This window comes from Anabrus simplex, chromosome 1 (genome assembly GCF_040414725.1).
Source record: "Anabrus simplex isolate iqAnaSimp1 chromosome 1, ASM4041472v1, whole genome shotgun sequence".
Taxonomy (NCBI): Eukaryota; Metazoa; Arthropoda; class Insecta; order Orthoptera; family Tettigoniidae; genus Anabrus; species Anabrus simplex.
Window position 1 is genome coordinate 1347771202 of NC_090265.1, and position 288358 is coordinate 1348059559.

Below are 288358 nucleotides of genomic sequence, written 5' to 3' on the forward strand. Positions count from 1 at the left end.
AACTCGGGACCCCTGTTACCAAAGGTCAGCATGCTAACCATTTAGCCATGAAGGCCGACAGGACCAGATATTTAGTGCATAAAAGGGTAATTATAGTTCATGTCTGCAATTCTACAACTGAATTTTAACATCACTTTCGTATTCAGTGGTACCAAATTAACAAAGCTGGGCTCATTCTATTTCCATATCATTGTGTATGTTGAACTGTGCAATATTATTACTAAACATTCCCGGAACCAGCTGTTAGGAATCCTTCACTGTTTGAGCCCTCACAGCCCCCAATAGAAAGAAGGGAGAATAACTACGTTTTCTCCATGAGGTCAGCAAACAGAGAACGCAAAATATTTTGCTCTTCATCTGCTTCCTGAAAACGGACCTGTTGTTTATTCACCACTAACGTCACAATCAGTCCCTATTTACCAATTACAAAGAGGTTCACCTTGGAAAATATTAGGATTTAAAAAAATATTTTAATTCATTTTCGCAATCTGCTACAATTTTGTATTTTTCTAATTGAACATCCACAGCCTTATTAATTATGAATTTAATTGGAGAATTGAACTTATACCTTCAAGAATAGCGCAAATACCAAGTTCTTGAGCCGAAGAAATTAACCGGACGAAGTTAAAATCCCCGACCTGGCCCCGAATTGAACCCGGGCCTCTCTTAAATAAGGATTTTTAACACACTTGTGAAAGAGATTTTATAAATTGTAGAAGTCAAGTAAGGTGAATGAAACTTATTTCGGAAAACCGAATGGAATGAGGATCATTTCCCTCATCATGCACCGATTTCAAAATTCATTCACAATCCTACATACTGTATCACCCGGTTTAAGTTCATCCACCATAGCAACTTTATAGGGCTTTAAGCCCAAGAAACTACGCAGCTGTTGTACAGAAACTTTGGAGATTACCTTGTATCTAAAAAGACACCTAAGATATCTGCAACGGGGCTTTCCCATGTGGTGTAATAAATTCCATCAAGATTTTCTTTCTTGAGCACTTGACGCCATATTCGCTTCTTATCATCAGCTTTTTCCGTTGCAAGGAATTTATCTAACTAATTTCTGAATTACACTACGATTTGGACGGGAAAATCCTGGGAGCTATTCTTCAGAAAATCTTCTGAAACCACGAGCGGAATTCATAAGAACATAGGATTCGTAAATGGACACTTGATGTGGAGAACAATAGTAAAGTTTACTGGCAGTTATTCGCAGGCTCCACCTGCAACATATCACATTTTTCATGTTTCAAGGTTGTAAGGTTTCGAAGTAATGGAATAATACACAAGATCTCTTGTGGTGAAATAATGTAAAACTCCCCTAATGAAATAGTGGAGGTGAAAGCATGAGAACAGAATTTCCAATTGTTGCAAAGTACGGATGTGGTAAACATATTATCAAGAAGTAATTGCAGGATTGCTTTGAATGTTACTTGCTTGTATTAGAATTAAAATTTGGAGGTAATCTGATTGCAAGAGGTTGATTAATTCATTTAAAATGAAGTAAATTAGGAAATTATGATGCACATAACCATGCTCTTCTTTCATTCCGAGTAGCTGTAAATAGTTGAATACATTTTTCGTAACCCAAACATCAGAAGAGTTAATTGAATATTTTCACTTTTTGTACTCCTAAACATTCACTGTCTCGTGCCCTCTCACAACATAGAGCTGAAATTACATCTTGACAATATGACTACCTCTACGACCATTCCGAATACCCCATGAAGCTTGGTGCAAATTTATTTAGTGGTCGGTGGAAGCGTGTAGATTTAATAGATAGAAAATCAGGCAAATGTAGCAACAGAAATTGGTGTGATGACGTTCATTCTTCAACTAACTTCATTAATCAGACACCTGACACTTTCAAAAAACACTTACTGTGTTCGATTAATTTCCCAAAACCAAGTAGTGGTAAGCCGACTTTCCGTTTAGCTGTTGTACAATGTCATAAAACTGCAACATTACGATTTTTTTAATGATGGAGTTGAGGTTAAAGATTCAGAGCAGATGTTCCAGTTGCTACAATTTACGGCTGTGGTAAAGATAATAACAAGATGAAGTTACTACAGGATTGCTTTGATAGTTACATGTGTTCAGAATTCAAATTATGAACGTAATCTGGTTGCAATCGGTTGATTTACGATGCGCACAATCGTGCTTTTCTCCTATTCCGAGTAGTTATGAATAATGCCATACACTCTGCACCAATAAACAGTTCATCCCGGTACCTCTGTTATCCCTATGAAGTTCGGATATGGCACCTGAGTCTCAAAGATGACATACGAAGTTTTGGATAAATACGCCCTCTAAAACAGACATTTTAGCAGTTAGACAAGAAAAAATAAAGAAAGGCATGCTTTTAGAATTAAGGAAGGAAGACAATACAAAACTATGCCACATGCAATTAATTCCTTTTTGAGATATAGATTTAGAGTTATTTTGATGTGTTTGATTTCACGTCTTAGATTATTTAATTTTCGAGTAGAACGTTGTTCTTGTAGAAGCTCGAATTGGAATGGGAAGTATTTTTATTCCTTGATAAACAAATGACAGCTACTGTATATGTATTTACCCGTCGTGCTATAGATACCATGCACACGATTTCAACTGGCATTAAGACTGTCACCAGTCAGCCTTGTGACCCGAAACACAATGGATAGAACACTAATCCCAGCAAATTTAGATTGTTTATATTTAAGCCCAACTCAGCCCCAGACAAGTCATATGTACATCACGTTTGGTTCAGTGGTACGCAAGAATATACACACATCCATCCATAAACACGGTCAACCCGTTATAACTCCCTTGCCGACTGGGAATAAATTTTGATTCAAACAGCATCCGGAGCATCAAATATGATCTCAGCTACCCCGAAAACTATGACTTCGACACAAATACGGATCGCTTTCGATTATTTCGTACATTTCACCTTTACCCTGGGGGGATAGGGATCTCATGCCCCCACAATTGTTTTCCAGATTGTAGGTCATACTTGTACCAACTTTTGTTGAGAGCTGTGCTGGAACGCATACGTCCAATGTCTTGGTCATTTCGGACATTTTGTTTTTCACCCTTTCTCACCCCGACATTATTTTCGATTAATTTTAAATCTCATTGCCTCCATCGCTCCCCACCCAAAATGGATCTGAACATGGACTTAATAAATATCCGTACTGTCGCTATTCATCTCAGCGCCTCAAAAAATCATGTATTCGACACTATTTTCGATTATTTTTTATATCTCAAACCCCTTACCCTCCACCAAAAGGCGGCTGATCTTAGACTTTTATAAAATCCGGAGCATAACTATTCATTTCAGTGACCCTGAAAACTATGGATTCGAGAATATTTCAAATTATTTCTATATCTCAATAACTCCTAGCCCTCACCCCAAGAGGGCTGAACTTGAATTTTTAAAAAAATCCGATGTGTCACAGTTCATCCCGGCGACCACGAAAACTATGGATTCGAGACTATTTTTCGATTATCGATATCGACTTTCAACCTATTAGGTCGTGTTACGTACATTTAGTACGTGTCGAAGTGATGTTAAGTACAGAACGAAAATGGCCAACTGGACGCTAGTGGGAACCGAACCCACAACCCCAATTTCGTGCCGCCATGCTTTATAAAGTAGGCCTACCTCTCTTGTTAGGAGAATCATTACTGTGCTTGTTATTTGGAAAGGGCAATCCAACGTGCCGTGATCGAATTGTACTGTACTTCCATGTCATTGGACCAACTTTGATAGGTCTACACAGTTTGGGGAATATATCTGTGTATTAGAGGTGAAAGAAAATGAAACAGTGAAAAATGTAGAATATCAACAGTGGAATGACACGACATATAACCCACTCCTCCCGAAGAGCAACTGGCGGTTCCCAAGGAACAAAGGCGAGTCTATGTAATCTGTATGTATATAAAATACAATGCCCTCATGTTCATCATCGCCGTGCCAAAACTACTGAATATAAAGAAATAAAATTGAGGGGATACGTTCATATTCGAGTGTAGGTGCTCACTAAGGGAGGATTTTTGGATATTCCGTTGCTAAGAGGGTTAAAATGTGGATGAATTGAAGAGTACATCTGTATCTCAAAACAGTTTACAGAAATAAAATTGATATTTGGAATCACCTTTAAAAATAAAAAAGCACGTATTTTTTTTGGGAAAGTCCCCTTGGGGGGCTGCTGAACAAAAGGTGAAAAAGGGGTTGAATACCTGTTATGAGGATACTTATATCTCAAAAGCTGAAGACGTTACAGACATGAAAATTGGTATCTGGAATATGATTTTTCAAAAGAAACACGTATTTTGCCTTGGAAAAAAACACTTTAGGGAAGGTGAACAGGAGTGATAAACGGGTGAATTTTAAAATGAGTATATCTACAGTATATCTCAAAAAAAGTAACATGTCACAGACGTGAAAACTGGTATTTGGAATCTCCTGTAAAAGTAAAGGAAAACGGATAATTTGTTTCCAGAAAATCCACTTAAGTGGAAATGACAAGTTGCTGAATTTTTAAAATAAGCGTATCTATAGTATATTTCAAACCTTACAGACATGAAAATTGGTAATTTTGGTCTATTTAAAAAAGAACTGAAAAATGGGTTGAATTATTTTTATTATGATACCTCAAAAACTGAAGATGTTATAGACGTGAAAATAGGTACTGGAATCGCCTTTTAAAGTAAAGAAAACACGCATATTTTTGTCTTCTGAAGATCAACTTAAAGGGGAGGTGAAAAGAAGTGGAGAAAGGGTTGAATTATATTATGGGGATACTTATATCTCAAAAGCTGATATTATAGACGTGGTAATTAGTAATTGGTATCTCCATTAACTATAAAGAAACACGAATTTCATGTTTTTGTAAAAACTACTCAATTGGGGGGGGGGGGTTAAAAGGACTGGAAAGGCGATTGAATTCTTTTTGTGGGGATACTCATATATTATCAGAAACGGATGTTAAACACGTGATAATTGGTATTTGTAATCTGTAAAAGCAAAGAAACCCGTATGTTTCTGCTTTTGGAATATCCAATTAAGTGGGGCGAAAAGAGGTGGAAAAGGAGTCGTAATCTTTTTATGAGGATAAATCTCAAAATCTGAAGATATTACTGGCGTGAAAATTGGTATTTGGAATCTCTTTTAAGAAATAAACATGTATTATTTTGTTTTCGGAATATCCCCTGAGGGGGGTTGAAAATGATAAAAAACTGAGGTTGAATACCTTTTATGAGGATAGGTATATCCAAAGAACTGGAGACGTAACAGCCATGAAAATTGGTATTTGGGATCACCTTTAAAATAAACACGTATCTTTCTGTTTTGAAAACCTACTTATGGGCAGGGGCTGAAAATAAGTGAAAACGGAGACGAAATCATTTCATGTGGATATTTCTCAAAAACCGAAGACGTTACAGACGTGAAAATTAGTATTTCGAATCTCTTTTTAAAATAAGGAAGTACGTATTTTTTCTTCGAAAAATTGACTTATAGGGGGGGGGGGGGTCGCTGAATAAGGGGTTGAATTATTATTATGGGGATATTTATATCTCATGTGCTGCAGATGTCACAGGCGTGGAAATTGATATTTGGAATTTTCTAAAGAAAAGTATTATTTGTCCACTTGAGAGTGGGCTGTTTTTCATATAGACAGTTCTATGTCACAGGATCGAGAGTTAGGTCCGCCAGTAGTCTGGTCATCTTAGTTACTAGGGTAAATGAATTCGGTGAGTTTTATGCTTAGGAATTTTCAGAAAATCGCTTTGTGCCACGGGTAACAGCTAGTGTATATATAGATTTAACGATATAACTACCCCTACGACAGGTCCGTCTCATTTGTGGGACTGAGGTTAATTTTCCAGAAAATAAATCGCTAAATTGTATCAAAAAGAAAAATAGGGGGAAGTGCCATAATATGTCAGGATATGTGGCTAAGTCGGTTGAGGTGCCGTCGTTCTGATCCTGACTTGGCATGTTCTTTCCTCGCTCAGTCTGGTGGATTTCGAAGGTGCTCAAATATGTCATCCTCGTGTCGATAGATTTACTGGCACGTAAACGAAATCCTGTGGGACTAAAGTTCGGCACCTCGGTGTCTCTGAAAGCCATAAACGTAGTTAGTGGGATGTAATGCAAATAATATTATTTAGAATTTGCAGGATAAGCCGGTTCTCTACGAATTTTAAACTCAAAGTTATTATTCAAAATGTATATTTTGGAGAGTCATATGTCAGCTCAGCCTTTAAAATTTGCCCTCATTCCCTACGTCAAACGGTTTTTAAGGGGTGAATATTTTTTAAATATTTATGACATCTAGTATATAGAAGATCACCCGCCATAAAAGTTCGTGTCTAAAGCGGGTTCGGGAGAATGGATATTGTGCTTCTGAGAGCCAACCAGCATCTGAACCCCTTAGGGTAGCAATATTTTGAAGTATAAAATATTTGTCACCTATGACATAAATGAAGACCTTTCTCGAAAAATTACAATTATTTACGTCAAACGGTTTTGGAGGGATGAAAAATTTCGTTTAGAGAGCTAACCTCATTCATGACGTTAGGGGTGGGACGTAAAAAAGTTCCTATTTCACACCTAGAATTTAAAATATATACTGCTATTTGGAATTTTGTCTTCGAACGTTAAACCGTTTTGGAGGAAGGAATGAATATATTTGCTTTCGGATCATAACACCATTTAACTCTCTGAGTGGATAAATTTGTTTCAAATCTTCTGTTATCAAACACCTAGGATATCATTCGAAATTTTAACTTCATAATTCAAATGGTTTCATATAAATGCATATTTCTGTCATCATTCCTCACCCCCCCCAGTCAAAACACCATCAGGGGTGTATTGCTTTTAATTACACTTCTTATTTGTATCCTCATAAAATCATTTAATCACTTTTACACCCCATTAAGTTGATTCAAAGCCACCCCCTCCCTCCCATCCACCGCTATAAAATACGTGTGCTTTTATTTTAAAGGAGATTCCAAATACAAAGAGATTCTCTTCTGTAACATCCCTACTTTTTGAGATATATGTATCCTCAAACAAAGAATTCAACTCATTTTTCAATTCATTTATCCCCCTTAATTGGATTTTCCGAAAACAAAAGAATATTATTTCCCCCAAACAGAAAAAGAATATATATATATTCAACATATTATGTTGCTTCAGCTTTAAAGAAGAATCCAAATACAAATTTTTATGTCGGTAACATCTTCAGTTTTTGAGATATAAGTATCCTCACAAACAAACCTCAACCACATTTTCAGTCCTTTTTACCACACCCTTAAATGAATTCTCCGAAAAAAAGTATTTGTTTATTTTAAAAGTAAATTCCTAAAAACAAAAAAACGCGTTACGTGTCTTTTAAAAGGGATTAAATTACTAATTTTCACGTCCGTAATATGTTATGATCTCAGATATATTCTAGATATACTCATTATCAAAATTCGCCCACTTTAACACTTCCCAATAGTGGATTTTCAGAAATAAAATTGTGTGTGTTTCTTTACTTTTACAGGAGATCCCAAATACCAGTTTTCACATCTGTAACATGTTACCTTTTTGAGATATAAGTATCCTCAAAGATTGTATGCAACACATTTTCACCTATTTTAACACCCTTAAGAGGAATTTATGAAAACAATAAGTAACATATGTTACCTTTTTTTTTTAAGGAGATTCCAAATAACAATTTTCATTCTGTTAAACTGTTAGGATTTCGAGATATAGATACACTCATATCAAAAATGCACCGCCACTTTTACCCCCTTTGTGACGGAATATCCAAAAATGCTCCCTCAGTGAGCACCAACATTGCAATATAAATATTTCCTAAAATTTCATTTCTTTATGTCCAGTAGGTTTGGCTCGGCGACGATGAATCAGTGAATCAGAGCATGTTATTTTATACAGCGTGATTCAGTCGCCCCTTCCTATGCTCAGACAACACAACCGGATATCTTGATATTTACTGTCTCACCATGATAGGACGCCGTGATGTTATACTCGTATTAAACAATGGAAGACATGAGTGTGCCTTCTAGATCATATGAATCTGACACGCCGACGAAACACTAAATTGATATTGCTATAAGCTACCGAGTGTGCCGAGCGGAACCGGAGTGTGGTTGGTAACGCGTGATGGTGCGGGATTGCATGTCAGGTGGGAGGTCCTAGTCCTGGAAGATTACAAATTTTTGAAATATTTGGTTAATAACGCACGCAATGTAAGTTCAATACCCGCTTTCATACAAATTGTGTGTGAATGAACATGATTGTAGCCCTAAGAAGGGCCGATTAGTTAGCAGGCCGGACACATACAGGCCGGAAATAATAGGAACACAACCGCCCTGACAATGTTTCATCGCAGCAAATCCTCGATGTGATGACCGTTTTGGTTTATGCGTATTCGGGCCTCTTGTACAATAGACCGTCTTGCGCGCTGAAGCAGGTGAAATTGCTTGGCACGCGTCCATGAGAATTTGCCGAAGCTTGTCGGGGTTTCCTTGCGATTGACTTTAAAGGACGTTCTTCAAATATCCCCACAAGAAAAAGTCCAACGTCGTAAAATCTGGTGATCTGGCGAGCCAATAAACAGGGAATTCTCTTCCTATCCACTTCCCTGGCAGTTCCTCGTTTAGATGGTTATAAGCGGGGGAAGTCGGATGTGGTTAGCTCCATCCTGTTGAAACCACATCATCAACCGATTGTGCAAGGACACACTCTCCAGCAGCAGTGAGAGTTCCTGACGCAGAAAGTGCAGATAACGCGGGCCCGTCCAATGACCCTCAAAGAAATAAGGTCAAATCAGGTGGAAGCCTCGGATTCCACAGCAAACGTTTACTTCCCATCGTACCTGATGGGCCGCCTGTCCCACCCAGTTAGGATTATCCGGACTCCAATAGTGCATGTTGTGGCGATTGACGTTCCCATTATTGTGCAAGCAAGATTCGTCTGAGAACCAAGATATTTATTTATTTATTTATTTATTTATTTATTTATTTATTTATTTATTTATTTATTTATTTATTTATTTATTTATTTATTTATTTATTTATTTATTTATTTATTTATTTATTTATTTATTGTACGCAAATATACAGGCGTTAGCCCAATTACAATATTTGCTCATATGTTCTAATCGTATAAAATATAATTAAAAAATACGAGAAATAAGATAATCACAAAATAGAGTATGAAATAAAGATTTACCTAACTGCAGTATAACAGCAGTGATAAAGATAAAAAATACAATAAAAAGAATAATAAGAACAAAACAAGAAGAGGAAATACGGCTTCATTCATGTAGCTAATTATCTGTAATAAATGCTTACAAGATTTCAAAAATTCTGATTTCTTATTTTGAAATAAATCTATATTCAGAGGATGTAATTTATTATTCAGTGACATCATTCTGTAAAGGGATGAATTTACATGTTTTTGTGTTAATTCTTGGCAAGAAAAATAAATTCCTAAATGTGCCTGCTGGTTTTCTAGGTGCATACAATCGGAGTTAACAAGTTAAATCAATACTGTCTATTTCATTGGTAACCAACTTATAGAGGAACATCATCGACTGACATTTTCTTCTGATATCAAGACTTTCAAAATCAAACATTTCAATCATCTTATGATATGATAAATATTTAGGATATTCTCCGCTTTGCCTGAAGTATATATATATATATATATATATATATATTTCAAGAACTTTTTTGGATCCTTTCTATCAAATCTGTGTGAACTTTTGTTGATTTTTCCAAATAATAGAAGGATATTCCAGATTTGATCGAACTAATGAAAAATACAAACAAAATAAAGATTTATTACTTAGGCTATACGAATGTCTCATTATAAACCCAAGGCTCCTGTATGCCTTATTCACAACATTTTCAATATGAGCAGTGAAACTTAAATCACTAATTAATATTACTCCTAAATCATTAATTTTATTTACTTGTTGCAATTGGGCATCATTAATCGGGCATGTAAAATTTATCTTATCTTTTTTCATTGGAAATGTGATCTTCCTGCACTTATTAATATTGAAGGATAATTTGTTAAATTTGCTCAATTCAGACAAGATATTTAAATCAACTTTCAGTTCTAAACAATCATGCACACTTCATGTTGATTTATATAATCTAATATCGTCAGCAAATAATAATACCTTTGAGAACCGAATTTTGCTAGGAATATCGTTTACCAACAACAGAAAAAGCAATGGACCCAAATTGAAGCCTTGTGGTCCTCCAGATTTTGCAATGTAATTGTAAGAAAATTGTAAGAAACTTAAAAACTGACTTCTATGCTTCAAATATGAAACTAGAAGAGACATAAGAGACTGATCTAAATTATAATCCATTAATTTATTGATTAAGCAATCGTGATCTAATTTGTCAAAGGCCTTTTGGAAATCGGTATAAATAGCATCTACTTGGGAGCGATTATCAATCTCATTAGATACATACTGTACAAAGTTACATAAATTGGTTACTGTGGATTTCTTCGGCATTAAACCATGCTGATTGCATGGGATAATTAATTTGACATGATTAAAAATGTGAACATATAGAATACTTTCAAATATTTTAGCTGGGGACGATAGAACTGTAACTGGTCTGTAGTTATCTATTACCTGTTTCTTCCCAGATTTGTAAATTGGCGTAACTTTGACATATTTCCATTGTTTGGGAAAAGTATAACTAGTTAAGTTAAGATTGAATAATATCTGGAGAGGTTCAATTTATATTTCCCTGCAAGCTTTAAATATAAAAGGAGGTATTCCGTCGGGTCCCGCAGACCTTTTAGGTTTCAGATTTCTTATAGCTCTATCTATTTCTTCGGCCTTTATACGTTTGACCTGTAAATTATTTTGTATATTTGATTATCTGCCCCTATTTTTATCCACTGAGTAACAAGCTTCATCTTTTGTATATACTGACTGAAAATAATCTGCAAAGGCATTTGCTATATCTTGATTTTAATATACTTTTTTAACATTATGTTCCATTTGTACATTGTATACATTCTGCTTTCTTTTATTTTTAACGAAATTCCGAAAGTTGCTCGCATTACTAATTATTTCAACGTCAATGTGATTAATATATTCATTAAGCGCGATCATTATATCATGTTTGATTTTCGACCTTTAAACTGAGTCAAGTTGTATTCCGACAGATGTTTCATCTTCCTGAGCGTATCCATTAATTTAAGGTTCATAATGATATGTTTCGTAAACCAAACAGGATACCTGCGTTTATAAATATTTACTTTGGGAATACATTCATCAAATACTGAGTAAATTTTTCATAGAACACACGAACGGCTTCATCAACATTTGACCCTTCATTTCTTCCCATTCGAAATTTCTCAAAAGAATATACAATTTCAAAAAATCAGCTTTTTCGAAATTATAATTATAATTACTTGCCTCATTTACTTTAAACAACTTCAACACGTTATAACTAACACGTAGTGGAGGATGATTATCATCCTTAGGTACTAAAGGGTCAACATCATCAACTATCACTAAATGAATAGTATTACTTAACACTAAATCAAGTGTAGTGTCATTAACATTCCTGATATCATTCATTGACTCCATATTTAACAGATTTAAAAATATAAATAACAACTAGGCTTTTGTACTTCCCTTTGACAATTCATACGCAGTTCCTGTTATTTCTGGTATGTTGAAGTCTCCTATAATTAATATATTACTATCTCGAAATAATGAGACGTAGCGTTCGACTTGGTCAATAACTGTATATAAGTTTCTACGTTACTATTAGGTGGAAAATATACAACACATATGTATTATTTATTATTATAGATTTTCTGTAGTCACGTCCTAGTTCGTGAACCATGGGCAACGGCTGAGTGGCCTAGTAAGTGGTCCTGAGAGTCGGGATACCAGTTGCTATGGAATGGGAGTGGGCATCTCGGACATATACTGAGTCGTGGCCCTCCTTGTGCTCAGGCGGCTAGGACTACACAATTCACCGGTGGTCCATAACCCGTTAGAGGAGAGATCCTCACTTGGACTATGTGCAAGTAGGGCAGCATCCTGCTTCATGAATTTACCGAGCTCAGAACACTTTAAGCAAGCCTCGGACCTATGGGAGTAATGGAGTCCCACTCCCATTTGACAGGCGAGGGACTCCTTGGAAACAACTTGGCGAACGAAATGGAATTCGATGGGGAGCTATCAATATTAATGGGGCTTATGGAAGAAAGAAGGTAGAACTTGCTGAGTCAGCAAAGAGGATGCATCTGGATGTGCTAGGAGTAAGTGATATTCGGGTAAGGGGAGATAAGGAGGAAGAGATAGGAGATTATAAAGTGTACTTGACGGGTGTTAGAAAGGGAAGGGCAGAGTCTGGGGTAGGGCTCTTTATCAGGAATACCATTGCACGCAACATAGTTTCTGTTAGGCACGTAAGTGAGCGAATGATATGGGTAGATTTGTCAGTGGGAGGAATTAGGACAAGAATTGTGTCTGTGTATTCACCATGTGAGGGTACAGATGAGGATGAAGTTGACAAGTTTTATGAAGCATTGAGCGACATCGTGGTCAGGGTCAACAGCAAGGATAGAATAGTGCTAATGGGCGATTTCAATGCGAGAGTTGGGAATAGAACCGAAGGATACGAAAGGGTGATTGGTAAATGTGGGGAAGATATGGAAGCTAATGGGAATGGGAAGCGTTTGCTTGACTTCTGTGCTAGTATGGGTTTAGCTGTTACGAATACATTCTTCAAGCATAAGGCTATTCACCGCTACACATGGGAGGCTAGGGGTACCAGATCCATAATAGACTATATCTTAACAGACTTTGAATTCAGGAAATCTGTTAGGAATGTACGAGTTTTTCGGGGATTTTTCGATGATACAGACCATTATCTGATCTGTAGTGAACTAAGTATCTCTACGCCTAGGGTAGAGAAAGTGAAATCTGTCTGCAAACGAATAAGGGTAGAAAATCTCCAGGACGAGGAAATTAGACAGAAGTACATGGATATGATTAGTGAGAAGTTTCGAACAGTAGACAGTAAGCAGGTTCAGGATATAGAAAGTGAATGGGTGGCATACAGGGATGCCGTAGTAGAAACAGCAAGGGAATGCCTAGGAACAACTGTGTGTAAAGATGGGAAAAGGCGAACATCTTGGTGGAATGATGAAGTGAGAGCAGCCTGTAAACGTAAAAAGAAGGCTTATCAGAAATGGCTCCAAACAAGGGCCGAGGCAGACAGGGATTTGTACGTAGATGAAAGAAACAGAGCGAAACAAATAGTTGTTGAATCCAAAAAGAAGTCATGGGAAGATTTTGGTAATAACCTGGAAAGGCTAGGTCAAGCAGCAGGGAAACCTTTCTGGACAGTAATAAAGAATCTTAGGAAGGGAGGGAAAAAGGAAATGAACAGTGTTTTGAGTAATTCAGGTGAACTCATAACAGATCCCAGGGAATCACTGGAGAGGTGGAGGGAATATTTTGAACATCTTCTCAATGTAAAAGGAAATCATCATGGTGGTGTTGCAAACAGTCAAGCTCATGGGGAGGAGGAAAATGATGTTGGTGAAATTATGCTTGAGGAAGTGGAAAGGATAGTAAATAAACTGCATTGTCATAAGGCAGCAGGAATAGATGAAATTAGACCTGAAATGGTGAAGTATAGTGGGAAGGCAGGGATGAAATGGCTTCATAGATTAGTCAAATTAGCGTGGAGTGTTGGTAAGGTACCTTCAGATTGGACAAAAGCAGTAATTGCACCTATCTATAAGCAAGGGAACAGGAAGGATTGCAACAACTATCGAGGTATCTCATTGGTTAGTATACCAGGCAAAGTATTCACAGGCATCTTGGAAGGGAGGGTGCGATCAGTCGTTGAGAGGAAGTTGGATGAAAACCAGTGTGGTTTCAGACCACAGAGAGGCTGTCAGGATCAGATTTTCAGTTTGCGCCAGGTAATTGAAAAATGCTACGAGAGGAATAGGCGGTTGTGTTTATGTTTCGTAGATCTAGAGAAAGCATATGACAGGGTACCGAGGGAAAAGATGTTCGCTATACTGGGGGACTATGGAATTAAAGGTAGATTATTAAAATCAATCAAAGGCATTTATGTTGACAATTGGGCTTCAGTGAGAATTGATGGTAGAATGAGTTCTTGGTTCAGGGTACTTACAGGAGTTAGACAAGGCTGTAATCTTTCACCTTTGCTGTTTGTAGTTTACATGGATCATATGCTGAAAGGTATAAAATGGCAGGGAGGGATTCAGTTAGGTGGAAATGTAGTAAGCAGCCTGGCCTATGCTGACGACTTGGTCTTAATGGCAGACTGTGCCGAAAGCCTGCAGTCTAACATCTTGGAACTTGAAAATAGGTGCAATGAGTATGGTATGAAAATTAGCCTCTCGAAGACTAAATTGATGTCAGTAGGTAAGAAATCCAACAGAATTGAATGTCAGATTGGTGATACAAAGCTAGAACAGGTCGATAATTTCAAGTATTTAGGTTGTGTGTTTTCCCAGGATGGTAATATAGTAAGTGAGATTGAATCAAGGTGTAGTAAAGCTAATGCAGTGAGCTCGCAGTTGCGATCAACAGTATTCTGTAAGAAGGAAGTCAGCTCCCAGACGAAACTATCTTTACATCGGTCTGTTTTCAGACCAACTTTGCTTTATGGGAGCGAAAGCTGGGTGGACTCAGGATATCTTATTCATAAGTTAGAAGTAACAGACATGAAAGTAGCAAGAATGATTGCTGGTACAAACAGGTGGGAACAATGGCAGGAGGGAACTCGGAATGAGGAGATAAAGGCTAATTTAGGAATGAACTCGATGGATGAAGCTGTACGCATAAACCGGCTTCGGTGGTGGGGTCATGTGAGGCGAATGGAGGAGGATAGGTTACCTAGGAGAATAATGGACTCTGTTATGGAGGGTAAGAGAAGTAGAGGGAGACCAAGACGACGATGGTTAGACTCTGTTTCTAACGATTTAAAGATAAGAGGTATAGAACTAAATGAAGCCACAACATTAGTTGCAAATCGAGGATTGTGGCGACGTTTAGTAAATTCTCAGAGGCTTGCAGACTGAACGCTGAAAGGCATAACAGTCTATAATGATAATGAATGAATGAATGAATGGATTCTTAAGCCACAGTGATTCCTTTCCTGATTCCAAACTGTTTACCCTTTCAGAACATAATGTAGATTTAATGCTCAGTAGAACTCTTCCACCAGTTTTCGTATGAGTGGCAAGTAATTCTCTATCATTTCGATAAACTACGTATCGATCGTCGAATATTTCAGAGTCATATACCCCATCTGTCAACCATGTTTCAGTCAATGCAATGATATCAAAATTGCTAAGTAATACATTATCAAACATTATTCCAATTTTTTGTTCTAAGCCCTCTAACATTTGTATAGTAAATCTCTAATGTTCCATTAACATTAACATTGGCCATTGGTACACTGATTCTTTAACTTTACAATATCGTTTCCCTCATTAATGCTGAAAATTGGAGTATTTTCACCCTTTCTTAAAAATATATTGCCATTACGAGTCCACAAAAAATTCATATTTCCATTTCGTCTGACTTCCCTCGCTTTAGACAGCAATTTTCTCCTTTCAGCACACAAACTTTCATTTACGTATATGGGATTACCGTAAGTAGATCCGAGATCAACGGTAGACAGATTACGTTTAACTCGCCTTTTCCTTATCATACTTTCTTTCAAGTATCTACGAAGAAATTTTACAATTATAGGAGGAACATGGATACAAATACTGCATCCTTGTCCAGCCTGCCTAATAGTGACCGACAGAACTCCATTCGAGCTTCAGAATTCCGTCCATGGAGCTCCCAGTGTAGCTAATGGTGGTATGGGTGAAATTTGTGTTCATGCAGTATTCGCAGGATGGATGGCGGGCTGTGTTCACCTGTCGTGCATTCGCTCTTGTACTGATGTGTGGATTATTACGAGCTGGCTCCAGAACTACCTCATTTGTTTCACCCGATGTAACGGGTCTATCGCGGACTGGTTGGATACCACGCCCACTGTCCTCAGGCGTCTTTCAACGTGACGGATTATCGTAGCAGTTGGGTGTCGCCTGCCGGGATACCGTTCCTGGTACAGACGTGTTACCTCATACGCGTTTTGGATTGCTTCCCCTTAAATGAGGAGCATGTCAAAGTATCCCTTTTTAAAATATGCCTAATGACAGCTGAGATTACAGTACATTCAAGACCTAAACATAGGAGCATGCGCAGGGCACAAGATGAATGACTTCGTCATTCTAATGTTTGAATATGGCAAACTAGGGCATGTGTTTACGTATTAAACCATCATACCGATGCAAAAATAATTCAACAATGCAGGATTCGAATCACCACTGGCACACATTCCTTGGATTGCTACGCGAACACCTAACCACATCAGCTCCGCTACACAGCTGGAAACATGCATGTAGTACGACGAGAGAAGAGTACATACGCCATACGGTTCGGCGTTTAAGATATTAAATACTGCACTCTTACCTAGTTTTGTGCATTGATTTCCCTCTTCGTTACACCCGGTCACGAGAGACATCACATTATCATAATTACATGGTAAAAGGACGTTGTTACATGATTTCAAGGCGTCATGTTTTGCAAGCGGGTGATATAACATATCGCTAGATTTCAGAATCGTGTGCAAATTGTGCTCACAGACCTTTAGTACCATACAGTACGCCTGCAGGGAAATAACACCCCTATAACCATGTGCACGTTTGATGGGCTGCAGCAAACGGTATTGGAAAGGGCTGCTGAATCACACTGTATATATACAGGTGTTAGGTATATACGTGCAGACATTTAGCTAGTCGGTAAAGAAAAATACATCTCAGAACATATGCTATTTACTTTTACCTTGTCCTATTAGTTTCCCCATAAACGAAGCGAATATTTCAGGGCCTAATGTGTTTTTAACGGCCGTAGTAGGAAACGCCAATTATGTCATACTGTCCTCGTGAGTAGAGTAGAGTATCAGAGTTCAGAGATTGCTGAACCTGTTTGTTATCGAAGGCCAACATATGTTGCTGTGCCTACCCCTAGCCCCTGGGCATGTAGGGGTGGTAGAAACACATGCCAGGCCACTTCCTGTACTCAAAAAATGGTCTAGGGTACTCTGTGAGAAGTAGAGTACAAGTAATCCTTACCGACGAATCCACTGATTGTTTTGGATTTATAGTTATTTTGTATCATCATTCGTTCTAGATTTTATTTAGTGGATACATTTTGAAGTTTTAATTGTCGTTTCATTGCGTTGCACGTCGTACCATTAGGGGACGCCAGTCCATGATGCCGCGCGCCCGCTCCCCCGCCTCGGTGGAATGCACACGATGGTACTAGTCGTAGGCAATGTCCAAACCAATGGTGTTTCTTACACAATGGTTCTGATCGCAAGTAACGTCAGACCATTGTGTTCCTCACTTAATGGGACTGATCACAAGTAATCTCATGGTTCCAGTTCACCACTTGGTCGCCCCCTTTTTTTTTTGCTAAGGGCAGCTGTAAGCTTGCATCCGGGAGATAGTTGGTTCGAATCTCCCTGTCGGCAGCCCTGAAGATGGTTTTCCGTGGTTTCCCATTTAGACACCAGTGAAATGCTGGTGCTGTACCTTAATTAAGGCCACGGCCGCTTCCTTCCAACTCATAGGCCTTTACTATCCCATCGTCGCCATAAGACCTATCTGTGGCACTAATAATAATAATAATAATAATAATAATAATAATAATAATAATAATAATAATCCTTACGTTCCACTAACTACCTCTTACGGTTTTTGGAGACACCGCGGTGCCGGAATTTAGTCCTACTAGAGTTCATTTACGTGCCAGTAAATCTACCGAATCGAGGCTGACGTATATGAGCACCTTCAAATACCACCGGACTGAGCCAAGACCAAACCTCCCAAGTTGGGTTCAGGAGACCAGCACTTTACGCAGCGCGGCACCAACCATCTTGCCGGGTTGAGTGGCTCAGATGGATGTGGCACTGGCCTTCTGACCCCATCTTGGTAGGTTCGATCCTGGCTCAGTCCGGCAGAATTTGAAGGTGCTCAAATACGTCAGCCTTGTGTCAGTAATTTTACTGGCACATGAAGAACTCCTGCGGTACTAAATTCCGGCAGCTCGGCGTCTCCGTAAACCGTGAAAAGTAGTTAGTGGGACGTAAAGCCAATAATGTTATTATTATTATCTTACCTGCACGGTTCATGGGGGTACCTTACCTGGAGTTCCTCATAGGTACGTTAAGAGCTTTCGGAGGACACGCCGTTTCGACTAAGCAGAAACATGTGGTTTTTACACGATGGTGCACCACCTGACATAAGCAGCTTACTGCGTGATTATTTGGATCGGACATTTGGTCAATGGTGGATAGGACGGTCTTGAACCCATTAATAGGCCCTCCAGATCTCCAGATCTTAATCCAATGGATATTTATGTCTGGGGATATCAGAAAGAAGGTATGAACTAAAGTACCGACTTCAGATGACCTCCGAGAACGCATGTTTTAAGCAGCAGTGGATATTCGGAAAAACTCGGGTATCTTGGCTCGAATGCGTCGCAACTGGATTCGGAGAAGTGGTTTTCTTTGTTAGTTGCTTTACGTCACACCGATACAGACAGGTCTTATGGCGACAGTGGGACAGGAAAGGCCTAGGAATGGGAAGAAAGTCGCCGTGGCCTTAATTATGGTACAGGCCCAGCAATGCCTGGTGTGAAATAGGGAAACCACGGAAAACCATCTTCAGGGCTGCCGACATTAGGGTTCGAACCCCTATCTCCCAAATGCGAGCTCACAGCTGTGCGCTCCAAACCGCACGGCCCACTCGCCCGGTACAGAGAAGTGAAGCCTTCATAGAAGCCCAGGGTTGTCACTTGAACAATAGCTACGAGTTTCACTTTGGTATTCAGATGTTACGCCATTTCTGCAGCGCATTGAGTTGGCAGTTCAGTTCTCAATCGATGTAGTATTTTGAGTCTCGATAGTTCGATATTCTCATAAATCCGAGCAGAAAAATGGAAGTAGCGGTAACAAAAATTATATATCGAGAGTTTCAGTGCACGATTGCCTAGTACGTGGAGTAAGCTGAACACAACGCACGAAAGACGTGCTTGTTAAAACGCTAGATATTGACCTTCAACGCGGTTCGGCAGTTCCCCATTCCTATACTGCAAGTGGTTTGGGTTCATTGCGTGTGTGTGCCTGTTGATGTGCATGTTTGATGTTTATGCACAAAACTTGTTAGTCGCACTTTGCCCTCTCGTGCTGACCACAATACGAAGTTACAGCTGATTCATCGCTAAGAGAGCTGGTTCTGGTCTTAGGCATAGTATTCTGTAGTTAATTAGTGCGAGCGATGTTGGCACGTGTGCAGTATATTTCACCTTGTTCCTCCTAAACCTATCATATTTTACTATTTCCTACCCTGCGTTTCAGCTCTTAATGACCTGACACTAATAATAATAATAATACCGGTAATGTTATTTGCTTTACGTCCCACTAACTACGCTTTCTATTTCTTGAGGCGCTGCAATTTAGTACCGCAGGAGTTCTTTTTACGTGCTAGTAAATATACTGACACGAGCCCGACGTATTTGAGCACCTTCGAATACCACCGGACTGAGCCAAGATCGAGTCTGCTAATTTGGAACCAAGAAACCAGTGCTTTAACCGTCTGAGCAACTCTGACTGGCCCCTTTTACTTTGATAAATTTATTAAGCACTGCAAGGGCAGCAGTAAATTATAATATTTTATTTGACCATTACAATATATTTTTCGTTTGGAAGCACGAAATAATAATGTATTTTTTACGTCCCAGTAACTACGTTGACGGTTTTCAGAGACACCTAGGTGCCAGAATGTTGTACCGCAGGACTTTTTTAATGCAAGTAAATCTACAGACACGAAACTGGCGTATTTTAGCACCTTCAAATACCCTCGAACTGAGCCTTCATCGAATCTGCCAAGTTGGGAGAAGACCAACGCTCTATCGTCCGAGCTACTCAGCCCGGCATTAGAGCTTGGAGTAAGTTGGTCGTGTGGTTAGAGGCGCGAAATTGTGAACTTTCATTCGGGAGATAGTGGGTTCGAACTCCACTGTCGGGAGCCCTGAAGATGGTTCTCCGTGTTTTCCCATTTTCACACCAGGAATATGCTGGAGATGAACATTTATTAAGGCAACGAAAGCTTCCTTCTCACTTCTACCCCTTTTCTGTACCATCGTCGCAATAAGACCTATCCCGTGTCGGTGCGACGAAAAGCCAATTTTAAAATGTCATCATATTTAGGACATTATACAACTGTCGAGATCCATAGTTATAAACAATGAGAAGTACTTTCTGGGCAGACATTATTGGCGAGTAGTCAATAATAATAATAATAATAATAATAATAATAATAATAATAATAATAATAATAATAATAATAATATTTGCGTTACGTCTCACTAACTACTTTTACGGTTTTCGGAGACGATGAGGTGCCAGAATTTAGTCCCGCAGGAGTTCTTTTTACGTGCCACTAAATCTACCGGCACGAGTGTGACGTGTTTGAGCACATTCAAATACAACCGGACTGGGCCAGGTTCGAACCTGCGAGGTTGGAGTAAAAAGGCCAGCACCTCAAACGTCTGAGCCACACAGCCCAGCAGGATGCACGAAAGGTAGGTACGTTTAATTTATTTATTTGTATAAAATGTCCATTGCTCGTTTGAAGCAAAACTTTCGCTGTGCTTCGATAATTCAATTCCGATGCTACTCATTTGGACATCCTACCTCATGCTTGCTTTCGTTGGCGTAAGGAACTGCCTTCTTCCTTCTACCTTTACGCAATGCACAACGGGGATCGTACTGTATTTTACGTCCCGACGCGTCTATCCCAGCCAATATTTATATCGCACGCTCGTACAGGTCCCGCACCGACACAGGTTTTCAGGTCATTTCCATACTCACTAGACCACGGGGCTGACGACCACAGATATCCCAATCCCCTAAAGGACGTAACAGCAAATGAACCAGTATTAACGCTGACAATTCGATACATCTCCAGGGTCCGAAACCGATGACTAGGGTTGTCTGAAGCCCCTAAGACGGAAACTGAATACAAACAACAACAAAACCAGTATGGCGAGAATGTAACGTGACATGTTATGCACTGGTAGCAGCCTTCAGCTGTTACCGTAGTTCAGTTGCTCGTAAACATAAAACCAGTTTGGCAAGTATATTACGTAACATCTCGTGGCATTGCATAGGTGGCGTTCATCTGTTCCAGGAGTACATTTGCTCTTAAACATAAACAGAAAACAGTTTGGCACGGATGGCGCGTAACTTGCCTGTTATCAACGGAAAGCTATTCATTCCAAAGAACAGGGCATATGACCTATTCTAAAAAATGTATCCTTTGCTCTCGAAAATAACTTCCGCGGATTACTAAAAGTTTTATATATAGTGGTTCGTCGCATCGTTCTCTTTTGCTACAAGAAATATCTGCACGTATACCCCTAACATTCTGCATAAGGAATCTGCTGCATGTACAACACCTTTTGGTCGATGCCCGCCTGCAAAACCGACCGTTCATATTATCTCTGTTATACCCCCTGTCGAATAAATGCCCATTAAATTAAAGTTTTAGAAACTTATTTCCATCAAGTTTGCTCGATTTTCAGTCGGCTTGTCTTGTATATATTGCGGGAGAGTAAAAATCTCTATCTCGGTTCCCTATAAAATACCAGTACATCCTCCTATCGAAATTATGCACATGAAAAAAAGTTATAAAAATTTATTTCCATTCCGGATCATGGATTTCCATTAATTTTGGAGTGCAAAATCATGGTCTCGGTTTCGGATAAACCCCCAGTAAATTTAGGTATTCAGAAATAATATTGGCCCTAAAACCTACCCAAGAACAGGTGGATCCTAAATATAAAGTTTGGTAGAAATATATCCAGTAGTTTTCAAGTTATAAGAACTCAGACAAACCAACAGGCACAGTTGTATGGTATGGAATAAAGCGTGGGATAGTGGATATAAATTTCACCTTACATTAGAAACAGATCGTAAGGAATTGTTACACAATACATTAAAGGAAAGCCTTCTTTATCTGATTATAAATGAGGAATTGAAAAAAACTGTTACAGATACTGAGCTGTACGTTTCTCACGGTCATGTTTAGTTTGGAACACGTAATTGCTACTTCGCCGGAAGTTGGATTGAGTGTTGCATACGTTTTTCATTTTACACAAGTGATATGAAAATGAGCCAGCCCCGTGGTGTAGGGGTAGCGTGCCTGCCCTTTACCCGGAGGCCCCGGGTTCGATTCCAGGCCAGGTCAGGGATTTTTACCTGGACCTGAGGGCTGGCTCGAAGTCCACTCAGCCTACGTGATTAAAACTGAGGAGCCATCTGACGGTGAGATAGCGGCCCGGTCTAGAAAGCCAAGAGTAACGGCCGAGAGGATTCGTCGTGCTGACCACAAGACACCTCGTAATCTGCAGGCCTTCGGGCTGAGCAGCGGTCGCTTAGTAGGCCAAGGACCTCCAAGTGTTGTAGTTCCATGGGGTTTGATTTGGGGGATATGAAAATGAACTAAAAGAAAATTGTGCTGAATGACTGCGTATCAAGATGGTGCTGTGAGGCGTGACCAGTCGTAACGGAAACAATGGATAGGAATTGACACATTCGCGGTTTTGGCACAGCAATGACGATATAATGTCATAAGGACTTTCTATGTGCAAAATGAGGTCTGGATTTCTCAGTATTCATATGTCCGTTAATTAAGAGATAGGGGATAATTAACATTTCGTGCGTATCACTCTGAGTGAATCGTGGCAAAATTTCTAACAATATGAAGCTTCAATTTTTTTAAGTTCATTTATTTCTTTACGTATTTTTCTCTTCCTACTGTAAACTCTCTACAATTTGACTACGTGCGCGACAGAAGGAGCTACGTAGGAATATGTTATTTGGCCTTCACTTAATGTATACAATACTTGGGAAGTGCTTGTCGCCGCATATATTTAAATTCCTTTGAAGTTAGAACCATGTTGAAAATGACAACAAGTAAGAGATTTCAGTTCAGGATTTGAATATGCAGTGACGTTCCTCTCATAACCCACTTGAGATAAGAACAAAGGGAGGATTTAATTTAATATTTTAATACACTGTAGGAGCTTATTTAGTATTGTGACATAGAAACGCCTACTGAAATTACAATGTATATAAGGGGGAAATTATAATGTAATATTATTAAAATCCAAACAAGTAATAATAGTTAATGTTATTTGCTTTACGTCCCACTAACTAGTTTTTCGGTTTACGGAGACGCTGAGGTGCCGGAATTTAGTCCCGCAGGAGTTCTTTTACGTGCCAGTAAATCTACTGACACGAGGCTGACGTATTTGAGCACCTTCAAATTCCACCGGACTGAGCCAGGATCGAACCTGACACATTGGGGTCAGAAGGCCAGCGCCTCAACCATCTGAGCCACTCAGCCCGGCAAAATCAAAACAAGAAAGTAAATTCTACATGATACTACTTTTTCCTCATTTGTTTAGTGGGAGTATGTATGTTTGTATGTATGTCAAACCCTTGTCCCGTTTCTCTACGGGGTCGTTTATAGAGTAATATATTACACTTTTCAGCGAGTTCTTGCGGCCTAATGCCCTTCCCGACGTCAGTATAATTCTATGGTAAGACGGCAGTTAGAGTATGGCTCCAATGTATAGATCCCTCACGAGGACTACTTGGTACGAGAACTGGAAAAATTTCAAAGGGAACCAGCACGATTTGTTCTGGGTGATTTCCTCCAAAAGAGTAGTGTTACTAAAATGTTGCAGACTTTGGACTGAGAAGACGTGAGAGTAAGGAGACGAGATGTGGTATGTTTCGAAATGCCAGTGTTGATTTGGCGTGGAATGATATAAGTATGAGTATAAGCTTGAGTAAAGCTTTTAAATGTAGGAGAGTTCATAATATGAATTTATAATTCATGAGGTCATTTCGGGACAAATATTCATTTACAGGACGAGGAATAAGAGAATGGAATAAATTATCAAGGGAAATGTTCAATAAATTTCCAAGTTCGGTGGAATTATTTAAGGAAAAGCTAGATAAATAATTATAAATAAATGATAATATGAGATAAACACCTGTTAGGGAATATGCTACCTGGAAAACCGCTCTAAATGCAGATCACTGATGACTGATATAAAAATTATTGATTGCGACATCAGAGGAATTAATTAGATGAAATGATGGCGTGATATGAAAGTTGGAAGGGAGAAGTTGAAGCCCTTTGACGGCGTATAGTCTACTCTTGTCGAATGACACCAAGGGCCTGCCCGAGGTTTAACGTCTCCATCAGACGAATCACCATCAACGACGTCATATGCCCTCACTCCATATGAATTGTGCGGATTTTTGTAATGTAACCTAGGCTTTTAGCACTCAATTTAATGATTAAAATTTGTATAGTACCACCTATCCTACGCTGACGGCCAGCATTCTGATGGTGATTCTTCCCACCAACGGGGTTAGAACCGGTGGTAGTAGTAGAGATCATTGTTTTAATGGGAAGTACGTTTAGGTATCTATCCTCTCGTGAAACAATCAGAAAAGAAACTGGAAGAGTTCCCATCAATCGAATAATGAAGGAACCGGCAAAACCAGTATCATTGCCATCAGAATTGTTCATCTTTACAGGTGTCTGACAGACTTATATTTCGTATTTTGACAGATCGAAAAATAGTAATTTCGGTGTATTGACTGATTAGACAGTGAAAAATAATGACTTCCTTCTTTTAACAGCAACAAAGAAAATGAAAACTATACCAGACACAAAGTTCATTTACGGCGGTTTCTGTACTGATTAGTGTGGATTTGAAATATCTGATGAAGTTGAAATTAATGCCGTGAGCGCATAAACACTTTAGGTAACTGAGCACATATCCTTAACAACAATTGTCCCACAACTGATCAAGGATTAATGATTATTTATTAATAATTTCGTTTTTGTCATCACAACTCAACACAGTTCGTAATACGGTAGCAACTTAGGCTGCTACCATACAATCAAGCATTAAATAGGACAACATATGTGGCTATAATGTATTTGTCAACGGTTTATACTGTGGCACTTAAATCGATAGCTCATGAATTGCAAATTTAGTAAATGTGACACATGCTCTTTTTGTTTTTTGTACCAAAGTTCTTTCATATGATCGTTTCAGGTTTTTAAATTTGAATTTGATCCATGACTATCATTGATCAGTTATATTTTCGAGTGTGGGTACTCTTTCTTTCACCACATTATAATATCGTTCGATTATGTTGATGAGCAAGTGATTAATTCGAAATCTCTAGTACCGCCACAAGTAAAGGAGTTCTTACTTTCTGCATCCCACATGAGCATGAATATACGCAATAGGAACTTAACCTAATCTAGAAGAAGTTAATGACGTACAACCTATCACTCATTAGTCAGTTCATAAACCTCTTTGTGACAGAAATGTCAGTACATTTCATTTATAGTCATGCCATTATTTGGTTGTAGTTACCGTATAATATTTCTCTTAGCCTCTGCAGCACAATTCCGAACTATAGAAGCTGGACATTGTACGGAGTAAAATATATTCGTTCCTAACTTCATTGTGTACAATATACCAGAATTATGATCTTCACGCAAAGAAGTCTACGTTTTAATTCTGAGCAATGCACAACTAGTTTATGGTATTATGTAATGTTCCTATCAAGTAATAACTAATGATATTATATTTCTTTTGATTTTATTCTATTTCACCCAAGGCTGTAAAAAAGTGTTCAATTCAATCGGAAGGAAAATGAGTTTGAGAGCGAGACTTCTAATTCCGGATAGGCGCTCGGCCCTGCATTTCACTCAGCTTGCATCATTAATGAATACTATAGGTTGACACATGGGGGCAGAGGGGACGGTCATAGAGGTTACCACTCATTATCAATTAGTGATGTGATAAAGGAACGTGGACGCATTTACTTTCCACTCCACCATGCATTTTCATGCCTTGTAGAGAGATGAGTGCTTCTTTTGCTTCACTTTCCTATATTTAAACGTATAACAATGTGGTGGAAATTTACCATTCAGGAAATATCTTTTAAAAGATCAATTCATCTGTTTCTTTTTAAATGCTCAAGTTATTTCAGGGGCTGCCTAACCGAGGCGGTAAAGGCGTTCTCGGTTTCCCCGGAAGGACATGGGTTCGAATCCCCGTCATGAAGTCGTAAAATTTAAGAAACGAGATTTCCACCTCCGGAGGTGCATATGGACCTGAGGTTCACTCAGCCTACACCAAAAATGAGTACCAGGTTAATTCCTGGGGGCAAAGGCGGCCGGGCGTAGAGCTAACCACTCTACCTCATCACGTGCCGAGGTTAACAGTGGTGGAAGCCTTTACCTTCCACTCCTCCAAGGGCCTCCATGGCCTGTACGGTGGTGACTTTGCTTTTTGATTTTTTGCTTTGCAAGTTATTTCCCTTCCGGTACATTCTAATGTTCATACTGGTGATGCTTTACCCTTAAAGGTTTGGTTTCATTCAAATTCATGAGCTCTTAATCAAGTAACTAGAAGAAGTCAAACTGCGTACATGACTTCCAGTTAGCAAATTTCTACTATGTTTACCTCTAACCATGTACATTGTATAATGTGTACTATGTCGAAGCTACCGCTTTGCAGGAAATAATTCAAACTAAAGTGAGTATTATCTGTGAACTTTACTTTCTCACTTTACTGCTGTTCACTACCGTAAATGCATTACATCTAAACATCATTTTACGATTCATAGTCTCACTTCAATCTGATTACCAAACATAAGCCGGAGAGGACCTGTTAATTTACCCTTGTTGCTATTGTTGTTGCTATTTGCTTTATGTCGCACCGACACAGATATGTCTTATGGCGACGATGGGGCAGGAACTGCCTAGGAAGTGGAAGGAAGCGGCCGTGGCCTTAATTAAGGTACAGCCCCGGCATTTGCCTGGTGTGAAAATGGGAAACCACGGAAAACCATCTTCAGGGCTTCCGACAGTGGGGCTCGAACCCATTATCTCCCAATTACTGGATACTGGCCGCACTTAAGTGACTGCAGTTATTGAGCTCGGTACATCTTACTCTTTGAAGATCAATTTCAAAAGGTCTTTCTCAGTGGTAATCAAGTTCACTACATTTTATAAAGTTCAATTATTATGTTCATGCCTCTTTATGAGTTAAAGGTAAATCTGTGTTGAAAAGGTGCATGTCTATACTGCGCAAAGAGAAGTAGCGTGCACGATGAATGGCGCGCGGCTGCAGGGTTAGAGCAACACGAGTGAAGCATGGGCCCCCCGGGGGTCCATAAGTCTGTCATTCTGTCTGGGGCGCCCCTTGGCTTCGCTATAACAAGCCTTGTGAGCTCTAACCTGGGCTTTGTGCATCATGTGTTATACCGTCTTGAGATGGAGGTAATCGCCTTGCCTAGAGCGGATAATGTTTTAACAATACTGGCCTCACTACTGGCGCTCCTTTCCGTCTTGTGTGTAAGCTATCCTTTAATTGCCTCCTTAACTGGAATGATACTCACCATTTTGTACAGAATACATCTTCATAAATAACTCCTTGTGCCATTAAGACATCTATGCATGTTTTATGATCATTCCAGAAGGCGTAATTTAGTATTAGTCTACATATATCGTGTAGAGGAAGACATCATGTACACTTTACCTAAAACGCCTGTATTGCAGCACAAATACGATATTCGGCTACTTCCAGATTTCTAACGCTTATAAATGAAATATTTCAGTAAGTATAAATTTGATTTTTGTTTAATAATACTGATAGCACATGTCAGAACTACGATCCAGTTCATACAAAGTGCATGGATTTCTCCAGAAAGTAATTGATTGGCTTTTAGCACTGCCACACGTGCGCTCATGGACGGTCTTCATCCTTCATCTGTCTGAAATGAATGTCTTTCCATCCAGCAGCTCCTTCGTGGTCATTAGCGGTGAGGTCTGTGGAATATGGTATATCTGAAAGATACTCAAAATGTACGTCTTAGATTTTCTAAACTGTTGCACGCTCAGTATGCGGCCGAGAACTGTTATGTTGCTGCTGTGACAAATAGACATGACCATACTGAATCATCTCTCCTCCATGAATTTCAATTTGAAGTTCTCACACAATAACTACTTAAAAACCGAATAACCGACCACATTTCTTCTTTCGTGAATGTCTGAAATGGAGCGACATAGTCCCCTTTAATGAAGGTCATGCCCAGCGAAGAGCGGTAACTCCGCGCTCTAGTTTTACCACAAGAGGCGTGACGAATGCAGATACATGTAATAAAACGTATAACGCCATACATAATTACTATTATTAATCAAACAAGTGTGTTGTAAACGAGAGTCTTCATTCTATTTTATAACAGTAAGTACACCGAGCTCTACAGCTGCAGTCGCTTAAGTGCGGCCAGTATCCAGTATTCGGGAGATAGTAGGTTCGAACCCCACTGTCGGCAGTCCTGAAGATGGTTTTCCGTGGTTTCCCATTTTCACACCAGGCAAATGCTGGGGCTGTACCTTAATTAAGGCCACGGCCGCTTCCTTCCCACTCCTAGCCCCTCCCTCTCCCCATCGTCGCCGTAAGACCTATCTGTGTTGGTGCGATGTAAAACAACTAGCCAAAAAGAACCAGTAAGTACAGCTTCTGATTTATCATCAAAATTTATGATATTAAGTTATAATGAGCTCTACAATCTTAGAATTGGACATTACCTTAATCAGCTGCCATACCACACTGTTTAAACTATTCCTTATCTCCTTTTAGTGAAATTTATAAACGTATGACCCATGTTAAAATATGAATGTGCACTTCATCGTAAGATTTATAGGACCTAGAAAATCAATTCGATTTAAAAACATTTATTAGGTGTTAAATTTTAAATAGGGGCTGCCTGTCCGAGGCGGTAAAGGCGTGCTCGGTTCGCCTGGAAGGACGTGGGTTCGTATCCCCGTCAGGAAGTCGTAAAATGTAAGAAACGAGATTTCCACTTCCGGAGGTGCATATGGCCCTGAGGTTCACTCAGCCTACACCAAAAATGAGTACCAGGTTAATTCCTGGGGGCAAAGGCGGTCGGGCGTAGAGCTGACCACTCTACCCATCACGTGCCGAGGTTAACAATGGTGGAAGCCTTTACTTTCCACTCCTCCAAGGGCCTTCATGGCCTGTACGGAGGTGACCTTGCTTTGCTTTGCTAAATTTTAAATTCCGCATACATGTGTTGGTCTGTGGTGTAAATCCAATTAAGGTAGTGAAGGATATGTGCAATGTCCACGTTCCTGAACTTACTTCCAATAGAACGATTAAATAAAAGTACAATATGAAATAAAATAAAATAAAATAAAATAAAAATAAAATAAAATCAAATAAAATAAAATAAAATAAAAGCTACTTCCTCTCCTGACGTAGGCAAAGCGACGTTGCAATTTATATTAGGCGAGGCCTCCATTCAAGGAGGCTAGGGAAGCGGTCATTGTTACCCTGGTGCATTGATGGGCTTTGAACGGTGGTGCCACCTATAGGATCAATGTTGAAGCCTTCGCAGCAACACTGTCAACGAACAGAACCATGGCGTGACATTTCGAGTTTTTATTACATTTTCAATATTTTCCTTTGACATGATCATTTGTTAATGTTTGTCGTATCTACGCAACATGTTAGACCTTAGGTTTATGTGTGGTAATGAAAATTTCGAACATGTACCGGAAATTCATGTGTAGATTAATGAGGGTGTTGTAGTAAGGATGTAAAGGAGAGTGCATATAAGTCTCTGGTAAGACCCCAACTAGAGTACGGTTCCAGTGTATCGGACCCTCACCAGGATTACCTGATTCAAGAATTGGAAAAACTCAAAAGAAAAGCAGCTCGATTTGTTCTGGGTGATTTCCGACAAAGGAGCAGAGTTCCAAAAATGTTGCAAACTTTGGGTTGGGAAGAACTGAGAGAAAGAAGAAGAGCTCTCGACTAAGAGGGATGCTCCGAGCTGTCAGCGGAGAGATGGCGTGGAATGACATTAGTAGACGAATAAGTTCCAATTGCGTTTATAAAAGTAGAAAAGATCACAATATGAAGATAAAGTTGGAATTCAAGAGGACAAACTGGGGCAAATATTCATTTATAGGAAGGGGAGTTAGGGATTGGAATAACTTACCAAGGGAGACGTTCAATAAATTTCCAATTTCTTTGAAATCATTTAGGAAAAGGCTAGGAAAACAACATATAGGGAATCTGCCACCTGGGCGACTGCCCTAAATGCAGATCAGGATTGATTGATTGATTGATTGATTGATTGATTGGTTGATTGATTGATTGATTGATTGATTGATTGATTGATTGATTGATTGATTGATTGATTGATTGATTGATTGATTGATTGATTGATTGATTGATTGATTGATTGATTGATTGATTGATTGATTGATTGATTGATTGATTGATTGATTGATTGATTGATTGATTGATTGATTGATTGATTGATTGATTGATTGATTGATTGATTGATTGATTGATTGATTGATTGATTGATTGATTGTGCCGTATAACATTGCAAATAGCATTTGAAACATCTAGAAGATGAGTTAACTAACAGAATATTCGTGGTCTCCACCCTTCACCAACATGTTGATTGTCTTTGATACAATATCAACGCTCAGCGTTACTCAGAACAGAAGTGTGGTGTTCCTAACTTCGACAGCCGTGACGTAATATACTTTATTGGGATCGTTAAGATACATTACGTGATTTGTAGTAAATAAAAGTTAAGTTAGGAAATAAGGAGATTTAATTTGTGAGCATAGCATTGTATGAAGAGTACACTGGCGCACCTGTTTATCATAAGGGACTGTAGACCGCTTATTTGTCAAGGAGAGTGGCAGCTCAATTATAACTTTGTGCTATAGCATCTTCTCATAACTGAAATGAGAGAGGATTTGAAAAACATGATCGCTTACAGCAATCGCAATGCGATCACTAATGAAATCTGTAAATCCAACGGATCTCTCATGAATAATGTCACCTTTCACTTTTGAAAGTTGAGAGAATTTTGCAATGTCCGTAGTTTCACCCAACATTATTGCTTTAAAAATGCATGCTTTATTTATAACTTAATCTTATCCAGAATTACGTCACTAATACTTTCAATAGTATCGTTCTATATCCTGTTGGATGTCCCTTGTGCCTCTTCAGTGACGCCTAGGCTGTTTATGACAGCTGTTGGCGGAGCTATGGAGGATTAAACCGGCCTTCGGGCTGAATACACGACGTACAACATTAAACACTCCCGTGCTGTGAAGATCAACATTCAGTTTAATATCGTGTTTAGAAAGTAACTTAATTAGGTCAATGTACTTTCCCTGGCTGACAAAATCTTCCCACTCATTATGACCTCGGAATGGCAGATCTGTTTTAACCAACAAAGAGCAGATATCAAACAATCGGTTCATTAGTTCTCGATTTGAATTAAACTCTTCATTATGTTCAAACACATTCTTTGTTCACTCAACTGAAAATTAATTCTGGTTCTCCCGAAATTTTTCTATTTAGTTGCTGCGAACAGATGTAATGTCACTTGGGGTGGCGCGCTTTGGTTTTATGAATGTTACTAATGTCACAAAATCCATCATTATTCCACACTCCTTTTCCTGTTTCGAACAGAACGCAAGGCCAACAATACAGCTTATTATCATTTAGACTTTCACGGCCCATGTAGCTATTCATGAGTTCTATTTTTGGGCTTATGCCGTGTAAATAATTATAAACACACTCCACGTTTCAAAAGGAACCTTGCCTTTCTTCATCAGGAGACAAAAGAGAAGGGAAACGACGTATTGATGGTTGCTAGGAGAAAGCAACAAGGAAGCTTCAAATGGTGCCCAAGATGTAAAGGGGACGCCATTTTAGCCCAATGCTAGAGACAATGAATAGTAGCAGCAAAGCATTACTCTCTAATGGTTCTGATTATAGGTAGCCATGATTCACTGAGGTTGTAACCTGTATCGCGGTTGAAATTATCTGGATGTTTACGTATTTCAACCGCCTCCCTGATAATTCTTGGGCGATATTGCTTTATACGGGCAAGAACATCCACTTCTTGGAACAAGACATCATGACCAGGTGTTAGGGCATGGTCAGCAACAGCTGATTTATCAGGTTGGTTGAGTCTGATACATCTGGTACGTTCTTTGATGGGAGTACACACCGTTCTCTAAGTCTGCCCAATATAAACCTTGTCACAAGTACAGGGAACTCTGTAGATACGCGGTTGTTGTAATTTAGGCAACTATCCTTAGTTGGTCGCAGGAGTTGCCTAATCTTAACTGATGTTCCAAAAACAGTTCGTACATGGTACCTACGTAAGATTTTAGCAATACGATCCGTCGTGTTATGTATGTAAGGTAGGTAAGCAGTTCCTTGTACATCTTTTTTTCTTAACAGACGTCCGATTATGTGCCGATTTCAGAACCCTTGAGATCAAAACTCTGCTGTAACCGTTGCTCTCAAAGGTGGTTCTCAAGGTGTTAATTTCCTCTTGTAGATCTGACGCTTCACAAATCCTCCTGGCTCTGGTAGTCAGAGTTGTAAGGATACCATGTTTCTGGGCAGGGTGATGGTGAGAATCTGTGTGGAGATATCTATTGGTGTGTGTGGGCTTACGATACACGCTGTGTCCTAAAGATCCATCCTCTTTCTTGGTGACAAGAACATCCAAAAATGGTATCTTGCCGTCAGATTCCATTTCCAAGGTGAAACAAATGGAAGGGTGCTGGAGATTAAGGTGATCCAGAAAGTGACCAAGATTGTCTTCACCTTCTGTCCATACGACGAACGTATCATCCACAAATCGCCACCAGATCTTCGGTTTGCAAGGTGCCGACGACAAAGCTTTCTCTTCGAAGTTTTCCATGAAGAAATTGGCCACAACAGGAGAGAGAGGACTTCCCATGGCCACACCATCTGTCTGTTGATAATACTTCCCATTCCATAGAAAGTAGGAGGAGGTCATGCAGTGATAGAAAAGCCTTGCGATCTCTACAGTAAAAATATCATTAATGAGAGACATAACACCATCAACAGGTACCCTCGTAAACAGAGACACCACGTCGAGACTCACCAAGATATCGCCTGGCTGAAGTGATATAGTTTTTAACTTCTCAATGAAGTATGTGGAATCCTTAATATATGAAGGGGTGTTACCCAGGTGTGGTTGAAGAAGACTACCTAAATATTTCGAAAGGGGAACCAATCGTACTGACAATAGGCCTAAGAGGAACACCCTCCTTATGTATTTTGGGAAGGCCATACAGTCTCGGAGGAATAGCATCCCCTGGAAGGAGACTCTTTGCTGTATCTTCTGGAATAGAAGATAGCTTGACCAATTTGACGGTCATATTTGAGTAGCGAGTTGTGGGATCACGACTGTTAATCCTGTATATAGGATCAGCTAACAAGGACGAGATCTTGTTGTCATATTCATCTTTATCCATCACCACCGTCGCGTTACCCTTGTCAGCGGGGAGAACGATTACATCAGAATTGTCCCTTAGATCTTTTAGCGCCCGGATTTCACCTTGTTTTAAGTTGGACTTAGGTGGATTAGCGGTCTTGAGAACTCTGGAACTTTCTTGTCTAACTTCCTCAGCCTCTTCAGGTGTGAGGTTATGTACCGAGGATTCTATAGATGTAATAAGTTCCTCAATTGGAATTCTTCTAGGCGCTACAGCAAAGTTGAGACCTTTAGCGGGAACTGCCTCTTGGGTTTCATTCAAAGGCATACTGGACAAATTTACGACAACTTTGTAGGAATCATGTCTAATGGCATGTGGTTTCTGCTTCTGACATAACCTTTCATATTTGGAAATATGCCTGCCCCTAACCTGATCAAGTATGTTGTTGGCTTGCGCTGCAGTAATACGATCAAACACCTTCCATAATTCATCATCTACGAAGTTTGAGAGGCGTAGATGCAGCTGTAGCAACTCCCTCGAGATTGAATCCAACTCCTTAGGAGTCTGCTGTATCCTCTCTATCAATAACGCCTTGCTAGTACGACGATAGATTCTCATAGCTTTTGGTGTTCTGAAGGTATGCTTCAACATAACAAAATTTGGTAGTATATCATGGTCCCGGCATCTTAAGAGAAAAGTGAGAGAGGAAATGAGACACACCTTCTTGCGTCGTAATCTACTAAATTTAGACATCGATCGAAAAATATCCTCCCCATAGAGGTTTCTAATATTATCATTTAGACTTTCACGGCCCGTGTAACTATTCATGAGTTCTATTTTTGGGCTTATGCCGTGTAAATAATTATAAACACACTCCACGTTTCAAAAGGAACCTTGCCTTTCTTCATCAGGAGACAAAAGAGAAGGGAAACGACGTATTGATGGTTGCTAGGAGAAAGCAACAAGGAAGCTTCAAATGGTGCCCAAGATGTAAAGGGGACGCCATTTTAGCCCAATGCTAGAGACAATGAATAGTAGCAGCAAAGCATTACTCTCTAATGGTTCTGATTATAGGTAGCCATGATTCACTGAGGTTGTAACCTGTATCGCGGTTGAAATTATCTGGATGTTTACGTATTTCAACCGCCTCCCTGATAATTCTTGGGCGATATTGCTTTATACGGGCAAGAACATCCACTTCTTGGAACAAGACATCATGACCAGGTGTTAGGGCATGGTCAGCAACAGCTGATTTATCAGGTTGGTTGAGTCTGATACATCTGGTATGTTCTTTGATGGGAGTACACACCGTTCTCGAAGTCTGCCCATGCTGCTCATGCTGACCATGCCCTAACACCTGGTCATGATGTCTTGTTCCAAGAAGTGGATGTTCTTGCCCGTATAAAGCAATATCGCCCAAGAATTATCAGGGAGGCGGTTGAAATACGTAAAAATCCAGATAATTTCAACCGCGATACAGGTTACAACCTCAGTGAATCATGGCTACCTATAATCAGAACCATTAGAGAGTAATGCTTTGCTGCTACTATTCATTGTCTCTAGCATTGGGCTAAAATGGCGTCCCCTTTACATCTTGGGCACCATTTGAAGCTTCCTTGTTGCTTTCTCCTAGCAACCATCAATACGTCGTTTCCCTTCTCTTTTGTCTCCTGATGAAGAAAGGCAAGGTTCCTTTTGAAACGTGGAGTGTGTTTATAATTATTTACACGGCATAAGCCCAAAAATAGAACTCATGAATAACAATACAGCTTGTTTCTTGATTTCATGAAACATAATAGTCCCTTTCGAAATTACGTTTATAATCGTTCATTTTCATCTTTATGGAAATGCTTTTTGTTGATTATCTTCAAAACTGATGCCTGCAGATAACATCATGAAAAATAATTGATCGAGAATACAGCACCCAGACTGCCTAACCGAGCTCGATAGCTGCAATCGCTTAAGTGCGGCCAGTATCCAGTATTCCGGAGGTAGTGGGTTCGAACCCCACTGTCGGCAGCCCTGAAGATGGTTTTCCGTGGTTTCCCATTTTCACACCAGGCAAATGCTGGGCTGCACTTTAATTAAGGCCACGGTCTCTTCCTTCCCACTCCTCCTTACTATCCCATCGTCGTCGTAAGACCTGTCTGTGTCGGTGCGACGTAAAGCAAGTTGTTAATTGTAGTCGGACTGCGTACTCATATTCTTCGCATTATCGCTTGACGTAATATCACAGTGAGTAATACCGCCACCCGAGCCATCGCCCTGAAGCAGTAGACTAGATCTCTTAACTTACACTTCGAGTCACTTTCAAAATATATATATAATCCAACACTTTCACATTTCATTACATCTCCTTCAGTGTAAAAATCAAACGAAAATTAAATTTACCTGCTACGGAACGCCCGAACGTAGCGCCTGAATAACACGAAAGGGGAACTAGGGTGCTTCACCTGTTCCTTTCCCCGAGAAGAGCCGAACACTTCCGATCCTCACTCAGCGATCACGGTCAGCGTCCTGGTGGCACTGTATGTGAGAATAATAGTTATTTTACAGCAAAAACTGAGAAATATAAACTACGGGATTTTTACTGGTGTACGAGTATTGCAAATACTCAAAATGTTGGGGACTAGCCTAGTCCCATAGTCCTCATGACGGCACGCCACTGCTATACATCTTAGCTCCAAACGGAAGGACAATTAATATAGTTGGTTCGGAAGCTTTGTTATATTGTTTTAATATCGGATTTACCATTTAGGTATTGGAGGAAACAATGTATTGAAGAAAAATATGCCTAATGTAATTAATACAATTTACGCAAAAACGATACCTGTTAATAAACTTGCTAAAAAAAATAATGGTTTTAAAATCATCTAGCTTTTGAATTAATAAACGCGTGTGAAGCCGTGGGTACATGCTAGTTACAAAATAAAATAACTTTTAGCATGAATATATAGTGTGCCTGTACCTTGCCGCCTGGGCCTTCCCGAAGAATTTCAACTCTCGTGATTGTCATTTTACGGTGGTCGATCGGTAGAGACGATGGAATGCAGACGGTTCAGACAGCGGACGGGACAATCTAAAGCCACGTCGAAACAGTGTTAGGCCTAAGTATCTGGAAAGGAGGATCGCCACAACGTTATCAAATGCAATTTTCTATATTTATAAATGTCATGAAATTGGACTTATTAGTCTTAAATTGATGCTCTAAGACAGAATATAGATTCAGTATTCCCACATTTCTCCGTAAACCAAACTGATTCTCTCCTAATACAGCTTCCAAATTATCTCCCCATTCTTCTGAAACTGATTCGTATTCGTATGCATTTGTTATCTCGATTTATGATTAAGACAGTGCCAATTTATTATTAATATTATTAATTATCTTCATCTTTACCGTTATCACAAACCGGTGGTTCGGCTCCTCGTCTAAATGATCAGTGTCGAACGGTATGTTTGGCGATTTTATTGGAGTCTGATACTTTCATTCGGGGACTGCTTGAGTTTGTTCCAATACAATCTTCTTCATATATTCACACTACACATGCCAACCAAGGACTTACATCCGGAATGAGTGTCTCATACGTTTAAAGCGTTGGCAGTTTCGATCTTAAAATAATCTCATTGTGTTTGAAGGTGACCAAATACGTCAGGCTCGTGTCGGTGGATTTATCGGCATGAAAAGGAACTCTTGTGAGACAAAACGACGCCAAAGTGGCCTCTGAGAAGACTGTGCAATTAGTAGTGGGACGCAAAACAAATAACAGAATTAGTACTTATAATAAAGGACCGTGGTCTCCCGTCATTTCTAATTCAGTTTCTCCACTGCTGTATCTCAGTCTTTATCTACATCGTTATATCCATGAGCTTCCCTAAAATCGCCTTCCTTATGCCCTCCCTTTGTAAACATACCAACTATTCCCTCTTCAGCCATTCTTTCGAATTGTCATACACACCTCTGTCCATAGACTTTTATATCGATTCCCAAGCCTGTTTCACCATAATGGGTTCTGATTCCTCCTTATTGTCTATTACCTTTCCTTACTTCCGACGCGTTGGCTGAATGGTCAGCGTTCTGGCCTTCGGTTCAGAGGGTCCCGGGTTCGATTCCCAGCCGGATCGGGGATTTTTAACCTTCATTGGTTAATTCCAATGGCCCGGGGAATGGGCGTTTGTGCTGTCCGCAACATCCCTGTAACTCACACACCACACATAACACTATCTTCCACCACAACAACACGCAGTTACCTACACATGGCAGATGCCTCCCACCCTCACCGAAGAGTCTGCCTTACAAGGGCTACACTCGGCTAGAAATAGCCACACGAAATTGTTATTACCTTTCCTAATCAGCTGCAACGTACACTCTGTATCGTTGAAGAAACAAAATCACATATCTCCCAATGCTCTCCCCATCCAATACTTTCTTTAAGACTTGTCACGCCTCTCAGCTCTATATGTATGTGCTGTCTATTAGAACAATTCTTGTTCTTGCATTTTCCTATGCATGCGTGTAAAGGAAAATGAACCTTGCCGTGCAGTATTGTAGGAATATGTGTTTCAGTGACCTATTTACGCATTCCTACACTATACTGTATTTATGGTTCATTTTTCTTTACATCTCTGCATAGAAAAATGAACACAAGGAACATTATTATCATGGATTGCATATTCATACCTGGGTGGGAGGCCTGACAAGGTTTAAGGATAATAATGGACATGGAGAGCTTTTTTTTTTTTCTTTTTTTTCTTTTTTTTTTTTTTTTTTTTTTTTTTTTTTCTTCGCCACCCTGAAGGGGTGGGGAGGGCCATCTAGAGGGTTGCACTGTCACTCTGGCCAAGAGTTGCGCGCGTGTCGGGAGATGTGCTGGAAGAGGAACGTTGATAAGAGGATGTGAGCTATGAAGTTGATGGAAGGGGGATTTGGATTCTTGCCTAACTTTTACTGAATTGTGTTGTGTTTACAAAAAGTTATTAAACATGTTATCTTTGCTATCTTCCTTAAGACTGGTCTCGTCTCCCAGTCGCTTATGGACGTGCAGTCCATCAGAACAATATTTGTTGTGCTCATTTCTCTATACCAATATGTAAAGAAAATGAACCATACTGTTCCGTACTGTGGGAATGTACGTCTGCATGACGTATGTACTCACTGCTACAGTATCGTACATGTAAGGTGTCAGACTCGTTGGCTGAATGGTCAGCGTACTGGCCTTCGGTTCAGAGGGTCCCGGGTTCGATTCCCGGCCGGGTCGGGGATTTTAACCTCCATTGGTTAATTCCAGTGGCCCGGGGGCTGGGTGTTTGTGCTGTCCCCAACATCCCTGCAACTCACACACCACACATAACACTATCCTCCACCACAATAACACGCAGTTACCTTCACATGGCAGATGCCGCCCACCCTCATCGGAGGGTCGGCCTTACAAGGGCTGCACTCGGCTAGAAATAGCCACACGAAATTATTATACATGTAAGGTTCATTTTCCTTTACACATACTGCATATAATGATTTTCGTTTTGGGTTACTATACATTCAAATAGTAGGATATATAGGGGTTATTTTGGACATTGTGCATACAAATATGACCTTATGCATACTTTTAATTCGTACATTGATTTTCGTTGTGGGATAACATACATTCACAGAATAGGGCATGCAGACTTTTAGACATGATATACGCAAGTATGAACTTATAGTTTTAATATTGTTGTTGTTGTTGTTAGTCGTTTAGTCGCTTTCGACTCTCCGTGACTCCATAGACCAAAGTGCGCCATTTCTTCCTGTCATATACTATTTTCCGAAGTCTTTCGAAATTGAGAGCCGTGGCTTTCTTGATGTCATCAATCCACCTCGTCCGTTGTCGCCCTCTTCTCCTGTTACCATCAGTATTCCCGAGCATTAATGCATTTTCCAGTGAATCTCATAATATGACCGAAGTACTTCAGTTTTTGTCTGAGTATTTGACCTTCCAGTGAACAGCCTGGGTTGATTTCCTGTAATGTGGACTGATTATATATCTTCGCAGTCCACGGAACTCTAAGGAGTTTTCTCCAAAACCATAGTTCAAATGCGTTTATTCTTCGAAGCTCAGCCTTTCTTACTGTCCAGGTTTCGCATCCATACATCGCTACTGGGAAGACCATAGCCTTCACTATACGAATCTTCGTTCTTAAAGTTACGTCTCTGCTCTTGAAAATGTTATCAAGGTTGGCCATTGCCTTCCTCCCAAGGAGCAAGCGTCTCTTAATTTCATGGCTGCAATCGCCGTCAGCAGTTATTTTGGAGCCCAAGTAGATGAAACTAGGAACAACCTCCATTGTTTCGTCATTTATATGCCAGGAGGTGATAGGTTCAGTTGCCATGATCCTTGTTTTCTTGACATTCAACCTTAGTCCAGCTTTTGCACTTTCTTCTTTCACCTTCATTAGTAGATACTTAAGTTGTTCTTCACTTTCTGCCAACAGGGTGGTGTCATCAGCATATCTAAGGTAATTTATATGTCTCCCACCAATTTTAGCTCCAGTTTCTGTTTCATCTAATTTGGCATTCCTCGTCACATACTCTGCATATAAGTTGAATAAATCAGGTGACAATATGCAGCCTTGACGTACAACTTTCTCAATCTTGACCCATTCAGTTGTTCCATATAGGGTTCTCACCGTAGCTCCCTGATCAGTGTAGATATTTCTCATAAGGCAAATAAGATGATCTGGTACTCCCATAGTCTTGAGTACTTGCCACAATTTATTGTGGTCAACACGGTCAAAGACTTGAGCATAGCCAATAAAGTATAAGTATAGGTATTTCTGGAATTCTCTTGTTTTCTCCATAATCCAGCGAAATATTAGCAATTTGATCTCTGATTCCTCTGCCTTTGCGGAAACCGGCTTGTTCTTCAGGTAGTTCTCGATCTACGTACTGCCGAAGCCTATTTTACAGGATCTTTAGCATAACCTTACTAGCATGCGATATAAGTGCGACTGTTCGGTAGTTTGAGCATTCTTTAGCACTGTCCTTCTTTGGAATTGGGATGAACACTGAGTTTTTCCAATCTTTTGGCCACTGCTGGGGTTTCCATATTTGCTGACATATTGAATGCAGCACTTTCACAGCATCGTCTCCTAGGATTTTGAACAGTTCTGCTGGGATTCCATTATAACCACTTGCCTTATTGTTTGCACTATTTTCTAGGGCCCATTTAATATCACTTTCTAGGATATCTGGTTCTGCCTCTGACAACAGAGTAACTTCATCATCAGGAGTATTCCGATCTTTCCTATACAAATTGCCTACATATTCCCTCCACCGTTTTTTAGTCTCCTCTGCTTCAGTAAGATCTTTTCCATTTTTATCTTTTATCATTCCAGTCTTCGTGGGGAATTTCCCTCTGTTGTCTCCAATTCTTATGTAAAGATCTCTTGTCTTAACCAGTCTGTTATTTAACTCAACTTCCTTGCACTGTTCATTCGAAAAGGCATTCTTATCTCTTCTAGCTAGTTTCTGAAACTCTGCATTTAATTTAGACATCTTTAATGTTTCCCTTTTGATTTTTGCATTCCTTCTTTTGATTCTTATTGCAGAATAACATGCATTCAAAATTTATAACACATACGCCTGATAATGCATTACAATATTGCGTTAAGAAAACATATAGAAGAGCATTGTGACGTACGAAGTTTGGTTTCAACACCGCCTATCTTTTCCTTAGTATATTTCTTTCACAAATTCGTACCAGTTCCGTAACCGCTATACAAAATTTTGTCTGCGTTCATATCAGTCAAGAAGAAAGCTGTTTACCCACTCTCTATGAGTGTCCCTAGAATAGGGTAAGTGAACACTTATGATTATAACCTTAGGAACGGAAAAATATGTGTTAACTCCGTGTCAAGCTCTATTAGCGCCAGTGAATTATTTTGGTACTAATTTATATTGTAGGCTGAATAATTTGACGTTCCTCTCAATGACAGGAATTTTTGTTTCTGAACTTCCTGATATGATCTTCTTTCGAACCGCCCCGATTATACACATTAAAAATTAAAATAAAATATAGTACAGAGCTTTTCGTGTCTTTAACTGATTGGTCAGCGTGCTGGTCTTCGACTCATAGGACCCCGGATTCGATTCCCGGCAGGGTCACTGATTTTAACTGCTTGTCAGTAATTACTCTGGTTTGGGAACTGAGTGTTCTTCTCAGTACATATCTTCATCTACACACAACACATCACACTACAAACCACCACGGAATCATACTATAGTGAATGCATCCTCCCATATATGGTTGGTGTTTAGAAGGGCACTTGGCAGTAAAACAGGGCTGAAGAATGAGAAAAGGTGGTATAGAGGCATATAAGATCAGAAAAATAACGAATTTCTTACATTTGTAAACCTCAAACCTTCAATGTTCCTAAGAATTTGGTGTGGAATAAATTGAAATAGTATAGGTACGTTGAAGTAATGTGAACATCAGTATCGTATGCTTTTACGCAAGACGAAGCCACAATTCTAATTCGACTTCCTAACACGGAATCTCTCTCTACATGTATACATATATATATAGGCCTAGATATATACATGCATGTGTGTGTGTGTGTGTGTGGCGCGTGAAATGTTGAAGGTTTTGTGTACAATTTTGTAAAGCAAGAGCTGACGGCCTCCTTTTAATTCTTAGTCAGAATATGCAACGTTATGAGGTGTAACTACAGAACAATAACGTGAAATATGAATACTAAATATGCTCTGTTCAATTGTAATTATATTTTAATTAGTTTCAATGGCACACCTGTTGTAATTAATAGTAATTAATATTCAGAAGTATTTAACTGAGTTCTGGCATGCGACCAGAAACCACCAACTGGTTTGCACGAAAATATAAACAAATAATATGACTCTTAATGGTGTGAGGGGCACTAGAGTAGGTGAGAGAGAGAGATGAAGGCGTTTGTTGTTCTCTAAAAGATGGTGCGTGATCTCAATTTAATTGGTTGTGGTCGCTTTTCTGACAAGTATTAATTGTTTTTATAAAAATCATTTGAAGCAAGGAAAGAACATATTATATCCCATTGCTGGTAGTCTTTCAGATATGATTTCCCGTGGTTTCTCATTGTAATATTAGGCTTTACATTAAATAACACAAGGGAGGCTTCCTTCCATGTCTTAGCCTTGTTCTATTCAATCGTTGTCATAAGTCATCTCTGAGTTGGTGTGAAGTAAACGGAGAGCAAAAAGAATCTACAGAGTTGTCTGCGCTGCACACATGTGGATTCAATAAGCGCACTGCTAAACCAAACATAATCCTTTCTAGGGGGCATGATATCCGAGTGACATCGATTCTAACAGCTCATCCGGCGAATGCAAGCGGCAGTTTTGAAATGAAATACCACGACCAATTTGGTTTGAATTCCGCATAAAATTGGAAGTCTTATAACAATGATCACGATGATTAAGGTCACTTGGGACTACATTTTTTTCTGAAATATATTTGTTAAGTTACTTCCTTTCCTCTATCAAGACGCTAGTGTGTAGGGTGCTTATGAGACAACACTGTAATTTTCGTTTTGGAGCGCTCGTAAGGACAGCACGCTATGGGAGATACACATCGTCGGTGAGGAAACAATACCGCGTACCCCAAAATGCTCTTCCTGTCCTTTATATTTCTTTAGAAAATCAAAATCAAAGGGTAAACATTTGAGAAGATTGTGGTGCAAAGATGTAAAATTCCTTTATTTCATAAAATAGCGTGACATATGGACAATAAACGCCTTCAAAATTACATAAAACGTTCAATAACTCAATTCAATTCAATTCAATTCAATTCAATTCAATTCAATTCAATTCAATTCAATTCAATTCAATTCAATTCAATTCAATTCAATTCAATTCAATTCAATTCAATTCAATTCAATTCAATTCAATTCAATTCATTTTAATTCAGTCAGCCACACTTTCGAATGTGGCAGTGTAAAGGAAAAGGAACTATAAATACAGGAAACGCTGGAGTGCGTGAATACGTCATGCAAGTACACAACCCTACAGTAGAATACAGTACGGTAGGTACGTTTCCTTTGCACACACGCTTAGGAAAATTAAACACAACGAAAATTATTCTGATGGAATGCACATCTACATGTTTCTGAGAAGTGTAGCCAATCTTAAGGGATGGATTGGAAGAGCATTGTGAGGTACGAGGTGTTGCGTTTTTCAGCGATGATATGTTCTTTATCCATTGACAGTGTATTACCTTGTATAAATACCTGCCCTTGGCTTTTTATATACATAAACAAGCTTCCTAAAAGGACTCATAATTTATTATCACCAATTCGAATATTATAAATGTATTCATGCTCATTTTATTAATAGGAAAATGAACTTATTGATACTTGCGTTTTATACTTTATAATGGAATGGCTTAAATTAGTACAAATAATTGCTCTCCTTTCACACTGCTGTATAATTTCATGATAAGATGTAAAGTTGTATAAACAGACGAAATATGTTGACGTTGAAGAAACCTATGGCTATAGTTTCGGAAAATTACTTGGATCGGTGAAGGTTAGAAAAGCATGAAAACAAGCCAATTTACAGATAACACATGCGATGACAGTGCTCTTTAGCTTGCTACAAATAATGTATCTAGAAATAAGTTTTGACCTCAATATGAAGTCACCAGGTGATGAATTAGCGCCGCCCTTTAAAGTAGTAATTTCAGTGAGGCACACGGTTATCAATTAGTGTAACACTGAACTCCAGCATGGTAGCAGGTCGTGTGAGTTGTGTAATTATACGGTAAATTAAAATCAAAGGGTGAACATTTGGTAAAATTGTGGTGCAAAGATGTGGGAAGAATTTCCTTTATTTCATAAAATGGGATGACATATGGACAATAAACGCCTTCAACATTATATAAAACATTCAATAATCCAGTTCAATTCAATTCAAATTCAGTTTAATTCAGTTCTATTCAATACCAAAAAGTCCAAAATAATTAATGTCGAGCGTCAGAGAGCTGACCGCATTTATCTCAAAGTTATGTGAGTTCCGCGCTACTGGAGCCCCAGCCAAGCACCTCCACTGCGCCAGTGGTGGAAAATGATCAGAACTCATGTTGTTGAAGGAGTGTAAATTTGCATAGAATTAAGAGGCGAAATGCCAGCAATAAGATTTCTAAATCAACCTGACTACCTAAGGCGCAGTACGAGGAATACCTCAGACTGTACATTAACTAACGTCGCACCCTCTTGATTTGAAGTCCTATTGAAACTTATTGATCTGACTCCAACACAACCCCGTTCGAAACATTTTCCAGGAAACTTGATCCGTTGTAAATATAACGCACTGTCATTTCACATGTTTCCATCCTTACTGAAATCTGAATTAGAAATGGGACCTGTACTGTGTTGGTATCAACAGTGAAGAGTCTATTGGTAACTTATCTATGATAAATATCTCTGTTGTGTTTCATCTTTTTCTTCGGCCACTACATAACTTATCCAGGGGATATTTCATCGTTGCGTATGCGAAAACCTCTATATGGGAAATTTTATTGTGGGGGGGAAATACCGAACCGCAGCACATATATTATGAAGAGCGAGAATTTCTTGGCAATATTCGCACAACATTGAACGTTTCTACCTGCTGTCATTTCTTGATGGATACAGTACTTTTGCATCCATCTCCTGGCACAGGCCAGAGTAAAGTGTAGCTTCCACCGAAGTCCCAGTCAAACATCCATGGCTGTGACAATTTGGAAATTGCTGGGGTATGGGTAGTGCTGAGTAATGACATTCAGAGCATGACTAGTGCATCTGAGTGTTATGAAAGGTGCTGCTCATAGGGTCAGTCGTGCTGCAATAGTACTTTCTGACCCAGTGAGGAAAGCAATGGCAAACTACCTCACGCCTCATATTGCCTAGTACGCCTCATTTTGATGCTGTCATTGGTTTTTGGGGTTTCCTTATAACCGCATAACCTTTGGTGGTGCTATTTGAGGATCCAACCAGCCTCAGGGCTGATGACCTAACAGAGAGACATTGAACGTTAACTGATAGAACCTCGCCGGCCAAATTTCTAAGCTGAAATATTTCACAAATAGGTTTTCTGGGGCGCAACGACGATTTGTTGTTGTAACACATTATGCAGTATTATCCTTTTTACGAATGCAAGGCGTACATTCGTTTATATGAAACTATGAGCGCATGGCGTAAATGCTCCCGCAGGTACAATTTAACTTATAAATGTAGTAATAGTTTAGAATAAGCTGACGTTATGGAATTCAGCAGGTTTAACAGGCACATCACTTTGCAATCTCATCTCCGACAACTGGTATTGCACAGCTGTCCTAAATTTGTTCCGTGCTACGAACTCACTGTACAGATATATATTACAATCATGTAGACAATGAAAAACGGAGTTCATTTGTTTATAAAAACTTGCCTTTATTTACTTCACATCAATTATAACTGAATACATTTGTCTTCGAGCCGAGAGTTCGAGTTCGTCACGCGAGAGTGGGTTACAGACCTAGAATGAATGGAATTGCATCATTCCATACACTCAATCGATTATGCAAGGTACTATGGCAAATATTTGTGAGATACTGAGTTATGCCTTGGGGATTAAGTGATTATTCACGGTATTGGCATTATCTGTAGGACTATTGTAATGTAACCAAAGTGGATATAATTGGACCTGGATAGTAAGAATTACGGACATTTTATTGGCCTACCTTGGTGAAAGAAGGAAAATATTGAAGAAAGCTCCCGTCAAGCAATTATAACACATGAATTCATACCACAGTGGTGTTATATTAAATGAATTGTACACTGACTGACAGTGACAATGCAACACCAAGGAGGAGTGGTTCGAAAGGGATGAAAGTTGGGGAAAAAACAGAGACGGCACGGATGAATAATTGATGTTTATTTCAAACCGATATGCAGGTTACACAATGCGCACGGCATCGACTCAGTAGGATGTAGGACCACCGCGAGCGGCGATGCACGCAGAAACACGTCGAGGTACAGAGTCAATAAGAGTGCGGATGGTGTCCTGAGGGATGGTTCTCCATTCTCTGTCAACCATTTGCCACAGTTGGTCGTCCGTACGAGGCTGGGGCAGAGTTTGCAAACGGCGTCCAATGAGATCCCACACGTGTTCGATTGGTGAGAGATCCGGAGAGTACGCTGGCCACGGAAGCATCTGTACACCTCGTAGAGCCTGTTGGGAGATGCGGGCAGTGTGTGGGCGGGCATTATCCTGCTGAAACAGAGCATTGGGCAGCCCCTGAAGGTACGGGAGTGCCACCGGCCGCAGCACATGCTGCACGTAGCGGTGGGCATTTAACGTGCCTTGAATACGCACTAGAGGTGACGTGGAATCATACGCAATAGCGCCCCAAACCATGATGCCGCGTTGTCTAGCGGTAGGGCGCTCCACAGTTACTGCCGGATTTGACCTTTCTCCACGCCGACGCCACACTCGTCTGCGGTGACTATCACTGACAGAACAGAAGCGTGACTCATCGGAGAACACGACGTTCCGCCATTCCCCCATCCAAGTCGCTCTAGCCCGGCACCATGCCAGGCGTGCACGTCTATGCTGTGGAGTCAATGGTAGTCTTCTGAGCGGACGCCGGGAGTGCAGGCCTCCTTCAACCAATCGACGGGAAATTGTTCTGGTCGATATTGGAACAGCCAGCGTGTCTTGCACATGCTGAAGAATGGCGGTTGACGTGGCGTGCGGGGCTGCCACCGCTTGGTGGCGGATGCGCCGATCCTCGCGTGCTGACGTCACTCGGGCTGCGCCTGGACCCCTCGCACGTGCCACATGTCCCTGCGCCAACTATCTTCGCCACAGGCGCTGCACCGTGGACACATCCCTATGGGTATCGGCTGCGATTTGACGAAGCGACCAACCTGCCCTTCTCAGCCCGATCACCATACCCCTCGTAAAGTCGTCTGTCTGCTGGAAATGCCTCCGTTGACGGCGGCCTGGCATTCTTAGCTATACACGTGTCCTGTGGCACACGACAACACGTTCTACAATGACTGTCGGCTGAGAAATCACGGTACGAAGTGGGCCATTCGCCAACGCCGTGTCCCATTTATCGTTCGCTACGTGCGCAGCACAGCGGCGCATTTCACATCATGAGCATACCTCAGTGACGTCAGTCTACCCTGCAATTGGCATAAAGTTCTGACCACTCCTTCTTGATGTTGCATTTGCTCTGTCAGTCAGTGTATATTGTTAAGAATTACTATGTGTACAAAATTACTGCAATTTTACTTTCTTTCAATTTACTGACGGAGGATTATTTCTCTTAACTTTGTGAAATTATTTATGGTCACTGGCTATACTCACTGTAAAAATTCAATAGTACTTCGAATCAGGAGGGTGTGACGTTAGTTAATGTGAAATCTGAGCTTTTTTTTCTCGTGCAAGGAGTACAATCTTAGGTGTTGAGTTAAGGATGTAAAGGAGAGGTCATTTAAGTCTCTGGTAAGACCCCAACTAGAGTATGGTTCCAGTGAATGGGACCCTCACCGGGATTACTTAATTGATTTGATTGACCTGATTGAAGCACCATCCATAAAAATGATTTATAAGTAGTACAAATTGTTCAGTCTGGAAGATTAATAATATAGAAAACAAAATTATTCCGGCCGCCTGGATGATTAGTCAGCATTGAGACCTTCGGTTCAGAGGGTCCCGGGTTCGATTTCCTAACGGATCGGGGATTTTAATCACGTCTTCCTAATTCCTGGGTGTTTCAACACATTCAACTACCAACTATGCCAGATGCACGCAAAAGTGAATACATCTCTCCAGATAGTATTGGAGTCAAGAAGGGTAACGAGCCGTAAAACAGGACAATGTCCACATGTTTGACACATTTCGCACACGTGACCCTATCAGAATACGGGGAAAATGGCGGAAGAAGAACATAGAGAACGAGCCTAATGCACTACAGCCTAGACGAGCCTTGAGCTAAGAACCACCCGCTGCCATCCCGAAGGTCTGAACTTTACATGATGATGTATGATCAGCGCAGTGAATCCTCTCAGCCATTATTCTAGAACGTGGCTGGTTCCTCACTGTCAAATAGCTCCTTAATTAATTAATTGTTTTCACCAAGGCTGGTTGACACAGAACCAGCCCTCATAACCCTGACCAGGCAATGGTTGTACACTCTCTGCCCATAATAAAGAGAAGCAAATTCATGGAGTCCATTGGAGCAGTGGAGGGTAACGGCTTTCACTACCCGTGATCTCGACAGTAAATGCGATAGAGTTGTTAGGTTTTTGCCCAGCCGTCATTGTCCCTAGAATTGAATCCGGTGCTCACTTTCAATGCAGACTGAGTGGACCTCAGAACTAATTGCACCTTCATAAAGGTAAACCTCGTGGATGTGGATGTATGAACACTCATGCCACTCAACTAAGATATATTATATGGAAGCTAAGTTGTTTATTTATTTATTTCATGTTTTTCTTATTTATTGACACGCTGTTTTATGGCTTTACTCAGGCTATGGAGTCAGGTATTATGCAAAACTATTATACCCACTTCGATGGCCTAGTTTAAGGCAATTATTTTCCTTAAACCTGGTTACGCCTCCCAGCCACATATGGATGTGCAGTCCATCAGAACAATTTTTGAGGCGTTTGTTTTCATATGTATATGTGTAAAGACAAACGAACCTAAAATAAGTTATTCTGCAGAAGTGCGTAAATACGTGATGCAAATCTGCATTCCTACAATGCGGTACGGTAAGGTTAATTATCCTTCACCTATTATCATATTTGCATATTTGCGACATATTTTAAACAGCAGTGTACCAGGAATGTCTGTAATAATTTCAGCCGGCAGGTAATTGCACAGGCGGATAGTAGCGTGAGTAAAGAAATAACTGTAAATATAACTGTAAACCATGCTAAATAGTTCCATATGTCTACTTTAAGAAAACAACTTAGCATTTTCCCTTAATTTTAAGTATTGCTTTGACCAGCAATATATCAAAATATCAAGATATATTGTATATCATTTTTACAATGAGCAGAATTTTGGCACATACAACTCATTTAGGACTTCCGTCTATTCAGATGATTTAGTCCAATCCAAGTGGCCTTCAAATATGCTACCTCGAGATAGAGTGATTGTTTGGCTTTCTTAATCGAGTCCACTTGTATTAAAAGACATCCTTAATTGATCTCACAAAGCTGAGTGAATACTTCTCCGAAACTTAGTCGACATATAAAATGGAAAGTTAGCCTGTCCGGTTGCCATATTCGTTAGGCATCGAGTGTAACACTCTGGTTAACTGGTTTTTTCTTTGGTGGAAAAGTATCTCACCATCACAATGTTGGCGGGCAGGGCGGGAGTGGTGGTAAACTATTCCTAATCACTATATCGCTTGCCTGAAACCTGGATCTAGTTCCAACTCCACGATGTTCATATGGAATGGCGGCATATGATGCTGTTGATGGTGATTCGTCGGTCGGATAAGGAAGTTAAGCTTTGTGTAGGCCTCTTGGTGTTACTCGACAGAAATATGTTATGTACCGACACTGAATTTCATTCCTTCACCATTGTTATTACCATCATCCCACATCCCGACGTACAGGACACCAATGGGCCTCATATAAGAAGCTCTTCACCAGGCGAGCCAAACATGTCCTCAAAACTTTAGGCACTAAAAGGCGTACGCTAAATAAATAAATCATATTTAAACCTAACCTGGGTTCTCAAGCCAAGACACGCTTCTACTACTCCAACTATGAAAACATTCACCATCAAAGATATGCATTTTCAAATATTATTCTTCCTATTAAGTTTGCTGTTGTTGTTGAAGTTTTTATTCTTACTTACTTACTTACTTCCTCTTCATGGATTAGGCCAATTAGCCTGTTCCTATCTCATATTTCATTCCATCTCTTCTTAGAACGACCAGTATCTCTTATTCCCGTAGGATGGTATTCCAGGGCAAGTTTTGGGATGTTGTCGTTATCCACCCTCAGAACGTGTTTTTTCCAATTTATCCTGTTTTGGAATATTCTTTCATTCACTGAATATATTTAATTGTTGTCTTATCACCTCATTTCGTATTTTATCTTTTAGGGTGTATCCTTTCACTCATATTAGGAATCTCATTTCAGATGATTGTATTTTATTCTTATAGCTTGTTTTATCCACCCATGTCTCACTTCCATATGACAAAGTTGGTACAGCTATAGTCTTATAGAATTTAAGCTGAGTATCTTCTCTTAATTTCCCTTCCGGGGTTCGGCGAATTTTCCCACACATATATTGAAATCGATGAAGCTTCTTCTTCATCTCGTCATCATCATTTAAGCATATTTCACAACCAAGGTACTTAAAATTTGAGACTATCTTCGCCCTGATAGAATATTTACTTTGCCATGCCATAACTTTGGTTTTCGTTCTGGATAGCCGAAAATTATAACTTTTACAAATGGTGTTTAACTAATGTATTGAATTCTGGAGTTTATCTTCATCATCCAACAGGATAAATTGATCATCTGCAAAGAGCATAGTATTTATGTATGTGTTTTATTCCAGAGTGCACAATTCGTTTCCAATTTCTGATTACTTCATCTATATACACTGACTGACAGAGCAAATGCAACACCAAGAAGGAGTGGTTCGAAAGGGATGAAAGTTGGGGAAAAAACAGAGACGGCACGGACGAATAATTGATGTTTATTTCAAACCGATATGCAGGTTACACAATGCGCACGGCATCGACTCAGTAGGATGTAGGACCACCGCGAGCGGCGATGCACGCAGAAACACGTCCAGGTACAGAGTCAATAAGAGTGCGGATGGTGTCCTGAGGGATGGTTCTCCATTCTCTGTCAACCATTTGCCACAGTTGATCGTCCGTACGAGGCTGGGGCAGAGTTTGCAAACGGCGTCCAATGAGATCCCACACGTGTTCGATTGGTGAGAGATCCGGAGAGTACGCTGGCCACGGAAGCATCTGTACACCTCGTAGAGCCTGTTGGGAGATGCGAGCAGTGTGTGGGTGGGCATTATCCTGCTGAAATAGAGCATTGGGCAGCCCCTGAAGGTACGGGAGTGCCACCGACCGCAGCACATGCTGCACGTAACGGTGGGCATTTAACGTGCCTTGAATACGCACTAAAGGTGACGTGGAATCATACGCAATAGCGCCCCAAACCATGATGCCGCGTTGTCTAGCTGTAGGGCGCTCCACAGTTACTGCCGGATTTGACCTTTCTCCACGCCGACGCCATACTCGTCTGCTGTGACTATCACTGACAGAACAGAAGCGTGACTCATCGGAGAACACGACGTTCCGCCATTTCCTCATCCAAGTCGCTCTAGCCCGGCACCATGCCAGGCGTGCACGTCTATGCTGTGGAGTCAATGGTAGTCTTCTGAGCGGACGCCGGGAGTGCAGGCCTCCTTCAACCAATCGACGGGAAATTGTTCTGGTCGATATTGGAACAGCCGGGGTGTCGTGCACATGCTGAAGAATGGCGGTTGACGTGGCGTGCGGGGCTGCCACCGCTTGGCGGCGGATGCGCCGATCCTCGCGTGCTGACGTCACTCGGGCTGCGCCTGGACCCCTCGCACGTGCCACATGTCCCTGCGCCAACCATCTTCGCCACAGGCGCTGCACCGTGGACACATCCCTATGGGTATCGGCTGCGATTTGACGAAGCGACCAACCTGCCCTTCTCAGCCCGATCACCATACCCCTCGTAAAGTCGTCTGTCTGCTGGAAATGCCTCCGTTGACGGCGGCCTGGCATTCTTAGCTATACACGTGTCCTGTGGCACACGACAACACGTTCTACAATGACTGTCGGTGAGAAATCACGGTACGAAGTGGGCCATTCGCCAACGCCGTGTCCCATTTATCGTTCGCTACGTGCGCAGCACAGCGGCGCATTTCACATCATGTGCATACCTCAGTGACGTCAGTCTACCCTGCAATTGACATAAAGTTCTGACCACTCCTTCTTGGTGTTGCATTTGCTCTGTCAGTCAGTGTATATATATTGAATAGTGTTGGAGAGAGGCTGCATCCCTGACGTGCCACCTTGATTAATTAATATTTCTTCCGTTAGTTCGTATCCTAGATCTAACACAATTCTCGTCCTTTTGTACATACTTTCGATAACTTGAATAAGATATTTAGGGTATCCATTTTTTAACATTATATTCCACAACTGTTCTCTATCTACTCTATCAAAAGCCTTTTCCTAGTCGACAAAAGCGACATAAGTATTCAAGTTAAATTCTCTTCTCTTCTCCCGTATCTGTTAGAGGCTAAATATATTATGTGTACAGGATCTACCTTTCCTAAATCCACATTGTTCTTCCAATAAGAGATTGTGTGCAAGTTTGTATTCATTGAAATGAAATGGCGTATGGCTTTTAGTGCCGGGAGTGTTCGAGGACAATTTCGGCTCGCCAGATGCAGGTCTTTTGATTTGACGGCCGTAGGCGACCTGCGCGTTGTGATTAGGCTGAAATGATGATGAAGATGACACATACACCCAGCCACCAAGTTAGCGAAATTAATCAATTATGGTTAAAATTGCCGACCCTTCCGGGAATCGAAGCTGGGAACCCTGAGACCAAAGGCCAGCACGCTAGCCATTTAGCCATGGAGCCGGACTTTGTATTCATTAAATGTAGTTGAGACTGTGTGGTCATTAGCCTTCAGTACTCACTGTGTAAGACCCCAGCTTGATATTCTAATCTGATTCGTATATTGTCCTATATATTTGTAATGTCATCTAAGATTCGGAAGAAGACTTCCGTGGGCTACGTATTGGAAATACTCTCGGAATTCATTTCTGAGTCCAAGTGGGAAATAATGCCAGAAAACTTTTAGAATGCCATGAATGAGGCTCCCATAATCTCTTCACAGGCACGTCTCTTACAACTATCATTGGATAAGGGAACGTTAATCACTTTGTACAATTACTTTGTTTGAGGCTGAATGCAATTTGAACCATATAAAAAGCCATTCATTAAAGTATAGCAGGGCTTGTAATCCCAATCATGCCAATAATCTGGGCAGAATAACCAGTAATTAGACTAATATATTCACACTTCAGGATTGTTGTATGCATCTTTGAATCAGGCTCTTACTGTAATAGCAGAGGGGTCCATTCAGCTGGCCTGCTAAGGAAATTGCATATTTTAGGAAGCTATTCCTTTAGTGATCCGAAAGTAGCCTGTAGAAAAGTATACCCGGATTATTCCACCAAGACGGGAAATGAAACAGATAGTAAGAAACACTGGTCAATATGTATTTAAGCCCTAAGTGTTTCATGAATAACGGTGAAAGTAATGCAAATATGGGAAAAAATGATGCCTAAATTGTAACGCCTTGAGACGAACTGTAGGACTTTTAATAGATGAAGGTGCTGGTCGATTGGACTGCAGACACGTTCACGGAAGCCGGTAGTAATAGGCCTTGTTACCGAAGACAATTATACCCTACCGAGCAACATGCCACGTAGATTGTGCCTATTACTCTAGTTAACGTTAACAGTGATCGCAGGTCTGTGGTAGCCTGCAGAGTGGTGGACACAAAAATGGTTAGTATTTGCTGTAAAGCTATCAATGGCACGTTTAAACTGGAAGGGGCTTGAAATCCACACATCCTGGGCTATTCTTTCAATAGTTCTATTTTCTAAGTACGACATCTCCTTGGGCCGTCCACTGCCCTCTGACAAGAAAATTATACTGATTTCTATCCATTCCTCTCAATGACGATCAACTGCAACAACACTCCTACTCAAATAGCAAGTGAAAAGAAGATTTTCCCATCCCACATCGGTCAGACTCATGGTACACCCATTTCCATTTGATCGGATTGGACATAAATTTCCTATCGAATGATTTCAATGAATTCGGTGGATGTTACGCATATTCTTCTCCATTTAACACATTTCCCATTTTTCAGTGGGGACGGGCCACGAAATGTATCACAAATATGAACTTGGCACTGTTTTACGGTCTGATACCCTTCCTGGCTCCAAATCTGTTTATGGAGAAATATATTCACCGTTGAGTGTTCCTGTGCGGGATGGTAGTGTAATATGTTGTGTCTATATGAAGAAGGGAGCATCGGAACCAACACTATCTACCAGTCCCCAGTCAGGGGAATTTCCTATATCACCACTTAAGAAAAAATACCGCGTATCTGACAATGCTCTTTCTATTCATTACTTTCCTTAAGATTGGTCACGCCTCCGAACCACATATGAATATGCAGTCCCTCAGATCCAATTTATTTGTGTTCAATTTCCAATGCATTTGTGTAAAGGAAAACGAACCTTACCGCAGCGTACTATAGGAATGTATGTTTGCATGACGTATTTACGCACTCCTAGAATGTAATATTTCTTATATACCTTGTGTATAAATAGGTCTTATGTGTATCTTATGGAGTACAGACTGAAGAAATACATCTTCTGCTCTGCTTTGCTTTGCTTTAAAACGTATATATACCTTGTAAACAAATGTAACTGGAGAATTAACTAAGCAAAGTAGATCAAATCATTTTCTTTAATTGCATACAGTATCATAGACAAGCTTACTACAATTATGAACGATATCCTTGAAGCTGCACTCTAAGGAAGAAAAGAGAGAATTACTCGAAATACATAGAATAATAGAATAAGCACTGTGGCCATTAATTCTTCAATATTAAACGAAAAGGCAGTAATTCAAAGTTAGCAGTATAAAACAAAGATGAACACGTTATTAAAAGACACTTACCTCACTCCTTGCGATATTTGTGAGGCGGTTATAAAATTGTAAAACCCTCCTGGTTGCCACGACAGTTAAGGCGTCAAGTCTTTACGATCTGACATCGTTGTTAGTCGTTTTTAAACGCGTTGGTGGAAAATATCACCTTAGAATGTTGACCGACAGGGTAGGGAAGATGCTGTTAAATCATTTCTAACCACAAGATCGCACGCCAGAAGCCAAGGTTCATTTCCGAACCTATCGGCAGTGTTTAAATTGAGTGAACGCATGTGAAGTTGTTGAAGGTGATACGTCCGTCAGATGGGTACGTTAAGCGTTGAACAAACCCCGACATGAGTGAGCTATGCGCCAATGACCTCCCTCCTTCTAACTTAACAGGTGTCTTTTATATATCCCAAGCACCTAACTTCCTTCCTTCTTTACAATATCCCAGGTAAACTGTTAATTTCCGTTAATGTATTGCTTGTACGTCTCTCTCAATGTGCAAGAAATTTTCTCCCGCAGGAGTTCTCTTACATTCTGGTAATTCTACACACACGAGGCAGGCGTATCTAATCACCTTCAGATACACTGCTGTGCAAAACTTAAGGACGTGGTAGATAAAGCTACATATCAACAACTCGACGTAAATAAATGAACGGTAACATATTTCCAGAGATCTCCAACATGTGCAAAGGAACCTGGCATGAGGTAAACGCGACTATAGTGCCAAATGGGTCTGGCCCCACAAAACGAGGCAGTTGAAGGAACAGGACAAGACAGTGTCAGTCAACCAGTGAGCTGTTACGGTGCACTGTGGTGGTGTTCTTCTGTACAGCATGGCCCGGAGACAAAATCTGGATGACTTCATGTGGGGAAGAATCATTGAGAAACTGGAAGAAGGGTGAAATGTGACGAGTGTAGCCCATGAGTATGATATTGCTCACAGCATTGTTTCATGTGCATGGAGAGCACTGGCACAGCTGCCCGAAGGACAGGAGGAGGTGGACCACGATCATCCACGGAAGCAGATGACCGCTACATCGTCCAACAGGCAAGAAGAGACTCACGTCAAGCAGCGGGTGCAATTACAACCATATTTATCAGGACTTCAAGGCACCCAATCTCATGCTCCACAGTGACACGGTGACTGCATGGCGGTGGTTTGTTTGCCCGATGGCCATTACGTTGTGTTCCGTTGACACCCGCACATCGGTGGCACCGTTTGCGATGGTGCCAAGAGCATCAGGTCTGGACTGACGAGGAGTGGGGTCGCGTGCCCTTCTCAGATGAGAACAGATTCAGTTTGAGTAATGATTCTAGACGTTCCCACATCTGGCGAGAGATGGGAACACGTATTGCACCCAGGAACATTGTCGAACATGATCATTTTGGTGGTCCAAGTATTAAGGTGTGGGAGACAAAATGTTGCATGGGCGTACCGACCTACAAATATTTGAACGGGGTACACTCACTGGGCAACGTTATTTTGACAGAGTACTCCTTCCCCATGTGCGTCTTTGCAGGGGTGCATTCGTCCCTGACTTCATTTTTATGGATGACAATGCACGACCGCATCGAACAGCGCAGGTGAAGGAGCTCTTGCAACGAGAGGATATTTGGTGAATGGACTGACCTGTCTGTTCCCGCAAGACTGAAATCCCATGGAGCACGTGTGGGACATGTTGGACATACGTATTGCAGCACGTTCACATGGACCAACGACCATCCAGTAGTTGTCAACCGTGCTGGTAGAAGAATAGAACGCTCTACCAGTACAACTTCTTATCAGTATTGTGGCCAGCATGGGAACACGTTGCAAAGGACGCATCGCTATCCGTGGTGATCACACACCCTTTTAAGAACCACGCCACTAATTTTGTGATGTCCAGAGACATTTTTGTTAGTCTCATGGTACACTCCTTACAGTTGCCTACCATACCATACGGTAGCAGCTCTTCCTATGTATGGTTCATGTTTCGTCGAGCTACGTTAATTGGCATTGGCATAACATGCAAGTTACTTTCGTCCTTAAGTTTTGCACAGCAGTGCCCCATAGGACTACGACTGAGTCGGGGTGGAACTCATCAACCTGGCCTCTTCTTTCGGAATTCCACAGATATGTAAAAATATATCAGTGTTTCACATTTGAATTACAGCCAAACTATAATTTGCCACGAAGAAACATGCATAATCTATATAAATAAATATGCTGTGCTCCGCAGTCTGCAATTTCGTTTGGTTTGCCAATTTTTTAGATATTTATCTGATTTAGGTCAACTGAAGACTAAATCCGTGATTTTTAGCTTTCGTGTCTCTCTGTTCGTCTGTTTCTCCGTCTGTTCCAACATCATTGTGAAACGGCTGGATAGATCTCGACTGAACTATATGTATAGAGTATACTCATCCAGGGGAAGGATTGGATAAGCATATAATTTACAAATCACTGAATAAACGGGCGGTTATAGAGAAACCATAGCAGTTTTCTTCCATTTTCTCGTATACTATATATTTTCTGTAAAACCTGTGGACTTTATATGAATCGTCCCCTCATTTTCAACAACTTTTGTTACGAGCATAATTTCGCTTACTCTTCGAATGACGGAGAAAATTACTACTTGCTGTGGGATTCATGCTTTGCATTGAGTGGTCGATAGGCCGACAACAAACCTACCGGTTACCACGGCAACGTCTCCGGCTGCTTGCCAGCAGGGAAATAACAATATCTCACTGTTGTTAACATTCCTGTGAACTCGTGCTTGTTCGTTGCGTAAAAGGCGAGAGAGGCGTCATGCTGCCAATCTGCGGGATATTGGCGGAATGCTGTTCGAGGTTACAACTCGTGCTTGTTCGTTGCGTAAAAGGCGAGAGAGGCGTCATGCTGCCAATCTGCGGGATATTGGCGGAATGCTGTTCGAGGTTACAACCGTCCTCGAATAGCACTAAAGGGAGTGTTATTATTCCAACGTTACCGTGGAGTGCAGCTCATGATTTCACAACGCAAGGTGTTTTCTGAAATTTACAATAATGTTTACTGCATTTCTCCTCTACTTCTGTTTTCCGCTTTAATTTGTTGCTTCCGTCTTTCCTCTTTAGGCTTAAGCAATAACACTGTAAGTCATCTCCTTACCTGTTTACGTAAGAATCCCTGCGTCTAAATGTCTCCTCTGTTACTGCCTTCTTATATCCGTAACTCATATCGTCACAATTTAGTGAGGGACATTTCATTTTACAATACATTCACTTGGTATTTACTTATATTTCCTACCCGGCTGTCCTCAGTTAAAATCCTATTCTCTATTAATTTCACTCTTCTTAACAGCAATTACTTATATTTATTTACTCCGTATGTATGCGAGCCCGTGGGTTACGGGGTAGCGTGCCTGCCTCTTACCCGGGTTCGATTCCCGGCCAGGTCAGGGATTTTTACCTGGACCTGAGGGCTGGTTCGAGGTTCACTCAGCCTGCGTGATTAGAATTGAGGAGCTATCTGACGGTGAGATAGCGGCCCCGGTCTAGAAAGCCAAGAATAATGGCCGAGAGGATTCGTCGTGCTGATCACGACACCTCGTAATCTGCAGGCCTTCGGGCTGAGCAGCGGTCGCTTGGTAGGCCAAGGCGCTTCAAGGGCTGTAGTGCCATGGGGTTTGGTTTTTTTGTTTTGGTATGTATGCGAGCGTGAATCCAGAAACCTTGACTCTCATTCCCTTGAGGAAAAATCCCAGAATATTCAAATGTATAAATGTTTGGCCACGGAAATTCCCCGGAAAATTTCGCTTGGTCACTGGACACTCTATCCTTTGGGGGAAAATTCCAGGATGTTCCAATTTATTATTTTTAGGCCCCAAAAATATCGAAATGTGGAGGCAATTTCACTGACGGGGGAAATTTGTGGAGCAGAGAATGAAAAGGGGGTCAAGATAATTAACTGGATGGACAAGAAGAGAGTTTTGATGATATCCACTGTACCAGATCATGGTGATATTCTGGAAGACACCGGAAAAAGGAATAGGAAAGGAGATCCAATTTTGAAACCGAAATCTGTGTTGCACTACAACAAGATCAAAAAGGGTGTTGATCTTGGTGATCAAATGTCATCATATTACGCCCCATTGAGAAAAGGTGTAAAATGGTGGAGTAAAGTTGCCATTGAACTTCTCTTGAGTACTGCAGTTGTAAATGTCTGGATCCTACAATGCAAGCGCAGTTCTGGGGATAAAATTTCGTCATTTTAAGGAATGTCTTGCCTGCTCTCTATGTCGGTACAGCACTGCTATATCTTGTACACCTCCAACAAGGAACAGGGCGCACACACTGGGTAAACTGGAAGGACCAGCCAGAAAAATGCGGCGACATTGCACAGTGTGATACAAGAAGATATTTGCACAGCATGGTAAGAAAACTGCCGACAACAAAACACATTCTGTGCACAGTGTCCAGGAGCACCAAAAATGTGTATCGTGTGCTTCAATGATACTCACGTGAAACAGTGCCAGTGAACGTGTAAAACGCAACGTGACAGTGTTTATGTTATATCTCGTCTTGAAATCAGTACTTAATTTTACTTGATGACTTTTCTGAAAAGTATTGGCAAATGATGTTATATCTTTGTTCCCTTTTTACTGTAAATAGCTGGGATTGTTTTCGTGTCTAGTAAATATTGTTCTGAATTTATATCCTTTCTCTTTTGTGATATTACTTTTTTTACTCAGCATAATATGAAAATAATTAACATAGGCCTCTCATATTCCCATAAAAACAGATCAATGAACGAGAATCTAACAATTATATCCGGGGTCATTTCTGTTTCACGCAATTGTTGAATCGGAACACTGTCGTGCAGGTAAATACGCTGGAATGTCTCCTCAACAATAACGCACAAAACAAGTGCACATGCATTGTTTAGGATTTCATACTAGGGAGTGAACAAAGTCAAATTCGTCAGGTCACCGGTGACCCGAACCGATAATAACTAAAGGCAGCATCGGGTCACCGGTAGGCCGACACGACGTAAAATTAAGTCATTGAAATTCACTGCCGCAGGGAACGTGTCAATGTACAGTCCATAGTTTTCTAGGCCGCTGAGGTGGATAATGTCATTCCGGATATCGTTGAACTCCATGTTCAGCCCCCATCGGCATGGAGACAAGAAGGGGTGGAAAAGAAAATGTCCGAAATGACGGAAATTACGGATGTATGCATGTCAATTCCAGCACAGCCCTAGTACAAAATTGGTACACGTATGACTTACTATTGAGAAAAAGATACTCTTGGGGTAAAACGCCCCTAACACTCCAAGGAAAGCTGGTGAAATGTAAAAAATAAACGAAAATGACTGATATTAATGTCAAATACATTGTTTACGATGTCATTGAGTTGAACTGTGACACTCATACTTGAACCGCAATGAGTACGGAGGTTGAGAAGGGCTGAAAATGAATATAAAAATAACCGAGAAAATGGATGTATGTAGGTATGTTCCGAATTGCTCTCGAAAAAATTTCGTACCACCTGGAACATAATACTATGGAGATGAAACATCCCAACCACCTCTCGGGGGTGGGGAATGGGAGGGGTGACATGTGGAAATAATGGACAATAACCAGTATTAATGTCGAATGCATTGTTTATGTTCCGCATACCACATACCAGCCCTCCTGCAATTCTTAAATTTCCAGCAGTACCGGGAATCGAACCCAGGCCCCCGAGGACAGCAGCTAATAGTGCTTACCGTTACGCTACGGAGGTGGATGCTAACCCTATCGAAGAACGTAATCACTAGTTCGTGTTTCTGTGGTGTTTGGTAGTGTGGCGTGTTGCCTGAATTTGAACATTGAAAAAAAAAAAAGTTTATTGAAGTGGTGAACCTATTCATTACAATACAATATAATACAATGTGTCTGCCTCTGTGGTGTAGTAGTTAGTGTGATTAGCTGCCACCGCCGGAGGCCAGGGTTCGATTCCCGGCTCTGCCACGAAATTTGAAAAGTGGTACGAGTGCTGGAACCGGGTTCACTCAGCCTAGGGAGGTCAACTGAGTAGAGGGGGTTCGATTCCCACCTCAGCCATCCTGGAAGTGATTTTCCGTAGATTCCCACTTCTCCTCCAGGCAAATGCCGGGATGGTACCTAACTTAAGGCCACGGCCACTTCCTTCCCTCTTCCTTGTCTATCCCTCCCAATATTCCCATCCCCCACCAAGGCCCCTGTTCAGCATAGCAGGTGAAGCCGCCCGGGCGACGTACTGGTCATCCTCCCCAGTTGTATCCCCCGACCCAATGTCTTACGCTCCAGGACCCTGCCCTTGAGGCGGTAGAGTTTGGATCCCTCGCTGAGTCCGAGGGAAATCCAAACCTGGAGGGTAAGCAGATTAAGAAAGAAAGAGACAATACAATGTATTGTATTGAATAGTTTATCTCTTCAATAAACTTAATTGTTTCAAATTTAGGCTATATATAATTTTCAATACGGACCAACCACGAATATTGCATACAATAAATTTGAAGAGGAAGGTTTTCGGATGTCCGGTCCTCAAGTCAAAATAATTAATCGCACGCAATTAAAATCCCTAACTCAGCCGGAAACGAACCCAAGATCTTCTGTTCCGAAGGCCTCAGTGCTGAAAATTCAGCCAATGAGTTTGAAATGGGAAAAATTCTGTGTTAAGAAAGATGCATAGACGAGGACGATCATAGAGGAACGTATTAGGTAGGGACTTTACTATAACCGTACCATGCACAGGCTGCCCTCGTTAACACCTCCAGTACACCCTATAATCGCACGAACCTTACGGAAGGACAACACAGTGTCTCAAACTGTTCCTCAAACTAGCGAAATTCTACACTGTTGTCTGCCAATTAAGCCTTTGTCCTCCTTGCGCTACTTGGTATAGCTAACATTGTCAGACGGAGACAAATTTATGACTGCCAAAATGTAGGTAATAATGTACGAAAACTGATGAATGTGAAACTCGGTTCTTATTCTGATATCGTTTAGACACTTCATCTAAATCTTCCGTAGCCACGTTTCACTTCAACAAAGTAACAGGCAAATTACCAGCCTAGGGATGAATTCAGAAATCACTATCTGGAGCACAATAGCATTCCAAAGTATTTCGGTGTGACAATGGACAGATATCTGACTTATAGACTAGCTGGTATCGAAACTGATTAAGCTGGCTAGTTGGGAAGTCTTAATATGATACCGACAACACCTTGAGGACAACACCCTTGGTCAATTTTATTATCCTTCTGAATACTGTACTGGTGTTGATATGAACTCGCACATTATAGTCTGTATCTTACGTCATACACAGATATCGTCCCCGAAGTTCAATGGACCACAATGTGAGTAGAACGCTCGTAGATACTAAAAATGGTCGTATAGCAGTGATATGAATGTTCAACAGCAACATTTTTCCAATTTTTAATCGAATTCATGACGAAGTGTTTTACAGAAGGATCAGAGATTTATTACAAATGGATGTTCAAACGTTAATTCAACTCATTGCATGAAACGTTACGCAGTGGACGGTATAGAACTAATGGCAGAAAGATCCAATTAAAATATGGTCTGCTATTGGTTGAAAATTGATTTTTCCCCATCAATGATTTAAATGAAACGAATTTAAATGTAAAGTAGGACACGGGATTTCGGGTCCCTGTATCCAGAGAGCTCAACCATGCATTTATCTACCGTATTTATATGTTTCCAATTGTTTCGCATAAAAATGGATGTGCTTATTGTACACAGAAATCTACACGCTTAGTGTCGTTTCCCAATAAACGTCAATTCCCTTATCTCTGATTTAAATAAAACTCAGAACAATACCGTATTGATGATACGAAAAATCCATTGGATATAAAATATATTTTCATTCATTAAATACATTTTATGGAAAGCAATGAAAATATGTGAGATTAAAAACTTCCCAGATTAGGACTGTTTACACTAAGAAAAGAGTTCAAAGCTAAGTCAATGGATAAAGTGTAAAACCTATTGTATCCCTAATTCCAAGGTGCAGGCAAAACTTACTGTAAGGTGCATTGTTAGTGAGGATGACGATAATTATCTCTTTTCTATGCACAATGCAATTAGCTCACAAATTATTAAGAGAACAGTGAACCGAATTCATCTTTAGTGGTCGTAAACAAATTAGGCCCTACTATGAGTGCAAAATACAAGTTTAAATCATTTTTCCTCGCAGACTTAATCATACACTGTACGTCATATGAGAAATCTACTTATCCAGTTTTTCTTGCAGGGTGAGTAGCGTCATGGAGAGGCTCTCGTTTGGATGTGCAATAGGAAATGCTTCTTTTTGATGTCACCTCGTGGTTTCATAACATAATTGGAGCACACCTACACTCAGTCTGAGACAGCCAGCGGTTTAAGGACAGATGATTTTCCTGCGGCCGTCTGCAAGTCCAACTGTTATACTGGTAAAAAGACTTTCGACTGCGTAAGTCACAAAACGATGTGGATGGTGCTTCGACGGAAAGGCGTAACAGAACATCTAATCGTTCTAATATGTAACCTTTATTTAGGTCATGAAGACACATTTGGAACTTAGCATCGTTAAACTGAGTAGTTTCCAGTCTGAGAAAATGTAAGGCAAGGCTGCAAACAATTCTCTTATTTTTTCAAGTTATATGCTGAGCACATTATGAGAGAAGCTGGACAGGATGAGTCGGCCTGTGGATTGAACATCGGGGGTCTGAATATAAATAAATTATGCAGGCGACACCACGTATAAATCTCAATATACCAAAAGAGTGGCTACGCTGTTTGGGTGACGTAACAGAAAGCTTGCATTCGGGAGGTATTAGGTTCGAGCCTCACTGTCGACAGCCCTGGAGATGTTTTCCGTGGTTTCCCATTTTCACACCAGATAAATAATGGTGCTGTGCCTTAAACAAGGCCGTGTTCATTTCTTACTAACTCCTAGCCATTTCTTATCCCACGGTTGCTATAAATCGTATCTGTGTCTGTGCGACGTAAAGCACAATGTAAAATAAAAATAAATACCTATTAGATGACTTTGAGAATATCAGAATATCAGTAGCAGTGTGAGAGTAGGATTGTATCTTAGTAAGACTAAGATACTGTAAACTGGTTACCACCGAACATGAAAATCGAATTGTTTTGTGACCAATCATCAATAGTTATGACTCTACTATTCCATGAATTCGCCCCAAATTACCTAAGGCAGCATCTAAAGTAATAAAAAGACCCTCATATATCCTAACCTGTCTCCGCATACTAAGTCGGATTGGTTAAGGCATCATCCCCGTAAGTAGTATAAGTCAGTGATTCTGCGGCCACCACCACCGCGGGCCTCACCTCAGAGGCCTCCACCGCCACCGCCATCACAGGCACCCGGGAGAGAGCGCCACCACCACCGCAGGCCCCTCCGCAGAGGCCACCGCCGCATTCACTGCGCTGGCTAATAGAGCGAGCCTAACCTCACATCCGCCATCTTGGAGGGGCTTAACCTAACTTTTAACGGGTAAGAGAGCTAGCCTAACCTCATGGGGGACCTAACCTAAATTTACGGCTGGATGCCCTTCCTGACACCTAAGAGAGCGAGCTTAACCTCACATCCGCTATCTTGGATGGGCTTAACTTAACGTTTTACGAACAAGACAGCAAGCCTAATATCATGGAGGAGCCTAACCTCAGTTTTACGGCAAGATGTCCTTCCTGACGCCTAAGAGAACGAGCTTAACTTTACATCCGCTATCTTGAAGGGGCTTAAACTAACATTTTACGTGCAAAACAGCAAGCCTAACCTCATGAAAGGGCCCAACCTCAGTTTTGCGGCTAGATGCCCTTCCCGACGCCAATTGCACAATTGCTGCTCTTATGAGACGGCTTAAGGGTGCTTGCGCAAGAGGGCGGCTACTATTAGGAGACGGTCAAGGGCGCTTGCACAAGATGGCTGCTATACATAGGCCATTATGATACATCCTAGGGTACTTGCGCAAGATGGCGGCTATCTAATTCTACAAGATGGCGGCTACACATAGCTTCTTATGAGACGGATTAAGGGCGCTTGCACAAGATGGCTGCTATATATAGGCTGTTATGAGACGCCCTAGGGACGCTTACGCAAGATAGCGGCTATCTAATTCTACAAGATGGTGGCTATAAATAGCTTCTTATAAGAAGGCTTAATGGCGCTTGCACAATAAGGCTGCTATACATAGGCTCTTATGAGACGCCCTAGGGACGCTTGCGCAAGTTGGTGGCTATATATGGGCACTTATGAAGAAAGCTAGCCGAGGCTACTACGCGAGATGACGGCTGCTGTTATGAAGATCCTTATGCATGCGGTGGAGGGCAATTTGAAATTCCACGTGCTCTTCAAAGCTACGTGCTTTTTGACAGCGGCTATCTTGAATCAACAAAGCATGTTGCTGCCATCCTTAGCTACTACCTTTGAAATGTGCTGGCGGGAAATTTATACGTGTTTTTTGATAGCTGCCATCGTTAATCAACAGAGCTCCGTGCTGCCATCTTTAGCCACTACCTTAGGTGCGTGATATCGGGACATTCGAAAAATTCCACGTGCTTTCTTAACAGCGACCATCTTTAATCAACAGAGCATCATGCTGCCATCTTTATCTAATACCTTAGAAATGTGGTGGCGGGCAATTTGAAAAAATCTACGTGCTTTCTTGACAGCGGCTATCTTAAAACAACAAAGCATCGTGCTGCCAACTTTACGGCACTACTTTTGAAATGTGGTGGCGGCAATTTGAAATTCTATGTGCTTTTTTGAAGCTGCCATCCTTAATCAACAGAGCACCGTGCTGCTATCTTTACGGCACAACCCCACATATCTTTGACATGTGGTGGCGGGTAATTTGAAAAATTCCACGTGCGTTTTGACAGCTGTCAGCGGCCATCTTTAAACAATAGCGGCTATACATAGGCTGTTAAGGCTTCTTCCTCCTCCTCCACCTCCTCCTCCTCCTCTGTCAAGGCATAGCTCAATCGAACATTTATCGCGAAGGCAAGAATGCGCACGTGTTGCAGCGATAACATCATTGTGCATGTTTAGACTTGCAGATAACGAAAGAAGTGACTAAACCATAACAAGACTAGAATCAAACACTGCACTCGATGTCGTTAACTTCAACATGCATTCAGAACATTGTTTGGTGAGTTTAGGTCGCTAAATAAGTGACTAAAACATATCAAGACTAGAATCCAGCACTGTACTCGATACAACATGTGTTTAGAACATGTCAGGGGTTCCTTTTGGTCTAAGAAGATGAGATTACAAAGGAAGTAATTGAAACATAGCAAGTCTAGAATCGAACATTGTACTTGATGTCGTTAACTTCGACATGCGTTCAGAACATTGTTTGGTGTGTTCAGATCTCTAAATAAGTGATTTAAACATAACAAGACTAGAATCCAGCACTGTACTCGATGCTACATGTGTTCAGAACATGTCAGGGAATCCTTTTCTTCTAAGAAGATCAGATTACAAAAGACGTAATTGAAACATAACAAGACTAGAATCGAACACTGTACTCGATGTCGTTAACTTCAACGTGTGATCAGAACATTGATTGATGTGTTCAGAACACTAAATAAGTGATTAAAACATAGGAAAGCTGCCATAGAACACGATACACTATACAACATAATGTTCAGGACATGTCAGGGGATACATTTGATCTAAGAGAAAAATAATACTAGAATTCTGAACAGGTTGCGCAAGATGGCGACTGTCATTACCTCCTTCTCCTTTACCTGCTCTGTCAAGGCATAGCTTTATGTCCCTATCGAACATTACTATACCCATCTAAAATATGACTCAACAACTCTGTGTGACTGGCAGTAAGCTGGCTGGCAGAATGAAAAAGGGCCTGTCATTACAATGATAAATGCACAACTCAATTTTGACTGGTAGTAGGGAATTTGCCTGCCATTGTAATGAAATCTCCTCAACTGTTATCTATCTCGATATAGCAAAAGGGGCCTAACATTGTAACGAAAACTCCCAAAATCGATTGTGACCGCGGAGTAGGCAATGGGGCCTGCAATTATAATGTAAAATTCCCAAGTCGATTGTGAATGGCAGTAGGCAAGTGAGCCTGCCGTTATCATCACAACTCAGCAACTACACTTTACATTGGAAATAATGTATGGGGACCTCTCTATGTTATTTCTCGGATAACGCTTAGAGACATGCAATTTTAAAACAATCTTATTTACTGCATGCACAGTATTTACTTCGATATGTATAAAATGTGGAATACCGACTTGACGGAACATAGAGAAACAAGTAGATGGACGTAGGCATTAGTAAATATTTTGCGAAATCGTTTTTATGGAACACTGTGTTTACTAATTGAAAGCTGTAAATTAAGGAAAAAGAGCAGAAATATGAATAAGTCGCAGAATGACAAGAATCATGTGGAGTAAAAGACAAACAAATCGAGAAGAATTAATAAAACCAAAGGTGGACAGAATATTGTTGAAAGGAATTAGAAAGTTGGAAAATTAAATTTACTGGACACATCATTCCCAACATGAATATCTTGGAAGGTAAAGTGTAAGGGAAAGAAAGGAGAGTTCGATCTAAAGAAGAATATCTCAAGGACATAGCAAAGAAGAAGGATGTGGTATTTACTATCGTCATTTGTTTATGAATTTCCATTTCTCTTTCTTAGAATTCTATACTTTTAAATATCGTGTGTGAAGTATTAAATATTTTAGTTAAATAGATAAGGGGGCCGAAATGGCCTTAATATTGCCAGACAAAAATCTAATCATCTATTCTAGTCCATTAACTCAAACGTAAAGTGTAATTTAGGGACCCCGTAACGGCTAAGTAATTTTCCATAAATGATTATTTTTTTGCTATTTGCCGTGGCCTTAATTGAGGTACAGCCCCAGCATTTGCCTGGTGTGAAAATGGGAAACAACGGAAAACCATCTTCAGGGCTGCCGACAGTTGGGTTCGAACCTACTATCTCCCGAATACTGGATACTGGCCGCGCTTAAGCGACTGCAGCTATCGAGCTCGGTATTTCCATAAATGAATATGTTACTTGATGACAACCGTTCTCAAGGGTACGGTACTTACTTGTCATCTTTAATACTTCTCCTTTTTTTTCTGTTCCTGAAACCTTAGAGTTTGGTTAAGTTACTGATCATTAAGGTGAACCAAGTGCTAATGCGCACCGAACCTCTTCAGGGGATATGAAAATAAGGGGATATTTTAGTTATTAAAGTAGATAACTCACGTGTAACGAGATCGAGCTTGAAGAATACATGAACAAAGTAGGTAAGAATGACTCTACATTTTATTTCTACATCCGTTGACGTAATATGTTTCTGTGAAATAATAATCCCATGGATGAACCGCTCTATTTTGTTCATTTACATTATTTAATACAACAGTACTCACATGATCCGTTTCTGTCTATCTGTTAGGTAATCAGCCCAGAGGTTGGTTGAGCATCAAATAGTACCACCAAAGGGTATGCGGTTATAGGCAAACCGTAAAAAAACCGATGGCGGTGCCAAATATGGTATATTAGGCAATATGAGGAGTGAAGAAGTTTGCCGTTGATTTCCTCACATATCCCCTTATACACTTATACAAGTATTTCAACATTACAAATATAATAGTAGTAGTAGTAGTAGTAATTTATTGAACATTACAGGCTGTTCGCCCAAAATACATGTTCACATTGCCAGATTACAAGAAACAGAAAAAAAAGAACCATTAGAATAAACTAAACTAAACAATTATAGACAGATCCATAAACTCACCAACTAAATCTACTGAGCGGTCTCTTACATGGGCGGATGTCCAGTCCACATGTAAGGGCCAACCCTGCAACCCTATAATAATTCTATTAAGTTGCCACTACATGCGACAGAATGAACCATTAAAACAAACGAAACTAAACAATTATAAACAGATCTATAAACACTCCAAATAAATCAACTAAGCGGTCTCTTACATGGGCGGATGACCAGTCCACATGTAAGGGCCAACCCTGTAACACTATAATCTAATCCTAAAGTAAAGACAAGAACTAAACTTAAGAACATCTACCGCTGCTGCTCGGCCGTGTCATCACCCCTGGTGAGAAGAAGCCGCCCTCCCGATGATGACACGACCGGCCCTATCCGTGGAGCCCTAAGAAGGACCCCCACAACTTACCAGATGATCGTGTGTTTCTCTCACCATTCCATTGCGGCCGGCCACATAAAGCTGGAGCCGCTCTCTTCCCTACCACTAATCTACTGAACGGTCCCCTACATGGGCGGATGACCAGTCCACATGTAAGGGCCAACCCTGCAAAACAGAATAATCATTGAAGCAAACGAAACTGAACAATTATACACAGATCTATAAACACATCCCACTTCTCACATTTCTCCCTTTTACATTTTTCGGGTGGGCCCGTCCCACCCATTCTTTTACGGTTATATCCTGTTCTCCCTTGCCCCTCATTCCTTACCATCCCCTTTACGGTTGTATCCTGGTCTCTCTTGCTCCTCATTCCTTACCATTCCCTGCTATGCGTGAATAGTGAGAGAAACGCACTTGCCTAAATGTACACCTACATCTGCATCCTACCCTGTCAGCATGTCTAATGAAATCATTACTACAAGCTGACGTTTCTAACATTTAAAATGCTAAGTGCCAATCTCCTACTGACCTATTTATGCTATCTACCTCACTATTTACATTCCAAGATCTTGCATCATATACAACCTCGTATTTCTTTCATACATTGCTTTTTCACTGCACATAAGAACTTATTCAGGCCGTTGCCGTTTCTCCACTGATTCGCTACCCATATAATAATTTTCTGTTCATCTTTTTGTCTACACATTTCCAGTTGCTTGGTATTTAGGAGTTTTTCTCTTAGTTCCTCTGTTCCTATACAGCCACAAAGTAAATGTAAATCATCATTCTTAGCTTTACATAGTATACACTGAGAGCTCTCTTTACTTCTGATCCATCCTTTGTTTCTATGCAGCCCCAACAACCACCATAATAACGCACTCTTAACTCTTCCATCTCCAAATCTTATGCTTAAGTTGGAGATCTGGTAGACCTTATAGAATAAGCTGAGCGACGGCCTTTCTCTACATTCTTCCAAGCATTTCTGCATCTGAATGTCTTTAATTCTCAATGTCAGGGCCCTCTGCATTCTGCTATTATTCCCCTTCCATCCCTCTCGCCAGATATATCCCATACCCAATCCCTCAACATAACTTTTGATTTTTGCTAACCAACTCTCATCATACATTCCTTCCAGTTCATATCTATATATTTCCTGCATCAGAAAACCGCCACCTCCCCGTCTTAGTCTGGACCAATAATTTAATACTCTTTTGACGCAGTTTAACTCGATAAACTCTCCGCATAAGATTAATGCCCCCACATTAGCTGTGCATTGCGGTAGCCTCATAACAGCCTTACTGAAATTATATGTTATTTGATTCAGGCTTACCCTTTTCTTTTCTAATCCCCACAGTTCGACCCCATATAAAGCTCTGCTCAGGACTAGAGATTTCAGTATTAGCCTGAGTATTTTATAGCTTACTCCTGGATACTTAGCTACTAGAATTTTTATTGCTGCTAGGGCTGCTATCCCTCTAAGTTTGCATCTCTTGATGTGGTCTTCCCACCCTCCTTTCTTATTCAGTATCATCCCTAGATATTCTAATCTGTCTACTTCCTCTATTCTTGCTCCCTGTACCAACCATTCCTTTCCTTTTCTTGCCCTCCTTCTCTTACTTACAATCATCACCTTCGTTTTAGTATAGTTAATTTTTAGTGACCATTTATTTGCATAATCTGCTAGTTTATCCAGGCTTTTCTTCAATCCTCCCCTAGTCAGCGTCCTTAGCAAGATATCGTCCGCGAAAATCAGGCCTGGGATCTCCATATTACCTACCGTTGGTACAGCCCACTTTGCCTCACCGTGTTCGTCTAGTATGTCATTAATAAACAAAATGAATAATATGGGTGATAGTTTGCATCCTTGTTTGAGCCCCAGCTTACACTCTATCGGATTACTTATTACATTGTCTTCTAGTTTAACGCTATTATATACTCTATGGTATAGCGCCTCTATCGCACGTATCATTTTCCTGGAAACACCCAGCTTCCCTAATTTTTCTATTAACGCCTTTCTGCTTACTGTATCAAACGCTTTCTCAAAATCGACCGCTGCCAAAAATATGCTGCTACTTCCCCGCACCGTGTATTTCTCGGTTAACATTTTCACAATCATGATATTATCTATTGTTTGTCTTCCCCTTCTAAATCCTCCCTGGTATTTTGAGATTATACCGTTATTTTCGGCCCAGTCCCTTAATCTATTAGCTAAGACTCCTGTGTAAATTTTGCTCAATGTATCTAAAAGAGTTATACCTCGGTAGTTATTAGGTAAATTTCTATTCCCTTTCTTTTTATATATTGGGCATATTATCCCATACTCCCATTCCTTCGGTACCTTCGCCCCGTTGAAAATCTTATTGAATAGCTTAACAATTCCTTCTACCATCGGACCGTATTTACTTATTTGTTTCCAGCATTCATTACTAATACCATTCCTCCCACCCGCTGATTTCAACTTCAGTTTCCCAATCACCCCCTGTACTTCTTCTATCGTAAAATCCCTATCTAGTTCGTGTATACTTACTTCCACATTAGACCACAAGGTCCGTTTTCTTTCCTTATACTCCCAGACGTCCCTTCCTCCTAATAGCTCACCGAAATATGTCACCCATTTTACATAGTCGATATTTCTTTTCTTCAATCCCTTCCCTCCTTTATTGATCATATTTATTCTCTCCCATATTTTTTCCGTTTGATTATTTCTGCATTCCTTGTTTATTTGCTCTGATTGCTCCTTCAACCATTGTTTCTTCTTATCTGCAATTTTGCTTTTATACTCTTTCCTCAACCTGCAGAATGCTTCACGTTCTTCTCTCCCTCCTTTTGCTCTATACTCTTTTAGCGCTCCCAACGTTGCTTTTCTGAGAGCCTCACATTCCCTGTCATACCAACCCTCCCCTTCCGTTTTTTTCCTTTTGCTGTGCCCGACTGTACGGGTCACTCTCTTCACAGGATACTGCAATAATTCGAGCGCTCTATCTGTGTTGTTTTCCATCAGCGCCCTTTCCCAGCCAATTCTAATTAGATGTATCTCTTTATCCATGAATGTAACTAGTCTTCTCTTTGAGTTCTCTGCCCATATACATTTAGTGTAGCCACTACCCCACTCTGTCATTCTTTTTCTCTCTTCCTCTTTATTTTCCTCTCGCCCCACCAAATTGACCCATACCGGAGCGTGGTGCGATTCAATCCAGTCCTCCACTATTATGTTTTTAATGTGACCTAGCAAGTCCTGTGAGCTCATTACTAAATCAATAACGCTCCCTCCTTGTTCAGTGACATAGGTCATTTTACCTTCTTTATCCCCCTCCCAAAAGCCATTCAAGATGCAGAAACTCCCGACTTCACATAATTCAAATATAATAGTACGATCATTGACTGAATGCAAAGAATACCACTTGAGGAAATCAACATGTTTCTGAAATGGCAATAGGACACTTTTGCACTGTACTATTCCCGCATCAATAGGCCGTAGCTCAAAACACAGTCAATGGAATTATGTGAGCATTTTCCAATGAAAAGTATGTCTGGTTCACGAAAATTTGTATATGAAGCGTGTTTGCGTATTAGGCTTAATAGTCACGGAAAACTGATTGTTAATGACCTTGCCTAGTACTGTAGACCTAATTTCTCCCACGTATGAAGGCAACTATCATCTACAGTATCGTGCGTAGATATGTAGATCTAGCATTGAAGGTATATTTAGGAAAATAATTATGGGAATTTTCAGAAGTTGCTTTGGGTTTAGTAAAATGTTTAAATTATATTTTAGTAACGTGATGAAAATAAAGCGCTGCAATGAAACAGTCGTAATTTGGGAATTGTTCTTGGATAAATCAAGCCTCTATTAAGATAGTGAGTAAATTTGATAAACTGCGGTGAGTTAGGAGTTAGTTAAAGTTACCGCAATCAGAAGTTTACTGGTGTGGGCGTTGTGTAATTGTACGCCAACAAAGCTTTTGCCCCAAGCTATTTCCTGGACAGATTAATGTCGCGTTCCATTTAACGTATAGCCATAGTTAAGGAGTCTTGCTTGAGGTGGCTCGGTCTCAGATGGAATGCAGGAGAGGACCACAGACGAAATGTGGAGAATGTGCCCAGGAATCTACGAGTCGCGGAAACAACGCAGAACAATAAAAAGGAATGGACATAAATAGCACTGGTAGTTGAGAATGTCCCAAGCCAAGTCCTTTCGCTGAGACTAGCAGAAAGCTGGGCTAGCTTTCACGAGACTAGCTGGTAACAAGCCTAAAGAACAGTGAATTTCAGCCTGCTTGTTAACGACACGTGGTACATATACTACGTACATCATTCTGTGATTTTATTAAACGAAGACATATCCCGGATAGTGCGGTGATTTTTAAGTATCAATCATAAATTATCTGTGTCTATTATGTAGAAAATGCAAATATATAATAAAAGATTAGTATTAAAAATGAAATATACGAAACTGGCACTAAGGCTATACGATAGCTAACAAATGTTGAATTGTTTATCACCAATGCATCCATGAAACACATTATATGAGAACTAGCAGATTTACCCGTGCATCCCTACGGAATTCTACAATCTATACAGAATTCTAGATTAAATAGTGGACACAACCCCATAGTGAATAAGATGTTATTAAATTGCATTTCTCTTAGCGTTGCCCCCTTGCTCACGATAGATTTGGCGAGTGTTCATTATGATGGCATTTCACTTGCCTACTGCCAATTACAATCGAGTTGGGGAGTTTTCATTATGATGGCAGATACCTTGCCTACTGGCAGTCACAATCGACTTGGGCAGTTTCCATTATAATGGCGCTCAGTCTCCACCTGCCATTTTTGCAACTTGCTTTACATCGCACCGATACAGATAGGTCATATGGCGACGATGGGAAAGGAAAGGGCTAGAAATGGGAAGGAAGTAACCATGGCCTCATTTAAGGTACATCTCCGGCATTTTCGTGGTGTGAAAATTGGAAACTACGGAAAAACATCTTCAGAGCTGCCGACACCGGGGCTCGAACCGAATATCTCCCGAATACCGGATACTGGCCGCACTTAAGCGACTACACCTATTGAGATCGGTACGTGCCTTGTTACATCCTCAGAAAGACTGTCTATGAGGTTTTTCCCGAGTCTTGAAGAATCCGCCAATGGACAGAATATCAACATGACTGCAAAGTTAATCACCATATAGTGGTTTTTAATACGTGTTTGTGTAAGTACAAATTCAAAGGAAAAATATTAATTATTAATATTGGAATAAATATGGGATAACTGGCCAGCGTATTTATATCGTGTAAAACGCACCAGTAAAAATATAATATTCCAATTATTATCGCCAATATTTGTCGTACCAACTTGAATGACGTTATGTATCAGTAAGGCTGCAATTATCGATGCAATATTATATTGTATTATATTATAATATGCAGTATCCTGCAGTTGTTTCCATGCCGTGATAGCTGAGTGTGTTTTGGTTTTGGTTTCGTTATTTGTTTAATCTATTCAAGATCATTGCTAAAGAAAGGCATTCAGAATAAGACAGGTTCACATGCAGTGCTAGTGTACTGTCCTCAAATTGAAGCGAAAAGGCGAGAGGGTGAGTGGGATCCGTGAATCACATATGAATCATGTGTAGCAATTCTTAAAGAAAATGGTATAATTTCCAACATATCGTGGCATTTTATTCCTTCGAGGCAAGGATATCAAACTACAAAACTTAAAAGTGTGCACCAAGGTAGAAAGATCATTTCCGAGGGGATACGAGGAAAATTTAGATAAACTTTTTTCTGACAAATGGAATTTTAAGTATACCTGATCTGCTCCAATATGTATTAGGATTAACTTTTCAGGCAGCTTATTCCTTTTAAAGGTTCCAGGCGTACGCGTTTCCTCTGATTTGCTTCACATTTTCTTTCGCTAAAGAGCCCGTTTGAGAGATAGTGTGATAGTAAAAGACACAAAAGTACCTTCATACGGAATACCGTTAGAATTACGAAGGAAATACTTTGAAACATTTTTCTTGGAAATATAATTTTAAGTACCGTATACTCGTCCACTCCATTGTGTAATAGAACTAACCGTTTCTTTAGGGAATTTACTTTTATGGGTCCTAGGCAATATTTTCCTACGACTTGCTTCATATTTTATTTCCCTGCAGAGTAACCTTAAGATACACTGTAAAAGTAAGTAGCCTATATGTTAAGGTTCCAATTGTATGACTGCCAAATTTGTGCACGGTCCATCAAGAATTTTTAACGTCATATAAACCGCGAAAATGATACCAAGGATAAAGCATGCTCCAGAACAGAGCAAAATTTCTTTTTCCTCGAAACCTATTAGAGATACGAAGACCATTCATATAAACCATTTTTCTGCGAAATCGAATTTCAGATACATTGATCAATAGAACTAACCGTTTAGGCAGCGTATTCAATTTTAAGAGTCACAAGCGTACGTTTTCCTCTGACATTTTCTTTCGCTACGTGGCCCACTGAACATATAGCGTGCTAGTATGTAGCCTATGTGTTAACAAAATGAATCAGGTATAAGCTTGCAAAATTCGAGCTCAATCATTCAGCTCGGTTTTACGTGATGGAACACGACAGTCATACGTACATAACTACATTACCGGTATAATATCTTCCAAATGGTGAAATAAATTTCAAGACCGGCTCGATAATTTCTGAGATTACTGGTTATATTCAATCAAACTAATAGCCTCTCTATCTTTTTATAAGTAGGCCTATACATATAGTCTCTGTTACAGCAAAACCTCGTATCTTCTAATGTTCTTCCTACCCCAATTCTCCTTAAGAATGGTCACGGCTCACTGCTAATAAACACTTGGAGTTGCAAGCAAGAGTAAGGCTCAATATTTACCCAATATGCATTTCATTCCTTTGATCAAAGATCATTTCTCCCTACGAGAAATGAAGCTATTAACGTCATCATCAGGCAGCGGTTTCAAGAATTACCCGGTGTTCTACAAATTTAAAAGCATATCGACACGACATTTAATACAGATGAGGCTGTCAAATACACGACAGAGCGTTTGAACATCTTGGAATCGCCTGGAGTAATCTCGAAAATCTTGGAACTGAAGATTGTGGCACCGATTATCCTTCTCAGGAATATAAATCCTCCTTCCCTCTCCTATGGAACACATCTCTCAGTCAAGAAACTGATGCCGAATAATGAAGCCACCAACACGACTGGACATGCCTAGTACTCATTCCTGGAATTCACATCATCCCTTCGGATACAGCGTTTCAATTTAGACGTATCCAGTACCCCGTTTGTTCATTTCCAGTCGCTAATTGCATCAACAAGGCATGAGGACAATCGCTTAAGATTGTTGGACTTGACCAAGGAAACCGTGTTTATCCCGTGGTCAACAGTACGTGGGTTGTTCGAGAGTTAAAAAGTCAGACACCCTATACTTCTTAGCTCCTAACGGAATGACAATTGATGTAGTTTATCCGGAAGCTCATTAAGGTAAAATTACTTACTTTTTAACACAATATGATCTTTTAATTTGTTTAATATTATTTGTACCATACACCAACCCGGCATCAGAATTGAAAATGAAATATAATTAGAAATAATGTAATTCTTGTAATGTATGTTCAAATTATGCGTGTTAATAAATATTATATTTTTAATTTGCTGTTAAATATAAAAAATCATAACGGTTGAATTAATAAGCGTACGTCTATTATAATTTATTTATTTAAACACTTATTCCCCTTCAAATCGCACGTCGATTATCGAAATACTGTACCTTAATTCAGTCCGAAGTTGCAGCCAATAATATTACAAAATGTGATGACGTCGTCAGTGGACGTGAATTTATTTTATGTTACCCCCTGTACGCTTATATCCTCTATGTCCCGGTATATGCAATTTAACGCTAAGTTGTCCGACTCGTACTGGCCTTCGGTTCAGAGGGTCCCGGGTTCGATTCCCGGCCGTGTCTGGGATTTTAACCTTAATTGGTTAATTCCAGTGGCACGAGTGTTGGGTGTATGAGTTGTCTTCATCATCATTTCATCCTCATTACGACGCGCAGGTCGCTTACGGGAGTCAAATAGAAAGACCTGCACTTGGCGAGCCGAACCCGTCCTGGGATATCCCGGCACTAAAAGCCATACGACATTTCATTTCAACTCTAAGTTATATCCTTTCTGAAATACAAGCGTTGATAACAACGTGTCGAAAGTGAAGCATGCCGCTTTTATATTGCCACTCATACTTTGGACCGAAAGTATACAAGTCTAAACAAACGAGGGTATATAATCAATCCAACCATCAGATTATAAACTGATGTGACATTCTCAGTAAAATGTCACAAAGGATAAAATATAGATACAATGTATCCTTTTTATCATTAATAAATACACTAGTGCTCAAAAGTTAACCATAAGTTACGAGTAAGCAGAACAACAGGAAATAGAGCGCAAATCGCATGACATATGCATCTACCAACCTTACGTGTTCGCTCTGAATAGGAAAGGAGTGTTCCGTGCATAACCGCAAGGCAAACCCAGCCAGTGCCTGCGCTACTTATTCCCACAGTCGTGCTTGCCCTGTTATATTGTGTGGAGTGTTGTCTTGTGGTAAACGCGACAACATAATGGCACAACGACGCCATTTGGACCCCGTTCTGCAGCGTAGAATACTTGGAAGCCTGGAAGCAGGCCAGACACATTCGCCGTATCCTTGAATATGCCACAAAGTGTCATTTCCAGGCTTTAGAGACGATTTCGAGACACAGGAGACGTCAGTCGTAGGCCAGTACCAGGTCGACCAAGGGTAACCACCCTACAGCAAGACCGATATCTGGCCTTAACCACCCGACGAAATCGGAGTCCACTTGCAAGACAATTGTCGGCGGAGCTTGGAGCCGTCTCGGCTGTTGCCGTTTCCGCGAAACTGTTTACCTGCAGCTCAGAACAACAGGGCTGTTTGCCCGACGTCCAGCGGTGTGCGTCCCGCTCACTCCAGTACAGAGACGGGCCCGTCTACTGTGGAGCTGTCAACATCGAAACTGGACCATGAATGAATGGAGGCATGTGCTCTTCACAGATGAATCCCGCTTCAGTTTGCGGAACGATTTCTGTCGCACATTAATCTGGAGAGAACCGGGTAGCCGATATAACCACAGGAACATCGTGGAACGGGACCCGTATGGTGGTGTTGGCGTCATGGTGTGGGGCGGCATCATGCTGAATGGCCGTACGGACATGCACACTTTGATCGGTGGTCCGAGGAACACTGTTAACGCTCGGAGATACAGGGATGAGGTACTGAGACAACATGTTCGATTCTTCAGAGGTGTGGTTGGTCCAGACTTCCTCTTAATGGACGATAATGCCCGACCGCACTGCGCTGCTCTGGGGAATGAATTTCTGGCTGGGGAAGACATTCTACGCATGGACTGGCCAGCGAGGTCATCGGATCTGAATCCTATAGGACATTCCAGGGATGCATTAGGGAGGCGAATTGCATCCCATCAGCTTCCACCAAGGATCCTCCAAGATTTTCGCCCTTTGGGAGGAATGAGATCGACTTCCCAAGATCTCTTGGACCAGCTGATAGAGAGCATGCCACGTCGCTACGAAGCATGTGCATTTTTTGTGGAAGACATTGCCAAGTTGTGTTAGTTGTCGACAAATGTATACATTAGCTATCAGATCATTTCTGACACTGTTCCTTTGGACAAGTTGTGTGACATATGGTGTGTGATTCAGCTTCCGCTTGTTCAGCAATCCGTGTAACATTCCTATCAGGCGGTTTGGCCTCGTTAAGTGATTATGATTAAATTTTGGACACTAGTGTAGATTATAAAGAAACTCGAATTCGCGAGACTCGCGGTTGTAGTCAAAGGCACGACTGCGTCTTTCTTTGTCGACTGGTACAGTAGACTCAGAATCACCAGATATATCATCCAAGCCGTTACCCTTACATCGCTGAGGATATCCACTAGAAATCTGGTGTCAGAACTTGCCCCCCGAAAGCGCTGTTCCCGTGCTGGAAATACATGTGCGTGCGGGCGCTAGTCTCTCCCACTCAGTCGGCTTTTACTTCTCCTGGTTGACGACTCAGGGTTGTGCTCGCCTATCGATGACAGACTCCAGTTACCTCTTCTAGTCTCCAAGTAATAGTTAGAACAAACAGCTACATAAGCTGTGCCATAGGGATATACACAGTTTAGGCCCTATTATTATTTGTGTATCGTCATGGTTGCTTTGAAGAGATGTTACTTTTGCCATAGCCTATATTTTCAAGTTTACAAAAACATGACGGTTTCCTTCAGAATCTATACAGTAGCGGAATTGTATGCGGCATTATTCAGCCTCATAATTCATAATTTTTCACAAGCGAGTTCAGGATGTTAAGCTCCGAAAAAGAAACACCTTTTATTCTGTGCTTCGTTGCTTTTAATGAATTATTTATTTCCCTGGTATACGGTGATAACAAAGCATGCCTTTCCACGAATTTTATGCAATCTTCGCCGTGTCGAACAGCTTAAATTACATGAAAGAACATATACACGTCTTGTTCGGAGTACCATACTTATGACAGTGTCATTTACATCTCTCTAGGGATGCGCTATCTGATAACACCCTGGGCGCGCGTTCAAAACAGCTGTTTTTATATGCATGCATAGCAATCAGTCAGGTCGCCACCTTGACATGCCTATAATAGGATTATGAGATACCATTTGCATTCATCTCTAATATAACCCACTCAATGCGCCTAAAATTTGATTCTTATTGTGGTATTTAAATATATTTTCCTTTGCTTATAACTGATGTAGGCTACTAATTTATACATGCCTTGTACTATTTTGGGTTCATGTAGTCACCTGTAATTTCAGGAGGATTTATAAGAATACATTAAGTTACCCCAGTCTACCAGAAAGTATCACAGGTTTTATTTAATCCGTATGCTTCAGATTTTTCTGTCTGCGGAATTGCGCACAGAACGTCATTTCAGATAGATGAATATACTTCATTTTGAAACTTTTATTATACCTCTCGTGTAGACAGATTCTTAATTTATACATACTACGACTTGAGCGGCCTTGCCCGAACGCTAGAAATACTCGAGTGAAATAAAGCTCTGAATATAAAATGATTACCATGAGATTGATGAAGTGCTGTCTAATATCAGAACATGGTAAATGTTCTCGTTATACATCTACGTTGGCATGAGTAAATGATAGGTCATAAAGTGGATGGTAGGCTACTCTAGAGGGACAGAGACGAATAAGGAAATGAAATGAGATAGCTGAGAATCGGCTTCCCTGAAAAAGAAGTCGAATATTTTATGTTTTATTTTCCTTTCTCTTTCGTAGTAGCCACCTATAGTTTGCAACTGCTGTTACTTCATTACATCATTTTTGTTTATGTTCAGTATTCACAAATAACGGTATACGTTTTGGATTTACACTTCTTTTTAAAGTTGTTCGAATTTAATAAATGAGTGAATTCAATTAACTGATATATTCTTTACCGTACTTTCGATGTTTGACTTGCATTAGGGCGGTTAAGTGAGAGGAATGAAAGAGAATGGATTATCTAAAATAATTACATTCCCAGACTTAAAGTGTAAGAGAGGTGGACAAGGTGACAACGTTTAGAACTGTTTAAAAATTATTTCAAGGTAAGAGGTTCGAACATCGACGACTTGGAAATTATACTTACGTCATCATGGTAAGAAACTAAATGGCAACCTTAATAGAAGTTGCGATAGTTTTTGGAAACTGCAAACCCGTGTGGTCATTAGCCCCTATTCATCAGGTTCATAATGAAGGTGGTTCTCGAATTGGGGAGAAGTAAGTGAAGAAATGGTTACTGGAGGAATTTGGGAAAAGAAAACCTTAGAAGAGGGGAAGGAAGGGACCCAAAACTCTAGTATCCTTAAGCTGTAAGAAAGCAAAGTGTGATTACCTACAATATCAGGAGCCACTAAGACATGTCAACAAGACTTACCTGACTGAACATTTTACCTATACATAGTAGAGTTGTGTTTTGACCTTTCTGTTGTCATAGTCGACATTTTTGTGTTCAATTCTTAATAAAAAAATGTGTGTTTTGATATTTATTACTTTGGTGAAATGAAACAGGATATGTTGAGGAAGCTCACGGGGAAGTGCAATGTGTTGGGTTAATAGTAGATGAGGACGGCTCCGGGCTAGTAGGCCTAAGTGATTAGCTTTCCTCAGAGTTAAACCGGAAGTTGTGTCAAAATCACGGGATATAACAGGGCATATGCAAATAAAAATAAAAATCAAATTTAAAATAAGCATATTAATTGAGAGGGAGAAATATAAAGGAAAGTAAATATGAACATACAAGTAGAAATTGGAAATGAAATATGGAAATGAAAATTAAAGAGTAAAAATATATTTAAAAAATGTAACTCTCAAAAGTGAAAATGAGAACGGTAATTACCTAAAAGCCATATAACTGCTTAGTATTATTTATAAGCGGTTCGACATCAACTTTCCTGGATAAACACGTTGCAATTTATAGTAGTAAGCCTTGAAAATGAGGGCCATTGGAATGTCATTCGGTCACTGAGAGAATAGTATTCCCTGAAGTCTATATTATTTAAACCCAAGACCATCCCAAATGGAATATAAATCTATCTTCATCATTTAATCACACAGTACCAGGGGTACATCTTTCCATGCTATTTAAGCTGCGCGCCTCATTTACGGCCGTCTATGCCAACGGATTTAAAATTGTAAACTACCAGACAATTTCTCCCTCTCCTGGACTAAAAACTAACTACTTGATAGAGCAATGTATATTTTAGGAGTTAGTAAAACTTTTCTTGGAGACTGTTTTCTTATGTGCGGAAGCTGTCAACACTTCATTTGGTTCCTTCTCGATTGTAATCTATCTATCAGAGATTTATAGATATGTTTTCTAGCCAGTTAAAACCGGGGGTGTGTACAGGAATCCAGTCTATCAACAAATTGTCCTGGAAGCTTCCCCTTACGAAACTTCCTCTTATGGCACTTTAGAGCCGTCTTGTCTGAGTTGATCCGGTGCTTGGGAGTGCGACTTGACGGAAGCCTAGGAGACAGGGGCGCGGCCTGCTTGAAGAACAACAAGCGACACAAGGTAATGGCAGAATTTACTTAAACATGTGATAGCACATGGGGGTATTTTGAGGGGAAGGCTTCAGCTGTTTTTCGTTGTAATGTTGTAATCTGGTTACTTAAATGTAGGATTTTCGGCGAAGTCTGAGGAATCTGTTTCTATTCCCTACTGGGAAATACGTAACGTAAGGGAACAAAAAGGGATGACCCTCTGTCTTTTCACATTCACCCTTGCGTTGGGTGACTAAATTTTTCAACCTCTTAATTCTGTAAATCTTGCCTCGGCTTTAAATGTTCCTCCTTTAGTCACGCCTTGTACTATAGGATTAGCATGTGTATCGTTGGGCCATAAACCCACTTAGTTTTATATGGATTTATACAAGTATTGCAGGTGTTTTGCCTCCTGCCTTTTGTTTGTGGCCGGTTATACGCAATCTTTTCTTCTTTTCTCCTTCTTTTTTCCTGCCTTTTGTTTGTGTCCGGTTATACGCAATCTTTTCTTCTTATTATTTAGGCCAAGTAGTATGGTCAATTATGCCCTTTTATATGATATTATCCTTAGGGTAACTGTTTCTTGGTTTTGGTACCTTTGCGAACAGTGATTCATCTTCTTGCGGAGTAATTGATTAGCCCACCATGGGGCAACTGTGTACGTTAATGCGTTAAGACACTGATTGTCCCTTCGAGGCTAGACACTTTTATTTTGGATCTCAGACTCGTGTGTAGTGCACCTGCTCGGAGAAAATCTTGCTCTTGTAAAATATTGTACCTGTCCCGAGCAATAATGCTCTTCTCCATATCTCAATATTTTGTACCTGATTTCAGGACTTGTAAGTCTCAGATATTGTTAGAGCTGGCGAGATCATTATTAACCTGTTCTATTGTATTGTTATTCATTGAGATTTTCTCTCAATTTTCAGAAAGGAAAGAAATAAAATTTCCAAATTTGTTATGTTAAATGCTACTCTAAGAAATTCCTACTCCAGTCATTCAACCCAGGCGCTTCGTTAGCCACTGTGCACCACGAAAACCCCGTTAATATATTACACTCAAAATATCTCACACCTGGCTTTAGAAAAATAATTATCTACCATGTCTGTAATTGCAGATTTAACACATATAAATTCCCCAATAAGTATATTTAATTACCATTTCTGAAATGTATTATTAAAGAAACTTCTGAGAACCGTGCAATACATAGTTGTGAGACATGGTACGTAAGATTACCGAAAACAACGAAGAAGCATTCAAAAATGAACTAATTTGAACCTACCGAGCTGGATAGCTGCAGTCACTTAAGTGCGGCCAGTATGCAGTATTCGGGAGATAGTAGGTTTGAACCCCACTGTCGGCAGCCCTGAAGATTGTTTTCCGTGGTTTTCCATTTTCACACCAGGCAAATGCTGGGACTGTACCTTAACTAAGCCCTTTCCTGTCCCATCGTCGCCATAAAACCTATCTGTGTTGGTGCGACGTAACGCTACTTGCAAAAAAATGATTGCTAATGTGAACCTATCCTGAATCATACCGCCATACTGATAATGCTGAATATTACCTCCAGAATGAGCAGCGCGAGTGCTATTTATGAAATCACACTTCATGGAATAAGTACCCAGGGTTCCATTTCACGTAACATTGGATCACGGACAAAAATTATAGAAATGAAGATGCCAGTAATGTGTACCGAGAATCTGCTAACCTTAATTGCTTTGTGATTAGTATAAACCTGCTTTGGTGTCGCTGTATCATCCGAAGCTCGCTTTACCATGGCTAAAGGCGGGACCTAGTGTATACAGTGCACTATGTCTTCTGGTATGGACTAGAGCAATTTTGTTACTTTCAATGATCTGTCTCAGCTCTGTCCTTGGCTTTGACAAAATTAAAGTGACTGAGGTATGAGTGATGCTAGTAATGTCATTCCTTCTGCAGCCAGTCCCTGCTATGAATGGTGTGAAAATATTGCTCATAGGGTCGGTTGGTGCATGCATTTCAGTGGGCTTGGCAGGCTAATATGTAATAGCAACTTCTGGCTCGGTGAGGAAAGCAACGGGAAACTGCCTCACTCCTCACTTCCCTAGTACGCCTCTTCAGTGATACCTAGGCCATCTAAGACAGCTGATGGTGGAGCTGTTGAGGATCCAACCAGCCTTCGGGCTGAGGACTAAACATACATACATACTTTTTATCACTTGAACATTTAATCGTAAATGTTACAGTAGTTCAACTTTGACAGACGGATGAAACGATTTCCTTATAGATTTATCCTAGAGCCTTAATATATTACATAGGTTGTGTTGCCGTCAGGAGCAAACAATTAATGACTAATTTGCCGGAGCGAGTCATTTAGCTACGGGGTGTCGGACACGTGGCTGTGAGCTTGTATTCAGGAGACTATAGATTCGAACCCCTGTGTCAGCATGCCTGAAGTTTCCTTTCCTTGGATGGCGAATTCCGGAGCTGTACTTTAATGAAGGCCGCAACCGCTTCCATCCCAGCTTTATCCCTACCTCCCCCACCATCATGTATGACATGTAAAGTAAAACATGTATTTAAAACAGCTACTGCCAAAATTTGCAGATTGGCCTTCTAGGTCTCCTGACCTTAATTCATTGGGCATTTATCGGCGAGAACGTATGGGTGGGGTGGTGTACGCTACTCTGGTTGACTACGCCAACGATATTGTACAACAGGATGCAGCTATCTTCGAATGACATCGCCAGTTCATGTTGAGGCTGCTCAATGTAGATAGAACGAGCAGGTCATGTGGTCAAAGTACGTCCTGTAACTCCATCGCATTTAACTCAGTTACAACGCATACCACTGTCCTCGAGCTAAATATACAGAATGTGACTAAACATTTGTATCAAACATCGGGGTGGGGTTCCTGGGATCATAACAAGAAAAACTGTCCTTGTCTAGCAATGCGTTGATACTGAGATACACGCGTTGGTCCAATCTGATATTTTTGTCGCCCGTCATCCGTTTTATTCACCGACGGTGCCGCATTTGGAAGAGATAACGTCGTAAAATTACATAACACGCACATACACGCAGACAGTTGAAAATCGCCATGGTACGTTCTGGGATACTCTGCCTTCACTACTGGAACATGTGCTCAAAACGTTTCACCACGCCATGTGTTTCATGCATGATGGGGATTCAGTGCACTTCAGTTTGCATGTGCGACAAATTTTGGACACATCACTCCATGACGTTAGATCTGTCATAAAGATATTGGCCTTCTAGGTCTCCTGACCTTAATTCATTGGTCTTTCATCGGCCAGAACATATGGGTGGGGTGGTGTACGCTACTCTGGTTGACTACGCCAGCTATATTGTACAACTACAACAGGATGCAGCTATCTTCGAATGACATCGCCAGTTCATGTTGAGGCTGCTCAATGTAGATACAACGAGCAGGTCATGTGGCCAAGGTACGTCCTGTAACTCCATCGCATTTAACTCAGTTACAATGCATCGCATGATATACTCGTATGTTCAAAGACATTGTTTCCAGGTTTTGATATTACGAAATCCCACCCTCCCCGCCGATATTTGGTACAAGTGTTTAGTGTTTAGTTTACAAGTGTTTAGTTTCGCCCTCCGACAGCAAAGAGCATGGTTGTCTGTTCATACTTCCACGCTTGATTTCTGGAGACGAAAGTATCACCTATTACCTTATGAGTATTTCAGATGAGATCAATGGAGTATGGAGCATGGCGTATTTCTGCCCTGCAGCATGACCTGTCTAAACTGTTGCTCCGATTACATAGTTTTGCAGATTATTTAAGTCGTGTGACATTCCATAACTTAGGAGGATCTAAATTACGAAGTAAATTTACGGATGCACACATTTTCAGTTTTAATACATGGATTAAGCATGCTAAATTATATCCATCTTAATAGATGTCGTTAAATTTCAGTTCAAGAATATCAAATTTATTTAAGAAATGCACAGTTGCACTGGCGGCTCACATACGTGCTGTAACCGTGATTATGGTCATGCGCTGCTCCTGCTTACGCTTCTAGTTGTAAAATCTTCTGATTAGTCTCAGTACTTTGCTAAGCACTATTACAAATATAAACAACCTAAAACTTCTCCAATATAATCTCTATGTATTTACCAGGAAACATGTTCGAATTCATTCCGAGGACATTGTGTTCAGACTAACAGATATACATTGCTTTTTGTCTACTTGAAGGAGAGAATAGGTAAATTTATATGTTAGTACTAACTCCTCTGAGACATATTCTCAAAAGGAACGTTCATTGACCACCATTACTCCTCATCTAATTTCAGAATTGTAACCACACTTGAAACTACAAGCATGAAACAGCCGCAGCTACTCCATGTGTGTAATCGTGAAATCAAACACGCCATTACTCTTATTTCACTATAACACACTTCTAGATGATGTAAATGGGTACCATAATGTTGCAGTGTCTGTTCAATTGCCCTTTAGACCTTCAATATAAACCCCGACAAGGCTATAAATTATGACCAGGAATGAAGTTAGCCGTGATTCTCTTTATTACAGTCGCAAATAAAAAAGACGAGCTCTAATTGATGTCATGTATGTTTGTGAATGAGCTATATTTACCACGTGGAACATATAGTTTTGTCAAACAAATGATCGAGTGCATACGTGATGATATGTGAATACTAGGTGCTGCGATGGCAATGGCTCTTCGAGCGATTCATACTCTGTATGTGTAATGTGCTTCGAGCCTCAACAATATGTCCACACAGCTATACGAGGTTTGGCTATGTGTCCGATATAAAGCAGAACCTGCAGATATTTACGGCACTGTCCATCACACAACCCAATAAATAATATAGAATGAGAGGTCATTGCTAAATATAGCTACCACACATAAATCCTATGAATTCTAAGTCTGAATTTGCATAGCTTTCATATTTATGAAATTAGATCAAGTTGAATGAACTAGACATGTTATTTTGAAGGTTCATAAATACAAAGAAACACGCACCGTTTGAAAAAAGCGGTTGGAAATGGGGGAGGGATATTTAGGGATTTCTTTGTACTGTACTATATATTTCTTTCAAACGTTATCTCACAGAGTCACTAAACTTTTCCACTAAGGGGTTCTTTTTGTATTTTAAACCAGTTCATGTGGAATTTACGAGTCATAGTGTCATGAATTGCGTTAGATTACTCGCAGATTTGTAGTTCTCACGATTTACGATCGCAAAATTTACGTTCAAATGTAAAATTATAGGTTTGCCGCTGCTGATTTTACCGTTAATTGTTTAGTGTTATTCCAAACAACATTGATTTTAGTACATATCACGGTACATGAAATATGCCTGAAAAGTATTCGTTTATATGCTAGAATATAAATAAACTTACATGGAATTTGTACAGTTAAACATCATCACATTATCATCGTCCCCTGCCAGGATCCAACCTACTGCTCTAACAACAGAATGGCAACGACAAACGTCTTGTAGCTATAACATCGGTCGTAAGTTTTCTTATTTTTATCCACTGCGTCGTCTGTTGTTCCACAATAAGGTGAGTTTTATGAGGATATGTTTTTGGAAATGTATTCTCAAAACTGTTCAACAGACTTCAGAATTATTCGTATACATACTCCTCATGAAGCCCGGTGGTCGTACAGAAGGCCACTTGAGTCACATTCAAATCCTCCACAACTCTTGATTCACAGAACCTATGTAAACAAAAGTTCTAACAAGGAGACCCCTTGACTCAAGCTCTCTAAACCGCACGGAAGCATGCATAGCCCTTCCATCACAATAACACATCACAATTTTCTTTTCCATGAAAATCGGGCCATTCTACCTCAAGAGACATCTGGATAATTACCTATTCAAATCCTGAGAGGGAAACTTCATTAACGAAGGTAAATAACATATCTATATAATATGAGGGAAAGCACACATACTTCAATGCCCGGGAGAATTTTGTTGTACTGTATATTCTATCAACAGTGCCACAAACACTCTGTTTAAAGTACTTACGACCGGGCGTGTATCCCGTGCGGTTAGGAGCACGCAGCTGTGAGCTTGCATTCGGGAGATAGTGGGTTCTAACCCCACTGTTGGCAGCCCTGAAGATGGTTTTCCGTTGTTTCCCACTTTCACACCAGGCAAATACTGGGGCCACGGCCGCTTCCTTCCCATTCCTAGGCCTTTTCTATCCGATCGTTGCCATAAGACCTGTGTCAGCGCGACGTAAAACAAATAGCAAAAAATGTACTTACGATACTTAAAACAAAATTGGTCTATTGTTCTGAAGGTGCTGCTATTAGTCTTCAAAGCAAAGAAACAGGTAAATTCGCGTCCTCATCCCCAAGTGGTGCAGCTATTTTCAGGTACACTCCCTATGGTGGTAAAATGAAATGGCGTACGGCTTTTAGTGCCGGGAGTGTCCGAGGACATGCTCGGCTCGCCAAGTGCAGGTCTTTTGATTTAACACCCGTAGGTGACCTGCGCGTCGGGATGAGGATGAAATGATGATGAGGACGACACATACACCCAGCTCTCGAGCCGGCGAAATTAACCAATGATGGTTAAAATTCCCGACCCTACCGGGAATCGAACCCGGGACCCCTCTGACCAAAGGCCAGCACGCTAACCATATAGCCATGGAGCCGGACTCCCTATGGTGGTGAGCTTCACGTACGTATATAACCACATACCATCCTCTTGCCAGTCTTAAATTTCTGGCAGTACCGAAAATCGAACCCGGGTCCCCGCGGACGGCAGTTAATACTGTTAATCGTCACGCTACGAAGGCGGACAGTCTTCAAAGTGCAGATGTGGGATTTCAGTGAAGTAGTTGCAGAAAAGCCACATTCATTGCATTCTCGAAATGTGATATTTGTACAGGGTAGTCGGAAACAAAGCGAACTGGGTATATGAGCATTAGAGGTTTGGTCATAATGACAAGTAATTTTAAATAAATCATTATTCTATATCTCGCACCGTTGTCATTTTATCAGCTGCTGAAGTTAGGCAATCAGGTCACTTTGCGGACGAATTCAAATGGGCATTGCGCGGCAGTGTTGTGGCTTAAGAACGGCGTGACAGCCACACCGAGAAATCTGCATCAAACAAAAACACACCGTTGGTTTCAGCCAGTGTCACCGTAGCGCATCGATCCTGTCTGCTCGGAGGTCTCTGTTCAAACCCCTCCCAAGAAGAAGGGTTATTCTCCGACTGGTGCTCTCATGCCGGTCTCCACGTACAGTTTTAGAGACGTCGCCTGAAGAAAAGCCGCTTTAAATTCGCCTGCGAAGCGATCTGATTGGCTAACTTCAGCAGCTGATAAAATGACAACAGAGTGAGATATCGAATTATTTCTTCAAAGTTATATAACAGTGTGACCAACCCTCTGACAATGATATACCCTGTTCACATGGTATTGACAACGCTGTATGTATAAAAGGCAATATCCTGGCTGATGTCAGTTAGCGGACGTAAAGAAATTCAATTTTGGGAAAAATTTTCTACTGGAGTTTTGGTACCCACTAAGAAAGGATTCTTGTATACTCCCTCTCTAAAAGTGTGAAAAGGAGTCTGAATTAATTGAATATATCTATATCTAAAGAACTTTTTTACTGGCGTGAATATTGGTATTTTGAATCTGTTTTAAAAATAAACACGTTTTCTTCGTTTTGAGAAAATGAACATGAGGGTGGGGATGAAAAGAAGTGAAAATGTGATAGGAAATGAAATCTATGATACTTATTCCAATAGGTCCGAAATAAGTAACCGCGTTGCTCGAATTTACTAGTCCGAATCCTTCTTCCTTGAGGGTTTCAAAAAGAGTTTTTCTCTTGATTTTAAGTTTATCAAGTCGACAATTAAAGTCAGCGGCTAATATGGTCGGCTTTTCAGGTGGCGCGTGTTGGAGGGCACTGAGGCCCCCTGTATTGACCCCTATAACCGAAAACAGTTCAAAATGTATTTAAATACTGTTTTGATCCACATTCTTGGATATGATCTTCCCCACGCTAGGCTGAAACTGTAGGATAGGTCACCGGAGGGTCTCCCTTCAGAACTGTGTGTGATCAGGGATTGATCAGATCGGAAATCGGTGATGTTATAGGCTTCCAGTAGAAATGTCCCGCAGAATGTAAATAGACCTACAGTGCGTTTTAATAGTTCCTTTTCTGGGATTATTTTCGTAGCAGATTTGAAAACTTCTATGTTCCACAAACCAACGTGGTCTAGAGTGTTGTTTGTTTCATTACATTTTTGATCAGGAGGTGGGATCCTGTGCTTCTGGAGTGACGAAAAAGTTATCTTCTGACCAAAAATCTCTCTGACGAGAAACCTGGATCATCCACCATCGGGGTATTGAAACTCTAAAAGCCTTGTTATTTCCTTTGCTGTACAGTTCACCTCATTCAACGCCGTCTGATGTTCCATTCTGTTGCACGAATGTGACCATTGCATCTTTTGTCGTCTCAAGATCCAGAATCCTTATGCAAAGTTTTTTCATGCGATCGGCTTGTTTTTTATTGCATTTTTCAGGTGCCTATGTTTATTTCGAATTCAAATCCTTTAATTATGGTATTTCTCTACGGTTCATATCACTAAACAATAACCTGTCTTTTGCCAAGCATATTGCAACAAAGGTCAGTATTTCCTTGAAGAAAACTGATTGTACTCGTATACCACAGAGTAAATTCAAATGATGAAATGCAGATTATGTAACTCACTTGTTGTTTATCACAGTTTAGTCTAACAAAATTAGCGTTTCCCTGAACATAAAGCTAATATAGCCGAGAGAATTTCACTTCATGAGATCGGAATATTTCGTTGTTAAGTCTTAAGTATAAGACCTTTGTTCGGAAAGTTTGCTTCTAAAATACGATCTGTATTACCTGGTTAGGAATGCAAAGCAATAGGTTCTCTTCACTTCTATTCTCATCAAAGTCTGAAATTAGAAAACCTTTCGCTATTTTCGAACTTCTGCTTGCCTCCATATGAATGATTCCTGGACATATTGTCTCAAATGTCTCTGAAACATTTATTGCGAAAGTGACTTACATTCCTTAAAAACAGATGTACAACTTGATAGATATCAGCCACTTTTTGATAAGGACACATCAGTTGTATAGCTCTGTGTACAGCTATGCAAAAACTACAACACAAAAGTTGTAGCTTTCTCTCCTCTATGAGATGGTTTCTACATTGATGACATTTTATGTCTTGTTTTAAGGGGCCTAATATCTAAGGTCATCGGCCCCCATTTTATAATGAAAGTGACTTTGTTCATTGTTCAAAAAATGTCCTTAGTCCACACTCCCCTCTGTTATACATCTACTTCCTCCGCAAACTCTTGTGCCTTCCAACGCGGCTACTATTGTCTCCTTCAATGTACTCATATGCGACGAATATAGTAATGCGCCTGGATGAAATGCCATATTAAGCGTTAAGTTTGAAATTGACTTCGCCAAACATTTCAAACGTTTCTAGTGCCCACATTTGCAGATACCAATAGTGAGAACTGTAGATCCCTGCGCCGTCGATCCATGAAATTTTGACATTTCATGTTCTATTAAATTTTGCGATTGTGTCAAATTGTTTCCATTGAAATTATCTCCCTCCCGACATTTGCTAGTCACGTAATTTAAATTTTAATGCATTTATAGCCCCTCATTAGTTTGCAAAGGGAGATGAATCCATAATTGTAATAGTCTTCAGCGAGCTCGATAGCTGCAGTCGCTTAAGTGCGGCCAGTATCCAGTATTCGGGAGATAGTAGGTTCGAACCCCACTGTCAGCAGCCCTGAAGATGGTTTTCCGTGTTTTCCAGTTTTCACACCAGGCAAGATGGCGGCGTGCATGCTGGTCGTTACAAGTGTTCTCCGTGCATTAATCATAGTTTTGTTGATAAAAAGTGCCGTGACGTACGCGAAAAGTGTAACAGTGCATTCGGATAAGTCTTGTGGTGATTTGAAGAAGGTTCATCTACTAGAAAAACTGTTGGTAAGTGAGAAATGTTCTCTTAAGTGTCTCACTTGGTGTGGCAGTGAAAGCCTTGGGCTGCTGGCGGTAGTCGTAATGGGGAAGGCAGAGTTGTCAGACTTCCGATTGCTGGGCGGCCACTGTGGTGCCTAACTCTCGCGCTAATTGGAGACATTGAATTGAACCCCGGACCTCAGCATTGTACAATATGTGAAAGCAGCGGGCGTCGTAATCAACTATTTGTAAACTGCAATAATTGTTCGTCAAGCAGTCACAGGACATGTGCACAAATTTCTACTTCAGAATACAGGAAATTAAAGAAGGGAGCAAGAACGTGGACTTGCTGGCAATGCGAAATGCCGCCACTAACGAACTCTTTCTTTACCAATACCAGTGACGTTACCAGTGACTCTGTAAATAGCTACAACTGTAAATATGTAAATAATAATCTAACTCTCTTTGCGTTTAACGCACGCAGCATTTTACGTCCAGGTAGGAAAGAATATATTCTCGCTTCGCTCTCAAGCCTAGATCCCTCTGTTGTGTGTATCAGTGAAACATGGCTTTCAGACACAATTAATGACTCAGAAGTGCTACCAGATTCTTTCATCCTGTTCCGTAAGGACCGCACTCTAACCACAGGAGGCGGAGTTCTTATTGCCACAAAACCAGAGTGTAATCCAACTAGACGTCCCGAGTTGGAGACGACAGCTGAAGCCGTGTGGGTAGAAATTACGTGCGGTAGTAATAAATTCCTCATCGGATCTGTATATCGTTCACCGAAGTCCTCACAAACAATGAACGATGCCTTGCTCTCCTCTCTGGATCGTGTGCAACAAGTACAGAATAATTATGACGCAATTTATATTGCTGGTGACTTCAATCTTGAAATTACTTGGTCTAGAAATGCCGCCCCAGTACCAAACAATCCTCTTGCTAATAGTTTTCTCTCCACCTTCTACGACATTTTCCTCCATCAGTTAGTGTTCGAGGCAACTCGTATTACTCAAAATTCCCGCTCCACACTAGACCTGTTCCTTACTAACTCTCCATCATCCGTCCAGTTTCTGGACGTAATACCTGGATTTTGTGATCACCAAGCCATAATTACAACTTTGAGCTACAGAAAACCCTCCCCAAAACTCCACTCCAGAACAATATATAATTTTTCCCGCACCAACTGGAACGATCTTTCCTCTCTTCTATCAAAAAGTCTTCCTATTCCCCTCGCGTCCTTCACCGGCGATATAAATATCAACGAGATCTGGGAAAACTGGAAAAAAGTACTTTTTGAATGTGTCGATCAAGTTGTACCGAAAGTTTCTATCTCTAATAAGCGAAAAACGCCATGGATCAATAAAGAGATAACATCAGGTATTCGAAAGAGAAATTGTTTATACAGGAAATGGAAGGAAAACCCAAGTGACAGTAGGTGGGAGAAGTACAGACTGGCTAGGAACAAACTCAAATCACTAATCCGTGATGCCTACAGTTCATATATCCACAGCCTTAGTTCTAATAGTAAAGAGCTATGGGCTTTCATTAGAAACAAAAGTGGCAAAAGTGCTCCATCCGTCTTCAAGTACAACGGACTATCAGTTTCCTCTCCCCAAGAAATAGCAGACACATTCAATAGTAAATTTAAAAATAACTTCTCCACTGCTGACAAGGATGAAGACATGTTCACTCCAAGGTCAACCCCTCCCTTTCTGCCCCTAACTAGCTTGTACTTCACTGCTAACGAGGTCGCAACAAGTCTTCGGAGAACTAGACCTCATGCTGCGAACGGCCCAGACAACGTGCCGGCCAGAATTCTCCATCGCTGTGCAGAAGCATTAGCACCTTCTCTCTGTGCAATATTTAACATTTCAATGAACAGTGGGACTGTTCCAGAAGAATGGAAGAAAGCAAATGTCGTTCCCGTATTCAAAGATGGTGACAGGGAAAATGTAGACAACTATCGCCCAGTCTCTATTACATCTGGCTTATGTAAATGCATGGAACGCCTAATTGTTAAACATGTGCTGGATTTTCTGAATGAGAGAAACCTGTTGAATAACAACCAACATGGATTCCTCCCTGGAAAATCCTGTACTACACTTTTAACAACAGTAATTGATGAGTGGCAACATTCCCTGGACCAGTGTAATATATCCCAAGTGGACTGCGTAACTCTCGACTGGAGTAAGGCCTTTGATCAGGTACCTCATCAACGACTGTTGTTAAAACTTAACAAGTATGGCATTCAAGGCAACCTGCAGGCATGGTTTCGATCATTCCTGGTAGGTCGGACGCAGAGCGTTGTGTTCAGTGGGGCCAGGTCAAAACAAACCTCAGTCACCTCGGGTGTGATTCAAGGTAGTGTGATAGGGCCGCTGCTGTACACAATATTTACGCTGGATCTGCCAGGGTGTGTATCGTCTTCTATGGCACAGTACGCTGATGACACCATCATTTACAGAGCCATTCGCAATGAGAACGACGTAAATAAGTTACAGTCAGATCTCGATAACGTGGTGCTGTGGTGCAAAATAAATAGAATGTGTATAAATGTACAGAAATGTAAATATATCCGCTTTACTAGAGCAAGATCACAGTTACAACACGAAATTTCACTGTGTGGTAAAAGCCTGATGCCTTGTACCTCAATAAAATTGCTTGGCATTCACATCTGTAGCAATTTAAAATGGAATAAACATGTTGAGGAAATAAGGTGTAAAGCATACAGAGTCCTGGGATTCATCCGCAGATCTCTACTGGGAGCCAGGAAGAAAGCCGTTCAGACAGCCTATCTGTCATTAGTACGGCCAATACTGTTGTACGGGCTTCCTTCCTGGCACCCTACTACAGTGGAGAACATGACGAAACTAGAGAGAGTTCAACGCCGAGCAGAACGACTAATTACTCAACACGGTCATTTAAATACAGCCAGGTCACTGCCCTCCATAACATCCCTCTGTAAACAAATAGATATTACTTTCCTGAGAAAATCCCTCGCAGGTAACATTCATATAAACCCTTTCAACCGCTTACAGCTGAACTATCGTTCCGCTCAAAGAGGTCGAGGTGTGTCCCTTTTCCCTCCATTTGCAAGAACAGCATCATATCAAAGTGGCTTCTTTAGTCGTTCTGCTCGGTTGTGGAATGAACTCCCACCGCAGATAAAAGAACTACCTGCAGAAAATTTCTGTAAAGACGTAAAACGGATGTATATATAACGAAACCCTCTGTACAAAACATAATTTATCTACTGTGAGAATGTTCAGCATGAGTGGGAGGATGGATGAAAGTTATGGGGTCCCGAGTGATTGAGACGGTAAATGTGTATGAGTGAGCCGGCCTAGCTAAAATATAGGTGGGGTTTCTAGAGAGAGAGAGAGAGAGAGAGAGAGAGTGTGTGTGTGTGTGTGTGTGTGTGTGTGTGTGTGTGTGTGTGTGAGTCGTCATGACTTGAATGTTGAACAGGTCTTGTGAGTATTACTGTATGTAAATATGCCTATGTAATTATTTTAACTGTATATAAGAACATCATGTAGAATGTAATTGTATATTTGTATATTATAATTTTTAAGTGGTGATGGAGGCACTTTTGTGTATATGGGGCTATGCCCTTTCTCCATTCACCATCCCTAAATTATAACTACAATTAGTGGAAAATAAATAATAATAATAATAATAATAAATGAAAGTAAGGCTGTACCTTACTTAAGGCCACGTCCGCTTCCTTCCCAGTCCTAGCCCTTCCCTTTCCCATCGTCGCCATAAGACATATCTGTGTCGGTGCGACGTAAAGCCAATAGAAAAAATGTAATAGTCTTCGTAAACATTCTCCAGTATGCTGTCATCAATATCTAGTAATACACTGGGCCTAGACTTTTGGGGTGCAGGTAGTTTGTGCTCAGTTTAACTTGACGATTCCTTTTGCTCTAGATATGAAAGTCTTGTACTGTTGAAGAGATGAAGGCTATATCTCTACTTCAAAATCTTTATATCGATCTAGCGTTATATTATGCTATTCTCTGTCATCTCCACTATATAATGATCACCTATTTAATACGGTGTAGATTGGGTGAGTTGGCCGTGCGGTTAGGAGCGCGCAGCTGTGAGCTCGCATCTGGGAGATAGTGGGTTCAAACCTCACTGTCGACAGCCCTGAAGATGGTTTTCCGCGGTTTCCCCATTTTCACACCAGGCAAATGCTGGGGCTGTACCTTAATTAAGGCCACGGCCGCTTCCTTCTCATTCCTATGCCTTTTGCTGTCCCATCGTCGTCATAAGACATATCTGCGTCGGTGCGACGTAAAACAACTAGCAAAAAAATACGGTGTAGGACAATTTTTAGCCCGTAGAACCGTGGCTATTCGATGGGACATAGATTCAGTCAGGTCGTAGAAGGTATCCTGGTGTACCTCATACCACAACAGTAGGTCTTTCAGTTGACATACACTGAGGGGCTGTTTTGATGTAGCACGAGTCCGCTTCTCCAATTCGAACCATGAACATTCAGTTGGGTTGATATCTTTGCTATTTGAGAGCCACGGCCTTAAAGTAAATTCATTCACGTACTCCTCGAACTCCTAGCTGCGTTATATGGTCTGTTGTCCTGCAGTAGTGGCCGTCACCGCCGGGGAACTTTGTTGACATGAACGAATAAACTCGTTTCCCAGTAATACCAGATACAGGATAGCAGTAAGTAATTGGCTTGTTGGAATAATGGGCCTCACTTTGTCCCAAGAAATCATTGCACGAAGCATCGCTCCTCCAACGGCCTGTTTCGTTCAGGAGTGCAACCAGTTGTCATAGTTTCCTATGAGTACACACGCTCAGCTGCCGATTTGATGAACCAGGAATCTAGATTCATCGGACCAGGCGGTATATTCTCAATCATCTACAGATCAGCGTCTATGAGTTTGTGCCCAACTCATGTGCTGCTGTCGATTGAATGCAGCCATGACTGGGATACCACTGGATCGCTAATCCGAAGTAACATGCGCAGTAGAATTCGCTAAACCATATGATGAGAAACATGGCTCTGGTCACCACTGTTGTATCTATGGACGATTTCTCGAACTGTGGCTCTACCTTCGCTCTGAACAAAGCGCAACAGTCTCCGCTGGCCTCTGGTAACAATGACCTGGAGTCGACCGAAGGCTGGACAACATGTTGTTGTTTGCCTATCATAACACCCCTTTCGATACGTGCTCAATAACGTGGCACATCAGTAGCCAACAAGCCGGTCCTTTTCATAGACGTTGGTACCTATGTGCCATTCCATAGCTATTTATCAGTATCAAACTTGGAGGGATAATGCGTTTTTCCCATCCTGATGCCGGAGACACAACTACTAACGATTCTGTTGACCTGCTCTATATAGAGTGGTCGGAAATAACGTCAACCATGTATATGAAAGCTAGAGGATTGGCCACACCATAAATAATTTGAAAATAATAATTCGATATGTTAGACCATTGTAATTTTATCATCTGCTCAAGTTAGTCAATTAGATCGCTTCGCGGGTGAATTCAAATGATAATTGCCGGCCGTGTTGCTATATCTGCAGATGACTTAAGACCGGCTTGAGAACACCAGCCGAAGAAGACTTGCATAGGATTGTTAATGTGAATCCACTGTACTCATTCCACGTGGCTACTCAACGAATCCTTCCATATAAATGACGGATTGCCTAGGAGCAATCAGTATGAAATACAAACACACTGTGAGTTTCAGAAGTAGGCCTACTCGCGGTAGCGTAATGGCTATGACTTGATCCTGTCAGCTGAGAGCTCCGTGTTGAAATTCCTACCCTCGAGAAGATTTTTGTTGTAGTGTTTTCGTGAGGTTCGGAGTGTTCGACGTAGAGGGCTCCATTGTAAGATGTATAGTTTATATGCGGTTATCTCTCCAGTCACAATTCGCCCGGATTGGGGTTAGATCTCTCTCTAGCTCTTTTTTTGGAAATCTCCAAGTTTTAACATTCGGCAACTCAGATATGAGAATAATTAATGCATACTTCTAAACCTATATGATAAAAACGTCAGTACATATAATATCATTGAAATATAAACAATTATAAATGAGCTCTTGGGGCATGAAAAGTTAATACTATACCGTTTTCAGTCGGTCGCGATAATGTACTGTATCTCAGTATTAACAGCATACAAGGCCTATTTCGGAAAATGGAGGAGCACTGTTCTGAAATTCCCTGTAGCTACTCTGTTCGTGGCTGAATATAGATTCGTTATGTAGTATCTGCATCACCGAGCTCGATATCTGCAGTCGCTTAAGTACGGCCAGTATCCAGTATTCGGGAGATAGTAGGTTCGAACCCCACTGTCGGCAGCCCTGAAAATGGTTTTCCGTGGTTTCCCCATTTTCACACCAGGCAAATACTGGGGCTGTACCTTAATTATGGCCACGGCCGCTTCCTTCCCACTTCTAGCCCTCTCCTGTCCCATCGTCGCCATAAGACCTATCTGTGTCGGTGCGACCCAAAGCAACTAGAAAAAAAAATGTATCTGCATCCATGAATGTTGCACAGATGGGCATTCAACATTATAAGTATCACATCACAAAGTCTTTTTCAAGAAAGAAAAGAAACGATCATTCATTTCGGCACATTTTTTAAAGCGAAACATTTTACTGTTGAACTTATTAATAGAATTCTTGCGCTCTTCTCATAGGTCAGTTCTGATTCATAGTCTTAGACTGTGAGCATTTATATGTGAAGAATGTGTCAGTTATTATTTTCAAGAGAACTAGCCCCTGAAGTAGCCTGAGATATAAGTGAAACTTCCATCTTCAACATTAAAAACACAAGGAGAACTTTTGTTACTCCCGACAATATTTGGTCATAACTGTATTATATATCAGGATCATCTTTGTCAGGGTATACTTCTCATATTAATACAATGAAGGCACATTTCCCCTGGTAGCTCATGTTATTACTGTATGTGAAGCTTGTGCGTTTCTTTGTATATGTAATAAAAATTAAGATTTTTTACAATTCATAGCATGAATTGCACGAGCAAAGTGGGAATTTTGAATAGTCACGCATGACTTGAAATGAGTGATTTTAATTCATTTCCTCAACAACTGTTTAATTTACTCGGATGTCTATATTCTTGGAAATCACGTTTGCTACATACCAGCTATAGTACCACTCGTTGGCAGGAAAATACTTACCATGTCTATGGTCACATGTTTGTTCACCCTTCATAATGTTCCAGCAGATTTTGAGGCACATTAGTAGGCATGCCTCCGTCTGTCAGCGCTTATTGTGACGTACTCACTTCCTTGCGCTTTGTGGCATTTTGCCCTTCCATATTCTGTTCCTTCCCGTATAAAAGAAAGCCAGGTACCGGCTCAATATTCTAAAACTACTGAAAAATGTACAAAGCTTTTAAAACATTGTCGGACGGTCTTCGCAGCAACTCTCTTTACGGTCTAGATAGAGCGTTATTTGCCTGCTGTGGGACTAAAATTTTCCGCTGATATTTCCCTTATTTTGGGCTGTTTCGGAGAATGGTATACAGGAAAATATTGGCATAAGCCATTTTCATGTAAAACCAATCGTTAGAGGGATGTATCGAGTTTTATACTTTAAGATCCTTCCGAAGCACTTTCTCCTGCCAGAAATTTGTTGAACAACTTACTGTTAAGGTAAAACTCAACATCATGTTAAACCAAATACCAAGTATGATATAAATTCACACATACATTTTCCCGTGATATTGTAACAGGCACAGACAAACATTGAATTGAATTCGACATAGGTCATTAATATGACGTCAGTATTCTTGTCAGAGTACAATATTAACCGAGTAGAATATCGTGTTGAAAAGCAATGATATCAATGAAATGCTCGATAAAATAAAAAAACGGCACATATTTTTCGATCTTTATGAACAGTACTACGCTTGCATTCGATCATTGCCAAGTTCCACCAAAGACAGTTCTGACATATTCCGTTCAAAGCTCACTCTGTCCATTCCTATAAGCGCCTCATAGAAGCGATCGACTAGCTGAGTACTACGATGAACCAGTATATCACCTGTCAGTAGTTATCAGAACATATATGAACGCAAATAAAGTTATCTAACTCCCCAGCTACTATTCGCCAATTTTCAAGCAGGCTGTTCTCTTGGACGCGTAGCAGTAATGCCATCTATCGGAGATGAGTGGGAGCAGTCCGGCTACGTGGCTAAATGGTTAGCGTGCTGGCCTTTGGTCACAGGGGTCCCTGGTTAGATTCCCGGCAGGGTCGGGAATCTTAACCATCATTGGTTGATTTCCCTGGCACGGGGGATGGGAGTATGTGTCTTCATCATCATTTCATCCTCATCACAACGCGCAGGTAACCTATGGGAGTCAAATCAAAATATTTGCACCTGGCGACCCGAACCCGTCCTGGGATCTCCCGGCACTAAAAGCCATACGCCTTTTCATTTTAGTGGGAGCAGAGGAGACAACACATATCATGACAAATAATAGTCAATGTAATATTATCGATGACTAATTGTATGGACCTTCGATATTATAGGCCTTGATACAGTATTTAGTTATATTCCGAATGTGTGATATTACGGTACCCAATGTAAAGCGAGTCCTCCCTTCTTCCATGATGATCATTTTAGATTTTTGTCATTTTGTGATAGATCTTTACCATTTTAATGGTATAACCTACGGACAATCACGACAAAACCACTACAATCGACATTTATAACGAATGGACAATATTTCCATGTTAGAAACGCTCAGCACTGACACGGACTAAAAGTCTAAATGATGAATACAGTATCTCTGGTATCATAGCCAGTGTGGTAAAACCGTATAAGACCAAAATAATCGGAAATTGTATAGTCTATAACTTTTGTTATGTAGTATTTATCAATATGACCACTAATACATTACCGTAGAAATTTCAGAATTACATTTTAGGCCTTCCCATAAAATAACATTTCAACCGACGGGAATAAAATTATTTGTAACTGGACTTTAGTGCCTTATATCCCAACTTTACATACCGATTTTCATTACATCCTGTTCAGTACTTACTCCTGATGCGCGTACAGACAGACAGACACACAGACAGACATGACGAAAAATTAATAATTGCATTTCTTTCTTACTGTAGACACGACTGATACAGAAATATATATATATATATATATATATTTTTACTTTCCCATGGCACTACAGCCCTTGAAGGGCCTTGGCCTACCAAGCGACCGCTGCTCAGCCCGAAGGCCTGCAGATTACGAGGTGTCGTGTAGTCAGCACGACGAATCCTCTCGGCCGTTATTCTTGGCTTTCTAGACCGGGGCCGCTATCTCACCGTCAGATAGCTCCTCAATTCTAATCACGTAGGCTGAGTGGACCTCGAACCAGCCCTCAGGTCCAGGTAAAAATCCCTGACCTGGCCGGGAATCGAACCCGGGGCCTCCGGGTGAGAGGCAGGCACGCTACCCCTACACCACGGGGCCGGCTACAGAAATATATATAAGCCTATATTAAATTCTGACCAATCTTCAGACAAAAATCTTAACTTATAGACTTTCTTATTCATGGTACGGTACTGGTCAGCACACTGCAACTTATCTTTCGGCTCATGCCGAAAAGATTGATAGGTGATATTTCCTGACACCTCATTAATATCTACACTGCCTTATCCGCTCTTTCGACGTTATAATATTTCTACTACTACTACTACTTCAGTATACACAATTCAGACTCGTTGGAAATCTAATTCGAAAGTTAAATGACCCGAAATAAAGAGTCTACGAATCTATACTTGATAGCTATATAATTACTTGTGACCCTTCCGTTACAAAAGGATGTCTGAATAGGGTTGATGTCACCAGAACAACACCAATATCTGCCTCTACATCTCAGGGTAGGCAGCTTTAGTATTATCCTTGTGAAGTAGGAATTGAATCAACATTGAATCACTTCAATTGAAGTCGGGAATACTGGGTAATATAAGCCTCAGTGGCTTAAAATAGACCAGGTCTGCTCCACCACGAGTATTGCTCGGTATTGTAGTCCTCTGAATGTGCTTCAGTCTATTACAGACGATTTTAATTCATTGTGTTCAGTACAAAGTCCATTAGTTGAACTATTGTGTCATCTAACGTGCGCTTTGATGGGAGAGTGTGCATTTGTATTAGCGGCTACCAGTGCTGCTTATGTATTATTTACTGAACTAATATTTTTACCTACTCTTGAAACCGAGTCGACAATGCCCTGCACTTAAGTAACCAGGTGTTGGCCCAATAAGCTCTCACATAACGTAGTGGCATTTGCACGGGACTTCTCATACTGTAAGTCGCTTGACTGAAGTAGCAGGTGCATTTACGAACGAACTAGGAAAATACCACGTACAGGGTGCTGGAAAATATAAGGCCTACAGACCGTTCGAAGATGGTCGACATGACTGGTACCCAGAGTCAATCCTCGGCAGTGTTTCTACATCGCACATTCCTGCCATGGTTTATGTCAATACGCTTTCGTTCTCGAAACAAAATTCAGCACAAATGTCATTACGCAGGATCCGCTACGGACCAAGCGGAGGTAATCTTCTGTGTAAACAAAATCGTAAGGACCGGGTGTCTGTACGTTGACTGTTTTGGCGAAATGTTCATTCTATTATCCGTTTCACGTGTAATAATGACCATCTGCATATAATTTAGCTTTAGTGTCTATCTGATTGTTTGTCTGAGTTCCTAAAACACCAAACTTCATATTTCGAATTCCCATATCCTTGGGTACGTCTAGGGCCAATATTGTTTCTTAATCCCTTAAATGACTGGGGATTTATACGAAACCGAAACCTCGTTTTTACTCCCACAATATATACACAACCAAACTTATAGAAAATCTACCTGCCTTAATGGATATCAATTCCTAAATCTTTCCTCATATGCATCACTTCTACAGGAGGATAAATAAGTAAGATATCATTAACGGGCGGATTTTCAGCACAAGTCTCAACGTACTTAACTCAAAAGTGGGTGCGTGTAAAGCTTATTTCTTATAACTTGAAAACTAGTGAAGATATTTCAATCAAAATTTTTATTTAGCATCCAACTGTCCAAAGGTAGATATTAAGGTCCATACAATTTTAAGTTCCGGGAATGGACTGTGGGTTTATAGAAAACCGAAACAATGATTTCATTCTCCAATATTATATACAAGATCAGCCTCACTGGAAATCGACCAGCCTCAATAGAAATTCATTTCTAAAACTTTCCTCTCATGTGCATATTTTCGACGGGATAATTAATAAAGGAGATATCATGAACGGTCGGTTTTGAAGGCTATGTCCAGCAGATATAGCCCAAAACGTGTTGTACGTGCAGCATATACCTTATCTACTGTACACACAATAAAATCGTAACGACCTTGTGTCTGTACATTGACTATTTTGACGAAGTTGTCTTACAGCTATCCGTTTAAGGGGTTATAATGAACTTTTGCATATTTTTAGCTTTGGTTTCCTGAAAGTTATAATTTTAAGTATAGATTGCGAAACAATCTGTCAGACGAACTAGAAAATTGTAACTTGGCAACATTATGAGTTTTATCCTGTAACCGACGGAAAACTACCAATATCTTTACATTTTTTACGTTTTATGCCCGAATAATTTCGAAATACGGAGGCTATTTTAATGTCGTTGCAGACCTTCGTTTCGAGGTATTTTGTGGCTAAACGGTAAGTCCTATCATAAAACGGGTGGCGCAATCTCAGTTCAATTTGGAAATATCTAGAACTTTGGTCCTGTGACATTTTGTCCTATCTCTGTACCTTATACGTTGGGATTGTCTCTACTTCTCGACTGTAAACAAACTGTGCACTTTTTGCAAGCGTAATTCATACTTTGAATTATATATGAAATATAGAATCACCAAATTCCACACGAACACTGACTCACCCAGAAGCCATATGTGAGCTATGTTCGTAGCTGTCACGTAATTATCAGAAAAGCATCGCATTGTGAGAATCTTCCAAAAATTTCACCCTATTCAAAGTTTCTAACTCATTCTGACCCATGAATAGATGAGACACGAGAAAATATCATAGGACAAGCCATTTAGACAGTTAAAGAAGGCGTCTTATGGTACAATCTGTTTATCGATGTGACGAACCGTTTATTAGCAGTTAAACTGTAAATGTAGGTCTGCGATATTGTCAACATGCATATACTTTCGTATATCGATCTATACATATTCAATGATGTTGATTTATAGTGACCTTGAAAGGGTCTGTCTGCTGTAGTAATCAGTAATCCCCACAATCGACTTTGACTGGCAGTAGGATTGGGATCCTTCTCCAACTCCTGTGTTAGTGAGGAGGGCCTACCATTTTAATGAATAATTCCCTTCTTGATTTCACTTGCACAATGAAAGGGACTGTGCAATTTTCTTCAAAACTCACCTATTCGATTTCGTTTTGCTGTAGGCAAGGGTGCCCGTCTTTACAAACAAATGCACAAATCTAAAATGTAGCATGATATTTTAATAGAAACTCGCGAACTCAGTGTGACATGCAGCGAGCTGGATGGCAGTAGAAAAAGGAGCCTTTCATTATAATTACAACAGCACAAATTTTAACTTTTAAATTTTAAATTTTAACTGGCAGTACAGAATTTACCTGCCATTATAAAAAAGCCTCCTCAACTGTGTTCTTTCTGGAAGTAGAAAAAGGGGCTGCCATTGTAATGAAAACTCTCCAAATCGATTGCGACTGCGCTGTATGCAATGGGGCCTGCCATTATATTGTAAGCTTCCCAACTTGATAATGAATCTGCCATTATCATCATAATTCCCCAACTCACACTTTACGTTGGAAATAACGTATATGGGCATACCCATGTTGCTCTCGGTTAACGCTAAGAGAAGTGCAATTTTAAAATCCTTATTTATTGCATGTACAGTAATTTACTTCGATATCCGTATACAATGTAGAATATCGTAGAGAAGCACGGGTCCATTTGCTGAGCTATATAAATAAAGTCGTAATGACCGTGTGTCTGTACAATGACAATTTTGGCGAAATTTTCATTCAGTTATCCGTTTCAGATGTAATTAGGACCATCTGCATACTTTTTAGCTTTGGTGTATGTTTGTCTGAGTTCTTATAACTTGAAAACTACTGGATACATTTCTACCGAACTTCATATTTAGAATCTACCTGTCCTTGGATAAGTTTTAGGGCCAATTGTGTTACTAAATCCGTGAACTGACTGGGAGTTTATACAAAACCGGAACCGTCCTTTTGCACTACCACAAAATATACACAATCAAAGTTAATGGTAATCTACCTGCCTTAATGGATATCGATTTCTAAAAATTTTTTCTCATGTGCATGATTTCGATACGAGGATTAATAAGGCAAATATCATTAACGGACCGTTTTTCAGTCTAACTTCGAGCGGACATTTTTTTAGCTTTTTTGTCGATTTGTCTGTTCGTACATTTGTTGAGTTGGTACAACTGGGAAACTGCTCTATACATTTCTGCGAAAGTTTTATATATGTCCTTGGGTTCATATTAGGGTCAATGCTATGCTTAAATCCCGGATTGCTTTGGGGGTTTATTGGAAGTCGAAACAGTGATTTTTCCCTCACACAAAATATGCATAACCAACCTTAATGGAAAACTAGCAGCCTTAATGGAAATCCATTTATAAAAAGTTGTTCTTTTGTGCACCTTCTCCATAGGAGGATAGCAAGGGAGTTATCATTAATGGACTGTTTTACAGGCTCTCCTGTCATTACATTTTGGGCTAAATGGTTTAACTAAAGAGCCATTTTGCTCTTTTTGGTAGAATAAGTAATTGTTCGCCTCTGTGGTGAAGTGGTTAGTGTGATTAGCTGCCACCCCCGGACGACCGGGTTCGATTCCTGTCTCTGCCACGAAATTTGAAAAGTGGTACGAGGGTGGAACGGGGTCCATTCAGTCTCGGGAAGTCAACCAAGTAGAGGTGGGTTCGATTACCTACTTAGCCATCCTGGAAGTGGTTTTCCGTGGTTTTCCACTTCTCCTCCAGGTAAATGCCGGGATGGTACCTAACTTAAGGCCACGGCTGCTTCCTTCCCTCTTCCTTGTCTATCCCTTCCAATCTTCCCATTCCCCGCAAGGCCCCTGTTCAGCATAGCAGGTGAGGCCGCCTGGGCGAGTTACTGATCATCCTCCCCAGTTTTAACCTCCGACCCAGAGTCTGAAGATCCAGGACACTGCCGTTGAGGCGGTAGAGGTGGAATTCCTCGCTGACTCCGAGGGAAAAACCAACCCTGGAGGGTAAACAAGTTAAAGTAAGTAAGTATAGATAATAAGGGAATTTATCGTCAACGATTGGCTTCATGTGTCTTAAGCCACAGTACCACTCCCGGTTTCAGATGAACCACAATATGTAACCGAGAAATAGGGTGAATTAGGCACAACTTAGGACAGGAACTGTATCGTTCATAAAACTCTGTGATCTACCCCATTCTGTCTCCACTTTGCTCAGCTTTATCGTACTTCACGTTATTGCCATGTGCTTTCGTACACGAATTTCAGTTTAACATGTCGTATTAAACGTGTGAATACAGGAGTGTAACTTCGCATAAATTCATTAAAGTATCATGAAATCGATTACCATTTCCCATGCGAAGAACAGGTACAGGTGCTAGTAGAACACTACAATGCGAACACGTTTCACATAAACATGTCAGGTCTGCAACCTAATATTTTCCAAATAATTGATTAACCCCCCCGATTCGAATACATCGCATATACTCTATACTTAGAGAGTTAATACACAGTCAAGCAGAACGGTGGACGAGTGTTCTCTTTACTTGTCTACGAACCGCGACGGCGTGAGTTCGAGTCCCGCCGTAGCGCTATCACTTTGTACAAAATAAATCATTATTTCAGGGAAAGCGAAGGTATAAATGCGAATAAAAATATTAGGTAAACTGCAAACTACCTGATATATATACTGTACCAGGAACCGCCAGCGGTTGAAACATTATTTAATTCAGCGCGTGGAACCATGACGTAAACAAAGTCACAGCCGGAACTTGTGTTCAGACAGTTTTTTTTTAATTTCGTTTGGATATTTCTAGCCGAGTGCAGCCCTTGTAAGGCAGACCCTCCGATGAGGGTGGGCGGCACCTGCCATGTCTACGTAACTGCGTGTTATTGTGGTGGAGGATAGTGTTATGTGTGGTGAGTGAGTTGCAGGGATGTTGGGCACAGCACAAACACCCAGCCCCTGGCCATTGGATTTAACCAATTAAGGTTAAAATCCCCGTCCCGGCCGGGATTCGAACCCGGGACCCTCTGTACCGAAGGCCAGTACGCTGACGATTCAGCCAATGAGTCGGACCGTTGAGACAGTGAGTAACTACGTTGCTGTGACGCGCGATCACGTGTACAGCGCGTGATTACATTGAATGGAATATATTTTTTCGATATTTTGATACGGATAAGCTATCAAATAATGAAGTACGTCATTTTGTAGCCCACCATTTAAGGGCAAACATATCCAAATTTCAAGTAAATCAGCCCAGGTATTTACACGTATTTCCACCGCACAGGAGATCAAATCTGCCACGGGGAGACTTATTCAGACTCGGCAGATTGGTATAGAATAGTGATTTGCCAAGAAAAAGTCAGTTCATAACTCGTAACTGAAGGAGCAACATGATGTTGTGCGCCTGTGACTACGCCGAGGTTCGAACATAGCCGCTGCGAGTGTGGTTCGATGGTAAGTACTTTGCCGTAATTATCGTCAAAAGACTTGTATTCAAAGTGCTACATTTGGACTTAGAAATTTGTCGAAAATACAAACTTAGTCTTCACGAACTACGGCCGGTTATTTCTAACACTATAGATAACTATGAATAGAAAGCGTTTCTTCCAAAATAATAATAATAATATTTGAATTAGCGTGACGTTAGGGGCACGAGGTACCCCTCTACCAGGACACATAATTTTTAAATTATACGATATAAATACTTTAATTCACAGTTGTGCATAGAACTGTATGGTAAGAGTAAATGTGCTGTGTATGCTGAGTCATACAACCGGTCATGCCAGCGCGACATGCAGGCAGAATCTCGCAGTACGTCTCATTTACTTATTTCTATGGCTTCATGCAGAGCACACAGCGAATACAAAAAAATATTTAAAATGAGATTTAATCTTTCGCCCTTTTCACATGTATATCTCAGGTAATCGTTATTAAATACTAAAAAAATTAAAATTGCTATATTTGTGAATGAAGTGTGCAGAGAATCAAAACTCGTGTGTGTTTGCACGTAGTGATGAAATATACGTGTGTAAGGGCTAGCTCACTGCATTAGCTTGTCCCACAAATATTTTTTCTATGTATCAATCAATTCCATATTTTGCGTGTGTGTGTTCGGTTCTAAGATGGAGAGTGATGTGTGCGTATAACATGAAAGGAGTGTACTATAGGAAATAACAAGTAGTGTGTTTGTTATCACGTATAGTCTGTTGTTATCTGACACACCAGAGAGTTTCAGTTTTCGATTCCATGCATGAAATATTTTATGAAAACTGTGTGTTTGTGTCATAAATAACGTGTAGACAGCATACGAAATAAGGAGTGACGTATTTTTGTTCTACCATTAATCAGAGAGATCAGGGTTCGATTTTTTTATTCTGACGCTGAACAGAGAGAACAGGGTTTGAATCCATGATTGTTTATTCTGTCACGGTGACTAAATCAGAGAGATCAAAATTCTGATCTATAACTGTAATACAGATTTTTCTGTTGCATGTGTTAGGGAATTTTTTTGTTTTATCAGACATTCAATAGAGAGATCAGTGCCCAAATCCAACACTGTAATAGGAAGAGTGATTTTTGTTATAGTGGTATATGTGTTTGGTATTTTTATTCTACCCTTAATCAGAGAGATCAGGGTCCGATTTCATGTGTTGCATGTATAAGTGATCTTTTATTCTGAAGATAAACAGAGAGAACAGTGTCCGAATCAATTATTTTCAGGGTTCGAAATCCATGTGATACATGTATTAGAGTTTGTTTATTATAATGCTGAACAGAGAGAGATCAGAGTTCGAATCCATTACTTTTTAATATATTACGGTGACTATTGTGTATGCGTCATAAAGTTGGAGTTATATTCGCGAAATAAGGAGAGAGAGAGAGAGGTAGTTGTATTCCATGCCATCATCATCCGCCTGCGTAGAAATTTTTATTGTTTTTTATCAACAAGAAACCACGCCCTCCACCTAACGTATATTTATAATCAAGGTAAGTTTTTCTTTTCAGAACATGATGGGAATGTATGCTGACTATTCAGATCCTTACTGTAAGGTAACAAAAAACTAAATATGTTCTAAACACGGAAGAAAATTGGTGCATTTGGTAGAAGGCAATAGTATAAATCAGGGATTCTGGCGCCTCCTCCTCCTCCTCAGGCCCTAAGCGAGTGACCGAGCGAATTTGCTACGCAGTGTGCGTTTTTGAATTTCGCATGACATATATCAGTGTTCTAGTCGATAACCCGAGAATTTGCAATCACTGGGCGACTTAGCAGTGCGGTGAGCGAGTTAGCTACGCAGAATGGTTTCTTGATATTCGCACAAGACAAGGAAAATCTTTTGAAGTTGTTTGATATATCGTTTACTGAGCGAGTTAGCTACGAAGTATGGTTTCTTTTCAGTTTTTTATTTTGGCACTAGGCAAATTATTGAAGTGTTGCTATATCGTTTACCGAGCGAGTTAGCTACGCGATATATGCACAGTGTGTTTCTATAGTTTTCTATTTTCGTACTAGGCAAATCATTGAAGTTGTACTTTCGCTATATCGTTTACTGGGCGAGTTAGCTACGCAGTATGTGCACAGTGTATTTCTATAGTTCTTTGATTTTCGCACTAGGCAAATCATTGAAGTTGTACCTTTTCTATATCGTTTACTGAGTGAGCTACCCTATATGTGCACAGTGTGTTTCCATAGATTTTTATTTTTACACTAGGCAAATCATTGAAGTCGTACTTTTGCTCTGAACACATCAAACAATGTTCTAATCACATGTTGAAGTTAACGAAATCGAGTACAGTGTTCGATTCTAGTCGTGTATTTTAATCTGATCTTGTTAGAACAGAGGTATCCCCTGACATTTTTTAAACACATGTTGTATCGAGTACAGTGTTCGATTCTCGTCATGATCACTTATTTAGTGATCTGAACACATCAAACAATGTTCTAATCACATGTTGAAGTTAACGGCATCGAGTACAGTGTTCGATTCTAGTTTCGTTATGTTTCAATCTAATCTTCTTAGAACAAAGGTACCCCCTGACATGTTCTGAACACATGTTGTATCGAGTACAGTGTCCTATTCTAGTCTTGATCACTTATGTAGTTTTCTAAACACATCAAACAATGTTCCAATCACATGTTGAAGTTAACAACAACCAGTACAGTGTTCGATTCTAGTCTTGTTATGTTTTAATATGATCTTCTTAGAACAAAGGTATTCCTTGCCATGTTCTAAACATATGTTGTATCGAGTACAGTGTTCGATTCTAGTCTTGATCACTTACGTAGTGTTCTAAACACATCAAACAATGTTCTAATCACATGTAGAAATTAACAACATCGAGTACAGTGTTCGATTTTAATCTTGTTATGTTTCTTTTGTAATCCGCAAGTCCAAACATGCACAATAATGTTATCGCTGCACATTCTTGCCTTCGCGATGCATTTTCGATAGAGCTATGCCTTGACAGAGGATGAGGAGGAGGTAGAGGAGGCGGAGGTAGGGGAGGAGAAGGACGTGAAGGAGGTAGCTATAACAGCCACCGCCATCTTGTGTAGTAGCCGCTAAGCGCTAATTAGCATCGGAAAGGGCATCTTGTCGTCAACTTAGAATAGTCTCCTTCAAGTTAGTAGATGAGAGGTTAGGTTCGCGTATGCACTAAATTTTACTGTTTAATGATGATAGCTAACGGAATTTTTCAAATTACCCGCCACCACATTTCAGTCATGATGGCAGCACTGAGGTTAGCGATGCGTTGTTGTCGGATGACAGCTGTGAAAAGCACGTGGCTTTGTTTACAAATTCAAATCTCGCGCCAAAATTCAAATTTTCCGCGGGAGAAGGTGGCCTCTGCGGAGGGCCTGAGGGGGAGGAGGCGCCAGAATCCCTGACTTATACTACTACAGCACAAAGTACTTGTTCTGGTCCTCTGTATCAGGATTGAACCTGTACAGAAAAACAATATGTTTTTTCTTGTTCAGGAGGGGAGGTCATGTGTCGGATGGAGGCGAAAATCCTCAGCTACGGTGTAGTAAGACTTCCTCCAAAAATAGAAGAGGGGGAGCGCCATCTAGCGCAGGAGGGCATCTGCCCGTAAAAATGTGTCAGATAAAGATAAAACCGTGAGGAGGAGGAGGTTGGGGTATTAAGCTAACACCCGTGACGTCACGCTCCCTGATGCAGAACGTTCCATAGTTTTCTATTTTCACATCAGATAAATAAGATGACGTTCGGAAGGGGCATCTCGCAAGATAGCGTCGAGAAGGGCATCCTGTTAAAAATTATGCATTGTAAAGTTAGACCCCTTCAAGATGGCATCGGGAAGGTGGAACTGACAAGATAGTAACGGAAAGGGACATGGCCACGTTCAATAGCATTAAAACTAGAGTAATTAGGCCCCCTCTAGGTTGGTGACTGGAAAGGGGCATGTGTAGAAGGGCAGCTAACCTTAAAACTAGGGTCCTTTGAGGCTAGGCCCTCTAAGATGCTGCCAGGAAGGGGCATCTCGAAAAGGGCAGTTAGCCATAAAACTAGGGTCCTCCGAGTTTAGGCCCCCGAAGATATTGTTGGGAAGGACATCCAGCCTTAAAACTAGGACCCCGTTAAGTTACGCCCCTCCAAGATGGTGTCGAGAAAGGGCTCTGGCAAGATGGTGTTAGGAAGGGCATCTAGCCGTAAAACTAGATTCTGTGTAGTTAGCATGAAGGGATCGTTCTCTGTTTCAAAATTCAGTGCCTGCACATGGCTAAGTCCCGTCAAGATGACAGCAGTTAGGTTAGGGTCGTTCAAAATTCTGCGCCCCACACTTGTCAAGAAGCACGTGGTTAAGTCCCATGAAGTTGATAGCTGTGAGACTAGGGTTGCCTATTTAAAAAGCCCGTGGTTAGGGGCTGGTCAAGATGGCAGCGGTGAGGTTAGCCACGTTCTCTTTTCAAAATTCCGCAAAAAAGAATTGCACGTGGTTAGGGCCTGTCAAGATGACACGTGAGGTTGGCCACGAGCACTTATTGAAAATCCACGCCAAAACAAGTGTACGAGATTAGGACCTGTCATGATGGTAGCAGTGAGGTTAGCTGCGTTTTTGTCCACGAAAAGTAAGGTTAGGTCCTGTTAAGATGGCAGCAGTGAGGTTAGCCGTGCCCACGTGCTCAAAAAGCATGGTTTTGTTTAGAAACAAGACCACTTGCTCGTGACGTCACGGTCACGTGGTCATGACGTCATGGGGTAACTTACCTTGCCAAGTGTCAGTTACCTTGTGGGAAAATGCTGATTTAGTTCCCATTGTTTTAGAACACGCTTTGCTCTACTACTCGAGTTGTTGCACTTGTTTGGTCTAGGCCCCTTACTTATATAATTGCAATGTGACCTCGTTTGCTCAACTCTCCTCCTCTTCTGGCCCCGTCATTATTAAGCGTACAGGACTTAAGGAGGTTAATTTCCATATCCTTAGTTACGCTGCTCTTCCTTTTTCCAATACCCTCATTTTTGAAGATTTGAACTGATACCGGTATCTCTTTCTCTGTTGATTTCTGTTAGGTGTGATGATTATGTAGATATAAACCAAATTTCATTGTGCTACAGCTATGTTCGGTCCTTGTCTGCAAACCGATGGCTGCCGACCGAAATCCTGCACGTTACACGGTGACGCGGGGTCAGCACGACAAAACCTCTCGGCCATTTTCTTTGGCGCTTTGATTGGAGCCATCATATATCTCCTATATTTTTCACACGTTGTATTATTGAAACTGGCCAGCCCTCAGATCAAGGTATCACTAACCTCGCTGAGAATCGAACTCTCGGTATCCAAGTAAGAGGTAGGTTCACTATCCCTAGAACACGGAGCTGGTATTTACAGATATTTGCTTACTTTTAAACAATAATTATCACTACCTCTTGCGAGTGGCTGAGGGTACAGTTGAACTTACCTATCCCAAATTTCAAGCGCCCCTAGAAGTTAAATCGAAAACTCAACGTTTGTGGTTTAATATATCGATAAAATATTTCCAAACTGAAACAATACCAGGAATCTTTCTAATCCTGTAATTAATAACGTGTTGTTTTGTAAACCACATCGTGCTGGTGAATTATACGAATTATTATGTCTTAAATGCTTAGATTAATGCGCATTACTAAGGACCACACTCCAGCATATAAACCAAACCAAACCCCATGGCACTACAGCCCTTGAAGGGCCTTGGCCTACCAAGCGACCGCTGCTCAGCCCGAAGGCCTGCAGATTACGAGGTGTCATGTGGTCAGCACGACGAATCCTCTCGGCCGTTATTCTTGGCTTTCTAGACCGGGGCCGCTATCTCACCGTCAGATAGCTTCTCAATTCTAATCACGTAGGCTGAGTGGACCTCGAACCAGCCCTCAGGTCCAGGTAAAAATCCGTGACCTGGCCGGGAATCGAACCCGGGGCCTCCGGGTAAGAGGCAGGGACGCTACCCCTACACCACGGGGGCCGGCACTCCAGCATATATTAGGAGATAATCTCTGTGAATGTACCGTAGTCCTGATAACCAAAACTGCCCGTGACATACATGTTCATCATCACCAGAAATCCAGTTGAAATGTATGAATACTCTTACAGGAAGAAGATAAGACGTACGTGTGCCTTCTTGGAGCTGTAAGCTGAAAAATGATGACCATTTGCATTTGCATGCTCTAATGTTCCTCTCGCAGAGAAGGAATTCGTAACTCAGCGAAACGGAGAAAGTGTGAGCTTTGGTTTGTGAAGGCGTATAACTGGAATATGTATAAAGTTACACCTTGACAGGAAAATATATTTCAGTATCCAGAATGAAAGTAACGTAATAGATTTATAACGCAGTACCCAAGAAAGCAATGTTTCAGAAATACGAGATCTGAGCTTCTGAAATATGCAGAGAGGGAAAGAATGGGTTCTGTGGTTGAATGACCTACATTCTTAAATCTTAAAACTCTGTTGCGAATACTTTCTAACCAGCCAACGCCTGGTATCTCCAGAGTCGCACCCTCCCCATTTCTTGACGTCATGGAAGGTCGATTGAGGCCTAGAGATCTGCGCCTGTAAACCTCACCTGCATCTGCGTAAGTGGGAGAAACCAACACTACTATAAAATACTGCAAACACTATCAAGGTAACAACGTTGGTAGCCTATTTACTCATCTAATACTGGCCTATCTTCCCGCTTGGCACTATAACACGACTAAGCCATGGCTACCAAGTGACCGCTGCTCAGTCCGATTGACTGCAGTTTACGAGGTGATGCGATGTTGTGCCATGTGGTCTCCAAAGAGGCGCGGTGCCCTTTGGCGACCTTAGCGTGTGTGTGTACGTGAACGTAATGATTTTTTTTTTTTTTTGCTAGTTGCTTTACGTCGCACCGACACAGATAGGTCTTATAGCGACGATGGGACAGGGAAGGGCTATGAGTGGGAAGGAAGCGGCCGTGGTCTTAATTAAGGTACAGCCCCAGCATTTGCCTGGTGTGAAAATGGGAAACCACGGAAAACCATCTTCAGGGCTGCCGACAATGGGGTTCGAACCTACTATCTCCCGAATACTGGATACTGGCCGCACTTAAGCGACTGCAGCTATCGAGCTCGGTGAACGTAATGATTGATAAGATTGGTGGAAGATAATGTTCAGTGCCTGTATATGCCCTACTTCTGTCGAATAACACCAGTGGGCCAGCTCAAGGCTTGACATCTCCAATCCGATGGATGAATCGTCATCAATAACGTCATATTACATCACTGCACATGATCAACGCGGGAAGGATTGGAATTGAATCCTGGCTTTTGGTACACTATGTATTGACTTGAAATTGTAAGGTAAAGGGAGGTAAGCTCGTGATAAATCTTGGAATAAGTATCGTGTGTCCGCTAGAGCTATGAAGAACAATATAAGTACATAAGAGGCATATGTTGTGAACTCAGAGAACTAGTATTAAATGTTGAAATGCTTGTAGTATGCAATAGGGAAGTTCATGATCTCGACACGGTATAAGCCCAAAAGCCCATGTCATATCTACAAGTACGGACCGTGAAAGCATCACTGTTGAAATTCATAATACTTATGCAAAGATACAGTATATCATGAACTTACCTGCATCACGAATATACCTTCCTGTACCCTATACCACGACGTCTTCTACCCTGCCTACCAGCATTCTGATGGAGAAATTATTTTACAAGAATGTGACTCGCACCAGTTGACCACGGTGTCAGACGATGAAGACTTAAACACCTTAATGATCATCCGCTAGATAACTCTTCAATCGATCTCTCGTACGTTGAGTGGATATAGAGCCAGCCCTCAATTCAGATAAACATTCATGACATTGCCAGGAATCGAACACGAGACCTGCCGGTAATATCCAGCCTCACGTGTTCGGCAAAGGCACAAAGTTCTCGGTCCAAACCTGAACGGTGGCTACCTCAACGAAGCCAGGGGTCAATGATCGGATATCGTGAGCCGAAGTTTATTTGCGATTGAGTGGCCAGTTCCTTTGTGACTCACCGTGCGAGTTGGCCGTGCGATTTGGGGCACGCAGCTGTGAACTTGTATTCTGGAGATAGTGGGTACGAAGCCCACTGTCGGCAGCCCTGAAGATGATTTTCCGTGGTTTCTCATTTTCACACCAGGCAAATCCTGGATCTGTACCTTAACTAAGGCCACGGCCACTTCCTCCCAAGTCCTAGGCCTTTCCTATCCCATTGTCGCCATAAGACCTATCTGTGTCGGTGCGACAAACCAAAAGTAGCTAGCCTTGCTGCTTCTCCAGACAGTCAAACAATTCGTAGCCTGCCCATCCAAGTAAAGACCTACGACAATATTGCTTAACTTAGGGCCTCACACAGGATCCGGTGTTTCAATCCGGCTAAACCACGTGCAAACTTATCTTTGTGAAACATTTGTAATAAATCACCGCCAACCCCATATTGAAGTTTGATGTTGCATATTTCAAAGGACGAACAGTTCGACTCATATCAATCAATCGAGTACAATAATAACGCAGCAAAGTGAACATATATCCACTACTTTTCGTGAACATCCGTTGAAGAATTCCACTGACCCCAACATGGCAAAAGTGTGATTCTCTGTGAACAGTGTCCCTTCTCTAACAGATGTCTGGGAACAAGAACAGGGGTCAGCAGTTCTTAATGGATAGATGTTAACAAACTACAAGACAGTGACACTTCCGTAAAGGTCTTCCACGTTCGAACCATGGACGAAGCTCGCTGCAGACATTATAGTGAGACAGAAAGAGCAGTGCATGTCCTAGACACTAGTCCGCACGGTGAACATTTGCGTAAAGCTCGTCACCGGAAATTAAAAGCCAGATAGCAGACTATATTTCAGAAAAGTATTAAATGATAGTATTATAATGGGAGAGTTCGGCCGCCTCCTCCCGCCGGAAATTTGAATTTTGGTGGGAAATTTGAATTTTGGTGGGAAATTTGAATTTTGGCGCGAGATTTGAATTTGTAAACAAAGCCACGTGCTTTTTGACAGCTGTCATCGACAACAACGCATCGCTAACCTCACTGCTGCCATCTTGACGGGCCTAAACCTCAGTGGTACCAACTTAACCTAACTAGAGCGAGGTAAACAAAGCCACGTGTTTTTTGACAGCCACGTGCTTTTTGAAGACAACAATGCATCGCTAACCTCACTGCTGCGATCTTGACGGGCCTAAACCTCAGTAGTGCCAACTTAACCTAACTAGCGTGAGGTAAACAAAGCCACGTGTTTTTTGACAGCCACGTGCTTTTTGACAGACAACAACGCATCGCTAACCTCAGTACTGCCATCTTGACGGGCCTAAACCTTAGTGGTACCAACTTAACCTAACTAGCGTGTGGTAAACAAAGCTACGTGCTTTTTGACAGCCACGTGCTTTTTTGACAGCTGTCATCCGCCATCTTTAAACCACAGACCACTGTGCTGCCCTCTTTATCGTAGTAGATGTAAAATTCGTCACCTGTCATCGGCAGTGCTGCCACCTTGGCGGGCCTAAACCTTAGTGCTACCAACTTAACCTCACTAGCGTGAGATAAACAAATCCACGTGCAGCTGTCATCCGCCATCTTTAATCCAGAGAGCACCGTGCTGCCCTCTTTAGCTACTTACCTTTGAAATGTGGTACGTCACAGCTGTCATCCGCCATCTTGCATCGCAAACCTCAGTGCTGCACTCTTTAGCTAGATACCTTTGAAATGTAGTGACGGCAAATTCCACGTGCTCTTGTTTGGAAACAAACCTATGCGCTTTTTGTCAGCTATCATCCGCCATCTTTAATCTAGAGAGCACCGTGCTGCCCTCTATGTGGTGGTGGTAAATTCTACACGCTCTTGTTTGGAAACAAACCCATGTGCTTTTCTGACAGCTGTCAACCGCCAGAGAGCACCGTGCTGCCCTCTTTATTTCGGTGGCAAATTCCACGTGCTTTTTGACAGCTGTCATCCGCAAGAGAGCACCGTGCTGCCATCTTAAGCTAGATACCTTTGAAATGTGGTGGCGGCAAATTCCACGTGCTCTTGTTTAGTAAACAAAGCCACGTGCTTTTTTGACAGCTATCATCCGCCATCTTTAATCAATAGAGCATTATGCTGCTATCATGCGGGTAATTTCGTCAGCTGTCATCCACCATCTTTAATCTACAGAGCGTCGTGCTGCTCTCTGTAGTAGCGGGCAATTTGAAAAGTTCTGTTACTTGTCATCCGTCATCTTTAATCAACAAAGCTTCGTACTGCTATCTTTAGCTACATACATTTAACATGTGGTGGCGGATAATTTGAAAATAAAAAACCTTCCGTTAGCTATCATCCGCCATCTTTATTCAACAGAGCATCGTGCTGCTATCTCTAGCTACATACATTTAACATGTGGTGACGGCAATTTGAAATTCTATCTAGATGCTATCTTCAATCAAGAGAGCACCGTGCTGCTATCCCTTTGAATTGTGGTGACGGATAATTTGAAATTCCGTTAGCTATCATCATTAAACATTAGTGCATTCGCTAACCTAACCTCTCATCTACTATCTTGAAGGAGATTATACGGTACCTCCTCTACCTCCTGCTCTTCCTCCTCCTCCTCCTCCCCTACCACCTGCACCTCCTCCTCCTCTGTCAAGGCATAACTTTATCGAACACACATCGCGAAGGCAAGAGTGTGCAGCGATATGCATGTTTAGACTTGCGGATTACGAAAGAAACATAAGACTTGAATCGCACCCTGCACTCGATGTCGTTAACTTCAACATGTGATTAAAACATTGTCTGGTGTGTTCAGAACACTACATAAGTAGAATCGAACGCTGTACAACATGTTAGGGGATACCTTTGTTCTAAGAAGATCAGATTGAAACATAACAAGACTAGAATCGAACACTGCACTCGATGTCGTTAACCTTAACATGTGATCCGATACAACATGTTAGGGGATACCTTTGTTCTAAGAAAATTAGATTGAAACATAGCAAGACTAGAATCGAACACTGTAAGAACATTGTTTGATGTGTTCAGAGCAAAAGTACAACTTCAATTATTGTAAAAATCAAAAACACACACTGTGCACATATCGCATAGCTATCTCGCCTATCACTTGCCTAGTATGAAAATCAAAAACACACTGTGCACATATCGCATAGCTAACTCGGCAACACTTCAAATGATTTGCTTAGTACGAAAATAAAAAATCTATACCGCGTAGCTAACTCGTTCATCGCACTGCTAAGACGCTTAGTAATTTCAAATACACTGATATATGTCATACGAAAATCAAGAAAGCACACTGCGTAGCCAACTCGCTCGGGTCACTCGCTTAGTAATTGCAACACGACTAGAACACTGATACACATTACTCTTTTTTTCTCGAAACATACACACACACACACACACGGATAAGAATGTTCCGAGATACCACACACTTACATGTTAAAAAAATAGGGGGATGAAAGATCATAACTTATATGTACACATGATGTCTCCTCCAAGTTGTAAGACGAAATAGACGCAGTACTGCGAGTTTCCGCTGTAGCTGGCGAACGGAAGTAGCATGATATCTCAGCAAAAAAATATGCGTGAGCTTGCATACACGCAAGTCAGACACAATGATGGATACCGCGATTCAAATCCTGGCAACGTATGCCGTCAGGAAGGGCATCCGGCGAGCATCTAGCTGTAAATCCCCGATTCTCATGTTAGAAAGGGTAACTTGTTGTAAAACCTTCTTAATCCCAGTTCTTTGACGTCAGGAAGGGCAACCGGTTGAAAACAATAGTGTATGATGTAAGAGGCTAGATACTACCAGTTTTGCGTCAGGAAGGGTAACTAGTCTTAAAACAAATTCTTGCGATTTAAAATCTTAGTTTTGCGTCAGGAAGGGCATCCGGCTGTAAAACAATAGTTTATGATACAGCGATTTAAAATCTAAGAAGAGCATCTAGCTGTAAATCCCCGATTCTCGTGTTAGAAGTTGTAAATCAGATTCTTAATCCGAGTTCTTTGACGTCAGGAAGGGACAATAGTGTATGATGTAAGAGGCTAGATACTGCCAGTTTTGCGTCAGGAAGGGGCAACTAGTCTTAAAACAAATTCTTGCGATTTAAAATCTTAGTTTTGCGTCAGGAAGGGTATCCGGCTGTAAAACAATAGTTCGTGATACAGTGATTTAAAATCTAAGAAGAGCATCTAGCTGTAAATCCCCGATTCTCGTGTTAGAAGTTGTAAAACAGATTCTTAATCCGACTTCTTTGACGTCAGGAAGGGCAACCGGTCGAAAACAATAGTGTATGATGTAAGAGGCTAGATACTGCCTGTTTTGCGTCAGGAAGGGTAACTAGTTTTAAAACAAATTCTTGCGATTTAAAATCTTAGTTTTGCGTCAGGAAGGGCATCCAGCTGTAAAACAATAGTTCGTGATACAGTGATTTAAAATCTAAGAAGAGCATCTAGCTGTAAGTCCTCGATTCTCGTGTTAGAAGTTGTAAAACAGTTTCTTAACCCGAGTTCTTTGACGTCAGGAAGGGCAACCGGTCGAAAACAATAGTGTATGATGTAAGAGGCTAGATATTGCCAGTTTTGCGTCAGGTAGGGCAACTAGTCTTAAAACAAATTGTTGTGATTTAAAATCCTAGTTTTGCGTCAGGAAGGGCATCCAGCTGTAAAACAATAGCTCGTGATACAGTGATTTAAAATCTAAGAAGAGCATCTAGCTGTAAATCCCCGATTCTCGTGTTAGAAGTTGTAAAACAGATTCTTAATCCGAGTTCTTTGTCGTCAGTAAGGGCAACCGGTCGAAAACAATAGTGTATGATGTATGAGGCTAGATACTGCCAGTTTTGTGTCAGGAAGGGCAACTAGTCTTAAAACAAATTCTTGCGATTTAAATTCTTAGTTTTGCGTCAGGAAGGGGATCCGACTGTAAAACAATAGTTCATGATACAGCGATTTAAAATCTAAGAAGAGCATCTAGCTGTAAATCCCCGATTCTATGTTAGAAGTTGTAAAACAGATTCTTAATCCGAGTTCTTTGACGTCAGGAAGGGCAACCTGTCGAAAACATTATTTATTGTATGATGTAAGAGGCTAGATACTGCCAGTTTTGCGTCAGGAAGGGCAACTAGTCTTAAAACAAATTCTTGCGATTTAAAATCTTAGTTTTGAGTCAGGAAGGGCATCCGGCTGTAAAACAATAGTTCGTGATACAGCGATTTATAATCTAAGAAGAGCATCTAGCTGTAAATCCCCAATTCTCGTGTTAGAAGTTGTAAAACAGTTTCTTAATCCGAGTTCTTTGACGTCAGGAAGGGCAACCGGTCGAAAACAAAAGTGTATGATGTAAGAGGCTAGATACTGCCAGTTTTGCGTCAGGAAGGGCAACAAGTCTTAAAACAAATTCTTGCGATTTAAAATCTGTAAAACATATTTTTAATCCCAAGAGAATCGAACCCGAGACTACCGGGTGAGAGGCATGCACACTAAACCAAACTGTAGGCTATAGGTTACATTTTTTTTTTGTTCCACAGTCTTTGAAGTTGTATCGGCACAGTCATTCAGAGCGACGCGCGGAATGCATGTTTTGGCTGAAATTGTACACGTATCTTCCGGCTGTAGTAACCTTGAACGAAGACACTGCGTGTTGATAAGCTACTTGTAACTCACCGTGTACGCTCCTAACATAAAATATGACTGTACGGAGAGGTTAAAACACAGTGCCAGCATATAGCCCACTCCTATCGAAAGAGCCTCCACGGCACCGGCATGTAGGCTACTACTTTTGAAGGAGCCTGTACAAGGTTTAACACCCCTCCATGAACAGCCCTTACTTAATGCTGGCTTTTTTTTGCCGACCTCGAAACTACTTAAGAATATAATATACTACCGTAGGGAGAGGGTAAAACCCGGTGCCGGCACATAGCCTACTCCTACCGAAGAAGCCTGCACACAGCTTAACGCCTCCATCCGACAAATGAATCACCCTCAACACTCTTGTACTCACAATCATTTTCGAAGGAGTCTGCATAAGATTTAACGTCCCCATCAACAGCCCTTACTTAATGCTAGCTTTTTGCACACCCCGCCTCTTAGATCATACACCATAGTTTTACGACCGGTTACCCTTCCTGACTAGGATTTTAAATCGCAGTATACGCGATAAATTTGTTATAGCGGGTTTTATACCTAGATATCCCGGTACCGGCACATAGCCTACTCCTACCGAATAAGCCTGCACAAGGCTTATTGCCGCCATCCGACAGATGAAACACCATCAACGTCTTGTACTCAAAATCATTTTCGAAGGAGTCTGCACAAGGTTTAACGCCCCCTATCAACAGCCCTTACTTAATACTGGCTTTTTTGCACACCCCGCCTCTTAGATCATACACCATAGTTTTACGACCGGCTACCCTTCCTGACTAGGATTTTAAATCGCAGTATACGCGATAAATTTGTTATAGCGGGTTTTATAACTAGATGTCCCAGTGCCGGCACATAGCCTACTCCTACCGAAGAAGCCTGCACACAGCTTAACGCCTCCATCCGACAAATGAATCACCCTCAACACTCTTGAGTCATTCCCGATACTTCGGGAGATAGCAGGTTCGAACTCCTACTGTCGGAAGCCGTAAAAAATAGCAAATGCTAGGCGAGGGACCTGCGCGATCGTCATAATATGATCTAGCGGGATGCCCTTCCTGACGGCATAAGTTGCCAGGATTTGAATCGCGGTATCCATCATTGTGTCTGACTTGCGGTATGCAAGCTCACGCATATTTTTTTTTTTTGCTGAGATATCATGCTACTTCCGTTCGCCAGCTAGAGCGGAAACTCGCAGTACTGCGTCTATTTCGTCTTACAACTTGGAGGAGACAACATGTGTACATATAATTTATGACCTTTCATCCCCCTATTTTTTTAACATGTATGTATGTAGTATCTCGGAACATTCTTATACGCGTGTGTGTGTGTGTGTGTGTTTCGAGAAAAAAAAAGAGTAACGTGTATCAGTGTTCTAGTCGTGTTGCAATTACTAAGCGAGTGACCCGAGCGATTTGGCTACGCAGTGTGCTTTCTTGATTTTCGTATGACATATATCAGTGTATTTGAAATTACTAAGCGTCTTAGCAGTGCGATGAACGAGTTAGCTACGCGGTATAGATTTTTTTTATTTTCGTACTAAGCAAATCATTTGAAGTGTTGCCGAGTTAGCTATGCGATATGTGCACAGTGTGTTTTTGATTTTCATACTAGGCAAGTGATAGGCGAGATAGCTATGCGATATGTGCACAGTGTGTGTTTTTGATTTTTACAATAATTGAAGTTGTACTTTTGCTCTGAACACATCAAACAATGTTCTTACAGTGTTCGATTCTAGTCTTGCTATGTTTCAATCTAATTTTCTTAGAACAAAGGTATCCCCTAACATGTTGTATCGGATCACATGTTAAGGTTAACGACATCGAGTGCAGTGTTCGATTCTAGTCTTGTTATGTTTCAATCTGACCTTCTTTGAACAAAGGTATCCCCTAACATGTTGTACAGTGTTCGGTTCTACTTGTTTAGTGATCTGAACACATCAATCAATGTTCTGATCACATGTTGTATCGAGTGCAGTGTTCAATTCTAGTCTTGTTATGTTTCAATCTGATCTTCTTAGAACAAAGGTATCCCCTAACATGTTGTACAGTATTCGGTTCTAGTCTTGTTATGTTTCAATCTAATTTTCTTAGAAAAAAGGTATCCCCTGACATGTTGTACAGTGTTCGGTTCTACTTGTTTAGTGATCTGAACACATCGATCATTGTTCTGATCACATGTTAAGGTTAACGACATCGAGTGCAGTGTTCGATTCTAGTCTTGTTATGTTTCAATCTGATCTTCTTAGAACAAAGGTATCCCCTAACATGTTGTATCGGATCACATGTTAAGGTTAACGACATCGAGTGTAGTGTTCGATTCTAGTCTTGTTATGTTGCAACTTAATTTTCTTAGAACAAAGGTATCCCCTAACATGTTGTACAGTGTTCGGTTCTACTTGTTTAGTGATCTGAACACATCAATCAATGTTCTGATCACATGTTAAGGTTAACGACATCGAGTGCAGTGTTCGATTCTAGTCTTGTTATGTTTCAATCTGATCTTCTTAGAACAAAGGTATCCCCTAACATGTTGTACAGCGTTCGATTCTACTTATGTAGTGTTCTGAACACACCAGACAATGTTTTAATCACATGTTGAAGTTAACGACATCGAGTGCAGGGTTCGATTGAAGTCTTGTTATGTTTCTTTCGTAATCCGCAAGTCTAAACATGCATATCGCTGCACACTCTTGCCTTCGCGATGCGTGTTCGATAAAGTTATGCCTTGACAGAGGAGGAGGTGCAGGTGGTAGGGGAGGAGGAGGAGGAGGAAGAGCAGGAGGTAGAGGAGGTACCGTATAATCTCCTTCAAGATAGTAGATGAGAGGTTAGGTTAGCGAATGCACTAATGTTTAATGATGATAGCTAACGGAATTTCAATTTATCCGTCACCACAATTCAAAGGGATAACAGCACGGTGCTCTGTTGATTAAAGATAGCATATAGATAGAATTTCAAATTGCCGTCACCACATGTTAAATGTATGTAGCTAGAGATAGCAGCACGATGCTCTGTTGAATAAAGATGGCGGATGGTAGCTAACGGAAGGTTTTTTATTTTCAAATTATCCGCCACCACATTTTAAATGTATGTAGCTAAAGATAGCAGTACGAAGCTTTGTTGATTAAAGATGACGGATGACAAGTAACAGAATTTTCAAATTGCCCGCTACTACAGAGAGCAGCACGACGCTCTGTAGATTAAAGATGGTGGATGACAGCTGACGAAATTACCCGCATGATAGCAGCATAATGCTCTATTGATTAAAGATGGCGGATGATAGCTGTCAAAAAAGCACGTGGCTTTGTTTACTAAACAAGAGCACGTGGAATTTGCCGCCACCACATTTCAAAGGTATCTAGCTTAAGATGGCAGCACGGTGCTCTCTTGCGGATGACAGCTGTCAAAAAGCACGTGGAATTTGCCACCGGCATAAAGAGGGCAGCATGGTGCTCTCTGGCGGTTGACAGCTGTCAGAAAAGCACATGGGTTTGTTTCCAAACAAGAGCGTGTAGAATTTACCACCACCACATAGAGGGCAGCACGGTGCTCTCTAGATTAAAGATGGCGGATGATAGCTGACAAAAAGCGCATAGTTTTGTTTCCAAACAAGAGCACGTGGAATTTGCGGTCACTACATTTCAAAGGTATCTAGCTAAAGAGTGCAGCACTGAGGTTTGCGATGCAAGATGGCGGATGACAGCTGTGACGTACCACATTTCAAAGGTAAGTAGCTAAATAGGGCAGCACGGTGCTCTCTGGATTAATGATGGCGGTTGACAGCTGCACGTGGCTTTTTTTCCAAACAAGAGCACGTGGAATTTGCCACCACTACATTTCAAAGGTATCTAGCTAAAGAGTGCAGCACTGAGGTTTGCGATGCAAGATGGCGGATGACAGCTGTGACGTACCACATTTCAAAGGTAAGTAGCTAAAGAGGGCAGCACGGTGTTCTATGGATTAAAGGTGGCGGATGACAGCTGTCAAAGAAAGCACGTGGCTTGGTTTCAAAACAAGAGCATAAAGAATTTGCCGCCACTACATTTCAAAGGTATCTAGCTAAAGAATGCAGCACTGAGGTTTCGGATGCAAGATGGCGGATGACTGCTGTGACGTACCACATTTCAAAGGTAAGTAGCTAAAGAGGGCAGCACGATGCTCTCTGGATTAAAGATGGCGGATGACAGCTACACGTGGATTTGTTTATCTCACGCTAGTGAGGTTAAGTTGGTAGCACTAAGGTTTTGGCCCGCCAAGATGGCAGCACTGCCGATGACAGGTGACGAATTTTACATCTACTACGATAAAGAAGGCAGCACAGTGCTCTGTGGTTTAAAGATGGCGGATGACAGCTGTCCAAAAAGCACGTGGCTGTCAAAAAGCACGTGGCTTTGTTTACCACACGCTAGTTAGGTTAAGGTAATACCACTAAGGTTTAGGCCCGTCAAGATGGCAGTACTGAGGTTAGCGATGCGTTGTTGTCTGTCAAAAAGCACGTGGCTGTCCAAAAACACGTGGCTTTGTATACCTCACGCTAGTTAGGTTAAGTTGGCACTACTGAGGTTTAGGGCCGTCAAGATGGCAGCAGTGAGGTTAGCGATGCGTTGTTGTCGATGACAGCTGTCAAAAAGCACATGGCTTTGTTTACAAATTCAAATCTCGCGCCAAAATTCAAATTTCCCGCCAAAATTCAAATTTCCCACCTGAATTAAAATTTCCCGCGGGAGGAGGCGCCGAACTCTCCCATTATACTACTAATGATGTTTCTTAAGGAAGTCCATTGCATTGCTGACAACGGGAATACAATAAGTTTGGACATTAATGCAATCGACAAGAAGAACAAGTCAGGTTTCATCATCGAACCAACCATACGATTTCAAGCAGATTCTGAACAGCTAAAAGAAGTTAAACGTAAGAAGAAAATGGTATATGAACCGTCAGCAGCATATTTTAAAACTAAATACGCATTGGAGATGGTATTTTTCTTTGGCTTAATGATCGGCAGCCGTGGAATCATTCCAAAGACTTTTTAAACTTTTTGTGTGTTATTTTCAATGTCAAGGCAATTAATCCAGGAAGTGGCTGTTCTCTTACTGAAAAGTTCATTAAAAATACTGACGAATCACTTATATTGTTAATTATTAATAACCAGGAGTAGATGTAGATCTAAGAAGAAGTGTGGCATATAAATCATATTATAACTTCTTTATTGAAAATGTTAATCGTTGTCATATGGCAATCAGCAGTGGCAAAATTAAATTTAAACACATATAACTTGTTGAATCTGCAACAGCAGAAATGAATGTGCTGAAAGAGATAACAGAACAAGCAGGCTTGCAGATATCCTTTGAAAAGACGGAAGTAATGTCAAACATCAAAGACAACACGACACAAATGAACACCAAATAATGGAACAATAACCCGTGTGCATACGTGTAAACACCTTGATGATTGGATCCAGTTAAACGGAATAGACACAGACGCCTTAACTGACAGAGAAAAGATGTAGAAAGCTTCCCAAAACACCGGAACATATATAACAAAAGGTTCTTTTCTATAAATACCAAAATTTACAATTACAACACTGTCGCCAAACCGGTATCTCTCAATTCGTCATAATGCCTTATTCTCGCTCAGAATTGTGCGCTAGCTAAGTTAGAGCATAAAGAGAGAAAGATTCTCCACAACATTCTTGGCTCAAGCTACAAAAACGATATGTACGAGGGTTGAGTCATAAGTCATGGCAACTATTTTTTTGTCGCGAAGAGGAGACAAAATTGAAAATCTAAGATATGCATTTGGAAATATATGACATGTACTTATGCATAGTGCCTGAAGACAAATTCTGACTTCAGGAGATTCTAGTAGGTAAGTGACAGAACACCAGTCATGGGTAAACATTGTTTTATTATGGTATAGACAGCAAATGCACAAGACCCTGTACAAAGGACAGGTCTCCACTGGTTACAGACTTTCGAAATAATCACCCAAAGTTTCCACCCTGCGTTACCAGCGATGGGGCAGGCGCTGAATACCATCCGCTGCATGTGTACCGCTAACGTGTGACACCTCTCTCCGAAATACTGTTACGATGTCATCTTTGTTCGCAAACCGTTGTCCACGTAATGGCTTCTTGACTTTGCTTCCCTCAGCTCTGCATGGCATCGCCATGCATTTCTGCTGCGGTGAACTGCTATTTTAATATACGATCGTCGCTCCGGCTTGTTGACTTCCATTTTGTGATATTCTCCCTAACATACACCACCTAGTGGCAACATACGCAAGTACAAACCCTACGTTTTCAAATACATATCTTCGATTTTCCGTGTTGTCTGCTGTTCGCGAGAAAACGGCTGGCTGGCTGGCTAGCTGGCTGGCTGGTTGGCTGGCTGGCTGGCTGACTTGACCTCCGTATCCCTAAGATTGAGATGATTACGCATACAATGCCACAGTGCGCAAAGGTCATGGTCACCTATGACGGATGGATGACTCACGGTGGACAAAAAGCATTTTTAACTATTTTGACTCAAAACCAAAACAACAACTCCCTTGTAAGTTAATGTCAAGAGAGACGCCGAAGAAATGGGCATACAACCAGATGACGCGAACAGACGAGAATTTTCAGAAAAATCATCGTACCCTTTGGGACCTTCAGCGATATGAAGTGGACAAACAGTGCAGTGCAGTGGTGCAGTGGTCGGATGAACGCTGTCATCGACACAGGGGGCTAACGAAAACCTACTGGATCGATCGAAAACTGAGTATACGCCAGAATATGTAATGAAAATTATGGTGGCCCCTAGTTGGCCGGTTAGCGAATAATAAACAACTGTATGCCGTTCGCCATTACTTTCTCCAAGGATTAACCTGGGAGACATTAATCTTGTAGGCTGGCTTAACCTCAGAGCCATAATATGTCTCAACCTCAGATGGAATTCTCATTCATCAATTTCTCGATCTCACGACAGAGTGTTGGCCTACCGTTCTCCCGAAGAATTGAACACGCCTTAACTTATTCGGCTAGGTAGCCTTACTCTGCTACTAAAATTCCAGTTCACCGCCTAAATACATTCTTCATTCTGTATTCTTCTTCTTCCTCCACACCTTTTATCACACCATTGTGGGGTCGTGGATTGCAATCCATGTCGAATATTTATGTGAACTGAGCTATATTTCACGGCCGGAAGCCCTTTCATGATGCCGACCTTACGTTGAGTGATATTTTCACAGTCATATCTTTCAGTAGTTGACGTGTTAGGTGGTTTTAACGATGTACAGTATGCATTGAGACAAACACCTACAACCGATCCTCGAGCCAGAAGCAATAACCGCACGCGGCTAAAATCCAAGACTACCGAGCTCGATAGCTGCAGTCGCTTAAGTGCGGCCAGTATCCAGTATTCGGGAGATAGTAGGTTCGAACCCCACTGTCGGCAGCCCTGAAAATGGTTTTCCGTGGTTTCCCATTTTCACACCAGGCAAATGCTGGGGCTGTACCTTAATTAAGGCCACGGCCGCTTCCTTCCCACTCCTGGCCCTTCCCTGTCCCATCGTCGCCATAAGACCTAACTGTGTCGGTGCGACGTAAAGCAACTAGCAAAAAAAAATCCAAGACTCAGCCGGGAATCGAACCCAGAACCCACTGAACCGAAAGTTCACGAGGCTGACCAATCAGCTGATGATCCAGAATCATACCGTATTATTATTATTATTATTATTATTATTATTATTATTATTATTATTATTATTATTATTATTATTATTATTCGAATTCATAAAGCACGCTGGGACTTTTTCATTAGTTTGATGACTTTCGCCTTCCTATTTATCAAAAATCTCTTCATAAACTCACTGTGTTGCCTCTTCCGTTTTTCTGACCACGTTGTACCAGACCTGCCGCTGGTGTTGACCAGAAATGTGTATTTATTTACTGAGGTCCTGAAACTGCGAGTTTTCATGATGTCTTCTACGATGTTCAGGTCATTCAGGTCTCCTCTTGTTTCTTCCAGACAATTTAATATCCTGTTTTGGGAATTTATTATTATTATCCAGATATGCGGATCCAAGGTGTTTTTTTAATTATTGTCTATTTGGAATCATAAAATGCTTTTTACTCCTCAAACGCTATTGCTAGGGTGTTGACAATTGTTAGGAAGAGTATACCTCCTCCTTCTGTATTTGGCAAGCTGCGAAAGTGAGTGGCAGCAGAACGGACAGAGCTCACTTCAACTGTATACCTTAAATTAGAAAAGTAGTCCGCCTCTGTGGTGTAGTGGTTAGCGTGATTAGCAGCCACCCCCGGAGGTCCTGGTTCGATTCCCGGCTCTGGCACGAAATTTGAAAAGTGGTACGAGGGCTGGAACGGGGTCCACTCAGCCTCGGGAGGTCAACTGAGTAGAGGTGGGTTCGATTCCCACCTCAGCCATCCTCGAAGTGGTTTTCCGTGGTTTCCCACTTCTCCTCCAGGCGAATGCCGGGATGGTACCTAACTTAAGGCCACGGCCACTTCCTTCCCTCTTCCTTACCTATTCCATCCGATCTCCCCATCCCTCCACAAGGCTCCTGTTCCGCATAGCAGGTGAGGCCGCCTGGGCGAGGTACTGGTCATTCTCCCCAGTTGTATCCCACGACCAAGAGTCTGAAGCTCCAGGACACTGGCTTTGAGGCGGTAGAGGTGGGATCCTTCGCTGAGTTCGAGGGAAAAACCGAACCTGGAGGGTAAACAGATGATGATGATGATGATGATGATGATGATGATGATGATGAAATTAGAAAAGTGCGAAGTGCCAAAATACCAAAAAACGCAGTTTTTACCAGAAATATGCTATAGGTCTATGTCAAGATGAATGATGTACGAACTGCACTTGGTTCACTTATTATTTCATGCGGGAACACATGGTATTTCAATTGGCAGCAGCGGTAGCCCTCCGTGATCTTGCGGAAGCGAGTATCAAAAGCGTTGATTTCTAATGATTTGTTTACAATAGTAAAATACACTAACGTTCGAAAGCTATTCGAAGTATCTTCAATTACTTCGCCAACAATTTGCTGACCAGCTGATTGTCATTAAGAAGCTGGTTATCTCTAAAGCATGTTGCAAAACGGTACCTTAGTGCAGATGGCCAATACCAAATCACTACCCAGGGCTTATCAACACTCAAACACTTCCGTAAACTTCCAATGGCCTTTAACAGATGAGTTAAATATATTCTTAACACAACAATATTAGAAACCGCACGCCCCGTCAATCATCCCTAGTCGCGGATGTTCAATGATATTATTCTCATGCTCTCTGTTGAATATAAATTTCAACCTGTTCCAGAAAAATTTCCAAATATCACCGTATAAGCATATTTCGAAGACAATCCTAATATCTATATGGACTTAAAGATCTCATCAATCATTCCTCCCAATTTACATAAATGGATTTAATTTCTTTCTCTTTGATCATTAATTACGCCACCTTATATGAATATTTTGATATCTCTGTTCTTAAATTCAAAATATCTCTGCTACAATTTCCAACGGCCGTAGCCGTGTTGAAACACCGGATCCCGTGAGATCTCCGAAGTTAAGCAACATTGAACGTGGTCAGGAGTTGGATGGGTTGCCACGCACTGTTGGTGGGGGTAAGGGAATGGAGGAGCGGAAAGGAACTGGCCACCCTACCGCACGTAAACTCCGACTCAGGAACACCTCTGCGGAGGTTCGGACATGCCTTCGGGCAGAATAACCCTTACGTTACCTGCTAAAATTATTCAAACTGAAGACATCATTTTAACATGTGCTCAATCTGCAGCCACGGGGCATCGAACTGAGCTCTCGTCGGCTCACAATCCACATAATCAGAGTAAAGTAAATTCACATGAAGAAATTATGAAAAACATTTACTAAACAACTACCCATGCAAATATCGATGCGAAAGCTATCAATGGAATATTGAACTGAGAACTGTCCGTCTATGTTGACACCGATATTAATGTCCTGTCACGAAGGATCACCTCTGAAAATCACGTTGGACAATATTATATACACAAATATTTACCTACTCTGTTAATGATTAATACCCTCGTCCAGAAACAAAGTTGGTCTAACAATTCTGAAGTTAGCAGAAGGCAGAAACTCATTCTACTGCTGGCGAATTTTAACTGCATGTTCGTCATATCGTCTTTGCGCCTTCGAAAACCGCTATGCGGAAAATTTCAAGTTAGAACTTTGGTCGGTAACATCGTGCCATTTAACAGTCAATATTATGCGAATAATGTCAAAGAATTCTTCCTCTTGTTGATACACAATATGTGCTGCGGGTCGGTATTCATTTCAATATATTATGCGAATAATGTCAAAGAATTCTTCCTCTTGTTGATACACAATATGTGCTGCGGGTCGGTATTCATTTCAATATATTATGCGAATAATGTCAAAGAATTCTTCCTCTTGTTGATACACTATGTGCTGCGGGTCGGTATTCATTTCAATATATTATGCGAATAATGTCAAAGAAATCTTCCTCTTGTTGATACACAATATATGCTGCGGGTCGGTATTCATTTCAATATATTATGCGAATAATGTCAAAGAAATCTTCCTCTTGTTGATACACAATATATGCTGCGGGTCGGTATTCATTTCAATATATTATGCGAATAATGTCAAAGAAATCTTCCTCTTGTTGATACACAATATGTGCTGCGGGTCGGTATTTATTTCAATATGATCATACTAGCTGATGTACCCGTGCTTCGCTACGGAATTCTACATTGTATACAGAATTCTAGGTTAGGTAGTGTGCACGTTATGAGCAAAATTGCATTAAATTGCATAGCTCTTAACGTTACCCTAGAAACGCAACGGGGAAGTCACCAAACGTCTTTTCTCACTTGAAAACTGGTTTGTGAATATTCATTTTAATGGTAGGCCCGCTTGCCTACCATCGGTCACAATCAGGTTGGGGAGTTTTCATTATAATGGTAGACACTCACCCTCCACCCGCCTTTTTAAATCCTCAGAAGGACTATCGTAGTGGTTTTCCCAACCGAACTAAACATAGGCCATTACAATGACATCAGGAGTAATAGCGGGATTAAAAGCAATGCTTTCATATGGAAATACTCGATAAAATGTAAAAACACACATTTTCTCACTTTCAACGAACAGTACTACGCTGCCGATCTAACAGTCCAAAGTTCCAGGGCTGCAATGACCAAACCGCAGACAGTCGTGATCCGTGAACACTCTTCGTTTTTTTTCGGTGGTGGGGGAGGGGGAATTGGGAGGGTCGAATAGTGGAGAGACCCAGGGCAAAAACTATGCCCTTTCACTAATCTCTTTCCAAGGAGTACCCGATGAGTCGGAGAATCTCAATTTACTACACTGGCGGAGGGAAAATCTATCTGACTTAGAGGCAAATTTTTCCTCCAAGCCAGAGGAGAAACCCCCCTTTTCACCGCTAACCAATATATATAAAATGTTTGTCTGTACATTGCTCTGAATTTCTGTATCGGTCCTGTCCACAGTAACAAGAAAATGTAATTTTTACTTTTCCGTAATGTCTGTCTGTCTGTCTGTCTGTCTGTCTGTCTGTCTGTCTGTCTGTCTGTCTGTCTGTCTGTCTGTCTGTCTGTCTGTCTGTCTGTCTGTCTGTCTGTCTGTCTGTCTGTCTGTCTGTCTGTCTGTCTGTCTGTCTGTACACGCATTACGAGAAAACGGCTGAAGAGAATTTAACCATTATCAGCCAATGTCCCATTTATGGGACGCAAATGTTTTGTAATTTTTAAACACTGCTTACAAAGTTATGGGTATTTATTTTTGTCATATTGGTCAAACGGTGTGCTGTTGCTCTAGAAAACAAAAAAGCATTATGTTTAGTTTTATACTCTTCCACTAGTGTTCTATCTACATTTATTCTTGTTAGGTTTTGCAACTGATCTTTGAAGCTGAGCATACTTCCTTAGAGTGAATTTCTGAAAGTCATTCCGGTATCAACGCTGTAGTTCTAAGTTTCCAGAGTGCAAATGGTGCATCAGCTGCCCGTTATTATTATATAGGTAAGAATCACATGCGTTTATTCACGCCGTCCCATTTTTGGGACATTGGTATAAAGCAGTAACACTTACATTGCTTCATTGTTGAATGCTTCATCACCTACAATGCTGGATTTCTCTAATTTTAGTACATTATATTAGCACAGTTACAGAATATTTATTCAATAAATATATTCTTACTATTATAGTAAAACACTTCGCGATACTTCTTGTGTTCTAGGCGAATACAATGTCATATGCTACACGCCTGACAGTTCCAAAGATAAGAAGCTACAATATCTCGAAGGGCTGGAAAATGATTTTCAGGAAGTGGATGATATCGGAGTAATAATTTTACTGCCTGATCCTGTCGAGGTAACTGATAAGGAGGATTGCTAAATAATGACATTTTGGACACTGAAATACGTGTTGTAGCAGGGACGTTAGAAGTACTTCGTACCGATGCGAATTCAAAAGAAACGGAAATTTAGTTAGATTATCTACCATCGCCTTCTTCAGCAAAATGCAGCCTAAAAGGCAGAAAACATGCCGTTCAGCAGAGATCACATCCAACTGTAAGCCCACAGATCAAACAGAACATACTCAAGTGTAGCTACATCCAGGTGGGAAATATGTCAACCAGAATACTCTACAGAAAGCTCCTCACCAATAGAACTTGGTCGTATCATTGACAATTTACATGGAAAGTCTGTTGTTGATGTATTTGAAACAATTTTCTTTGATGCGCTTGGGTGTTTACAAACAAGAATTCGCTCCAGAAAGTGGTGGTGGCCACGTTTTACCCAGATGTTGGATGTTACAGTAGTAAATACTTGGAGAGCATATCAAACTGCCAATGATGATAATGTATCTCTGCTAGATGTACGAAGGAAGATAGCGCTAGCGTATCTTTCTAAAACATCAGGTTCAACGCCCAGACGCAGAGGCCCTCAAAGCAGAAAACTCCTACGTGGCAGAGGAAGCACTGAAGTCAGGTTCTATTCAGGAAATACTTGCATTACACCGATTGCAACTCAGAGAAAATGCAGACATTGCAAGAAGACGACGTCAAGGGTTTGTGTACGTTGTGATTTACCACTGCACGATAAATGCTTTGTTACATTCCACACCCCATGAACGTTAGCTGCCATAAATTTGAGTGCCTAACTCATGTTGCACATTTCATTGGAGTCGAAGGTTTATTTCTTGTGGCAGAATTCCGCTTTGTGACGAATTTTCTGCGATGCTGTGAAAGTCCTATCTCATCTTTTTGTACATCCTATTGTTATAAAATTCGTCAGTGAATAGATGTAGAGTCATAAAAATTATGAAGCAATAAATGAGTGCATATGAATGCACAGTAACTGTCATTTTGCATAAATAAAATAGAGTAACCTTCTGCTATAATGAGTTGCCAATGTCCCAAAATTGGGACGCCCCTTAACGTTAGGTTCCTGCATCGAAATTTTCTCGCATATTCTTGCCCCCAAACATTTAAATAAAGTCGATTACGGGGTAAAATTCAGTTTGAATTAATTTTGGTAGGTAATGGGTTAACGAAAATCGGTATGTGAAGTCGGGGGATGAGACACTACAATCTACGCTATAGATAATTTTACTCACGCTGAATGAAATAGCAGTTTAGGGGAAGGCCTAAAATGTAATTCTCAAATATTTACATTATTAGTGGTCCTATCGATAAATGCTACATAACGAAAGTTATACAGATTTAAATTTGCGATAATTTATGTCATACATCGTTACCGTACCGGCTTTGATAACACAGATATTCATGAATTTGTATTCTTGTTGCCAAGTCCATATCAACGCCGAGCCAGGAGAAAATGAGTTAACGGAATTCAACGAAAGTCGGTATATAGAGTCGGAGAATAAGAAACTAAAATCCAAGTTATAAATAATTTTATTCACCCTGGATGAAATTGTAGTTTAGGGGAAGGCGGCTAAAATTTAATTTTTAATTACCTTTGATATCGGTCCTATCGAAAAGTACTGCATAACAAAAGTTATAGAGAATACACTATCCTACCATTTATGTTTTATTCAGCTTTACCGTACCTACTATGATACGAGTGGTATTTCAGAGCCGGAAGAAAAATAATGTGAAGGCCTAAAATATTGAAACCGCATAACATTGTTAACAACAATAATATTACATTGACCATAGCTTGTTGTGATGTTCTTTGTCTCTCATGCTGCCGCTCAACTCAGATAGATGGGATTACTGCTGCGTGCGGAGTATAACGGCCTGACTCACTATTGGCGGGAAATAGCTGTGCAATTGCAAAACTTTCTTCCTTAGCATGCCATTCCTCTGGTTCATACATTTTCTGATACTGCCGGTATATAACAGACTGGTTCATCATAGAATTCCAGCTATTCGATACCTACTCTGACGCGCTGGGTTGAATGAGCAGTGTGCATACTTAAGGCAGAGGCTCACTTAGTATTAGTAGTAGTAGTATTACCTGGTCTAGAATTATAATTAAGGCCTATTCCAAATTATAACACCACAATTCACTAAATTACTCAAAATTCAACCCTGAAAAGAACCGTTTCTGAAGAAAAGCTTCTTCCTCTTCACTTTAATTAAATTCTAGATTCATTTTATTCCAAACTAGCTGATATACCCGCGCTTCGCTACGGGATTCTAAGAAAGACTGACTTTGCGGCTTTCCTAACTGAAGTCAACATACAGTACCGGTCAAAAGTTTAGGACCACATTAAAAAATCATGAAGTTCCATCTAGAACCTAAAATTTTGCTACTAGTCCTCTGTATTTTTTTTCCTGAGCTCTCGCATCTAATATGATGTACGTCGCCTGATTTCAGTGATTTACGCCAAGTAGTGTATAAGTTATACATTTTAAAAACTGTTGGAAGGTCACGTCAGAAAGTCAACATTTTTGGAAATATTATGTACTATATACTCTAATCGGCTTCAAGTATCACCAACAAGATTCTTTTATAGACTCAGCAATAGTTGGGGTTTATTTTAGTATAAATAGAAAAATTCCGAAAAAATGCGACACCGACTTTTGTGCTTTTATTTTCTGTTTCAAATCAGCTCTAAAATGGTCAGTTTTTCCTTGTTCTTGTCATAGGTCTCAGTGTGAGCTATCGTCATCAGAAATGTGTTGATGGTTGCCATCCACAAAGTGCAAATGGAACTATCAGGGCAGATAAGTTTCATGCCGATAGCTCGTCCTGAGACCTTGGGCCATACATGACAAAGGCAAAGAAAAATCAACCATTTTGGCCCTGGTTTGAAAAAAATTAAACACGCAAAAAGAAAGGTGCCGCATATTTTCTGAAGTTTTATATTTATACTAAAATGGCCCCCACCTATCTCTAAGTCTACAACAAAATCTCGGCGGTGATACTTGCAACCAATTAGAGTGTACAGTACATTATATAACCAAAATTTTTGATCTTTTGTTGTGACCGTCCAGCAGTTAAAAATTCATAACTTCCACATTATTTGGACTAACTCAATAAATCAGGCGACATATATCCTATTAGATGTGAGAGCTTAGAACAAAAATTACAGATATCTCGTGGCACAATTTTAGGTTCTAGATGACATTTCGTGATTTCTTTACGTGGTCCTAAATTTCTGACCGGTACTGTAGGTTATTACAGAAACGTCAGTAGGAAAGTAGCGATTAAAAGCAATGTTACCATATAAAATACTCAATGAATTGAAAAACTGCACATTTTCTCACTTTTAACAAATAGTACTACAATGCTGATCTAACAGTCCAAATTTCCAGAACTGGAATGACCAGTCCGCAGTCAGCCCTGAACACTCCTTTGCCGTTTTTCCGTTAAATACAAACACTACCCATTCCAATGAGTACATCAGAATGGGGATTGCCTAGCTCGAAAGCTATGATGAACCTGTGTGTTATGCACCAGTATTATCAGAAAATTTATGAACTAGAGGAATGTATGCTAAAGAAGAAAGTTATCTAAGTCCCCAACTACTTCCCGCCAATACTTAGGCATACTGTTACACTCGGTACGACTGGGCGAGTTGGCCGTGTGTTTAGGGGAACGCAGCTGTGAACTTGCATCCCGGAGATAGTAGACTCGAACCCCACTGTCGGCAGCCCTGATGATGGTATTCCGTGGTTTCCCATTTTCACCCCAGGAAAATACTGGGGCTGTACCTTAATTTTCTGGTACCTTAATTAAAGCCAAGGTCGCTGCCTTCGCACTCCTACCCCTTCCTTATCCCATCGTCGCCATAAGACCTATCTGTGTCGGTGCGACGTAAGGCAAATTAAAAAAAAAATACTCGGTACGCAGCAGTAATACTATCTATCGGAGATGAGTGGCAACAGTAGACACAAAGCACATCACAACAAACAATGATCAATGTAATGTTATCGTTGATAAATTTTATTAGCTTTCTATATTGTAGGTCTTCACATTTAGTTTTCTTTCGACTCTGAGATATTAGGGTGTCTTATAAAATTATTTATAGTGTTGACTGTAGTTCCTTATTCTCCGACTTTACATACCGATTGTCATTAAATCCTGTTTACCCATTTCCTCGTGACTCGGCGCTATGGACTTAGTAACAAATATCCAAAATTCATGAATATCTCTGTGATCATAGCCGGTACGGTAACGATGTATAAGGCATAAGCGATCGGAAATTGAATACTATGTAACTTGAGTTATGTTGTGTTTATCGATACGACCACTGCTGTATGTATGTTGGGTATTCAGCCCAAAGGCTGGTTTGATCCTCTACAACTCCACCAACAGCTGTCATAGATAGCCTAGGTGTCACTGATAAGGCATACTAGGGAAATTAGGAGTGAGGTAGTTTCCCGTTGCTTTCCTCCTACCGCTAATAACATACTTATTTGGGAATTCAATTTTAGGCCTTCCCCTAAACTACCATTTCAATCAGCTTGAATTAAATTATTTATGGACAATAATTATAGTCACTTATTCCCCGACTTTGCATACTGATTTTCATTAATATAGGACCACTGTTAACATAAATATTTGGGAATTCCATTTTAAGCCTTCCCTAAACATCTTTTTCTCAGCCTGAATGCAATTATTTATGGCCTAGATTATAACGACTTATTCTCTGACTTCACCTACCGATTTTCGTTAAGATACAACCATTAATAACATGAATGTTTGAGAATAAAAGTTTAGGCCTTCACGTAAACTACCATTTCACTCAGCGTGAAACAAATTATTTATGGCCTAGATTATAGCGACTTATTTCTTGAATTTTCACACCGATTTTCATTAAGGTACAACCACTAATAACATAAATATTCGATAATTAAATTTTAGACCTTCCCCTAAACTACCATTTCAGTGAGCGTGAACAAGATTATTTATGTCCTAGATTGTAGCGACTTGTTTCCCGACTTTACATACCGATTTTCATCAAATTCTCTTCAGCCGTTTTCGCGTGATGCGTGTACATACATACATACATACATACATACAGACAGACAGATAGACCAGACAGACAGACAGACAGACAGACAGACAGACAGACAGACAGACAGACAGACAGACAGACAGACAGACAGACAGACAGACAGACAGACAGACAGACAGACAGACAGACAGACAGACAGACAGACAGACATAAATTACGGAAAAGTAAAAAGTGCATTTCCTTGTTACTGTGGGCACGACTGATACAGAAATACCATCCTATTTAAATTCTGAGCAATGTACAGACTAAACTCTTATTTTATATACAATATATAGATAGATGCTTTCGCAGGAACAACTGCTATGAGTTAATATTGCTGAAATGACACAACGAAGCAAATATTCACTCAAATCAAAATATATTCCCCTGATTTATGTTAGCCGGGCTGGGTAGCTCAGGCGGTAGAGTGCTGGCCTTTTGAGCTCAAGTTGGCAGGTTCAATCCCGGTTCGGTCCAGCGATATTTGAAGGGGCTCAAATCCGTCAGCCTCGTATCGATAGATTTAGAGTAACGTTAAAAACTTTCGGCGAAACAAAATTCATGTACCTTGGCGTCTCCGAAATATTCCTGCGGGACAAAATTCTGGTACCTTGGCATCTCCAAAAGCATTAAAAAAATTTAATAGGATATGAATGGGAAGTTTCTCTAGTAGCCCCTGTGTATAAAGGAAAGGGTGATAAACAGGAGTCTGAAAATTTCAGGCCAGTCAGTTTCACCTATGTTACGTGTAAGCTTTAGGAAAGCATTACTTCTGATTATATTAGACATGTTTGCGGTCGATAGAAGGAGTTCGGGTTTAGGAAAGTTTATTCCACTGAAGCTCATCTTGTAGGATTCCATTGTTGTGAGGGTATTCAGTGGTTGTAGTAAGGATGAAAAGCAGAGGGCATATAAGTATCTGGCAATACCGCTACAAGAGTAAGGTTCGAGTGAATGGGACCCTCACAAAGATTACTTTACTCGAGAAGAGGGGAAAAGAAAGCAGTTCGGTTTGTTCTGGATGATTTCCGGCAAAAGAGTAGAGTTACGAAAATGTTGCAAAGTTTGTTCTAAAGTTAGTGATGGGAAGACATGGGAGAAAGGAGACGAACTGCTCGACTAAGTGGTATGTTCCGAGCAATCTGTGAAGACGTGGCGTGGAATGACATTAGCAGAAGAATAAGTTTGATTGGTGATTTTAAGAGTAGGAAAGATAGCAATATGCAGATAAAGTTGGAATTCAATAGGACAAATTGGGACAAATATTCGTGTGTAGGAAGAGAAGTCAGGGATTGGAATAATTTACCAAGAAAGATGATCAATTCATTTCCGAATTCGTTGCAATTATTTAGGAAAAGACTAGGTAAACAACATATAGGAAACCTGTCATCCGGGCGACTGCCCTAAATGCAGATCAGTGGTGATTGATTGATTGATTGATTGATTGATTGATTGATTGATTGATTGATTGATTGATTGATTGATTGATTGATTGATTGATTGCAAAACCAGTCAAATTATTATTATTATTATTATTATTATTATTATTATTATTATTATTATTATTATTATTATTATTATTATTATTATTATTATTTTCTTATTGGTGTTCGTGGTTTGGGTTACTATAGTCACGCCTAGTTCGTGAACCATGGGCAACCGCTGAGTGGCTTAGTAAGTGGTTCTGAGAGTAGGGATACTAGCTGCTATGGAATGGTATGTGGGCGTCTCGGTCTGAGTCTTGGTCTCCTAGTGTTCAGACTATACAATCCACCGGTTGTCCCAAACCCGTTAGAGGGGAGATCCTCACTGAGACTAAGTGTAATTAGGGGTAGCATTCTACTTCACTCAATTTTCACCGAGCACGCTAGAACATTTTAAGCAAGCCTTGGACCTAATGGAGTAACGGTGTTCCACTCCCATTTGACAGGCAATGGACTCCTTGGAAACAACTTGGCGGACGAAATGGAATTCGATGGGGAGCTGTAATTATTAACGGGGCTTCGAGAAGAAAGAGCGTATAACTGACTGAGCCAGCAAAGAGTATGCATCTTGACGTGCAAGGGGTTAATTTTATTCGGGTAAGGGGAGATAAGGAGGAAGTGATACGATATTATAAAGTATACTTGAAGGATTAAAAAAGAGAATGGTAGAGTGTGGGATTGGGCTGATCTTCAGGAATACTATTTCAAAGCACGTGAATGAGCGACTGATGGGCGTATATTTGGCAGTGAGAGGGATTAGAACGAAAATTGTCTCAGTGTATTCACCTCAATTGTTTGTTTTGATAGCGAAGTCATAACGAACAATTGCTTCTTGTGTTCATGATATACCTCATGCAGTGCATGAAAAACATAGAGCGGAATCAATACCTTTCTTCTTGTGTTAATACTACTCAAGCTTTGACTAATCACTGCCAGTAACCTCACCGAGGGTCGTCGTGTATGAGCTACACCTTGGTAAGATAAAGCTCCAATCTGAAAAGTGATGTTAAAGACTTTCTCTACCTTCTATTTATGGTTAACTTCACTTAGCATGCTACTGAGTGTCCATAAATATACAGGTGTTCGGATGCACGGTTTCATCGTCTCGAGGTTTCCTTTAAGTGATATCACTGTAATTGCCACAATAAGTGCGCTCCACATGGCACAGGTAAAAATGTTCACTGACGCTCTTAAATAGCACACTACCCAAGCATGGACTACTCCATGCCAGAAACCTCAACGGAGGTCATAGACTACGAGCTACACCTTGGTAAGACATTACTATAAACCTTGGAGCGATGTTAAAGGCAGCTTCTACCTACTGGTACACTTGTCAGCTACACCTAACGCGCTATACACAGACCACAGAAACAGATGAGTTTCGTACGCACAGTTTCGTAGTTTCTAAGTTTTCCTTACTGGCAACGTAGTCCATACATTCGCGGGAGAACGGCCATCTGCAAATGGAATATGGGAGCGGTCGGGTGGTGCTGATGTCAATGTGTAGTGTAAATCTGACGGGCATTAAGTTGGAAGTGCTGTTGCTGTGTGGCGTTGAAGTAAACGGTGTCGATTTCACAGCTCTAAAGCATGTTTTCAAAAGGTGATGAGCGTTCGTGGATTAAAATCGAGGTTGCCCGTGGAAAAAATGCATCAGAATGTTATCTATCCTGTGGCGAGAATGCATTTCCGTACAAGATGGTTGAACGGAGGGTCAATGCGTTTCGTGCGGGTCAGAATGAAACTGCGAATTTGCACCGTACAGGTTAGTCGTCCATTCCTCAAGATCAGGTTGATATCGTGAGCGGTCTCGTTTCCGTAGATCATCAATGGACTGTCCGGAAATTTTCCGGAGCGGTATCTGTACTCCGCACAGTAGGACGCTCCATCGCTATCATCAGCAGAGAATGCCTTGCCAGTGGTCCCGAATGGCTCCCCGACATTTGGCAAAAGTTAATATACTTTGCGGGTATCTACATTGAACGAATGTAATACAAATATACTTGTTAATTTATTAAATATTGCGTTCTCTGAATATTGACTCTACTGTATTTACAACCCTCGCAATATCATTGCAGCCCCACGCCTCCATCATGGCGGGAATAGCCAGCGATCTATATGCAAGGCAGCAACGAAGAACTACACCCTTATCCTCAGTATTCACTACTACAACTTCCCCTTGGCGGGAACCAGCACTCATCACCTATCGTGGGAAACAAGACTAAACATATCCTCCGTCCTTGATGGCGCCTTAGCAAGAACATACAGCCAACGCCTCTGGTGGGAAACAAGACGACGCCTTGGTGGGCATTTATAGTTAACATCAGAACATAGCACGTTGGCGGGAACCAATGGCCAGTGCCCGTAGCGGGAAATAACGCCTAACATGTATCCGGCTCATGATGGCGCTTTGGTGGGATGGTCATGGTGGTTATTGTTCTATGAAGAAGTAAAACTTGATAACTATCCTCTATTAACACTAATCAGAGCGGAAAAATAGAAGGGGTCCGACACTCCGAAACATGAAGGTATCGGCCAAAGAAAGACAAGGACCACGAAGGACAAGGAAAACAAAATCACACTAGACCTTGTAAATGTAATACCGTCGTGGTGATAAAAGAGCAAGAGTCTAGCACAAGTAATTGGAGCCAACGCCTGGAGTAAGCTAAAGGCCCCCTACTTCCAAATTAAGAGCTCCTACGCTTCCATTTAGTCGCTTCTTACGACTTGGGGGAATACAGTGGATGTTATTCTACCATCTCCACAGGGGGAAAGGCTTTGAAGGTAACCAACAGTCAACGCCCTACGCTAGAAACAATATCCTCACCAGTTTACCATGGCGAGAAAGCTACCAGTAGTCCTTCTGTATGGCGTGAACGACAAACCACCCCTCAACCCTCAACATTTCCTGTTGAAACTTATCTCGCTGCATTTCCGTTACACATAGAATAGTCACGTGACCAGATACGGACGTTGTCATTGGTGCAGACCACTGGATGGTCACGAATTTGGTCTCGAATTTCCATACGACTATTACAAGTACAAAGAAAGCATTTTGAAAATATAATTTATCCTGAGCCCTAAATGGTAATTAAACTTCCATAATCTAACAGCAACAGGAAATTACTTATGAAAAAAATATTCGATATAATCTACTGTACATCCCACCCTCATGGCTCATCAACCCTGAAGGGCAATGGGATACCAAGCGATTGCTGCTCAACCTGAAGGTCTGAAGATTACGAAGTGTCGTGTGGTCAGCACGATTAGTCCTCTCGGCCGTTATTCTTGGCTTTCTAGACCGGCTCCGCCATCTCACCGTCAGATAGCTCCTCAATTATAATCATGTAGGATGAATGGATCTCGGACCAGGCCCCAGGTACAGGTAAAAATCCCTGACATGGCCGAGAATCGAACCCGGGTCCTCCGGGCAAGAGCAAGGCACGCTATCTGTATACAGCGGGATCAGCAATATAATCTACGGACACAAAATAATTATAGCAGTTTATAGATAATGAAATACTAGCTGAACATACCTGTCGAGTATATTTTTTTTATCTGTCGTTGGCTGTTTGTGCTGTACCCATCGTTCCTGTGTAACCTATCAGTTTTAAGTCATCGGCAACAACTGTACGGATTAGTCCCTAAAAGCAATTTTGTAATGTTAGTAGTCTATCTAGCTAGTTCAAGAACAATGTGGTCACTTTCCTTAGTGATTCTTGACATAGCTACATTGAGTTTACCATGAGCAAAGCAGTCGGTTGTAATATGGACGCCCTCTCAGAAACGAGTGATATAATATGTAACAGAGACATTTCCCGAAAAAAAAATTAGTTAGAAAGAATTTTTTCGACAATATGCTTTACGTGCATATGGCGACGATGGGATAGGAAAGGACTGGGAGTGAGAAGTGGCCTATGAATGGCAACTGTCACGGTAGTTGCATGGATGTGAATATGGGTTCGAATCCACTTTTCTCCTGAATGCAGGGTTTGGCCCTATAGCCGTAACACATTAACAGGTGCAGACATTACGCTCCGTACGCGAATTCTGGCAAATAATTCCGAAACTAAAACATAGTCATGTGACAGATCCCCCTGAGAACGTTCGTACAAAATGTCACGAAATTTCGCTGAGAGGTTTAGCCGTGATGTCGGTTCAAAAGGAAGACCATCTTCATTTAATTTTTATTATAAGTCCACATAATATTATTGAGTTACACATTTTTAAAATAATGATATGACTTGCAAGTACCGACAACTCAGCACTTTTCATATCATCAAAGTAGTTAGAAGTTTCATTTTGCACCTGTTTTACGTCGGACACGTGTACTAATGTATTTCAGTCCCTGAGAAATCAAAAAAGCAAAGCTAAATACCGAATTCTATCTATGTTTTGGACTACAATAATTTGTTAATCGCAGATGATTGAAACTCTAGTGTTGTGTATATATTTCACAGAAAATATCTTTGACAGCCAACCCTATTTTTAATCCACGCGATACTGGTTTTGAATGCGTTTATAGCAACGCTACACTGTACGGAGCATGGTTTACTTTTTTTACAACCAAATGCATTTATTATTCAATGTATGACGTTAAACTGGAGCTCAAATACAGTAATTATATACAGTACAAGTATTTATCTCATGTTGTAAATGAGAATCTATTTTTTTTTTTTTTTTGCTTTACGTCGCACCGACACAGATAGGTTTTATGGCGACGATGGAATAAGAAAGCCGTAGGAAGTGAAAGGAAGCGGCCATGGCCTTAATTAAGGTACAGACCCGGCACTTGCCTGGTGTGAAAATGGGAAACCACGGAAAACCATCTTCAGGGCTGCCGACAGTGGGGCTCGAACCCACTATCTCCCGATTAATGGATACTGGCCGCACTTCAGCGACTGCAGCTATCGAGCTCGGTGAGAATCTATTTGGAGACCAACTGAATAGCCTCATTCGTTTCAGGGGGAGGTTTGCCATTCTTCCCCGAAATGCTGGATCTTAATAATGTGATCCATTGTCTGTTTGTTGGTCACATGTGAGAGCTTGGTGAGGTGGACCATCCGCATTTGTTAAGCGCAACGCTTCGTGTGCCCTGGCCTTTTTTTTTTTTCTTCGGGGGGGCCTCCGAAGCCCGCTCCCCCCGCGTGACCATCGACTCAATCTACATGGCCTCCGACATGCTATTATTTCTAAGAAGAAGAAAGAGATAACAGGGAGGAGTGGGAGGTGATACAAGGAGTATCTGCCGGTTTCCGAGTCAGACTCGCTACCACGGCAAAGTTTGTATTGGTTGGATAGTGTTAAGGTATGGTATTGAAGGGTCAGGGAAAAACCACATAGGCAGAAAGAAGAAAGAGCCTACATGTAAAACCTGACGTCTTGTGATAGCACATGCAAGGATGTGGGCTGGATAAAGTCCAGAGGTTGTGTTAGTTAGGAATAGGTGTCATGCATTCATAACCATTTCCTTGCAATTTTTGTTATTATGGGGATCAGTCCTTCTTGTCACTGCCGGGTCGGCTCGGGTCTGCTAGCGTCTGGGCTTTGGGCCACAGGTTCGTCCCATTGTCCAGCAGCCAGCAGTCCCTGGTGCCAAGTCTCCTTTTGGAGAGGGGGGAATTAGAGCCAAGCCTTGCATGCAAGGGGCTATCTTCTTCCTCCTGCCGATGTCCCTCTATGCGGTGTTGTTTGAACACACTTGTCACTGCAGATCTAAAACTAAGATTATTAATAACATATGTATATACAAGTTCTCATTGGAGTGCCGGCTGTTTGCCTGCTCTCATGTCCAGCGTTCATCCTAGATAGGAAAGAGATAACTTATTAGACAGATAAATATTAATGCTGTTTATAGGGCGCGGGCTGGTGTTCCGCTCCCATGTCTCTGTAGGGGGGCGGGGGTGGATTGATACGTCCTTGGCCGTCTGGCTGCGTTGCCGTCGTCTTCTTAGGTTGTACTTTTTGTCAATCTTCCTCGCCTGGTCCCTGGGTCTAGGACAGCTGAAACATATTTACATATTTACATAGGTGTCTGCAGTGTGTGGGTGTATGTGGTATATAGGTGTCAGCTTGGCGGGAGTGGGTTGGCTATCGGCCCCTCGCCCACCCAACCCTGTGGCTGAACAGAATGTGCTTCGGTGTAGGATACTTTTTGTACAGATCAACGTCGTAACGTCCGATCCCGCTTATTAACGGGTTGATCTTATTACTCCATGACTTTCTGTACATGTTTAGTGTCTGTTTACGTATTTGGTGCCTTATTGAGCTGACTTTCGCAATACTGCGTAGTTGGCGTATTGGCGTGTCGAAAGGGAGTCTGGTCGCTGCTCGTAGGCATTTATTTTGTATTAATTCCAGCTTATCCAGGTTCGTCATTGCAGTGAACCCCCACGCTGGGGCTGCGTACATGATTATTGGTCTGATTAAGGCCTTATACATGTTTATGGCTACTTCCGTTTTAATACTGGACTTTTTGTTCAGTATAGGATATAGCTGGTTAAGTCGTATGTGTGCTTTTCTTTGAATATCATTGATGTGGTGTAGCATGGTGAGCTTTCTGTCTAGGACTACTCCTAGGTATTTGACATGTGCCCTGGCCTGATGTGGTTAGGGTTGATATCCTCCATTGAAGTGGAAACCTAAAACAAGTGCACAGAGGTTTCAATGATGTAACTTAAAGATTTGATTGTGATGTGTCAATCACGCCGATGTCGATACTTGTCTAATTAATATATCATTACCTCGGAAATTTGTATTGCTAGAAACTGATATCTGTGATGTAACTGTTTTCTCTATCGTACGTTTCGGTGAAAGCATTTTAACAGGAACACTACAATACAACTGTGTGTACTTCAGGATCTAAATGAAATTTTGCTGTAATTTTCGATTGGTGACTTCCAGTTAGTCCTTTCATGCATCTCTTCTTCATCGTCTGTTTGCCCTTCAGGTTCATTTTTCCCCGCGGACTCAGCGAGGGATCCCACCTCTACGGCCTCAAGGGCAGTGTCCTGGAGCTTCAGATTCTGGGGAGGATTACCCGTACCCCGCCCAGGCGTCCTCACCTGCTATGCTTTGCCTTGTGGGGGGATGGGGGGATGGGAAGTTTGGAAGGGATAGACAAGGAAGCGGCGTGGCCTTAAGTTAGGTACCATCCCGGCATTTGCCTGGAGAAGAAGTGGGAAACCACGGTAAACCACTTCGAAGATGGCTGTGGAGGGAACCAAACCCACCTCTACTCAGTTGACCTCCCGAGGCTGAGTGGACCCCGTTCCAGCCCTCGTACCACTTTTCAAATTTCGTGGCAGAGCCGGGAATCGAACCCGGGCCTCCGGGGGTCTCAGCTAATTACACCAACCACTACACCACAGAGGCGGTCTCATGCATCTCTGAAAGCATAAATATTACCAGTTCAAGAAGTAGGCGGAGTGAGATATCCATACACCTGCTGGCGCATGAACTGGGGAGAGACATTCAGAAGATTCAGCATGAAATATTATATGCCACGGCATTTCGTAATAAAATATTTCTTGTCTTACTCGTACACAGGGTGTAAGGAAAAGTTATACCAAAAACGTGAGGGGCTTATTTGCTACAATAGTAGCCTACACTTATCACGTCCGGTTATTGTGCAGAAAGGCTAAAGCCAATACTTTATATTTCGATTTACATTTGCATGGATGGCGAGTGTTGGTAAACATATACACACTCACTACACACGGATGCCCATCACACAAACAAAAATAACATTGATGTTTGTGTCCTTAATACACCTAGTTACAAAACTTGTAGTGATTCATTACATTATTCTGACCTTCGTTCGGAGTGTCGTGTTCGTCACAACTGGTCGCCTGCCCTTGTAACTGGAGTGACTGACAGCATACAGAAACAAGCCACTGCACTATGGTGCTTGTTCTTATCTGTTGTACTACTTTACAAACAAGGAATGTGTTCAAGAACATGGCATCAAGATATAAACATTTCGTGTGGCTATTTCTAGCCGGATGCAGCCCTTGTAAGGCAGACCCTCCGATGAGGGTGGGCGGCATCTGCCATGTGTAGGTAACTGGGTGTTATTGTGGTGGAGGATAGTGTGTGTGTGTGTGGTGAGTGAGATGAAGGGATGTTGGGGACAGCACAAACACCCAGCCCCCGGGCCATTGGAATTAACCAATTAAGGTTAAAATCCCAGACCCGGCCGGGAATCGAAGCCGGGACCCTCTGAACCGAAGGCCAGTACGCTGACCATTCAGCCAACGAGTCGGACTGGCATCAAGGTACCTGCTGTGTATCCGAAAAATAAACCTGATTTCCATGTAAACCTTTCAAATATCATGGTCTGCTATCCCGCGTGATCAGAGTACAATATTCCCTTTTACTCTCTATATGCACTTGTCCAGCACACATCTTGTCAATGAATTAGCGTTAGTCTGCAATGGTAAAATGTGAAGAACACCATTTACAGGTATTTATAGTGAATGTCGCAATTTAAATTATTTCCAAAAGCGTTGAAGTGCACTTTTATTGACAAAATAGGAATAAATGTCCGTGTACGAACTCTTCAAAAGTTCTACAGTAATGTTCATTCTCCTTTCGGTGTGTTTAAACTCCGGACTTAAAATTGTTCGACCGCTACATATTGAACATATGTGCTTAGTAGGCTACATAAAAAAATGTCGAACACTCAAAAGTGTAATCAAAGTAATTATATTTGTATGGATACTAAACTAAGGGCTGAATTACAAATACACTACCGCTTGGTTATGCCAATAGTACTGACGAGAGGAATCAAGCTTTCTCCACCAATCACTGAAAAGCGTTGCCTTCCGTCCCTGTTTGTTTTGGAAATTCATGGCTGTCAACTGTATTTAACCGAAGTGAAAGTGAATCACGCACTTCTGGAGACCACTTGGATCGTTAAGACAGCACATGATATTCTATAAAAATAACTACATACGACAGAAGACAGAAGGATATAAAACAGACCCTCGTACAATTAAGGAATTTCTTACTTCAAAAAATAATTTTCCCGCTTCAAAAGTATATTGTCACTGCTGTGCCAAACCCGGGAACTTGATAATGCTCTTCCTAACCATTAATTTTCCCTTAAGATTGGTTACGCCTCCTATGCGCGCGTGTAAGGGAAAATGAATCTTAAATACATCATACTCTAGGAGTGAAAAAATAAGTCACGCAAACATACATCCCTACAGTGCGGTACAGTAAGGTTCATTTTCCTTTACACACGCGCATAATGAACTTATGGAAAATATTTCTGATGGCCTACCTATCAACAAGTGGCTGGGAGGCGTGATCTTGCTTAAGGGAAACAATGGACAAGAAGATCATTGTCACATTCGTGGTTTGGGCACCTTGATAACATTTTTATCGAACGCTAGGTTTGGCCGTAAAACATACACGATGACCGGTTTAGACTCAGCTTCACACATTCAGGATTTCTTCAAACAGTTCCTGAGGAAAGTGCAGAATGTGAGGACGAAAAGGGTAGACTAAGGTATGATTTTTTTTCTTTTTTTTGCTAGTTGCTTTACCTCGCACCGACACAGATAGGTCTTATGGCGACGATGGGACAGGGAAGGGCTAGGAGTGGGAAGGAAGCGACCGTGGCCTTAATTAAGGTACAGCCCCAGCATTTGCCTGGTGTGAAAATGGGAAACCACGGAAAACCATCTTCAGGGCTGCCGACAGTGGGATTCGAACCTACTATCTCCCGAATACTGGATACTGGCCGCTTTTAAGTGACTGCAGCTATCGAGCTCGGTAAGGTATGAATTTGACAACCAAATTAGACCAGATGTGAGATACACTAGTTATGTACATATAAAAGATTGGACCTTTATAGGATGACATGAACTGTCGCATCAAACCAAGTATATGAATTAATGACCCAAACAACAATCACAACAAAAGAAAACGTCCTGAATTAATAGACGCCTCCGTAGCGTAACGGTTTGCTCTGTTAGCTGACGTTTTCGGAGGTCCAGGTTCGATTCCCGGTACTGCCAGAAATTTAAGGATGGCAGGAATTGTTAAAATGGTACATGCAGTTCACCTCCAATGGGGGTGGACCTGAAAAGAGCTGCATCACCTCGGGATGAGGACACGAGTTTACCTTAATTTTTTCCGGCCCCGCGGTGTAGGCATAGCGTGCCTGCCTCTTACCCGGAGGCCTCGGGCTCGATTCCGGGCCAGGTCAGAGACTTTTATTTGCATCTGAGGGCTGGTTCGAGGTCCACTCAGCCTACGTGGTTACAATTGAGCAACTATCTGACGGTGAGAGGGCGGCCTCGGTCTCGAAATCCAAGAATAAAGACCGAGAGGATTCGTCCTGTTGACCACATAACACCTGGTAATCTGCAGGCCTTCGGGCTGAGCAGCGGTCGCTTGGTAGGCCATGGCCCTTCGGGGCTGTTTTGCCAGTGGGGAACGGGAGTGATTAATAGACTCTGGAGGGGCACGTACAGTACATGCTGGATGGCTGATGTAAGCAACTAGAGCATTCTTCAAATCCATAGCCGTCTACAGCACACGGCCAATACATTCGAACCGACAACGCCGTCTTGGCAGTCGCCTGACCTGCTTTGAGAGAACGAAAAGACACGCGCTCTTGGTTGTACCATAAAATCTCATTTTAAGTTTCATAGGTAGTGGGAACTAACTTGAATAACGTGTTTTGTATATTGTCCACGGAATTGTTATGGTTCTCTGTTCGTTATAACAACAATAAATCGCGCCTACGCCCTAATTAAACTTTTATTAACAATATCGAATTTTAAGCCAATAAACTAAGCCTATGAATAGAAACAGTATGTGTTCCAATCTTCAACACTGTTACCAGTTTCAGCCCGGGAACCTATACAAATGTACTGCAATCATTAAGAAATCAAAAGTTTCAACAGACTCAGTTATTTTCTCACAATAATCATTGAGCCAAACTTTGCTATTTTATCTGTTGTATTCTTTACAAAATTTAAGTTGCCACCATAGAAGCAAGATTCTTGGAGAAAATTCGTTATTATTTCGTTATTCTCGACTTCCATTTCAATTAAATGGCGAAGAATGTATGTCTGGTTACATACAGCCAAAAGCATGCTGTTTTATTTTGATGATAAAATGGATGCGTAATTCCCACTCCATGCTTTCAGAGTTTGAAAATAATAACATCATATGGGACCAAAAGTGCTCCCCGGTTCTGATTCTGAAAATATTGATCTTGACAGTCCGTATTATAAGTTATAAGTTCACAACAGTACTGCATTTTATATTTGCAGCAATGTAAAAACGTACATAACCACAAATAGGCAGAGAGGAAGGGTCAGCAGTTTCAATATTTTCCGATAAATGTCTCACAGGTATCCTAAGAACATTTTACATTGAAATATGGCTACAGTTTTATATCAAGTAGCATTGTTTTAAGTGAATTCGATACTATCTACTGAAAGGGCAATAACTCAATCTCTCGCAGAATAAAGACCGAGTGCACTTTCAATACCCTACCCTCCACTCTGAAATTTGGGTGATTGTGATATAATTTTTACCTCAAGCTAGTTTCAATATTCTCCAAACCTCAATTACAATGGTCAAGTTGCAAGTTTCCTGGTGGTACATAGTGGACATTAAGCTGGCAAACAATTTTCTTTCAAACAGTGCTGCAATGATACAGTGAAGTGTAAGTATCCAATGTCAAAAAGCCTGATAGAGAATTTTCTTCATCAAGCTGACTGTATTGTGTAAGCCAGGAGGGATTCTCTCGTTACTGCTAAGATAAGACGCCAAGCCCAGAAATATTTTTAGCATTGCAATTTCCCTTTGAACCGGGTTTCAAGTACACATTGCAATTTATTGCCGTGCTTATCCACAGATGTTTGTACAGTAAAAAACTGTGAATCATAAAAATGAAAGTAGAGAGAATGATTGCTTGAAAAAAACCGGTGGGAAAAATGCCAGGAGGGCACGGGGAATGAGGAGATAAAGGCTAACTTAGGAATGAACTCCATGGATGAAGCTGTACGGCTTCAGTGGTGTGGTCATGTGAGGCGAATGGAGGAGGATGGATTACTTAGGAGAATAATGGACTCTGTTATGAAGAGTAAGAGAAGTATAGGGAGAGCAAGACGATGAGTGTTAGAGTCAGTTTGTAACGATTAGTTGCAAATGGAGGATTGTTGTGACGTTCAGTAAATTCACAGAGGCTTGCAGACTGAACACTGAAAAGTATAATGGTCTATAATGATGTATATATGTATGTCACAGAAATGTTTCAAACAATCAATCGCCCAATCATTTGGTTCCCAAGTGAAAATCACTTCTTCTCGTTGTGCTACATCTTTATGAGATGTTAAGAGTTCTTACATACCATTCTATTTTAGTTGAAGGGGCGTAATTGATCATAATGCGGGTACTGCACAAGAACTGGGCATTTGCACAGACTTAACTTTGAGCCTACAAATTGCTAGTCAGAAGAAATGCAACGCGATCTATCAGTTACTGCACTGAAGCGAATGGCGCAGGCCATACGTAGCTAAGATGTTGCCAAGTTTCTCACGCCGTCGCTTTGTTCTAGAGACGGTTATGTCTGAAGCCAATAAACTAGAGAAAGCTGTAATGTCTGGCCACAGATACCTGCTACGGAATGGAGTAAGCCGTACAGCCACCGGTTCAACGCTGAGAGTTGGGCTGCGGTGAATAACCTGATTCCCTAAACAGGTGGAATAGTTAGTTCCCTTATGCGGGTGTTGGTACCGCATGGAAGGAAATATTGCTTAATCACAGCATGCAGCGTCGGTTTAGCACGTTAAATGCGGCCGAATCTAAGCCTGGCATTAGATCAACAAAGCATACTGAAAGCTAAGGGAGATTACTGCATTACTTTTCCCAAGCTAAACATGCCATTAATGCTATAGTTACATCGACAACAAAATGACTGGCCCTTGAAAAATGTCGCAACACTCAGAACTGAGGGAACGATATTAGAGAGAATAAACATGAAACACTTAATTATTAGCCGGGCTGAGTGGATGGTTGAGGCGCTGGACTTCTGACCCCGACTTGGCAGCTTCGATCCTGGCTCAGTCCCGTGGTATTTGAAGGTGCTCAAATACGTCAGCCTCGTGTCGGTAGATTTACGGGCACGTAAAGGAACTCCTGAGGGACTAAATTCCGGCACCTCGACGTCTCCAAAAACCCTAAAAGTAGTTAGTGGGACGTAAAGCAAGTGGCATTATTATTATTATTATTATTATTATTATTATTATTATTATTATTATTATTATTATTATTATTATCACACTTAATTATAACATTAAAATTATTATGATGAGTAAAACTAACATGAGTACTAATAAAAACAAAGAATGGACGAACAATTCTTCAAAAACACAGTGAATAGATGTTTTTATTATATATTACCACCTCGGGGTCAGCCCTAAATGCACATAAGTGGTTATTGATGATTGAAACTGTATATCACTCGTAGCGAATCCTAGTTCATAAAATTACCACACATTGTCCGTGTTAGGGATTGCGGAGTGCGAACGGAAGCAGATTACGAATATTTGCTTTCTAATATTTGCTCACCTTTTTACGCTTGGCTGTCTGAATGCGTCGATTCCGTAATCACACGATCTCGTATTTAGAGTATGTAACTAACTAGTTTTCCTTTTCCCAGTGCACAAGTCAGAAATTGCTTGCATATTATGTCTCTTTTAAGCTGAGTGATTTTTAAAATCCTTAATTCGGTACTAGCACGTTAATCTGCAATTCAGTGATAATTCCTCCAATCTAAAAGACCCTAACCATATCTCATCCCACGGTCTCTCCACCAGCATTTGCTGTCGCATTGACAGAGTTTCACGTGGCTGAATCTCGCGAACCGACAGACCGCGTAATTGGTCTCTGGTGGCCAATCGGAATGTTTCCAGTTGCTGGCTATTTACCACTCCCATACTGTCAATAAATATGTCATTCCACAAGTGATGACAAATGCCATGTTTTTGGCTGCTAACTACAAACTCTAAATCACAAAAATCATAACGTGTACACAAACTTGTAATTAGAGCTATTGCAATAAAATTCCTGCAGCTGAGGAGAACTCTAATTACTACCGAAGTGATTATCACTGAGAGTTATTTCACCTTCAGGAGAGGAGTTGAATATTGCGACCAAAAAGAAACTCATTTTCAAACGGAAATTATGTTTTACTATTAATTTTCGTATCATACAGGGACATTCTATTGTTGTGCGTACTTTTGAGCACAAGGTACAACACCAATATTTACTGGCGAGTCTATTTGATCACACATCTCAACAAGAAAGGTAAAGTGAAATTCAAGGCAGAGTATGAATTCGTGCACAAACAACAATTATCTTCAGTGGATATATTTATGTTAATTACATTGCTTATTCTTTGTTTAATATCTGCTTAAAGCGGCAACCTCACCTTGATTATTCTATTTAGTACCCGCATCATCTTCTCCACTTACGAGTATATCGTTTTCGAAAAGGTTTACAAAACGAAAGATGAATGGTGGTACTCAGCGGTGATTAAAGATGTTTTTCCCCTTGTCCCTCAAAGTGAATTCTAGTCAGTACTTGAGAGAAAATCGAACGTCCAAGGTTTCTAATTTCCAGCCTGAAATGACCATCACCGGGCGAGTTGGCCGTGCGGTTAGGAGCGCGCAGCTGTGAGCTCGCATCCGGGAGATAGTGGGTTCGAATCCCACTGTCGGCAGCCCTGGAGATGGTTTTCCGTGGTTTCCCATTTTCACTCCAGGAAAATGCTGGAGCTGTACCTTAATTAAGGCCACGGCCGCTTCCTTCCCATTCCTAGGCCTTTCCCGTCCCATCGTCGCTGTAAGACCTATCTGTGTCGGTGCGACGTAAAGCAAAGTAGCAAGAACGAAATGACCATGGCTATACTTCCAAATTAAATGTATTATGATTATTATTATTATTATTATTATTATTATTATTATTATTATTATCATTATTATTATTATTATTATTATTAGTAGTAGTAGTAGTAGTAGTAGTAGTAGTAGTAGTAGTAGTAGTAGTAGTAGTAGTAACTAAACATTAAATTATAATAATACAAATATTAATTTTTTACTCCGCTAGTAAATGGCCTGCGCCTTTCACATTTGAGTTCCGTCCGGGCCGGAAATACTAGCTACAGTAAGTACGATTAATTCATCTGACTCAGAAACTGGGTATTCATGTGTGTATTACCACATGCCTCTACATTTACAAACTATGCACAAGTTACTAACCAACAAAGAGGCACATAATAGATAAATACATCCCTGCAGATCGGAATGCTGTCAGGGAAGTTTTCTGACCGTTAAACTGTGTGAAGCCAACATGAGCGATACACATTGCCCTTACCAATCTACGAGGATTTGGAAAAAAACGTAGAATAAATTAAAAGTACTACTATTTCTACTACTACTAAACATAATTTATAATAATAAAAATATAACATTATCCCCTTATTGTAGTGGTCACGTGTTCATCTTTCCAACCGGGAGCTTGTGGTTAATGTTCGGCTGGGTGGGTGCGGCTGTGGATCCGTCAGTGACCTACCTCTTTCTACAAAACTAGAATTGATCATCTCGTCTCCCAGTGGAATAAATATATTAAGGCTTTTGGTAATTACTTTTCAATAAAACCATACCGTGGTCACGTTATAGCGCTTGTTCGGTTTTCATTTGACTTCTCTTTACACATTCAATAATGGCGTTTGGCCTTCGGAGAGGCCTGGTGCAGGTCTTTCGAGTTGACGCCCTATCGGTAGCGTGCGAGTCTTTGAGAATGCAGTCGTACTTTAAATGAATGTAGGTAGCACAGACATCCTGCCACAAGCCACAGGAATTAAACGATCAAAGTTAAAATCTCCGGGACCCCTTGGATCGAAGGATAGCAACCTAACCATTTTGCCACGGAGTTGGATTCTTGTGTAACTAGTAATCAATTTATTACAGTAACTAATGCGAATCCAGGAGTACTATATTTTATATTAAAGGCACACAACTACTGTAAAATCGACACATACGGGATACACCTGAGTTTGAAACATTATTCACCATCGTCAAAATTGCTTGTTTATCTTAACGAAAATAGTTTGGCATCAGCCTGCAAGAATATCTGCTGCACTGCCGCACGCTTTCTTCGGAATTTCTTTGTGAAACTGGTTAAAAGAGAGTTTTATTTTATTTCCCAGGGAATTCGCAAATATTCTATTCCAGACTCTATTTATTTACTGTATGGTTACGATGACCGTTCGTGTTTCAAGAGCAGGAATTAGTCCGGAGGCATAGTCTTAAATGTTGTATTATTAATAACATTTAATGTATTTAAGATTCATTTATTATATCCAAAATAAGCTTGCGCTGGGATGATTGCACGTCCAGGTGAGAAAAAATTCCTTTCAACATTATTAGAATTTCTCATGCCTAATTTCATTGAGCGATCAATGTATTTGAGGTTATTTTAATCAATTAATGTATGAGTCACTCCATCTATTGTTGAGGATGCATTTATATTTTCTTCGGTTACAACACTAGCAAACAAGGTCCAAAATAACGTGCTGGAGAAATTAAAGATAAGCGAACTTCCGTAAAAACATGGGCCTAGTTTTGAATAACACAGATATCTATCCAAGGTGGAGATTTTTCGGTTTACCTTGAAGGACGTGTGATCGATATCTCATCGGTAAGTGGAGAAATTTTGAAACATGGCTTCCAAACTTATTATGGCTTTTAAAATATATACGAGAGTCTTGTTGTCTCGAAGTTCAATCAGTATGCACCAGGAATGTGCAGCACGTTTATTACTGGAGTTAAAGGTGGCCAAGCGCTGGTCTGAATTGCATCTCTTACTTAATGCCAAGGTAACAGTTAGTGGAAGTCTTTACTTTGCGTTCCTATAAGGACCTTCACAAATTGTATAGAAATTACTATTGCAGCAGATAGCTGAGTGAACCCCTAGACTCAGTACAAAAGTTCAAAAGAAATATCATCATCATCATCATCTGTTTACCCTCCAGGTTCGGTTTTTCCCTCGGACTTAGCGAGGGATCCCACCTCTACCGCCTCAAGGGCAGTGTCCTGGAGCTTCAGACTCTTGGTCGGGAGATACAACTGGGGAGTATGACCAGTACCTCGCCCAGGCGGCCTCACCTGCTATGCTGAACAGGGGCCTTGTGGGGGATGGGAAGATTGGAAGGGATAGGCAAGGAAGAGGGAAGGAAGCGGCCGTGGCCTTAAGTTAGGTACCATCCCGGCATTCGCCTGGAGGAGAAGTGGGAAACCACGGAAAACCACTTCCAGGATGGCTGAGGTGGGAATCGAACCCACCTCTACTCAGTTGACCTCCCGAGGCTGAGTGGACCCCGTTCCAGCCCTCGTACCACTTTTCAAATTTCGTGGCAGAGCCGGGAATCGAACCCGGGCCTCCGGGGGTGGCAGCTAATCACGCTAACCACAACACCACAGAGGCGGCCAAAAGAAATATAACAGGTGAAAATAATGTAACATAAATTTTGAGGGTTCCTTTACAGCGCACCGACACAGATAGTTCTTATCGTGACGATGGAATAGGAAAGGGCTAGGAGTGGGATTGAATCGACCGTGCCCTTAATTAATTAACACCTCCAGCTTTTGCCTACAGGGAAAATAGGAAACCACGGAAAACCATTTAACGGCTGAGCAGAGTGGGGTTTGAACCTACTATCTTCCGAATGCAAGCTGATAGCTGCGTGAACAAAACCACACGACCACTTGATCGGTTTGAGGAATTAATAATTACAGACTGTCGCAAGAACTTTGGCACCGGGCGAGTTGGCCGTGCGCGTAGAGGCGCGCGGCTGTGAGCTTGCATCAGGGAGATAGTAGGTTCGAATCCCACTATCGGCAGCCCCGAAAATGGTTTTCCGTGGTTTCCCATTTTCACACCAGGCAAATGCTGGGGCTGTACCTTAATTATGGCCACGGCCGCTTCCTTCCAACTCCTAGGCATTTCCTATCCCATCGTCGCCATAAGACCTATCTGTGTCGGTGCGACGTAAAGCCCCTAGCAAAAAAAAAAAAAACAAGAACTTTGGCCTTTAATAGGGCGTTATTTTGATGAATCTCGTAAGTCATAAGTCATAGCGAATCACGTGGTACTGCGCCTTGCCACTAGGTACGTGTTGTCACACAAATGTCGAACATTGTACCTTCTAGCAGTAGTCTGGATGGATACTCCCATTAACGTAGCCCGAGATGATGTTTCCCTGAGAATACAGTAGTGTAATATTTTTTCATGATCTTTGCAGTGAAATTTACACAAATGGGAGGAGACTGCTTGAACGCATGTTGTTAACCTGAAAATAATGATATGCAAGATTACTAGAAAGTGCTTTTTGCTGCAGAATTAATAATAAATTAATGAAATATTCATAATACCATTCGTTAAATAAAAATTGTATTGAGTAAAATGTAACCCTCTCAGTGCTGCGCGTATTTGTTAGGTACTAGTGTCGTGCAAAACACGCTCTATGTTCGGTTCATATTTAGCGAGTATGGCTATGTCCGAGCCTCGCTTGTCACAGGCGAGGCGAGCTACGTTCGTTCGAACTTGCCCCTTCATACTCGCTCATTCACGCTCTGTCTCAGGCACAGGTAGAAGTGCTCGCTTCCCCTCGTTCTTGTTTAGCCGTACTCTGCTGTTCGTCTCGCGCACCTTTATCGAAACATTCGCTTTTGCCTCAATGGTGGACTTATGACTGGGCATGTAACTGTCAATAGTTAAACTCGTATTTTTAGACTGTGATTCTACAATATACTGAACTCTGGCGGCCTCGTAAGCAATACTGGAAAATAATGTAGTAAATATCGCTCCTGTCGGGGAAATCGTTAACAAATTTCAGGTGCTGCCACGTGTATTACTCCTGGCTAGCATACTTTACTGCTTTTATACGGAAACTAAATGTGCATTATTAATGCTTAAGCTATATGTTTCACTACTAACTATACCAAAGACCTTTCATAACAACTGTTCAAGTTAAGTCATTATAACACATAAAGTTAAATATAAACCTCAAAATTAATTTAAATATTTCTCTTTGTTCAAGGTATTTTATGATTGTTTAACTCGGACATTCTTTCGTGAATTTCCTCAATTATACTTGCGCTTGTTTCCTCTGTATTGGAAATTTTGTAGTAAAAAGCACATTACTGATCCGCTTCCACTCTCTGTCTATATGCTGCGTAGTCAGCGTCAGACAATGGGTTTGGTAGTATTGGTCAGTCCACATACCAACAGTAGCCGAGCAACATTTGTCGTGCATAGCCGAAATAATCAGCGGCATTATTTCGCTTCGTATTTCATCTGCCTTTGCTTGGACGTTTCTACTGATGGTGGAAGGATGCGGTAACACATCGACAATATCTACTTTACCAAAATTAGCACCGAAATTAATCAGTTCTCGCCCTAATTCTTTAAAGCCTTCTCCGGCAACAGTGTTAAACAGTCGGAAATCTTTGGCACACATGAAAACACACGCGCTAGTTATGATTTTCTTTGTAATGCCGTGCATACTTGGCGAGAAAAACCAGCATTAAATTTGCAAAGGTGTTTTTTAAACGAGTTGTACGGGATTTATATGTTAACAGTGCATTGCATATTTCAATACAATACAATTTATTGATGAACATCACAGGCGTTTAGCCCCAATACATGTTCACAATAGAGTCTTACCTAAGCCACCCTACAACTAAATAAATAGCTGAATAAATAAACAAACAAATAATATAATAAATAATAATAATAATAATAATAATAATAATAATAATAATAATAATAATAATATAATAAAATAATAATAATAAAGGAATAATAATAATAATAATAATAATAATATAATAAAATAATAATAATAAAGGAATAATAATATTAATAATCAACTGGCCAACGGTAGATTCCCTCTATGAACCGTTTGCCTTACTTGCAATATATCACATATGTGATCCCGGAGCAAGATTACACCTTCCACCAACTGTCCTTTCTTACTCAGCACATTCCCACACCGCCATTGTTTTTTTCTGTTTGACCTACTCTGCTTTGGTGTGCTCAGGCCAACCATGCCTATGTTTACCTTCAGCATTTACATCAGCTTTATTGTTCCCTGACCTACTCCAAAATAAACTACCACAGCAACATTACGCGACTACATACCAAACCAGCCAAAATAACAACAATATTCCGTCATTACATTCCAATCCACCATACCACAACTTTCACAAAACCTCGGTAATATTGCTTCATTTCATTTCATTCCGTCATACCACTCCATAATAACATTGAAATTTCGACACCTCTCCCACAACATATTTCTTCGACCCTTCTGCACCAACAAACCAAAATTTACAAAATGATCATAAATCATCTCTCTCCAACTCTGAAAAATTCAATACTCATACCAGACACAATACCACCTCCTAACTCCTACGAATTCAGCCGTAAATAAACCATCTCAATACCACACCATACATCACCTCATAACCACATTTCCAACACCTCATTTCTATATATACCACTTCTACTTCTCCGACAATTACACTCACCTTCTGCTTTCCACTATCTCATATCACCACTTCCAACTTCTCTAATTTCAATCTATTTAACAGACATATCACATATCATAACTTATTCAATTTACCATACACTCATACTCCTCCTATTACCCATCATAATTACCTACCGAAAACTCCATCTTCCACCAGACCAAAATTTACAAATAGCCAAATTACATTACTACACTTCATACTTTTCCAACACCACATTTCAACATCCACAAATACCACCCACTCATATACCATCATCACATTCAATACAACTTACTCATGAGTACACCCCCACTTCTCCATACCTTTCCAACACCACATTTCCACATTTACCACCTCTACTTCCAACACCACATTTCAGCCCTAGCACACACTCGTCATCACAACATTTTCTCGCTATATTACAAACAAACCAAAAATTTACAAAATGATGATAAACTCGCCTCTCTCCAGCTCCAAAAATTCAAACACCAATACAATATACCACCTCCCAACTCCCACACAATCATCCGTAAATAAACCATCTCAATACACATAATAGCAAACCATACATCACCTAATCATAAATACTAGGCTATCAGCCCTAACACACACTCGTCTGCCATCCCTCCGCATTTATACCAGTCACCAATACAATACAAAATGATAATAAACTCACCTGTTTCCATCTCCAAAAATTAAATAGCCATCAACACCACATTTCAACCCTATAACATAGCATAACTTAAATACTAAGCCTTCAATACTTCCAACACTACACTTCACCCTCTTATACCACCATTTCTCCCACACCACATTTAAACTCTGTAACATATCATAATTTGCTCAATTTGCCATACACTCATATTCATCCTATTACCCATCATAATTACCTCCCTAAAACTCCATCTTTCACCGAACCAAAATTTACAAATAGCCAAATTACAACACTTATCCAACACCACATTTAGCATCACTCCTCCAGCTCCAAATAACAACAAACTGCCATCCACCATATTATACCACCACTTCTCCGACACCATCTTTCAACCCTTTAACATATCATAACTTGTATACCACTTCTCCATCACAACATTTCAGCCTCCACGCCCTTAATTACTTACTTACTCACTATATTATTGTTTTTTACTACTTTTAACCTAGCTCTCATCATATTGTCCGTATATCTTCTATCTCTCCCTCTGCTCAAATTCAAATTCTGTGCGAGGTACTCATAGGTTAACTTTGGACTTACTTTTATACCCTGATCTTGTCTAACTACACCACTACACCCAGCTCTCTCGGCTTCTTGTTGCTCATTCTCCTTTCCCTCATTACCCCTTTGTTCTTCAGCCTCTCTCCTGCATTGTCCGTCCACTGCTCTTTCCTTACCGTTGATCGTACTTCCACTTAGCACCTCGCTCTGTCTCTCTTGACCCTTTTCAGAACTACTTCCTATAATTACACTTACACTGTTACTTCTTGTATTTTGCCTATTCTCTCCACTACTCGCTGCACTGCTCCCTTCTTCTTCAGCCCGCTTTGCCTTCATCTCTAAGTCCATACTAATACTGATATCACTCCTCACTTTCCTACCTTCCGTTGCACTACTCACTTTTTCTTCGTCTTCTTTTATCCTCCTGTCTAAGTCAATCAGTCCATTTACAGTCCAAATTTTCTTCCAATTTCTGCCTGCTACCACTAGCTCTTGCCCTTTAATAGTCGCTCTCAAACCTTGATTTATTGCACGAATCTTGTGTTTTCTAAGTATTTTCTCGTTCCTAATCGTCTCCCATCCAACGTCTCTCTTGATCCATATTTTCTCTCTCTGCATGTTACTCGCACTTCTTACCACAGCATCAGCCATCAACGTAGAAAACAGTTCTAGTTTGATAGGCCTTTTGCCCCTAATTTTTCCCACCCTCTGCACATCATCTATATCTACTTCACTAAAATTAAGTTTCAACTTCCCCTGTATTAAGTCCACAACTTTGTAAGTTGTCAGTACTTTGTCTTCTCTCAACTCTTCAGGCACACCATAGATAAATAAGCACTTCTTTCTTCGATATAAAGTATTTGCTTCCACTTCTATTTTCAGCTTCAAGTTCTCCTTTTCTATTCGTCCTATTTCTTCCCTTAATGCTGCCACTTCTCCGGTGTTATGTCTCACTTGTACTGTTATGTCTTCCGTTTTCTCTCTTAACCATACCTCCATTCTTTCAAATTCCCTGGTTTGTTCCTTAATCATATTTTTAATTTGCTCAAAAGGGCCAACTTCTTCCACCACCTCTTTTACAGCTCTTTTGAATGCGTCCATATTTTCCCTTTCTTCATTTCTACTAGGGGTCGGGCCTGGGTTCAATTCGACCCCCCCAATACATAGCAAAATTAAAATCACCGCCGCTGATAGCAATAATTCACCTTTTCTCTCCAAATCCGTATAACACCTTCCTAATTTCATTTCTTCTTTCTTCATTCTTCCCTGCCATCTTCCTACCGTCGCCCTGTACTGCTCTATGCTAATCATTGTCGGCACACTTCTCCACAACCTTCCAGCTCTCGGCACTTTCACCCACACCTCCCACTCCCGGGACCCTCCGCTCAACGCGACCTCACTCGTCCGTGGCTTAGGCAAGACTGGCCCATTGCATATTTCAGAGGAACCATACTCCGTCTGCTGACTATCTGCAATGACCACAAGCAGGAACTCCTTCTAAACATCAGAACTGAGCCCATCCCTCTTGATTAGCTTATATTCACTGCTTTGAATTTTAGCCATAACGCGGTCCGTCGATTCACGTGGCATGGTGAGCTTCAGCTCAAAACTAACGGGTAACTCAACTATTCCTTCGCCCTGTACATGGAAAAACCAAATTGCTTGCAACGCCAGTAGAGCAAGCAAGGCCATCCTCGCTAGTCAGCGAGCTTCGCTTCGAACATGGCCTGTCGAACGAATTTGAGCAAACTCGGGCATTTTAGCTTACACGCTCCACTCATGCGTGATACTGGTTGCATATGCAGCAAGGCACATGATGTTCTGTCTTGGTTACCCGTCTCAAGTTCGAACAATGCACGACACTATTAGGTACTAGCCAAGATTGGTGGTGGTGATTATTGTTGTAAGAGGAAGTACAACTAGGCAACCATCTTCTATATAGCATTAATTACAGGGAAAATATGGAAAGGATCCGACATTCGAAAAATGAAGTTATCGGCCAAAGGAAGACAAGGGCCACGAAGGGCGTGAAAATGAAAGACTCCCTAGGCCTCCGTACGTAATACCGTCGGGGTCGGAAAAGAACAACAATTGATCAAGGGATGTCGGATAGGATAGATGAAAGTGAGGAGCCTGGCACAAGTAAGTGGATGCAATGCCAGGACTCAGCTAAAAGCCCCATGGTCGCCAACCCACGCTCCAAAGTTCAGAGCCCCAGGGGCCCCTTTTAGTCGCCTCTTACGACAGGCAGGGGATACGGTGGGTGTTTTCTACCGCCCCCAGCCACAGGGGCCACTCACTTTTTTGTCCGGTTTGCGGCTGTCTAGAAACAAAATTTATCAGTCTCCCAACTTACACCCATTCTCAGTGAAACATTTTTCCATTATACAAAGGAATGTACCTTTGAATTAGTGACACTTTATAACTAAAACATTTACAGTTTAAATTAAAATAAATCATGAATTTAAATTTAAATTTAAAAATTTAAAATTAAATTAATGAATATCCACATTTTAAGGCAAATATGTAGTTCTAAAAATAAGTATGACACACTAACTGACGTTATTTCTTGTAGTACAGCCTGTTGGCTGTTGTTTTGGATAAAATTATGCTCTCCGAAGTGATAAAATGTCATACAATAATAAAAATTAACTATAGGTTTAGTAACACGCGGAGAGGCATGTTTCGGTCCTGGCAACTGGAAGATTTTTGCTAGGGGCTTTACGTGGCACCGACACAGATAGGTCTTATGGCGACGATGGGATAGGAAAGGCCTAGGAGTTGGAAGGAATCAGCCGTGGCCTTAATTAAGGTACAGCCCCAGCATTTGCCTCGTGTGAAATGGGAAACCACGGAAAACCATCTTCAGGGCTGCCGATAGTGGGATTCGAACCTACTATCTCCCGGATGCAAGCTCACAGCCGCACGCCTCTACGCGCACGGCCAACTCGCCCGGTGCAACTCGAAGAAAGGGTAAGACGGTTAGTATGGTAACTTCACTGAAAAACGATAATTTGTGATATTGTTAATACTAGCATTACTGTGAAAATCGTCATTTCTTTCCTAATTATCTCCAGCCACGTCTATTGGCAATGTTCCATTTACAAAATCGTTTTCCAGAATCACTCTCACTGTCTATAACCTCACTAGAAGTGTTTTCAACACTATTATGAAGTCCAGTTTATTTTCTGATTCGACATAATAATCGTCATTCCCTAAAATATATATCGTCGTTGCCAGGGCTGTTTTTTTTTTTTTTTTTGCCATTTGCTTTACGTCGCACCGACACAGATAGGTCTTATGGCGACGATGGGTTAGGAACGGCCTAGGAGTTGGAAGGAAGCGGCCGTGGCCTTAATTAAGGTACAGCCCCAGCATTTGCCTGGTGTGAAAATGGGAAACCACGGAAAACCATCTTCAGGGCTGCCGACAGTGGGGCTCGAACCCACGATCTCCCGGATGCAAGCTCACAGCCGCGCGCCTCTACGCGCACGGCCAACTCACCCGGTCGTTGCCGGGGCAAAACCTCCTATGTGATAATATTTTTGGAGATATACTGACCCGCAGCACATACACTATGAAGAGCGAGAATGCCTTGACCATCTTCACACAATATTGCACCTTAGATGACAGAACGTTACCGGCTAAATTTCTAAGCTAAAATATTTCACGTAGGAGGTTTTGTCCCGGCAACGACAATATGTAAAGTAATCAGTTAAATAATTATAATTTATAACTACTGTACGGTACGTCGTCATGCAAGTCCGCTATCGCTGTTGACATGAGAACACGATGTTCGGATACAACCTTCAAATTTTTAAATATTCGTCACGCAAAAGCAAATAATTCTTTGCGGCTCCTAGTGGTAACTGGATAACTTCCTTGATAATAATATACTGATAGGTGCTACCATCTAACAGAATAGGAAGACCAACGACGGTTTCTAAACGAGTCTGCATGAGGGATCAAGTATCATTCCTGGCACTTTTGGCGAATTCACGGAGGAATAAAATATCATCCCTTGGCGTTCAAGGACTTAAGCATTTACCATGGTAGGTCGTGCTAGTTAATTTCTTGGTGCATATCTATCAACATATCTAAGAAGGTATAGCAGTCTGAAGTCATCAAAATTAACAAGTTTAGTTTTTGTATGAAATAAGTCCCTTTAAGTATTGGAAGCTATAAAGCTGAAAAATATGGTGATTAAATTTATTAACGCCTTGAGTAGCATTGAATCAATATACAAAAGGTCACAATACATATAAACAAATAATTAAAATGTAATAATGTTTTATGTCTGTTTTTCTACATAGAATCTATTTTTATAGGAGTAGATAATAATAATTTCGTGTGGCTGTTTCTAGCCGGGTGCAGCCCTTGTAAGGCAGACCCTCCGATGAGGGTGGGCGGCATCTGCCACGTGTAGGTAACTGTGTGTTATTGTGGTGGAGGATAGTGTTATGTGTGGTGTGTGAGTTGCAGGAATGTTGGGGACAGCACAAACACCCAGCCCCGGCCCATTGAAATTAACCAATGAAGGTTAAAATCCCCGACCCGGCCGGGAATCGGACCCGGGACCCTCTGAACCGAAGGCCAGTACGCTGACCATTCAGCCAACGAGTCGGACATAGGAGTAGATGAGCTGATTATACAGATGTTTTAGGAGGAATAGTTAGTATTTCAGGAGGTAATACAATGGAGTATTTCCAGTATGAAATGTATTTTCTTAATTTTTTCACAATTTGCTTTAAGCCGCGCCGATACAGTTAGGTCTTATAGCGATGATGGGTTAGGCAAGGGCTAGGAGATGGAAGAAGGAGGCCGTGGCATTCATTAATGTACATCCTGAGCATTTGTCTAGTGTAAAAATGGGAAACAACGAAAGGGGCTGCCAACAGTGGAGTTCGAACGCAAAATCTCTGGAATGCAAGCTCGAATTTATGATCCAAAGCACGCAACTACTCACTCGGTGAAAGGTCTTACAAACATGCGTCCAAAGTGTCGTGTATGCTTGTGCGTTACGCATAAAAGCAACATTAGAAAAAAATTAAGGCAAACAAATGACTTATTGACGTATTTTATTCATGGAAAAAAAGTTACGTGATATTCAACAGGTCATCCCAAATGACTTAATGATGCAAGAACCTAATATAATGTGCAACAGTTCAACACAAATGACTTATCGGTGCATACGTTGATGAGCAAACCTGACTTCTGAACAGTTCATAGTATATGTTCAAAAATCCTCCTACTGACTTCAATGCACTCTTGGCTGTCTTGGCAATAGTACATGTTTCATGTCAGAGATTGTCTTGGTATCATTTTATCTCTTGCGTTTACTTTTGTTTTGGAGACTTTGTTTTTCAATCCGTCTCCATAGATAAAACTCAAACGAAGTAAAGTCCGGAGATGTGGTGGCATCAAAGAGTCTTGTGTGTGTCTTTAATCATTCTTGTAAGGTTGATCTTATGCATACCATACAAACATCTGTAATTACACACACACACACACACACACACTGCATATTGGACACATACCTATATGGTCTTTTGAACTTGAAAAAAGTCATAGCAATTTCTTATAAAATATTTACTATTCTTTCAGAAACACCCTCTATAACAGAGTCTTAGAAAATATGTTGGCTTTATTAAAATTTTATAATTTCAGAAATTTGTTGAGAACATTGAAAGATAGTGATTGGGATGTTGTTTAAGTTCATAGTAGCACGAATTCTTCATTATACATATTTATATGGCTCAAATCAGTACGCAATGCTTTATGTTATTTTTGTGGTTTACGTCAATCATCTTCTGAAAACTATCTTAGAAAATGGCAGGGTTGAAGTTTTAAGTTATTTGATTTATATTAAGACTGTTTTTAAATTTCTTGATGGATGTAGTATTTCAGTGCCGGACAGAGTGAAATAGAGTTCACCGTAACAATTGATTGCACGGTTTGAATCACGTAGCCATGAGCTTACATTCTGGAGATTGTTGGTTCGAACCTCAATGTCAGGAGCTCGTAAGATGGTATACCGTGGTTTCCCATTTTCACTCCAATCTTGGAGTTGCTGAGTATAGATGTGTAATGATGATGTGTCTTGGGTCGCTCAAGCTGCATTACTACTTTCTTGATCGTTGGTGAAAACAATGAAGAATTATATAACTCCTTAAGTTGCTTAGTAAGATTTACTATTGCGACACAGTTTCCCTACAACCGTATAACTTTCAGTGGTATTATTTGAGGATATGTCCCGTCTCTTGAATGATTAATTTAAGAACACGCTCAGTGTATATGGAACAAAGACCAGCGTATGAAACATCTAAGGCTGTTGTTTGTAAAAGCAATGAATAAGAAATTCGATGTATGTAAGGAAATATTGCCAAGAAGGTCTCAGCCTGATTCACGTTTGGGAACAAGTTCGTCGTATTCATCTTTTACTTCAGGGCTATTGCTATCTTAATCTCTACAACATTTATTACAAACACTATTAGATCGAAGGCTACTTTTGTACAAATAAGAAAATGACCACTGGACCACAGAGGAGCGGTTCATACGCTCATGTGCTAAACACAGATATTTCAAAGTTGCGTATTAATGTCAATCACATAGGGGTGGTGACTATATTGTCCTACATAGCTGTGCTTTCATTATAACATGTGCCTATATGAGTTTAACCTGAATAATACCTGGAGCATTAACCGCAGGTAATAGAACTATATAGAGTATATAAGTCATCACAATATTTGTAGTGCAAACATATGGGATCACCCAAGGAGGTTATTCATAATGAAGAGACAAATACTGCATCGGGAGTAAATTCGTCGGATAGAGATTTTCCTCTCCTAAGTGCTTATATGGAGTGAGGGCATATGACGCTGTTGATGGTGATTCGTCCGTCGGATAGGGACGTTATTAATCAATGCTTTTTGCCGACAATTAAGCAATTTTCCCTAGGATCTGAAGTAAGACACATTGTCGATATTCATCTGGAAGAAGTATAAAAACAGAGAAGCTGAATCTACTCCCGAAGGGAGTGAGAATTTTGGGACTTAGTTATCGTCCTGATACCCTCTTTCCTTTCCATACACATCACGTTTCTCTTCCAGATATAAATCACGAGTTTCCAGTGTTTCATTCATGAAAAATCACTTAATGGCAGATAAATTATTTAAAAAAAGGCTAATAGCAATTACAATATGTGTTTGATATATGGGATAACATTAAATAGATCTACGGGTATGAAAATGAATATCATGACAGTTTATTTATTTATTTATTTATTTATTTATTTATTTATTTATTCAGGATCAGCAACAGCATAACGCCGAATTACAACGATCTGAGCTATGTACAATAGATCATCATCATCACCATCATCATCTGTTTACCCTCCAGGGTCGGCTTTTCCCTCGGACACAGCGAGGGATCCCACCTCTACCGCCTCAAGGGCAGTGTCCTGGAGCTTCAGACTCTTGGTCGGGGGATACAACTGGGGAGGATGACCAGTACGTCGCCCGGGCGGCCTCACCTGCTGTGCTGAACAGGGGCCTTGTGGAGGGACGGGAAGATTGGAAGGGATAGGCAAGGAAGAGGGAAGGAAGCAGCCGTGGCCTTATGATAGGTACCATCCCGGCATTCGCCTGGAGGAGAAGTGGGAAACCACGGAAAACCACTTCCAGGATGGCTGAGGTGGGAATCGAACCCACCTCTACTCAGTTGACCTCCCGAGGCTGAGTGGACCCCGTTCCAGCCCTCATACCATTTTTCAAATTTCGTGGCAGAGTCGGGAATCGAACCCGGGCCTCCGGGGGTGGCAGCTAATACGCTAACCACTACACCACAGAGGCGGACCTGTACAATAGATATGAATCTAAAATGAAAGATATATAAATACTTACAAAGGACACGAATATACACAATAAAAACTGTACAATCATATATAATACATATTTACATAAACAAAGTTATTAACAAAGAAAAATACATTTACAGTAAATCAGGAGCAGAACAGGAAAGAACAAGAATGAAAATTAAGTTATATGATAAATATCATGACAGAAGGAAGGAGACGTTACGAAGAGATCTAGGTTGTTGTTGATAGATAATGTATTAAACATTGCTGAAATACGTACCAAAAGGGACCTTTGGGTGAGAGAAAGCCGGGAGTAAGGAGTATGGAATAGGGTCTTCATTCTGGTATTACGGGATGGGACGTGGAGGGGAAATAAGGAAGCTAAATCTGGAGACCTAAACAGACCATTAACTGCTTTGTATAGCAGCTTTAGGTCGGCTACTTTCCTCCGAGCAGAAAGAGTCTTGAGGTTCAGTTTCCCAAGCACTTGGATAGTGCTTAGATTGCGACATGCAGGGACCCTGGCTCTGACGATAGCAAAGAAAAAAGATTGTACACGGTCAAGGCGGTTGAGGTTTGAAGAAGACCAGACTTGCTCTTCCCTTATACGTGTATGGAAAGATGTCAACAAATGTGCTGTAATGCCTACTCTCATAAGCTTTACGGTAAAGTGAGGTTTAATAATACGCCCAACTGATGTACACTACTTATAACCTTTAGCCCGTCTGGTGGCCATGATCGTTAAGGCGTTGAAGTCTAAACGGTCCGACACAGATTTTAGCCGGTTCGAGTCCCGTTGGTCGAAACAATTTTCACCATCAGAATGTTGGCCGGCAAGGTAAAGGAGGTGGTGGTATACAATTTCCAATCACTAGATTGCGTGCCAAAGGCCTGGATTAAATTCCAAACCTCTCCGCAGTGCTCATATGGAATGACGGCATATGACGCTTTTGATGGTGATTCGTCCGTCTTGCCGGGCTGAGTGGCTCAGACGGTTAAGGCGCTGGCCTTCTAACCCCAACTTGGCAGGTTCGATCCTGGCTCAGTCCGGTGGTATTTGAAGGTGCTCAAATACGACAGCCTCGTGTCGGTAGATTTACTGGCACGTAAAAGAACACCTGCGGGACTAAATTCCGGCACCTCGGCGTCTCCGAAGACCGTAAAAGTAGTTAGTGGGACGTAAAGCAAATAGCATTTTTATTATTATTATTATTATTATTATTATTATTATTATTATTGATTCGTCCGTCAGATGGAGACGTTAAGCTTTGAACAGGTCCCTTGGTGCTATTTGACATGAGCAGGCTATGTACCGGCACCGGGTCTCACCCTCTCCCTTCCTGCTATTATATATCACGTCATTCATTTCATCTCATTAACTTATCTGATGAGGTTGACGTCAGGAAGGGCATCCGGTCATAAAAACCATCATGCAGATTCATCTCACCTCATACTCGACCCCGTAGGCAAACGGGACGAGGGTTGAACAACACACTAATTATGACCTTTAAATTTTCCAAATGTTTGCTATGTGTTTTCTCCCAGCATGGCTGTATAGTAGGTGAAATTAAATTAACATGCAGCAAAGCTAAAGCATTTAGCTGAGAGTTGCGATGAACGGTATTCTGTAGCAAAGAGGGCAGCTCCAAGACCAACTATCTTTACATCGGTCTGCTTTCAGAACGACTTTGCCTTACGGTAGTGAAAGCCGAGTGGACTCAGGATATCCTATTCATAAGTGAAAAGTACCAGCATGGTTGTCGGTACAATCAGACGGGAACAATGGCTGAAGGATACTCGAAATGACGAGGTAAAGTCTAAGTTGGGCATGAACAGCTTAGTACGTAAAAATCAGCTTAATTGGCGGGGTCATCGGAGACGAATGGATGTGGATGCGTTACCTAAGAGAATAGCGAATCCAACCATGGAGTGTAGGAAAATTGCGGCGAGACTAAGTTGACAATAGTTTGATTAAATTTCTGATGACCAAGGGAAGTAATCAGTTATGGTTAAATATCGCGACCCTGCCGGGAATCGAACCCGGGAGCCCTGTGGTCAAAGAACAGCACGTTAACCATTTAGCCATGGAGCCGGACTTAATTTATAATGATTTAATGATGTGAGTTATTGAAATCAAATGATAAAGTAAAACTTGTTGTAAACAGTGGACTGTGGATGCACATAATTATTTCATAGAGGCTTACAGGCTGAATGCTGGTAAGAATATATATAGTGAATATAGTCTACAGTGAAATGGAATATAAGTATTTCCAGTCTTTCGAACTCGGGATACAAATATGAGAAACACTAGTATCTGCTTTACGCCATACCGACACACATAGGTCTTATTGCTACGGAAGGATGGGAAAGGTTTAAGAGCGGGAAGGAAGCAGCGGTGTCCTTAATTAAGGCACATTCACAGAATTTGCCTAGTTAAAATAGGAAACCACGGAAAACCATCTTCAGGGCTGTCGACAGTAGGATTCGAATCCACTATTTCCCGACTGCAAGCTGATAGCTACGTTCCCAAAACCACGTGTCCAGTTGCTGGATGAGAAACACTACACATACTGCAAAAAGGGAACAGTTTATTAAGTACAGAATTACATGTTTCTTCTATAAGAACATCCTCAGATTGCTTTCAATCACTTATTTGAGTGCGTAAATATGTACAGTATTGTTTACACTGTAATACTTGTCTCTGAAAATGAAAGAACTATTTAAGCCAAAGTTAAAGTTCTATGTCCAATACCTTCATAAAAGCGGTGGAAAATTATTCTATGAAACTATGTTAGTGCAGCCTGGTCACTGTACGTCCATTTCTCATTGTGCACCCCGAAGAGAACTTTCTCCGACGAGATCGTTCTTAGTGTAGTATCTGTCTCTTCTTTACGAATTCCTCCCTTAGAATATTTCCACATTTTTACACCAGAAATATTATCATGACTTATAAGTTATTTTCCGCTACATAGGTCATGATCGAGATGTTATTCAGAGTACAGTCAGATTATTTTGAGGATACGGAGATTATAATGAGCATGATGATTTTAACTCCACTGACACTATTAGGATCACCTAAATTTAGTATTACTTAAGGAAATAAATCGGGGAAATAAATTATTATTCATATTAAAGAAATCTATGACCTGAGTCTGTAATGGAGAATGTCATGTGACCATTGCATGAGATAGACCTCACGTAAAAGATATATAAACTCTAAACTATATTAGACGCTCTATACGTACCAAAAAAGTAACGACTGAAATTATACACTTAAGAAAATGGAAATTGCAAAGCCATGAAGGCATAGGTCGTTTGTGTTGATTTTGAAGATACGGAACGACGCCACGTAGGTATGTAAACGATCAAAGTTTCAGACTCAATGGATTGTTGCTACTGGTCTCCCCACGTGATTGGTCGCGGAGGAATCAACTCCAGTATACGGACTCTGGTGTAGCTTAGTTGACTTGCAGTCTGTGCAGTGAAGTGTTCCCCGTCAAACATGCCTCGACGACAGAGAAGAGCACGCTATCAGCAACTGTCGACGTTTGAGAGGGCTTGGATAATTGGGCTGTGTGAGGCTGGATTATCGCTAAGGACTGTCGTTGCACGTGTTGGCCAACAGTCATCTACGGTACAATGTGTATGGCGGCAGTGGTCAAATGAAGATACCCACACTCGTAGAACTGGCACAGACAACTGTAAGAGAGCAACCCCATGCAACAGCAGCGCAAATTCGAGCAGCTGTGGCACCCCACGTTAAACAACAAACAGTTGTTAATCGCCTGTGTGCAGCTGGGTTACGAGCCCGTGTCCCTGCAGAAGGTGTTCCATTGACCCCACAACAGCGACGTGTAAGGCTGGCCTGGTGTCGAGAAAGATCGACGTGGGTCGACGAATGGCATAGGGTCGTCTTTAGTGATGAGTCGCGCTTCTGTCTTGCCCGCAGTGATCGCCGGAATCGTGTGCGCCGACGTACCGGGGAGAGAGGCCACCCAGATCTTATTGTCGAGAGGCACACAGGGCCACCACCAATCATTATGGCCTGGGGAGCTAATGGCTTTAATGTGAAATCACAATTAGTGGTTGTTGAGGGCACTATGACTGCTCGACAGTACGTTGGTAGGGTACTCAATCCAGTTGTTGTCCCTATGATGGCGAACATTGCTAATGGGATGTTTCAGCAAGACAATGCCCGGGTTCACACTGCACGCATCTCCAGAGAAGCTCTCCACAACATCACAACCTTAGAATGGCCCGCAAGATCCCTGGACCTCAGTCCTATTGAGCATGTGTGGGACATGATGGGTCGACAACTGGCCAACCGTCCTCAGCCACCCACATTTCTGGAACAACTGACCCGTGCAGTGCAGCAAGCATGGGCCACAATTCCTCAGTAAGCGATCCAGGGCCTTATTGACTCCATGCCTCGACGAATTCATCAATGTATTGCAGCTCGTGGTGGGCACATTTTGTATTGAATGTTGTCCAAACTTGCGGTCAGAGGGACCTGAAAGTGTAATTATCGAAGTACAACCGAACACTGGTCCTGCATGCTCGATTGCAGCGATGTAGCACCAATCCTTCTGGGTGTTGCAATTTCCATTTTCTTCAGTGTATTTGCTTTCTCGAAGTATCTTTCTTTCTTTTCATTTTTTTCTAGTTGCTTTACGTCGCAACCGACACAGACAGGTCTTATGGCCACGATGGGACAGGAAAAGGCTAGGAGTGTGAAGGAAGCGGCCGTGGCCTTAATTAAGGTCCAGCTCCAGCATTTGCCTGGTGTGAAAATGGAAAACCACGGGAAACCATTTTCAGGGCTGCCGACACTGGGGTTCGAACCTACTATCTCCCGAATACTGGATACTGGCCGCACTTAAGCGACTGCAGCTATCGAGCTCGGTATCCTTCTTCTTCTTAAGTCCTTAAACTGATATTCGAGGGACATTCAAAATTTAAGTTACACGTGTCCTCCGAACCGGAGAGCATTGTGTAACAAGCGTGGTGCATTTTCCGAATAGATTACACATCCAGAGACGCTTATGATGTACTGCTGGTAAGTGATGCATCGTAGTACTCAAGTGAGTGTCGCCTCAACTCGAGGCGCTATATAAATCTGGTGTACGCAGAATGGTGTGCTTGTGGAGAAAACTTCACAATTCCTCTGAGAATTGCAGGGAAATTATGGAGGTGTATGGACCAAATTCTATGTCACCGCAGCCATTCTATGAAAAGTGCGAACAATTTGAACAAGTCCACACAGATCTATCAGATGCAGTCTGGATAAGAAGGCCATCGACATCGACCGTAGAAGACATTGTCCATAAAAGCGGCACACTCGTTCGCAGCAGTAGCCGACTGCATATCACAGACATTTCGCAGGATATGAGCATCTCACTAGGCTGGGCCCATGCCACCTTCCAACAGCTGGATTATCGGAAATTGTGCTTACGTTGGGTTTCGCGATCATTGACACCCTGACACAAAGAAGCAAATTTTATGACCTTTCTGGACTTCTTTCAGCATTGATCTCAGAAGGCCAATGAGTGTCTAAGCTGGGTCATAACGAGCGGTGATGGACTGATGCATTATTTCACATCGGGAATAAAGGCAGCGTCTATGGAATGGAGACACACGTCGTCAGCAGTGAGGAAGAAATTCAAAGTTGCGCAATTGTCTGGGAAAATCACGGCCACTTTATTCGTCGACTGTAAAGGAGTGTTATTCTTCCCCTTTAGTTTTACACAGAGGACACAGAACGGTGCTCAACGATTAACATTGACACTTATTGCCAAATTTTGAGGTCGTTTCACAAGGCGTAAATATTAAGAGGCGGAGAAAGTTAAACAAACGCACAATTCTTATTCACAACAATACAACACAACGGAAGGTGAACATAACACGAACATTGATTCAATTGTTTCGATTGGAGGTATGGCAGCATACGGCATACTGTTAGGATCGTAACCATCAGATATCTATATATATAAAAGCAAGTCGGGCTGGAGCGATGTATATATAAATATTTAAAAATGAAAAAAGACGTGAAATAATGAGGCACTTCCAGAAATCTCAGAAATTTGAAACTTGGTACGGAGGAAACTGATGACCCCAGGATCCCTAGAAAAATCGGAAATTCTCAAAATTCCCTGAAGGGGGCACGCTGGGGGGGCTCAAATTTTGGGCTCAGCATAAGAACACAGTCGTATAGTGTATCCAAAACGATAACCTATAGGTTTCGTGGGCTTAAAAATTTTCGAGAATTTCCTCATTTTTATCCCCTATCCCCCCAAATCAAAATGGCGGCACAACCTGCCAGACGAAGTAGACAATTGAAATTTGGTGAAATTATAGCTTTTGGTCCCTAACCGACGGGAAAATTCCAAGATGTTCAAATTTTTCACTTTTTACCCCCCAAAGATATCGAAATATGGAGGCAATTTTAATGACTGTGCAGACATTCCTTTTGAGCTATTTTTTGGCTAAACGGTAAGTCGTATCACAAAACGGATGGCACAATGTCGCTTCAATTTGGAGTGATCTACAACTTTGGTCCTGTGACATTTTGTCGTATCTCTCTCCCTTATACGTTAAATTTGGCCGTATTTCTGGATTGTTCGTAAATTTGGTGATTTTTACAAGTATATTTCATTGTTTGACACACTTATAAGAATGATAGGATCATCACGTTGTGTGCGCACATTGGCACGATTATGGGACATGTGTGTACCAAATTTCATGATTCTAGCGTATACATAAGTAGGCAAAAAGTAATGTAAAATGTTAAAAATGCACCCAAATTTCACCTTATTCAAAATTTGATCTCAATTTACCCCCTTAATATGGGAGATACGAGGAAATGCTTTAGAAACAAACATGTAGAGCGATAAATGAGGCGTCTGATGGCGCAAACCGATTCTTAATATCATAAACCGTTTAGGAGATATGAATCTCGAAGTGGAAGTCTGCACTTTTCAACGTGCTCATGCTTATCTGTCATCTATCTATATATATAAAAGCAAGTCGGGCTGGAGCGATGTATATATAAATATTTAAAAATGAAAAAAGACGTGAATTAATGAGGCACTTCCAGAAATCTCAGAAATTTGAAACTTGGTACGGAGGAAACTGATGACCCCAGGATCCCTAGAAAAATCGGAAATTCTCAAAATTCCCTGAAGGGGGCTCGCTGGGGGGGCTCAAGTTTTGGGCTCAGCATAAGAACACAGTCGTATAGTGTATCCAAAACGATAACCTATAGGTTTCGTGGACTTAAAAATTTTCGAGAATTTCCTCATTTTTATCCCCTATCCCCCCAAATCAAAATGGCGGCACAACCTGCCAGACGAAGTAGACAATTGAAATTTGGTGAAATTATAGCTTTTGGTCCCTAACCGACGGGAAAATTCCAAGATGTTCAAATTTTTCACTTTTTACCCCCCAAAGATATCGAAATATGGAGGCAATTTTAATGACTGTGCAGACATTCCTTTTGAGCTATTTTTTGGCTAAACGGTAAGTCGTATCACAAAACGGATGGCACAATGTCGCTTCAATTCGGAGTGATCTACAACTTTGGTCCTGTGACATTTTGTCGTATCTCTCTCCCTTATACGTTAAATTTGGCCGTATTTCTGGATTGTTCGTAAATTTGGTGATTTTTACAAGTATATTTCATTGTTTGACACACTTATAAGAATGATAGGATCATCACGTTGTGTGCGCACATTGGCACGATTATGGGACATGTGTGTACCAAATTTCATGATTCTAGCTTATACATAAGTAGGCAAAAGGTAATGTAAAATGTTAAAAATGCACCCAAATTTCACCTTATTCAAAAGTTGATCTCAATTTACCCCCTTAATATGGGAGATACGAGGAAATGGTTTAGAAACAAACATGTAGAGCGATAAATGAGGCGTCTGATGGCGCAAACCGATTCTTAATATCATAAACCGTTTAGGAGATATGAATCTCGAAGTGGAAGTCTGCACTTTTCAACGTGCTCATGCTTATCTGTCATCTATATATATATAAAAGCAAGTCGGGCTGGAGCGATGTATATATAAATATTTAAAAATGAAAAAAGACGTGAATTAATGAGGCACTTCCAGAAATCTCAGAAATTTGAAACTTGGTACGAGGGAAACTGATGACCCCAGGATCCCTAGAAAAATCAGAAATTCTCAAAATTTCCTGAAGGGGGCACGCTAGGGGGGCTCAAATTTTGGGCTCAGTATAAGAACACAGTCGTATAGTATATCCAAAACGATAACCTATAGGTTTCGTGGGCTTAAAAATTTTCGGGAATTTCCTCATTTTCATCCCCCATCCCCCCAAATCAAGATGGCGGCACAACCTGCGAGACGAGGTAGACAATTGAAATTTGGTGAAATTATAGCTTTTGAACCCTAACCGACGGGAAAATTCCAAGATGTTCAAATTTTTCACTTTTTACCCCCAAGGATATCGAAATATGGAGGCAGTTTTAATGACTGTGCAGACATTCCTTCTGAGCTATTTTTTGGCTAAACGGTAAGTCGTATCACAAAACGGATGGCACAATGTCGCTTCAATTCGGAGTGATCTACAACTTTGATCCTGTGACATTTTGTCGTATCTCTCTCCCTTATACGTTAAATTTGGCCGTATTTCTGGATTGTTCGTAAATTTGGTGATTTTTACAAGTATATTTTATTGTTTGACACACTTATAACAATGATAGGATCATCACGTTGTGTGCGCACATTGGCACAATTAAGGGACATATGTGTACCAAATTTCATGATTATAGCTGATACATAAGTAGGCAAAATGTAATGTAAAATGTTAAAAATGCAACCAAATTTCACCCTATTCAAAATTTGAACTCAATTTACCCCCTTAATATGGGAGATACGAGGAAATAGTTTAGAAACAAACATGTAGAGCGATAAATGAGGCGTCTGATGGCGCAAACCGTTTCTTAATATCATAAACCGTTTAGGAGATATGAATCTCGAAGTGGAAGTCTGCACTTTTCAACGTGCTCATGCTTATCCGTCATCTATATATATAAAAGCAAGTCGGGCTGGAGCGATGTATATATAAATATTTAAAAATGAAAAAAGACGTGAAATAATGAGGCACTTCCAGAAATCTCAGAAATTTGAAACTTGGTACGGAGGAAACTGATGACCCCAGGATCCCTAGAAAAATCGGAAATTCTCAAAATTCCCTGAAGGGGGCACGCTGGGGGGGCTCAAATTTTGGGCTCAGCATAAGAACACAGTCGTATAGTGTATCCAAAACGATAACCTATAGGTTTCGTGGGCTTAAAAATTTTCGAGAATTTCCTCATTTTTATCCCCTATCCCCCCAAATCAAAATGGCGGCACAACCTGCCAGACGAAGTAGACAATTGAAATTTGGTGAAATTATAGCTTTTGGTCCCTAACCGACGGGAAAATTCCAAGATGTTCAAATTTTTCACTTTTTACCCCCCAAAGATATCGAAATATGGAGGCAATTTTAATGACTGTGCAGACATTCCTTTTGAGCTATTTTTTGGCTAAACGGTAAGTCGTATCACAAAACGGATGGCACAATGTCGCTTCAATTTGGAGTGATCTACAACTTTGGTCCTGTGACATTTTGTCGTATCTCTCTCCCTTATACGTTAAATTTGGCCGTATTTCTGGATTGTTCGTAAATTTGGTGATTTTTACAAGTATATTTCATTGTTTGACACACTTATAAGAATGATAGGATCATCACGTTGTGCGCGCACATTGGCACGATTATGGGACATGTGTGTACCAAATTTCATGATTCTAGCGTATACATAAGTAGGCAAAAAGTAATGTAAAATGTTAAAAATGCACTTAAATTTCACCTTATTCAAAATTTGATCTCAATTTACCCCCTTAATATGGGAGATACGAGGGAATGGTTTAGAAACAAACATGTAGAGCGATAAATGAGGCGTCTGATGGCGCAAACCGATTCTTAATATCATAAACCGTTTAGGAGATATGAATCTCGAAGTGGAAGTCTGCACTTTTCAACGTGCTCATGCTTATCTGTCATCTATCTATATATATAAAAGCAAGTCGGGCTGGAGCGATGTATATATAAATATTTAAAAATGAAAAAAGACGTGAATTAATGAGGCACTTCCAGAAATCTCAGAAATTTGAAACTTGGTACGGAGGAAACTGATGACCCCAGGATCCCTAGAAAAATCGGAAATTCTCAAAATTCCCTGAAGGGGGCACGCTGGGGGGGCTCAAGTTTTGGGCTCAGCATAAGAACACAGTCGTATAGTGTATCCAAAACGATAACCTATAGGTTTCGTGGACTTAAAAATTTTCGAGAATTTCCTCATTTTTATCCCCTATCCCCCCAAATCAAAATGGCGGCACAACCTGCCAGTCGAAGTAGACAATTGAAATTTGGTGAAATTATAGCTTTTGGTCCCTAACCGACGGGAAAATTCCAAGATGTTCAAATTTTTCACTTTTTACCCCCCAAAGATATCGAAATATGGAGGCAATTTTAATGACTGTGCAGACATTCCTTTTGAGCTATTTTTTGGCTAAACGGTAAGTCGTATCACAAAACGGATGGCACAATGTCGCTTCAATTCGGAGTGATCTACAACTTTGGTCCTGTGACATTTTGTCGTATCTCTCTCCCTTATACGTTAAATTTGGCCGTATTTCTGGATTGTTCGTAAATTTGGTGATTTTTACAAGTATATTTCATTGTTTGACACACTTATAAGAATGATAGGATCATCACGTTGTGTGCGCACATTGGCACGATTATGGGACATGTGTGTACCAAATTTCATGATTCTAGCTTATACATAAGTAGGCAAAAGGTAATGTAAAATGTTAAAAATGCACCCAAATTTCACCTTATTCAAAAGTTGATCTCAATTTACCCCCTTAATATGGGAGATACGAGGAAATGGTTTAGAAAAAACATGTAGAGCGATAAATGAGGCGTCTGATGGCGCAAACCGATTCTTAATATCGTAAACCGTTTAGGAGATATGAATCTCGAAGTGGAAGTCTGCACTTTTCAACGTGCTCATGCTTATCTGTCATCTATCTATATATATAAAAGCAAGTCGGGCTGGAGCGATGTATATATAAATATTTAAAAATGAAAAAAGACGTGAATTAATGAGGCACTTCCAGAAATCTCAGAAATTTGAAACTTGGTACGGAGGAAACTGATGACCCCAGGATCCCTAGAAAAATCGGAAATTCTCAAAATTCCCTGAAGGGGGCACGCTGGGGGGGGGGCTCAAATTTTGGGCTCAGCATAAGAACACAGTCGTATAGTGTATCCAAAACGATAACCTATAGGTTTCGTGGGCTTAAAAATTTTCGAGAATTTCCTCATTTTTATCCCCTATCCCCCCAAATCAAAATGGCGGCACAACCTGCCAGACGAAGTAGACAATTGAAATTTGGTGAAATTATAGCTTTTGGTCCCTAACCGACGGGAAAATTCCAAGATGTTCAAATTTTTCACTTTTTACCCCCCAAAGATATCGAAATATGGAGGCAATTTTAATGACTGTGCAGACATTCCTTTTGAGCTATTTTTTGGCTAAACGGTAAGTCGTATCACAAAACGGATGGCACAATGTCGCTTCAATTCGGAGTGATCTACAACTTTGGTCCTGTGACATTTTGTCGTATCTCTCTCCCTTATACGTTAAATTTGGCCGTATTTCTGGATTGTTCGTAAATTTGGTGATTTTTACAAGTATATTTCATTGTTTGACACACTTATAAGAATGATAGGATCATCACGTTGTGTGCGCACATTGGCACGATTATGGGACATGTGTGTACCAAATTTCATGATTCTAGCTTATACATAAGTAGGCAAAAAGTAATGTAAAATGTTAAAAATGCACCCAAATTTCACCTTATTCAAAATTTGATCTCAATTTACCCCCTTAATATGGGAGATACGAGGAAATGGTTTAGAAACAAACATGTAGAGCGATAAATGAGGCGTCTGATGGCGCAAACCGATTCTTGATATCATAAACCGTTTAGGAGATATGAATCTCGAAGTGGAAGTCTGCACTTTTCAACGTGCTCATGCTTATCTGTCATCTATATATATATAAAAGCAAGTCGGGCTGGAGCGATGTATATATAAATATTTAAAAATGAAAAAAGACGTGAATTAATGAGGCACTTCCAGAAATCTCAGAAATTTGAAACTTGGTACGAGGGAAACTGATGACCCCAGGATCCCTAGAAAAATCAGAAATTCTCAAAATTCCCTGAAGGGGGCACGCTAGGGGGGCTCAAATTTTGGGCTCAGTATAAGAACACAGTCGTATAGTATATCCAAAACGATAACCTATAGGTTTCGTGGGCTTAAAAATTTTCGGGAATTTCCTCATTTTCATCCCCCATCCCCCCAAATCAAGATGGCGGCACAACCTGCGAGACGAGGTAGACAATTGAAATTTGGTGAAATTATAGCTTTTGAACCCTAACCGACGGGAAAATTCCAAGATGTTCAAATTTTTCACTTTTTACCCCCAAGGATATCGAAATATGGAGGCAGTTTTAATGACTGTGCAGACATTCCTTCTGAGCTATTTTTTGGCTAAACGGTAAGTCGTATCACAAAACGGATGGCACAATGTCCCTTCAATTCGGAGTGATCTACAACTTTGATCCTGTGACATTTTGTCGTATCTCTCTCCCTTATACGTTAAATTTGGCCGTATTTCTGGATTGTTCGTAAATTTGGTGATTTTTACAAGTATATTTTATTGTTTGACACACTTATAACAATGATAGGATCATCACGTTGTGTGCGCACATTGGCACAATTAAGGGACATATGTGTACCAAATTTCATGATTATAGCTGATACATAAGTAGGCAAAATGTAATGTAAAATGTTAAAAATGCAACCAAATTTCACCCTATTCAAAATTTTAAATCAATTTACCCCCTTAATATGGGAGATACGAGGAAATAGTTTAGAAACAAACATGTAGAGCGATAAATGAGGCGTCTGATGGCGCAAACCGTTTCTTAATATCATAAACCGTTTAGGAGATATGAATCTCGAAGTGGAAGTCTGCACTTTTCAACGTGCTCATGCTTATCCGTCATCTATATATATAAAAGCAAGTCGGGCTGGAGCGATGTATATATAAATATTTAAAAATGAAAAAAGACGTGAAATAATGAGGCACTTCCAGAAATCTCAGAAATTTGAAACTTGGTACGGAGGAAACTGATGACCCCAGGATCCCTAGAAAAATCGGAAATTCTCAAAATTCCCTGAAGGGGGCACGCTGGGGGGGCTCAAATTTTGGGCTCAGCATAAGAACACAGTCGTATAGTGTATCCAAAACGATAACCTATAGGTTTCGTGGGCTTAAAAATTTTCGAGAATTTCCTCATTTTTATCCCCTATCCCCCCAAATCAAAATGGCGGCACAACCTGCCAGACGAAGTAGACAATTGAAATTTGGTGAAATTATAGCTTTTGGTCCCTAACCGACGGGAAAATTCCAAGATGTTCAAATTTTTCACTTTTTACCCCCCAAAGATATCGAAATATGGAGGCAATTTTAATGACTGTGCAGACATTCCTTTTGAGCTATTTTTTGGCTAAACGGTAAGTCGTATCACAAAACGGATGGCACAATGTCGCTTCAATTTGGAGTGATCTACAACTTTGGTCCTGTGACATTTTGTCGTATCTCTCTCCCTTATACGTTAAATTTGGCCGTATTTCTGGATTGTTCGTAAATTTGGTGATTTTTACAAGTATATTTCATTGTTTGACACACTTATAAGAATGATAGGATCATCACGTTGTGTGCGCACATTGGCACGATTATGGGACATGTGTGTACCAAATTTCATGATTCTAGCGTATACATAAGTAGGCAAAAAGTAATGTAAAATGTTAAAAATGCACCCAAATTTCACCTTATTCAAAATTTGATCTCAATTTACCCCCTTAATATGGGAGATACGAGGAAATGGTTTAGAAACAAACATGTAGAGGGATAAATGAGGCGTCTGATGGCGCAAACCGATTCTTAATATCATAAACCGTTTAGGAGATATGAATCTCGAAGTGGAAGTCTGCACTTTTCAACGTGCTCATGCTTATCTGTCATCTATCTATATATATAAAAGCAAGTCGGGCTGGAGCGATGTATATATAAATATTTAAAAATGAAAAAAGACGTGAATTAATGAGGCACTTCCAGAAATCTCAGAAATTTGAAACTTGGTACGGAGGAAACTGATGACCCCAGGATCCCTAGAAAAATCGGAAATTCTCAAAATTCCCTGAAGGGGGCTCGCTGGGGGGGCTCAAGTTTTGGGCTCAGCATAAGAACACAGTCGTATAGTGTATCCAAAACGATAACCTATAGGTTTCGTGGACTTAAAAATTTTCGAGAATTTCCTCATTTTTATCCCCTATCCCCCCAAATCAAAATGGCGGCACAACCTGCCAGACGAAGTAGACAATTGAAATTTGGTGAAATTATAGCTTTTGGTCCCTAACCGACGGGAAAATTCCAAGATGTTCAAATTTTTCACTTTTTACCCCCCAAAGATATCGAAATATGGAGGCAATTTTAATGACTGTGCAGACATTCCTTTTGAGCTATTTTTTGGCTAAACGGTAAGTCGTATCACAAAACGGATGGCACAATGTCGCTTCAATTCGGAGTGATCTACAACTTTGGTCCTGTGACATTTTGTCGTATCTCTCTCCCTTATACGTTAAATTTGGCCGTATTTCTGGATTGTTCGTAAATTTGGTGATTTTTACAAGTATATTTCATTGTTTGACACACTTATAAGAATGATAGGATCATCACGTTGTGTGCGCACATTGGCACGATTATGGGACATGTGTGTACCAAATTTCATGATTCTAGCTTATACATAAGTAGGCAAAAAGTAATGTAAAATGTTAAAAATGCACCCAAATTTCACCTTATTCAAAATTTGATCTCAATTTAGCCCCTTAATATGGGAGATACGAGGAAATGGTTTAGAAACAAACATGTAGAGCGATAAATGAGGCGTCTGATGGCGCAAACCGATTCTTGATATCATAAATCGTTTAGGAGATATGAATCTCGAAATGGAAGTCTGCACATTTCAACGTGCTCATGCTTATCTGTCATCTATATATCTATATATATATATAAAAGCAAGTCGGGCTGGAGCGATGTATATATAAATATTTAAAAATGAAAAAAGACGTGAATTAATGAGGCACTTCCAGAAATCTCAGAAATTTGAAACTTGGTACGAGGGAAACTGATGACCCCAGGATCCCTAGAAAAATCAGAAATTCTCAAAATTCCCTGAAGGGGGCACGCTAGGGGGGCTCAAATTTTGGGCTCAGTATAAGAACACAGTCGTATAGTATATCCAAAACGATAACCTATAGGTTTCGTGGGCTTAAAAATTTTCGGGAATTTCCTCATTTTCATCCCCCATCCCCCCAAATCAAGATGGCGGCACAACCTGCGAGACGAGGTAGACAATTGAAATTTGGTGAAATTATAGCTTTTGAACCCTAACCGACGGGAAAATTCCAAGATGTTCAAATTTTTCACTTTTTACCCCCAAGGATATCGAAATATGGAGGCAGTTTTAATGACTGTGCAGACATTCCTTCTGAGCTATTTTTTGGCTAAACGGTAAGTCGTATCACAAAACGGATTGCACAATGTCTCTTCAATTCGGAGTGATCTACAACTTTGATCCTGTGACATTTTGTCGTATCTCTCTCCCTTATACGTTAAATTTGGCCGTATTTCTGGATTGTTCGTAAATTTGGTGATTTTTACAAGTATATTTTATTGTTTGACACACTTATAACAATGATAGGATCATCACGTTGTGTGCGCACATTGGCACAATTAAGGGACATATGTGTACCAAATTTCATGATTATAGCTGATACATAAGTAGGCAAAATGTAATGTAAAATGTTAAAAATGCAACCAAATTTCACCCTATTCAAAATTTGAACTCAATTTACCCCCTTAATATGGGAGATACGAGGAAATAGTTTAGAAACAAACATGTAGAGCGATAAATGAGGCGTCTGATGGCGCAGACCGTTTCTTAATATCATAAACCGTTTAGGAGATATGAATCTCGAAGTGGAACACTTTTCAACGTGCTCATGCTTATCCGTCATCTATATATATAAAAACAAGTCGGGCTGGAGCGATGTATATAAAAATATTTAAAAATGAAAAAAGACGTGAATTAATGAGGCACTTCCAGAAATCTCAGAAATTTGAAACTTGGTACGAGGGAAACTGATGACCCCAGGATCCCTAGAAAAATCAGAAATTCTCAAAATTCCCTGAAGGGGGCACGCTAGGGGGGCTCAAATTTTGGGCTCAGTATAAGAACACAGTCGTATAGTATATCCAAAACGATAACCTATAGGTTTCGTGATCTTAAAAATTTTCGGGAATTTCCTCATTTTCATCCCCCATCCCCCCAAATCAAGATGGCGGCACAACCTGCGAGACGAGGTAGACAATTGAAATTTGGTGAAATTATAGCTTTTGAACCCTAACCGACGGGAAAATTCCAAGATGTTCAAATTTTTCACTTTTTACCCCCAAGGATATCGAAATATGGAGGCAGTTTTAATGACTGTGCAGACATTCCTTCTGAGCTATTTTTTGGCTAAACGGTAAGTCGTATCACAAAACGGATGGCACAATGTCCCTTCAATTCGGAGTGATCTACAACTTTGATCCTGTGACATTTTGTCGTATCTCTCTCCCTTATACGTTAAATTTGGCCGTATTTCTGGATTGTTCGTAAATTTGGTGATTTTTACAAGTATATTTTATTGTTTGACACACTTATAACAATGATAGGATCATCACGTTGTGTGCGCACATTGGCACAATTAAGGGACATATGTGTACCAAATTTCATGATTATAGCTGATACATAAGTAGGCAAAATGTAATGTAAAATGTTAAAAATGCAACCAAATTTCACCCTATTCAAAATTTGAACTCAATTTACCCCCTTAATATGGGAGATACGAGGAAATAGTTTAGAAACAAACATGTAGAGCGATAAATGAGGCGTCTGATGGCGCAAACCGTTTCTTAATATCATAAACCGTTTAGGAGATATGAATCTCGAAGTGGAAGTCTGCACTTTTCAACGTGCTCATGCTTATCCGTCATCTATATATATAAAAGCAAGTCGGGCTGGAGCGATGTATATAAAAATATTTAAAAATGAAAAAAGACGTGAATTAATGAGGCACTTCCAGAAATCTCAGAAATTTGAAACTTGGTACGAGGGAAACTGATGACCCCAGGATCCCTAGAAAAATCAGAAATTCTCAAAATTCCCTGAAGGGGGCACGCTAGGGGGGCTCAAATTTTGGGCTCAGTATAAGAACATAGTCGTATAGTATATCCAAAACGATAACCTATAGGTTTCGTGGGCTTAAAAATTTTCGGGAATTTCCTCATTTTCATCCCCCATCCCCCCAAATCAAGATGGCGGCACAACCTGCGAGACGAGGTATACAATTGAAATTTGGTGAAATTATAGCTTTTGAACCCTAACCGACGGGAAAATTCCAAGATGTTCAAATTTTTCACTTTTTACCCCCAAGGATATCGAAATATGGAGGCAGTTTTAATGACTGTGCAGACATTCCTTCTGAGCTATTTTTTGGCTAAACGGTAAGTCGTATCACAAAACGGATGGCACAATGTCGCTTCAATTCGGAGTGATCTACAACTTTGGTCCTGTGACATTTTGTCGTATCTCTCTCCCTTATACGTTAAATTTGGCCGTATTTCTGGATTGTTCGTAAATTTGGTGATTTTTACAAGTATATTTCATTGTTTGACACACTTATAAGAATGATAGGATCATCACGTTGTGTGCGCACATTGGCACGATTATGGGACATGTGTGTACCAAATTTCATGATTCTAGCTTATACATAAGTAGGCAAAAAGTAATGTAAAATGTTAAAAATGCACCCAAATTTCACCTTATTCAAAATTTGATCTCAATTTACCCCCTTAATATGGGAGATACGAGGAAATGGTTTAGAAACAAACATGTAGAGCGATAAATGAGGCGTCTGATGGCGCAAACCGATTCTTGATATCGTAAACCGTTTAGGAGATATGAATCTCGAAGTGGAAGTCTGCACTTTTCAACGTGCTCATGCTTATCTGTCATCTATATATATAAAAGCAAGTCGGGCTGGAGCGATGTATATATAAATATTTAAAAATGAAAAAAGACGTGAATTAATGAGGCACTTCCAGAAATCTCAGAAATTTGAAACTTGGTACGAGGGAAACTGATGACCCCAGGATCCCTAGAAAAATCAGAAATTCTCAAAATTCCCTGAAGGGGGCACGCTAGGGGGGCTCAAATTTTGGGCTCAGTATAAGAACACAGTCGTATAGTATATCCAAAACGATAACCTATAGGTTTCGTGGGCTTAAAAATTTTCGGGAATTTCCTCATTTTCATCCCCCATCCCCCCAAATCAAGATGGCGGCACAACCTGCGAGACGAGGTAGACAATTGAAATTTGGTGAAATTATAGCTTTTGAACCCTAACCGACGGGAAAATTCCAAGATGTTCAAATTTTTCACTTTTTACCCCCAAGGATATCGAAATATGGAGGCAGTTTTAATGACTGTGCAGACATTCCTTCTGAGCTATTTTTTGGCTAAACGGTAAGTCGTATCACAAAACGGATTGCACAATGTCCCTTCAATTCGGAGTGATCTACAACTTTGATCCTGTGACATTTTGTCGTATCTCTCTCCCTTATACGTTAAATTTGGCCGTATTTCTGGATTGTTCGTAAATTTGGTGATTTTTACAAGTATATTTTATTGTTTGACACACTTATAACAATGATAGGATCATCACGTTGTGTGCGCACATTGGCACAATTATGGGACATATGTGTACCAAATTTCATGATTATAGCTGATACATAAGTAGGCAAAATGTAATGTAAAATGTTAAAAATGCAACCAAATTTCACCCTATTCAAAATTTGAACTCAATTTACCCCCTTAATATGGGAGATACGAGGAAATAGTTTAGAAACAAACATGTAGAGCGATAAATGTGGCGTCTGATGGCGCAGACCGTTTCTTAATATCATAAACCGTTTAGGAGATATGAATCTCGAAGTGGAACACTTTTCAACGTGCTCATGCTTATCCGTCATCTATATATATAAAAACAAGTCGGGCTGGAGCGATGTATATAAAAATATTTAAAAATGAAAAAAGACGTGAATTAATGAGGCACTTCCAGAAATCTCAGAAATTTGAAACTTGGTACGGGGGAAACTGATGACCCCAGGATCCCTAGAAAAATCAGAAATTCTCAAAATTCCCTGAAGGGGGCACGCTAGGGGGGCTCAAATTTTGGGCTCAGTATAAGAACACAGTCGTATAGTATATCCAAAACGATAACCTATAGGTTTCGTGGGCTTAAAAATTTTCGGGAATTTCCTCATTTTCATCCCCCATCCCCCCAAATCAAGATGGCGGCACAACCTGCGAGACGAGGTAGACAATTGAAATTTGGTGAAATTATGGCTTTTGAACCCTAACCGACGGGAAAATTCCAAGATGTTCAAATTTTTCACTTTTTACCCCCAAGGATATCGAAATATGGAGGCAGTTTTAATGACTGTGCAGACATTCCTTCTGAGCTATTTTTTGGCTAAACGGTAAGTCGTATCACAAAACGGATGGCACAATGTCCCTTCAATTCGGAGTGATCTACAACTTTGATCCTGTGACATTTTGTCGTATCTCTCTCCCTTATACGTTAAATTTGGCCGTATTTCTGGATTGTTCGTAAATTTGGTGATTTTTACAAGTATATTTTATTGTTTGACACACTTATAACAATGATAGGATCATCACGTTGTGTGCGCACATTGGCACAATTAAGGGACATATGTGTACCAAATTTCATGATTATAGCTGATACATAAGTAGGCAAAATGTAATGTAAAATGTTAAAAATGCAACCAAATTTCACCCTATTCAAAATTTGAACTCAATTTACCCCCTTAATATGGGAGATACGAGGAAATAGTTTAGAAACAAACATGTAGAGCGATAAATGAGGCGTCTGATGGCGCAAACCGTTTCTTAATATCATAAACCGTTTAGGAGATATGAATCTCGAAGTGGAAGTCTGCACTTTTCAACGTGCTCATGCTTATCCGTCATCTATATATATAAAAGCAAGTCGGGCTGGAGCGATGTATATAAAAATATTTAAAAATGAAAAAAGACGTGAATTAATGAGGCACTTCCAGAAATCTCAGAAATTTGAAACTTGGTACGAGGGAAACTGATGACCCCAGGATCCCTAGAAAAATCAGAAATTCTCAAAATTCCCTGAAGGGGGCACGCTAGGGGGGCTCAAATTTTGGGCTCAGTATAAGAACATAGTCGTATAGTATATCCAAAACGATAACCTATAGGTTTCGTGGGCTTAAAAATTTTCGGGAATTTCCTCATTTTCATCCCCCATCCCCCCAAATCAAGATGGCGGCACAACCTGCGAGACGAGGTATACAATTGAAATTTGGTGAAATTATAGCTTTTGAACCCTAACCGACGGGAAAATTCCAAGATGTTCAAATTTTTCACTTTTTACCCCCAAGGATATCGAAATATGGAGGCAGTTTTAATGACTGTGCAGACATTCTTTCTGAGCTATTTTTTGGCTAAACGGTAAGTCGTATCACAAAACGGATGGCACAATGTCGCTTCAATTCGGAGTGATCTACAACTTTGATCCTGTGACATTTTGTCGTATCTCTCTCCCTCATATGTTAAATTTGGCCGTATTTCTGGATTGTTCGTAAATTTGGTGATTTTTACAAGTATATTTTATTGTTTGACACACTTATAACAATGATAGGATCATCACGTTGTGTGCGCACATTGGCACAATTAAGGGACATATGTGTACCAAATTTCATGATTCTAGCTGATACATAAGTAGGCAAAATGTAATGTAAAATGTTAAAAATGCACCCAAATTTCACCCTATTCAAAATTTGAACTCAATTTACCCCCTTAATATGGGAGATACGAGGAAATAGTTTAGAAACGAACATGTAGAGCGATAAATGAGGCGTCTGATGGCGCAAACCGTTTCTTAATATCATAAACCGTTTAGGAGATATGAATCTCGAAGTGGAAGTCTGCACTTTTCAACGTGCTCATGCTTATCCGTCATCTATATATATAAAAGCAAGTCGGGCTGGAGCGATGTATATATAAATATTTAAAAATGAAAAAAGACGTGAATTAATGAGGCACTTCCAGAAATCTCAGAAATTTGAAACTTGGTACGAGGAAAACTGATGACCCCAGGATCCCTAGAAAAATCAGAAATTCTCAAAATTCCCTGAAGGGGGCACGCTAGGGGGGCTCAAATTTTGGGCTCAGTATAAGAACATAGTCGTATAGTATATCCAAAACGATAACCTATAGGTTTCGTGGGCTTAAAAATTTTCGGGAATTTCCTAATTTTTATCCCCCATCCCCCCAAATCAAGATGGCGGCACAACCTGCGAGACGAGGTAGACAATTGAAATTTGGTGAAATTATAGCTTTTGAACCCTAACCGACGGGAAAATTCCAAGATGTTCAAATTTTTCACTTTTTACCCCCAAGGATATCGAAATATGGAGGCAGTTTTAATGACTGTGCAGACATTCCTTCTGAGCTATTTTTTGGCTAAACGGTAAGTCGTATCACAAAACGGATGGCACAATGTCGCTTCAATTTGGAGTGATCTACAACTTTGGTCCTGTGACATTTTGTCGTATCTCTCTCCCTTATACGTTAAATTTGGCCGTATTTCTGGATTGTTCGTAAATTTGGTGATTTTTACAAGTATATTTTATTGTTTGACACACTTATAACAATGATAGGATCATCACGTTGTGTGCGCACATTGGCACGATTAAGGGACATATGTGTACCAAATTTCATGATTCTAGCTTATACATAAGTAGGCAAAATGTAATGTAAAATGTTAAAAATGCACCCAAATTTCACCCTATTCAAAATTTGAACTCAATTTATCCCCTTAATATGGGCGATACGAGGAAATGGTTTAGAAACAAACATGTAGAGCGATAAATGAGGCGTCTGATGGCGCAAACCGTTTCTTAATATCATAAACCGTTTGGGAGATATGAATCTCGAAGTGGAAGTCTGCACTTTTCAACGTGCTCATGCTTATCCGTCATCTATATAAATAAAATCGTAACGACCGTGTGTCTGTACATTGATTATTTTGGCGAAATTTCGGTACAGTTATCCGTTTCAGGTGTAATAATTACCATCTGCATCATGTTTTTTTTTTTTTTTTTTTTTTTTTTTTGCTAGGGGCTTTACGTCGCACCGACACAGATAGGTCTTATGGCGACGATGCATCATTTTTAGCTTAGGTGTCTGTCTGTTTGTCTGTTTGTCTGTCCTTCTATAACTTGAAAACTACTGGATATATTTCCACCAAACTTCATATTTAGAATCCACCTGTCCTTGGGTAGGTTTTAGCGCAAACTGTGTGTCTGTACACTGATTATTTTGGCGAAATTTCCGTACAGTTATCCGTTTCAGGTGTAATAATGACCATCTGCATCATTTTTAGCTTTGGTTTCTGTTTGTCTGTTTGTTTGTCTGTTAGTCTCTTTGTCTGTTTGTCTGTTTGTCTGTCCTTCCATAACTTGAAAACTACTAAATATATATTTCCACCAAACTTCATATTTAGAATCCACCTCTCCTTGGGTAGGTTTTAGCGCAAATATCGTTTCTAAATCCCTGAACTGAGTGGGGATTTTTACGAAACCGAAACTGTGATTTTGCACTCCCTCAAAGTATACACAACCGAACTTAATGGAAATCAACCTGCCTTAATGTAAATTAATTTTTAAACCTTTTTTTCTCATGTGCATCATTTCGATAACAGGATTTAGTAAGGGAGATATCATTAACGGACCGTTTTTCGGTACAAATCCCAGCGGACTTAACGCAAGAGCGGGTGCGTGTAAAGCGTACTTCTTACAACTTGAAAACTAACAAGATATTTGAACCAAATTTTATATATAGCATCCATCTGTCCAAGGGTAGGTTTCCTTGGTGTCTGTTAGTTAGTTAGTTTGTTTGTTTGTTTCTTTGTTTATTTGTTTGTTTGTTTGGTCTGTTTGTCTTTCTCTAACTTGAAAACTACTGGATATATTTCCACCAAACTTCATATTTAGAATCCAGCTATCCTTTGGGGAGGTTTTAGGGCAAATATTGTTTCTAAATCCCTGAACTAATTGGGGGTTTATACGAAACCGAAACCGTTATTTTGCACTCCCTCAAAATACACACAACCAAACTTAATGGAAATCTACCTGCCTTAATGGAAATTAATTTCTAAACCTTTTCTTCTCATGTGCATCATTTCAATCACTTACAGGAAAGATAGTATGATCAAACTCTACACGAACATTGGCCCACCCAGTACCCATATGTGAGCCAAATGCTATGTCACATAATTATCCGAAAAGTAATGCAATGTAAGATAATCTTACACAAATTTCAACCTATTCAACGTTTCTGATTCAATCTGACCCATGAATAGATTAGATGCGAGAAAATATCATAGGACCAGCCATTTAGATCGCTAAATACTGCGCCTTACGGTACAATCCTTTGTCGATATGACGTACCGTTTAGCAGCAGTTAATCTGTAAATGAAGGTCTGCAATATTGTAAACATTCATATACTTTCGTATGTCCATCTGTATATATTCATTGATGTCGATTTGTAGCGATCGAGAAAGGATGTGTCTGCTATTGTAATCAGTACTCCCTACACCGACTTTGACTGCTGGCAGTAGGAATGGGGTCCTTCTCCAACTCCTGTGTAACTGGCATTAGTAAGGAGGGCCTACCATTTTAATGAATAATTCACTTTTCGATTTGTCTTGCAGAAGGCAAGGGATCATGCAGTTTTGTTCGAAAGTCCGCTACTCTATTGTGTTTGGCTCTAGGCCAGGGTGCCCGCCATTATAAACAAATGTTCCAATCAAAAATTTGACTAGCATTAGGCATAGTGGCCTGCTATTTTCATGGAAACTCACTAATTCCGTGTGACTGGCAGTAAGCTGGCTAGCAGCAGTAAAAAGGGACTGTCATTATAATGATAACTGCACAACTCAATTTTGACTGGTGGTAGGGACGTTGCCTGGTATTATAATAAAAAACTCCTCAACTGTAACCTGTCTGAAAGTAGGAAATGGGTCTGCCATTGTAACTAAAACTCCCCAAATCGATTGTGACCGCGCAGTAGGCATTGGGGCCTGCAATTATAATGTAAACTTGCCAACTCGATTGTGAATGGCAGTAGGCAAGTGAGCCTGGCGTTATCATCACAACTCCGCAACCCTCACTTTACATTGGAAACAACGTATGTGGACCTCCCCATGCTATTTCTCGGATAAGGCTAAGAGACATGCAATTTTAAAACAATCTCATTTGCTGCACGCACAGTATTTACGTCGATATCCGTATACAATGTAGAATACCGTAGCGAAGCACGGGTACATTTGCTAGTTTATCTATATATATAAAGTAGCTTGTCCTGGCTGACTGACTGATTCATCATCGCCGAGCCAAAACTACTGGACATAAAGAAATGAAATTTTGGGGATATATTCATATTATAACGTAGGTGCTCGCTAAGAGAGGATTTTTGGATACTCCGTCCCTAAGGGGGTGAAAAGGGGGGTGAAATTTTAAAATGAGTGTGTCTATATCTCAAAACTTTAAAAGTTTACAGATGTGAAAATTGGTATTTAGAATCTTCTTTAAAAATAAGGAAACACATATTTTTTTGTTTTCAGACAATCCCAATAGGAGGGATGAAAAAGGGGTTGAATGGCTTTAATCAGGATACCGCTACTTATATCTCAGAAACTGAAGATATCACAGACCTGAATTTTGGTACTTTCGATCGCTGTCAAAAATAAAGAAACACATATTTTTTTGTTTTTGGAAAATCCAATTAATGCGAGGGTGAAAGGGGGGTGAATTTTTAAAATGAGTGCATCTATATCTCAAAAGTTTTAAAGTTTAGAGATGTAAAAATTGGTATTTAGAATCTTCATTAAAAATAAAGGAACACGTATTTTTTTGTTTTCGGAAAATCCCAATAGGAGGGTTAAAAAGGGGTGAAAAAAGCGTTGAATGCCTTTAAAGAGATTATTTATATCTCAGAAACTGAAGATATTACAGACCTCAAAATTGGTACTTTTGATCGCTTTCAAAAATAAAGTAACACATATTTTTTTGTTTTTGGAAAATCCAATTAATGCAAGGGTGAAAAGGGGGGTGAATTTTTAGAATGAGTGCATCTATATCTCAAAAGTTTTAATGTTTAGAGATGTAAAAATTTATATTTAGAATCTTCATTATAAATCAAGGAACATGTAGTTTTTTGTTTTCGGAAAATCCCAATAGGAGGGGTGAAAAGGGGGTGAAAATTGGGTTGAATGCCTTTAAAGAGAATACATATATCTTAGAAACTGAATATATCACAGACCTGAAAATTGGTATTTGGGATCTACTTTAAATATAAAGAAACAGGTATTTTTTCGTTTTGGGAAAATCCAAATATGGGGGGTGAAAAGGGGGATGAAATTTTTAAAATGAGTGTATCTATATCTCAAAACTTTTAAAGTTTATAGAGGTAAAATTTGGTATTTAGAATCTCCTTTAAAAATAAAGAAACACGTATTTTTTGTTTTCGGAAAATCCAAATAGGAAGGGTGGAAAAGGGTGAAAAAGAGGTTGAATGCCTTTAATGAGGCTACTTATATTTCAGAACCAGAAGATATTACAGACCTGAAAATTGGTATTTAGGATCTACTTTAAAAATAAAGAAACAGGTATTTTTTCGTTTTCGGAAAATCCAAATAAAGGGGGGTGAAAAGGGAGGTGAATTTTTAAAATGAGTGTGTCTACATCTTAAAACTTTAAACGTTTACGGATGTAAAAATTGGTGTTTAGAATCTCCCTTAAAAATAAAGGAACACTTATATCTTTGTTTTCTCTAAATCCCAATAGGAGGGGTGTAAAAGGGTGAATAATGGGTTGAATGCCTTTAATGAGGATACATATATCTCAGAAACTGAAGATATTACAGAACTGAAAATTTGTAAATGGGATCTCCTTTAAAAATAAAGAAACACGTATATTTTTGCTTTTGGAAAATTCAATTAATGGCGGTTAAACAGGGGTGGCAAATTGGGGTGAATTTTTTGAAAGACTATATCTACAGAATATCTGAGAAGCGTAAAATGTTACAGACGTAAAAAGTGGGTATTTGGAATCTCCTCTAAGTGTAAAGAAACATAGGTGATTTGTCTTTGGAAACTCCACTTAAGGGGAACTAAAAAGGGGTGAAATTTTAAAATGAGAATTTATATAGTATATCTCAAAATATTAACATGTTACAGAAGTGAAAAATGGTAATTTTTTAATTCTATTAAAAATAAAGAAACGTGTATTTTTAGTTTTCGGAAATACCACTTGGGAATTGGGGGGGGGTAAAAGTGACTGAAAATGGTGTTGAATTCTTTTAATTAGGCTACTGATATCTCAAAAATGAAGATGTTACACACGTGAAATTTGATTTTTGGAATCTGCTTTAAACGTAAACAAACACGTATTCTCGGAAAATCCAATGAAGGGGGTTTGGGGGGTTAAAGGATTGAAAAAATTAATTGACTTAATTGTATGAGAATACATTCATCTAATAAAAACTAAAGTTGTTACAGACGTGAAAATTAGTATTTTGATTTTTTTTAAAAACAAAGAAAAGCGCGTTTTGAGGGGGAAACAATCTTGGGGGGGGGGGCGGGAGTGAAAAGGAGCTGAATTCCTTTCATGAGGACACATAAATCAAAAACTAAAGAGGTTAGAGTGGTGATAATTGGTGTTTAGAAGATCCTTTACCATTAAAGGAACAAGTATTTTTTGCCTTAATATCACTTTGTAAGGGGGGAGGGGGGAGTGTGAAAGGAAGTTAAAAAAAGTGAATTATTTTTAAGGGGATACTTATATCTCAAAACTGAAGGCAATAAACGTGAACATTGGTATTTGGAATCTCCTTTAAAAATAAAGAAACACACCTTCTTTTAATTTTTTGGGGGCTGGGGGTAAATAAACTTAACGGCGGTGGTGTGTAAAAGGCGGTGAGACCAATTTATTTTACTGTTCATAATGTACTTATAAGGAGCCTCCGTTGCTCAGGCGGCAGAGCGCCGGCCTCTCACAGCTGGGTTCCGTGTTTCAAATCCCGGTCACTCCATGTGACATTCGTGCTGGACAAAATGGCGGCGGGACAGGTTTTTCTCCGGATACTCCGGCTTTCCCTGTCATCATTAATTCCAGCAACACTGTCCAATATTTCATTTCATTTGTCACTCATCGATCATTGCACCAGAGGGGAGCTTTGGCAGCCGGCACAATTCATATTGTCGCCGCTAGATGGGGCTTTATTCATTCCATCCCTGATCCTGTCGAATGATAGGAAACAGGCTGTTGACTTTCGATGTACTTATTGTGATCATAAACCGATCATTTTTAATCTTTCCTGGGTTCTTTTTCAACAGCCATCTTTTCCTTCGGAGAACGTTCTTAGATTAGAGTAGATTCTCCTGGCATATAAATAAAAATTTAAACACATTTGAAATAAACGATATTAATGATATTGACCGTCAAATTGTTCACCTCTATAATAAGGTCACTAATACACGGATGTATGTCATTCGTATCGCCAGAAATCGCGCACACTTGCCTACGCGCGACAATGGTGCTGGCCACATTGTCAACAATGACAATGGCAGCAGATGTAATTTACCGCCAAGTAGCGGTCTTGCATATTGCTGTGGGGTCCAGAACATATAATAATAATAATAATAATAATAATAATAATAATAATAATAATAATAATAATGATAATAATAATAATAATAATAATAATAATAATAATAATAATAATAATAATAATAATAATAATAATAATAATAATGTTCTGGACCGTCGTCACATGTGCGGACCACGCTGGAAACGGGTCCTGGACGGCTAATGACTAAGAATACAGTCCGGCCGCTGGATCAGTAGGCTACCGCCAAGGCACCCAAGACGACACCACGACAGACGCCCTGAAGGATTTGATTCATATTAAAAATGCTTATAGGAAAAGATGGCAAAGATTTAGGGATCCAACTAACTGGTTGGGAATACCTGGACCTAGCCCGGGAAGTACGAAATCGTTTGCTGGAAAGAAAGATTGAAAAATGGGAGGAAACTTGCCGTAATCTATTAGAAAACGAGTCAGATCGCGAATTTTGGCGGATTCTCGCAGAAAACTGGTCAGATCGCGAATTTCGGCGGATTATATATCTAAAACAATTAGCATTCAATTATAAATGTCAGTATAATACCGTAGCGAAGCACGGGTATCTTGCTAGTATGTTCATAAAGATGAAAGAACATCTGGGAGGAACAACATTTGCCAACGATAAATAAGTTTAAACATCTGATGGTTCTAGGACCAAGAAGTGGATTTCTGTCTTCATAGATAAACGCTTCATCTGTTGTTTACAGAGACTGGGTGAGTATGTTTAGGACTATTTTGGTATATCTGCATCCCTTTGCATTTTACTACGAAACACAATTAATGTTTATTGAATTCCAATAATGACACATAACTATCAGAAGGTGCCTCGTGGATAGCGTTTGATATTTTATGGATATTAAATATTAATTTTTTAGACGACTGTACATTTTTAGAGTGTAATCACAATGGACCGACCGAATGTGGTAGGACGTGAAAGGGAAAGTAAATTGGAGATGGAGACCAGATATGGAGAAAGATCATCGGTAGTAAACGGGACCTAGAAAAAACAGTTATGCAATGGTCATAAGGTGTCATGTCATGTATATTATATACGAAGACATCAGCTGAGATAATATCGTCAAAAATTTCGGGACAGGGTAGAGATAAATGATGGGAAAAATAATAGATTTAGTTGCAGCTGCAGATATTTGGAATTGTGGTAACGAAAAGAACCACTAAACTTCCGCTGTTATCACTCGAATTTGGTGGATTCATCCATGGGTTTGTTTCTTTCACTGTATAGAGTTTCAATATGAATTACTATAATATATGCAGTAAATGCAGATGTTTCAAATTCATCATAATAAAGAGACTAGTAATAAGGGACGCATGTCCATATTCAGTGCTTTATAGAGGAGATGCATTTACAGACAGATGCAAAATAAATATGTTCCTCTTTGTGTAAATAAATTATATTACAACACGTAGAGGTCATTAATTATCTGCGGTACGTTTGTTATTATTCAGGATAAAATGTTATTTCTACTCTTAGCATAAAAATGGACAGGTATTGGTTGTTAAAAGAACATTAGTGAATATGAAGGCGTGATAGAGTAATCTGAATATTACGGGCCATCACTAGTTTAGTAGCCATTCAGTATTCATCATTTACACTATGTGGTGTTATAAGGGGAAAGACGATATCACGCAACAGGAATTGCCGCACTTAATATCCAATAGCATCACTTGATGAATTATTCAAGTTAGAGTGGGCTGCACATTCAGAAACGTGATTCAGAAAGCAGCCTCTATTTGAATGCTACTGTCATGCATAATATATGGCGTGTAATTTATCATTTCAGGCAATCCCCTGGCTTTGAGTTGAAAATTGACGGTAATATGGAATGACAAAGATGCTAATGCGTCAACAAATTGGTGACAACGTTTCCTTTTGACACCCATATATTGCAATCTAGGCATGTTGTATAATGTAAACTGGTACCTGTGTGGTGCGTAGAGAGCTTATCTGCGAGCACCTCGCAAATCACGTCTAGGCTCGCATAGAACAAAACAGTCAACCCTGACGCTGATGTGCGAACACTCGGCTGAGCCGAACACTCCTAATTCCGTAGTGCATTCAATAATACATATAACAATATTAAGACTTTTTATAACTAACTTGTCGCTGACCCTTTGCTTCTGTGCCTTCCTCTTTTTGATGAAAATGCTTTGATGATCAATTTCAGTTATAAAAATATATGCTGTGTTTCTTAAAACTTTTACAATACTATAACTACACTTTCAGTGATATGTGATTATTTACAACAAACAACTGCGTGAAAACTGTTTGTTCCTCCTGGAAGCCACCGTGCAGTCAGTGATGTTTTACAGAGGCCGTATTTGAGGTTATCCTATTTGTATAAACACTAAATTGATTCTCTTTTGGGGCCTAAAGGGAGGTGATTTTTAAGTTGTCTTACGGTGCTTGAATGTGTGTTTATGCCTAACCAATATTTGTACTGGGTAAATGATGCCAAGTCATTGCAAAATAACTGATGAACAATTATTTACTGCATTGGAATACATTTTTGCAATAGCTTAACATAGTTAGGATGGAAGGTATATAGCAAGGAATTTGGCAAAGCGTGTAAAGTATTCTCTTAACTGAGCATGAAGGTCCTTGGAGGGATGAAATGTAAGGGCTCCCACCTTCCGTCACCTCGGCAGTAAGTGAAAGAGAGTGGTTAGTTCTACGTCCGGCGACTTTACTCCCGGGAATTATCCAGGTACTTATTTTGGGCTCAGGCTGAGTGAAACACAGGGCCATATGTCTTTCCATAAGTTTTTTTTAACTGTTTAACTTTCTGGCGAGGAATCGAACCCCTGTCCTTCTGGGTGAACCGAGCACGCCCTTACCGCCTCGGCTAGCATGCCCCTAAGAATTTCGAGGAATCTAATTTGAATTTTAATAATCCCCCAACATTACCGGCCCCGAGGGGTCATTGGCTTACCAAGCGACCACTGTTCAGCCTGAAAGTCTACAGAATATCAGGAGATGCGTGGTCAGTCGACGAATTCTCTCGGACGTTATTGTTGGCTTTCCAGACCAGGGCCATCGTTTCACTGTCCGATAGCTCCTTAATAGTAAAGACGTAGACATAGTGGATCTCGAAACACGCCTCAAATTTAGGTAAACATCCCGTACCTGGCCTTGAATCGAACATTGGATCTCTGGGTAAATACCTTTATTAATTCTGTATTTCTTAACAATGGAAGGATGGCGTAATTCAAAATTTCTTGTAAGTGATTCAATGAAGACATTATAATATGTAATGAATATTATCATTGATTATTGTACGTACATACCTCTGTCATGGTTTTCTGCAATCAAACCGCGAGCCACTGTGAATTTATTGAACGCCTCCAGAACTCTCTATTTGTAACTAGCACTCTGGCCTCATTTGCGGTATTTGAAGCCATTTCATTAAATTTTCGACACAATAAATTTATAACTGTTAGCTTCATCATTCTGTCGTACTATACCATCAGCCTTGGAAATTACATATACTAAATACTTGAAATGATCTAGGCCTACTTGTTCCAGGTTTGTAACCCCAAACTGACAATCAATATTCTCTTAGGTTCGTTCTCTACTGGCATTTCTTTAGCCTTGGAAAAGCTATTTTTTTCATCAAAAATACTGAAGAACCTAACAGATAAAAGAAAAACTTACCTTTAAATCATTAGGAAACGAGTCCAGTCATCGTCGTTTAGGTCTCCCTCTACTTCTCTTAACATCTATGACCGAGTCCGGTATTCCCCTAGGAATCCACTCGTCTTCCATTCATCTTACAAGATCCGACCACCGAAACCGACGTAAGCGTACAGCCTTTGTCTGCTTATTCCGAGGACCCTCCTGTTATTGTTCCCATCTGTTTGTACCGGCGATAATCTTCGCAATATTATGTCTGTTACTTCTAACACATGATAAGATATCGGGAGTCCATCCAGCTTTCATTCCCGTACAGAAAATTTGGTCTGAAAACAGACCGCTTTTAATAATTTCGTGTGGCTTTTTCCAGCCGAGTGCAGCCCTTGTAAGGCAGACCCTCCGAGGAGGGTGGGCGGCATCTGCCATGTGTAGGTAACTGCATGTTATTGTGGTGGAGGATAGTGTTATGTGTGGTGTGTGAGTTGCAAGGATGTTGGGGACAGCACAAACACCTAGCCGACGGGCCATTGGAATTAACCAATTAAGGTTAAAATCCCCGACCCGGCCGGGAATCGAACCCGGGGCCCTCTGAACCGAAGGCCAGTACGCTGACCATTCAGCCAACGAGTCGGACAGCAGACCGGGGTAAAGGTAGTTTCATGCGGGAGCTGGCTACTTCTTTTACAGAATACTGTTGATCGCAACTGCATTAGCTTTGCTGCACCTTGATTCAATCTCGCTTACTATACTTTCCTACTGGCACCATTCTGGTCTTGGAAAGACAATTTTTTACATCCTACACATGACATCTATTTTCAAATTCCAATATATTAGATTGCCGACTTGCTGCACAATCTGCCATCAAAACCAAGACGTTCGTATAGGCCAGCCATTACTGTAGTTCAATACATGTCCTTGATAACTTCATAAAGATGACCTCTGACTCAATACGAACGGAAAGATGAATGATCGTTTCACATTTCAAGGGTTGTTCGAATACTACTGGAAAAAACACACATATTGCAACCATCTGTGGTCAATTCAAGCAAATCTTGAAATACCACAAATTCGTTTCATACAACCTGCCATATTATGATCGTAATGGCGTCGGCCTTTACCCAGAACTTCTCCAAGTGGACAGCGTATCAAAATATACAGCTTGTCTTTCATGAAGATAATGTTTTAGGAGTAAAATATTTTTAGGTGTATAGTCAATGTAACCCTCTAGATCTTATATTTGCGATGCAGTCTCCACTACTGGTGTTTTCCCATTCTCTCTTAATTGATGTAGAGCATAAGATAATTATACGTTCTCGGTTATGTCAATAGAGAGTCATAGAGCCACTAGGCAGGGAAGAGTTTCTTATCCATAGTTTCTTGTAAAAATTATTTGACTATTAGTCCCTTTCAGACAACTGTTAATACTGTGTACTGCAATATAGCTTCCAATTTATAAAGTTAAGATGTAAATGTATACTTTCTTTACAATAAGTACACATCACTAGTCTGCCTGAAAATCTGATTGAGAACATTTTACAAATTTCAAACTTCCTTGGAATTCGTATATACACTGACTGACAGAGCAAACGCAACACCAAGAAGGAGTGGTCAGAACTTTATGCCAATTGCAGGGTAGACTGACGTCACTGAGGTATGCTCATGATGTGAAATGCGCCGCTGTGCTGCGCACGTAGCGAACGATAAATAGGACACGGCGTTGGCGAATGGCCCACTTCGTACCGTGATTTCTCAGCCGACAGTCATTGTAGAACGTGTTGTCTTGTGCCACAGGACACGTGTATAGCTAAGAATTCCAGGCTGCCGTCAACGGAGGCATTTCCAGCAGACAGACGACTTTACGAGGGGTATTGTGATCGGGCTGAGAAGGGCAGGTTGGTCGCTTCGTCAAATCGCAGCCGATACCCATAGGGATGTGTCCACGGTGCAGCGCCTGTGGCGAAGATGGTTGGCGCAGGGACATGTGGCACGTGCGAGGGGTCCAGGCGCAGCCCGAGTGACGTCAGCACGCGAGGATCGGCGCATCCGCCGCCAAGCAGTGGCAGCCACGCACGCCACGTCAACCGCAATTCTTCAGCATGTGCAAGACACCCTGGCTGTTCCAATATCGACCAGAACCATTTCCCGTCGATTGGTTGAAGGAGGCCTGCACTCCCGGCGTCCGCTCAGAAGACTACCATTGACTCCACAGCATAGACGTGCACGCCTGGTATGGTGCCGGGCTAGAGCGACTTGAATGAGGGAATGGCGGAACGTCGTGTTCTCCGATGAGTCACGCTTCTGTTCTGTCAGTGATAGTCACCGCAGACGAGTGTGGCGTCGGCGTGGAGAAAGGTCAAATCCGGCAGTAACTGTGGAGCACCCTACCGCTAGACAACGCGGCATCATGGTTTGGGGCGCTATTGCGTATAATTCCACGTCACCTCTAGTGCGTATTCAAGGCACGTTAAATGCCCACCGCTACGTGCAACATGTGCTGCGGCCGGTGGCACTCCCGTACCTTCAGGGGCTGCCCAATGCTCTGTTTCAGCAGGATAATGCCCGCCCACACACTGCTCGCATCTCCCAACAGGCTCTACAAGGTGTACAGATGCTTCCCTGGCCAGCGTACTCTCCGGATCTCTCACCAATCGAACACGTGTGGGATCTCATTGGACGCCGTTTGCAAACTCTGCCCCAGCCTCGTACGGACGACCAACTGTGGGAAATGGTTGACAGAGAATGGAAAACCATCCCTCGGGACACCATCCGCACTCTTATTGACTCTGTACCTCGACGTGTTTCTGCGTGCATCGCCGCTCGCGGTGGTCCTACATCCTACTGAGTCGATGCCGTGCGCATTGTGTAACCTGCATATCGGTTTGAAATAAACATCAATTATTCGTCCGTGCCGTCTCTGTTTTTTCCCCAACTTTCATCCCTTTTGAACCACTCCTTCTTGGTGTTGCATTTGCTCTGTCAGTCAGTGTATTACCTTCTAGCATAAATAAAAAAGGATATTTCACGTTCTTACTCCAAATTATATTATACTGTATTTACAGCGGCGTATTCAAGAGTAAGATAATTATCAGGCCATCATTAATATATAGCATTTTTAACTTTATATGAATATGGCTTAAAATTATTTTAACCTCACAAATATTTTACTTTTTGACATGAGTTTAAGCTTTATTTTTGATGTCATAATTTAGTTTCTTGATATTTATTTCCCTCCATCCAACAGTTATCGACTTACCTGATGTCGGCACTGTCTGAAATTAACTTAGTATTACGGCCGAATACATTTCCTCACGCCAACAGTATGTGGAGGGATGTATTCAAAATTGTGTGCCTCTGTGGTGAGTGGTAATGTGCTCTGTTGTATGTATATGAAAATAGGTATTATGACGAACAAAAACACCGAGCTCCCAAACAAGGGAAATTAACCTGACACAGTTAAAATTCCCAGACCGCCCGGAAACAGAACCAAAGTCCTCTGAACAGGATGCTAGTACACGGACCATTGAGCCAATGACGTGGACTTTCAGGTTCTTTGGAAAGTGGGATAAGTTTTGAGTTTGTCGTAGAGCTTATCCAACTTGCAATAATTATAATAGTATTTAAAACTCGGCCATCAATGCGGAGTATCAAAACAGCTCATATATATATATATTTGTAATAATCAAGTCGTAGAGCAGATGACCGAAAAACTTACTCCACTGCTGCTAAAATCATAGTATCTTCAATATGTTTACCTGACGTTATATCAGCCAACATTCAAACTTCTTATATACAGTATTGTCGATATATTTATAAATTCACTCCACATACAATATTAGATAATCTTCAATGTCACACGTTTTCAAGCAACGACAGCTGTCACGGATGTTCGCTTCGAACAGAGACAATACTTCCTTCAAGTGAACCGCAAACAATTCACCTGTTTATGGATAAAGCTACTTCAGTCCCCAGAGCAGAGCCACGAATATCTCTCAACTATGATTAGCAGCCGGATTTGACGTGTGCCGAACATGCGGAAATTGCTTTCGAATCAACGCACACACACACAGCTGAACTTTCGCTGCTTTTGGAATAAAGGTAAACATGTGTATTTGAAGGCTTTGCTAGGAACACGGTTATTTAATAAGTTTTCGCCATTTGCTTAGCAGCTTTAGCGAACACAAAACCATTTAATGAAGTCTCTGAAAATGTCTCGCGACACTGCCAGCACATGACTGTGATTTGGGGACATTGACATTGTATAGAGGACAAACCTCGGCTATTGTAGACTGGTGAATTATCCTTCTGCGTTATGCTTGAGATCGAAAATTTCTAGCATTATTAACATCTTTAATTTCACACTATGACGTAATTGCTTCCTTTCTGTACTCAGAACAGTACGTAACAGTTGAATATACCGTACTGTAATTACTTTTCACATTGTATTATTAGAAATCTTCTCTGATTAGTTGAACTCCGCTTCACAGTAATGTAAACACACACAGTCAGAGATGTTATGATCCAGCGTACACCAAACTTAAGAGACAAAGACACCTCCGTACAGGCCATGAAGGCCCTTGGAGGAGTGGAAGGTAAAGGCTTCCACCATTGTTAACCTCGGCACGTGATGGGGTAGAGTGGTTAGCTCTACGCCCGGCCGCCTTTGCACCCAGGAATTAACCTGGTACTCATTTTTGGTGTAGGCTGAGTGAACCTTAGGGCCATATGCACCTCCGGAAGTGGAAATCTCGTTCCTTAAATTTTACGACTTCCTGACGGGGATTCGAACCCACGTCCTTCCGGGCGAACCGAGCACGCATTTACAGCCTCGGCCAGGCAGCCCCTACACCAAACTTAACCTTGCTGAAATTTTTCTCATTCTGATTGCAGCACCGTATCTACCTACACAAAAAATGGTGTCTCGCAGCTCATGTAGGCTGAATTATCGCCATCATCACGTTGACTATTGCATAGTTTAATCCATCTCCGACAGATAAATATCATCATAAATACATCATAAAGTTCATATTATCTTCATTATTCCAGGACCGTACGACTTATTAGAATCTTCCCTGTTTCAAATTATGTTCACACCTCTTATACATCTTAGCAATAGACACAAAGCAAAAAACACACTGAATGCGTCCAATGTAAAAATGATACGTTGTGACGTATCAAGATGCTTAATATTAATATTTAAGTTCAAATAAATAAATTCACCGTAGTATGAAATCTAATATTTTGCCAAAGTGGTGAGATTAGGTAGAGGCTGCCTGGCCGAGGCGGTAAAGGTGTGCTCGGTTCTCCCGGAAGGACGTGGGTTTGAATCCCCGCCAGGAAGTCGTAAAATTTAAGAAACGAGATTTCCATTTCCGGAGGTGCATATGGCCCTGAGGTTCACTCAGCCTACACCAAAAATGAGTACCAGGTTAATTCCTGGAGCAAAGGCGGCCGGTTGTAGAGCTAACCACCCTACCCCATCACCTGCCGAGGTTAACAATGGTGGAAGGCTTTACCTCCCACTCCTCCAAGGGTCTGCATGGCCTTTGAACAACACATCGTTAAATATCATGTAGTTAGACATGTATTTCAGAACAAATTACCAGTTTACAGATTAGGCGATTTGGAGGGATAGCGGAAATTAAAAAAAAATATTACCGTTAGTTATTATTTTTACCTTTTCAGTTTTTTTATTGTTTTAATACAAATATAAAAACCAACCCAATTGAACTGCAAGACCGATTTTATAAGTCTTTGTTAGTCACTAATTGAGCCTGATTCAGTCAATTCAGCTCAGCAGTTTTAAGATTTTTGTAGACATTTTTATACATATCTGGAATGAGATTATGTGCACTTAAAGACAGCGGTTCCTTCTTCATTTCCGGGGCTACTGACAATACTCCCTTATAATCATTACCACGTTCCAAAGTGCGAATCGATTCCCGTCTTCTTCGTCGTTTCTGGCTAAACATCCACATTTCTCCTCTAATCGGAGCCTTTAGCTGTTGCTGGTGAAAACTACGTGCCTTTCTGACAGTTAAACACGAATAAACGCTTACCCCGTAACTGAGTTGAGAAAGCAGCCAAGTTCCTCACTAAATCAACCATCAATTTGCCTCTTGAATACATTGATCATCATAACATTTTAGTCCGCATTTTACATTGCATTGGTAACATTTCCGCCTGTACTGTATCTCGACTTCAGTGACAGGAAATGTCTCTCCCTAGTTGCTAGAATGTGTACTATAATCAACTGATGATCTCTTAGAACACAAAGTACTGAGAATGGAAACTTGGAACATCTTGGCGCGTCAATGCGGACAAATGTTCAAGATCAGTGCAATCCCCAACATGCATTGTTGAGTGAATGGGTTGAATACATTCCGTAAGATAATCGTAACTTCACTTTTGAAGAACTTATTTTAGACAACACTCCATTTATGGACATCGTATCTTAGGTGGTGGTGGTGGTGGTTTTTGTTTTTAGAGGGTGTACAACTAGGCAACCATCCTCTACATAACACTAATCTGGGAGAAAAAAAAAGGAACGGATCCGACACTTCGAAAAATGAAGATATCGGCCAAAAGAATACAAGGGCCATGAAGGGCGTGAAAATTAAAGACTCCATAGGTTTCGCAACCTAATAACATCGGGTTCGAAGAACAAGAGTTGACCAAGTGAGATCGGATAGGACAGATGAAAGTGAGGAAACAGGCACAAGTAAGTGGGAGGAATGCCAGAACTCAGCTATGGGCCCCGTGGTTGCCAGCCCACGCTCGCAATTTGAGAGCCCCCGGGGGCCCTTTTAGTCGCCTGTTACGGTAGGCAGGGTCCCATGGACTGCGAAGAGAACAAATAGGTCAGTTTTACAGCAAATTAAACCAGAGTGTTCGTTGGATGGCCTAATTCTGAAACAAAAACTACTACTTTGGACACATCATGAGAAGACACAATTCATTAGAAAATACCTTAATGCTGGAGAAGATCGAAGGCACAAGGAGAAGAGGGCGGCAAAGAATGAGATGGATTGATGGCATCACTGAAGTACTAAATTCCAGCTTGGAAAATCTTCGGGAGGCAGTGCACGACAGAAGAATTTGGCGTATTTTAGTTCATGGGGTCACGGAGAGTCGGAATCGACTAAACGAAGAGATAGAGAGATAATAAGAAGGATGAGGAGAAGAAGGATAAGAAGAAGAAGAAGAAAGCCCAGGAGGAGGAAAAGAAGAAGAAAGCTGTCGCACTTCAAGCTCCTCTCATGGAGATATTTTGAGCACCTACTTTTAAATCTTCCATGGCTTGATATCCCTCTGACCTCATGCGGAAGGAAGTTCCATACACGGCTGGCCACAACAGTGATGTCACGTTCATTACCTGTCGTTAACTGATAAGTAGAACACATCAACCACGCAACTAATACAACTTACAGTAATGACCTTAGGGACTGCTTTAAACAAGATTAAGGTAAAAATTAAACTTTATATTCTGGAAAGGCACATGAGCCTGTGGGTACTCAGTAAGCAAAGCAAAGCAAAGCAAAGTCACCTCCGTACAGACCATTGTTAACCTCGGCACGTGATGGGGGGTCGAAGGCAGCGGACGGCCGACCCCAGAGGGGAACCCGGAACCATTACCCCCAGCTGTCTAAAATACAGGGGGGACTCTATATCGGTTTGTTTAAAAATAGGTCGTGACCCCCGCCTTTGCCCCCAGAAATTAACCTGGTAGTCATTTTTGGTGCAGGCTGAGTGAACCTCAGGGCCATATGCACCTCCGGAAGTTGAAATCTCGTTTCTTAAATTTTACGACTTCCTGACGGCAATTTGAACCTACGTCCTTCCAGGCGAACCGAGCACGCATTTACCGCCTCGGCCAGGCGAGGGTACTCAATACACGACAGAATTAAACATTAGCATTCTCTAATGGAATGAGTTAGGTTTCCTAGCAGTTGTGTCGTGCTGTGCGAGAATTCTCTCAAGCTCTACAAGCCTCACCCGGAGACAGCTTCACACAAGAAGATCATTAAAATGGTGTCCCCTTCCATTTCTCTTCATAAAGCACCAGAAGTCTCCTACCAGTCCCTTCTAATTGAACTGCCGACAGAGCTGTGAATTCTGATTTATGGCGCGGTTCATAACACGCCGCTGATGGGAAGTGCTTCAAATTCTTCTTCCATATCGCTATGTACGAAGAGAAAGACCCCATTCCTTCATTGAGAATCATTCTAATAATTGAGTAGTGAGAGGGTAACGGGAATTATAACCCTACAATGTAAACAATTTTATAATTTTTAGATATTCAGCCAACAAATAAATTTAAAATTTATTTAGTTCATGCACCATTTATAAAGAAGTTCCTTAGAAGAGCAAGATTTAGATGCTCACTAACTTAGAACGAAGATATTTCGTTTTACAATATGTTTTACGTCGCACTGACACATGGCGTCTTATGGCGACGATGGGATAGGAAAGGTGTAGGAGTGGGAAGGAAGCGGCTGTGGCTTGAAGTAAGGTACAGCCCTCATATTTGCTTGGTGTGAAAATTGAAAACCACGGAAAACCATGTTCCGGGCTGCGGACAGAAGGAAAAGCAAAAATCACTCCATTTGTATGCAAGTCTATTGAAATCTCCACATTTTTCGTCCGTCTGCATTGGTCAATTGTTAGGGTGCTGGGCTTTGGTCACAGGGGTTCCGTGTTCGACTCCCGGCAGGGTCGGGAATTTTAACCATCATTGCTTAAATCCGCTGGCACGGGGCTGGCTGTATGTGTCGTCTTCATTATTATTATTATTATTATTATTATTATTATTATTATTATTATTATTATTATTATTATTATTATTATTAACAAATAACCTACATCGCATATGAGAAATATCCCGGTGGCAATGGTCACTTACAGTAGTGTAATAATAACATCAATTACCCAACAACAAACAAACACTATTACAAAATCAATTCCATGTGAAGAAAATATTACGAGAAATACTTACTGGTTTAACATTCCAAATCCAGTATCATCATTGTACAGTTTCATATAAACTTAATTATTTCCAGTGCTTAACACTACAGTTTACAGTACTATAGGTTGAGCTTAATGTTACAAGATAAAGTAAGGTTAAAACATAATTACCCAACAACAACTACAACAACAAGAGTACAACAAGCAATGCCATGGAAAGAAAATATGACCTGAAGTACTACTAGTTTCTTTCTTAATCTGCTTGCCCTCCAGGTTTGTTTTTTCCCGCGGACTCAGCGAGGGATCCCACCTCTACCACCTCAAGGGCAGTGTCCTGGAGCTTCAGACTCTGGGTCGGGGATACAACTGGGGAGGATGACCAGTACCTCGCCCAGGCGACCTCACCTGCTGTGCTGAACAGGGGTCTTGGTGGTGGATGGGAAGTTTGAAAGGGATAGACAAGGAAGAGGGAAGGAAGCGGCCGTGGCCTTAAGTTAGGTACCATCCCGGCATTTGCCTGTAGGAGAAGTGGGAAACCACGGGAAACCACTTCGAGGATGGCTGAGGTGGGAATCGAACCCACTTCTACTCAGTTGACCTCCCGAGGCTGAGTGGACCCCGTTCCAGCCCTCGTAACACTTTTCAAATTTTCGAGGCAGAGCCGAGAATCGTACCCGTGCCTCCTTGGGTGGCAGCTAATCACACTAATCACTACACCACAGAGGTGGACACTACTAGTTTTCCTAAATCCAGGATCATCATGTACAAATTCACACACACACATCTTAGGTATTTCCAGTACATAACACTACGGCTTACAATAACATAGGTTGAGCTTACCACTATCTTGAAAGTACAAGTGATAAAGTAAATTTAAAACATAACTACCGGGCGAGTTGGCCGTGTGGTTAGGAGCGCGCAGCTGAGCTCGCATCCGGGAGATAGTGGGTTCGAACCCCACTGTCGGCAGCCCTGAAGATGGCTTTCCGTGCTTCCCATTTTTACACCAGACACATGCTGGGGCTGTACTTTATTTAAGCCTACGGCCGCTTCCTTCCCATTCCATAAGGCCTATATATGTCGGTGCGACGTACAGCAAAAAGCAGAAAAATAACTACCCAACAACAACAACTGGAGTACAACAAGCAATTCCACGAAAATAATATTACAAGAAATACTACTAGTATAAGTTTATAATTTTAAATTCATCATCATCATATATATTCGTACAAATCTTACGTATTTCCCTGTGCTTAATACTACAGCTTACAATACTATAGGTTGAGCGTATTACTAGTTTAACCTTACAAGTGATAGTAAAGTAAAAACATAGGTAATTACCCAACAACAACAACAACAACAACAACAACAACAACTAAAACAACATGAGTACAACAAACAATTACCCAGAAAGAGAATACCACAAGAAAAACTACTAATTTCACAGTCTAAACCAAGCAGAAAATCACAAATTCAGTGCCCGTAATTTACAACTTATACTTTGCACTTTAAACTAGCAGTAATGGTCTTCTTAGATGACTTGATACTGTTAGCGAATCTGTCAAAGACTGCTGCAAGTAATTTATTCCAATCTCTCATGGTCCTGTTTACGAAGGAAAACTTTTCCACGTCCGTATGCTGGTTTCTAGCCCCACTTTTATGTTTATGATCATTTCTCGGTAAGTATGAGGGAGGTTCCAATATATTCCTAATACTACTCCAGGCAGTCCTTGCCGTAAAAGCAAAGCAAAGTCATCTCCGCACAGGCCATGAAGGCCCTTGGAGGGGTGGAAGGTGAAGGCTTCCACCATTCGTAACCTCCGCACGTGATGGGTAGAGTGGTTAGCTCTATGCCCAGCCGCCTTTGCCCCCAGAAATTAACCTGGCACTCATTTTTGGTGTAGGCTGAGTGAATCTCAGGGCCATATGCATCTCCGGAAGTGGAAATCTCGGTTTTTTAAGTTTTATGACTTCCTGACGGGAGCCCTTCCCGTATAGCTCTTTTAAATGTTACACAGGCGAGCTCTAATTCTTCTAGATTCAAGACTTTCCCGATCAATGGTATTTCTCCAATTCCCAATTATGAAACGCATCGCTATTCTTTGAACTTTGATTAGCGAATTTATTAAACCTGTATAGATCCCAGCATACAGATCCATATTCGAGAATCGATCTTACCGATCATTTATAAGCTTTACTTCTGGCACCAGTATTAGCTTTCTTGAGGTTTCGCGTAATAAAATGTAACGATCTCCAGGATTTCCTAACTGCATTTTCCACTTGCTCTGACCAGTTTAAGTCTTTTCTAATGGTAACACCAAAGTACATTCAACCTCATCAACATATTCCCCGCCAATTTAGTAATCCCTCCTTCCTGTCATTTTATTTTTACTGAAACACAATTTCTTGCTGTTTCCGCTGTGTATATTCATTCGATTTTCACGCGCCCATTTTTCAATTGTATCTAAATCCTGCAGAAGCAATGGTTCGTCCTCCTCTGTCTTTACCTCCCGGTATATGACGCAATCATCGGAAAACATTTTAACCCCAAATAATCCACTATTAATTGCTCCATTCGTTTGCGTACGATTCACGTTAAGCGTACCGGTCTGTGGTTATTCAAGTCGCTCTTGTCACCCACTTTGTGAATAGGAAATACAATAGCCGATTTCCAATTTTCTGGAACCTTTGTATTGTTCAGTGATATATTAAAGATTCTTACTAAATACGGTAGGGTCACTTCACCTCCGTGTTTGTGTGCCTCTCCGGAAATAGAATCTGGCCCACAAGATTTACTTCTTCTGAGTTTAGAATGAGCTTGTCGCAATAATGCAGTTTGAATTTGGAAATTATTATTACTTTTCGGAAAATTGTCTCTGAATAATTTTGCTGACAGTTTGAAACCGTTCCGTAGTGCTTATGTAATGCTTCCGCGCTATCTGCAGTATATCTGTTATTACCAATAAATCCCCTCCTATACAAAGAGAAGGAACTGATTTGTTCTCTCCCTTCAATCTTTGTATATATTTAAAAACGGGTTCCACACATTTCGATTTTAATTGATAATATTGTGAAGATATTTCACTTCAGCCACTTTCTTTCTTTTTTGATAGCAGAAGATTCACCAATCTTCTGTACTCCCCCTTGTACACATCGTTTTTATTTCTTCTTCTGCTGAACGCTCTCCTAGTTCTACGTTTAAGCTTCCTAATAGTCGCTATGTAGTACGGCGGATCTGAATATTTTCCCAATTATCCTTTTGGGAACGATTTTTTTTCAGTCCATTATTTAAAATTGTTCTCCCAAATGTCGTCCATCCCCTTGCCCTCCTTTAACCAATTAATAAAGTGCAACCTCAAATAGTTTTGAAAATCTACGGAGTCTCCCCTCGCATAGCACCAAATAGGCTTATACATTCCTACATGCTTCGTAATAAAGTTTCCCAATAGAGATCACAAGGTCACAAGGTATGACTAAAATAACATCTAAACGTGCTCGTTTACGTGTGTTCTTCGTAACGACTTAGTAAAAGCCATTATTCCACACTAAAAAGTTAACTGCTTCTTCCGATTCCCGCCTCGTAGTTGACCCGGTCCACTTTACTGAAGGTAGGTTTAGATCTCCTCCGATTATAGTTCTTTCCCCGTAGCCTATATTTGCACATGTCAATTCTTAAAAACAAGTGATCGTGTTTAAACCTGATTTCGGCGGGCGATAAGCTCCAGTAATGACTATATTTTGTTTACTGTGTGCATTAATTGAGCCACCTCTGTGGTATAGTGGTTAGCGTGATTAGCTGCCACCCCCGGAGGCCCGGGTTCGATTCCCGGCTCAGCCACGAAATTTGAAAAGTGGTACGAGGGCTGGAACGGGGTCCACTCAGCCTCGGGAGCTCAACTGAGTAGAGGTGGGTTCGATTCCCACCTCAGCCATCCTCAAACTGGTTTTCCGTGGTTTCCCACTTCTCCTCCAGGCGAATGCCCGGATGGTACCTAACTTAAGGCCACGGCCGCTTCCTTCCCTCTTCCTTGCCTATCCCTTCCAATCTTCCCATCCCTCCACAAGGCCCCTGTTCAGCATAGCAGGTGAGGCCACCTGGGCGATATACTGGTCATACTCCCCAGTTGTATCCCCCGACCAAGAGTCTGAAGCTCCAGAACACTGCCCTTGAGGCGGTAGAGGTGGGATCCCTCGCTAAGTCTGAGGGAAAAACCGAACCTGGAGGGTAAACAGATGATGATGATGATGATGATGATGATGATGTGTGCGTTAATTACTTCCACCCCCATTATTTGGCAGTCATCGAGAACATATTTTATCGTACTGCTTAACTCTGACCAAACACATTTCCCCTCCTTTGGACACTCTATCCCGTCTAAAATTTAGAAATTTTTACCTTAATATTTCTGAATTATATATATTATCCGACAACCCACTTTCCGTTCCCACAATTATATCAGGGTCACTCGCATCAACTAAGTTTTCGAATTTTGCGATTTTATTACCAATACTTCTGCAGTTTACGTGTATCAATCTAAGAAACTTAATCGATCCGATATCACTGCATCTTACAATATCCTGTTGGTGGCCCCGTTGTCGTTGTAGCTGCATCGAATCTGCTCCCGTCCTCGATCGTGATTCGGCTGACGGTTCCGAGCCGTCATCCGTTTGGGTGGCAAAGGACTCGGTAACACTGAAAAAGAGTTTACGTATTCTCGCCACTCCTCGCTGGTTCAGATGAAGTCCATCCGTGCTGAAGTCCCTGTCGTCGATCCAACTATTGCCGTCTAAAAATGATCCAAAACTTTCGGGCAAACACTAAAGCTCTTCGTTCAATCGGCCAATCTTCTTCCATGATACATCTGATCTCCTTAGTATACCACTAATTACAACATTTGCCTTACGGAATTTTTCTTCGTCGAGTTCACGGGATCGTAAATATCCCCCGGTATATATTCAGTCCGTTGCCTTTTTAAATCATTAGTTCCTGCGTGGAGAATTAATACTTCTCTATTCCCGCCGCATTCATCCTTCATTTTTATTTTCAACAGTTCCGCTCGAATCCCGGCCTGCACAGCACTTCCACTGACCTATTTTCCTGTCCTACATGTCGCTCGATAGAATCGCCTATCGCCACACAATTTACAGTTTTTATATTCTCCATAGATGAATGAGTACCTACATTTATCATAAACATTTCCTGCGACTTCCTTTTGTACCTTCGCAATCATATTTGCTTCATTTCATTCCCGTTGTACTTCATCAATTTTTGGTTTGTCGCTAGTCACATGCCCGTTCATGAAACAATTCCTACATGCCATCCTTTCCTTAGCACTGCCCAGGGCCTGTAGCTTACCACACTTGAAATGAAGCAACATTCCACACGTATCACACTTTTACACCATATACTCTTCACGTTCGTGTTCACTTCTTCTTCTTCTTGTGACGCCGTCTCCCTCCGAAGGTTGGCGATGCAATAGATTATGATTACACGCGAAACGGCAGCACGGAAGATTTCTATCGACGTATGTCCATACCACCGCCGCAAGTCTTTCAGCCAGGAATTTCTCCATCTTCCCACAGATCTTTTCCCATCAATCTTCCCTTGAATGATCAGTTGGAGAAGTTCGTATCGTTCATCACTCATGATGTGCCCGAGGTAGCTGAGCTTACGCTCATTGATGGTTATGAGAAGCTCTTTCTTCTTGTTCAAGACGTTGAGGACTTCTTCATTTGTCTTCTTTTCTACCCAAGATATTCGGAGTATTCTTCTGTATAAGTACATTTCAAAATATTCAATCCACTTCTCCAGTAAAGGGTTAAGCGTCCACCATTCGAAACCATACAAAAGGACAGGAAAGACATAACAACGTAGCATTCGAACTCTGAGCTGGAGGTTGAGTTCTCGGCTGGTGAATAAGGTCCTCATGGTATTGAACATTATTTTGCTTGTCCAATTCTGGATATGATTTAACATTTTGAATCACAATACTAGTTCACTAGAGTTCCAAGATATTTGATGGATGATGCTTGTTGGACGATGTTGTTGGTGTTTTCGAGAATACAATCAGCTTGGTCTTGTTAATATTCAAGGATAAACCGTAGGTTTCACTGGTCCTCACGATGCTGTTTATAATGATTTGAAGATCACTAAGGTTGCTGCCCAACACAGTCGTGTCATCAGCAAGTTGCTAGTTGCATTACGTCGCACCGACACAGATAGGTCTTATGGCGACGATGGGACAGGAAAGGCCTAGGAGTTGGATGTGGCCGTGGCCTTAATTAAGGTACAGCCCCAGCATTTGCCTGGTGTGAAAATGGGAAATCACGGAAAACCATCTTCAGGGCTGCCGACCGTGGAGCTCGAACCCACGATCTCCCGGATGCAAGCTCACAGCCGCGTGCCTCTACGCGCACGGCCAACTCTCCCGGTCGGATGTTATTAATGACATAGCCATTGATCTTGATACCTAGATTAACATCTTCCATAGCCTCTCTGAACACAGCTTCAGAGTAGATGTTGAAAAGGAGTGGGGACAGGACACAACCCTGGCGGACACCTCTTCGTATAGCTATGTCCTCAATAGTAGTTCCTTCTATTTAGACCTCTGCCGTTTGATTCCAGTACAGATGGGTAATGATACGAAGATTACCAACATCTACACTCGCAGAAAATCTCAGAAAGTTTTGCATGATATACGCAATCGAAAGTTTTTCGGTAGTCGATGGAGCACGCGTGCACATGTACATTCATATCTAGGCATCTCTGGGTCAAAACATTCAAGGAGAATTATTATTTTTGTTTGAACATAAACATGACAGTGTGAGTGAACGGGACTACTTACACTCCTGCATTAATAGTATAATAGTACTACTTCTTGTAATATACCTACATAACAGTGCGTGTGAACGGAACTAATTCCACACGTAAAGAATTTAACTTCTACGAAAGTGAAGTAACTGTCATTCATATCGTCATAGCAGTGTTGAGTAAACTGTGTAAATACATGCAAAGCAAGCAATTCTTGTGCAGTAGAACTCTACAAATAGTTGCATTATCTTCTTCGAACATTAAAGCACAAGTGAACTATTTGTTTCGTGTGAACAATATCCTAATCTGGGCCAAGTGTAACTTACGTGAAAAGAATGCGGGTTCGATTATATTGACATTCGGCCGCATAAAATTTAACGGCGCATTAGCGCCAGTGTCCTGGAAGGTTTTAGCATTCCAACTGATGATCCCACTGATACCCTTGGGCGAAACGCTGGTAATTTCACGATTGAAAAAGCCTAAAGACTTCAAGAGCTTGAATTTCTTTCTTCTCAAGTGACCAATTTATTTGCCTTAAGGAAACATTTATTTTCGATTTCATTGACATTCGACACGGCACCTTTTCATCCATGTTTTATTCTTTCATGGGAATGATTAAAGTGAATTCAGAAATTGCACTTCAGACTAATACGTCTAGTATGTCCAAGGGCTTAAATGTGTGTGTTCGCGCTTTTCTTCCGAGTGAGTAATCTCGGCGAACGATACTGCTAGACCTTTAAGATCTCCAAGACCTTCAAGAATTTTTAGAACTTCAAGAACTTCTAGAGCTTCCCTCTTTGGAGTATACGTTGTTCCATAGCGCCGAGAGCTGATCCATGGTGAGGACGAGAGGAGTAGCAGAGCAACGCGGGACATCGCCAGCCGCAGGACGGAGAAAGGCACACCCATTCCATATTCTACTGTACTGAGTTGATATAAACATGACTTTTCACAATAAAACATATTTTTAAAACTTTGCAGAACTTTTATCAAAGCAAATCCTCTCACTCTCTTTACCCACTCCAATTTAATGTGCGGTAAACCCCCGGCGTACAATCTCATGCTCCTCAAGCTCGAAGTACGGGCATTTCTTGTTACAATATATGATAATATACGCAATATCATCTTTAAGACAGATTTTATTTCATTAATAGAAATAATTGTCCATCAATTTTATTAAAATGTACTGTTATTGGCAAGAGAAAATGATCTTTAAATACGTAGGCGAATTAGGTCCTTCATATTACCAGGTATGATACACAAGTACCTGTTTTACTCCATCTTTAGGAGACTCATTTGGAAATAAGTTAATTTCATTAATAATTTGAAGAAGATACGCCTTTTTAAATTCAAATAAATGAAATCCGCAATATTGACATTTTGAAGTACAAAAGTCCAGTTCACAAAATTAATAAAAAAGAATCCTTAGCCATGCTGCCAAAATAATTCGCTCAATTTAGTCTTTGAACTTGAGATTACGGACGCTTTGATTTCCATTCCAAGAGTAAGATAAGTTTACCAAGGCAGAAGGAAACTTAAGGAAACCCCATCAAAGTGTAAATACTAAAAGTTCTCTTCATCTCCTCTTAACTCAGTCATAATACATGACGATGATTAGGAGAAACAGGTCTCCGACTGAGACAACTGAGACAACCTCACAACATCAAACAATCGCGGTGAAACGCGAACTTAATTATTGCCGGCGAGGTGGTCACAGAGGGGTACATAAATGAGGAGGACAGTACAAACTCGAACACTCAAGAATGTTGTAGTGGTGAATACAGTGTGATATCACAGCCAGCGAAGGCCGTAGCACACGCTTTTATTTGAAAGTTAGTTAACCAAGTAAGCGAAGGGAATCAAAGAAAAGAAAAGTGATGTCGCGATGGACCAGGTTGCCCTCCAACACGGGAAAGCCAAACGCAGTTCAGTAATATCGTCGCAAAGTCTGGCTGTTCGAACATACTTGCCATAGGACTTTGATATATTTACCCAGATGAAACATGCACCAACCTGGGATAATGGATGGAAAAATATTTCCATGAAAAATTAAGAGTGGTAAATAACTGGATCGGAAGTTTCCTGCAACATATTTTTTTACACTTTTAAAGGAAAATTAAATAAATATAATGCATCGCCTTCTTGCTCTCCCCATACATCTCTTACCCTCCGTAACTCAACCGTTATTCTCTTAAGTAACCTACCTTTCTCCATTCGCGTCACATGACCCCTACACCGAAGCCGAGTTTTACGTACAGTTTTGATGGAACTGATATTGCCTACTTGTAAGATAGTATTACGTAAAGTAAAACACTATTAAATGTTACAGTGTGAAAAGGCTATCATGAAACATAAAGACTGTGCTTAACGATGAGAAAATAAGTCGCAGAAGGTAAATTTACACTTCTGGAAGATTGGGATCTGGCTTTTGCTTGTCCCTTGTGCTGTAATAGCCATGTCGCCATCATGTGTCAGGAGCAAGCAAGTTGTTTCCTGCATAACTACATCTATCTTTTAAGTAACTCCTCACCTGGCTTTGCAATAATGGCCTATTTTCTTTTCTTTCTCTGACACAAAGGTTTCCAGTCAACCAGTTAGCCGAAGTGGTGTATTCAATTTACTTCAGCCGTGAACTCTCGCTGTACATCATCTGTTTACAATACCATTTTCAAACAAGTAATAAAAAATCTTAATTCGTTAGCTTCTCAATGTCCAGGGGTCACTGAATAATATAAATGTAGCTGATCGAATCCACCTGCTCCTCCCATGAACCTATTGCATTCACTTTGTTCTCTGTGTAGCTAACAGAACCACATCATAATGTATACATAGCAGATCCAATTTATTAATCCTGTGACCACAGGTTCTAACCCGATACTGATAACTGGATATTTGAAGGAAGTAAAAGAAATCCATTTCACCTTCCATTGATTGAAAAAACAATGGATAGGCAGAGCAATTTCACGTGTACGACGGTATGTTTTCACTACAAATACAGATTAAAAAAGATGTGAGACAAAATTGTGCATTATTTCCCCTACGGATCATTACTATTCTGAAGAAAACATTAAAACTGGCCTCCACGAGGCAACAGCAGGGATTACGGTGCATGGTAGCCTCGTGGAGAAGTTGAAATGTTTCTACTCTCTGGATGTCTTAAAGCAGACTGGTAAGATTGTCGTAGCCTGCATGGAAAGTTGTTGTTTAGCCCTAAATATGAAGAAAACTTGCTTTACAGCAATTACAAAAGGAAATTGGCATGGACATCTAATGTTAAATTGTGAAATAATACAACGTGTGAAGATATATAGATATTTTTAAACCACAGTCAAGGAAAAAAAAGTTACTGCTCTGAAGAAATTAAAGTATAAAACAAGAGAGAATATTTAATTAAAAACAAGGCCTTTGCAACAGAGACCTTCGTTTGGTTTTATGAATTAGACTGCTACGATGTCACGTGTTCTCGTTACTGTCTACGGCATGGAAACATGACACAAAATAAGCTATGATTAAGCGATTGGAGGCGTTCGAGATGTGAACTAACTGAAGGATTCTGTGACTGAAGTGGGTACACGGTAATAAACTTTGAGGATTGGTAAACAGAAAGATATAGTTAACACCGATAAAGTACGAAAACTACAATACCTTAGCACATATGGAGAAGAGAGTGATAACCTTTTTTCAACAAATAATTCAAGGAAAGGTTAGATAACATAGAAGTTCAGTTTGGGATACTTCCAGTGAACCATTGAGTGTCACTAGATCAAAGGACAAGATTGCTGTGATGATTGCCGAACTATTTAAAGGAGACGACAAATTAAGAAGGTGAATCGTAGGTTACTATAGCTAACTACTTTGAATTTCGTCGTTTCTGTCAAGCTTTTGTCTGTGACGGTCTTAGCTTTCAGGGAGACAATACTTTCAAAGGTCATGTAATAAAGTTAATTTCACAGCCGGTTGGGAGTCATATTTTGTAATTTGCGCTACGTTATTTATCACCTTTGGTGCAGGGGAAATGAAACATATTTGAACATTCATTTCGAAAGACTCGCACGTGCATGTTGGATATAGTCTAATTACGCTTGAAGTACTATGTGAATAGTAGTCTTATAATTTATCCATACAGCTCTTTCTGTGAATCGTTCGTAAAGTGTTGACCTCCTGACCCGTGATCACAGGTTCTTACCCGATAGAGAGTCCGCCTCCGTAGCGTAACGGTTAGTGTTATTAGCTGCCGTCCTCGGGGGCCCGGGTTCGGTTCCCGGTACTGCCAGAAATTTAAGAATGGCAGGAGGGCCGGTATGTGGTTCAAATGGTACACGCAGCTCACCTCCATTGGGGGTGTGCCTGAAAAGAGCTGCACCACCTCCGGATGAGGACACGAGTTTACTTTTACCCGATAGAGAGAGCTTGATATGTGAAGGAAGTAAAACAAATCCATTTCACCCCCCACCCCCCATGCCTTGATGATGTCGGAATACTGAAGACCCGACGAAATTAATTGACACTCAGCCGCAGAGTGCCTAACCAATTTCCTGTCTGTCTATCATCGGGTTGAATGAAACGCCACATCGAAATGATATGCAGCCTGCGCATATGGCGACAAATATTAATGCTTGCACAGACTACCTAAAACCATATCTATTATGATGATGATGATGATTATAATGATTGTTGTTGTTTTTGTTACGGGTATATCGTGGAACAGCCAAGAGAAAGAACGTGCTGGGGTGAATGAGCGGACAACGAAATAACCAGAACATAAGTTAAAGCACTAAATTTTGAAAATGTATTTCTTTCCTTCTTTCCTTCCTTTCTATGATTTTAAAATGTGATTGGGAATAAATAAAAGGTCGTCAGCTCTGATAACAATAGTGGACTGTAAGTTCGAAAATAGGGAAAATTATCAACACAAGAATTTACAAGGGATGAGCAATATAGCTCTAAATACGTACATTTTTACAAGAGCATGCTTGCTCCACTCATTTACATTCCAGGAGACTGAGCTCCAAAAGGTTACTGTAGTCCAACCTGTAAAAGGCACAAACTTCTTACAAAATTATGCCTTACAAACTTCAAATACTGTGCTTACAGTCACTCCTCCTCAACAGTCTGTTACACATTCGTCTATAAACAATTACGAAATAAACAGGGGAATAAGTGCCCATTCTAAATGGTCTTAAAGTGAAAATAAAGGGTTTAACACGAACGGCCATGGCCCAAAGGCTAATGAGGCGAAATATTTGCACTCCTTTTAGGAAACATTCTTAAAACTCTAAATGGACTTATGGCCCGAAGTTGCAGAGGCTAAGCCTATACTACAGAGGGGTGACTAAACGAGAAATATTAAATGCCGAAGGAGTGTCAAGAATTAAGAGGTTTTTGAAAATGTTAGTCACCCCATACCAAGTTGAATGGGAGTCAACACAGGGTGAACACTCTTTTCTCACTTAATTTTTATGTCTCCAAGCAGGGATTTGAACACAGTCCTCAGACTTGCCGAAAATTTACATTTAAACTTTGATTTTAGAACTTTATATTAATAAAAGAAGTTTGAAACCTTCCCCTCAAGTTATCTTCCTGCAGCTATCAGATTTTAAGAAATTTCTGCCATTACCTTAAGTAGTTGAGCCTTCCGGACGACGACAGGCCACTCCCGCCCCCTAATAACTCGCCGCACTCACTAGACCGGAGCGGTGAAGATGACAATACGGCCCTAAGGCGCCCACCTTTTATAGCACTTCCGAGGGGAAGTTTGCAGAACTCTTTCCAGATAGGCAGATGCCTGTACACACCCCATGTTCAATTGACTAGAGAAATATGCACACATTTCCTGATTGGTTAATAACTAAGGAAAAATGAAACAGTAGGAGTGGTGACAAATTTCATACATGAAAAAAACAATCTACAAAGCTAAGGTTAACAAACTTTCAAAATTGAAATCCCCTTAAGAATTAATTGTTCATAATCCCGCCAGAGGCGGCACATAGGCTGATGGTAGAGACATATAATGGTTGAAGGTCCAAGTGTGTAGTATTACAATAGTTCAAGATTCATAGCACAGATGGCCTTCTAGAAGGCGCGCAGTTCAACGGAACGGAGAAGGTGTACCCCCGGTATAATAATAATAATAATAATAATAATAATTATTATTATTATTAGTATTAGTATTATTATTATTATGTGCGTATGTACCCAATGGATCACGCAAAGCTATAAAGATTCTGTTTTCGGAGTTGCCAAATAACTCTCATCCTTTCTCCGTGGATCCTTTTTCGTTCTTCTGTCCACTTTGCTCCAGTCTTCTTTTTCACTTCGTTCTCTGGTTGCACTTTCCATCCATTAATTTTTTCCTGTAGAGGTTTCTGTCCGCGGTGTCAGTTGAGTTCATTTGGGCTTTTTCCAGATCCTTCTTCACTTCCAGTACCCATGGAATATTATTATTATTATTATTATTATTATTATTATTCATTTCTCAATATGATTTACCTGAATGTCGTATACCACGTATCTGACAATGATCTTCCTATCCATTTTGTTCCTTAGTACTAGTCACGTCTCCCAGCCACATATGGAGTAATTTTCATATTTTCAACGTTACGACACACCCATTCATCCAAGTAACACCGCATGTTCGTCTATCTTTTTTTTTTTTTTTTTTTTGCAAGTTGCTTTACGTCGCACCGACACAGATAGGTCTTACGGCGACGATGGACAGGAAAGGGCCAGGAGTGGGGAAAAAAGCGTCCATAGCCTTATTAAGATACAACCCCATCATTTGCCTGGTGTGAAAATGGGAAACCACAGAAAACCATGTTCAGGGCTGCCGACAGTTGGGATTCGAACTCACTCTCTTCCGATTACAGGATACTGGCCGCACTTAAGCGACTGCGGCTATCGAGCTCGGTAATGTTCGTCTCAATGTACGGGTAAGAGTTGTCAGATCTTCAGACGCAGGGGCACATGAACCCAGCACATCATATCCTTTGCAGCAAACTGCGTGTACCTGCCGTGCGTATCGGTTACAATTATACGTAGGCAAGGCAGAATTATTTCCTGGACAGAGACTACAACTGCAGATATGTTTCGAAGGGTTGAAATATGATTGCTTGCAATGAGGTCATTTTAAAATTTACTCCCAATTCGGAATACCCAGTGACGTCTGGGAATATGAAGAAGCTGTTCATAATGCAATTACGTACAACCCATAGGCCTGTTACATCGCAATAAGTTCCACCACTATCATCAAGAACTACATTAGAAACTTCACGGAAATTACTTCCAAAAACAGGCGGAATTTTTGTAATGGATATTGTAAGGAGTTGAATCTGATGAGTATCCCTTAACGGCAGTGATTTCATTGACGAACGTGTATTTTCCCCACAAATGAACTGCTCATCGTCACAACATCCATTAACAGAGCGTAAAAAATTCTCACTGGATAACGGGAATTCTGTTTCAGGTACAATAGGGCGTCTACGTGTGGTGCGGAATAATAGGTGACAAGATAATTGGACCGTATTTCTTTGAAGGAAACCTCACTAGAGCACGCTACGAACTGTTTCTTATGATATGGTGAAAAATGTGGTACCATTAAGATGGAGCTCCCCAACACTGGTCGTTGGGAGTACGGAACCATATGCAGCGGACATATCCAGGACGATGTATTGGACGAGGTGGTCATGTCACATGGCCGGTTAAATCGCCTGACCTTATTGCACCAAATATTTTAGTCTAGGGTTATGTGAAGGAGTCTATGCACAGTTGCCGGAGAGAGCGAATAATTTACGGCGGCTCATCACTGAAGCTTGCAGACAGGTTCCACCGTATACCGGCATGCTGTAGCCTGCAAGAATATCTCACCTCAACCGTGCTCAGATTTGCATTAACGGAGGAGTGGATCATTTTGAGCATTCATTAATCGAATGGCCGTACATAAGCCCATTGCTCCTCTGTCTGTAATACCTTAGTATACTGCAAATAACTATTTTAATAGCTACTTAAAAAATATAGCAGAGTACCTGCAGCATAACTTATTATGATTTAGATTTGTGTTCATCAACGCGACTAACAGGAAGATTAGCAAAGAAATAAAAATATTACTTCTACACTAAATTTGAATCTCGGGCTAAGAAGCACCTGCTTCTTCCCCTAGCTTTCAGTACCCTCGGCTATTACTACCTACGAACTAGCGCTCTTATATCAATAGTATATTCATTCTTTCATTCATCTATCATATTCCAGGCACACTCCATTTTCGTGATGGAGGTTTTGCACGATTCTGTACCATCCTTCGATACTTTATCATTACTTATGATTTAGCTTACATGAATAAACGAATTATATAACACGTAACAAGCCCGGATAATATTATCAGTCACCAAGTTCAGTATTTTTAAGTTGGGCTATAATCTGCGTGCCTGTATAAAACTGAGTGAAGATACACTGTGTACCATCCGGTCACATAAATAGGGAAATCAAATTCTTTGTATATGCCATTCAGCAGGTCTCTTGCCACAAGAACAAATTCAGGTAATTTATGTAGATTCCTTTTCCATTCATTGTGCCATCAGATCTGTCTCAGTACATTAGGAAAGGTTTGAGACAGATAGATAAAGAAAACGAAGGACTGAACACTGTTATTTTCCTCTAATTACCAAATTGAAAAATACAGGCCATGAAGGCCCTTTGAGGGGTGGAAAGTAAGGGCTTTCACTATCCCTAACCTCGACATTGGGTGGTGTAGAGTGTTTAGCTCTACGCCCACCCACTTTTACCCCAGAAATTAATCTGGTACTCATATTTGATGTAGGCTGAGTGAACCTCAGGGCCATGTTCACCTTCGGAAATGGAAATCTCTTTTCTTAAAATTTTCGACTGCCTCGACCCGCCAGTCCCTTAATTGGAAAATTATACCTCTAGTTGATGGTGACTTAGATATTCTAGATCTAGTTGAGACAGTTATTATTGTATTCAGAATACTTGTAGGATGAAGGTTAAGTTCAAAGGGGGTTAATTGAACGATTCGGAATTCTGAACGTGAGAAATATTTTCCCTTCCATCGACAAGTTCTCAGCATTTCGCAGGGAACCTCTGAAAGGTACACATCACCGTTTCATTTCTAACATATTGTAGTTCTACACTGCGATATATATTTTTACATTCGCCTTCACTGGACAACATAATCCCGCGGTAATACAATTGCTGATAATAAATGCTTGAATTTATTGATCTAACCTATCCAAGGTGACTGAAGTTCGAGTCCTTGAAAATGAATGTGGGAGTTCTGAAATGGATGGTTACGTCCTTGTGGTTCGGAATCCATGAAAATTCGGAAAGTTCTGTGAGTCTGATCACGACATCAACAATCACAGGAAACTACGTGCTTGCTTGTTTTCATTTGTCAGATACATTGAAGTTTCATGTAAAAACAATGCACGAACTGTGTCCAACTACACGATTGCCTGTGGTTCTTCAGAGCCTACATGTAGACATATGAGAATTTATAAATTCTCGTCGTTAGCTACTTATCTTCTTCGCAATATATTTCAGAAAACTGAAAGACAACATGTGGTGCCTCTAGCCTATAGCGGGAATCCTAACCTTAAAAAATGTGTACATGCGACGACCCAGAATATCAATGAATCTTTCAACAGCGTACTATGGACCCGTGTACCAAAAACAGTATATGTTACCCTAGATACGCTTAAACTTGGCGCAGTTGATGCAGTTTTAGTATTCAACTCATGGAACACAGGAATTAGTGTTTTGAAGTAACTTTCAGTAGATCCGGGTTATAACACAATAGTGCAGCTTGAAGAACTGGACTCTATTCGCGTAAATAATGCAGACAGTGTGATGGAAGAAATTGAGAAGTGTTCAAGAAGGAAGAGAAGCAACAAGGAGAGGTTCATAGAGGATGAGGAGAATGAAGAGTATGGAGCAGAGCAGTTTCAAAATCAAGATTTATGTTACAAAAGTTTGAAGTCATTTTTCTCAGTTCTATATTTTTGTAACTCTTGGTACAGATTTCTCCTACACTATTACTGATACAGAAATGACATTTCTACAGCTTGTTCTTGCATTACGAAGCTACAAAAATACGAAGCGAATTTTCTACAAAATGTAAACTTCTCAAAATCTGGTTATTTATGTTTTTTATTTTGGAAAATATATCAATTGGCATTAAATATTTTCTAATGTGTTAAACTCTTCAGATGACAGTCAGTCCTACCCCGTGGAAGGCAAATATTTCTCAAGTGCCCATGCAACGTTTGTGTGTTGTTTTCTTTGATGTAGCCATAAAACGCCTACATGACTGAATGCGGGTTCCTAAGTCATTATACATCAGAAGATCATTGACAGTGTCGCCTTCTCGGTCTCAAGGTAGCTATGTTCAAATAATCGGTTCTGTGTTTAATGTAGTTGACATGCCAGGTTTTAGTGTTTACGTGACGGTATAAATTTAAACTCAGCAATAGGCTTTCAGTTCATCAGTCATTAACGAAAACCCGCATGGTACTATAGCCCCGATGGACCTTGGCCTATCAGACGGCCACACCTCAGCACGAAGGACTGGAGATTACAAGGTAACGACAAATATTCTCGACAATTGATGACCAAAAATGGAACAGGGAGAAAGCTTCTAAATATAAAGTGTGTTTTTATAATAACAGAATGCATTAGGCATGCCGTATATGCTAGTAATTTATGCATGAATCTGAGGTCATTAGATTCGTTTGTAGGAAGTTCAGCAGGTAGAACCACAGTCCAATGTGCCCAGCTGAGTTTGGTGGAGAAGAGTGAATGTGCCAACGTCTCACGCTGCAACTTTTATGTGCTGTCCATTGTGTCATTGTGCTCGGGAACTCTATTATTGGCGTTTTCTCGAAAAAATGTTTCTGGCACTTTCACCCTTTTCCATCTTTGGTCCTCAGTTGTTCTCACGTAGGTTGGACTGAACTGAAACCAGTACTATGATCCAGATAAAAGTCACTGGCCTGGCCAAGAATCGAATCTGAGGCATCCTGTTAAGAGGCAGACTCACTACCCCTAAACCTCTGTCATGATGTAGAATAAAATGGAACGTACAAATGAAATTCTACAGTCTGTTTCCAGTCATTCGACCGGGTCAGGTGTGGAATGAATTAAGCCCCCATCTAGCAGCGAGGATAGGAATTGTGCCGGCTGCCGAAGCCTGTCGCACTCCTCCGGGGCTATGATTAATGAATGACAGATGAAATGAATTGATACTGAAGAGTGTTGCTGGAATGAAGGATGACAGGAAAAACCGGAATACCAGGAGAAAAACCTGTCCCCCCTCCGCTTTGTCCAGCACAAACCTCACATGGAGTGACCGGGATTTGAACCACGGGACCCAGCGGTGAGAGGCCGGCGTTCTGCCGCTTGAATCACAGAGGCTCGACGGTAGAAATGCACCGCCTTAGTATATTAATATAGTCTACATCGATTCCAATTTCCCGAAAATCGCAATAGCGTGGCGCTAGTAGCTGCCCTATGACGTTGCATATCAGGTTTGTTTTAAGTGTGGGTTTTCCTGTGCTATAGCGTTAGTTACCTGTGATATTGGATGGAGTGACTGTGAGTGAGTCAAGAATGCCTTTACGAGGACGAAGAGGCCAGTATCAATAGCTCACTACGGTTGAACTGGCCATATAATAGGGCTACGCGAAGCTGGATTTTCCTTCCGCGTAAATACAGAACTTCTTGGCTGTAATGTCTCCGCTGTGCATGCGTGCTGGCAGCAGTGGTCAAAATAAGGTACGCTCGCAAGAAGACCGGGATCCGGACGTCCCACCGACGTAACACCGAGAGGGGGAACCACCGTATTCGGCTTATGGTTGTGGCGCAGCGGACTGCGTCTACGGCACCACAGTGACGCACGAACGGTTCGAAATCGGTTACTTGAAAGACAGCTCCGAGCCAGACACCCTGCGGCGTGCATTCCACTTACCCTAAACCACCGCCGTCTGCGACTTCAGTGCTGTCAAGCGAGAGCTCACTGGAGGATGGAGTGAAGTTCCGTTGTGTTTTCCGATGAAAGACGGTTCTGCCTTGGTGCCAGTGATGGCCTTGTGTTGGTTTGAAGAAGGTCAGGTGAGCGCCTCTATTCCACCTTCCTGCGGCGTCGACACACTGGATCTACATCGGGAATTCTGGTCTGGGGAGCAATTTCCTACGACAGCAGGAGCACTCTCATGGTTATCCCACGCAACCATACCGCAGATATGCACATCCTTCTGGTGATTTGACCTGTTGTGCTGACATTCATGAACAGGGGTGTTTTTCAACAGGCTAATGCACGCCCCCATGGCGCTGTTTACAGAGTGTATACATGCTGCCTTCGCCTGCTCGAACCCCCTATCTGTTCCTAATCTAGCACTATGGGACATCATTGGACGACAACTCCAGCGTCATCCACAACCAGCATTATCCATCCTTGTATTGATCGACCAAGTGCAACAGGCATGAAACCCCACCCCACAAGTTGACACCCTGCATATGTACGAGAGTGTATGCAGGTTTGCATGCCTTCACTCAACAGTCAGGTGATTACAACGGTTAGTAATTGACCAGCATGGCACATTTACGATGGCTATTCTCGCAGGGATTTTTTCTATTTGCTTTACGTCGCACCGATACAAATATGTCATATGGCGACGACGGGATATGAAAGGCCTAGGAATGGGAAGAAGCGGCCGTGGTCTTAATTAAGGTACAGCCCAAGCTTTTGCCTGGTGTGAAAATGGGAAACCACGGAAAACCATCTTCAGGGCTGCCGACAGTGGGGTTCGAACACGCTATCTCCCGATTACTGGATACTGGCCGCAATTAAGCAACTGCAGCTATTGAGCTCGGTCGCGTGGATATTAACCTGTAGTATTGTACCATTAATCAATTAAATATGTTACCACGACAAATGTATTACTAAAATTTACGTATTCTACAATCCTTATTTCACGGTGTTTTGATATTTTTCCGAGCGTGTATAATAATAATAATAATAATAATAATAATAATAATAATAATGCGATGGGTATGCGGCGTGACAAGGAAGGATAGAAGCAAAAAATTTAACTATAAGCAACTGGGTAAAGGTGACCAGCGTCAAAGGCAAGATCCAGGAGTCAAGACTAAAATGGATTGGACACATCTTGACGAGATGGACTGACTAAGATATGTCAATCCCTAAGAACAGAAGAAGACAAGGACCCCGCAGGGGATGGACAGGCTCTGTATTCTCGAATCTTAAAGACCTGCTCTCGGAGGAGAATCTTGTGATGAATAGGATTGAATGTAGGATAGGGATCTACATCAGCGACCCGCGTGTCGGCAGGACTACACATGATTGAGAATAAAGTCGTAACGACCGCAATGCCCGCAACGGGTAACTTAGCACGCACTCTACAGTGTGATGGCACCAGTGTCAGACTTGTAGCTTAGATCTTTTCCAGCAAACCAAGCATTATCTAGGCCACCGTAACTCAGTTGGATGGAACAACCACCGTGAAGTCTGGAGGTTGTGGGTTCGGATCCAACTGGTGTAGAGTTGGCCAATTTTTCTGCACTTAACATCTCTTGAATACTTACCATATGTATTGAACCCGACCTAACACGAGTACGTTGAAAGTTTATTTAGAGCAGTGCATCACATTTCGTCTTGGACACGGTAACAGAATGATGAATGTAGTGTTCAAAGAAGCGTTAGATTAAATGACGATTTCAAGTATATAGAATTGGATTCACATGTGAGCGCCTGAATTCAGTTTGTCAGCAAGGAAGACGCTATGTATCCTTTATGTGTAGCAATATCTTGTGTTGCATTGTTTCTGGCAGCGAAGTGCAAAGCATAATCAGTGGAGATAAGGCTACCTTTAGCCTCTTCAGTAGATAAGAAAAACTAACTATATTTTTTCGAAGATTCCGCTTAGTGTACTGTACCTTCATTCCGAATTACCCTCAATACGGGTGGGTAGATCTGGACTGAAAAGCAACAGCCTGTTTCCAGCAATTCGATGGGGTCAAGATTGGTTTGAATGACGCACCCATCTAGCGGCGAGGAGAGGAATTGTGCCGGCCACCGAAACCTGTCGCTTGTAGCAATAATTATAATATGAATTTCGGTTATTTTAACCTTAGATATAATCAGAATGGGCTGGGTACGACTACTCTATTTTGGGATCAGAAAGCCGGTGCTCCACCATCTGAAGCATCTGCCTGTGTATTGTACATGAATATGCCCATTAAGAATTATGTAACGCGCTATTAGGCTACCCCTACTGATGTAATTCGTTGCCATTTCAGAACTCGCGGAAGCCGATCAATTTTTTAAGTAGTGGAAGTCTTTATCAAAAATCAATCTTGGAGATGAGCACTTAATCAATTTCACCTTGCAACTTACAACGTACATATGTAGTCATTAGTCTTGTAACTACCTACATATAAGCCAGAGTACGTGAAGATTTACATGAATCCACTCCACCGGGTCATAAATATTCTTGACCAGGAATGCAGTATACTGTACGTACGATATTTAGAACATAGCATTTAATTATGCATTTATATGTAGAGTAACGTTTTCATGAGCTGAGTGTGATTTTGGGTTCAAGGCTCAAGTACAGCTGTGCAACCATCCTCTTCTATGGGCCGACTTCCCGAAGCACGTAATTCTGTGTTAGAAAGTAAGACCACTGGATATGACCAGGCGGAGGGGTAAATATTTGTTTGGCGGGCAGTAAACACTCGAGGCGCCACGCGACAGTTCGATTTGAGGGGCCTCTGTGAGAGATAGAGTAGCCTTCCCCCTCATCCTGATCTCTCTACACACATTACAGGGGCTAGAGTTTTTCGCTGCCCTTGTCATTACAGTGTCAGTCAACTCCGTGGCTTCCATCGCCTAACATCAACATCATGTGACAGTGAAGTTACTCCACACCCTCCTTCCGACCATAAATATTGGTCTTCTTTGACATGGAATACGTCAATCGTTTCGCTCTGGTATAGAAACCTTCCGAGAAAATAGTTATGCCCTTAAAATTGGTATTCCAGATTTGCTTTAATGATCTGAGAACTATAAGAGCTAGAAAATGTTGCAAAACTGACACTAAAAGGGTCCAAATAACATTCGAGGACAGATGGCGCAATATTTACAAGTGTGTGCATCCGATATTTCATTGTGAAATCAAAAACCGGTGCCTTTATTGAAAGTAGTTCAACTCAGAACTGTAATCTGATAACACCTGATAACACGTACTACAAGGTGCTATCGTTTTATCTACTCGAGTTCTGTCAATATCCATGGCAATATTTGTGAGAAAATTCGATTATATACGTGAAATATTGGGAATAATTTAAACTTCTTGCAAATGCCTGAAATGCCTCATATCGTGATTTAATGGAACCCTCACTGGGACTACTTGATTCTATAACTGGAAAAGATCATAAGAAAAGCAACACGATTCGTTCTAGGCGATTTCCGACAAACGAGCATTGTTACGAAAATGTTGCAAAATTTGTTTTGGGAACACCTGGCGGGAAGGAAACGAACAGCTGGACTAAGTGGAATGACCCTAGCCGTTGGCCATGATTCACTAACTAGGACGTGACTACCGTAAAGCACGCCACATATCACAGAAATAAATAAATAAATAAATAAATAAATAAATAAATAAATAAATAAATAAATAAATAAATAAATAAATAAATAAATAAAAGAAAAGAAAACTAAAAAGATAACCCTATATCCACATTGTTGCATCCGGACATCCCCTTGTCCAGCCCGATGGACAAGCCGTAACGTGCCTGATTTTCTCAAGGACGCTTAGAGCGTCAATTGAATGCAGCAATGGTGTTATGTATATTTCCACTCAACAGCGTCACGTATGTCTCTATGAACCTGATGCAATTCTGTATTACAACTACTAATACTAATGATAATAATACTATTACAATAATAATAATAATAATAATAATAATAATAATAATAATAATAATAATAATAATAATAATAAATTGGCATATGGCTTTTATTGCCGGGAGTGTCCGAGGACATGTTCGGCTCGCTAGGTGCAGGTTTTTTGTTTTGAGACCCGAAGGCGGCCTGCTCATCGTGATGAGGATGGAATGATGATGAAAACAACACATACAACCAGCCCCCTTGTCAGCGAAATTAACCAATGATGGTTAGAATTCACGACCCTGCCGGGAATCGAACCCGAGACCCCCGTTACCAAAGGCCAGCGCGCTAACCATTTAGCCGTGGAGCCGGAAGTAATAATAATAATAATAATAATAATAATAATAATAATAATAATAATAATAATAATAATAATAATAATAATAATTGTAACGGGAGGTAATAATAATAATAATAATAATAATAATAATAATAATAATAATAATAATAATAATAATAATAATAATAATAATAATAAGTGTAACGGGAGGTACACCTCTTCTCCGCGCATTCAAAATAAGCGCCTTAAGAATCTCCTCTATTGATCAATAGGTGAAACTGATACTACACGAACTTGAAACTTTAATCAGAAGACGTCACCACTGAAATATTATGTAATTGTTTTGTTGTGAAGTTTCCTCAACTGGCTGAATTTCTCCTTGTTTTGTTTTGCTATAAATCAAGAAGTTTTGCCATTTTTCCACAGATGACACTACCAAAAAAACCAAGATCATGCACCCTGGTGCAAGGTGAAAGAACTTATAACTTAAAGAAGTTTCATATTGCTAGGTTTCCCATAACTGATCTTAGTTCATTTATTTTTGGGTTGGCAATACTTCCTTTTCTTTCCGACTGTTTTGAATCTAGCCAATCACGAATTTTTGTAATTAATTTCCAGCTGATAGATCATCCAGAGAAGACTTCCATGCTCACCTTTTGGCAAATTTCATTCCGGCTAGGGCAATGTCATCTTTAATACAGAAGTTATATTTTAGGGTACAGCGTCTGGACAAAAAGCTTGCGGATTACATCCAAGATATCAAATTTTGTACCCGAGTGTTCGCCCTGCATTTTTCGGAAGACAAAATAGTGCAAACGATTGTTGAAGGTATCTCACCACCTTATAGATCTCATTTATGTTTTGAGTCTCGTCCCCAAAGCTTGGCAGAATTAGAGGCTATGGCTGTCTCAGCCGAAGGAGTGCGGTATGCAGACACCTGAAGAGTTGCGAAGGAATCCCTTCCGTCTTCTAATAATTTTCGGCCTTCACCTCGCCGAACTTTCACCACCCGTAAGTGCTACGCTTGTGGGTCTACGGAACATCTGTGTAACAAGTGCCCAGTGATAAAATCGAAGGGGACAAAGAATGGAGCAGGGTCATCACAAGGATTTTTCAATGCGGTTCTTTTAATCATCTAGCCAAGAATTGCCCTAATGCCAATAGCACCCCCTCCTGCTCAACTTCTGGTGCAACCTTCACGAACTCCAATAATATAAAGTGACTAGTATCCATGGCTGAGTCGGCGGGTCCATCCTCCCAAGGCTCAGCCTCTGTTAAACCCAGCGAAAGCTCTGGTAAGGATAAAGGTTCTTCTAATCCATCATTTAAATGCCCTGAAGAATGCCTCAGATTGCGGCGAAGACCTCCGCACTTGTACCATTTCTTAAAGTTGAATTAAATAGTGAACCTGTCAGTGCTCTGTTAGACTCAGGGAGTGTTTTTTCTATTATTTCGGCTGAATGGTATTCTAAAAGAACATTTTTAAGTTTCCTGACTATTGTTCATTTTCTGTCCAATGCGTTTCGGCTAATTCCTCTCGATTAGAAATTTTAGGTTTCATCTTTGCCAAAATTCGTATTTCTAAATTCGCTTGGAAAATAAAATTGTTTGTGGCTAAGCACTGGTCTTGCCCCGTAATATTAGGAGCGGATTTCATGTCTTCTACTGGTCTAGTGCTCGACATTCAGAGCAAGTCGTGCACCTTCAAATTTGCTAATAATTGTAAAATTCCTTTGCTAAAATGTAATTCTGTGTCATGTTCATGTGTTTCGCCTACCCAGGATGAGATGTTCTTATACCTTGGACATCTACCCGAGGAGCAGGCTGAAAGTATTCGTAAATTGTGTCAGTCATTTCCCCAAGTATTTTCCGATACTCTTGGTGTTACTGACCTTATTGAATACAAGAATGAAGTTACGGATTCGATCCCAGTTAGGTTTCTACCTTATAGGCTGTCTCCACGCAGAATGAAGGCTCTTAAAGAGATCATCGACCAAATGCTAAAAGATGGTATTATTCGACCCTCCATTTTTCTGGTGCCGAAACCCCAAAGTGGCTTCAGGCCTGTGATTGATTATAGGGCTTTATATCGGAAGGTGGTGTTACAATCTGTGCCCCTTCCCTATCTTCACTCTTGTTTTTCATGGTTTCGGAAAGCCAAGTTCTTTACCATCCTAGACCTTAATCAGGCATACAACCAGATCCCTATAGCTGAAGAATCGAAACACCTAACTGCTTTTGCTAGGGATTGGAACTTGTATGAGTACAACCGCGTGCCTTTCGCGCTCCCCACGGGGGCAGCTGTGCTCACTAGACTGCTAGATAGGGTCTTCGCCGACATCAAATTTGAGTACTTGTATCACTATCTTGATGATGTCATCGTATTTTCTGAGACCTTCTAAGAACAGCTAGATCATCTAAAGGAGGTACTCAATCGCCTTCGTAAGGCCGGGTTGACTGTCAAGTTATCTAAGGTAGCATTTGCTAAACATTCTGTCTCATTCCTAGGACATATTATGTCGCCCGACGGGGTTTCTATTGATCATTGTAGAACACAGACCATCCGTGATTTCAAACCCCCTAAGGACATCAAAGGTATCGGCATGGTGAATTTCTTCAGAAAATGTATTCCTAACTTCGCTAACAGAGCGGCGCCCTACTTAATCCGTAGGAAAGGCGTCAAATTCGAATGGGGACAACATGTCGCTTTTGAAGATCTGAAATTAGCTCCTTGTAATGCCCCGGTTCATGCAATGACTGATTTTTTCGAGAAATTCATTGTCCAAACCGACGCCTCATCATCGGCGGTGGCTGCTGTCCTTCTTCAGGAAACTGAACTCGGAAGACGACCCATAGCTTATGCGTCTGGGACATTATCGCCTCAAGAGGCCAACTATTCCATCTTTGAACTTGAGGGTTTGGCAGTTTTATTTGCACTAGAGAAGTTCCGACCCTATCTGGAACATGTCAAATTCGACCTGGAAACAGATAAACAAGCCTTAAGTTGGGTCTTAGCTACGCCGCGTCGTACTGGTCGTATAGCCCGTTGGGCCTTCCAGTTTGATGTAAGGCATATCAGAGGATCTGAAAATGTCGTTGCGGATGGACTAAGCCGCATGTTTTCTCACGACGTGGAGACCACCGAACAGGAAGGTAGTTCTTCTCCTCCCGCGCCCACGACTTCGGGTGTTAATGCCATTCTAACTGATGCCCCCTTGCTGTTTCGGGACATTGAAAAATATAAACGTGAAGACCGCCTGATGGCCCCTATTATTGAAACCCTTTCATCTGGGGAACATGTCGTCCCTTATGTATTGAGGAACGGGGATTTGTGTTGCCTGTCGAGGCATGATCAAAAGATGAAAGTAGTGGTTCCAGCCGTGCTTGTACCTATGATCTTCAAGTACTATCATGAGACCCCATTACGGGGGCATTTAGGCATCTTAAAAACTCGGGAAATGATACGAGAGTTGTTCATTTGGAAAGGTATGGACGGCGAAATCCGTGAATTGGTGAAAGCTTGTAAATCTTGTTTGCTTAGTAAACCGACCTTGTCCACTAAGGTAGGTCTATTATCATCTCACCAAGCGTCGCGCCCCATGGATCGCCTCTATATAGACTACGTCGGAACATTCCCCCAATCTAAGAGGAACGCCAATAAATTCATTCTTCTGTGTGTAGATGGTGTCACTAGATTTTCCTGCTTATTTCCGATTAAGCTGGCAAACGCTCAGTCCACCACTTCTTGTTTAAATACCATATTCGCTTCTTTTGGCCCCTGTCAACATATAGTTTCTGATAATAGTAAAGCCTTTACATTCAACCTCTCCCGTAAATTCTGTTTTGATCTGTCTATATCACATGTAACTACTTCGGCGTATTATCCTCAAACATCTCTGGCTGAGCGGATCAATCTTAATCTTAGATCGGCTCTCGTCGCATTTCATCATGAAGATCATTCCAGGTGGGATACGTCCCTGCATTGGTTGGCCATTGTTTTAAATTCAGCGGTTCGTGAGTCCCAGTAGTTTATTCCAGCTTCTCTTATGTTTAAATTTGTTCCTAACACGCCACTCCGTAGCCTTTGGTCACTTAATGATATTTTACCAGAGACAATAGATCCCGATAATATTAGAGATCTATGGAGGAAGGCTAAGCACAACTTGAAGGTTTCCCACGAAAAAGTTAGGGAAGGATATGATCGTGGACGGAGGCCCACCAATTTAAAAATCGGAGATCAAGTCATGATTAGAAATGTTGTTCCTGCGGGCAAGCTTGCCCCCAGATTTCATGGGCCGTGTGTCATTTTTGATTTCTTAACGCCGGTTACATTATTAGTGAGCAATCCAGCCACACAGATGATCTTTAGAGTTCACCTCTCCCAGGTGAAACCTGTATAATTGCATTGCTATTTTCGCTAACTGTCAACATTTAGCAGGAGTTTGAATGTAACATTTTTTATTTGAGGCCTTCTGCCCCAAATTGTTTTATTTAATTATGTATATGAACTGTTATGTACGGTCTTCCCCTCTGTTCCCTCTGTTTTTCCTGCTGCCTAGTTACCAAGCCCCCGTCTCCTACATCCACGCATTGTTCACACACACATCACCACCAACGCCGCCCGCTCCACTGTCACTCAAATAAAGATCGTACTCTCCATTCTCAAGCAACAACCCTTCTCTGTCGCCTAGAACTCACTGTTTCAGTAACCCCCTCAGCCATTCGCTGCCGTACTGCAACATCTGGTGAGAGAAACAGAAGTGGAGTAAGGGCCCACTCCACTCCGGTGAACACTCATTCGGAAAGGCGCGCCGGAGCCCATCTTCCCGGCAAAGGCTGAAGTGCGATGATCCTACCGCCAACTCACCTGGGGACTCCACATATACATCTCATCTGCGGCGACCATCACCACAACTGCCCCTCTCATAATAGCGGGAGAGGTGTATCTGAGGGTATTGGTGGGGTCCGGGCGACCTCACCTGTGTATCGGCAGCAGCGCCAGTTCTTGCCGTCAAACCTAATCAGCCTGTAATGAACTTCTACGACCACAAGGACACTCTAAATTTGTATCCACAAACGTTTTCTACTAATCAACTTTCAAAAAAATGCTCAATTGGGAATTTTTTTCAAAATTCTTCTGTGTCACCCCAAAGAAGGACATTGGGGGGGGAGGGAAGTACCGGGTGGTACACCTCTATTCCGCGCATTCACAAACAGCGCCTTAAGAATCTCCTCTATTGATCAATAGGTGAAACTGATACTACACGAATGTGGAACTTTAATCAGAAGATGTCAGCACTGAAATGTTAAGTAATTGTTTTGTTGTGAAGTTTCCCGAACTGACTGAATTTCTCCTTGTTTTGTTTTGTTATACATCAAGAACTTTTGATATTTTCCCACAGATGACACTACCAAAAAGCTGTGATCATGCACCCTGGTGCAAGGTGAAAGAACGTAAAGAATTTCATATTCCTAGGTTTTACAAAACTGATCTATGTTCATTAATTTTTGGGTTGGCAATACTTCCTTTTCTTTCCGCCTGTTTTGAATCTAGCCAATCAAGAATTTTTGTAATTAATTTTCAACCAATCCCGCATTTTTGTTCACTTTGGATCTGCCAATAAAATTTAAGAGGGTGTGTCCTGATTAGTCTTGAATGATCTAGAACCTTCCATGAGGGTATATAAACTGCGGCTTTTCATGTTTCCTTGTCAATTGATCACGGTCTTGATAAGTGTGTGTGTGTGTTGAGGCAGGAAGCGGGGCCGCCTCTTTCTTCAGTCAGCAGAACATCTATAAGTTAATGACCAAATAACTTTATTCTTTCTTGCTACCTCCGCAGCCTTATTCGAGGGGAATGTCCGAATCTTTAATTATGTAACAGTACTTTTCTAAAATGTAACTTTTCTTTTGGCTAGTGTAAAATTTGATAAAATCTTTAACTGTAAATCAGGGGTAGAGAGTGAGGTACCCTCTCGAGTTCCCCTTCATCTTGGTTTGAGGTGACTACATTTTGTAACTGTGTTCTCCTGTAATGTTTTAAAGTAATTTCCATGCGCGCCACCTCAAGTAGATAGGGATTAGCCCCTGTTTCATCATCCAAGAGCCCTGTAGGTTTTAATTTTTCATTATCTGGGAGTGCAGTGTACGCCTCCATTCAGTTTGTGTTCGGGCCGTTTATTTAACCTGTTGTTTTTCGCAAAAGCCCGGTAGATTGGGTACTGGATACCTGTGTATAAAATTATTTTCAATTTGTAAGTTGTGCCTTGAGAGGCCAGAGATTGTAAGTTGATGTTGCCTTGAGTAGGCTGGAAGAGACTGAGAGCCTGCAAGCGCTTTTCAAAGGTTTGTAATAGTAACGAGAGCCTTTGGAAGGCTAGATATTGTATTTTGGGAGCAAGTGCTCTTGAATTAAGGGATTTCTAACCTTGACTAATGGATTCCCCATTTTTAATTAAAGTTTTGTAAATGGATTCGGTATCTCTGGAATTGTAAACAAAGGGACTTGAAGCCCAGAACCTGTAAAAATCACTAATCTTGTATTCTCTTGGACTTGTTCCAAGATTGTCATTGTACCTGATGTTTCATTGTTATGAAAAATTCTTAAGTTTGAAGTTCTAAAAATAATATAACTTTCAGTTCAAGTTTTAAATTAATTTTGATATTGTAGATAGACCCATTCACCCAGCACCTTCTTTAAACTCTTTTTGCTCCATGGGTATCCCTGTAATGGTGTATGATGAGTATTCAGCCCGAAGGCTGGGTTGATCCTCCACAGCTCCGCCAACAGCTGTCATAAACAGCGTAGGCGTCAGTGAAGAGGTATTCTAGGGAAATGAGGAGTGAGGTAGTTTCCCGTTGCTGTTCTCACCGAGCCAGAAGTTGCTGATACATATCAGTCTGCCAAGCCCACTGAAATGCACGCACCAACTGACCCTACGAGCGACATTTTCACACCATTCATAACGGGGACTAGCTGCTTGAGGAATGCTATTATTGGCATCGCTCATACCTCAGTCACTTTCATATTGTCAAAGCCAAGGTTGCGACTGAGACACGGCAATGAAAGTAAGAAATTTATTCTAGCCCATACCAGAAGACATAGTGCACTGTAAACACTACATCTCGCCAGCAAAGGCATATCCCCGTAATAATAATAATAATAATAATAATAATAATAATAATAATAATAATAATAATAATAATAATAATAATAATAATAATAATCTATATATACTGTACCCGTTACTAGGTCTGCCGGTGAACAAGAGACACCCCAGGGATGATCAGTTCGACAGGATTATTGACTTAATAAATACAAGTGGCAGGATTTGACATGAGGTTCGGAAAATAAGAATATTTAAGTATAGAAAATCATATCACACTTTTATTCAAATAAAGTAAAACCTTTGCCATACTGAGATCTATGATGATGGAAAATGATCGCTACGTTACGTTAATTTACTGCTGAAACTTGATGTGACATAAAAAATACTAATAAAGTGTGTTGAACAGAGTGTTGAACATAACATATTTTCGTTTGTTAATATTAATGTAATAATTTGAAAATTATTAATCTGAAAAAATTGAGATTGTTGCCTCAAATTCCTCGAACAATATGGAAATTTTGTATTAAATTTTAAAGAAGTGTATAAGATAAAATATTCAAGATTAACAAGTTTATTTGTTTCAACAAACTATTAGTGAAATTATGTTCATCAAAACTGTATTAACATCTGAATGAACTTGAATTTACTTTGGTTAATGATAAAGTTAATTCGAGACGTCGAGTATATCTGTTCAACCTCTTTCCCACTTATCTCCTCGTGAGAACTAACAACTAAATTTACTATCGCGTGGTCATCATAAGAAACTGAAATTAGCATTATGACTCCTCGAAGAAAATCATTAAATAAACAAATACTTCACCATCGTGGAAGTCCTGTCCACAACTATGAATAAAAGGTCACTAAAGTCACACATTATCACACCACAAATGCACAAGAAATGTCTGAGCACTAGAAATTCTTACTAAATCTACAACTACTGGAAAATTCCAAGGGAAAAAATATTTACAGTATCTACACGTCACATTCAGTTACTAATCAATATCACCACTCTCCAATAAGTCAATTTAGAAATGTCGTTGGAAATGTAAAGTCTCCACATGAGTACGAATTATGGCGATGGACAGTGAGCTCGCCTGGTATCGAACTATAATATTATTAGGATATTAAATTGAGGATTTATTTTCCAGACTTAAGGTCCTCCAGTAAGATTTACACATACATTAAAACTTCGAATTAGTGACTTCCATGAGCTATATCAGGATAATCATATTCCGAAATATTAAATCTGAATTATGGAGCAAATCGATCGACATGGACTTATTCTTATCATCATCAGAAGACAATACTACAGTGACTACACCTTGTATAATCTCGAAGATTCATTATCTCCTTTCTACCATGATCAACATCATGTATAAAAATATAGTCACATTAACACGTGACAATGCAATATCACAAAGACTCATATTATATGTACAAATCCCACATAAATTCCATGAACAGTAACAACATTATAATGACGACTAATACTCATCATAACCACATATCCCAAAATGTGTAGTCAGAAAAATTATAAGAACCTGTCATCGTCCAAAACAAGTGTTATTCCCATTAACTTTGTCTCGATTACTAAATAATCCATTAATAGTCGTATATCACAGAGCATGTACTTTTAATAAATCCATAATCTCGATTCGGAATTAATATCCTGATGACATGCTGTCATTACCACGAGGTACGAATATAAGTCCATTAATCATGAAAATATTAAAAATATTGGGAAGTATTAACTCGATAAATTCATCTGACACAGATTAACTCACTATTATAATGAAATTCGTACAACAAGAAAGGATTGTTCTGATAACACAGGGATAACTTCAACTGATCTGTCATTTCCGAACTCAACAACACGTGGTCAGGAATCAAACAAGTACACGAATTAACTTCAAGTCTAATCTCACATAGAAGGAAATAATCAATGAAATATCGTGAAAATGAAATCAACTACAGACTATAAGACTATCCCAAAGAAAGAATAATTATAGAAATAAAGAGCTACAGAGAACAGATATAAATAAGACGTTGTCGACTTAACTTTTACTGGAGTATTCATGATGAACTCCTGGGCTCCTCAATCGCACATTCTAGGGCTGAAATCCTTGTATCTCTCCGCTGTTGACGCCGGTCTGTAGACTTAGAAACTCATGATGAAATGTGTGTAGTCTCTGGCACGAAGTTCCATCTTCTGGCGATGAACAATGGAGTGGGTCCTCTTCCACGTTTACATTCTCTAATGATTGCTGAAACTTGTACCAAATAATTTAAGAAAAATCCTGAGCACAATCCTGCAAATTAATGTGAAAAGACACGTACTTTTATGAGTTATCTGATATTTTCGACGTCTGTTGGTTACACTAATTAGAGACGTAGGCTGGCATCTGAAGTAAGAGTTGAACACAGGAAATGAGTCCAATATTCCTGTCAATGACAGTATCCCCACTGACGTTCTGCGATGAAATAAAGCTGGCGAAGCGAACGAATTGACAGAAGTGAGTGAGTGACTGATAAGTGTGTGAGATGATATGAGTGTGAGAGCTTGTATACGCATGACTCGCTTTAAGTACCGTAGTACTGCACTCGTTGTAGGAAGCAGAGTCAATTCAAGTACTGAATTCTTATTGGTTTCATTAAATAAATACACTTTAATTTCTGCCAATATAACATTCAAATTAAATACACATTCAGTTACTAAATATTACAATTCACACGCGATATCATTAACACTGTCCAGTCAAATATAGTTATTGTACACCTTCTTAGTTACGCATATCACGCCGTCGAAGATATTAAAAATATTTCCTTTGTTATATACGTAAATTCAGTGTGACTGCAAACGAACATAGTTTTTGCTATTTTCATCTCTCGTTCGCTTTTATTTTTATTTTTATTTTCATTTCCCGAGTCAGCTAAGCTCCCCCTTCAGGTTAGAAACAGGTCACCACTTGGCTCAAGGACACACGCGCGCCATGCCGACAAAGGCTAGCCTAGTGACACACTGGCCCATATCTGACACCGGAGACCAGCATACGGTCACAATATAAAATAAGAGTTTTGTCTGTACATTGCTCAGAATTTGAAAAAAAAAAGGTATTTCTGTATCGCTCATGCCCACAGTAACAAGGAAATGCATTTTTTACTTTTCCGTAATTCTGTCTGTCTGTCTGTCTGTCTGTCTGTCTGTCTGTCTGTCTGTCTGTCTGTCTGTCTGTCTGTCTGTCTGTCTGTCTGTCTGTCTGTCTGTCTGTCTGTCTGTATACGCATCGCGAGAAAACTGCTGAAGAGAATTTCATGAAAATCGGTATCTAAAGTCGCAGGATGAGCCACTACAATCTAGACTATACATTATTTTATTAGCGCTGTGTGAAATGGTAGTTTAGCGGAAGGCCTAAAATTCAATTCTCAAAAATTTATATTATTATTGGTCCTATCGATAAATATTACATAACTAAGGTTACATAGAATTAAATTTCCGATCATTTATGTCTTATACATTTTTACCGTACCGGCTACGGTAAGCGAGATATTCTTGAAACTAGATTTTTGTTTCTAAGTCCACATCAACGCCAAGCCACGAGAAAATGGGTGAACATAATTTAATGAAAATCGGTATATAGAGTCGAGGAAGAAGGAACTATAGTCTAAGCTATAAACAACTTTACTGTCCCTGGATGAAATTGTAATTTAGGGGTAGCACCTAAAATTTAATTTTTAAATACCCTGCCTCTGTTATTGGTCTTAAAGAAACGTACTACATAACAAAACTTATAGGGAATATAATTTCCGATCATTTATGTTTCATTCAGTTATACCGTACCGACTATGACAAGAGTAATATATCAGAGTCGGAAGAAAACTAAATGTGAAGGACTACAATATCGAAAGCGCATAACATTGATCAACAATAACATTACATTGACCATTGTTTGTTGTGATTTTCTTTGCCTCTTATGGTGCCCTCAACTCCGATAGATGGGATTACTGTTGCGTAATGAGTATAACAGCCTGCATGAATATTGGCGGGAAATAGCTGGGAGTTAGGAAACGTTTTTCTTTAGCTGCCATTCCCCTGGTTCATATATTGTCTGATGCTGGTACGTAACACACTGGTTCATAATAGTATTCCAGCTATTCGACCCCTACCCTGACGCGGAGTTTTGAATGAGCAGTGTGCACGTTTGGCAGAGGCTGACTTAGTAATAGTAGTATGACCTGGTCTAGAATTACAATTTAGGCCTATTCCAAATTATAGCACTACAGAGGTTTTCTCTTCTGGCTTGGAGGAAATATTTGCCTCCAAGTCAGATGTTTCCGCCGCCAGTGTAATGAAATGAGATTTTCCGACTCAACGGGTACGAAGAATTTTCACTGATCACGGCTGTCTGCGGCATGGTCTTTCCAGCTTTGGAACTTTGGACTGTTAGATCGGCAGCGTAGTACTGTTCGTTAAATTTCTTTTTTTTTCTTTCTTTTGCTAGGGGCTTTACGTCGCACCGACACAGATAGTGTTCGTTAAAAGTGAGACAGTGCATGGTTTTTCATTTGATCGATAATTTCATATTGCTTTTAATCACGCTATTTCTACTGACGTCATTGTAATGATCTACGTTCATTTCACTTGGGAAAAACACTATAACAGTCTTTCTGAGGATGTAAAAAAGGTGGAGGGTGAGTGTCTGCCATTATAATGAAAACTCCCCAACCTGATTGTGACTGATGGTAGGCAAGCGGGCCTACCATTACAATGAAAATTCCCTAACCCAGTCTTCAAATGAGAAAAGGCGTTTGGTGACTTCTCCGTCGCGTTTCTAGGGTCACGGTTTTTTTTTTTTTGCTAGGGGCTTTACGTCGCACCGACACAGATAGGTCTTATGGCGACGATGGGATAGGAAAGGCCTAGGAGTTGGAAGGAAGCGGCCGTGGCCTTAATTAAGGTACAGCCCCAGCATTTGCCTGGTATGAAAATGGGAAACCACGGCTAGGATCACGTTAAGAGCTACGCAGTATAATGCAATCTTGCTCACAAGGTTTACACTACCTAACCTATAATTCTGTATACAATGTAGAATTCCGTAGTGAAGCACGGGTCCATTAGCTAGTAATAATAATAATAATAATAATAATAATAATAATAATAATAATAATAATAATTTTTAACTTGAAGACGATATTGAAATATAAAGCAATCCGAAGCCCTCCGATTATTTGTAGTTTCGTCGACTTCAAGAAAGCGTACGATTCGGTCGATCGACAGTCTCTTTTTGACAAAGACATTATGACTCATCAAGGAAACACTCACGGACACGAAGTCAAATATGAAATTCATGGGTGAAGTATCGGAGCCCTTTGCTATTAAGCCAGCCGTGCGTCAGGGTGCCGGATTGTCACCACTGCTTTTCAACCTTGTTCTAGACAAAGTAATTCGAGAATGGGAGAAGAAAATTAAAGTTCAGAAGCACTGGAAACCCATTCAACTTGGCCGAAAGAACGATGCTTTCGCAGATGACCTAGCTATACTAACAGACAGTGATATTTCAGAGATCAAACAGATTGAAGTCCTCAAGGAATGCGCTGAGAAAACTGGACTACAAATCTCATTCGAGAAGACAAAGTTTATTTGCACTAAATTCGACATTCAGGAATCAAACTAGTTCAATAGTTTAAATATCTCGGTGAGATCCTAGAACCAACAGGGTTGGAAAAGGAAGCACAGAACGTTCGATTACAAAAACTCAAAAGAGCATATTGGAGAACCCGTGACGTCTATAACAAGAAATGCATGTCCATACGTACAAAAATCAAACATTATAATACGGTGATTAAACCTGATGTGCTGTATGCAACTGAAATCTTGGTACCTAATAATAAAGGTGATCTGGAAAACATCTTGAAGGAGGAAAGGAAGATCTTGAGGAAAATTCTGGGCCCAGATTAAAAAGATGAAGGGTATAGAATCAAATCACGCAAAGATACGGACAGACTGTCCAACCTTGCCGCAGACGTCAGGAAACGAAGACTGAAATTCTATGGACACGTTCACAGACTATCGTCTTCAAGGTTAACCCACAAAATTTTAACATAAACTGAAAAACTGAAAAAGGTGCCATGGATACAAGATGTTAAAAATAATCTGGAAAAGACCCCGATAGAACCATCAGTAATACTGGACATAAACATTTACCGTCACAAGGTAAATAGTTGGTAGTAAAGCCAGAGAAGGAAGTCCCTAAAAGATCGGAGACTAAGTGGTCAGAAGAAAGGAAACAGGCACACAGTGAAAGAATGAAAGCAATATGGTCTGTTAGAAAGACGATTCATAATGCGTGTTCCAACAGGGTCCATACGCAAATAATAATAATAATAATAATAATAATAATAATAATAATAATAATAATAATAATAATAATAATAATAATAATAATCATCATCATCATCATCATGGCGTGTGGACTTCGAAGAGGCCCGGTACAGGCCTTTCAAGTTGACGCTTATAGGTGACCTGCGCGTGTGTGAGGACCGGGTGCTAGCTGTGATGAATTCTAATGCTGAAGGCTACGCACTAGTGATGGGATATTCGATTCATTTTACTGAATCGACTCATTTAATTCCTTTAACGTTATTGAATCGATACAACGAGCCCGCCTGGTGGCCATGATCGTTAAGGCGCTGAAGTCTAAACGGTCTGACACCAAGGTTAACCGGTCAGGGTAGGAGAGGTGGTTGTATACAATTTCTAATCACTAGATTGCGTGCCAAAACCCTGGATTAAATCCCAAACCTATCCGCAGTGCTCATATGAAGTTTGGGCATATGACGCTGTTGATGGTGATTCGTCCGTCGGATGGGGACGTTAAGCCTTGAGCAGATCCCTTGGTACTATTCGACAGGAGTAGGCTCTGTGCCGGCACCGGGTTTCACCCTCTCCCTACTATCGTATAGCACGTCATTCATTTCATCTCATTAACTCCTCTGATGAGGTTGACGTCAGGAAGGGCATCCAGTCATAAAACCCGCCACGAAAGATTCATCTCACCTCATACCCGACCCCGTGGGGAAACGGGACAAGGGTTGGACATACAATGAGCTGATTCCCGGCTCATTAGACTCATCGATCCTATTGCATGTGCATAGTATGTACTGATAAGACAGCAGCAACCTAACCTATAATTCTGTATACAATGTAGAATTCCGTAGTGAAGCACGGGTCCATCAGCTAGTAATAATAATAATAATAATAATAATAATAATAATAATAATAATAATAATAATAATAATAATAATAATAATACTTTTTAACTTGAAGACGATATTGAAATGTAGAGCAACCCGAAGCCCTCCGATTATTTGTAGTATCGTCGACTTCAAGAAAGCGTACGATTCGATCGATCGACAGTCTTTTTAACAAAGGCATTATGACTCATCAAGGAAACACTCACGGACACGAAGTCAAATGTGAAATTCATGGGTGAAGTATCGGAGCCCTTTGCCATTAAGCCCGGCGTGCGTCAGGGTGCCGGATTGTCACCACTGCTTTTCAACCTTGTTCTAGACAAAGTATGAACTGCTTTCCTGTGCGTCATCTAGTGCGTCAGGGTGCCGGATTGTCACCACTGCTTTTCAACCTTGTTCTAGACAAAGTATGAACTGCTTTCCTGTGCGTCATCTAGCTTTCAGATTCTCGATCCTCCCTTAGCTACTTCTTCGCATCAAGTTTTGATGTTACGAAGCCTCCCCCGACAGTGACTACTGCATTAAACAAGTATATAGTGTTAGATGAAAAATATTTGTACACACAATCATCAATGATCTGCATATAGAGCTGTCGAGCAGGCGGGAGATTCCCTATGAATTGTTTGCCTAGTCCGTTCTTAAATTATTTCAAAGTACTTGGAAATTTAATTATATTGTCCGTAAGTACAAAATACAAAATAAATAAGTTAAATATTGAAATGCAGGAAATAATAGGTACTTGTACAATACTATACACGCGTATTACAACACACAACTTCCGTAGTTAATAATAATAATAATAATAATAATAATAATAATAATAATAATAATAATAATTTACATAGCTAAAATTGTATACACTACCTTACGGTTTTCCACAGTTCTCTGAGAGTCACAACTCTATTATATATAAAGAATTAGCTGTAAAAATACCCGTGTACACAATAAGTAGCCTGCATATTAAATATATATCAAATAACTTGCTTTACGTCGCGCCGACACAGATAGGTCTTATGGCGGCGATGAGACAGGAATAGGCTAGAAGTGGAAGGGAAGTGGCCGTGGCCTTAATTAAGGTACAGCACCAGCATTTTCCTGGTGTGGAAATGGGAAACCACGGAAAACTATCTTAACGGCTGACGACGTTAGGATTCGTACCCACCATCCTCCGAATGCAAGCTCATAGCTATGCGAGCCTAAAAACACGGCCAACTAGCTCGGTCTTCTTTGAAAATGTCTTTTTCTATCAACAGAGGATTTTTTAAGTCGTCATATTTTGTATAGGCTACTCGAGATGTACAGTAGCCCACTGGTTGTCTGATTAAACATCTTTTTTATTTAAGCTATTGAATCAGTCAGCTAACTTGCTCTGTTCACTTACATCGGTGATCACGTGATTCGATTTTTGAAGTATTCTGCAATTATGTGACATACAAATTGAGAGAGTACCGAGCGGTTCTTCCCTATATAAAGCAGAGAATTTCGAGTGGTCATGTGAATGACTCATATATAATAATTTTATTGGCTTTACGTCACACTAACTACTTTTACGATTTTCGGAGACGCCGAGGTACCGGAATTTAGTCCTGCAAGACTTATTGTACGTGCCAGTATACCTACCGACACGAGGCTGACGTATTTGACCATCTTCAAATACCACCGGACTGAACCAGGATCGAACCGGCAAAGTTGGAGTCAGAAGGCCAGGTCTCAGCCGTCTCAGCCACTCTGCCAGGTGGATAGGTTAGTGAGCTGAGTTTAAGTAATTGTCGAATGTCAACTAGTTATTAAAAAACTGACTGATTAAACGAATACTGTAAATAGTATGACCTAATTGCCTACCTACTTACAAGCTAGGTTCTTTGGAATTATGTTTTGACTACCTTTTTAATACTGCAAGTAAATTCGTCTTTTATTTAGTGGGTATTATTTTCATATGCAGCCCCGTGCTGTAGGGGTAGCGTGCCTGCCTCTTACCCGGAGGCCCCGGGTTCGATTCCCGGGCAGGTCAGGGATTTTTACCTGGACCTGAGGGCTGGTTCGAGGTCTACTCAGCCTACGTGATTAGAATTGAGGAGCTATCTGACGGTGAGATGGCTGCCCCGGTCTAGAAAGCCAAGAATAACGGCCGAGAGGATTCGTCGTGCTGACCACACGACACCTCGTAATCTGCAGGCCTTCGGGCTGAGCAGCGGTCGCTTGGTAGGCCAAGGCCCTTCACGGGCTGTAGTGCCATGGGGTTTGGTTTGGTTTGGCTTATTATTTTCATATGAGCCGAGCGCGAGAGTCCTTTATAGCGTACGATTCCTTCAGTGTGCGATGGCTCTGTATGTCTCGCTGAAGCGGAAGATCGGCTCCCCGCCAATGTCCAGTGTCCCGCTAGCCGCTCGTGAGCCATGTGTTCATTGTTTATCACTGATCCATGAGCGCGCACTGTCTGCTGAATCATGTCCCGTTCCTGCGAATCAATTCGCTCGGACTCTTGAATGAATCGGTACACCTCTTCGAATCATACACTCAGTAACCAACACTAATACACACAACCTAGACCCTGAGCCATGGGATTTAATATTCAGGGAATCAAACACGGAATCTCTAGGACCAAGCACTTTCACGCTAACCATATAGCCATGAATAATAATAATGTAATAATAATATATCTGAATAATAGTACTGCTTCACTATTTTGTACATTCATTTAGGCTGCTAGCGTATCAATAATGACGTTGCGTTTTCCTCTATCAGATGGTAGAGAAATCACAACGATTTCTGGGTGACCTAACCAATGTCTGGTTCGAACCAGACCGTCGGCAGCCCTGAAGATGGTTTTCAGTGGTTTCTCATTTTCACACCAGGCAAATGCTGGGACTGTACCTTAATTAAGGCCACGTTTGCTTCCTTCCCATCGTCATCATATGACCTATCTGTGTCGGTTCGACGTAAAGCAACTTGTAAAAAAAAAGTTAATTTTATTGTTTCGAGTAAGCACCAAATATGTTACCAGAAAATTTCTACATGCCGACATAGTAAGTCGTGGAGTGTCGAAAAATATATTTCTCTGCCGTTTCCGAACCCACAACCTTCTGATCGGCTGGCCGACATCCATAGGGAAAGCTAAAATAATAATATATATTTACTATTCTGAAGCGACGTAAGAATTATCAATATCTAAACCATATGTTATAGATATTCGTTACTTCATTATTCTTGATATTTTCAAATGTTTTAAACCTGAAGTTTCGTCTATATTCTGTCAATATAAGATGCTATTTTTTTTATTTGTCACAAGTTACACATTTCTTCAATGAGAATATAGTTACAACTAAAAAGAATTTGTAGACTCTGGAATGTAATTGTCATAGTAAAGTACAACGCACATTTCATTCTACGAGATAGTTTATTATTGTAATTTTTTTTTTTTTTTTTTTTTTGCTAGTTGCTTTACGTCGCACCGACACAGATATGTCTTATGGCGACGATGGGACAGGGAAGGGCTAGGAATGGGAAGGAAGCGGCCGTGGCCTTTATTAAGGTACAGCCCCAGCATTTGCCTGGTGTGAAAATGGGAAACCACGGAAAACCATTTTCAGGGCTGCCGACAGTGGGGTTCGAATCTACTATCTCCCGAATACTGGATACTGGCCGCACTTAAGCGACTGCAGCTATCGACCTCGGTTATTATTATACTAGTTCTTCCTAGTTACTGATTCTCCCTACTTTTCTCTCAAGTTCGAATTCTTTACCGCATTAAGGAGAAAGGGCAAAAGATGTTTTGCTGTATACGATGTAGGGAAAAGGTCATCCAGTAATTGGAGCAGTCATTGTGAACTTCGGATATAAACAGGCCCTGCCTGAGGGCTTCATTATTGCACCGATCAAGCCCACTGATTAGCCGTGATCTGTTCCACTTGTTCATTCCTTGCTATTTGGACGTGCACTCGCCTGATGACACTTCCAATTTTCATTTCCTTAATTGCTTTCTGGGTGATCGAACATTTCACTGGATATAAAGGGGAAGCATGGAAGCGCAGATGATTTACTGTGTTACATAGCGGACCACTTAAAGATGCAGTGAACTGCTTCTACAAAAAGTAAGCCAAGGCTCTTTGTATTTAGATAATGAATCCAAACTCACAGTTACATGACTCTAATCGCATAGCCAACTTGCTTAGTGATATCTTCATTCATGCATGACTTGTTCTCTGCTTAAAATTTACCTGCATTTACTTGATTTAACTGGAACTGTAGTAATGAAACAAAGCTTTCTTTTATATTATTTTTAACTCGCATCGACACAGGCAGGTCTTATGGTGACGATGAGATAGAGCAGAACGAGGACAGGGAAGGAAACAATCATGGTGGTAATTAAGGGACTGGTGTGAAAATGGAAAAGCACGGAATACCATCTTCATGGCTGTCGATGGTATGGTTTGAGCCCACCATCTCCCGAATGTAATCTGATAACTGCACGGCCCGAACCGCGTAGCCAACTTTTCCTGTAGCGTGTGAAGTATAAAGCAAAATTCTATTGTCAAGTGTCGCTCAAATGTACTTGGAAATATAGACTTAGTAGTCTTCCATTCATCTTAGTAACACTTGTAATGCACAAAACAACTTAGGCTTTCGGAATCAAAGTCTTTCTGAACCTGGAAATTATTTTCTTGGTCTGTTAATGGCTGACACGTTTCACTAGAAGCTGGGCCCGATATTTAATTTCGACTGCCGAAGACAGGCCTACGTACTAGTTAATAGTAATAACAATGGCGTTGAAGAAGAAATTGATGGATCAGGGATACTATGTCTTAACACTAGTTGACAGTTTGGTGTATGGGTCACTCTTGTTTACCTCAGACAAGGGGAAATCGTATAGCCCACTTACAGGAAAATAAATCACATCGGCCATGGCCAGTTCAAATCTTGTTGACTCAGGTTTCCCGAGGCAACTCAAACCCAGGCGGAGGTCGATTGGTGGCAAATAATGCACGCGATTCACACAGAGACTTACAGATCCATTCCTTCTAACATTCCCACCTTACACTGTACAGGTATTTCTTGACTACAAGGTGGCGTGTTGTTTGAAATGATGGTAGTCTAGATTTGATACCTGGAATCCGATAACTACGTCATCAGAGTGGGAAGAGCTTAGTTCAACGAGACTTGAGGCATTTTCTCACCAGATAATTGAGCCGACTTATTTTAAAAATGTATATCTTTGTATTGCTGATATCTTAACATTCATTGGATACGTGTAGAGTTGAAGGGATTTTCACACTTGTAATGCTCACATTTGTGATTTTCAGGCACATTGCCTGTTAATTAGTCATCTCCATGTAGATGACGTATTCCTTGAATTTGGGTGATGCACGTGTTGTGATATGGCTTATTTCATCAAAGTAACGTATACGTGTTTCTGTTTTGACCATTGATTGTATTTTAAGCATTCAGCACGGAGGTTGATTGTATCCCCAACAGCTCCATCATCAGCTCGTGATCCATTGAAGCAGCGTACTAGGAAAATAAGAAATGTGGTAGTTTCCCGTTGCTTTTCTCACCGAGCAAAAAGTTGCTCTTACATATCAGTCGGCAAAGCCGTGGTACTAGCATTGTTCATACTTCAGTCATTTTCATATCTTCAAAGCCAAGAATAAGGCAGAGACAGGTCAATGCAAGTATAAAGAAAGATCTAGCCCGCACCGGAAAACACAGTGCACCGTAAACACTATGTATCACGAGCAAAGCCAAACCAATTAATTATTTAATGAAAAAATGTTTTAGAATGATTTGGGAAATGAAGGTTTTCAGCACAGGAGTTATTGAGGGAAAGAGCAGGATAAAAAGAGAAACTGTTAAGAAGTACATGTGGTACCGAGCTCGATAGCTGCAGTCGCTTAAGTGCAGCCAGTATCCAGTAATCGGGAGATAGTGGGTTCGAGCCCCACTGTCGGCAGCCCTGAAGATGGTTTTCCGTGGTTTCCCATTTTCACACCAGGCAAATGCCGGGGCTGTACCTTAATTAAGGCCACGGCCGCTTCCTTCCACTTCCTAGGCCTTTCCTATCCCATCGTCGCCATAAGACCTATCTGTGTCGGTGCGACGTAAAGCCCCTAGCAAAAAAAAAAAAAAGAAGTACATGTTCTCAGGTAAATCACTTTCTCAAGGATTAAATAATCTGATTGTAAGTTTTCCTTTTCAGGTAAGAAGAGTTGCAGTACATCTTCGAAGCTGAAGAGAAATTCTCACTTCAGACGTCAGCCTTCGCCCTAGTCAGGTGAGGGGAAGGACACTTTCAGATTATACTACATTTGAACCCAAATTGATAGAAATATCATAAATACAACGCGTTTGAAATATTTGGTGCTGAAGATATCAATGAGGCATGTGTATGGTTTTACTGTACAAACGATATCTTCGGCTGTGATGTGGTATGTTTCTGTAACGTGCAATTTTCTTTAGCACATTTATAAAGGTTGTGTTTATAACTTCGAAAATTACGGTTATTCATTGTATGTATCTTTATTTAGCGATTATAGGATACATATAGAGGAGTTTGGAAGTCCAGTGTCACGTCATAAGTAGAGTTCGGATATCCAGTAAATGTCTTATTTCTTTCCCGTCTTCCGTTTTGACTATTTGATGGAATCACGCACGATTGTGTAACACACAGTACACAAACACAAACGTTCTAAATTTTGTAGGTTCATTGACTACTCTCACTCTCTCCATTGCGAAAAATAAACCACCTCCACAACCCAAAAGAAAAGAAAAGGAAAAAAGAGAAAAGAAAAAAAGAAAAGAAAAGGAAAAAAGAGAAAAGAAAAGAAAGAAAAGAAAAAATGAGAGGATAGAAAAGAAAACTATAAGCACTGCAACTGCTGTCGTTAAAGTTATATTTGTCAGTACTAAAACACTGCAGATATTATATTCGTAAATTCGCGCATTTTATGAACGTGGCAATTACTTCACGCACCTCTGGTTGCGGCGAGGTTAAAAAACACTGTATCAAAGTGGAAGTTGAAATTTGATTTCAAGTAAAGTGGTTATTAAATTTTGTCGATTCACATGATAAAGTTGATACTAGAATAACATTTGACTGAGATCAGCGATTTCTTGACGATCGCAAAGACAGTAAGGCGAATCTGGAAATGCTATTACTAAGAGATGGCTTGAAAAACTTCCGTGGTTGAACCTCATGCATATAATAGAAGTGTGATAGCGGTGACCGGCATTCCATCTGGAGAACCAAGGGCAGAATGATTGCATAACAGCGTATTGTTTTCCACGTTGCGTTTTTGTAATGTTCGTGTTTTCTTTTATGTGTGTTTGGTAACAACGCTTGCTATGTTGCAAATAGTCTGTGGTGACTCCGGACATTAGCCCGATTGTGTTTCTACGCTAGCGAGACTGTCCACACATTCATAATGCTGGATATCCCTATCGCTAAGTATCCAAGTCGATACTGAAATATGAAGATTGACGAATTCCCTGAATGATTTTGATTTGATAAATAGTTCATCTGTATGTAGCAGGTGAAATTGTCAGTAATTAGAACAACTGCACTTTTGAACATAGGACCATGCTATAGCTTCGGAAACAGTGAGAGATTTGGCTGTAAAGGCGGTCTAGTCATGTGGTAAAACCACCAGACGAGCTGCTTCAGTTTCAAGGCAGTGAAAAGTGCATCCCACTGCAGGTGGTAAGGGTATTGTAGAGCCATCAGTGAACATCAGAAAATCGCTGGCCTCTGGCTTTGAATTAATTTGGAAAGACAAGACTGAACTCGGTTGAAGGAATTAATGAGGTGTATTGGAGTGAAATACAGTAAGTTGGAGTACAGAATCACAAATGTAGGTCAAGATTTGCGCGGTGATGACGACGTGAGTCTTGAGAGTGGAAAATGAAAACTGTTCGAAGGAAATATCGTCGCTGAAGAAACAATACCGCGTATCTGACAATGCTCTTCCTACTCATTATCTTCGTTAATAACAGTCACGCCTCCCAGCCACATACAAATATGCAGTCCAGCAGGAAAATTCCGTTGCGTTCATTTTCTTATGCGCATCTGCAAAGGAAAAGAACGATACCATACAATACTGTAGGTGAAGACGTTTTTACGCACTCTTACAGTATAATAAATTTATGGTTCATTTTCCTGAACACCTAGCGTAGAAAAATGAATACAACGAAAGTTTTTCTGATGGTTTCCATATCCACATATGACTAAGAGGCGTGAACAGCCTTTATAAATATTCTGGTGAAGAGAATTGTCAGATAGGCGGTAGTGTTTCTTGATCGACGATATGTTAGTCATCCATAACTGATGATAATTGAGTTCACCAATGTTCGTTCCATCATGAAATACTACTAACACGAAAACCATACTTGTCCTGTACCATCCATCACTGGAGTGGATCGCAGTATTGCATTACGTCTTCTCGGACAATTATCGTTCACAGCGGTGCTGAAGGGATGCGCTCTCTCACTCTCATACGTAATACTACAGAGAGCTAATTGACTAACCACATCATAACTACCGTAGAATTAACTAATGTCATGAAGCATAAACAAGACGTGGATATCAACATCATTACCGTAGCGGTGAAGATCCCATTACCACATACTATGTTTTGAAGTAAGGTTTTGTTATAGGAGCAAATCTTCTAGTACCATGTTTTAAACTCAAGCTAGAGGCTCTTTTTACTGAGAGTATTGGACAGTACGTTATGTAGCTGCTATTTCACACTAAGCGTTTTCCATCATCTGGTAAAGCTTCACAATCATACCAGCGAAGACTTCCTTCGCGTATCTTCTTAAATGATGCTGTGTAGATGACGGATTATTGAAGAAAAAGAGAACTGAGTTTAATTCGCCATTTAAATAACCTTACTCAATATACAAAAACAAAAGTAAGAAAGGAGATGACCTAAATGTGAGTTCAATTTGAAAAAAAAAAGCAGGTGTAGTGTTACGGGCTGATGGTTACTTCAGCTGTGTCTGGATTATGATAAATAACAAAGAATAGAATTTTGAATATTGTTTAGCATCACATCTGGACTGATGCATACCTTTCTGGAAGTATTCGGAAGATGTTCAGTAACAGACTGCAATCGTATTTGAGTGCCTGTGTGTCGTCATGAAGCAATTTATTGCAAAAAGGTTAGCATCTTTGGAAGGACTGCAAGGAATTATAAGTCCTGGTATGTACCTGTAGGTATGCATGCATTTATGTGTGAATTTTTTACATCTCCCCATAAAACCACAAATCGATTTCAACCAAATTTGGCACACATATACTTACTATCTGAAAAAAAACACTGCGGATATGACACCCCTAACACCCTTACGGGTGCGGGTGGGAAAGATTGATATATAACAATAATCGATAAAAGTATAAAATTCATAGATCTAGGAGACACTGGAATGAACCAGTGACACTCCACACCACAGTGACATGGGGTGAGTAAGGGTAAACAAAAATTATCCAAAGTGACCGAGATTATAGGCGTATGGGCGCATACTCCACAACAGTTCTTATCCAAACTTGGTGCACATACGACTTACTATCTGAAACAAAAGTACTGTGGTGATGATAAACCCTGTCACCCCAATGAAAAGGGGCCGATATGTACAAATAATCAAAAGCGAGGAATGTTTGTGTGGAATTCATATTTATCCGGGTGGCTCAGGTGAATAGTGACATTCCGGATGCTGTATGACACCAAGTAGGGAAATCAAAGATGCCCGAAATGAACGTATTTCTGTATGTTCCAACATAGTTCTCAACAACACTTGGTTCACATATGGCATATTATCTGAGCAAATATACTGTGTGGGTAAGACAGCCCTGGAACTCCAACAGGGGGGGTTACATGTAATAATAATTGAAAACGAGCAATTATAGAGTGGAATCCATTGTTTTTGGGGTGGTTCAGATGAATAGTGACACACCAAATGCCGATTATGTCCATGTTAAGCCACCAGAGGATTAGGGGGTGAGGAGGGGTGATAAACAGTTTTCCGAAATGGGTTTATGTGTGCATGTTCAAGCATGCATCTCAATCAGACTTCGTAAAAGTATGACTTACTATCTGGAAAAATACTGTGCGTGTGGGGTGAGTTATGACACCCCTAGCAATCCTAACGGGTTGGGGAGGGGTTGCCATGTAAAAATGATCGAAAACGACCAATGTTAGTAACGAATCCATAGTTTCTGTGATCGCTGAGATGGGTAGTGACAGGCTAGATGCAGTTCAATTCAATATTTAGCCCCAGGCGACATTGGGGTTCAGATATGGAAGGAAAGAAAATGTCAAAAACTACCCGAGTTGTGTATGATGCAGAATAGCTCTCAACCAAAATTTGTACACATAAGACTTAATATATGGAGAAGAGAACTTTGGAGGTATGACACTCCAAGCGCTCCTAAGGGTGGCAGTGGGGACGGGGAGATACATAAAAATAATAAAAAGCTACGAATGTTAATGATGAATCCGTAGTTTTCGAGGTCGTTGAGATGAATGGTAACACTCCAGCAACCATTTAAGTCCATGTTCAGTTCCCGCTGGTATACGAAGGGAAAGGAATGAAAAATATGATGTCCAAATTTACCAAGATTGTTTATGTATGGTATGTGTCTTTCAGCATAGCTTTCAAACAAAATTGGTACACATATGACTTACTATCTGCAAGAGAACTGTAACGGTAAGACACCCCTAGCATACCTAAGGAATAGGGTGATATAAAAATAAAAAAGAGGAATATTTGTGCCGAATCCTTAGTTTAAGGGGTCGTTGAGCACTCGGAATGCCGCTTAAGTCCGTCTGCCCTCATCAGAATTCGGCTGAGTTTATGGATGTATGTGTGTATCTTACACACATTGCTCGTAGCCAGACGTGATACACATACTATCTGTAAAATAATACCGTGGTGTATGTCACCCCTAGCACTCCGAAGGGTAGCGGTGGGGAATGTTTTTCTTCGTCACTGCACACGATTCCCAAGAAGAAAAGCCAGTGACAAGCCTGTGGCGACTACCTTCAGTCTGTAGGACGTGACTCATTCTTAGACCAGTAAATTATCGTCGTTGCCAGGACAAAACCTCATTTGTGATAATATTTTTGGGTATATACTGACCCGCAGCACATACATTATGAAGAGTGAGAATGCCTTGACAATATTCACACATATTGCACCTTAGATGATAGATCCTTACCGGCCGAAGTTCTAAGCTAAATTTTTTCACATAGGAGGATTTGTCCCGGCAGCGACGTTATGTTAGTATTGCTAAATGTTCAAAAATTACCTTACTTCACTGCTAGAGAGAGATATCAACTCTGGAGTAGTCACGATGGGTCTACGAGACCCGGGCGGACATACATATTGGTGTTTCTGTTGTTGGAACGCACCGAGCGCTTCCCCATCCCTAGTAGCTTCTTGGCTCCCGACCTTCAAACGAACACAGTAGCCCGCTCTCAGTTGCCTTGGAAATTTTGCGCGTACAGGCTGTTCAGGGTCGCGCAGATCCGATGCGACTGTTAACGTTGGTCTTTATTGTCGAACTTCGCATTGTTAGTTTAGTACACTTTTTCTTTTGTGTAATAATGGATGAAGCTAATTCTGCATGGATTCGTTTCATATTGGAGGAATCTGAAGATGAATAAGCTCTTGGTCATTTCTGCCCAACAAAGACAGGAAGACATCCTTCACCTGCCCCAAGTGCTAAAATTTCATTTGCGGAGAACATGGACAACTTGTCTGCAGGGTGTGCATAGAAATTGATTACACGGATGTTTCCCTGTACTTGGATGTGTTACTATAACTAATTTGATTTTTATTATATGAATTATGACACATAATTCACAGATACCTAAAAAAATCCATATTTTTGTACCAATAGTTCAAGTGTCAAATTCTCAAAAATATGTTTTATTAAGACTGTGTAGAAAATAGATGAAAGTGTTGCATTTTTGCATGTAGATGCAAGAAAAATTGAAAAAAATATGTAAAATACATTTTAACGTTACCATGTTTTACCTGTCACAAGTTAACAGAAAACAATCAGTTTTTCAGTGTAATTATAAAAAGGCAGTTTTTGGTTAAGAAACGTGATAATTAAATATTGTAATCATGTAAACTGCATTAAAATAAAAGAAACAATTTCCTATAATACTGTAATTGGAAATGAAGTATAAAAATCTAATAGTAAAACACTGAGAAAAAATGGGTATGAGAGACCCGGTGCGACCATTAGTATTGACAAAATCCATGCGACCAGTCCAGGGTTAAATATGCCTGAGTAGGCAGAGATTCAGAAGCCAATTGTTGGGTTACAAGACGTTCCCATGATAAGTTGAAGGAAACGAGAGTGAGGGATTGTTTCAAGAAACATGCTGCGCAAGGACTAAGTGAAAATACATAAACACAATAGATTAAGAGTGAGAAGTTGTGAAGAATGAGATAAGTAGGACTGCTAAAGAAAACTTAGAAAGAAAGGTAAGAATCAGTGGATAACTCGGGGGACATTATATCTGTTTGACGAACGAAGAAAATACGTTAATGCAAAAAAATGATGAGGGCAGAAAATAATAGAGGCGATTAAGGAATGAAGTACATAGAAAGTGAATGTCAATCATAAGACTACAATCATACGACTCTTTCATCGATCAGTCACTACTGATATGCATTTAGGGCAGTCGTCCAGGTTGCAGATTTCCTATCTGTTGTCTTCGTAGCCTTTTCTTAAATGATTGCAAAGAAATTATAAGTATATTGAACATCTCCCTTGGTAAGTTATTCCAATCCCTAACTCCCCTTCATATAAAATAATATTTCCCCAATTTGTCCTCTTGAACTCCAGCTTTATCTTCATATTGTGATCTTTCCTACTTTTGAAGACACCACTCAAACTTGTTCGTCTACTGATGTCATTCCAAGCCATCTCTCCACTGACATCTCGGACTATACCACTTAGTCGAGTAGCTCGCCTTCTTTCTCCCAAGTCTTCCCAGCCAAAACTTTGCAACATTTTTGTAACGCTACTCTTTTGTCGGAAATCACCCATAATAAACCGAGGTGCTTTTCTTTGGATTTTTTCTAGTTGTAGAATGAAGTAATCCTGGTGCGTGTCCCATACACTGAAACCATACTCTGGATGCTATTTCTTTTGCTAGTGGCTTTACGTCACTCCGACACAGATAGGTCTTATGGCGACGATGGGATACGAAAGGCCTAGCAGTGGGAAGGAATCGGCTGTGGCCTTAATTAAGGTATAGCCTCGGCAATTGCCTGGTGTGAAAATGGGAAACGACGGAGAACCATCCTTAGGGCCACCGACAGCGGGATTCAAACCCACTATCTCCCGTATGCAAGCTCACAGTCACGCGCCCCTAACCACATGCCCAACTCGCCCGGTATACTCTAGATGTGGTGTTATATGCCCTCTCCTGTACATCCTTGCTACAACCCCTAAATACCGTCATAACCATGTGGAGAGAGAGATCTGTACGCTTTATTTACAATCCCTTTTATGTGATAATCCCAATTAACACCTAGGTCACGCCCATGGCCGCTTCCTTCCAAATCCTAGGCCTTTGCTATCCCATCGTCGTCATAGGACCTATCTGTGTCACTGTGACGTAAAAGGAAATTTCACCCCATCAACGCAATAATTAAAACTGAGAGGACTTTTCCTATTAGTGAAGCTCGTAATCTGTCTTTTAACCCCGTTTAAAAGAGAAGTGTAAGGAAGTTGAAAGTTTCACGGTTATAGGAGAAGTAGATGCTGCATACAGGGAAATCAAGAAAATCTTTTGAGAAAGGAAAATGAAGTGTATGAATATTAAGAGCTCAGAGGGAAAACCATTTCTGAGGAAAGAAGGCAAGGCATAAATTTCGCAGGAACATATTAAACAATTCAGTCGAGGAAAAGAGAGAGATGATGTTCTGAAAAAATAAGAACGTGTTGATGCCGATGGAATGGGAGACCCAATTTAGAGGTCAGAATTCGACAGAGTCTTGAGAATCCTAAATAGGCGCAAGGCAACTGGAATTGATAACGATCCCTCAGAATTATTGACCGCCTTAGGAGAAACTAACATGGGGATTTTACTCTATTTAGTGTGTAAGATGTAGAATACGGGAGAAGTGCCATCCGAATTCAGAAGGAATGTTGTTATCCCTATTCACATGAAATCAGCTGCTGACAAGTGTGAAAACTACCGCACCAATAGTTTGGCCCTTAACTACAAGGGTACCGCAGTAAGGACATATATACCCGGATACGGACTGAGAGTCCTCTGTCAGAATATTAAAAATAGCCACCTTTTCCTTGTTTATTCGTATTTTACCATCGAGAAGAACATGTTACAAAGTTCTACTACAATGAAAAAGCAAAATGTTGTAAAAATAGGCCAGCAGTATTTTTTTGAGGTAATATCAAGAAGGGACACTAATTTTCATATGTTTGCTCCTATGCACATATTAAATATTTACAATACGGTGGAGATGACATTTAACACGTTGGCTGCCAGAGCGGTACATTGTACCGCTGAGTGAGTGTCTCACGAGGCCACGGCGGTACAAAGTACCGCTGACAGGTGTTGCAATTTGAATTTCCCTGCCGGGCCGGCGAACCGCTGAGCCGTTGAATTCGCTATGCTAGCGTACCGCTATGGCCTCGGAGCAAATTCTGGCGTGCTTGGTTTCCAAAATATAATCTTTATTTTTTATTAATCCAACCTCCTTTTATCGGCAATATGTGAGTATTTGTCCAATCAGTTTAGCCATGCGCTTAGGTGTGCCGGGTTAGCTAACTCGCAAGCTCAAGATTTTGGAGATTGTGGGTTTGAACACTACTGTTGGGAAACCTGGTTATGGAATTCTGTGATTTCCCATTTTCACCCCAAGCTTATGCTTACCTAATAAATAGGCCACACTGATTCCTTCCAAACTGTTGCACCCATACCTGAGCTGATTTCTACAGTTATCACAATAAATATAGCGTAAAAATGAGCGTATTTGTATTGACAACATAGCAAAATTTTACATTACCGCTGAGCATTTGGCAAGGAGTAAATAGGAAATAAATATCCTTCAAATTTAATTTGGTGAAGAGTTATTTGTGTTGCAAAATGTAATAGACCAGTTTGACATGGACTCTACTTACCAGAGATCTCATACTGAAGGGCTAGCGTCATTATTTTCCGAGTTCGAGAAGAAAACGGTTTCATTTTTATAACTAACCTCTCCATTCACTAGTAAAATAACTTAGAAATATCTCGCAAGTATTTCACACACACCCTACTGTAAAAGAATGAGTGCCTTGCGATTGTAGTCCTAAGCGCTAGTAAACAAATCGTGGCACACTCTGTTATCTACAATGTGTACTATCATGCGATGCAAGCTTCTGGTACCGCTAGACTGTACCGCTCTGGCCGTCTAGGCAAAACCATGCAGTGAACTTTTCTGTGGGGCCACGGCGGTACCTCGGGGTGCTGAGAATTTTTATTGTATTTCGTACGTACATTGAACACTTAAGTGAAATATCACTTCGAATTATGCTTTACTGCTTATTTACTACATACCTTTTAGAAAAAATGCTTTGGCCACCGGGACATTTCTTGCTATGTGTCCTGGCAGTCAACGTGTTAAGCATATTTGAAAATCTAATACATTAATAAAACACAGTGAAAAAGACTGTCCTGAAATCCTGGAAGTTTAATCACGATGTTCAATGAATCAATGAATACTGATCTGCATTTAGGGCAGTCGCCCAGGTGGCAGATTCCCTATCTGTTGCTTTCCTAGCCTTCTCCTAAATGATTTCAAAGAAATTGGAAGTTAATTGAACGTCTCCATTGGTAAGTTATTCCAATCCGTAACTCCCCTTCCTATAAATGAATATTTGCCCCAGTTTGTCCTCTTGACTTCCAACTTTATCTTCATACTGTGATCTTTCCTACTTTTATAAACGCCACTCAAACTTATTCGTCTACTAATGTCATTCCACGCCGTCTCTCCGCTGACAGCTCGGAACATACCACTTAGTCGAGCAGCTCTTCTTCTTTCTCTCAATTCCTCCCAACCCAAACTTTGCAACATTTTTGTAACGCTACTCTTTTGTCGGAAATCACCCAGAACAAATCGAGCTGCTTTTCTTTGGATTGTTTCCAGTTCTTGAATCAGGTAATCCTGGTGAGGGTCCCATACACTGGAACCATACTCTAGTTGGGGTCTTACCAGCGACTTATATGCCCTCTCCTTTACATCCTTACTACAACCCCTAAACACCCTGATAACCATGTGCACAGATCTGTACCCTTTATTTACAATCCCATTTATGTGATTACCCCAATGGAGATCTTTTCTTATATTAACACCCAGATACCTACAATGATCCCCAAAAGGAACTTTCAGCCCATCAACGCAGTAATTAAAACTGAGAGGACTTTTCCTATTTGTGAAACTCACAACCTGACTTTTAACCCCGTTTATCAACATACTATTGCCTCCTGTCCATCTCACAACATTTTCGAGGTCACGTTGCAGTTGCTCACAATCTTGTAACTTATTTATCACTCTATAGAGAATAACATCATGCGCAAAAAGCCTTACCTCCGATTCCATTCCTTTACATATATCATTTTTATATATAAGAAAACATAAGGGTCCGATAATACTGCCTTGAGGAATTCCCCACTTTATTATTACAGGGTCAGATAAAGCTTCACCTACTCTAATTCTCCGAGATCTACTTTCTAGAAATATAGCAACCCATTCAGTCACTTTTTTGTCTACTCCAATAGCACTCATTTTTGCCAGTAGTCTCCCATGATCCACCCTATCAAATGCTTTAGACAGGTCAATCGCGATACAGTCCATTTAACCTCCAGAATCCAAGATATCTGCTATATCTTGCTGGAATCCTACAACTTGAGCTTCAGTGGAATAACCTTTCCTAAAACCGAACTGCCTTCTATCGAACCAGTTATTAATTTCACAAACATGTCTAATATAATAAGAAAGAATGCCCTCCCAAAGCTTACATACAATGCATGTCAAACTTACTGGCCTGTAATTTTCAGCTTTATGTCTATCTCCCTTTCCTTTATACACAGGGGCTACTGTAGCAACTCTCCATTCAACTGGTATAGCTCCTCCGACAAAACAATAATCAAATAAGTACTTCAGATATGGTACTATATCCCAACCCATTGTCTTTAGTATATCTCCAGAAATCTTATCAATTCCAGCCGCTTTTCTAGTTTTCAACTTTGTATCTTATTGTAAATGTCATTGTTATCATATGTAAATTTTATTACTTCTTTGGCCTTAGTCTCCTCCTCTATCTCGACATTATCCTTGTAACCAACAATCTTTACATACTGCTGACTGAATACTTCTGCCTTTTGAAGATCCTCACATACACACTCCCCCTGTTCATTAATTATTCCTGGAATGCCCTTCTTGGAACCTGTTTCTGCCTTAAAATACCTATACATACCCTTCCATTTTTCACTAAAATTTGTATGACTACCAATTATGTTTGCAATCATGTTATCCTTAGCTTCCTTCTTTGCTAGATTCAATTTTCTAGTAAGTTCCTTCAATTCCTCCTTACTTCCACATCCATTTCTAACTCTATTTCTTTCCAGTCTGCACCTCCTTCTTTATATTGTAATTATAATAAGGTGGGTCTTTACCATTCCTTACCACCCGTAAAGGTACAAACCTGCTTTCGCATTCTTCAACATTTTCTTTAAACCCATCCCAGAGTCTGTTTACATTTTTATTTACCGTTTTCCACCGATCATAGTTACTTTTTAGAAATTGCCTCATGCCTGCTTTATCAGCCATATGGTACTGCCTAATAGTCGTACTTTTAAGACCTTCCTTTCTATCGCATTTATTTTTAACTGCCACAAAAACAGCTTCATGATCACTAATACCATCTATTACTTCAGTTTCCCTATAGAACTCGTCTGGTTTTATCAGCACCACATCCAGGATATTTTTCCCTCTGGTTGGTTCCATCACTTTCTGAATCAGCTGTCCTTCCCATATTAACTTATTTGCCATTTGTTGGTCATGCTTCCTGTCGTTCGCATTTCCTTCCCAATTGACATCTGGCAAATTCAGATCTCCCGCTACAATCACATTTCTTTCCATGTCGTTTCCCACATAGTTGACTATCCTATCAAATAATTCCGAATCCGCGTCAGTGCTACCCTTTCCCGATCTGTACACTCCAAATATATCAAGTTGCCTATTATCTTTAGAAATGAGCCTTACACCCAGAATTTTATGTGTCTCATCTTTAACATTTTCGTAGCTTACAAATTCTTCTTTCACCAGAATGAACACTCCCCCTCCCACCACTCCTATCCTATCTCTACGATACACACTCCAGTGCGGTGAGAAAATTCCTGCATCCATTATATCATTTCTCAGCCATGATTCAACTCCTATTACAATATCTGGTAAATTTATATCTATTAAATTACTTAATTCTATTCCTTTCTTTACAATACTTCTACAGTTCAACACTAACAATTTTATGTCATCCCTACTTGATTTCCAGTTCCCTGTACCCTTATCACCGCTGCCTAGGCCATCCCGTTTCCCTGAATGTACCTCCCTATTACCCTTCCAAACAAATTTCCTAACTTATATGTACCACTGCGGTTTAAATGAAGGCCGTCTGAGCGCAGATCCCTATCTCCTACCCACCCATTAGGATCTAGAAATTTCACTCCCAGTTTCCCACATACCCACTCCATAGTCTCATTTAAATCCCCAATCACCCTCCAGTCAGTATCCCTCCTACACAGTATTCCACTAATAACATTCTCCGCTTTCTTAAACACCCGTGCTGCATTTACCAGATCCCACACATCTCCAACTATGTTGGTACTTATATCAGCTTGCCTTACGTTGTTGGTACCAACGTGAAACACTACCACCTTCTCCTTCTCCTCCTCCCTCTCTTCTACTTTCCTCAACATCTGCCTCAACCTAATTCCTGCATAACATTCTAGCCTGGTTCCCTTTCCTCCACACACTTTCCCCACGTGTCTAACGATGGAATCCCCCATGACCAGGGCCTCAACTCTAGCCACCTCATTTGATCCCCTCCCCTCCTGGTCAGCCCTATCTTTCCTAATAGCTGCAGAAGTTACTTCCTCCTCCCTTTTCTCCTTCCCATGACCCTGTTCCACCTGTCTCTTCCTATCCTCTACTCTACATTTCCCTTTCCTACCTTTTCCCTTCCTCCTACTTCCACACATCTCAGCAACAGTTCCCTGTTCTCATCTTCCCTCTGTTGTTCTACCTGGAGTGACTCGTACCGATTTCGCACAGACACCTGTCCTGAATTCTGATCCTGAATAGAACCCTTAGCCTTCAATCTCCTTCCCCTTAGAACATTAGACCACCTGTCTTCTACAACTCCCCCCTTTCATTCCCCTCCCTCTTGTACACCTACTGTAACCTGTACATTGTTTGAGGGAGTCCTATCTTCCTTCCTGTCTTCTGTGAGAATCCTAATTATCTCCCTCAAACTTTCCAACTCCTCCCTCATACCCCTCAATGCCTCGCCACACCCACAGTTCGTACACTCTCGCTCCTTAGCCATTCTTTACGGAAAAAATGAAATTAAAAATAAAATAACTTATTTGCCAAAAATAAATGAAGGGAGGGATATATTGTCTCGGATAGTACTCAAAGATCCCACATTAAGGTAATTAATATACGACTACACTACAATACTACTTAGTCGTGCTCTATTTTTTATCCTACAACCCCTAACAGGATAAAAACTGCTGTTAATTACTGAATATCGAAAGTAATACAAAAGAACTACACAATTCCAAACTGCAATTAAGCCTATCCTAATTACAACAACAGTATTTTAGTACGAATTTCTACGGATACCTCTACTACACCAGTACAACACAAATATTTTACAATAATAAAATAAGCACACTAAATTCTAATAGGATATTACTCGTATACTACTGTACGTCACTACTAAGCACAAACAGAAATGAAATTTGCAAGAACTACTGTACTCAAAGATTGCCAACGAAGCTAAATTATTATTAGTATTACGGTCTAATACACACGAATATAGCAGGCAAGATACGGCACTATCTAAATTTACTGTACCGTATCTATACTACAACGTATCTACACTACCGGTACACTACACTGCGTTTAGTTAAATGCTTAAGTAGCGAAAGGATTGCCGTACACGAAGAAAAACCCGAATATAACTGGCAAGATGCTATCTAATATATTATACCTCTTATCTTCACTACAATTCTACTGAAATGTGGTTATGTGATTATTACAGCTGGTGGATTACCTACTATTATTTTCCCTACTCCACGGGACGGAGAATAAAAGTGTCCTTAATTAGGCCTACTGAAAAATACTAGGATGTCTACAATAATTTCTCAAATATTTCTATCAAAACTACTCCTACTACTTCAGGGACTTGAACTGCAATTACTGGGATATATGAATATTATTATTTAGCTAACCGCTCATAAATACTGAAAGATCGAGGGAGCGAAATATAAATTACGGATACTTTATCTACCTACTCAGAAGTACAAATGATTGGAATGCAAGGTCAGCTGATTTTTATTTATATTTACTTGACTATAGTACACTACTCCCTTTCTTCACGACTGTAGCCAACAATGCAATATTTGAATATGAGGAGCGACAATAATCAATAACAATACAACGACTGTTAACTATTACCGTGTAATCTCTTTAACTACTTTTTAAATGGATGTTTACAGGCGTATCGTGTTTTTTTAATGTAGTAAATTATTACCTTCGCGATAGTTTGGACGGATATCTATACGAAATACCGGAGAAATTTCGGCGGAAGTTACGGTAGTATTCCTTATGATAATCTGCCTTTGTAAGTATTATACCAACGAACCTACAAATATTCACCAATATTTTTAAAGTTAATATTATTACCTAACGTATTTCCTAAACCTAAATTCGAAACAAGGTACACCTAGCTAGCCTACTTAACCTAGAAAACGTAATTTACTGAAGACCAACTGAATTACTTGTTATAAAATTTTAATAAATATCACTACTCCCAATTTCTACCAACAAGCACTAAACACCACTATATAAATAGCACTAAATGAATCACAAATACAAAAAATTAAGCTATTTCACTAGGTTTTAACTACTTTATTACTACAATAATGCAAGAGCTCTCTCAACAGCCAACCGTTCTAAAGCGCATCCAACAATGCAATGTTGTGTTACCTCGTTCTGGAGTGGCTAATGCAGGGAGAGTTACTCCATTTTAACATGTTTTTACCATGAAACGCTTTGGGAGGTGCGCTGAATTCACTAGTATAAGCTGATTAATTGCATGAATCATCATTACTCTTATTTTCAGAATTTTCTCGTCCTAGACATCCGTCTTCTTCTTGGAACCACTGTCATGATCTGAGGGCAAATACTCTATATGCACTCTTCTCCAGACACTTCACTCCCTGAAACATCATCTACCCACTCTTGTACTACGCCTTCCTGGCAAGACCTAGTGTTCTTAGTGCACCATGTCTTCTGGTATGGGCTAGAGCAATTTTATTACCTGCCTCAGTCTCATCCTTGGCTTTGACAACATGAAAGTGACCGAGGTATGGGTGGTGCTAGTAACGCCATTTCTTATGCAGCCAGTCCCTATTGTGGATGGTGTGAAAATATTGCTCATAGGGTCAGTTGGTGGGAAGTGGGCTTGGCAGACTGATATGAAATTGCAACTTCCGGCTCAGTGAAGAAAGCAACGGTGAACTCACTTCTCATTTACTTACTACACCTCTTCAGTGACACCTAGACCACCTATGACAGCTGATGGTGGAACTGTTGAGTAACAAACTAGCCTCCGGGATGAGCACTTAACATACACACTGTCACCAAACGTAAATGTTTCTGCCATCCCCGTAGCCCTCTGTATTACACTTACACCCAGGTCCGGTCTGTGAGACGTATACAGCGCCATAACAAGTAATATCTTGCTAACAACTTGAAGATTGTTTCCTCTGAACTGGCTGTAATTTTTAATTACCTATGTAAGAGATTACAAGGACGGGCGCGTCGCCACTAACTTTGGAACGGGAGTTATCGAAATATTATGGATATTTAACGGTCTAGAAGACCGCATCCTGGTAGTGAAGGGTTAGTGTCACACGCTTTCAAAATGTTAATACATATTATTTAGACAGGAATGGAAAGACTAATTGAAGCTGAGTTGGGAAAAGATTAGTTTGGCTTCAGAAGACATGTATTAATACGGGAAGCAATCCTGAGTTTACGCCTGATCTTAGAGGATCGATTATGAAAGACAAGTCTACGTATATGGCATTCGTAGATCTAAAAAGGGCATTCGATAATGTTGATTGGACCAAATTCTTTGAGATTCTGAAGTTGATCGGGATCAGGTACCGAGAAAGAACAAATCGCTACAATTAGTACCAAAAAAAGTCTGAAGGCTATGAAAAAGCAGTATTCCAGAAAGGAGTGAGGCAAGGCTGAAATTTGTCTCCTCCCCTTTTCAATATTTTCATAGAAGAGGCAATCAAGGAAATCAAAGAAGAATTTGGAAAATGAATCACTATCCAAGGAGAGGAAATCAAAACTCTGATATTGCCGATGATGTTCTTATATTCTTATTATATCCCAGTCTGATCTGGAGAAGTTGCTGAATCGTATAAACACAGTCTTGGAGAAGGAGTTTCAGATGAAAATTAATAAATTCAAAGCAAAGGTAATGGAGTGCAGGACATGTTCGGCTCGCTTTCTACAAATCTTTCTAGTTGACTCTCATGGACAACCTGCGCATCTGTGGAAGAAGTGGCGGTAGAAGTGGGATCCCTCGCTGAGTCCGAGAGAAAAACCAACCCTGGAGGGTAAACAGATTAATAATAATAATAATAATAATAATAATAATAATAATAATAATAATAATAATAATAATAATAATAATAATAATAATAATCTATATAAATAAAATTGTAGGGGGTCCGCTGTCTGTAATTTCTTCTGTTTTGCCAATTTTTCAGGTATTTATCCGTTTTAGGTCAACTCAAGACCGAATCGGTGGTTTTTTGGTTTCGTGTCTGTTTGTTTGTCTGTTTGTCTGTTTGTCTGTCTGTTTGTCTGTTTGTCTGTTCCACCATCACGTCGAAACGGCTGGATAGATCTCAACCAAACTTCATATTTAGGGTATACTCATCCCGGGGAAGGTTTCGATATGCATATCGTTTAAAAATCTTTGAATACACGGGGGGTTTATAGGAAAACCAGAATGGTTTTTCCACCATCACGTCGAAACGGCTGGATAGATCTCAACCAAACTTCATATTTAGAGTATACTCATCCCGGGAAAGGTTTCGATATGCATATCATTTTAAAATCTTTGAATACACGGGGGATTATAAGAAAACCAGAATGGTTTTTCCACCATCACGTCGAAACGGCTGGATAGATCACAACCAAACTTCATATTTGGAGTACACTCATCCCGGGAAAGGTTTCGATATGCATATTATTTTAAAATCTTTGAATAGACGGGGGGTTTATAGGAAAACCTGAATGGTTTTTCCACCATCACGTCGAAACGGCTGGATAGATCTCAACGAAACTTCATATTTAGAGTATACTCATCCCGGGGAAGGATTTGATATGCATATTATTTTAAAATCCTTGAATAGACGGGGGGTTTATAGGAAAACCAGAATGGTTTTCCTCCATTTTCTCTTATACTATTGATTTTATGTAAACTTAGTTTACCGTACGTGAAACGTCTCTTCATTATAAACAACTTTCGTTATGTTCATAATTTACCTTACTCTTCACATGACGGAGAAATTTCCAATTTTCCGCTGGTATCATGCTCTGCATTGAGTGACCGACAGACCGACAACGAACCTACAGGTTACCATGGCAACGTCTCTGACTGCATGCCAGCAGGGAAGTAACGTATTGCCATTTTCCTCATCATGCTTTTAAATTCGTGGTTGTTCCTTGGGTAGAAGGCAAGAGAGGCGTCAATCGGCCTATCTGCGTGATATTGGCGGAATATCGTTGGATGTTATAACCGCCCTCGAATAGATTAAGTAATAACACCATTAGTCATCTTCTTATTATTTGTTTACCTAAGAATCACTGGACCTAAATTTCTCCTCTGTTACCGCTTTATTATATCCATAACTCACACTAGCATAATTTATTGAGGGGCATTTGATTTTCCAATACATTCACTTGGCATTTACATATTTGTCGTTATCCGGCTGTCCTCAGTTATAATCCATTTTCTATTACTTTCAACTTTCTTAACTGTATTATTTTCTTCCTTAATTACGCCGTATGTACGCGTGTGCTACAAACTACTGGATGTATTTCCACCAAGACTCACATTTAGAATACACCTGTCCTTGATAGGTTTTGGGCAAATATTGTTTCTAAATCTCTGAACTGACTGGGGGTTTATACGAAACCGAAACAGTGATTTTGCACTTCCACAAAATATACACAACCAACGTTAATTTAAATCTACCTACCTTGGTAGAAATTAATTTCTAAACCTTTTTCCTCATGTGCATCATTTCGATACGAGGATTAATAAGGGAGATATCATTAACGGACCGTTTTTCTGTACAAGTCCCATCGGACTTAACTCACGAGCGGGTGCGTGTAAAGCGTATTCCTTACAACTTGAAAACTACTGAAGACATCGAACCAAACTTTGTATTTAGCATCCACCTGTCCAAAGGTAGGTTTTAAACTTAAATAACATTTCATGTTCCGGAATGGACTGGCGGTTTATAGGGAACCGAAATGGTTATTTTACTCTTCCACAATATATACAGAACAAGACCAACCTGACGAAATCGACCAAACGTGATAGAATTCCACCTCTAAACCCTTTTTTCATATGCATTTTTTCGTCAGTAGGATTAATAAGGGAGATATCATGAATGGTCACTTTTGCATGTTAAGTCCAGCGCACATTGCCCGAAGGGTGTTTTACATGGAGCAGATTCCTTATCTACATAAATCAAATCGTAACGACTGTGTGCCTCTACACTGACTATTTTGGCGAAATTTTCGTACAGCTTTCCGTTTAAGGGGTAATAGTGATCATCTCCATAATTTTTGGTTTAGTTTCCTGAAAGTCCTAATTTTTACCCGCCTCGCCCAAAATCCAGATTGTGGCATAATCTGCCAGAAGAAAAAGAAGATAATTGAAATTTGAAAAAAATATACGTTTTAGCCTGTAACGAACGGAAAACATCCTAGATTATTACATTTTTCACTTTTTATCCCCGAAGAATATCGAAATATGCAGGCAATTTTAATGATGGTGCAGACCTTCGGAAATTCCTATCACATAACGGATTGCACAATCTCCGTTCAATTTGGAATGGTCTACAACCTTGGTCTTATGACTTTTTGCCGTATCTGTATCCCTTTTACGCTTGATTTTTCTCTATTAATCGATGTTAAGTCAGTTTGGAATTTTCACAAGCATAATTCATACTTTCGATTACTTATATGAAATACAGAATCATCAAACTCTTCACGAAAATTGGCCCACCCAGTAGCCATCTGTGAGCCAAATTCTATGTATGTAGCTGTCACATAATTATCCGAAAAGTAATGTAATGTGAGATAATCTTACAAAAACGTTACCCTGTTCCACGTTTCTAACTCAATCTGACCCTAGAATAGATGACATATCATAGGACCAGCCATTTAGGGCACTAAATCCGTCGTGTCTTATAGTATAATTCTTTGTTGATATGACGTACGTTTTGTAGCAGTTAATCTGTAAATGAAGGTCTTCAATATTGTAAACACGCATATACTTTCGTATGTCGATCTATATATATTCACTGATGTCGATTTGTAGCGATCGAGAAAGGGTGGGTCTGCTAATGTAATGAGTACTCCCCACACCGACTTTGACTGGCTGTATGAAAGGGCCCTTCTCCAACTCCTGTGTAACTGTCATTAGTAAGGAAGGTCTACAATTGTAATGAATAGTTCGCTTCTCGATTTGACTTGCAGAAGGCAAGTGAGCATGCAGTTTTGTGTAAAACTTCCCTACCCGATTGTGTTTGGCAGAAGGCAAGGGTGCCCGCCATTATAAACAAATGTCCTCATCTAAAATGTGACTGGCATTAGGCATAGTGGCCTGCTATTTTGATGGAAACTCACCAACTTGGTGTGACTGGCAGTAAGCTGGCTGGCAGTAGGAAAATCGGCCTGACATTATAATGATAACGGCACAACTCAATTTTTAATGGTGGTAGGGAAAATCTCCTCGACTGTAATCTGTTTGGGAGTAGGAAATGGGGCCTGCCATTGTAACGAACACTCCCAACTTGATTGTGACCGCGCAGTAGGCAATGGGGCCTCCAATTATAATGTAAACTTCCCAACTCGATTGTGAATGGCAGTAGACAAGTGAGACTGCCGTTATATCACAAATCCGTAACAAACACTTTACATTGGAAACAACGTATGGGGACATCCCCATGCTCTTTCTCGGATAACGCTAAGAGACATGCAATTTTAAAACAATCTTATTTACTGCATGTACACTGTTTACTTCGATATTCGAATACAATGTTGAACACCGTAGCGAAGCACGGATACATTTGCTAGTAATAATAATATAAAAACTCAAAACTTTTCAGGTTGTACGTATATAGGCCATTCCCTCTTTTTCATTCAGAAGAATTATCCCCCTCCGTTTGCTCAAATTGTGATACATTCTGTATATCGTCTTGTCAGGACAAAACCTCCTATGTGATAATATATTTGGAGTTTTACTGACCCGCAGCACATGTATTATGAAGAGCGAGAATGCCTTGACAATATTTTCACAATATTGCACCTTAGAGGACAGAACCTTCCCGGCCAACATGTTAAGCTAAAATATTTCATATAGGAGGTTTTGCACCAGCAGCGACGATATTATAGAATAGTGACCTCAGGGGTCCTTAAACAATTTAACAAGACGTTCTTCAATTGGAGCAAATGTTCATAGATTTGTGACACATGCTGAGAAATACTAATAAAGGATAAGCGTTCGTATGGAATATTAAAACAAGGTCACTCATAGATTTAACATATATTCCTAGGGCAATTAGAAATCCCCACCTCTGAGCAGTAACAGCTCCCATGCTTCCAAACACTATTTTTATCGCAAATTAATGGTTGGAGAGGTAAGGTATACAAGGTTCATATACGGAGCACTTCTCGAAGCCCACTCCACACGCTGGATCTATGTCTTTCAGAGTATGGATTGTCAGGTCTAATAAAATTGCTTTCCCCATGAACTGGGAAACTGGAAAAAAAATAGGTACTGCTGGAAGATCCTCGAAGAGCTCACAGTGAACTTCATCACGAGTCCCCGTCTAAGATAACTTAAAAGCTGAAGCCGAGGTCCTCATCACTCTGTGGTATCTTGTTAACCTTTGGAATATGATCTGATCAAAGGTTTTAGTTTCTCTGCAGCTTGAGAAATGGAAGCAGGTTGCTGGAGCTTCGGCACTGTGTTTTTCAAAGCACCAAAAGCTCACTTGGTGGCCATGATCGTTGAGATGTCAAGTGTGTATGTTCTGACACTGTGATTAGCAGTCTCGAGTCAGAATGTTGGCCGGCAGGGTAGGACAGGTTGTGGTATACGATTATGTCGAAGCATGGATTCAATTCCAAACCTCTCGGAGGTGTTCATATGGAGTTAGGGCATAGGCCTATGATGCTGTTAGTACTGATTCGTCCGTCAGATGGAGACGTTAAGCCTTGAGGAGACTCGTTGGTATTATTCAACAAGAATAGGCTATATGCCGGCACAGGGTTTCACACTCCCCTTAACTCATCATCATCATCATCATCATCATTCCACAGATGCTATTTATATAGTGGTGTTTAGTGCTTGTTGGTAGAAATTGGGAGTAGTGATATTTATTTAAATTTTATAACAAGTAATTCAGTTGGTCTTCAGTAAATTACGTTTTCTAGGTTAAGTAGGCTAGCTAGGCGTACCTTGTTTCGAATTCATGAATCCCATTGGCCTTCCACATTATGAGACGCAGTTCTTGTCCTTTGCAGACCATCAGGCAAACAGAATCCAACTTAACTTCAAAGATCTTATTTTAACAACGGCGTTCTGCAGCTCCTTCTGTCAGCTTCTGTAAAACCATGCATCATGCAGAATAGCTATACCTGTCTCTCTGAAATAAAATGAACTAATACGTGTTTAACGTTGTATAAAGATGAACCTGTCAATCTAGCCCTTCTAGCATATATTTAAGGAAAACTCGGAATATCCTACGCTAAGTAACATATGTAAATAAACACAACTAATCCTATCAATGCCTCATTTTCCCAAACATCTAATCATAAAGCAAAATGAAAATAAAATAAACATGCATTATACTCGTATCCGAAACTATCATAATAACAAAATTAAACAAACACATGCCGTCAGGCTTACTTTACATGAAGTTATAAATCCTATCTACACGGCCCTAGTACCTTAACATAATTTACATATCATGCCATAAATAACACATGCGCCTTATCTGAATCGACGACCCTCGAGATACCAGGATAGCAGCTTACATCCCCGCTAATTGAGGGATTTATTCCATGTTAATCACAGCATTAACATGTGGGAATGCACTTCCTTCTTCTACGGTTGTGGCCATCATCTTGCTGGAAAATAATTCACTGGAAACACAGAGGACATTAGTTGACAATATCTTCACTGCTTAATGCTACGAGCCGAAATACCCTTTCTCTTTAAAAGATCAGCTAAACACACTGATTCACATATATATTACACACTTCACTTAAAGGGTAAAAATACAGTTTGAAAAGCAGCACACGGTTCGTTACGGAAGTTCCACGCGAAACGCGCCCGTCGCGAAGTAGTGAAACAATAGCACGTTTCCACTACACTTGTTACACAGCGGTCACTAAACACCGTCTTTATCGATTGAAAGTAAACTTTGCTAAAATTATACTATTCCATTTATTCAAGTACATTAAATTTTTCCAACTGCACAATTTAAAGTATCATTGAGAACCAGTTACTGTTACTGGACTAAAACCACGTTAACCACGATTATCAATCAGAGTTTGTGCTTCCGCACTATCCAAGCATTTAACACAGAGTGACGCTCTCCAGAGCTTGGGTTACTGAGGAGGCTTCGGTGACGCCATTAATACCGGGGTTCCCGGGTGTCTGAACCAACCACCAATCAGAGAATTCGTCGTATATGATGACACACTACTTATTGTGATATATTTACAAAACACAGCTCAAACACTAGCAAATCTCTTCCACCAATTTTTATATTACATTTCCAAATATATCTGACTTCTGAAACCGTGGAAAACCGATTACCTACAGAAACTGACTTTAGCAGCTGAGCACGTTGGTCATTCTGGAATTAAGATTTGGCGCGGTGTAGCCTCCATGTTTCCCAAGTCCTTAATTTCCATTGGCTGAAATATATTGCTTGGTCAGCATCTAATACACGTGTCGATCCGGGCCCGCGCTTGGTTACACCATCCTTTCTCACGGTCATACGGAAATATGAAGCAATGTCCAGCGACTCACTGTCTTGCTCAACATCCGGTATCAACTATCTTGGGATACGATGCTTTAACATATTAGACTGTAACTTTTACGAATAAATTTTACATATTGGGTCAAATAATACTCTAATTATTATTATGGGCCGGCAGGATACGGCTCACTACTAAAGTTAAAATACCACTACCACATCGCTGGCAATGTGTTATACACAACGGTGGTGACTACATTGAAGGACAGTAAAGGTTGCTAATATGTAACTCTTTGTATCTGTTGTAAATAAATAGTTGTCACTATTTAAGTTCGAACTTTTAAATATGAAATAAGGGTTTTGCCTGTACAATGCTCAGAATACAAAAGGATCGTATTTCTATATCAGTCGTGTCCACAGGAAGAAGAAAATGTACTTTTTAATTTTCCGTAATGTCTGTCTGTCTGTCAGTCAGTCAGTCAGTCAGTCAGTCAGTCAGTCAGTCAGTCAGTCAGTCAGTCAGTCAGTCAGTCAGTCTGTCTGTCTGTCTGTCTGTCTGTCTGTCTGTCTGTCTGTCTGTCTGTCTGTCTGTCTGTCTGTCTGTCTGTCTGTCTGTCTGTCTGTCTGTCTGTCTGTCTGTCTGTCTGTCTGTCTGTCTGTCTGTCTGTCTGTCAGTCAGTCAGTCAGTCAGTCTGTCAGTCAGTCAGTCAGTCAGTCAGTCAGTCAGTCAGTCAGTCAGTCAGTCAGTCAGTCAGTCAGTCAGTCAGTCAGTCAGTCAGTCAGTCAGTCAGTCAGTCAGTCAGTCAGTCAGTCAGTCAGTCAGTCAGTCAGTCAGTCAGTCAGTATGTATGTATGTATGTATGTATGTATGTATGTATGTACACGCATCACGAAAAAAGGGCTGAGGAGAATTGAATGAACATCGGTATGCAAAGTCGGGGAATAAGTCTCTACAATCCAGGTCATAGTTTAGGGTAAGGTCTACCTTTTAATTCTCAAATATTTACGTTATTATTGGTCATATCTTAACGAAAATCGATATGCAAAGTCGGAGATTAAGACGCTATAATCTGGGCAAAAAAATAATTATACCCACGCTGAGTGAAATGGTAGTTTAGGGGAAGGTCTAAAATTTAATTCACCGGGAGAATTGGCCGTGTGGTTATGGGCACGCAGCTGTGAGTTCGCATTCGTGAGATGGTGGGTTCGAACGCCACTGTCGACAGCCCTGAAGATGGTTTCCGTGGTTTCCCATTTTATACCAGGCAAATGCTGGGGTTGTAAATTAATTAAGGCTACGGTTACTTCCTTCCCATTCCTAGGCCTTTCCTGTCCGATCGTCGCCATAAGACCTATCTGTGTCGATGCGACGCAAATCAAATGGCAATAAATTCTCAGATATTTATGAAATCAATGGTCATACCTTAATGAAAATCGGTAGGCAAAGTCGGGGAATAAGTCGCTACAATATAGGCTATAATTGTATTCACGCTGTGAAAAATGGTAGTTTAAGGGAAAGCCTAAAATTTATGAATCAAATGTTTATGTTATTTGTAGTCCTAACTTAATGAAAATCATTGTGCAAAGTCGGAGAATAATTCGCTAAAATCAAGGCCATTCAAATTTATTAACGCAGAGTAAAATGGTAGTTTAGGAGAAGCCCTGCAATTTAATTCTCAAATGTTTATGTTACTAGTGGTCGTGTCGATAAATACTACTTAACTAAAGTTATATAGTATTAAATTTCCGATCGTTTATGACTTGTAGATTGATACCGTACCTTTTATGATCACAGAGATATTCATGAACTTGGAGGTTTGTTACTAACTCCATATCAGCGCCGAATCGCGAGAACATAGGTAAACAGAATTTAATGAAAATCGGTATGTAATGTCGGAGCGTAAGGAAGTACAGTCTACGCTAAAATAATGTTTTAGTACTCCCTAATATCGCAGAGTCGTAAGAAAACTAAATGTGAAGGGCTGCAATATAGAAAGCTCATAAATTTATGCTTATGATGACTGTTGTTTAAAGGGGCCTAACATCTAAGGTTATCAGCCCACCGATAATTTTTTTGTTGTTTGCTATTTGCTTTACGTCGCACTGACACAGATAGGTCCTATGGCGACGATGGGATAGGAAAGGCCTAGGAGTTGGAAGGAAGCGGCCGTGGCCTTAATTATGGTACAGCCCCGGCACTTGCCTGGTGTGAAAATGGGAAACCACGGAAAACCATCTTCAAGGCTCCCGACAGTAGGACTCGATCTCCCGATTACTGGATACTGGCCGCACTTAAGCGACTGCAGCTATCGAGCTCGGTACCGATAAAATTGATCAATACTAATATTATACTGACCATTGTTTGTTATGATGTGCTTTGCGTCTTCTGTTGCCACTCATCTCCGATTGACAGGATTACTGCCGCGCACCGAGTATATATTTTTTTATAATTGCCCCAGAGGAGTGTGAAAGGCTTTGGCAGCCGGCACAATTCCTGTCCTAGCCGCCAGATGGAGGCTTCATTCATTCCATTCCTAACCCGGTCGAATGACTGGAAACAGGGTGTGGATTTTCACGTCATTCTTTAAACGGTAATTGATACCTTAACGATAATATATACCTCAAAATAGAGATCTTTATTCTTCTTCGCTCTCACTAATGATACAACTAGTAATATTCAGATACTGTCCTCTCTAAACCAAAGGGAGGCAAATAAGATGTGAAATTGCCTATAACCACTCGGTTTCGGCTGGTCCGACGCCTCTACACACCGACGGACCAACCGAGCAGAGGAGGAGTGGCCGCGGATTTGCCGTGGCTCTACACCTCTGCATTCGGAAGACGGAGAGGTGCTGGTCCCCTGCGTCGGTTGTCCTGAGAATGGTTTTCTGTGGTTTTCCATTCTCCTGCACTAAGGCAAAAGCCGAGACAGTTCCTAGTATAGGCGACGGTCGCCCACCCACTCATCTTCTCCGCACATCTCCTTCACCGTAACAAATCTCCTGGCCTTAGAGACGGCGTCGCCGTCTAGAAGGCCCGCCTTCCCCTTCAGGGGAGGAATGAAAACTTTTTAGTAGTAGTTGTAGTAGTAGTAGTAGTAGTAGTAGTAGTAGTAGTAGTAGTAGTCCATTACAATGAAGTGTTCATCAATTATTTACCTCGTAAATTAATTCATGTGGATTGCAGTGATGGCGGGGAATACGACTTCCCAGAAACATCTGATAAGGCCGTGAACATTCTTTGTGATTCTATTTATGAGACGAAGGGGACGGAAGACGCTGTCCTTCTCGGGATACGAGGAAGAATGGTGACGTGAACGCTACTGATCCACGAAATATCACTGTAATATTTGTCACAATGTGAAAGGTTATCAATGATTTACTCAAATAAAGTCTCAAATCCCAGGTAGATTAAGAAATACCGTCGTTACTAGCAAGAAATATGAATACGTACTTACGAGCTGTAAACAGGAGTCCATCATGTTGCATGTCGCTGCTCGCGCCGTCTTTTGTTTGTTTCTTGAGGTCCAGGGCTGGCACCGATGAATGGAAGTGCCATGTCTGTGGATTCTCATTCTCTTTGTACATTTGTCTAGCGCGGACAGTTCAAAAAGCAAAATGGAGGTGAACAACATTAAGGATGTTATCGCTTTTTTTGAGGACGAAAATCACCATTTAATAAGGAAATTACAAGACCTAAATCTCGTGCCGAAGCAACCGGAAAATAGCATGATCCCTGGACCAATAGATATATTACTTTATTAAAGGAACAGCACTATTAGAAAATTGACAGTTGAAGTGACACGACACCAAAGCATTACCGTGAGCAAAGACATGACACACGAAAGTGTTGTGTTACATACAAACAAAACACGGAAGCCCTGCGACGCAGAAAAAATTGTATATAGCTGTAAGGCAGTAAAGTATGTATTCTGTAAAATTAAATATTTCCATTATTTCTTAATCTACCTGGGATTTTAGACTTTATTTGAGTAAATCAATGATTACCTTTCATATGTGACAAATATTACAGTGATATTTCGTGGATCAGTAGCGTTCACGTAACCGGAAGAATATTTACATAGTTATCATTCGTAGATGTGAAAACATGACAGGAGTTTAAACTTATGTAATCTGAAACAAGGTATGTACTTCGCGAGGGAGAAGGCTTCTAATGGAAAGAATACGTCTGGAAAACTGCGTTGTAGCGAATTGGCTCAAAGCGGAACCCTTAGGATATAATTAATATTAGAGGGAAACAGATTCTTCATAATTAATCTCTCATTGTCTATGAACTTCATCAAATTTTCAATGGAACTTTTTTGATTGCATTATACAAGACATTAAAAAACAAAGGCTTCCTCCCCTTCTTCCAAGTTTCCCATCTCAAAATCTGCTTCTCTCTCCCCTGTTCCCTCTCATCTGTACTTTGAACTTTCATAACGTGGTAAGACAAACGTGGGAAGGGAAAATTAAGTGTTTCATGCAAAACTTACTTATATCTTTAAATGCAAGACACAAATTACGTAGAATTCCAATTCTGCCATAAAATATCGATATATTTGTTATACTTCTGACCAGCATCCATTAAATCATAAAGTACAATACTTTATCATCTCCGGTGTATCAAAACCACGAGTGTGACAATGCTCTTCCTATCCATTATTACCTTAAGACTGCTCACGCCTCCCAGACACGTATGGATATGGATATCATAATTTCCGTTGAGTTCATTTTCCTATGCGCTCGTGTGAAAGTAAGTAACGAAAATGTTTCTGGTGTACTGCACATCACTATGTGGCTGGGAGGCGTGACCACACTTAAGGGAAATAATGGATGGGAAGAGCATTGTCACATTCGCGGTTTTGGCAAAGTAACGACGATATCTTAAAAGATGTACTTAAGTACCGTATTTACGCTAATAATCCCCGCCGCCGAATAATCCCCGCACCCTAATTTTAAGAAGGCTCATTTTGAAAAAAATTAAATACCAACATTGACGCAAATAAAACCCGCACCCCAATTTTGTGCGTCAATATTTTTAAAAAAATATGCGGGGATTATTCGGGTAAATACCCGTATTTACTCGAATAAACCCCACCGCCGAATAATCCCCGCACCCTAATTTTAGGAAAGCTCATTTCGAAAAAACTTAAATGCCAGCATTGACGCAAATAAAACCCGCACACCAATTTCGTGCGTCAATTTTTTTTAAATATGCGGGGATTATTCGCGTAAATACGGTGTTCTACTCACAGCAAAATTTCTTCAATGTTCTTGCCTCGGGGCACACTGTTTCGCTAATTGGGATATTGCGGCCCTTAAACTATGTTTTGAAGGAACAGTTCCGATAGATCAAGAACCCTAGCGAAAGTGTGTAAACCACTAGTTCACTCGAGAAACATATCTATCACTCATGTTCTATTCCTATTTCAGATTTCAACATGTTACATGTGCGAGCAGTTGTTTCGGCATTGACTAATATTAAAATAAGAAGTAGAACAGATCTCTTTCTGTACAATGATAATTAGTAGGTGTTAGATGTGAAGCTTCCACAGTCTGTTAAATTACTATAATTTTTCCGGGTTGGACCGTGTCAGTGTCTGATACACCTTATGAATACGTAGCCGTCATTTCGAATACATTGCAGTATTTTTTTAATCACGACGACTGATGTACTGCTAGAGGATCGGAGGTAATCAGTCTCTCCAGGGAGCTGAAACAAATCGAAGGTGGTCACTGTGACCCACCTTAAATCGTCTCTCCTACCTAAAATAATCCCCAGAAAATCCGCGAAACATCTAGGACTCTTATTATACAGAAATTAGCGACGTGTAAGTCAGATCACAAAAATACAAGACGAACTCAACAGCATCGGAAACTTCCAGCTGACCGTCAAGCGAGTGATATGTTCTAGATGTTTCAAAGGTGTCCCCGGAGCTTTCGGTAACCGAGGGGTGGGGAGACGGTATAAGGCGAGGGGCACAGCGACAACATTTCTAGTTGGTTTTGGCTGTCTAAGGAAACTGATTACCTTGGATGCAATAAGGGTACATCAGGCACCAGACGTCGACGACATAAAAAACATCCCAGAAAAATAAATAATTATTACAGGTACTACAGCTATAGTATTGTCTTTATTTAACAGCTGTACAGAAGTAAATAACCCCAAATTTCTCGCTGGATTACTGCAATAATATAATTACAGGAAGAATTTACTTAAATTTGGTTTCTGTGTTTGCTAATTAAACTTGCTTACGTTACTAAATTCAAGGCGCAATAAAATGGGCAATTCAGTTTCTTCTACGCAGTAGGTGAATGTTTATCACTGTGTTATAAATTAATATTCTTTATAATGAAATATATACTTATGTATTCCATTTAGTCTTTAAAAATCATGAAGAAACATTTTACCCGATTGGGGTTTCAAATGAGAGAACATGATAAAAAATATAATGACCAAGATGCAACTCGTGATAGATTTGTGAAACGCAGCACACCCTTAAATATACAGGAATGGTATTATTCAACAAATCACTCACATTTGATAGATATATGCCCACTTTCTTCTCGAAATCGTTTGAAAAATCTAACATTAATCAGTGTTTATAAGTAAATAGATTATGAAACGATGTTAATTCTCATCTTTGAATCAAACATTGTTCCAATTTCTGGATTTTCCCACATAACAAGTTTACATTAATTATTGTGTCAAAATAATTATTTTCGGTAAGTTCTGATTACATTATACATTCTGATGCCGTCCACACACCCTCAGATTACATAGTTACGGTACTCATAATAAAAATGTAGCATCATATGAAAAAATAGCATCTGACAATTTAGAATCTTCACTCACAACACTTGAAATAATTTCCTTCTAGAGAAACATGATATAGGTAAACAGAACAAATAATATAGCAATGGACTCATTTAGTGGCGGTGATGAAAATAATGTTTCAATCGGCAAACCAACGAAAGTTTAGTCCTGGCCCCAGCTAAACAGCCCATATAGACGCGATGCAATGCCTGAAAAGTAGATATTTTCTGTCGATTTATGAAGAACCTAGAACAATAGAAACTATATAGAATTTCAATACGATGCTAATGGGTACAGAAACATTTATGGTAATTAAATTACTTAAACTCTGATTTATATGGTACTTACGATTGCCTCTGAGGCCAGTAATTGTTTTCACGTCTCTGGCTGAGCTCAAATTATGATAAAATTATTATTATTGTTCCGGGGCTACCGTGTTGGACAGAGGTGAAAGAAGGTGCGGGCATGAATGGGTCTATCTAAGACAGTCAAAAGATTAATTAAAAACTCTAAAGTTAGCGTTATATTTCATTTCAGCTATCTTTTGTTCCTTTCAAAGGCAAACATTATAAATGCAGGTACCAAACTTTTACTAACATGCTAGGTAACAACCTTAGAAGATCGAATAATAACAGCTTTGAGCTTGAAGCTCCCTAATTAAACATTCTCCAAGAGCATTGCGGCTCCTTTCAGAAAACAGTCAAGGAGACGGATTTCCCAATACTTTTTACGTCATAATCAGAGTCTTTAATAATAATAATAATAATAATAATAATAATAATAATAATAATAATAATAATAATAATAATAATGTTATTTGCTTTACGTCCCACTAACTACTTTTACGGTATTCGGAGACACCGAGGTGCCGGAATTTAGTCCCGCAGGAGTACTTTCACGTGCCAGTAAATCTACCGACACGAGGCTGTCGTATTTGAGCACCTTCAAATACCACCAGACTGAGCCAGGATCGAACCTGCCATGTTGGGGTTAGAAGGCCAGCGCCTTAACCGTCTGAGCCACTCAGCCCGGCAGTGCAGAGCATCTTTACTGTACAAAGTTATCTAGGAGACTGCGCTCCGAACCTTATAACCTTACAACCTTCTAAAGGCACCAATCAACCTTTACATTAATAACCAGAGCATCCTTGCTCAATAAAATTTACACTTATGAACCTATTTCTAGAAATGTCCGGGCCTATCAAAGGCACAATCTACATTTAACAAAACCGCATTAACTGTCTTCGATGCTCAACAGTCTGACATCATCATCATCATCATCTGTTAACCCTCCAGGGTCGGCTTTTCCCTCGGACACAGCGAGGGATCCCACCTCTACCGCCTCAAGGGCAGTGTCCTGGAGCTTTAGACTCATGGTCGTGGATACAACTGGGGAGAATGACCAGTACCTCGCCCATGCGGCCTCACCTTCTATGCTGAACAGGGGCCTTGTGGAGGGATGGGAAGATTGGAAGGAATAGGTAAGGAAGAGGGAAGGAAGCGGCCGTGGCCTTATGTTAGGTACCATCCCGGCATTCGCCTGGAGGAGAAGTGGGAAACCACGGGAAACCACTTCCAGGATGGCTGAGGTGGGAATCGAACCCACCTCTACTCAGTTGACCTCCCGAAGCTGAGTGGACCACGTTCCAGCCCTCATACCACTTTTCAAATTTCGTGGCAGAGCCGGGAATCGAACCCGGGCCTCCGGGGTGGCAGCTAATCACGCTAACCACTACACCACAGAGGCGGGCACAGTCTGACATATTTACATAAAAGAATGAAATTTAATTTTACAGTGGTATCGAATACCTATTCCACCGGGCCTTTGTGGAAAACAACAGGTTCAATTTACTGGTCCAAAAATCAAAATGATATGGAGGCCTTGCACACCTTGAAATTTGCAATTAAGAGATTAAAACCCTACTTGGGCTTCTGGCTCGAAGTTACAGAGGCTAAGCCTATACTACCGAGGTGACTAGATGGAGAGAATATTTAAATTACAAGGATTTCAAACTGAAAAATGTTATAAAATCACAGTCACTTCAAAATCAAGTTGATAGGGAACGCAAGAGGGTATTACACTCTCTATACCCTGATTTTGGCTAAGTTCTATTGACTTGTTTGAAATTTACATTTGGGCTTGGAATTAACATTTCAGAAAATTAAAGTTACATAGTTAAAAATCGGAAACCTTCCCCTCGAGCTAGCCTTCAAAGACTATCACTCAGTAAAATCTCGACTGCCATTACCTTGAGGTGATGGACTGTTCGATGATGAACGACGCACCCCGCCTCCTTCATAAACACACAAACACTAGACTGGAGCTATGAATAAGACCACCTGGTCGAAAATGTGCCAGCTTTTTTACCCGAGAGGAAGGTTCCAGAGAGCACTGGGCTAAGGCCCGACACATCCCCAATTCTTGTGGGTAATCAAACAAATACTAGACTTAACTTGATTGGTAGAAAAATAAATTATAAAACTTTTTCTATAGGCCAACATCCAAGGTTGGCGGGAAGGGATAGAAGTGTTGCAAACTTTAACACACCAAAAACAATTAATAATCAACTCAGTGTATTAAACCTTAAAATAAAATATTACTTAACAATTTTTATAATTCCTCTTTAAACCAGAGGGCATAACATAGTTGTAGTACAGACATCTGTTGACAAATGTTCAAACTTCTTGCTCTAGTCGTTGCAAGTTTTAGATTTATGATGGCTTTTTCTAAGGTGCTTCATTTGAATGAACGGGAAGGGTGTACCGTCCGGTACAATTAGTTTTACTAATAATATTACTTGTATTATTGTTATTATTTTCAAGTCCTATTATCTGTTGAATTCGTTGGCACAAGGCTGACCTATTTGAGTACCTTCAAATACAACCACATTGAGCCAGGATCAAAACTACGTATTTGTGATCAACTGTCTGAGGTCACTCATCCGACTGAATATGTTGTACCAATCGGCTTAAGACGGAAATCAAAAATCATCTACCGATCTCATACCATTTCACTGTTTCATGTCAAAGAAAGAAATTATGAACGATTTATTGCAAAATGATCAATTAACAGCAGAGACATCATATTGATGAGTTATGGAGGAAGATAACATCATGAGAAACCATTAATATTTTATGATCCAGTATAATG